This window comes from Rhamphochromis sp. 'chilingali', assembly GCF_963969265.1.
Source record: "Rhamphochromis sp. 'chilingali' genome assembly, chromosome: 22".
NCBI classification, from domain to species: domain Eukaryota; kingdom Metazoa; phylum Chordata; class Actinopteri; order Cichliformes; family Cichlidae; genus Rhamphochromis; species Rhamphochromis sp. 'chilingali'.
The window spans coordinates 6,938,941-7,219,432 of NC_137950.1; the positions used below are offsets into that span (position 1 = coordinate 6,938,941).

Genomic DNA, 280,492 nt, shown 5'->3' on the forward strand with positions numbered 1-280,492 from the left:
ATATAGGATTTATTGACTGTACACTTTATCACGTACACCTATTAAAACACAACAAGCCAGTATATGTCAAGCAACATCCCATTTCTGCCGAAAAAGCCGCAGCCCTAGATGTCATGATAGGAGATTTAGAGACTACAGGAGTAATAAAGCCCACACTCCTGTCAATCCTGTGCCAAAGCCTAACAAACCTGGCGTATGGCGTTTCATACAAGACTTAAGGCAAATTAATGCAGTCAACATTCCTCTGCCACCTCTCGTTTCAGATGTTCACAGCATATTGACATGCATTGCATACACATTTTACCGTGGTGGATTTATGCTCCGCTCCTTTTTCTCAGTACCTGTGCATGAAGACACACAGCCGTTATTTGCATTCACACATAGAAATAAGCAGTACACTTGGACTCGTTTGCCCCAAGGCATGGTAGACAGCCCAGCTGCTTTCTCAATGGTGGTCCGTGCTACCCTGGACAGCTTCACTCCTCCAGGGCTGTACTGGATGACCTCCTCCTCTGTGCTCCGAGTGAAAAACTATGTCAAACTGCTACACACATGCTTCTCCAGCACCTCCAAAAGACTGGCCACAAAGCATCAGCAAAGAAAATGCAGTACTGTCAGACTTCTGTTCAATATTTGGGATTCACACTGTCTCACGGAAAACGTTCCATGACTACAGACAGGGTCAAAGCTGTGACCTCTGTCCCTCGGCCCACTACACAGAAGGAAATGTTGTCCTTCCTGGGCATGGTGAACTATTGCAGACAGTGGATACCAGACTGTTCTTTTCATGACCACATTCTGCGTGACTGTTGTAAAAAAGAGAAGCCTCCTCGAATACTGTGATCCACAGAAATGACAGCCTCTTTCAATGCATTAAAGGGAGTGCTGACCTCCGCCACTCAAAGGTGCTGCCTGAATTGTTCAGGGAATGCCGGCCTGCCTGAGGGCAGTAGCAGCTTGCTCTATCATGATAAGGGACTGCGAGAAGCTTACACTCTCACATGACACTATTCTACACACCAATCACCAGGTCACGACCATTCTAGCAAACATAACTACACAACATATGCAAATCTCACTATAAAAGCGAGCAGCACACCTGATTCGCCAGCACATTTATTGATCCTATGCTGTGTTCTTCTGACCGACAGGATGGCTCAGACAGGCTTGACGATCATGACTGCATGACACGTATACAGGAATCCACAGCACCACGTCCAGATTTAGAGCAAACACCTATCCCAGACTCAGCCACGGTTTATGTGGACGGGTCCTGTTCAAGGCCGAGTGACAACTCATTTCTTTGTGGCTATTCAGTGGTAACAGTGCCTGACATCATACTAGAGGCTCACTCATTACCATTTCACTCAGCACAAAAAGCAGAGCTCATGGCTTTAATAAGCGCCTGTGAGCTCCATGTGGATAAGCATGTGACGATTTACGCAGACAGCCGCTATGCATTTGGCGTCGTACATGACTTTGGCACATTGTGGAGACAGAGAGGATTTAGATCTGCTGATGGAAAATAAATTGCTAAATTCTGATTTTGTTCAAAGACTTTTTCAGGCTATACAGCTACCATCGGCCATTGCAGTTGTAAAAACGAAAGGACACAGTACAGCTGACACAGACGAAGCAACAGGTAATGCCTTAGCAGACGTGACAGCCAAGGCTGCAGCTGCATCACAGCTCCCACCTCCGCAGGAAGTATTATCTGTGCCCCTACAGCTGCCACTTGTTACACTCCCAGACTATTTAGAAACAAATGTTGATTTAAACTTTATACAAGAGCAAGCCTCTGCATGTGATTACACCTATTGGGAGAATAATGACTGTACCTTAGATGACAGAGATGGCTTATACAAAATCTTAAGGGTTTGATTGCCCTCCCATATTCCCTGATGCCAGTCCTTGCCCGACATTTTCACTGTGTGAGTCATGTCGGACAAAGAGGGGTAATAGGGGCAATAAAATCAAGATTTGTAATTGAAAAAAACATCACATGCAGTAAAAAGCATATTAGCAACCTGTCTAACATGTGCACGAACTAATGTAGGAAAATCAAAAGCAAAACATCAGCATTTACCACAACCAGATTTTCCATTTCATACATTACAAATTGATTTTACACATATGCCAGCACAAGGAAGCATCAAGTACTTACTGGTAATAGTGGATCAATTTAGTAAATGAGTAGAAGCTTATCCAACCTCAAAAGAAACTGCAGAAGTAGTCTATCAAAAGTTGAGCAATGAAATAATACCCAGATTTGGAATACCTCACCAAATTAACAGTGATAGAGGACCTTCATTTACATCAGAAGTAATTCAAAAGTGTGCCAAAACCCTAGGAATAGACTGGAAATATCATGTGCCATACCACCCTCAGAGTTCAGGAGTTGTAGAAAGAATGAATAGGACCATAAAAAAATCGCCTGACTAAAGCAATGATAGAAACAGGAATGACCTGGATCAAACTACTTCCTCAAATCCTCTGCGAGATTAGAATGACTCCATCCGCAGCAACCAAATTATCTCCATTTGAAATAATCATGGGAAGACCGTTTCCAACACCATGGTCAGCCTCCAGAGGGGCACCGCTAGTAGAAGGTGATGTATATTGCATTGTCCACTGATGTTCACAACCTGGTAGAAAAACTGAATAATAACTATCAGAAAGTTTGTCTCTCTCAGCCTTTCCCCTCCACAGTTCCACCAGTGGAGACAAGGAGATGCGTGTTGGAGAAGTTGCTAAAACCAAGGACACTCTGGGAGGCCGCGCGTGTTCCAGCCCCAGACTGTACTGGCAGTGACGAAGAACCAGCATCCTCACAGACGGACAACCTCAGTGGATTCATGCCAGCAGGGTTAAGACCAGCCCAATCGGACCATCTCAGGCGTCGGATCAAGCAGATGACATCTCCGGCGGGCCAACGCCCGGAACTAGAGCAAATAAACACACGGGTAGATGACATCTCAGGCGAGCCAGCGCCAGGATCCAATGTACATACACACACACAATCACTGATTAACACACAACGCCTGAAAGAACAACAACAAGGTACTCAAACATCCAGCAGGAACAGAAAGCCAAAAGTACCACATGATGTCTAACCTGATAAAGATAGACTCATTCCATCCTGATAATGGAGAAAATGAAATGCCCATTGTCATCATACGACGCTTATTCTGTGTCTCTCGAACCTGGGACCAGGCCAGGAGACGACTGAAGAACTGTTTTTCTTATATATTTAGGTTATCTATCATATCTATCGCATTAACCTTAGGATTTTTCTTTGCTATTTTGTATTGAAAACTGCAACCATGTTCATATTTCTGCAGGTCATATTTTGCTGACGATACCTCATGCTCTATTTTGCAAGACACCTACTTAATGCACTCATTACGTTCCCTAAAATCAGTAAATAGCAACATAGACGCCACTAATAAACCATCTTATGCGCCCTCTAGAACAGGAGTCAACTCCTGGTATGAAAATGCCAGAACAGCCGCTCGTGATTTAGGAAACAGTAACTGTTATGTCTGTTCAAAGGCTAATCCAGAACAGGTAATAGTAGGATACCCCATATCCGGTTTCCCCCTCACTGAGGGACTAGAGAAAATCGGCAGAGATAATGCTCTCCTTAAAGACACTTTACAGTTGACTCTGAGCCCTCTCGACTGCCTACTTAGACACACACACACACCAACTAACCCTGAGACTCCATTAGGCGAATTATTGAAGTTATCTAATGACACCGCAGGGACCTGCGCCCCAATGAAACGCCCTAAGAATAGGTTAAAACCCTCACTGCCCTTAGGACAGATCCCTCTCCATTTTAATACTAGTATGATATGTCTGCGCAGACTAAAGTTAACTGGCCCAGACACACACATAGATTATACAAAGGATAACTATACATTTTTCTCTGACTCCCCAGGTGCACGCTGTAATGAGACATGGCTAGCTGTCTCTGTGGCTGAAGTTGTATCATATCTGGAGGAACACACACACAGTTCAAGTTCGAGCAGAGAATCGATCATTGTTCCCCCAGAGGGTGTATTAAATGATACTGACTGGGGGGAGTTAGTTAAATCACACATGGTCACGCGCCTAACTAGACCAATCCCACATGCTTATTGGATGTGCAATAATACCCTTAGATTAGCTCTACCTGTTAATTGGACCGGTACCTGTGGTCTAGTAACCGTTGATGTTTGTTGTACTTTCATTCCCAATAACACCGCCCCTAACAGTTCATTCACACAAGCTATGAATAAACTTGAAGCATTGCAGATAGAACTAATTGCCAATACAGGCCACGGTCAGTGGCTAGACAAGTGGCTACAGGACACGTTTGGAAAATGGAAGGAACTAATTGTAGCCTTTGTAACCGTTGCAGCATGTATTATTTGTTTTTGATGATTATTGTCTGTTGTGTGATACCATGTATACGCTCTCAGAATTTTTGATATTAAGCTTGCTCGAAGGACCAGTTACAGTTATGATTTGTCTTTACATTCTGTCTTTATACTATGTTATCATTTCATGATAAAAGGAGAGAACTGTTGTGATATTTTGATACCATGGTAGCATTTACAGGATATTGTTTTATTGTGATATTATACAGAAAAGAGTTACTCAATAAGGCCCATTTAATAGTTGTTTTTCTCTTTCTCTCTGACCCAAGAATTGATGTGTAAGACTCACAGGCTGGTACCCCAAGGTCGAAAACACCACAGAGACGAGACCACTTCCTTACTCCCATCCTCCCTTCTTTATCTCTTAGAAAAAGGCTCGTTAAAGGCCAGGTGGTTTGTTTCAGAATTCACTAATGAAAGAACTCTGTATTCTATGTCTAGGAGTGTATTTTGCTGGGATGATCATAAATTGTAGCTGAACTGATAAACTACACACAGGATACTTCTTTGCTCACAAGGCAGGAAGACGTTTCCTTATTTGGTCTGTACCGGTTTGAACTGAGAACTTGCTGACACACGAACCTTTTTTTCCTCTATATAAGCTGTTGTATACTTAATAAACCTTTGAGTCGATTGGGAAGGCAACCTAAAGCAGTCTCTGTTTTCTTGTTCTCCCAAGCTGCTCCCGAGCTCGTACTAACACGCTGAATGGCATACCTGAGTGTTACTTTAAATAATTAGGAATCTTAGAAGGAAAGGACAGAACTCTGCTTATCGCTCGTGCCTTGGAGGGAAAACCGGGATGGACATTTTTTTCCTTCAAGTTGTGTTGTTAAAAAAGCAATACAAAAAAGAAACACGTTCAGTATATTTTGCAGTTCAATGAAAAATACAACTTGGGTGATTTTTTTTTTTTTTTTTTTAAAGGAAGTAAACATGCTTGGCGAATACAAATTAACAGCATCACATTCATAAATTAAAATCCATCCAAACACTTTCAACGTGTTTGATCATTTGAATGTCATTTTAAAAAATGCGATTCTGTTTTACATTACCGACAGTCTGTGTTTGTGTATGTTTGTCTGTGTTGATTCACAATTCAGAAAATGGTAACAATCATTACAGAGACACATTGTTTGTCTGCTGAGAGAAGAGTAGTAATGAAAGAAGTGTATTTTGCTCATTATGATAGCTGCAAATTCAAGCTTTTCAGTTAGTTTTTGCCAGCAATGAATGGTTATGGTTGGTACCATGCACTTCAGATTGTTTTTTCAAGCTGTTAACATATTGTAGTTTTTCACCTCAGGCTACATTTTCAAAGCCAAACATAATGTAGCAATAGTTCTACATGTCATCTAGGTAAATACGGCCTGTTGATCCAGCAAAAACACAACCTACTTTCCTCTGTTCGATAAATATTAAAGTCACTTTGTAGCATGCTGCTGGGCTAAAAATAGACCCCTACTAGAGTATGAGATGACAACCCATAGATCAATAATATTACTGAATGAATGGCACGAATCTAGCTCTCAAGCGGTCCTGCCCACATTGTTAAAAAAAATACGATTCAGCATGAACAGATGGAAGAAGAGCCTTGAGGGCTAAAAGAAAAAACAACAGAGCTGTTCAATACTGCTCCTGTAGAAATCAAAGTTCTTAAGTAGCCTATTTAACAGCAACATCTCAATGAGGTATTTCTACTGCACCCTCTTCTGCACCGTGAGGTGGTGAAAAATATTCCCGATTATTGCTGAGTTTGGACTCAAACTCAGCACTTCATGTCTTTGTCCAGTTTCTGCAGCTTTGTGTGATTAGAGAGTGTGTTATCAATAGAATACACAGTTTATCAACGTGGCATATCAGAAGGTGATTGGCTGCAGACTCCCATCTCTGCAGGACCTGTACGCCTCCAGGACACTGGGGCATGCAGCTCGGATCTCAGCTGACCCTTCTCACCCTGGACACAGTCTGTTTGACCTGCTCCCCTCAGGCAGGAGGCTCCGGTCCATTCGCACCAGAACCTCTCGCCACAAGAACAGTTTCTTCCCCTCTGCTGTTGGACACATGAACAATAACCGTATGACTGTTCCCACCACTAACACATGACCCTACGCTGTGTTCACTGCATCATTCCATGTTTGGCACTGATCACCACCTGCACTCATGTATATATCATGTATATATCTATCTACTTAGCACTTTTAATTCGTATTTTTATTTTCATGTCTATTTAAGCGTAATTTATGACAGGCGATTTAAGTAACTCATCACAGCAGCTGCACTTTACAGTCTCTAAGCTATATTTTCCTTGTTTTGTTCTGTCACTCAAGACCAAATAAAAGACAAAACTGGGGGAAAAGCCCTGATTGTAATTATGCACTGCGCTCAAAGCATGCGACTTGTTTGACAGTAAAACGCTTGCGTGTCGTGGAAAATGGGGATTGTGAAATGTGCCCAAAGTTGACAAAAGCAGAAGTGTCATATATAATGCCATACAACACGCGCAGCAGTAAAGTTTGTTCCTCAACCATCATCCCACGTATGTCATCACAGCTGCCAAAAACAACACTGCTGTCAGCTTGAGAGGGAAGAAAGCTGCTGAGCAACAACAAGCTCACTGTGGAGTGTGTAGATATTTAGCTCTGATTTGTGATGCTCATGGCTGTTCTTTCTCAGTGCATTTACTATCAAAAGCTAAATTCAAGCCAACTATGCACTGATGTATTCTTCTACTGATGAATAACACTAGGCTGCCCACACTTACATTTGATACAATATGGACACTTTTTACACTTTTTGTGAACGGTACAGCTTTGACCCCCCAAAACTAAAACTTTTTTCAGAGCACTTTTATGATCTTTTGATGCGATGCAGTGACTTTGAGCGTCTCATTTTAAAAGTTGTTCACAATAGATTCACGTTATTAGTCAGTTCTGGGTCCAAATTAATAACATTCACAGCCACCGTTGAACCACCGTTCATCTGCTTCAGATCATTGCTAAGCTTGACACTTCTTCTTTTCTCCTCCAGTTTCCCTAAATTTTTTTGAGAACACTCTTCCATGCCAATATATGGCAGGTTTTTAAATATCACACTCGTGTTGCTCTTTGGGAATCACCTTATTGGTGCAAAAAATATTTACGTTTTTGCCTGTCAAACTGTGTTTTCTTGCATTTTTCAAAGGTTTAGCTAAAGAAATGGGAACAAATTATGTTGCTATGGGTACCAAGGTGCCTAAACTTACTTAGGTGTTACACATAAAAACAACAGTGGCTCAGGTGCCTCCTTTATGCTCGAATGATTCATGGGTCAGTGCTGAGTGGCTTAACAGAGAAAAAAACAGCAAAAGAAAGTTTAAAAATGTTGTAAATTGCACGTAATTCCATGAAGTGATGTTTTATATTACAGCACATTAAAGAAATACTGCTACTAAAAGATTACAGATGCATTGGTGCAAGTTGAAATGTTTACTTTAAAGATGGCTTTTTGAACGTGTTCATAAGTAAGCAAGTTTACATTAGAACAACTAATCTCTGCAAAGACTTGAATTCTGCACCATGTTCGTTAACTTAATCTTAATCACTTAAATTCTGAATTATTTTACAGAAGCCACAATTGTTTTTGTTAAACAACCTGCAGCCAATGGCATCCAACAGTCCAAATAATATATGCTGTAATTCTTACTTGTTTCTACAGATCTGTGTTTGGCCATCAACGCCACCATCACCCCTTCTCCCTTCACACTTACTTGTGTTGTTTCCCAGCGATGTCACAACACAGCGTTACCTGTGGTTAAATGGACCTTTCTACCAGCGGGCACGGATCAACCAGAAGACGAACTCCTCATCGCCCGTGTCAATATGAGGAAGGAGCGTTTCTATGGCCAAAGATGAAGCTGACAGTGGTGAAACAGGGAAAGATCTTTGAGCTGGTTATCTTGAACGTGTCCGAGGGGGACCGGGGGCTCTACATGTGCCGGGTGCAGGAGTTTAAAAAGCATCAGGCTCGCTGGAAAGCTTCATCCAACTACACTGCTGCTACTGAGCTCAGAGGTGAGGGCTTGGTTTGCTATCTTGGAGCTTCCCTGTAGTTATAGTTACTGTTTGAGATTTGATAATTTATAAGTGATTTACAAACCACCATATTAGAATCGGATCCATTGACTGAGTCAATACATATGGAAGGTGAGTATCAGAAGGTGAGTAACAGCCAGGTGCTGCTAATCAAATCAAACTGATTATCAGTAAGAGTGAGAAGCAAAGTCTTTGCTTGTCTGGAGCATTCAGGTGTGCGTCAGAGATATCAGCAGTGATCTTACAGAAACAACTATCGCTGCTTCTCTACCTCGAAAGAGTTATAAAGTAATTTCCAAACAATTTGACATCCAGATCTACAGCGACAGCATTTAAGACCGCTGCCTGTCTTCCCAGAGGTGGATGTCCTGAGAAATTCCCGAGATCAGGCGATACGATGCTCAGAGAAACGATGAAAAACCATATACACTACAGGCCTCGGTTAGTGTTTTAAAAGTTAAACTTCATGACAGTGCAGTTCAGTTAAAAAGACTGAACAAGAATGTTTTGTTTGGAAGGATTTCCAGGAGAACGACTTTTCTCTGACATGGACGAATCATTCGTTTTGGTCATTTCATGGGACAGTATCAAAAATACTTAACAATAAACACTCTTAAATGCCAAACAGGCACATTTGGTTTGAATTCCACCATACAGGATTTGAGAAGATCCAGGGAGCCTTTAAATTTCATAAAGGTTGTGTTCGAGAAACATAAGAGTAGTCGATTTTTGATAAGCGGGTTTGTTTTTGAACTGTTCAGAGAATGTCACTGCTGCAACTGTGTCAAAGGCTCCAAAATAAAAGTTTAGATAAAAAAGATTTATTGACAAGCAAAACAGCATCTCTATATATTACATAAAGTCATCTTATGTACAAAATTAATTTGTATTGACTGAAAACACACAGTCCTCGTGCTGGAGCTGCATGTTCAGAGTCTTTGCAGTCATCCTTGTCAGCTCACGGTCACAGCACTTTATTCTATGCTTCTGCACTTTGGAAACAGCAGATGTGGAGTCAAATCAGGATTTGTTGTCTTTGCCTGCTTGGCTGGGGGGAGGATCCATCAGGTCCTTAAATCCCAGTTTCTCCAGAGGCTCCTTGGTCATCAGCTGACTGAAAACAAAAAATAAAACCAAGACGATTATACACGTTACCTTTGTCGATTCACTAGGTAACATTTTCATTGGCTTTCTTACTGGTCCATTCGGCACTCCAGGTAGTCTTTGGACTGCAGTCGGCACATGGAGTTGTCATAGTTGTTCTCTCTGAGACATTTCATGAACTTTTCTTTGAAGGCTTTGCACTCTCCTGGAAAAACAAAAGGACAAAATCAGGACTTGTGCATTTGTATGGTCATCTGTAACCCCCAGTAATAAAACAGTTTCTTCCGAGCCACACAACGCTAGTGCTTAAGGGGAACATTAAAGAATCAGGAGCCCACAGGTTGTCATCAACTTTCAGCCCCGATAAGGCGGCCCATCACGATCATCAGTCAGGATTTACAGAAGAAGCTGACATCCAGCACGAGAACAATGGCCAACAACATAATGCACATATTTGATTTTTAATTGCCATTAAAAGTCTTTGAAAGTTATGACACACTAATGAGGGTTCTTCTGTAGATCATACACGCAGAAAAAAAAATCATGTTAATAAAAACAGAATCAGTGAAGTTTGTATGAAACACAACATTTGTGCTACTGCCAAAACTTTCTGTCCATGACTGTGTATCATGATACTTTTCTAGCTTTTTAAGTGAAGGGCTGCTGCCAACATATTGCTTGAAGGTTCTGTGCAGTTTATATAGAGCAGGACAGACATTTGTGTTTTCAAATGAAAGGGAAAAAAAAATCAAACAGCAGGTGAGGCGTTGTCCTACAAAGTTTCCTGTTGTTTGTGAGCGAGTTGTTTTACATACACTCATCATGCGCATGAATGGTCATTTTGAGCTTTTATAATTTCTTTAAAGTGCAACCAAGGTGCAACTTGCTAACGAACATTTAACCAAATAGTGCGGGTGTACATATATGAGCCTGTGTTGATTAAAGAAAATAATTTCAAACTTGTGCACCCAATTATAGTTTTGAAAACCATGAAAGATGTGTGGTGGTCAATCTTCATTTTCATTAAATGTCTCTTATTTTAATAAAGCAAACTGATCAGAAGTTTAATGTAGTTAAGAACATTTATAACTGGTATAAATATAACGCAGAGCAGCACATCATGCATGTTTGTGTAAACGCTATTTTCATTACAGTCTGTCCTTCAGACCTTCTGTCCTAATAGCAATAGCATCAAGCATCGCTGTAAACGTCCATGTACCAATCCTGCTAAAAGGCAGCTGGCTTAGACAAAGGTCTATGAGTGCATTGCACTTATTTAAAACATTTCTAAATATTTATAGCATACACTGTCACAGTTATTATTAATTCTGTCGCTGTTGTGTCTGCGGTGAGGGGAACGAGAGTTATTTAACGGGGCAGACAGGCTCAGCTGGAGCTTACCGAAATGGTCCAGAGGGAACGAGCCTTTGTCCGGAGGCCGAGGTTTAAAAGTCTTCGACCCGAAATTCATAGCGGTAGACATTTTCTCTCAGTTCACAGAGGGCCGTCTCAAAATGTTTTGACATAAACAACAGCCTCTCCGTTTGACCCTGCTGTCGCGCAAGTATGACGTTTTATTTTGAGGGCTCGGCAGACAGACATTAGTAATCGATTGATGCTATCGTAAACTGTCCGCACTTTCGTGAAAGAATAAGAGCTGATATTAATTAAACCCATATATGGGTTTAATTTTGGTCTTAATAAATGTGTAACTTATTTTTTTCCGTGGCATTAACAACCAGTCTGCTAAAAATGACCATGTAATGCACAATAGCAAACGGATACTATAGGACTACAGGGGGAAAGCACAGTGATCAGAATTTCCCCTCATTACAAACAAATGACTTTGGATACTTTGCAAAATAAAGTTCTCATGAAAACTAAAAAACAGTTTCATAATTCAAAATAATATAACGGACTAAAAAAGAAACTCTAACTGTACACTGAATCTGATAGAACCGATTCATACTGTTCTCTTAGATACTGTAAGAAATTGAAAATCATAACTGCTGGTTGAAAATATTATTTAAAAATGATTTGATGCAACAACAAAAACGATTGCCTCAGGCAGCTGCCGACAGACGGTGATGAGGAACAGGAAGAGAAACTGTCACGGACGACCAAGCCCCTACATGGGATGACAGACAGAGGAACTGACTGACATTAGGAAATCCTACTGGTTAGAAGCCGACAGCGCAGAGGCTCCGATGATGGCAACACAAACACAGGCCCCAAGTGCCAGATCCATAGAAGTAAGCGTTTACCACAACCAACAGGACCCAAGCTGCAGACTGTGCAAGGCTGCCCCAGAGACTATCCAACACATGGCAGGCAACAGGATGTAAGATGCAAGCTGGGTCTGTGTGCAAGAACATCTGTGCTGCATATACCCTAAAAGTCCCCAAGTCCTGCTGGGAGACACCAACAAAGGTGGTTAAGAGAAACAGGCCAAATGCGCTGTGGTGTGAGTTGTGTTAAATGTGGTAATCGCAGCAGACAGCAACATCAGGAAGAAGGAGCAGGAGAAAATAGTAAATTACCAGCGGCTGAAGGAACATCTGGAACAGATGTGGAAGTCCAAAGCGATCCCAGTGGTAATCAGGGGTCTCCATCCAGGAGAGTGCAACCTCGGAAACAACCTGCAACCTTCCCTCAGATGGGAGATATATGTTAATATGTATTTATTAATAGTAGGCACACTTATTCACCTCTCCGTTTCTGCGTGTGCATTCAGAGCACGTTCATGTTATCAGTTTCATTTAAATGACATTTTTGCACGAGCGCAGGATCCGACTCCACTGGATTCTTTAAACGTGCAGCTTCACCTAGCTCACCGCTGGATGTCTCACTTTTCTAAGATATAAGGCTGAAGGGAAAGCAGGCAGACAGAGAGGAGGGGAGGAGGCGGCGATGGTAACGTGTGGGCTTGATTATTATGCAGCCAAAGAGCCTGGGTAATAGAGCTATCAGTGAGAGGCAGAAAGAGCTCTCGGCGCGGATCGCTCAGTTTCCTTTTCTCTCTCTGCTCTCTTATCCTCGGGCACAGCTCGGATCGGAGGTGGCAGGTGACCAGTCTGTCTGTCTGCTGGACCCCAGCGACGGATGTTCTTGGGCACCTTCTTCCCACCGCGGTGAGGCTGGACGGATAAACTCACCATGGCGCTGGAAGCGGAGGGGAACAAGCTGCAGCTGCAGGACGTGCTGGCGAGACCGGGCAACGACAAGTGCGCGGACTGCGGCAATCCAGGTAAGGCAAACCTTCCCCCCTCCACCCCGTCCACCAGCCCCGTTACTGAAAACCCGGCGCCCGGTGGAGTCAGCGCATCCAGCTGCCGGTGCGCGTGTGCCTTTCGAGCCGCTGTACACCAGCAGGGGGTACATGAGCCAACTGGCACTTCAGAACCGCACAAGTCTGAGCGAGTCTGATGACAAAGGCCCGCAGATACCCGAGGACAAAGTAGACCAAAGTAGGCCTGACAGTGGACTCTGGACTTATAAGTCTGAGCCATAAACCAATTAAACTGTGTGAAGACATGCCAATTCTGCTCCTCACTCCGTGTGTGTGTGTGTGGTTTTGTGTTATTACAGTCTACACTGTCAGCAACCTCCATAAAGCTCAGTTATTACTTGTGTGTGAGTGGTTTTGCTTTACATGTTCCTGACTGTGTGTCCACCCTATTCCTGTGCAGCTATTTATGTTCATTTTTCACTGTCTTCATCCCCCCCCACCCAGATCCTCTCTTCATCATCCTTTCAGTACACCCCTCCTTCCTCGTTGCTCAAATGGCAGTAAACCAGTGAGTGGCCAGTCGAGGCTCCAGTACGGGCCGAACGCCCAGTGCTTGGAGCCGAGCCTGCCCGGGACGCCTGTTCCTTGGCCCCGGTTACGGCTCCTCTGAGGACTGGCTGTAGCAGAGCAGCATTGGTTTTTTTTTTTTACATTTTATTTATTTATTTATTTATTTATTTGAGCCAAAGGCACTTTTGCAAAACAAGATAGCTTTGTCTGAGGGGTAGACACTTAAAGAGGGATTTCATTGTGATTGTAGCAAGGTGGAAAGGTTGTTATTTTTTGTGGTTGATGCAGCTTTTAATTAGCAGAAGCATTTTTCTTTTATTTTCCTTTTTTTTATTATCAGCAACCTACATAACAACAGTTCAGCCTTTTGTCAGTTTATAACAGCTTTTACACAATGGTTAAAGTGAGATTTGGCAGGGCGGGGGGAACACTGAAATCCGGTGTAGTGGTGCAGCAGGGAACAACGACTCACCTCAAAATAACTCAGAGATTGATTTGTACCGTTAGCTCCAGTGGGCTTGTGTCTTAGCAGACAGCTTGACTCCAAAACCATGACTACTTAATATTATCTCTATGTGTGTATGGATACCTCAGACTGCCCTCCACCTGGCCAATATCTATCTATCTCACAGGAGGAGAGGCAGGGTACACCCAGGTTGCCAGCCTGACACAGGCCTAACACAGAGAGACAGACAATACATTCACACTCACATTCACACATCTCTGTAATTTAGAATCACCAATTAACCCAACCTTGAGTCCAAACCCATGACTTGATATAATATAAGTTTGCACATGGATACCTCAACCAACCCTCCACCAGCCCAAATAAAGTCAATTAAAATTAGCCACAGTGTTGCAGAGCCACATCCACAAGAAGAGGTTTTGGTACATATCCGCTGAAAGCTAACAAAGTGTGAAATTATCACTTGAAATTAAGTTTATGGTAGTTAGCAAGGCATCACTGTTATTTTCGTTATACTTTTCGTCAATGACCCTAGTTTTTTAACCTTAATTAGAGTTATAAAAATTGATTAGTATGAACAATAGGCTCAGTAGATATCTTACTAAGTAGTTTACAAATGAGTCCCATTGGTGTGCTGGGTTTAGTGGAAAATTGTGGATATTTGTGGCATTCAGAAGATGCATCCTAGCTGACCCCTGTGAGACCCCAGCCATACGTGAATGCTATTAAAACATATGGGATGGTTGTTCAGTAGAATAGAGTAGAAAAGAGAGTAGAATACTGATGGGCAGTAGTCATTAGCTTCATTGTTAATTAGTAAATGTTAGCATACTTGAGGAAAGAAAGTACTTTATAAGTGTTACTTATGCTGGAAGCCAATTCTCCAAGCTGAAATTAAAATGAAACCTGATCTGTTATGTGTCTAAAAGACATCCTTGTCAAGTATGCTGTCTTCTTTAAGATGATGAACATGGTAAAGGTTATAGACGGTTAGCATTAGCATTGTTTCTGTGAGCGTGTGGCTGTGCTAGCATAAGCATTTATTTGCAAACCTGTACAGACTCACAGGCCAGCTAGCATGACTACAAGCTGTTTGGGGAAAGCTGGCACAATGATTTACACTGATCAAGCGTTATTTGTCTCTTGGGATGTCGTTTTTGATGATTTGTTCACTGTTCTGCAACAGTTCACTATGCCTCAGGGAAAGATTGGCATTGAATGTTCCCGAGCTAAAACTGTTAAGCAGTTTTCCCTGGCAAGTACACCACTTTCACCTTTGCAATGATTGCACAATAGAATCTCGCCTCTGAAGAGCAGTTGATGTTCTGTTCTGTGTGGCAGTGCCAATTGTATCCAGGATGTAATACAACAGCTTAGGGGAAGGAGCTGGAAAATCTGATCCGCCAAGTCGTATACACTCGCTTTCCTCGAGGTGATGAAATTTCCTTCAGCATGCGTGCTATAGTTTAGTTGAATCCAACTGCTTTGTTTCCTAATTACTGTGCTTCTTTCATAAAATTTCACAAGAGTACAAGCAGCACAGATGAAACCCCCACCAGTACCACTTCCCCTGTTGGCAGGAACCAGGAATCCCCAGGCTAATAATTCACATCTCATCAAGATATGAATTTTTGATGCTGGTTTTGGTGGTTCAATTATGAGATGGTTTCAATATAGAGAAAAACAGACAAATCCGCTCAATAGACAAAAGAGAAAGGAAAAAAACATCATTGTGGCTGTTAAGTAGAATATAACAGATACCGTACAAAGAGGTAAGTACAAAATGGGAAATAGTTTTTTCATATTTAGTGAAGCAAACATTTGATTTTCCTTAAACGAGTGCCATCTATCCTTGTTCTGCTTATCCAGTTCTGGCTTGTGGGAGAACTGGATCCCAGGTATCGAAGGGCGAGAGGTGGGGTACACCCTGCACTCGTATATCCAATCTAAAACCTGGAAAGAATCCACACAAGCATGGTGAGAACAAGCTTGTTCGTTCAGGCCACAGGCTGATTTCGAACCCAGTAACCTTCTCCCTGTACTCAGAATTTTCTTACTCATTTTACACATCAGTCACTGACTAAGAAACAGAGCAACATTGCACACTTCCCAGGTAGAAACTTGTCATCGACAAGGTGGATCTGCCCTAAAGCAGCGGTGCCCAAACCCGGGCCACAGACCAGTACCAGTCTGTGAGTCATTTGGTACCAGGCCGCGAGAGTTGATGCTCGGGTGTGAAATCTATGGTTTTCTGGGTTTTCTATTTTTTTAAATCATTTTTATTGTTAACTCGGTTTCCCTGGGTCTTTTCCCATGTGTTATGAATCTTTTTTTTTTTTTTTTTAAATTTTTGTTGTATTTATCTGCAACACCTTAAAGGCCGGGCCGTGAAAATATTGTCGGACATAAACCGGTCCATGGTGCAAAAAAGGTTGGGGGCCGCTGCCCTAAAGGATGCTCTACTTTATCCCCCTCTTTTGCTTTAATAGGGCCACAGTTTACAAAATGAACAACATGCTGTGTTCAGTGAGAAATGAAACTAGCGATTGAGGCCATAAACTCATCAGAAGACTGTTTGGTCATTTCATAGATTGAGGGAGCATAAGGGTCATTTTTCACAGGCCTATATAAAAAATGCACTTATTTTATCTCCCAGGAGATGCCGGCAGCATGTCCCTCAATTAATCTTGTATAATGGCCATTCCCAGATGTTGCAGTTCACACAGTTCTTCTCCTAGTTGACTTAGTGGGAGTACAGACATTTAAATTTGTTTGAAATCTGATTGCATTAATCACAGTGGTGCATTTGTTAAAGAGTCTGTATGCATAAATTTAAGACCAGACCAGAAACCAAGACAAGCGACTGTTAAGTGGGTGTGAGGGCTTTCAGCTAGTTTACAAGTAAACATTTACACTCTGAAAAGGTCTTCTCCAGAAATATATCGCTTTCTGCAATGACTCACACGATAATTCAAATGGGATTAGGAAATAAGAAAAGCATGCATTGTGCTAGACAAAATTATTTTGGAGTCTAGTCCACTCGCCGTCGTGTGGTTGTCTGGCTCTCGCCTTTTCTCGATTTCACACCTACAGCTAATTTAGAATCACAAATTAACCTTAAGCAGATCTTCGGTGTGTGGGAGGAAACCCGTGCAGAAGCACTCCAAACAGAAAGATCTTTCTTGGTGAAGAATGAAATAATGTCAGAAAAAAGACAGTTTCTAGCTTTACTTTGCTATAAAGGTGACAGGTTAGCCTGCTTTTCCTGAAAGATGAGGTCCTCTATTTTCCCTGCTACGCGACATCGCATGAAATCCTTCTATTGTTCGTGAATTTGCAGACTTACAAAGTAAAACACATCGCAGCATCAGCAGTGACCTGCCTGTCCTTCCTCACCCGTGTCTTATCGTCCCATCTCAGATACAGCATTCATTAAGCAGGCAGAAAGCTTGCTGGAATTGGGCTGAAAACACGCATGGCTTGTGGATGTTTTTGTAATGCTTAGTCATTCTTACTTTGCCCTTCCTTACCTTTGCGTTTCTTCCCCTATCTTCACTCTGCTGGTGCGCTTTGATGAGACCGCTGAGAGGCTGAGCTGGGCGCTTGTACTGCGGGGTTTCTCTGTAGCTCAGCAGCACTGTGGTTCTGCCCTCTGCTGAGGACACACAAATGATTTTTTGCCTCCAGAGAGAAGCCTCAGCAATCCTTTTAGGTGTGCAGAAGGTGTTTATAGAACAGCAAATCAGCAGGTCCAAGATGAGATATAACGAGGTTTAGGTTCCTTTTGCAGTACCACTCATTGCTTTCTGGGGGTTTTTTAGGTTTGAAACGTCTGAAAGCGGCCGGCCTGGGTTCAAGTCCGAGTCAGAAATAAATAATAAATAATCAGAATACAAGTTGACACTCATCTAAGTCGAGTTTGCTATTGCAAACAGACTCACTGTAGACGGTTTGCTTTCAGCATAGACAAACAAACATAGATTGATCGTAACGTGTTGACCATCAGCACCACCACTCACAGTTGGTTGACGAATGCAAAAAAATGTGATGAAATGGGCAACCATCAATTTTTTTAAGTCACAAGGAGGTTACGGTCCCTATTTTACGCCAGTCAGTAATACAGTTTAGGATCACATGGACTTTAATTTTAAGGTGTTTTGAGCATTTTTTTATGATCTGACATCGGACGAAATCCTGAACAAATGTTTTTACGTCATCCTTTGCAGTCTGCTTTCTCAAGAGCAGCAGGAGGTTCTCCACTTCTAATGTACTCTCGCTACATGAAATTGTTTGATTTCAGCAAAGGTTGTCATTCGGTTAGAGTGTGCAGTAGGCTGGATGCATGAAGAGCACTTGCTTCAGGGTAATTCTCAGTTACCTGCTCTATTCACAGTTTGCTCAATAATACATTCTAACTTAGCTCTAAGCAGCAGGCAGGTTAAAGACTGTTACATCTCCATTCCAGCTCAAGTTCTGTGTTCTTGCTTACAGTTCTGCTGGGTAATACTGACAAAAAGCCTGAGAGAATATTTACAAAGTTCTCTTAACCATCTGTGCCAAGTATGGCCTGGAAGCCCCGAGGTCAAAATGGGAGACGTCCCCTAGGGTGGTCAAGAATAACTGAGCTAAGATCTTGTGGGACTTCCAGATAAAGTGGTGGTGGCTAACCAACCGGACATAGTTGTCGTAGACAAACAGAAGAAGACGACCGTAGTGATAGATGTAGTGATACCAAATGATGGCAACTTCAGGAAGAAGGAACATGAGAAGCTGGAGGAGTACTAAGGGCTGGGAGAAAAGCTTGAGAAGATGTGGAGGGTGAAGGTAACAGTGGTCCCAGTGGTAATCGGAGCACTCGGTGCAGTGACCTCCAAGCTAGGCGAGTGGCTCCGGCAGATCCCAGGAACAACATCGGAGATTTCTGTCTAGAAGAGCACAGTCCTAGGAACAGCTAAGATACTGCGCAGGACCCTCAAGCTCCTGGCCTCTGGTAGAGGACCCGAGCTTAATGGATAAAGACCGCCCACAGGGGCGAGAGGGGAATTTTTTAGATATATAAAATTGTATAATGCTTGACTTGTGTATATATAAGTCAAGCATCTGTTTAGCAACATGAAGCTCACTGTAAATATAGAATATAAACTTCTTTAATGTGGAATCAGGCACTAATGATAAAATGTATCAGTATCTTTAGACCTTTCTGTTTCTTAGACTATGGTCTGTTTGCCTTGCTGTAGGCTCGATTGAGTAAAGTTACAGTCTTTTACTGTCATCCAGCAGGCAACCGACTGAAATAATACAGCATTCTAATAAATATGGCAGCACAAAGCCTTGATACATAATAAGAAGCAGTTTAAAATCAGTACAAAAATAGATGAGTAGATTGTTCTGGATTCTTCTGGAAATGAAATACACCTTTTTGAAATTGTCTGAACTGGTCTTTCTGGTGTTTAACATTAAGGTGTTATTGATTAGATCACCAAAGGAGAGCATGTTGAAAATGAACAAAACAGTGGGTGGTATATGAAATCAAACAGAGCATTTGATTCAAGGAAGTTGAGGTCAACCCACACTCTTAATTTTCCAAGACTCTAGTGACCTCATAACAACAAGCCCACGTAACACACACACACACACACACAAAAACATATACACATACAACTGCTTAGTGTACTTTTTTCAGACGTTTCATTGTCAAGGATTTCACCAAGTCTCCTTTTTAGGGAGTTTCAGGGAGACAGAACGCTAATTCCTCTTTATTGGAACTACACACCAGCCTTTAGGGATTCAGGACAAAAAAATTCCTTGAAGTATTTTATGTTCTAGAAAGCTGTTTGACCCAATGATTATGAGGTAACTGTAGAAATATTGTATTAACATGACAAAGTAACCTTTCAGGAAGGTGTGCTTGCATGAATTAGCCAACAAAGCTCAGCAGGATTGTTCTGAAACAAATATTTTGCTATTTATTTATTAGCTATACATTTAGCTATTCTACTAAATATAGGGGTTGACATAGTGACATCATCATTATCAAAATACTGAGCCACTTGTGTAAAGTGGCTCAGTATTAAACCCATGCTCCTTTTAAGCTATGATTTTGTATACTTGGGCCAATGAGCCCAAAATCAGCTTTAATTCTAAGATAAAGCGGTGTGGCCTAGTACTTCTATCTTTATACCTTATGTTATAGTAAGGTTATAACTAAAAGCTACATAGTTTGTTTGGTCCTTCCATAAAAATGTCTACTGTATGGGCATCAACCTTCACCCATTGGTTTTGGATTGCTGTGGGCAATGTTTGAAGGCGTCCAGTATAGCTGTGAGATACCCCAAGAGTTCATTTTCTGTGCACCAATCATTACTGTTGATAGCTGGTAAAAGAGAAATTGCCCTCAGTTTTAGAACCAGTGGCATTTCAGCAAATGCATTTCCTCCTTTGTTTGTACTCGTGTACTCAGAATAGAAGTTGGGGGGGAGTGGAATTTACCAAGCATGTCCAAGTGACCTTAAAATGAAAGGAACACAGTGCAGTGATACTTGCTTCTAGAACAGACTTTAGCATTGGATAAGATCTATTAGTAAAAAAAAAATGTCCTCAAGTTAAGAACATGAAAAGCAAAGAAAAGTAATGAGGTAGTAATCCATCAATAACAAAGATGGAGTATTTTTTGTGAAACAATTACTTTAAACAAACCCGTGTTTTGGACTTGAGAGTTAGCCCTCTATTTAAGTGAACCACGCTACACACAGTGACCACACTAGCCCACAGTGGCTCAAGGAAAATTATGATACTTACCCAACAGTCATAGCCTTAAAATCTATCCCCATGGCAGCAGGTAAGAAACACGAATCAATGATTTGGGAAGAGCAAATTCAATGGATTCAATGGGCAATATTTGTATTTGCAGAGACATTTCCTCTGGAACGTCTGTCTTTTTAAAATGAAAAACCCCTGAGAGAAATGAAAGCATGTTGTGGTGTCTGTTCTTGGGGGTTTTTTTTTAACCAACACACTGGGTCATAACCTCAGATGGCCCTACTTTCTAGCTATTAATCTCCAACACAATGCCACTTCTGACAGGCATGTGTATGAGACATACTGTACAAATGACTCTGCTGCAGATGCATGAAAGTGCTTGCAGATGCTCACAGTCATAGGCCGCCACTGTAAGAATATAAATGCCCCTCACCCATTCATTCATCCTCTGTCCAAAGCTCCGGTGTCTCCCTAAGAGGTGAGCCCAATAAGATCTCCTGCAAAGCTTTTTGTCTCCTCTCTCTGAACAGTTGCTCAGAGATGCAACACAGTACTGCTGCATTTAAAGAAAAAAACATGTCTCAAACAGCATATGCACTGTAAGGAAAAAAAAGTCACACTACATCAGGAATTTTCCACCTCCTGCTCACTACGACTGTGCATCTGTTGTTCACAGCTATCCTGTTGAGAAACATCACTCATGTACATGTAGAGGAAAAAGCCCTCTGCGTATGTGCATGTGTAGTTGTGTGTGTGTGTGGTTTTGTGTGTGTGTGTTGTTAGTCAGTCATGCGGCCACAGTAATCTCCCTGAGTGCCGCCTGTTTCTCTGTAAGGCCTGACTCAGACAGAGATGACCTCACCACCGAATGGCAGGTTGTATGTTTTCATGTCAGCAGGGGTTGGTTTGGTGTGAGTGTGTGTGTGTGCGTGTGTGTGTGTTTGTGTGGGTGCCTGTGAGTTTTTATATTGTTGTTGCGAAGACCTAAAAAGGAAGAGGTTTGATTCCCTTACATTAAAGCGCTGCTGCTTGAAGCTTCATTGCACTCCAGAATGATTAAAGGATGACTTGACGTTTATAAAAGCATCACCTGCTTGTCATGGGTTAAAAGAGATGAAATGGAGGAAGATTATCGCAGATGCCAGCTAGCGCTCTCGGGGGAACTCACATCATCCCTCTGTTTGCTTTTTCCAGTCCTCCAAACCCTCATCTCTGTTCTCCGTTTCCATCCAGATCTCTAAACCTTTCCGCTTCAGCCTTGAAACGACAGAGATGCAGAAATGGTGTTGGGTTTTGGGTTGTTTTTTTTTGCCTCCTTCAACCTTTCGTTCCCCTGCCTCTCATATGATTCCCTTGAGTATTACACACTGCTGTCACTGTGTGTGCATGTGTGTGTGTCTGTGGTGCGCCACGCTGAGGGCCTCTTTATTTAAGAAATAGCAGCTGCACAGAGAGTGAGATACAGAGAGAAAGACTTTTGAATGTTGCTCAGTAAGGGCACCCTCAGTACTTTCAGTCGCTTGTAGCTGTGCACATGCAGGTTAGGATGTGCATATGTTCTGTAGCACAGTATACACACACATGCATATGCATCCATTAGCAACATCTTAATCCATAAATGCCACACCTGCACACTAACATTAGCCAATATAATCACCTTTGAACTTATAAAATATATTTTGTTTTCGTTAATACTGCATACTGATAGCACAGACTGTATATAAAAGATGGAAATAACTGGCTCTGACTAAAAAAATGTTCATGGACTTGTTATTCACATGTTTGTCTCAATAAGCTCGCCCTGCTTGACTGTTTACTTACAATATAATACAATGTACAGTAACTGGCTCGATGGAAGAAGACTACGGTGGTCCAGAGAGGTCAAATAGATTGCAACTTAAGTAGCAAATAGAAAAATGCTGCAAGAGCACACAAATAACAACAGAAAAAGAAAAAATAATGGCACAGACCAAGTGACAGAAACCAAAACGTTAAGGATTTCCCTCAGACACACTTAAAGTGGTCTTAGTGCTGTGTCAGGCCCATCCATCCATCCATTCACTTATCCTTTTCTTCAGGGTTTTGGGGGGGCGCTGGAGCCTATCCCAGCTCTCATAGGGCGAGAGGCAGGGTACGCCCTGGACAGGCTGACAGTCTGTCACTGGGCTCACACACAGAGACCGAAAACCATTCGCACCTATGGGCAATTTAGATTGATTGTTCATCTGAACAATAGACTGGACTGGACTCATAACTCAGACGCCCTCTACAGGAAAGGGCAGAGCAGGCTGTACCTGCTGCGGAGACTCAGGTCGTTTGGAGTGGAGGGCCCACTCCTGAAGACCTTCTATGACTCTGTTGTGGCTTCTGCTATCTTTTATGGTGTGGTCTGCTGGGGCGGCAGCATCTCTGCTGGGGACAGGAAGAGACTGAACAGGGTGATCCGAAGGGCCAGCTCTGTTCTAGGATGTCCTCTGGACCCAGTGGAGGTGGTGAGTGACAGGAGAACGGCGGCTAAGCTGTCATCCCTGATGGACAACATCTCCCACCCCATGCAGCAGACTGTGACAGCACTGAGCAGCTCCTTCAGTGGGAGACTGCGGCACCCACGGTGTGGGACGGAGAGATTTCGCAGGTCTTTCCTCCCCACTGCTGTCAGACTCCATAATAAAGACTTTAACTGATCAAGCACACACATCCATACATATGCAATAATACTAAGTGCAATAATCCTTTCTGTCATCGTTGTATTTTTACTCAGTTGTATATAGTATTTGTATTTGTATTCTATTTTTATCTTATTGTATATTTATTTTATTTTATTCTACTGTATATAGTATTTTATTTTATTCTATTCTGTACAGTTGTGTACTGTATTTATTCTTATTGTATTCTAATTTTTGCCTCATAACTTTTGCACTGTCCACTTCCTGCTGTGACAAAACAAATTTCCCACGTGTGGGACTAATAAAGGTTATCTTATCTTATCTTATCTTATCTTATCTTATCTTATCTTATCTTATCAATTAACCTATCCCCACTAATTGCATGTTTTCGGACTGTGGGAGGAAGCCAGAGTAGCCGGAGAGAACATGCAAACTCCACACAGAAAGACCCCGGCCTGATGCTGGAATTGAACTTTCTTTTCGTAAATGATGCTTCCTTTACTTCCCATCCCTTCGCTATTCTCCCTTAGTTTTTGTCAGTAATCAGCCTAAAAGTTGAGATAGTTGAGTATTCAGTGGAAAAAAAAAAACACCAAATGCACACTGCCATGTCTACAGCTAAAAATACCAAACTTTCAGCTGAGAAACTGGAACAAGAAAGACGATCACTTCCAAGTAACTAACTGTGGCTGCCAGGATTGCTTGTCATTTAGTCTTACCAGTCAGCTAACTTGAATTGTGATTCTTTGCATTTGCTACCCACCAATCAGCCCATCTGTGGTATTCACATGTGTGATCCTCTTTGTTTCTCTTTCTCATATTCTAACATTCAGTTTCTCACTTTGCTCTGTCTTCCTCTTTCCGTTGCACATCACGCCTCTTGACTTTGAACACTTCATCAGCATGGGCAGACTCAGCCTGTGTGTGATACAGTGACTCACATGCACCCTGGCTGACCACCCACAGATGCTGCTGCTGCTGCTGTTGTGCTGCGTTGCAGAGAGAGTGGTTTTTCTTCAGTTTTGCACATTCTCCCAGAGTCTTTATGTGTGTGCATTTGTGTGTCTGATGCAACTAGCTCGGTAACTAAGGTCTGATCAGATCTCAGGTGGTCTGCTTCCTGCCAGTAGGCTAAATAGGATTTCCCCAAAATCATATTTTGCAGCCCTGCTCTCCTTTATGAGCAGGAGCTCACTCAGCCACAGTCTGGTGTAATATTCGCTTCATTTACTTTGCCTCTGTAACCTCTTAACAGCGCTGGCATCAGCACCTTCAGTATTTATAGTCTGAACCTTGAGCTGCTGTTCTTTTTGTTAAAGCATCTTCATAACAAGACTTTTGCACCCCTCCTTTTTTGTTTGTCCTGTATCTTTCTCTCTGTATCGCGGTCTTGTTGTCCTGCTTTCACAAATTTAATTTCCTCCTTTTCCCTCTCTCTCTTTTACCTTCATCATTTCTCTAATCCCCCCCCCCCTCCCCCCCGGCTCTCCCTTCTTCCCTTTCTCTGTCTCTCCTGCAGAACCAGACTGGGCGTCGCTGACTTTGGGTGTGTTTGTTTGCCAGGCCTGCTCGCTCCTTCACCGGAGCATCCCACACATCAGCCGAGTCAAGTCTGTCCAGGACACATGGGATGCCAGCGAGGTGGAGGTAGGGTGGGAATGTCAAAAATCTCCACATACCTTTAACCTCAGTCCACTTGCTGACATTTGATGACATTTGACATTTGAACAATAAAATGAATGTGAGACAAGGCTTCCACAGCATTGAATTCCTACACTCCTACATTTTGTGTCGAGAGAAAGAGATGGAGGACTAACGCCGCTGTTTTGCTAGCATACTGCTCGCACTACGCCTCCACAGCGTCAGATGGTTTGGGGTCACAGGCAAGCGACAACTACAATTTTCTCAAGAGAATACAGGAGGAGGTGTAGTCTGATCAGGTGTAACACACGGTGTTTATCAGGACAGCATCAAATATATTTTTTTAAATATGGCAATAAAACCAACTTTGCGATGCTATTAAATTACTGTGATGATAATGTCGTGAACAGAGCTTTAATTTAACATCAAATACAATCCACCTCCTCTGTTGTGTGGAGTTCAATTCACTTTTATTTATATAGCACCAAATCACAACAACAGTTGCCACAAGGGGCTTTACACTGTAGGAGCCTCTAATAGTACAGAGAAAAAAGAAAAGAAAATCCCAACAATCAGACGACAACCTATGACGAAGCACTTGGCGAGAGTGAGAAGGAAAAACTCCCTTTTAACAGGAATAAACCAGGTTCAGGTAGCGGTGTAGAGCTAGAGATTAACAGTAACTATTGATTAATTGCAAAGTGGTGTATAAACACAGAGTGGAAAGAGGTGAGTGAAGAAGAAACACTCAGTGCATCCTGGGAAGCCCCTTAGCAGTATAGACCTATTGTAGTATAACTAAGGGACGGTCAGTGTCTCTAAAAGTAGAGAAGGTGTGTCTCCCAAATACAAACTGGGGGTTGGGGGGCATTTGAAAGCTGAAGGCTCTGCCTCCCATCCTGCTTTTAAATACCCGAGGAACCACAAGTAAACCCGCAGTCTGAGTCTGATTTGTCAGTTGGACATGGAGAAAGGTATCAGCTAAGCCATCAGCTGATGTGGGCAGACAGTGAGATCTCCTGATATTCAGGGATTGCTAAACAACTAGCCTGTCCTCTGTCTGAAGGTAGCTAAATCTGCCAGCAACTTTGGAACTAGAGACTAGAGATTTAAACATTAATTGATTTTTATTTATTTTACAAACCTGGTGGAAAAAGCCATCCAGTGTCAATTCAAAAGGGAATGGAAAGGAAATGATTGTATTATTAATCATATAGTTTGTGAACTAATTATTTTAAAAATCCATTTTACAATCTCTTTGGTTAGACATAAATGGACAAACTTTTAGATGTGGATTGTTATGAAATTAGCTAAAGCTGATGTAAAATATTTTTGAGTCTTCTGCAACTGTAGAATGATATACACATGAAACACTATAATGTATCATACATACGAGTATTAGTTGTGAGAAAGTTGCTTTTAAAACCTATGAAAGCAACAACTGTAAACAATGGTCAAGTTGTAAAGTGAGCCACTCAGTTTAGTCGACTAGCTAACGAGGTAGCAGTATGTTTTTTTTCATCACCATTATTCATGGCAGCTACAGCTGAAATATTGCATAAACATAAGCTTTCATGCAATCTAAATGGATGCCTTATATTATTATTCATCTTTGTACAGTTGTCAAGAAAGTGGAAAATAGCCATAGAGACCAAAATTATTTTTGTAGCAGGCTGTGCTTTTAATATCTGTGGGGTCATTTTAGAACTAATGACCGTTTGGGGAACTTTAGACTTTCACACATGTGGCTTGGCTTCATGTTTTAGCACCGGAGATGGTTGTTTTTAGCAACTTGTAGCATCATAACTAAAGTGGTGGTGTTAACAGTTGTAGCAAACAGTCCCTTTTGTTAGGATTGTCTTTTGAGTCGCTCTTGCACTTGTTTTAGTAAAATGGCTCCTAGTTTTACATTTTGTGTGTTTTGAAATGTGTCATTCCTAAAATCGCACATACCTTTGAAGTCCACTAGTTAACACCATGACGATTGCAAAAGCAATGGAAACAAGACTATTTGCCAAATGGTTGTGAGTGTTTGCTGGAGGCTAATGGCAGTTGCTGGGAGAATGATTGCTAAAGCCCCTGTCACGTGGCCTAGAGACCAATCAGTGACCCCCCAAGCCACATGTCACTTGGCAACAATGTGTACTCCTCAACCAGTAAGCAAAACCCCCTTGTGTTTGCTTTGGTTGCTAGCTTATTGCTAAATCGACCATTTGCTTTCAAAGTTGTGCCTTTTGAAACATATTGGCCACTGCTGAGGTACAACTTTTACTTTGACAACAAACTTTCATTTCCAGTTTTTATCACACTTTTTCAAGTCGTATTATTGCTCGGCTAATAGGAACTATTAGTGCTGGGATTCTGCTAGCAACCAAAGAATTCACTAGGATATTGCTGGCAACTGATTTCAGCTGGCAGGAGCCAGCAACCTCCAGAAACCACTGCCAACCAGTGGGGGAATACATGATGTATCACTGGAGGTGATACAACCAGTGACTGTGTCACTTCCGCATGACATCACATGAGGAACCTGAATAGAAATCTATGGGAAAGCAGCTTTCTGTCTCGACTTCTGTAAAAACTTTCTTTATGAATTTATGGGCTCAGTCACTTTTGGGTCATACTGTGTTCCAAAAAGGGATATTATCCATGGTATGTTAGTTAGCAACGTGGAAAGGCAAGTCATTACCCAGTGAGCAAGCAGTTTCACAATCAGAATTGCTCTTCTTTGTTACATCCAGTTTTTTAAAACCAAGATGGCGGCGGTGCAAACGTTAATCTTTGCTGCCTATGGGTAACTTCAAGCCAAACAGTTTATTAACTCAGAGAAGTGAATAAACTATCAATGTTTTATATCAGCTGAGTTTAAATGTTTATATTTTGTTATGAGTCGATTGAAATAACTGCTAGAATTCTTAATTCTTCACGAATATGTGCAAATCCCAATATAAGCGTGCATATTTGATATGTGACTGTACCAAATACATTCAGACAAAAACAAAAACCATGGTAACTGAAGCTTAAGCATCACTATTGTTTCTATGGAAACAACCCAGTCAATGGACATGTGATATGGACTATGGATAATGTGACAGAATTAAAAAAATGAGGAGGAGCGATGTCATTTAAAGGAAAAGTGGTGGATTTTTGAAACCCAGGGCATCTCTGTCTGTTGACACATTCATTATATTTCTAGATTAGCCATAGTGTTTTTCTTCAGCATAGAACAAAATGCTGCATGATAAGAGTCAGAGTCTCATGTGGCTTGATACAGCCAGTATTGATCTTCCAATAATACTTAGATTTGCTGTGATGCCTGTGCCCTGATATGTGAATTCTAACCAGCTCCATAATTCTGACCTTCAGCCTAACTCTGACTTCCCAGTGGAAGGAGAATATCTCACCATATGGATCAATAAGCATTATTAGTAAAATAATAGTTTACTCTTTTCCCTTGTGTGCCTTGCGATCATGTCCCGGTCAGAATACATCTTCAAGGCATCCTAGTACCGCCCCTGCAAATGTGTAAACACAGAATGCATATTTGGACTTCTGTACTCTGCTGGGGATAAATAAAGTTGTCCGTGAATGAAACAGTGTTGTCGCTCAAAGACTGTCAGTCTGTGACAAAAAGGGACTCAGGGGGCGGTGATGTGAGTCACCAGGAAGGTTGAAGATGTGGGAGGACAGTAATTGGGATGTTATGGGGATTTGACTTAAGGGGTGAGCAGTGAGGGTGTTAGCAAGGAAAATGGAAGAAGAATACACAGGAAGGACAGAGCATTTGGATAAAACCAGAACAAAAGCACATTTATTGGCGGATGGGGGATACATTTGATTGAGGTACGGGAATACACGAGGGCTTTGTGACGTGCGTTTGGGTTAATATAATTGGGAGTGTTTTAGGATGATTTTGAGATCACTGTTGAGACCTCTGGAGCTCTGTTTTGGTCCCATACCAATAAAATGTCAGTAATCGGAGGAACCACAGCAGTATTCACTTTATTAACTGAACATGGCTTCTATTGGGATCAGTGGAAATGTGTCTGTGGTTGTGTTCAGCTAGGTGCTACAAATCACAAGGATATTACTTCATTTTGTTTTGGAATTATAATACCACATTAGGCTTTATTTACACCATGTACTAATGTTTAATCTGTATCTGGACACATTATCTTACCCTTGCTTTTAATGGCGTAATGGAGCAGGCTCAAAAATATAACATAAGACACCACATAATACACCAGAATCTCATTTTTAATTAAAGGCTGGTCATACACCGACAGAGCTAGCAATCCAGGCGAAGACCAAGAAAAAGTGCAGAAAAAAGTCCCGAAGGGTAACAATGAGGATATGAACAAGAAGCACAAGGAATACAACTCCAGGAAGAGAATATGAGGAATATAACTAGGAAACTGTCTAGAAAGCTTAACTTCCAAGACAATCTGGCATGTTACAGAGAGACAAAGAAGTATATATAGTAAAAGAGTATGTAACTGGTGAAAACTGATGTGAAAAAAGAACAAAGTAACTAGATACATACATCACTAAAAATGAGAAAATAAAATGGGAAGTGGCACAACAGAAACCCAAAACCATGACTCAAATATTGCATCTAAATGCAAATAAGTGAGGGGGCAGGCAAGCAGGATCAAGGGAAGCAGTCCTCCTTTGTGGGCTTTTGTCATTACTTGTACTAACTGGGGTCTCATAAGTTACCAGGATGAAGTCGAGCTGGAGCTTTCACCTTGCTTTGTGTGGCTGATTCAATCTCAGTTACACTTTATGCATTATGCACGTTCTTTTTTTTTTTATCCTTGCCCAGACTACACTGCACACTGCTGCATATTTATCAGTATATAAATTGAATCAGCTTTGCTATTTTTATGGATATGTATGTGCTTAAGCAGTTGGATCTATAATAAATTAGACTGTAGATAACGAGAAGTCATCCAGTCTCATGTGCTATTGCAGCGTTAACCATGTTATCATGAAGATTGGGTTTAGCCGTAACTGAAGGTCATGCTCCGCAGAAGCTTGAGACAGTTGCGAGTGTTTTTTTTTTCAGCCGTCTGGTGGAGTTAAAAATTCACATGAAGGAGAGGAATACAGTGAATGGATGTGGTACAGAGGTGATTATACCAAATGACAGGAACAGCTGATTCAACATTGATTGATTTCATGTTCATTCAAGGTGCCAAATTCATCATTCGTCACATGAGCTGAATTTCAGTGGCTTTCTTTAGAAATCTGCTTCTATTTGACGTTCACAATAAAATGCCACAGTGCTGCATCATTCCCCAAAGTCCCTTAAAGGATAAGAAGAAGCGTACTGAGGGATTGTGCCAGCTGGATTGAGCTAAGGGATTATCCTAGGATGAAATGTACGACGGAGGGAACAAGGGCAGGAGGAAAATGTGTCCCAATGCAGTGTGGCCATTTCCATCCTTAATCCCATAAGAAAGCCAGAGCCTTATTGTCAAGTGAACAAGTTCTAACATACTTAAGGTTTTCTGTGCTATAGCCCACTGTTTTTAATCTAATTTAAAGTTAAATGTGAATTTTTTCTTCCTGTTATTATTGTTAATGATAGTAATAGGATTAAAACCAATATTACTGGTGCTGCTATTACTATAAATATAATAAACTTAATGCAGTTATGTCCCCAAGTAAAGTATAGCAAAATTATGGTTCATTAAAAACTGGGTAGATAAAATGTATCTGGTTTTCCATTTAACCTTGATATCTGAAATGCAGTATTAAATATTGAGCTGCGGACAGTGTTTTGATGACTAGGTTTTTCTTTCTGTTTTCCTTTCAGTTAATGGCTGCAATGGGAAACAGTGCAGCCAAGGCCAAATATGAGCAGAAGGTTCCGGCTTTCTACTATAGACCAACACACACTGACTGCAAGTAAGTACACCTTTCAAATTAATCTCAAAACACGAACACTAGAAAACACAGCCTTGTGTGTATAAAGTTTTTATAGTTGCATAACCAGTTTATGTCTAATGTTAAATTAGCTTATTCTTTTTTGTTAGCTAGCGGGTGACTGTGTGCTAGGACTGAGTGAACTGATGTTAGGCCCTTTCCTGTCAAAGGAACTTGTTTTTTCTGTGTGTCAGGACAGCAGGAACCACTATTTAGGACATTTCTTAGGGCTGTTTTGGTTTGTAGAAAAAAGTATATGTTCTGGGCTAAGTGGAGGCACAGGACACAGCCCTAAAACTACTAGACAAGGATGATTAGCTAAACCCAGAGAAGACAACACAAACAACTGCCATTTCTGTCCTCTTGATAACTACCAGTCTTATCTCCGTTGTCATTTAGTTGCCTACGTGGCAAAACCAAACCCATCTTGTTTCCCTCTATGCTTCCTGTAGTGTAAAGTCCACTTTTGTACATTTTCAAAGTTGAATACAGAATAATGTGTAATGAAAAGGTTGGGAAATCTACTTAATTATTATATTAGCTTTGCAAGTATTACATTCTTTCTTAAAGGCCTAATGAAGGTAGAGTGAACTAGTGCTTTCTGTACTTAAAGAAATCACAATGGCTGCTCTGAAAAAAGCAGAAGCAACAGCAACAAGTTATAAGAACATTCATAACAGCGACTTGGGTTTAGGCCAATTAATTCATTATGACTATACTTATGTGATTGTGTTCATTTGTGGTGCAAAGTTTTCTGATAGTAGCTGGTATGTGCATGTAATACACACAGAGCTAAACGTGCTGCTATACCTATTAGCTAGGCGCTAACGTCGGCCACCGTTTGGTGCTGGACAGCTAATTGCAGTGTACTTTTATAGCATTTGAGCTAAAAAGAAGCTGCATGTTTGTTCAGGAAACAGCTGTAGATTGTGTATCATGTGTTATATCACGTGTTAATCACAGTGATCAGGAAGCATCACATTCTCTTATTTTTTGTGTGTATGAAAGGCCATGAAAAGCAGTGTGGTTTTGTTTGTGTTATTATTTTTACTGTAAATCTGCAGGAGTTTTATTCAGCATTTCTGAATATTCTGGAGGCTGTTATGTAGTACACATTGCACCAGCATGCGCTTTGAATCAGCCTCAAATAGTACTTGAGGTAGCAAGGCTTTCATTTCTTGGCATTTTAGGAGTGTTGTTCCATTTGTCTCCCTGTCTTCCAGTAAATTTAATGAAAAGAAACAACCAAGAGAATCCAAAAGACTGACAGAAAGCCTAGAACTAGAAGTGAGAGAAATACCCTTCTCAGTATCAGCTGTCTGTTTGTGCTCTCACCCAGTGTCATCATTGGGTGTCATTTGAAGAAAAATTTGCCAAGAATGTTTACCTCTAAATGTTGATAGAATAGTTAATGTATTTCCTCTGTGCAGAAAAAGAGATGGTGTGAGCCATTTAGAGCATGCTGGGGAGAGGCAGAGAAGGAAACGGGATGAGAGAGATTGTTGGCATGGCGATGAGCTGCCTTTTTGTTTGTTTTTTATCAGTGAGAAGGAAGAAAGTTTAAAAATGAGATTGCCACCTTTACATTAGGCTTTGGTATAAGGCTGTGATCAGGTTGCTTTGAGTTGCATTGCAATAGATATCTATGAGTGTTATATGAGTATAAGCTTAATGGATATTCCATTATTCTGTTTTATTGAGGATTAAGTAACAAATTTAAAGATGCAGCAGGGATGAATTAAGAAGTTTAAAAGTGCTGCCATGGCCATTGTAAAACTAAGGAAGAGGTTTATGAAAAAATAACATGTAAAGCACATTCTTGTAAAGGTACATGTCATACCCTCCTCCTATTCCGGGATATACTTCTATTGCTGTAAGCATTTTATTAATGATGATGATATTTGTGACATTTTTTTGATATGGCTTAGATTATTTAACAATTCAATTTTATTTTGACGGGAGACTGAAGCTGTCCGGAAGTTTCTTCTTCCTCCTTAGGCTGTCAGCAGAATTACAGTGACCATAAAAAGCCACTTAACTATATCTTATAATCAATTTGATGAGATATGATCAGTTTTTGTTTGGTCAGTAAAGCATAGAAATGGTTGCTTACCAGCAACCATTTGTCAACCTCTGGTTAGTAGGGGAAAATGTGTATTCCCAATCTGGTTGGCAAGTGGTTTTGGGAAGTTGCTTGCTTTTGCTTGGGTGAAGTAGGTCCCAAAGAGGGTGGAGAGACAAAAACCTTTGTGTTGCTTTGGTTGTGCCCTACCACTAACATGCACACATTTCTAAAAGCTCAATTTTTGCTCTGAAGGCAAATGCTCTTATCGCTTGGTAGGCAATTTGCAAGTGGTTGCAGACCAGTCGTCATCATCTATTCAACTGTGGTCAGCTGTGGTAATCACTAATGACCAAATAAGTGGCAAGAAGGTTTTTGGTGCTGCACATGGGTCTTACATATTTCATCACAGTATTCCACTATTTTAATCTCCTCTATGTGTTGGGAAAGCATACAGGTGACTGCATGGTTAAGTCAGAAAATTCAAGTTGGAAGCCAGGAGTTATGCATTTGGCATTTGTGAACTGCCAGGAGAACAAGTAAGAGAAGACCTTTGCCAGCTTGCTTGTTAGACAATAAGAAGATTCAAGTTTAAACACAAATGTCCTCAGAGTAGCAGTTTATCTTGGAGGTGAAAGCCAGTGACTGAAAAGTGAAGAATAAAACCATGTAGTGTGTCCAAGGTCTTTAGAACTGGGGACAATAGGGTGTTGCTGTTCCTTTGTAATTTCCCTCTATATATTCTGGCTTTGTCCTACAGACCGAAGACGTGTTGATTAGGTTAAGTAGTGATTCTAAATTGGCCATAGCTGTGAATGTGAGAGTGAGCCTGTATGCCTCTCTGTGTAAATTTGAGTCCACAATGAAAGCGATTCACAGTGACATGGTGATCAGAAATAGAAGAAAGTCAATCACATTCACTTCACATGACTATACAGGGAGTGCAGAATTATTAGGCAAGTTGTATTTTTGAGGAATAATTTTATTATTGAACAACAACCATGTTCTCAATGAACCCAAAAAACTCATTAATATCAAAGCTGAATGTTTTTGGAAGTAGTTTTTAGTTTGTTTTTAGTTTTAGCTATTTTAGGGGGATATCTGTGTGTGCAGGTGACTATTACTGTGCAGAATTATTAAGCAACTTAACAAAAAACAAATATATACCCATTTCAATTATTTATTTTTACCAGTGAAACCAATATAACATCTCCACATTCACAAATATACATTTCTGACATTCAAAAACAAAACAAAAAAAAAATCAGCGACCAATATAGCCACCTTTCTTTGCAAGGACACTCAAAAGCCTGCCATCCATGGATTCTGTCAGTGTTTTGATCTGTTCACTAGGGCTGCCACAAACGATTATTTTGATAGTCGACTAGTCACCGATTATTTTTGCGATTAGTCGACTAATCAGATCATCATCCATTAGACGTAAAACTACAGCTTATTGCACCAGCAGCATCTGCTCTTATATAACTATCATTAGCTTACAGCTTTAAGTGTTTAAGGTCTATGCTAACTAAAAATAAAGACAAGATGATAGTTTATTCAATTTTAATGAAATTTGCAGATTGTTTCGGTGAAGTTTAATAAACTCCTTGCTATCTAAAATATAACAGGACACTGGAGTATATTCTGGAGCATCTCACACTTCTGATAATCAGCTGTCTGCTTGACGTTTATTCAGCTGTGTAAAAACTATAACTTTAATCTCAGACAAACTGATTTACTCAGGAACAAATAAAATACTAAAAAAAAAAGCCAAACAATAAAATTTTAAGTTATCTAAGTGACTCATATATATTTAACCTGAGTAGCGAAAGACGGCGGTGGGTTTGAAAACGATTTGCGGGGAGTCCGGTGTTCTCACGGCGCTAGTGAGCCTAGCCCCCGGCTCGCTAACGAGCTAGTGGGTAACAGATGTCTCCGAAAACGTCGGAGCGCTTTTGAAAATATGTGGTGTCCTGATAAACTGAGCAGATATTTGAGGTTTACACAGCTACATTCTCGCCTGAAAATATGTTAAACGTTTATTTTGTGACCCAGAAAGAATAATAAGAGTAACATTAAAACTAACTAGCTGCCGCCATTGTTGGAAACTGCGCTGGGCCGCGCTATGAATTCTGGGACACAGCTGCTTCTTCTTCTTCTTCTTCTTCGGGGTTTAACGGTAGCTGACATCCTTGTACATGCAGTGCTGCCATCTTCTGTTTCAGTCCGTTATTACACTCTTAAATCCTGCCACTTATTCCTGCGTCTTTTGTGATCGTACAAAGTTTCAAACGACGCGTCGACTATTAAATCAGTCGTCGACGATTTTGATAGTCGACGTAATCGTGACTAGTCGACAAATCGTGGCAGCCCTACTGTTCACCATCAACATTGCGTGCAGCAGCAACCACAGCCTCCCAGACACTGTTCAGAGAGGTGTACTGTTTTCCCTCCTTGTAAATCTCACATTTGATGATGGACCACAGGTTCTCAATGGGGTTCAGATCAGGTGAACAAGGAGGCCATGTCATTAGTTTTTCTTCTTTTATACCCTTTCTTGCCAGCCACGCTGTGGAGTACTTGGACGCATGTGATGGAGCATTGTCCTGCATGAAAATCATGTTTTTCTTGAAGGATGCAGACTTCTTCCTGTACCACTGCTTGAAGAAGGTGTCTTCCAGAAACTGGCAGTAGGACTGGGAGTTGAGCTTGACTCCATCCTCAACCCGAAAAGGCCCCACAAGCTCATCTTTGATGATACCAGCCCAAACCAGTACTCCACCTCCACCTTGCTGGCGTCTGAGTCGGACTGGAGCTCTCTGCCCTTTACCAATCCAGCCACGGGCCCATCCATCTGGCCCATCAAGACTCACTCTCATTTCATCAGTCCATAAAACCTTAGAAAAATCAGTCTTGAGATATTTCTTGGCCCAGTCTTGACGTTTCAGCTTGTGTGTCTTGTTCAGTGGTGGTCGTCTTTCAGCCTTTCTTACCTTGGCCATGTCTCTGAGTATTGCACACCTTGTGCTTTTGGGCACTCCAGTGATGTTGCAGCTCTGAAATATGGCCAAACTGGTGGCAAGTGGCATCTTGGCAGCTGCACGCTTGACTTTTCTCAGTTCATGGGCAGTTATTTTGCACCTTGGTTTTTCCACACGCTTCTTGCGACCCTGTTGACTATTTTGAATGAAACGCTTGATTGTTCGATGATCACGCTTCAGAAGCTTTGCAATTTTGAGACTGCTGCATCCCTCTGCAAGATATCTCACTATTTTTGACTTTTCTGAGCCTGTTAAGTCCTTCTTTTGACCCATTTTGCCAAAGGAAAGGACGTTGCCTAATAATTATGCACACCTGATATAGGGTGTTGATGTCATTAGACCACACCCCTTCTCATTACAGAGATGCACATCACCTAATATGCTTAATTGGTAGTAGGCTTTCGAGCCTATACAGCTTGGAGTAAAACAACATGCATGAAGAGGATGATGTGGACAAAATACTCATTTGCCTAATAATTCTGCACTCCCTGTATGTGAAATAACTGCGGGCGGTGTGAGCAGGACCTGATATAAACCGTTCTCTGCTTGAAGCAACTACCAGTGAAAGCACACAAAGCCATTGATTGACATTTGACCTGGCAGTAAATACAAGAGTTACCTAGACAACCGGAGCCTCGAATGTCCAAAAGTGACCAGCTGTAGGCTTCAAAGTGATTTACACTGAGCTAATAGTTTCCAGTGTGGATGCAGCTTTCACCTTATGTTGTATTGGTGATGTCTTCACTACTGCAACCTTGAACTGCATAAGCAGTTGAGCCCAACCAAAACAGACTTTTTAAAGCCAATACTGATACTGGTTATTTTTTTCATTTTATTAACCCCCATGGGAAATTAGTCCTCTGCATTTAACCCATTCACTCAGTGAAACAGTGGGCAGTCACCAATCGAGGACCCGTTGGACCAGTGTGTAGAGACGGTACCTTGCTCAGGGGTACCTCAGGGTAGCCGTTCGGTGGATTTGAATCCCCAACCTTCTGATCATGGGGCAAACTGAGCTAACTCTGCCCTATTTTCTGATGGATAGACAGACATTTTTTCTTCTTTCAGAAAACAAAGTACAAACAGATTTCCTGAACATTTGTTATATGTTTATTTACTTTATTTACTTCTTTACTTCTGGACATCAACACTCATAACATTTTTGAAGGGTGTTTCTTCTGCCTCTTCCTTACTTTTTAAATGCCACTTCACATTTATTGGCACATGCCTAATATTGGCTCTAGTAATGGGGTTGAATTAGTCTATGGATGTGAATGTGTGTTTCCACCTTAGGTTTGGTCTTTAGTTCTTATAAATCTCAAATACATCTTGTTTATACCTAAAATAGTATAAAAAACAAACCCTGATAATACTACAGCTTATTGTTGGGTCTTTAGAAAGCTGCATTTTTGTTTGTTTTTTTCCATAAAAAGAATATCCATTTCAAGGTGTGAAATAGGGCTGCCACAAACGATTATTTTGATAGTCGACTAGTCACCGATTATTTTTGCGATTAGTCGACTAATCAGATCATCATCCATTAGACGTAAAACTACAGCTTATTGCACCAGCAGCATCTGCTCTTATATAACTATCATTAGCTTACAGCTTTAAGTGTTTAAGGTCTGTGCTAACTAAAAATAAAGACAAGATGATAGTTTATTCAATTTTAATGAAATTTGCAGATTGTTTCGGTGAAGTTTAATAAACTCCTTGCTATCTAAAATATAACAGGACACTGGAGTATATTCTGGAGCATCTCACACTTCTGATAATCAGCTGTCTGCTTGACGTTTATTCAGCTGTGTAAAAACTATAACTTTAATCTCAGACAAACTGATTTACTCAGGAACAAATAAAATACTAAAAAAAAAAGCCAAACAATAACATTTTAAGTTATCTAAGTGACTCATATATATTTAACCTGAGTAGCGAAAGACGGCGGTGGGTTTGAAAACGATTTGCGGGGAGTCCGGTGTTCTCACGGCGCTAGTGAGCCTAGCCCCCGGCTCGCTAACGAGCTAGTGGGTAACAGATGTCTCCGAAAACGTCGGAGCGCTTTTGAAAATATGTGGTGTCCTGATAAACTGAGCAGATATTTGAGGTTTACACAGCTACATTCTCGCCTGAAAATATGTTAAACGTTTATTTTGTGACCCAGAAAGAATAATAAGAGTAACATTAAAACTAACTAGCTGCCGCCATTGTTGGAAACTGCGCTGGGCCGCGCTATGAATTCTGGGACACAGCTGCTTCTTCTTCTTCGGGGTTTAACGGTAGCTGACATCCTTGTACATGCAGTGCTGCCATCTTCTGTTTCAGTCCGTTATTACACTCTTAAATCCTGCCACTTATTCCTGCGTCTTTTGTGATCGTACAAAGTTTCAAACGACGCGTCGACTATTAAATCAGTCGTCGACGATTTTGATAGTCGACGTAATCGTGACTAGTCGACAAATCGTGGCAGCCCTAGTGTGAAATAATTTGATTTTGGCAGTCAAGGGTCAAGGTCACTGTGTTTAAATATGTCTGTCTTCATTTCTATGAGGTCATGCTGTAAGCAAAGTAAGACTCCTGAGCAGTAAAAAGTAACAGTGTGTACGTCTAACTGACAAAGAAAGAAATCATTTTAAGTTTGTGTACATCAGAGCAATTGATGATGAGTGTGCAATTCACATAAAAGCTAACTGTGTGTTTTCATCGTGTCTCCAGACTGCTGAGAGAGCAGTGGATCAGAGCCAAGTACGAAAGGAACGAGTTTGAATTTATCGAGAAGCAAGAGCCATACTCTGCAGGTACGTGCATACTGATAAGGAAGGCTTTGTATAAAAGTCCTCATCAATCTATATGTTCCTACACATCACTGTAACTGCTGGCTTTTTTCCTTTTTTTTTGCCTGTAAAAGATGAAAACACTTGCAGTATTCCAAAGTCAGAAACAGAAACTGAGGAATTGGTTTCAGTTCAGATCTTTTGACCCGGTGATGACCGAAAACAAGAGCAAAATAAGACAGCATCAGGCAGGACTGAATAATTAATAATCGCCTACGCACTGCAATGGCTTTATCCCAGCAATGTAAGAAACAGTGTTAGAGGAGCAGTTTGACATTTTAGGAAATTGCACACTTGCTTAGAGTTAGATAAAAGGATTGACGCGGCTCATGTGTTTACGGTAAATATGAAGCCACTGCTGAGAGACCCCTAAAGCCCACTAATCAGCACATCCTGTTTGTTTAATCTGCATGTCCACTGGTTGCCTGGAAACCTCACGGAGATGGCGAGACTCAAAACTGAAAAAGCCTATTTCCAAAATCAAAATATTCCTTCAACACGTCTTTCAAAAAAATATTAAAATGTCACGTCATGTTTATGAGTTGAAAACAGCTCATCCCTGTTGGGGAGGAGGTCTTCAGATAACGTCCGACTGCTCAACTGTCTCTTCATATCCATCCACCACAACAGTAGAAGCACTGGGCAATAGTACTCGAGAACAGACAAAGACTGTATGTAAAAGATGCATGTACCATAATCATTATGATACTGCTTGTGGTTTCTCGAGCTAAAGCGGCATTCATAAACTGGATGGGTTCAATTCACAGGCATTCAACTCATTTCAATTAAATTTTATTTATACAGCACCAAATCAGAACAACAGTCACATCAAGGCGCTTTATATTGTAATGTAGGCCCTATAAGAATTGCATGCCTGATAATTAGTGCTTAGTATCAGACCAATAAAATTCCAGCTTTACTCACCAAAGCTGTAACACAAACTCCTCGGACAGCCTGGCACTCACAGTAAGCCATATTATTTATCAGTTCATCCATCCAAAGAAACTGGGGATGATAGCTATAAAGCTAGACTTACTGGCAGGCTGATATTATTTGCTAATATCGATCAGCAATAATTTGCTGATATAGCTACATTTATAAAAGTCGGTAAGTGAACATTTAAATGTAAAGAGGAGAGAGAGAAACACCCTTCAGCCATGTTATGACGGATGACGTTGCATAGTTTGTCCATTAGAGGGCGCAACGTAACTTTCCTGCTGGTGAACATGTGTTTGAAACAACACAAACACAACAATCAGCTGATCCAAGCAGAGTCAGGCAGAGCGTAAAGGATAAAATAAATAGCTACACATAACAAATGTTAAGAAAATATGTTTATATTTCATTTGTCTAAAAGAAAAAAAATATCAGCTGACATGTTGGAATGTCAGATGGTTAAATCATCAAATATCAGTATTTATCTTAAAAGTCGTATATTATCCTATATATTATGCATCATCTTTTATTGCTTTTATTATACTTTAACTATAGAGAAAAAAACCTTTTTGTAAGAGGCTGTAAATATTTGAATTTTATTATTTCGTAATCAGCCTCAAGTGGCCATTTAGAGGAACTGCAGTTTTTGGTAATTCTGTACAAGAAGCATTTTGGCGCATGGATACAAAACACATGAACTCTGACTTGGTTGGGGACGTGGGTTAAAGTACTTTGTGTGTTACCTCTAATGTCTTCACATTTAAATGTATATAGCCACTTTTAGGCTTTTTGTAGCAGTAAATGTGCTCGCTCAAGCTAGAACTACATAAGATGAACACATCTATGCTCAAGCAAGCATACCTCAAAAAGAGACTGCAAAGTGGCCGGTCTGCTGTGGTGCCAGGCTTGCACTGTTTACTCTTCGATAAGCAAAACCTTGAAAAACTCTTTGGGTAAACATTTCCCCGTGGATGCCAGTAGCACAAATTCAATTACCCTGAAACATCCATTGACGACTCTCAGACAATTATTTTCATCTTTCTCCTCCTAAATGGTTGTGGTATATGTTTGCGGTTAAAAGCATATTCGTGCAATGACATTGTAATTGTCACTGCTGGTGAATGGAACTGCCATTAAAAGGAGTATGCTTGCTTGTGTGTGTGTGTGTGTGTGTGTGTGTGTGTGTGTGTGTGTGTGTGTGTGTGTGTGTGTGTGTGTGTGTGTGTGTGTGTGTGTGTGTGGAGGCTGAGGGTAGAGTACTAGTATACATTTCACATCTTGATGAAGATGGTGCTTTCTGATTGGCTTGCAGTGACCTCACCCTCACACACTCAAACGCAAATACACACACACACAACAGAGTGTAATGATATGAGTCATTCTGTCATCTCTATTTGTGCCTTTGTGGTAACGTCATCACTCATTTTGAGGTGCATGTACATAAATATATGTGTGTGTTTGTGTGTTTGTGTGTGTTTGAGATTGACTTTATGCAGTAACCTGGAATGCACAGTGACCAACATTGATCTAATATGCAAAGAAGAGGAGGAGAAAAAAAAGGTCAGAGAAGGAGGCGAGGGTGGGGACAAGGAGGGCTATTGATTGGTGAGGTAACGCCAGTGTAGGTGGATGTTTCATGCCGGAAAGTCACAGACGGAAAGACACACACACACACACACACACACACACACACACACACACACACACACACACACACACACACACACACACACGCATATATGGAGCAGAATGAGTGCAGAAGATGAATAGATAGAAGACAGGTAATCAATGGCTGCTAATAAAAAGAATAGAAAAGACAGCAGTAAAGTAAAGAAATGTGAGTGAATATGAAAATGACTCCTCAAGCTTTTTAACTGTAAAGCTGCAGTTCATAATTTTATGTAAGCTTATTTTTTTATATTAGCAGTGGTATTTGCCTTTTGTTTATGTCATAAAACTATGTTGTAATAGTTATCGCTGACCTCTGCTTTTCAGTTTATTTTACCAGCAGCCGTCATCTTTTTGTTTATTTTTTTTCGGTTGTGACGGACCATGTTTGGTTTTATTTATAGGTGGCATTTATGCTTCCACCCAAAAAAATGCTGGCGAATAAAATCAACCGCTAAAACTAAACTGTGTATGTGAAAATTGTTTCATTTTAAAAAACATTGATTTATCCAGAAACGCTACCACTGCGGCGATATTGAGGTTTTTCAGTTACCCACTGAAACCTTTCCTGGAAATGGAGAAGCTTTTGACACACTGCGGTGTTTTCATTGGCCTCTTCATAGCTTAACAAATGAAACTACCTGTGTGATTAAATAGTCGTGTAAGTGCAGGTGAAACAATCCTCATACAGATGAGGACAGAATTCGACTGCAGTTGTTACTTGTAGTTCTCAACGAGCCCATTTCTCTTTGGTGAATCTCTCGACTTCCTCCAAATTTGGTGGTGTTCCAAGATGGACCTTGGTCTTTAGTTCATTCCACAGATTTTCAATAGCATTCAAGTCCGGCCTTTGTGCAGACCAGTCAGTAACGCTTACTTTGGTTCTTCACCAGGAGTGTTTGTTCACGTATATTTTGGGTCATTGCCATGTTGGAAGATCCAGACCCAGTTTTTCTGCTTACTGCTTGAGGTTTTTTTTTCAAAATCATCACATATTCTTCTTTCTTCGTGACTAGACACAATGAAGAATCCCACAGCATAATACTCCCACCACTGCTGTGGGGGCTGTGTTCTTTAGGTTGTACACCTCTTCCTTTTTCTCTCCAAACATAAGCAGCATCTTTGTGGCCAGAGAGTTTCAGTTTAGTTTCATCCGATCAGACGAACTTGCAGTATGCATCCAGGTTGTGGAATGAAGTTCTTGGTTCAGCCTCTGAGTCTATACAGGTTCTGTACAGGGTTGTGGTGATTGTCCTGTCCTCTACAATTCCTATTTGGCTGAGTCCTTCACTCGTGTCCTGGCAGTTGCTCTGGGGTCTTTAGTCACATCTCTCGCTACTTTTCTTTCTAGTCTTTGAAGTCTTGTTTCCTACCTCTGCGAGGGTTGTTCTGTACTCTGTGACTGTCTTTGAATTTCTTGATATTACTTCTCTTTCCAGTTCTTGACACTTTGAAACACTTTGAAACACTCTAATCATTTTGTATGTTCATCTTCTGCTTTGTGACCATCAACAAAGTCTAAACTGATTGCTTTTGTTTTCGGCATGATGCTGTCTCAGCTTTAAAGAAAATGCTATGCTGAAAATCCCTTGCTCTTTTATAAAAGCACTTGGGAAATTTTTGACAAATTCGAATTTCATTGAAATTTCTAAACTTTATTTAGCGTAACCCCCTCTCTTTATTTGTCCTCCCCAGTGTAGGGATTTCAGTTTCATCTTGAATGTAAATTAGTCGCTTCTTTGGAGGACTACCCGGTTATGCTTCCTATAATTTTAACTCGCAAAAATAGATCCAGACAAAAAAACACATCAGAGCTCGACAGAAATAGAAGATAAAAGCAAGAAGAAGAGGCAGTGTGAGTCAGAGGGGTTTACTGAAATAGACCAAAGGAGAAGAAGAAAACATAACAGGGCTACAAATAGTGCGGCATGTCATTAACATGGGAAAGCATGTTCTATGTACAGAAACAATAAAAACCGTCTGCGCTGACTCACGCTGTTTTTTTACCCCCTCCCCTGTTTGTTTCTTCCCGCTCTGCTGTGTTTTCTCGCTCTTGCACGCCGTCTCCTTTTCCTCGCTGTCTGCATAAATAAGATTTCAAACGATCTTTGATTTCAGCTTAACTGAAGTATCATCTGACACCAACCAGTTACAATATCTCCCCATCACTGTTGTAAACGTCTCCTCTGTTTGATCTCCTGTCTCCTATAAAGGCTTTATGGTACCAGCTCCCCTACCACACACACACACATTTATTTCTTTTTTTCTTTCTACCCAGGGTACCGAGAGGGGTTTCTATGGAAACGAGGAAGAGACAACGGTCAGTTTCTCAGCAGAAAGTTTGTCCTGTCAGAGAGGGAGGGAGCGCTGAAATACTTCAACAAGCAGGATGTAAGAAACACGATACAGCCAATAGCAGAATTTCTCTTTGGTGCACAGCAGCCATACTGAGGAATGTGAGACTTTTACAATTCATTGTTTACCCCTGCTCCTGTCAAGGCCAGAGATCCCAAGGCAATAATGAAAATAGAAACCCTCAATGCCACCTTCCAGCCTGCCAAGATTGGCAACCCCTGCGGACTGCAGATCACCTACCTGAAAGACAACAGCACAAGGAACATCTTTGTTTACCACAGCGACGCCAAGGTACGCACGTGCATGTATTACACACATTTCTGCACAAGTAACTCCAAATTACTATGTACACTAAAATGACGGGCTTCTGCTTCTCACGCGCGGAGCTTTAAAAATAGCACAGAGGAGATCTGTGGCCTCAAAAGATGACTCTGATGGCAGAGTGCAGACTTTAATTTGAGGACACTATGCCTTAGATTATGAACAAAGCACAATACTGTGCAAAAGTCTTTGCCCTCCATCATTTCTTTATATTGTGCTAAGAATCTGGAAAATAGGGAGTTTGTACAATTCTAACAAGCTTGAAAGTCTCCAGCACAGCCTGGAGTGTCTTAGGCAGCTTTCTTTCAGTCTTCAGGAACAGTTCTCCACGCTTCTCCAAGGACATTTAAAGCTTCTTTGTTTTTTAGCTTTTATTGGAGAGAAGACAGAAAACCTGGGAGAAAGACCAGAAGGAGAAGGCCTTGGGGCAAATTTAAACCAGGCTTCTGCATCAACATTAATTCAGTTTAAATAAAGTGAATTGTACAACATGTTCTCATCCAAATCGTTGGTGTGGTTCGCGTTTGGAGGCATGACAGCCTTTGAAATAATAATAATAATAATAATTAATAAATAAATAAATAAATAATAATAATAATACATTTTATTTGAAAGTGCCAAGACATCCAAGGACACTTAACAATAGAATAAAACACATAATAGAACAATGACAGAAGAAAAATAAGAAAACAAGAGCACAAGATAACGTACACAAACAACAGGTTCACAGTGAATATGCAGAGTTGAAAAGATGGGTTTTGAGTAGGGATTTAAAATGGAGGAGAGAATCAAGGTTTCTTATACAGTGGAACCCCAACTTACCAAATTAATTCGTTCCCGAGGGTCTTTCGTAAGTCGAAGCACCCATCGCGCCTTTTGAGTGAACGATAGGCTAAATTGCTAACGGCAACAACAATACGTCGTTTAAGTGGAACAGCGAAGCGCAAGTACAAAAGCCACGGGGTTGTCACATGATTCGGACGGCATTGTAGGCATTCTAGGCTCAGCCAATCAGAGCCAGCAGATTTCATAACACGGGCATTTTGCCGTAACACGGGCAGAAATATTGCCGTTCAGTGCCTTCGTAACTTGAATTTTTCGGGGGTATTCGTAAGTCGGTGTTCCACTGTACCTGGGGTAGAGAGTTCCACAGCCTGGGAGCAGAGCAGCTGAAGGCCCTGCTTACCATGACGGTGAGGCGGAAAGAAGGCACAGCAAGCTGAACAGAAGACGAGGGTCGAAGTGAGCGGGCAGAAGAGAGGTAGGGAGGAGCGAGGTTATGAAGGACCTTGAAGGTGACCAGAAGAAGTTTGTACACTATCTGGAATTTCACACGGAGGCAGTGAAGTTCCTGGAGAACAGGGGTGATGAATGAATTTGTACATGTACCTTTGTTTTGCGTTCTGATCATGAATCACTTTGGAAAACACTATCTGATAGGGTTAAGGTTAGGGTTAGGGCTCGGACTGGAATGGACGGCTGGAGCCTCTGCTCCAAGCATGTGTTACCGCCTCAAACGCCATTCTATTGGATTCAATTGACAATCCGGAGCGTCTCATAGTAACGCGAAATGTACCCTTCCGCGTCCTTATGAGACGCCTCGGGCTGTGATAAATCGTCAGTATGTTACGCGTTGGGAATGAGAATTCTCTGGACCTTTATTTATATAGCTCCAAATCACAACAGCAGGCACCTTAAGGTGTTTTATATGGTAAGGTAAAGGCAGTATGTGGGTCACCTGCACAGCCCAATGAGCAAAACCAGGACACAACGTTCATAGACTGGTCATCTTCTGAACATAGTGTTTTAGGTTTGCCACTTCTTCTTTTGTCCATTTTTCTTAAAGCCACACCATGATGAGATATTCCAAGTTTTCAGCGAATTGCTTTTTGAGAATCATCATCTTGGTTTAATTATACTATTTTATATTTGTCCCATTGTGTTATCTTTGCCATTTTTCAGATTTTTTAACGAATTCTGCACTGTAGTGACAGGCTGCTGGAAACAAAGTGTCTAAAAATACAATTAGTTCTTTGCTAAGCTGTCTGTTCTGTGTCGAAAGAACACTCGTGCGTTTCCTTGAGATTTGCTTTTTATGCTTGCATGATTCATAAGTCAGTGTTAAGTGGCTTAACAACAACAACAACAAAATATTGCGCCGAAAACATTCACACCACTTTTTAAAAATTGCAATAATGTTTACCTCCTTGGAAGCAAAATGTAAAGAAATTAGGGGCAAATCTAGACTTGTGCACAGTCCTGGAAGCAGCCAGTTGTTCAAAAACCAGGATGCTATATTAAGATGAAAATAGCTGTGATCGCTACAGTTTTGCCTGTTATCACGAAATGAATTAAATCAGTCAGAATGCACTGAGTGCGCTCCACCTGCTAGGCTTATTAACCTTAATTAAAACACAAGCATTTACATCAAATTAAATCTTAACTTTTAACTGTTATTTTAATATGATTTGATACTGAAATGATGACAACAGTAAGCTCCTGCACATATTTATGGGATTTCAGACCTAGTGAGAGAAAAACGTGAAGAGGCCTCAAGTCCTGGGGAGTAATGAATCATTCTAGTTGTGAAATCATGTTTTGTCTGGTTGGTCTGGCTATAGCTGCTTACAGACACCAGCGCTGAAGCTAGTGCTGGATTAGCCAGTTGTTATACCAAAGGTGATGAAATATGCCAGTTGTAATACAAAATCAAAGCCATGTTCTTAGACAAAAGCGTCGAGTGTCAACTTCCTAAAATGCAGCCACACCTGTTGCTTGATTGAGGGTCAGAACATTTGAATCTGACTCTGAGTAAATGTTAAGGACATGCAAATAGTGAGTAATGTTTGCAGGCTCTCTTAGGTTAGGCCAGTTCATTGTTATTAAGGTGCAGGGTGTGTTCACAGGTGTTGTAGCCCTTCCGCTCCCAGAGGTAACGGATCAGTCCAATAAAGCTCCTGACAGGCATTTTTCTTCTCATAAAAGTAAATGGATGGATGATAATGTCTGCACACACTAACCCGCCCCTCCGCCCAACACCCACACCCTGATCTGCCACTGCTGCTGGTCATATAGATATCATTTGGAAAAACTGTAAAATATCGGCACTGAGCATATTCTGTGACTCCTTCCTCTATATACAGTTATCCAGTGGTTAGAGCATTTTAAATGTTTTTGTTTGTATGACCAACAGTAGGCCTTCACCGGCCACTTTATTACGCACACATTAGAAGGACTTTTGCCTTAATTCCTAATGGGGTAGATTCATCTAGTCCTGCAAACATTCCTCAGTGATTTTGTTTCATGCTAACATGACAGCATCACACAGCTTTTGCACGCAGTGATGTAACTCTCCTGCTCCACCACATCCCAAAGGTGCTGGCTTGAGATCTGGTGACTGTTGAGACCATTAGAGTCCAGTGAACTCAGTGTCACGTTCAAAGAACCAGTTTGAGATGATTTGAGCTTTTTAACATGAAAGCAGCCATCAGAAGATGGCAACACTGAGGTCAAGGGATGGACGTGGTTAGCAGAAATTCTCAAATGGACTGTGGCATTTAAATGATGCTCAGCTGGTACTAAAGGGCCTAAAGTGTGCTATTACAGGACCATCACCAGCCTGAACCGTTGATACAATAATGAGCAGCTGAACAAGTATACCTAATAAAGTGGCTGTGAATGTGTAAGATAGTGATAGAGCTCTTAGACACTGCAGTAAATATGGTATCGTAAGCTATGGTTGCCCAGTGATCAAGCTACACGCTGAAAGATACAAACAAACACCGTTAGCTTACTGAACAACACAAACAACCATATCTGACATCTTATAGCCCTGCTATGTGTAAGATAAGCTGTCCATCATTACACTTCCTCCCTGAATACAATTCTGCACTTCAACCTTTAAACTGACGGTGTGTGTTCCTGAGAGTTTTACACTGCTGAGCCTCATGTTGCTGCTACGTTACTGGGATTTGGGGCTGAAGCAGAATTAGAGGGAGACATAATCAAAGCTGAACAGATGAAAGAGAAGAAACGGAGAGGTTTTAAAGCCATTTGGTGGAGTAAGAATGACAAAGGGTGCACTGCTCCCTCTGCTGGTGCATTAGAGTTCCTGCCTGCTGTCACAGGAAGGGTTCACTGGGTTCATTCAGCATCCCTGTCACTCTCACGTTTTGTAGCGGATTTATCGACAGCGCTGCAGCTTCCACGCAGCAACGCACGCCTTGGAATTCATTCTGCTGTGTGTGACAGATACCTTCATCCAAAATCTGTTTTATTTACTCAGAACAGAAATGACGGATTAGAATGAATAAGATATGAAGTGTGGCAGGGCATGGTTCCACTGAGAGAGCTTTTTGTCCTTTGCAGGAGATGGTCGACTGGTTCAATGCTATCAGAGCTGCCAGGTTCCACTACCTGCAGGTTGCCTTCCCGGGAGCGAGTGACGAAGAGGTGAGGATGGTGTGATTTAAGCATGCGCATCACTGTTACTGAGCTTATAGTTTCAAAAAATAAACAGCATTCTCAGAGGTGTCTGTTCATGATGCTTTTCTACTGCATGGCAGTCTTGACGCCTCTGATCCCACTGCACATGTCCATGCTGAAATAAGGGCAGTTTTTAATATTTCATGCATGCTTTTTCTTTTGTCTTTACATGATTCTCTTTTGTCTATTTGCTGCTCCAGCTGGTGCCCAAACTGACCCGAAGCTTTATGAAGGAAGGCTTTATGGAGAAAACGGGTCCGAAGGTTGGTGCTGTAGTCATCCCTCTATAGTGAACTAAGGATGATAGTATCAGTTACACCTGAGTTTCAGTGTTCAGGTGACCTAAATATGGCCAAAGTGTCTCCAGGTTCAGAGTAGTGCATTGGTTCCTAATCTTTTAGCCTCCTGGTTTCTTCTGCTGGAATTATTTTTAAGGTTATGGAGGCTCAAGGGAGTAAATCTGTTCAGAATTCTGCAATAAAAAAAGTAAACATTAGCGATTACAATTATTGTTCTTCTTTCTCATTCTGTGAACCATTACAACCATAAACCAGACTGACCTAATTAAGTCTGAGTAATGCCTAAAGCTAAGGCTAGCTGTGTTGTAAATTGTAATTAATTATTTAAGAAAATATGTAAGTTTGAAAATGCAGTAGTGAAAGTGATGGAACAAATGCAGATTTCATTAACTGTATATAAAAGATGGGCGTAATTTGTCAGTCTGAAAATGAAAGGGAGTTAAAATGCATTCTTTCTAATGACCAGCAGGGGGCGACTCCTCTGATCATAGCATATATTATAAATATTAAAAAAATACTTATTAATGTTGTCAGGTGAAGCTGGAATTTTGACTTTCATTAAAACCTGACCCGATAAGTGAAGGGTGCTTGAGGCTAAGAAACTTAGGGACAGTGTACACTCATAGGCTAGCTACTTGTCAATTATAAAATCGAGTCACCCAAAAATCAAACCGGGAACATTGTTTACAAAATAAGCTTCATGTTGTATCCAAAAAGATTTGGAGCTTTATTGCTTGGTTCTCCCATTTGGATTTAGGTTGCTCCAAAAACACGCTAGTGCACTCTCTCATGCCACTCACCCTACTGACTACACCTGCTATTGTTGGATTAAGTTTCTCTCCAGTATTTCTTTTATTGAAACAAACACGGTATTAATTGCCTTTGGTGTTCTTATCCCTTGTTGCCAAAGCTGTGTAGACCCAGTTTTTTGTAGTCACTTCCTGTTGACCATTAGAAAGAATGGCTTTCACTTTTTCAGACCAGGAAGCTCCATCCATCCTTTGTATACAGTCTATAGGTTGCAAGAAGAAGTATGGCTGTGTAGGAGTCATCTGCTCGCTCAATTTATTTTCTCAAATAGTCTCAGATACTAGTTTGGTTTAATACAGCATGATGGTGACTTTGTTAAAGTGAAACAAACGACGAATCAGAATATGATTTAGGGCGTGGCTACTTTGTGATTGATGCTGCAGCATTTTTCAGTTTCTCAGTAAGACCCAACAATTGTTAATGACATCTTGACGTCTGATTCCACAAAACGGTACTTGACAGCCTAATAGTTCGAGTCACAGTGGCTATGTAATCTTTTATATACAGTATGTATTATAAAAGCTAAAAACGAAAGAAGAAATTCTGGAATTTTGGAGCTTTTTTCTCCCTAGTGGTAAAATTATGATTGTTTTTCTTTACCTGTATTGGAAGCAGTTTCTTTGAGTTTAGGGAGGAGTGAGTATTGCAAGTTACAACAAAACTTCATCTTCATGTCTTATGATAAGTGACAAAAATGTGCATTTGTCTCCCTCCTTTCAACAAATGTACTGTCTGTCTTACTCTGCGTTAGCACACTGAGGGCTTCAAGAAGAGGTGGTTTACGATGGATGACAGGCGGCTCATGTATTTCAAAGACCCTCTGGTAAGAAGAGCCCTGCATCGACCCAACCTTTTGATTTGCTTCATTTGTGGCTTGCTTAGTTTGTCTTTCTGTCCCTCAGGATGCCTACGCCCGCGGGGAGGTGTTCATCGGCAGCAAGGAGAACAGCTACACTGTCCTGGCTGGCTTGCCTCCGTCCACACAGGGCTACCACTGGAACCACGGCATCACCATCGTCACGCCAGACAGGAAGTTCCTCTTTGCCTGTGAGACCGAGGCCGAGCAACAGGACTGGATAGCCGCTTTCCAGAGGGTCATAAATCGACCAATGAGGCCACAGGAGTATGCAGGTCATTAAGTAAAACATTAGAGTCCTAAAATGTTTTGTTTTTTTTTTTTTTGCATGTTTTGTTGTGGGGGAAAGGGAATGTGTAAAGCTTTAAAATCCTACCATAATATACGGACTATAAGCGAAACACGAAAAAAAAATGAATTTCCTGTTACTGAAAGTCGTTTTCTCTGTGTCCCTGCAGTGGAGGCCCATTTCAAACACAAGCCTTGAAATCTGCTGGAAACCAAGCGCTCAACTGGACCAGCCCGGTCTCATTCAGATCAGAGACGGCCCCAGCGTGCGACCACTGACCATGGCTAGAAGAGGCGGGGTGGGTCTTATGGGTCACGAGGGGTTTTAGGGATGGGCCGAGATGGGAAAACACGAAGAAAGGAAAGGAAACACCGGCAGGACTCCAGTCTGTCTCGTGTAGGAAGCCTAAAACTCTAACGGGACTCGAGGCCCCTCATGGGGTGATCCAAGGCCAAAGGGTAGATGATGTCATCACTCTTGCGCTTACCAACCTTGTGTTGTACATTATCACATCAGAAACCCTTTCCTCTCCTCTCCTCAGCCATGTGGACCCTTCCCCTTGCAACAAGCTCCTCCTCCCCCTTCCCACCCAGAATTTTTTGTCTTGTGAATGGTTCATTCTGTCTGTAATCTAATGTAATTATGTAATCTAGAGTCATTTCACTGGTTGCTTAACAAAGACAATGCATTGTTAATTTATTGAATGTACAGTTTTGATGACAGTGGCTTATTCTGTGTGCGTGCGACGTTTTTCATTGAGGACACTGTGAGGTTGAACCTCCCGCACTAAAACCCTGGTAAACCTGAAATCTGCAAAGTGCTGTTAACAACAAATATGCATACGAAACACACAAACATACACACAACAATCTCTCAGTGAGCACCTCTGCTGTTTCGGCAGCACGAGGTGGCATATCTGCATCCAGGCAGGGTTACCTTTCAAACCTCAATCTGACAGATGTTCTCTTATTTATTTGTACTGTTGAACATACTGAGTCATCGTAGACGGTTATCGCTGCTTTCCAGGATTGTAATGTGACAGGATTGTAATTTATATGACACTTCTACAGACGTTTCGTTTAATCTTTGCATCTTGTTTTAAAGACACATGGTTGTGTTGATCCTTAAATCACAGTGATAGTTTGTTTCATTATAAAATCAATACAAAGGATCCTGAAATGAGCTGCCGGTGTTTTGGATTGTCCTCCGTGTTCCCTCTTCTCTGTTGTCTTTCAACAGTTTTCCACACACTGATCCATCTGCTGTTGCTTTCAAGTAACCTTGAATCCTGATTGGTGCACAAAAGTCTAAACTAAACCATGGCTGACAGCAATACACAAATACACCTGTTGAAAGTACTGTCTTTTTGAGCATGGCTGCCAGTGCTCCCCAATTCTTCCACTAGGTGGAGCTCTTTTATCACCCCGCCACTGCTCACAGGGCGATGTGAATCATGTGCGAGCATGTGGGGGACATTAATGTAAACTGAAGCAGTTTGTACAAACAGATGGCAAAAAAAATAGACTGACACTTTAGTCCAGAAGGATACTACACTGCTGGGAAATTACTGAAAGAGAGTTGGAGATCCATTCTCTTAACTTACAGACAAAACATACAAAGTCCACATCGTGAACAGCTACTGGACCTTCTTGCTCTGAGGCAGCAGTGTTAACCACTGTCAGAGTGAGAGGTAGTTTTATATTGAAATCGACACATCCTTATGTGTCTCTGGTGTCACAGGTAAAATATAATAATATAATCATATATTCTCTGACCGCTTGGAAAATGGTTGCAGAAGGTTGCTGGCTGTCATTCAGTGAAAACTTTCTGCTTTGGTTATTAGTCACAGTTGCCCATAGTTTGCATGGAAGACCCTTACTTATCTGCAAACACAAACACAATGCTAGCCAATCCTTTTTAGAATTAAAAAATGTGTCGTGCAAACCAGAGAGCATTCAAAGTAACGTTTACTTTAAAGCCAGACGGTCTTTGTTTCTGGCTTATGACACACTTTTTAGAGTTTCACTAGCTCCTGTGTGTTTCCGTGCTAACTGTGGCAATCTGTTAGCAGCCAAAATAATCAGCAACCAGGCGGGAAATGCACATTTTTTTCCTTGCAACCAGTGGTTGCACTGATATGTGTGAATATATAGGAATCGATTTCAGAGCAACTACCACCAACCTCCAGCAACCACTTGCCAACCGGTCAGGGAGCACAACAATTTTCTTATAGTTGCGAGATGGTTGTCGACTGTTCTCTAGGCTGGTGTGTGACTTGGACTTCATTTACTTGACCCCAGACTGTTACACATCTGAAACAGTGGAACACTTAATATCATATGGTTACTGATCACATGACTACAAAATCAAAACTGATTATTCGATTGGTAAAAGCTTGAGTGACATTTTTAATTGATGACATATTTAATTAAAATCATTAGAAGCTCAAACGCTATTTGAGAGTTAGCCTAGTTTTTGAGTTCCCAATTTGAAAAAAATGATACAAAGAGGTAGAAGCCTTAAAAAAAATAACCTTGAAAGTTATTGAGTAGGAAAGTCAATTTCTGGTGTTGTTTTTTTCCACTATTTTTTTTTCTGGAGAACTTCAGAAATCCCAGCTTCACAGTTGCCATCGAATGCAACACTATACCCAGAGCCAAGGGTGGTGTGAATATGCTCATGTCTCTCTTAGTGAGAAAGCAAAATGTCATAATTCCCCTCATGTGGACCTACTTAAGACATACTCATCACAGGGATCACTGAATGAAATGATAGATGTTCAGTTCCCTCCTTTAAACTCAAATAAACAGCCTGAATTTTCAAGTGACATGTTAGAAGCTCAGTTTGTTTTACAGTGGATGGGGCTCACTGGTCAGCAGCAAATGGAGCTTGGCATGTGTGAAGTTGCACACTCACCACAGAATAAAGACTTAACTGAAGGTCTGTTGGTGCAAATGTCACCTGATGATCTCGCCACTCTTCCACAAACGTCCGCACGTTGGCTCCAGGGCCGTACGCACATGTGAATAAATCAATGTCTCTTCTGTCTGGCGCCCTTGTTGTCGTTGGCACCTGGGTTGTCACGGTAAACTGCTGAGACAGGGAGCCACTGAGCTGCAGCAGCCGGCTCAGACCCACACAGGAAGTGTTTAAAAACGGGTGTGTTTGTCCTAAAGATACCACGGTCACTGAGTGGCTGGAACATGTGGCAAACATTCATTCTCAGTGAACCTGCGGCTTCACAGCACTGCAGTCCTTACATGGACGTAATAAGCACAACCTCAGCTTCATTTTTGGTTATTTTTTATTGTCAGTATAGCAGGTCTACACAGCCATTGAGTGTAGGACTTGTTTTTACCCACATTTCTTTCTTCTTTAATAATTTGTGTGTTTCTTGTGCGGTGCCTCTGTGAAAACCTCACACAGCTGTCCCGCCTATCAAACCTTGTGGCTGACGGACAGGACAGCCGCAGCTTGGACTGTGAAATTAACTAATCTCCTCACAGGAAACTCAGCAGGAGCAGCTGTCACAGTGGAAATGAAGCAGCAGGAGGGACCGGGTCTGCAGAGAACAACTGATAGGACCAAGAGGGGCTTCAAAACTCCTGCTCACAGGTACAACTTCCTTTTACGTAAACTACAAATTCAGCAAAACATCTTTTATTTTGTCCAACTATTATACATAACCACGAAATGCAACACATGCTATACCAAACAGTTAAGCAGGCGTGGGCCTTTAAGGCTTGCAGGTCTCCTGTTTTTAATCTAATTAAGAAAAGTTACAATCTCCTGGTCATGTCGATGTAAATCACATTCTTACTGGTGAAGGAATAAGAAGCCCTTTGGAAACGCGTCACTTTCCAAGTGACTTTAATAAAAGTGTATAAAAATTAGGAAACTATTTACGTTTTAGTGTGGAAAAGTGTTATAAAACGCCCTGTCTGAAATAGGTGCTACTTTCATGCTGAAATTTCATTAGTGTGGCATTTCAGTGGAACATTTTGGTGTCCAGGGCGGGTTTAAATGTCACTCTGCAGGTGTTTGTACTCAAAGTGGCAAAAACGCTAACGTTTTTTTGCCTGAAAATCAACAAATGCAGCAATATATGACACACTATGTGAGTTACAGCCGGCAATGATCATCAATGTTCAAAGATTTTGGTCTGTTAGAAGTCAGTCTATATGGCTATATATTTTTGTCTTCTTCAAGGCCTGGTGAGGGTCGTATAGATGGGCTGCTCCCAGCCAGAGGGAGGACTATGAGTAGGTGGTGCCAAGGCCAGGCTGTTGATCAGTGGGGTGGTGTAAGACCTGCGGGAGGAATGAAAGTATGGGTACTGATACAGGCTGGCGGGGTAACCAGAGAAAGCGCTGTAGAAGCTGGAGTTTTGAAGGTCGGTGTAGTCTGACTGGTTGGCAGACGAGGAGGTGGTAGGGGTGGAGGAAGGACAGATGCCCGAACCCAGGGATGTATACTCAGGTTGGTCTGACCGTGGTGGAGGACTTGAGGAGTTGTAGTGACCCGGGCTCATCCGCTCAGTTTTAATCTGAGGTTTTTGGCCGCCATCCTTGTGCAGCCCGTCGGTCTCACAATTGGAAGAGGTTAGCGGCATTCCAGCGGAAGTCCCACCAGACATTTTGGACGTCCAATTTTGGATGTTGGGAGTGTGACAGTCGGTGCTGGGTGGGATGAAAGTACCGGAGGGGTTGCTGGTTTCTGGCGGGGTTAGAACAGTGGCACCGTGGCTGTTTGGAGGCAGGTACTGGTCGAGCTCGTGAACGTCGAAGGCGTCGATAGTGCCGATGACGTCAGTGCTGAGCTCAGAGATGTCTACGTTACTGAAGTCGATGTTCTGACGGTTGGGAGGAGGAGCAGTGCTGGAGCTCATTGTGTCCACAGACTGACGGTTCTCGTGTTTGGGTCCCATGTGCAGGTCTGTTTTAGGGGTGGTGGGAGGTGTTGGAGGCCCGTGAGACTGACCTGGAACGCAAAATCAAGTGAACCTTAATCAGCTTTTTCACATTTAACTAAAAAAAGGGAAAAGAAACGAAACGAGTATCACAGTGTCATCACCTGTTCTGTCTGAATGGTAATGCTGCTCCACTTCCCCTGTGCCAGCCAGCCTGGCCACACCCGGGTCCATTTTATATAAGCCCTGCTTCTGCTGCTGCTGTTGGACCAGCGCAGGTCTGCAGTCGCCCTGGTCCGGTTTATTGCTCTTGCGTCTCCGAGGCTGGTACTTATAGTCTGGGTAGTCTTTTTTGTGCTGCAGCCTCAGCCTCTCGGCCTCCTCAACAAAGGGACGTTTCTCTGTTTCAGAGAGAAGTCTGAGGAGGACAGGGACAAGTCAGAGAACAACCGCTGGCATTTCAAACACAGCAGGAAGCAAAAAAACCAAAAAAAAAAAAAACCTGACAGACTCCTTGCTTCTTTCATCAGTGATGTCAATAACTACAGTTATTCACATAAGTAATCACATAAGAACTCTATACATGTTACAGTTTTGTGTATTTTCCATTTCATTCTACTTTATATGAATACTCCATCACAGAAATACCCACTTACATACTTACTTACATAAGTGCATTAACGCAGGACTTCTTTATTTTACTTAAATAAAGAATATGGATATTTCCTTTTCTTAAAAAATCTACAGTTACTGAGACATGACAAATGAACTAGCAGTTGTTTTTTTGTACTGTACAGATAAAGCCACAATGAAGTGGTTCCTCAGTGTGTATTACCACAACCACAAAATGATATTCCCGCCATAATAGCTTTGTTTATGCACAATCTGCAGGTTTTCTCTCATTTTACTGGAATTCTTTGTTCTTTTTGTTTGTTTCAGTGAATAAAACAGGCCTGTCATGATATTAGATTTACATTACATAATCGTGGTAATGAAAAAAAAGGGGGGGGAAAACACACAGTAACATAGTAATTTAAAAAATCTATTGAATTCTACAAAAATGCAGATGCATGGAGGAGTCCAGAGTCTGTAACTCCAGAGATCAGTCATGTTCAGTCAGCGCAGTGTTTCAGTACTGTGCAGGTGCTCATCAGATGAAACTCAGGTGTACTCACCGCCACAGCTTTCCCAGCGTCTTGCTGAGCTCAGCGTTGTGCAGATGTGGATACTGGTCCGCCAGCTTCCTCCGCGCTGCCTGCGCCCAAACCATGAACGCGTTCATAGGCCGTTTCACGTGAGGTTTACTCTTCAGCCCCCTCTCCCCCAGACTGGGCACAGGCACCAGCGACCAGTCGTAACCTTTTAGCACCTGCGACACAGCGTCGCGAATGCAGGTGGGGAACCGCTCGTCTTCCGAGCAGCTCTCCAGTTTTGGCGTAATCCCGGGCGGGCGCGCTGCCTCCTTCGCTTCGGGCCTTACCGGAGAGGCCGGAGACTCTGAATCCGATCCATGCTGGGACGCAGACCCGTCGGTTCCCGCTGGACTGCATGCCTGCTGTGACAATGGCTTGTTCTCCTCAGTCATGTTTGGTGCTGCAAAGATCTACTGACCCCCACCCTCCAAAATCCCAAAGAGCTCTCTAGTTGCGTAAAGACGCGCGACTTTGTAGAAAGAGTGTAACCCCGCGTAAATAACCAAAATCCCGGATTTGGTCTGTTGAATTTTTCCATTCCGTCTCACATCCTCCTCCAGGACCACGCAAATTTTGACGAGGGACGGTTACATTCTACTCTTTGTAGCACTTTAGAGCTCATGTCACTCCACCCCTCTTGTCCTATTGGCTTGTGCAAAGCTTGAGTTTCTTCAGAGCCCCTGAGTAGTTAGTCGAGTGCTGTGATACTGCACACTTTGGTATCCAAGTAAATCCAAGGCCAGTACTGATACTAATACTGACTCTGATTCTTTTATCTTTTAAAGCCAGCTTAACTAGGGGAGAGCATGTCATGATTTATGAGATGAATCATTCTGAACACATATTAATGACCAAATCACTGTGATTGCTACTTTCCACAATAATTAGTTATCACATCAAATCACTTTCATGTATTTCATGTATTTTGAAACTGGGTTTTTTGAAGTAATTGAATATAAAAGTGCCAAGCTTCTCTTGTTTAAATGTGATATAGGCAATAAATTAAAAACATCATAGGCAACACACAAAGAATCAGATATTTTCTACAGTTCATGTCTGAGATATTTTTTTTTCACACAAATAAAGCAAAAAACATTAACATTGTTCAGTGGGCTACATATTGATGTGATACCAATACCACAGTTGTTGTTGATAAAAAAACAAAAACAAACAAAAAACATCAGCACCACCTTCAGTAAGTAAATGTAAATGTATTCCATTATTAAAAATAACTGCATGCACATTTATTCTCTTTTTTGGATTCTATGAGGTGTGAAAACCTGTTCCACTGCTTGCCTTTCAATTTCTTTTTCTTTTTTAGAGCTATTATTGCTGAGCTAATTCCCAGATGAATAACTGATTTATTTCATTGTTCAGTAGCTACTCTTTATTCTTCAGCTGTTATTTTCTTTTTAAATGTATCGGTAAGCACCTCATTACTCTTTATACTTTACAAAACAACATCGTTTACTGCAAGCAGGTGACAAGTTAATGGAAAAGTCAGTCTAAGGAGCTGAGCTACCACACGTCCACAGAGAAGCCTCAGTGCACCTCGGTGTGGATTCTCCAAGTCTCTGGAAAACTACTGGAGGGATGGAACATTATTCTTCCAAAAGATATTCCCTCATTTGGTGTTTTTAAAGTGGCGTTGGAGAGCAGTGCCGCTCCAAAATCTTCCATAGTTCTTTCGGTTGGTTCTTGAGACACCTCATGCCCTTTGGTCAGTTTGGAGGAAACCACTCCTGTTAGGACGGAAATGTTTCATCATAGTGTAAAGGTGTTCTTTCAGAACAACTCTCTGTTCGTTTTCAGTGAACCTTCACTGTAAGACCCAGAGTGACTGCAGGCGGAGTAAAGAAAGTGTAGAGAAAGCTAGGAAAAACATAGAAACAAGAGTCTTTATTCTGCTAAAATTCCACTTGTATTCCTTACCTATTGATAAAAACAACAAATTAGTTAGTTTGCTTAAAAATATTATCCCAACTTGCCCGATGAGGCTGTGATGGATGAAACTGTGGATGTCAACAAGACTGTGATTCAACAGATTTCAAAAAGGTCACTGTTTTTATTGTAATTAGTTTTGATAAATCTTGCCTCTGATATATGCCCTCTATTTAATAATAATTAAAAAGACCAATATTAACAATGAAACTAATAAAAAACTAAACTACAATAAAAACTTCTCATACAATAAAAACGAACTAAACAACAAAACAAAAGCTCAAAATGAAAAAGTCATATTATAAAATACAAAAGTATAACAATAAAAATAATATTAGTAATAGTAATAAAACCTATAATAGTTCTAACCTGTGATCTTCATTTCAGCGTCTGAAGAGGGGAATGCCAGAAAAACTCTGACTGGAGAGGAGAGAAGCAAAATGCCTCTCAAACAGCTTCAGGTACAAGAACCCCTCAATCCTGCTTTATAGATTTCTCTTTAAATTTGTCATCTTAGGCATCAGGTAGATTCAGAACATTTGTACTACGGAAGATCCGTTTACTTCCAATAAATTACATTTAAATTGGTTTTGAAAAAAATGTATACGTTATACATACAAACCGTATAATATCATTAAATTTAAAATGTAATGATAATAATAATAATAATAATAATAATAATAATAATAATAATAATAATAATAATAATAACATACTTCCGCGTCTGTTCTGTCACGTGACCGTGACATCCTTAAACATGGCGGCAAGCGGTGAACGTGCAGAGATCTCTGTGAGGAAGAGACGTGTTGGCAGTAAGAGAACAGAGACAAACTCCGCTGTTAGCGGTGGAGAAGATGGAAAACACTCCAGCAGCGACGCAGAGAAAGAGAAGCCGCTTCTGTCCTTACAGCCCGGGACTTACTGGCTCACTCGCGTTGTGCTGCTGCGCTCCGTCGCCTTTATTTACTGTATGTTGACACTTACGGTCTGCAGTCAGTTAGTGTGTGTGGTAGTTTAGCTGTAGGGGTTTACTTTTTTATCATTAGCATGACAGTCACAGTTTAGTGCCACGGTATCTTAACGCATGCGCACTTTACTGTAAATAAAACTTGCAATTAGTGAATGTACCTACACGTGTGTTTGGCAGTTTTTTAACTACTGTTATTAATGCTCTGTTAGTTTCTGATAACCATTCATTTGAAACACAGGGATGGCGCAGTCAAGGAAATATACTGATCCCATGAATGTGAACGTCAGATGAGTGAATGAGGCAAGTTGTGTAAAGTGCTTTGAGTCTAGAAAAGCGCTATAAGAACCAGTCCATTTATCACGTGTTCTGATTTTACTGGTGCTTCTTGCAAAGAGCTGAGCTCACAACCACCACCAGCGTTTTACTCACATCATAAATGAGCCCCCACCTGAATAGCTCCTGTCAGGACAGCTGTGCCTCATGGAGAAGTTTGCTCTTTAATTTGAGAAAAATAAACTAATTGCTTCTGTCTCACAAACAATTTCATTTGTTTTTTAGTTGTGGCCTTCAGTGTTGCTTACAACCAGAACAAGCAGCTGATTGGTGAACATGGCTTGATGCCCTGTAAGAGCTACCTCAGAAGTGTCAAGCGCTATGTTGGGGGGAAGATCGGAATGGCCGCCATGGCGTACACCCCCTCCGTTCTCTGGTTCTTTGACTGGAGCGACATGGACGCCAACCTGGATGGCATCGCCCTGTTGGGGATGGCGCTGTCAGGGTTTGTCCTGGTGATGGGAATGGCCAACATGGTGATCATGCTCACACTGTGGGTGCTATACCACTCCCTGGTCAACGTAGGACAGCTGTGGTAAGTGTTGGTTAAATCATGCTTTCACTCTCAATAAAACTGGATTAAAAATGTTTTAATGTAGAGCACCTAATCTTAAAGATTGATCAGATAACTTTTTACAGCCAGATTTGTAGAAATCTTCAAAAAACTTTATAGAAGATCTTAAGTTGTAGCCAAATTTAGTGAGTAGAGAAGCCCTGATTGGAACGTTCTGGGTTGATATTAATGTTTGAAACTATTAGATTTTGAAAAACCATTAATTTACTGCTCAGAATGTAAAATAAGTTTCGCATTCCTGCTACAGGGCTTTTAATGTGAAATTAACAGAAAGTGTTGTTAGAAAAATAAAATATAATATATCACTGGGAGCAGAATTTGAGTAGTCAAACGTGGCTACGTAGAGGGCTGTGCAAAAGTATCAAGCCGACACATTTATTTACATTTTGATTCAGAATTCTCATTTTTCAGTGATTTCAAACTATATTTCTTCAGGCTTTTCAAAGGTCTCTAAGTATTTCTTTAAGTCCTATCAATCATTTAAGTATAATAAAACACCTAACTTGCATTTTTAACCTAATAACTGTGTGTGTGTGTGTTCGTGTGAGTGACTCAGAAAGAATATGTAGGTTCAGGCGACTTTTACGATGGAATATCTTTTTGCATATTAGTCACTACAAGATTTCAAGTGAATTCATTATTAAGTGTATGCTATTGCTATTGCATAGCATACACTTCAGTTATGATTGGATGTTTCCGTGTTTGAAAAGATAAAATTATGTGAACTATTAATGTTGTAGGTCCTAATTTGAAGCGCTCATGCCCGCGCTTATATTAGCATAAAGCATACATGCATTTAAAAACATTCCCTATAAGATGATCCCACAGTGATGGTTACCATAGTCAGCTGTCAACTTCTCTACTAGACAGCAACTGCATATTTCATTTCTTGTATTCATGTTGTGACTTATTTTTCCGCAAAGCATTTTGGCTGCCCAGCGTGTTTGATCTCTCCTGACACCAAACAGTCAGTTTCACAGCATTAACCTGCTTCCTTTTTCTCTTTCCAGGTACTCCTTTGGTAAGTGAACTTCCACAGAAGCTTCCTTTGTTTCGCCTCCAAAAAGAAGTGGATTTGAAGGAAAGCATTAATGTGAGACAGGTGTCTGTGTCATTTATATTTTCATAAAAGGTGAAACTGATTCTGTGAGATGTTTTAAACCTGTGTTGAGCAACACTTTTTAGAAAAATCGAGTTACGGGTCACAATTTGAAGAGGTGGATTTAAATAGTGCTAAAGATCATCAGTGTTTGATCCTTGTTCTTAAAAAAAGAAACAGAATTTTAGTGTGTATTATTGTTATTATTATTATTTAGAGTAAAAGTGTAGTTCATGCTGCTTTTTATTAATGTGTTTTTGGTTGAGTGGTTGTTCTTTGGTAATGCGAGGGCCTGATTGAGTCCTTATGTTTGTATTTAGCACATGTTCCTTAAACCAAAAGCACATCTATACTGACACATTGCGTTTATTTAGAAGCCTATGACTTGACATATTTGTAAAGATGAGCCAGTCTTATTACAAAATTCAGTAGATATCAAGATATGCTGCGAAAAAATCAACTACTTTGTTTGCAGCTTAGAGTGAAAACTTAGTATATTGTTTTTTAACGGGGTGAACCCAATAAACTGTCATGGCTATGATGGTAAAGATGGCGGCGGGGGAAGTATAAACATGAGGTTGCATGTAGAGCTTCGGCCCAGATAAGTGGTGAGGTCAGCGGCAGCGCCGTGATTGCCTAATGACACTTTGTAGTCAGAGACGCCAGGCCTGTGTCTGTGTCTGTGGTTGGGCTGTGGCTTCTATTACCCGAAAAAGAAAATTCCTTTTCTCTCATTCTGCTGCAACTTGGACTCATTATCACACTCTGGCTGACAGTGGAGCTGAAAGTCTGCAGATGAAGGTCCACTGTTCCCATATTAGTGCACTTAGCACTAATATTGGGTTGTTTATAGATATTTATAGACTATAACACTAGAATTTTAATAGGTGATTCCAATTTAAATATTTGTTTTTCTTCAGTGCTTGAAACAATTCCAATCCTAATGAGCATATGCAAACCTAAAAATGTAACGTTATATTTGCTAAACATAAGCACTATCATTGTGAGCATATTATACTGACACTGCCATTTAGCTTCCAGTAAAATGTCAAAGTATCTCTGGGAAAAAAGCTATTAGGTAGCCCGTAATAAGTGTCTTTGACCAGTCTGCTGGCGACCCATGTCGAAATACGGTTAGAGGTGGTTTCATTTTAGCAACATGACTTTTGCAAACTGAAATATTTTACACTTCAAATGATGCCTCATGTAGTCCTGAAATAAGGATTTAACCCCCGGTTGAATTCACAGTTTTAAACACAAAGAAATGAGCAGCTTAGGTCAGTGGTTGGTTTATTTCTGTAGTGAAAGACAAATTATCTACAAAACAATCAAGAATGAATCATTCTGCCACAGTTAGAAATTAATGGGAATTTCAGAGAGAGAAATAACTGGAACTCAAATTGACTACTTGGTAGAGTAGCCGTTGTCAAGCAGAGATCTTTGCTGACCTCGTCGAAATCCTCAAGGCTTTTAGGTTGTGGTTTGGAGATACAAAACTTCAGCTTTCTGTCTCATCTTTAGCGGGTGTCTTCTTGAGCTTTTGACTTTGAAGTATGTTTTGGATCATTGTTTTGTGGGAAGGCCCACCCACGATGCATTTTCAGTGTCCTGGCTGAGTGAAGGACATTCTTATCCAAGACTTTTCCATTTTTTTTCCTCAGTGTGATGCAGGGATTTTATAATATTGGCAGAAAAAGACCCCCAAAACATAATGTTTCCACTGCCATGTTTGAATGTTTTTAGGGTGGGAGTCAAAAATTATTTTCCCACAAAGTACAGGAAGTGGATTGATGCCATCACAAAATAAAAAATTATAGACTGAGTGCTCAAAATTATGAATTCAGCAGCAAATCAAACACTTATTTCTCTTACTGTACATGCATGACAGTCCTGTTATAAGCTTTTTCACATATGTATGGCAGATAGGCAAAAGATCCACACACTTAGCCATTAAATAGGTTTGCAGTGACCGCTTGGAGGTTCAGCAGCAAAAACCAATCACATAAAGCTGTGTTTTTGTTTCCCATCACTACTGATATTCACCCTGTTATGGCAATAAGTTGGGGTCACAATACATTAATCGGCTGGAAAATGTTACTCCCTATTTTGGCAAAATTTAGAGTTCCTCTCCAACTTTGACAAAGATGTGCTTCTTCAGTTACATCCTGACTTTGACTCCCAGAAACACAGTTAATGTGGCTTTATCAAGGACATTACCAGACAAACGTGTGCCATTCCTCTCATATTTATTGATATTGTTCCAAATCAGAAATTTGACGTCATGTTGTTTTCTTGGGGCGTGCATGTGTTACTTTGTTGACCTGAAGTGTAATGTTCCTGCACCATTAAAGCAGTATTAGCTCTTCTGTGCTATAACACACTGAGCCTGCGTTAAGTAAAGCAGGTCATTGATGATCTTCTGATTGTTTGTGCAGGTTGGGAGAGTCAGCTGTTGGAGACGGGCTTCCTGGCTATTTTCTTGTGTCCGGTGTGGACTCTGTCCCAGGTTCCCCACCGGTGCCCCCCGTCTCTCATCTGTATCTGGACCTTCAGATGGCTCATTGTTCGCATCATGCTGGGGGCTGTGAGTATAGCAGTTTATAAATACACAGAAGAGATGTCTGCAAATGTATAGATCATTTATTGCATGCCGTTAAAACAAGAATACAACTGCTTTGACAGTAAATTTTAGGAAGTAATTTCAAACAAATTCACAATAACTGAAAGATAAATGAGAAAGCTTACCTTTGTCTTCCATTTGTGTGCATATATCTTCTTCCAGTGGCTGTTAAAGTTTCTAAATTAAAAGCCTGACATAAACGCATCTCAGTCATGTGAAGAAATGAAACCGTTTCTGAGCAGCGTGAATGTTTGTCATCGGATTTTAGACTGTTACTTTTGGGTTTTTGCTATTGAGCTCTGCCAGCAGCTGGTGATGCCAAAACAAATATACGGTCGACTAAACAATATGTCTCTTTGTTTGACAGTTTCCATGGTGAATTTTAGACCTCTGTCTGTGTTTTATCTGTCAATCACTGTGTTTTCCACAGATTCAGTGGCATTTTTTCAGTTACGACCACAAAGCGAGCTGAAACGCAGGGAGCCCCCTACTCAGCGCTTCACTGTAAAAGGCTCTCATGGCGTATTTCATTCTCTGATGTACAACGTCAGAATGAATGTTGAGTTTTGTTGCTAAGGGCTACCGTTATTTGAAAGCACCTCAGTTATGCTACAAAACGGTCACTGCATAAGCAAAATGAAAGTGCTGTTATTTTTCAGAAGGCATAAGCAAACTTTAATCTTTTAAGAAAAGATTGAGAAAGTTTTTTTTGTTCTGCTCTTTGTGCCACCAAGATACACGTATCTTAACAACTGACTACTGACCAAGGAAACTACTAGAGATCATGGTTTCAAAGGGGAAAATTCAATGACTTTGGTTATTTCCAAATATTTCATTTATAGGCTGACATTTAGGCATTCAGGTAAAGTTTCCTGACAAGTATTAGATATGCAGATATTCAAAACACTTAGAGGAAATGTGATGATGATGATGATGATGATGTCTGGGGCTTAAATTTGTTCACTTTGTTGTTTATTGACTAAATACCTCCAAAATTGTGACTAAAAACTGAGAGTATATTATTTTTGTGTGCAAAAAAGAGAACTGCTATTACTAGTGGAATTATTTAGATTTTAATAATTATAAAATTTTATAATTTTAATCTCAAGTACTTATGACGAGTTGTTCTGTTGCAGTGTGCTGCACAGATATACTGCAGTTTTGATAAAATGCATCAGCTCTGCTTGCTTTCCTCAGTTAAATGAAACCAGCAGTACACAGTGTTAAGTGTATGGATTTATAGCAATGGATGATGTTCTGGGCTTTAGCTTTACAAAATATTAGATGAAATTATTATTGGACCTGATTAGTATCTAGTCAACTGATCACCCTCTGTCTAATTGGATTAGCTGATTAGATTTTGTTGATAATTTATTTTGTAATGTTGTTAAGAATGTCAGAACTTTAAGGTTAAGGTCCAAATAGCATTCACATGCTCCTTTTGTCAGGAAATCAAATCCAGATGATAAACGGTAAACAAAGGAACCACACTGACTGTATATTGTCTTACTTTGAAGCTCTGCTGCACATTTTCTACTATGATTATGAGATGAACTTTCCTATATTTTAATTTTTCATGTGAGACGTCCATCACGGGTTTGATGACCTTATAGTGGGAGAGCTTATGATGGTCCAAACTGAGGTCTGCTTAAACGTAACAAAGACTCAGCAACTTTTCAGCAGTGTTAATTGCAGTGCTGTTCCTCCCACAGTGTTTGATCCACCCTGGCTGTATCTATTTATCCATCTGAAAGCACTGTGGTTCAATGCTGTTCTTTGACTTATATATTTGTGAGGATGACAAAGGTTAGCATGTACTTTTAAGGTCCCTGAAAATATAGGAGATGGGTTGGGTATGAGCCCATCATTTTTTATTTATTAATTTCTTTAAGCAATGAAATGTCCTACAAAGTCGCACAAGTCATTTTTCCCAATAATAATTTCATACCACATGCTATTGCTGTAGCATCTAATATTTTTAATATATTAAAAAGGAAAGAATTGGACTATAAATGCATTAACCATATATTATTAATTGGGATGGGCTAATAAGATAACAGTTTAACTAAATGTAATTTTCCGCTTGTCAGCCTTTACCACTGAAATAAGTACATAAATCATTTTAACATCCTTGATAAAAATTTATACCCTGCTCTTTTTAAACAAGCCTTACCTTAAGCATAAAAATCCAATTTAAAAGTATACATAAGTGCCTTTGTTTTCTTGCTTAACGTTGTTATATAAACCAGATTTTCCCTGCTAATCTTGATTAAAACCATCTCCACTGTACCTTCTGTAGTAAGTAATTACCTCATTAAAACAAGGGGAACTTCCAGCACACTTGCACACACAGAAATGCCCCAGCATTTTATAAAAATATCACATGACCATATTTTATGCTAAACAACAGTGTTGACATTAAAATGTTTAAAAAATGTTGTTGTAATTATTACACGTTTCCCCCTATTTGTTTCCTAATTAGCGTAGCTTAACATATTTAATACATCATGCACATTGAGGTGGCATGTTAAGCTGCTCGGATGCATTTCAATTTGTGCCCTAGCAGCTTGTGTGCAGCAGCAGTAGACTGTGAGGTTAATCAGGCAGAAAGCTACAAAATGTGAAGCTAATTAGATTTCAGAAGATCAAGTCGGCTCATTAACTATGAAGCTCTGTAAATACTTTAAATATAAAGTGTTTTCACAAAAGGGGATAAAAGCCTCATTTTAAATTCTGATTGATGTTCAGCCTTATAGACATTTAGTCCCTTCTATATCTTAAAGGTAAATTAGATAAGTGACCCTCAAATGAAGTCTCAGTGTTGTAAGATGTGATGCTTTTTCAGTACAGTGTTGGGTAGATACATTTTTGAGTATAAGCATGGTATGCTTACTTGATTAAACTTTTGTATGAGGACTAAATTTCTCATGTTACCAAGAATATTGACAACAAAGTCAAGTAATTGATAATAGATCCTTCATCTTAGCTTGCTAGCTGTTTCCTGATGGTTTAGTTGTAACTTTAAATTAAAATTGGTCTTGAAATGGCCTTCTAAGTTTGTTCATAGTAGAGTTTGATCATACTAATCACTGAGGGTATAACAACAGCCCCCCCGCCCCCCCCCCCCAGTAAATTCCTGAGAGTTTAAAAGCGCCTCTTAATAGATGAAGGCAGTAAAAATACTGGTGTTGATATTTTTTTTTTGTCAGAGAATCAATAAATTATTAAGTTCTACTGTTGCGTATAGTGATTGTAAATGCGTTGTATTATAATTTTTTTGCTTGATCAAACATTTCCATTAAACACAGCAGCTGTAGGAAATATTTTGCTAGGTGTGGTTTGTGGCTTAAATTGGCTTTATAGAGTTAACGGTGTGTAACGTGAGCTGAAATCACATTTAGACTTTGGTTCTTGTGTTGCTGACACGTTGATTCGCCCAGACTGTTGGTGCACATCTGGTCGACTGGGATGGATAGACCTTTATTGCCTGTTATAATAAATAGATGTGGGTAACAATGAGTTCAAGGTGTACAAGAGAAGCTGCTCATGATTCCTGGCTGAATGACATTTTGGCTGTAACTGAAGATATGTTTAAGTAGAAGTCCAAATTATTAATACTGAAAGACTGACGTGGATTAAGGCTTTCATACAGTCCAGCTATGAGTCAAATGTAACTCAGACCTAACTTAAGTGTGAATGAGAGCAGCAAGAATGAGCCAAAAGCAATATTGAGATTGTAAAAAAAAAAAAAAAAACCCCAAAAAAGATGAAAGACGCTAAAGAGCTGCTTGGTGCTAATAGGAATTGCACTGTAAGATAGTAATTCTCTGTTTATTCAATAACTGCTAGCGTCAGGTTTCTGACAGCAGTCATTGTATTCATTGCCAGCAAAACAATATTGATTATAGCAGCTTTAACTCTGAGTTCTGAATCATCATAGGTGATAACCCTAACTTTGTATCACAGAGGAAGGCAAACGTGTTTTCTGGGGACAAATGCCAACAGTTTTTGATTTTTCTTTGTTCCCTGAATTATAAGACTTGGGAGAACAATTCAATTTAAAAAAAAAAAAAAAAAAAAAAGAACTTTGCAAAAAAATTAAGGAAATTTGTATCTGGTTGACAATGTTTTTGCAGCACTGTTTCTTGGCTATAAGTCTTATACCCCTGTATCTACATATTTTCCCTTTAAATGGAGCCACATTCATAGGAAAAATACATTTGTGGGCTGCAACCATGATACGTTTCTCTGTCAGTGCCAAACAGCTTATTCGGTTATTGAATCTTGTTTTGAGCTTCTGGTACTCCAGGTGCAGCTAATCGGGTGCCTGACTAATTGGCATCTGCTCCAAGGATGCCTTGTTTACCAGGATGCCACGTTTGATTGATCTGGAGAGGCCATAGGGCAACTTCAGGCTGGTGTTCCACAAAACAGAGTTGGAAAATTATTTGGAGTGAGTTCTAGTACCATCTCCAAATTGAAGTCGAGTTCTATATAACTGGGAATGTCAGAGACGGGCTTTATTCTTCTGGTGGTGTTGTCTCCCAAAGAGACCTGTCATCACTTAGGAACTGTAGGCAGTGTTCTTCAAATTTATAGTCAAACTTTGAAGGAAGATACGGCCGACGACTCTGCCCAAACAATCCACAAGAGATCACACACAATCCATCTCTGCTCTCACAGTCCTGCCAGGAGGCCTTCCATGACTGCCCTGCACCATCAGGCCCATTTGTGCTTGTGTCGACAACACGTGCACTGGAACATGTCTGCAGTCCTGACCTCAACCCCACTGAACACTTGTGGGATCACCTTGGGTGTGCTGTTCGTGCCAGAGTGACCAACACAACAGCACTGATCTCAAATGCTGGCTGAACAGTTGGATGGCATCCCACAGCAGTGTGTGACCAAGTAGAGGTGTCAGGCTGTTGTGGCTGTGTATGGCTCTTCCACATTCTACTTGTTAAACTGCCAGTATGTCTTCTTTCTTCAGACTTTAATCATCCTAAAAATGACACCAAACAAGAGTCAATAGGAGAATAAGCTGTTTGCCATTGGCAGGGAAGATCTGAACAACCCACATACTCGGCTCTCCTGCTCAATGCACAGATGCATTTTTCTTACAGGGGCACCGTTTCCAATGGTATACAATTTATTGCTAAAAAGCATAGTTACAACAAAATAATAGTTGATAAAACACAAATGTCCTTAGTTTTTGTGCTAAGTTTAGATATTATGATTGCCTAGGGTCTGGGTTAGAGTTTGGATTACAATCATGCTTGGGCTTTTAGTCAAGGATGCCTTAAACCTCCTAGAGTTAAGCCTTTAAGCTCATGACAATCAATGGACTGAAAATGTTTGATGATTCATTACCATTGTGTCATTGGCATATGTTGATGATATTACTATTTACTTTTGATAAGTGGCTTCCTGTTTGACTTCCAAGAAAGGCCTTCTTAGAGTAACAGTATGTTTTCATTCATGTTGGAAAAATGCCATGTCAAACAAAGCAATGTAACACCAGTACTGCTGTGGCATTAACGCCACAGTTCCTCTTTTCTGTTTTTATAGTCAGATTTTCATTGTTTGAATCCAATGGATACATTTGTATCCAATTTTCTTTCTTAATAAAATTTTGAGCGGATCATAGTTGTGAAAGGTTGAATCTCTCTGGTGTTCTTTGCTGAGTTTACAGGTTCATATCCTTTCCCTAAGGCCTCTTGATACTGACGAGATATCTGTTTATGTCAGAGGTTTGTATGTTGGGTAGTAATTGATGACATTTCAGAATCTCATGACTGAATTGAATTATCAACAACATCTTTGGCTTCATCACCTCAACAGCCAGCAGCCAAGTTTGTAATCAGAAAGAAATGTCCTGGTTTTTGTAAATCTGGTTAGAGGTTAGCAGGCGACTTATTCCAAATTCCACGTCGACCACATGACAGGCTGATGTGTCAATATTGACACTTGGGTCCTGGATAGTGTCCTGTTTGCTTAATTCAGTTGGTGGAAAACAAGCCCTGACATTGCATTTCTCTGCATTTTGGGCTTAGTTTGAATCATTTTTTTAGTTTTTTCTTATTTTATTAAGGGAAAATCCTCAGTGAGGGACTATGGTTAACTTTTTATTACAGTCATAATCTGCATCATCAATTTAGAAATACCATGGACTTCTAACAACAGACTTGTGATTCAGTAGCATGACAATTTCTTTTGGCCAAAAACACTCGTAGAGCTCCATAGGCTTTTTTCCCCCCCTGTATTCGTCAGCATACTTATTTTTTTTTTTTTAGCACTGACTCTGTTTATAACTGAATCTTCTGAGGGCTTCTTCTCAATTTGAGGCATTAGCACAACAGGGCTGCACAACTGTGAGCTGCTATTGAGTAGAGAAGGTCAGAAAAGCTAATGATGTTTTCAGACGACAAGCAAATTAGATTTGTTGTGTCAGATTTGATCTTTGGTGGTGGATCCCCACTTTGTATTGTGTCTCTTGTTGTGCTTAAAGTGTGTCAGCCACTGAGGGGCTTAAGTATCTTGTCACTTCTTAGATATGGCTACATGCTATCCTGTTTGTTAGAGTGTAGCATGTTAATGAATTTCTTCTCCATAAAGCATTTGGTTTATTTAGGCTCTGAACATACACTGGATGAGTATGATTTTAGTGATGCCTTAAATTTTCCACTGTAAGATTCATATTTTTGTTCTTTTGGTTGAGATTTTAAAGCATTGGTATTATCATGGTGCCCTGATAATAGACTGAAAGATTGATAAAACTGCAGTGAATGTCTTCGTTTTGAAGCCTCAGCTTTATTTATTGCTGTCGCCATTGTGGATTTTTGGAACCAAAAAAATTACTATATTAACAACCCCAATTGTAACATGTGAATAGAAAACCGTCTCAGAAACCCAAATTTAATTCCCAGTGGAACATTAAGGAAATAGTCATTTTGAATTTAATGGCAGCAGCAAGTTAAACTTGGCGTTTAGGTCAAAGGCTGAGCCAATGCCCAGTTTTACAGAGCCACTAGCATGTTTTATACACATTACATATATATGAATATGTAAATTTGATGTTATTATTTATTATAACTCTCCAATGGCGTTATTATTAACTGGTTCATGTTGAACCATTTCCTTTTGAGACAGATTTTTAGTTGTCATGTGCTGACATCCATTAAGTCCAGCTAAACACAGAAGTGCTTGCTGCTGTGAAGTTTGAAGTATACTGAGGTTGATGTAGCACAAGTTTTATGGTTTTTCTTTTCAGGGTCTTATAAAAATCAGAGGCGACAAATGCTGGAGAGACCTCACCTGCATGGACTATCACTATGAGGTGCGTATGTTGCATTTAATGTACTCCCTGCATGTCCAGCTTCCTGGTTCTCAGTGTTCTGTTGTTGTAAATGCACAGTGCAGCCTCAAGGCCCTTTGACATTTGACACGGCGTGCGCTGCACTCACCCTAACTAGAGTGAAGGACCCAAAAATTGCAGCTGCTCTACGTGTACTACATGCGCCTGCTTCTTGTCACTTCCAAACATGTATCTCTCTGACTTTATATCCTCTAGAGAGTTTGTGACGTATTATGTTCAAATGTTTAATAAAAAGATGTATCGCTTATTCATAAAGACTTAATCTTTGTAACTATCCCGATTAGTGAAGAGTGTGTCGTTTACACAAGACGTCTTTGCCCCCGAGGTCCTCAGAGCCATTGGAAAGGCTTTGGAAGTCCCTGTATATGCATATGAATGTTTTCCTTCATCGTGTGGCTGAACTTAGCGCAGCATGCTTCTTTTCTATTGGCTGTGTGAAGGTACGTCACAGCAGAATGCGCGCAAACAAAAGACACGAATGGGTTTCAAAGGGCCTTCAATCCTCACAGGTTGGGCCGGGAGCTGTTCACACTTGTTTCCTTCACACTAGAACCCCTTGGTGGTTCTAGGAAGTTTGTTAAACATGTTCTGTGCAGAACACAGATTAAAATCCCACGTTTGCTTGCGTTCTGAGTACAGTGCAGGAGCCGCTGCAGTAATGACCTCCTACAACCAAAGATTTCACCTAAGCTATCATATTACAAGTGTCCAGCAAAACCAGAGTCGCTTTTAAATTTCCCAAAAGCCCGTTTTCTTCAGCAGTCTGAACGTCTCAGTCTGATTGATATATAAAAACAGTGAACCTTGGCTTCGTCTCCTGGATGATGACAAAGCTGCAACAAACTCACATCAGGCTAACCACAGCAGGGCAGCACATTACAGAAACCGCTGTTGTGGGATTCAGTAAATCAAACTCTTACACTGAGTGTGAGGTTGTGCAAATCCAGTGTTTGTTTTTCCCTCGGTGGGACACTCGACCGCTCTAACCAGCACTGCTCGATGTTAGCGGGCCACAGAGGGAGGAGGACCTTCTTCTGTCTTCTGTAATTAACATAGACAGGAATATTCTGGCTCCTATGAGACGGGATACATCAAGAATACTTCATAGATATTCACCCAGCCGAAAATACAATAGGAAGGGAGGTTAGGTTGTAACACACAGGCTTCCATGGAGTTGATAGCTAGTGATGTGTAGGATTATAATGTGGAAGTATAAAGCGCTTACATTTTTATCCTTTCTAATTATGGCTTTTCCTTCTTTCTTTGACTCTTCCTTATAAAATTTTCCTAGATTTTCCCACAGTTTTAGCATTCATTGCCATACAGGGCAGCAGAGTTTGTGAGGCCAAATATTTTCCACTGTACAAATTTCACAATTTCATGTGTATCGAAAATGTTGAACTGTCTTAACCTCAACTAAATTGATCAAATGTCCTGTACATTGAAAAAACAACATCAGTTAATTCTCCCCATGTTCAGTGTATGAAATAATTATACTCTCTGTTCATATGTCATGTGATTACCATTACATCATAAAGAAAACTCCCCTAAATGACCTTGTTGTTACCAGAAAGATGGGTTGTTGTTTTTTTCCCTCTTCCTTTTGATACCTTCATTTAAACTTGTACAATGTAAAAATAGTTAAAGTTAAACTGATCTGTTGGTTAAACTGTTGATTTTCAGTGTGCTCAGTAGTATTAGGGGCACACAGCTGTTACAGCTAGAACAATGAGAGCCAGATGTTGACCAATTTGAGCAATCGAAGGTAGATGATGTTTAAAATCTCTGAACTGTTAAATTCAAAGTGAAATTCTGCTTTGCTAAGTTCAGTACACACAAACAATAGACACAAGCTTTAAACAGCTCCAGGTTTAATTAGTCTGGTGTGACCAGTAGCTTATTTTAAACTGAGGCTAGCATTAGCTCCACTGACAGTAGCCACTGTGATGTCAGCTGTTGGTTTTGGAGCGCTTATTCTGAAGCTTCAGTCTGACTGCTTTGGTTGTCGCCGATATCGGGCTGAAAGGGTCCCCCTAACTCCAGCTGCATGGATTATAAAAAGCTTTTTTTTTTTTTTTTTTTAAATTGCGATGAAGGGTGAAAACAACTTTTATAATGACTGTGAGTGTATAGGGGTCAATCTGCCTCTAGTAACGCTCAGGAGAGACTGGTACTGGCGAGTGGGTGCCAGTACCAGTCTCAGGAGAGACTGGTACTGGCACTTGCTGATTTGTTAGTTCAGGTAAGTGATGAAGTCAAACATCTCACATCCAATTGGCGTGTCTCGTATGCAGCACACTGCTGAAACTGCTTCAGCCTGCTCACACTTTCATTTCAGCTGGAAGCTCCTTTGCAGCCCACTTGACATGACTTGCTGTCATTGAAGTCTGGTCTCTTCTGCGATGGCGGTTGTGCTGCTGCTCTCTCATCAGGTTTTGAAACATATCTATATAAACTATACCAATTAGAAATGACCACAAGTGGAAATGGCCGTCTTATTTTAACTGTAATGATGCATGACAGCGCTGGTTCAGTTCTCAGAGCTTGTGACTGTTGTGTAGCTGTATGTAGCTTTGTTTGTAGCCTCAGCTACTGTGCTCACTGTATCTTGCTTGAATTATTAAATAAACTATAGATGCCTGCGGAGGCAATTCTTTAGCTACATGACAGTTATTTAAGGTTAGTGTACCAGAAAATGAGTTTGTAGGATGATTTGTCAGGTATAATGTGGAGCTTATTCCACGCTGGGTCACTTTCCCTTTCCTGGTCCAATTTCAACAGTTAGCAGCCTACGCCGTAATGTAGACACACACGCACGCACACAGGACCGGAAGCCAGTGGTGCCAGGTGAACCTTATTAACCCCTCGGACACAGTGCTCCCTTTCAGATGAGCAGAGGAGCTGCAGATCTCCTCCTGTCCTGACTCTCTGGGGGCTGTGTAGCTGTGTTTCAGCATAGTTGCTGTTTTGTTTGCCTCTGTATGTTTGTTGTAATAATGCTGGTTTCCAAGTCCTGTGGGGTTGTTTGGCTGTCTGAGGTCGCAGGCCCCTTGCCCTTGGTCTTCCAGGGGTGTTTCAGTAAGCTGCAAGTTTAATAACCCCAATTTTCTGCAACATAAAAACAATAAAGGTTTGGGTTAGGATGCCAACTGTCTTGTTTTCATTTTTCCTACGCCTATTCCTGTGCTATATTTATTTTTCACTCCCTGTAGCAGTTTGCATATTCAGCTTTTACATAGCAACCAGCTCATGCACGCATAATTTACCAGTCTGTATGAATCCTCTGGGGGGTTTTTTTTTGGGGGGGGGGGGGGGTGCATAGGTGTGGTTGCTGTTATTTAAATAGGTTTCCATCTTTATTTAGACATGGAAATGTTTCCCTCAAGGTGTGACACTATAAATTAATTTTCATCCCATCTCAGACAGTTATTGCCAACGTAAATCTGAAAAACTTCCATCTTAAGCTGTGAGCAGACGGTGTTTGGAAAATGTTTGCAGATCAGAAAAACTTTGCAGAACTTCAGGGAGGAATCCATTCATTAAAGATGAGATGTTACCGTGGCACTTGTCACCTTGACCTTGAGTTTTTTCTCTGTGCAGACCCAACCAGTTCCCAATCCCATGTCCTACTACATTCACCGCTCTCCATGGTGGTTCCATCGCTTTGAGACCTTGTCGAACCACTTTGTCGAACTCATCGTCCCGTTCTTCACTTTCCTCGGCAGGCGGCTGTGTATGGTTAATGGAGCAATCCAGATCCTTTTCCAGGTAATTTACACTGTTCACAAGCCACAGAGAGCAATGAGAGCAAAGGCTGAATGATGATTGATGTTTATGGCAACTGAGATAACGATCTTAACGGTGGTGCCAAGGTAGTAATGATTAAGAGGGGAGAAGTCAAACAATAATGAAATATAAATGCACCTACTGATGTGATGTTGTTGGCTCTGTTTTGGAAACACTGTTCCTGTTCAGTGTTTGCACACACACAGGTTTAACCAAGGCGGGCTGCTCAGATAGATTTTATGTCATTTTATTTTTCATTCCTTGAAAGTCCCCTTACTCTTTGAACTATGAGTTAATGGCTTTAATGTTGGGATGTTTAATTGCATTTAGCTATTTTATCCATTACTGTACACTTAAACTGAATCTGTGCCTCATGTATAGCCTGTGGTAGGCTCCCTGGTAGCCTACACGAGGTGAACACGAAAAACAAAGTAGGATTTTGAGGTATTGGTGCTGCCCTTCATTTTGTTAGAGCTCATTGGGTCGTTCATTTCTTTAAAAAAAAACATGTTTTCCAGCTTTTTAATTGGTGCTGAAACACTGCTGCATCATCTCTCCTCACTGTGCCTTCTCTCTGTCCCATTATTTTGGGCTGCAGGTGGTTTTGATAGTGAGCGGGAACCTTAGCTTTCTGAACTGGCTCACCATCGTTCCCAGTTTGGCCTGCTTTGACGATGCATCGCTGGGCTTCTTGTTTCGCTCTGGGGCTGGAGCCAAGAAAGCAGTGCTGGAGATACAGAGTGAGGATGTAGCTGGACGCACCCCAGCACCTACCAAAGGTATGCACATCCCAAACTGTGCAAACGCAGGATATTGTTGTCTACTTATGAATTTGAAATGTTGGTATTCAGCAGTACAGACTGACAAGGCTGCATAGCATCTGGTTGTGCTAGAGAAGGAATTATGGGAATAAAAAGGATTAGCACTTGGAGAGCTGAGTAGCTGGGAAAAGAATGACATCAAGTTTGTTGGAATTTAAAGTAACGCCACTTACATTTTTACAATACAGACTGCTGAAACTGGTAAAAGTGTGAGAGTGGCCCCACTCTAATTGGTCCCACTGGACCTATTAGTGTCTTTGCTTCACTGTAGCATAGTAAATATGAAATAACCTGGTACCTGGAGTGTGGGCCTATTTGAATCATTTGAGCAGAGCCAGAAAGTTGGTCCTGGTGAGAAATGATTGTGGGTAGCCTGATGTGTTTAACATGTGTTGGGCCAGGCAGAAAGGTAGGAAGGAACTGATGCAGACTTAGCAAATGTTTGCCAGTACCAGCTACCCCGGCACACATCGTCCACACCTTTTTTACTAAGAAATTGTTTCACTGATCACAAACACATGCAAACACGCCGGCTCACTCGTTAATGCCAACCTCCACTGCTCCAGGCCAGACACTAATAAATGTGTCACCTTGATTTAAGGTGCAGTTTTCCTCGGCTTCAGGTACAGGTTTGGGGTGAATACACGTTTTTTTTGGCTAAACAGGAGCGACAACATGCATGTGCAGTTTCATATTTAGCTGAAATGGAGCAGATGACAGAGAAAGCAGTGGGCTCTATCCAGTGACAGAACATTAAGATGCATTTAGAAGTTGTTTTTGTGTGCGTGTGTGTGTGTGTGTCTGTGTCAGGTATGTTGATTCGTCAGGTGGTTAACATATCTTTGGGCATTCTGATTGGCTGCCTGAGCATCCCTGTGGTGACGAACCTGCTGAGTTCCAGGCAGGTGATGAACACATCCTTTGACCCGCTGCGCATTGTCAACACGTACGGAGCGTTTGGCAGGTACAGCGAGAGGAAACGCATATATTAGCAGACATATTGCAAATTAAGATTTTTGCATACTAAAGAAATTAGTGAAATTTAAAAAATGTGATCCTTTATTCGTTTTATTTAATGTTTCCTCTCCTTCTGTTCAGCATCACTAAGGAACGTACTGAGGTGATTTTCCAGGGCACTCTGAGCCCAGATCCCAAGGACCCTGAAGCATTGTGGGAGGAGTACCAGTTCATGTGCAAGCCGGGGGACGTGTACCGGCGGCCGTGCCTCCTCTCGCCGTACCACTATCGACTGGACTGGCTCATGTGGTTCGCTGCCTTCCAGGTGAAACCTCACTACAGCATTTTTTTATTTATCATCCTAATGTTGATAAAGAGTTTCAATGTATTAATATTATTGTTGCTGTTATGGCTGTGTATATCTAAATGTAATCAATGTGGAAAAGCTTTAGTACCCCATTTCCAACACTGGGGGGCAGTGTTTCCACGATAGTGCTGCACGCTTGTTTTAAATCAAGCCAGAACTGTCATGTTTGCCCTTCAGGCTTCATTTGTGTGTCTCTGTCTCCCTGTATCTGCTCATTATTTCCCTTTTTCTCTCTCACAAACACACATTAAATTCCCTTGCCTCCTCTTTCTCACTTATTTGATTCCCAGTGTGACTCGTTAAAATTCTCCTCTCTCCTGATTTCTGTCTCTTCCTCGTCCTCTCTTCTTTCCGTCTCCTTCTCCTGTGTTTATTTCAGTTTCTAACACATTGTCTCCATCTGTTCGATCAGACCTACGAGCAGAGCGAGTGGGTGATCCACATAGCAGGACGCCTGCTGTCCAACGACAGCACAGTCCTCTCACTTCTCGACCACAACCCGTTCCAAGGCAGAGACTCACCCAGGTAAACGCACACAGTCTACACCAGCCTCACCAAAACACTCCCGTTAAGTTTGGGAAAGTCCTCAGAAAGCTACAGCTAAACTTAGACGCTGGTAAAAGAAAAGGGATAAGTCCAAAACCACACTCATTCACACAGCAGTGAGCCACCACAATGGCTCTGTGGAGCTGATTGCTGAGTGGAGTCGCTTCAGTAGCGCTTCACAGGAAGAAGAGAGCAACTCACACGCACACAACCTTTAGAGACGTAACACAACCATCAAGGAAAAGTGTGTATTATGTGTACAATGTTCACCTGCACTGGTCTCTATCATCACCAAACCATTTTTAGCCAGCAGTGGAAGGATAGGCACATAACTAGCTAGTTGAGGCATGCTAAGTAACTAGCTAACCGGGCAGATCTTTTTCAGGCAGTGGAATCGTCTAATAACAAACACTACATTGTTCCTCAGTGTTTTAACGTGCATGAACACCAGCGGCACAACATGCTGGTATGACCATCATGGTCCAACCCATACTGTATATAAAAGATGGACAACACGCACTTTGTCGTTACACAGTGATTAGTTAAGTTCTGTTGTTGCAGCTGAAACTTTTTTCTGTCGTTCTTAAATCATTTGTAATGTTTTTTGGTGATTTGTGTTGTGTGTTGTACAACAAGTTCTTTGGTCAGTGTCTGTTGTTTTTAAATGTGCTATATAAATAAACTGGACTATTTTCAATGTCACCATCTCGGTGTTTTAAAAGCAGATGTGAGGATTGACAGGAGGACTGCTCATTGACTTGTGATTGATAACACAGGTCTGCAAAAAAGCTTTTTCAGCTGCATGGAATATTTTTGGTAAATTTTATGTTTTTTTAGGGTGCTGAATCCAAAAATGATCTCAATTTCCCTCCATCACATACATTTTTTTTTTTTTTTTTGCAAAACATGAGTTTATCTTAAAAAAAAAAAGCGATGAAGAAAATCAATATTTCAGTATTGTTTTCTAAGATTCCTTACCTTTTGCTCTGAGCAAAACAAACCTAACAAACTCACTGTTGTTGGTAGACACAGTATTATAAGCCCTGAAGAATGTATGCTGACGATAAAAATCATTACTTCATGTGAACGCAGTTTTGGGCTCTTCTTCCTTGCAGGTGGGTTCGGGGAGAACATTTCAGGTACAAGTTCAGCCAGCCAGGCAGTGCCAGCGCAGCACAGGGCAAGTGGTGGCTGAGGAAACGCATCGGAGCTTACTTCCCTCCTGTGAACCTGGAAGGACTCAGGGGCTACTTCCAATCCAGGAACTGGCCCCATCCGCATTTACAGCAGAACAGAAAGTAAAGCCGTGAGCTCTGAAAGTCACGGTGAAGAAGGGTGGGATTCGATTTCATGAAGAACTTTTTCATTGATATCGAGCATCCACACATTTATTCCCACATGATGTGAGGGTTTTTGTAAAGCTTTCAATTAAAGGTGGGAAGTTGCCCGCCTTTGTATATCTGAATGAGTGCAGTTTCTATATTAAAAGGGATCTACACATATGTAATGATCAGCTTCCCTGCTTTTTCTTGTGTGTGTGGTTCATGCAGAGAGATGTCCCACCGTATTTGTGTCTGTTCCGACAGTCTTTTAGATAGTTTGGTCATTTGTGTCACTACAGATGTACTCATACGAGACACATGTTATGCAGATGATTCACAGATCTACCTCCCACTGAAACGCAAATCTGTGAACCCTCTGAAGAGTGTTCGATTGTCTGGAAGATGTTAAGATATGGATGACTTTAAATTTTCTCAATCTAAATGAACAGAAACCTGAGATCATTGTCTTCGGCCCTAGTGACCATTACGACCTCGGCCCCTTAGAAAATTATAAAAAACCGTTTGCGAGGAATTTAGGTGTGATTTTTGATTGTAATTAAACATTCAATAAACAGATAAATAATGTGATCAAGACCAGCTTCTTTCACCTTCGCTTACTTGCAAAGGCGAAGCCATTTCTCTGCTTCAGAGACTTTGTGAAAGCAATCCATGCCTTTATTTCATCTCGCCTCGACTTCTGCAACAGCCTTTACTCTGGTGTTACTTCGTCATCTATTGTCCGGCTAAAGCTGGTTCAAAATGCTGCGGCAAGGCTTTTGACTGGCAAGTGGAAGAGAGAGCACATATCCCCTACACTCGTCTCGCTGCACTGGCTGCCAGTAAGGTTTCGAATTGATTTTAAGATCTTGACACTTGTTTTTAAAACATTGCATGGACTAGCTCCTATATATATCTTTCTGATCTTTTAAATTGGTATACTCCGGCAAGATCTTTGAGGTCTGTGGCCCAAATGCTTCTGGTTGTCCCAGGTCTAGATTAAAACAGGAGATTGGGTATTTTGCTGTGACTGCTGCGAAACTGTGGAATAAACTGCCTTTACATATCAGGACCTGCAACACTGGATACTTTTAAAACTCGTTTAACCTCTTAGGACCTGGCGTCCACATTACATACAAAGTTTTTCTCTACAAGGGCCTGATATCCACTTACGAGGACATTATACTGCAACTGTTCTATTGAAATTTAAAGCGAATGTCCTCATGTGTGGATCTAATTTTTCTCAGAAACAAAAATCAGGTAAAAAAAAAAAAAAAAATCAATAAAAAAAAAAATCTGGTAATTCTTTATTTTTAAATTCATCAGGTCCCAATCAGCTCAAATATCAAAGAGAAATTTCAAATGCATGCCATGAAAGAGTTCGGGTCTCAGGAGGTTAAAGACCCATTTTTTTACTCTTTGGCTTTTAATTCTGTACGAGTCTGTCATTATTTTATTATTATTTTCTTATCTTTTATTTTACTTTCCTTTTTAATTTGATCTGATTATTTTATTGTACAGGTCAACAGTTGTTGTTTTTAAAAGTGCTATATAAATAAATTGATTTGATGGTTGCCTTGTACCAACCATGACTGCAACCCCTCCACTGTGTATTCAAACTGTGCTGAAGGGTCCCGGAGCAAGTAAGCATCACTTTCACAGTTAGCGATCACACTACTTATATTGCTCGAGCCAGCTGATCTGTACACAGCAGTTACTATGAAATAAGCTAGAATACTTCCACTGGGTACAGTTCACCAGATCATGTGAGTCTGCTTTTGGTAGCTTGTTTACAGTTAAAACAGTGTCAGCTAAAACTGAACTTGGGCAGGTGTAAAACAGCTTGTGTGCTCATCCAAGAAATCAGCCGTGTCATTTCATTCTGTGATGTAAAAGCTACCAGTAACTTTTACACGCTTTTACTGACCTGGTAGCCTGCCTGCCCCTGGGTGGGTCCGGGATGGGCGTGAGGTTCTGGGGGCGCTCCGTCTCTGGGCTGGGGCCCTGGCCGGGCCTCGGGGCCTTGGGTCCTGGTTTGTGTGTTGCCGGGGTTGTGGGCAGGTGGGTGCATGGGGGCCCATCCCTGACGCAGGGTGCCGCCGGTGCGGCGAGCCGCCTGGGGGGCTCTTCAACTGGTGGGGGAGATTGTCACACCTTGCAGGAGCTTTCCTCTTCTCAGGAACTCTCTGCAGGAGGGGGAGATACAGGAGAGGTGGAGGAAGATCTCAGCCTGGGCGTCTATTGTCTCATGTAGTCTGGAAGATGAGTGGATGGTGGGGTGGGTGCAGTTTTCTCTGTGGTGGGGTTGGGTGGACTGTCCCGGGCTCTGTGGGGCCGGGGGGCGCTGCTGCGCTGGGCCGGTCTGGATGGGCCTGGGCCCCCTTTCCCTGGCAGGTCGCGGAGTATGGGAGTGCCTACTGGGGTCAGCGGGGGAGCTGGCCCCAGGGAGGGGTCACCTGCCCCTCCCTTCCTTCCCTCCCCATCTCCAGCTGCCTCCCTCTTCCCGCTCCACCACAACCACCCACACATGCAGGGCCTTGGAGTAGGGGTATGTCACCAGGGTGCAGAGGAGGCTACCCCCCCCCCCCCCCCCCCCTGTCCCCTTCTGGCTGCCTCTGCCTCAATTTTATCCCACAACTTAGACATTCACATTACTCACACTCTCATTACACATACATATAGGATCTTGGGGGTGGGCACAATCACGGAGTCCAAATTACCATCAGGGTGTACACTTCACCCCTGGCGTCGTTGCCCACCTCTCAATTTTGAATACACGTAGACATTGAGGGCTAGCAGGAGGGACCATGCGCTTACCTGCTGCTCTCTGGCAGGTAGCTCCATGCCCTCCTGGGTTTTAAATGCACCTTAGAACACACATGCATCAACACTACAATGAGCGGGTGGAGGGAGGTTTGGAGTCTTCTCTCACCCCCGTTCTCTGCGGCCTGCTGGAGCGGGGGGGCTAGGAGGAGGAGTTGGCCGTCCGACTGCGGTCTGGAGTGTGGGGCCTCCCTGCTGCTGCGGAGTTGGGGCGGTCTGCCTCTCCCCACCGCAGGGAAAAGGGTAACACCACCTAGGTCTGGGTGCAGTTCCCCCCTCCAGGGGCAAGGGTACCTAGACCCGGTTCGTAGAGTACGCTTGGGGAGTGTGATCGTGTGTACAGCGTCTCTTTATGTCTGTCTCCACGTTGGTTGAGTGTGGAGTGAGTGCATATGAGAGCATGAGGGTGGGAATGGATGTTTGTGTCTGTGTGTGCCTGTATGTCTGTGTCTATATGTCAGGTTGGGTATCAGACGCCACCTCTCTGGGGACATCTCAGGCCCTCCAAGGTTTGGAGGCCTATCTCCACCCACCACCACTTCCCCTGCCAGTGGCGGACTCCCTCAGGTGTCGGTGCGTTGGTGGTTCTTTGTGTCTGGGGGTGGGCGTCCAGGTACACACCGGCTCACTCCTTGGCGGCCGCTTATCGGGGCCTGGAGCCTGGGGCTCGCTCGGGCCACTTCGGAGGTGGGGTGCCCCCGGCCTCTCGGCCTGGGGCTCGGTCACTCGGGCACAGCTGGCTGCTGGCGGAGCTCACGGGCGCGTCACTGCAACTCCCCCTGGCTTCTGCTCCGCGGCTGCTGAGTGAACCCTCATCTGGGACTCTCCTCAGCTCTTACTGGGACAGTGGCCCCTCTGTTGGTCTTCCTTGGTCTCTTGTGTTCTGGGGGCCTCTGGATGTCTGGAGTTTTGATCTCCTCCATACCTGCTTCATGCCCTGGAGGACGGGGCTATGGCCCCCCCCCCCCCCCCACACCCTCTAGCAGATCATTACATGGAGAAACCTTTGGAATACAAGCGCGCTGATCCACACAGGTATGCACACGGGTGTACACATGGGTGTTCACAGACGCGGACTACAGCTTTCTTGGCTGCTGCCTCAAAGCACATTGTGCGCTGTCTATCTTGCGTGCTGCACAACATCGTTTATTATTTAGTATCTACTGTTAGCTAGTTTATTGTGATGGTGCCGGTTTTTTTTATTATGTTGCTCTTTGTTGTTTGCTTTCTCTTCTGTTTTTTTTCTCCATACAGGTGACCCAGGTGTTTTTTTGTTTTTTTTTGTTTTTTTTTGTTTGTTTGTTTTTTCTTTCTTCCCCCCTTCTCACCGTCTCTTCTCCCCTTTGGTTTTCTTTCTCTCCCTCTCTTTCTTTCATTATTTCTCCCTGTCCTATCCCCCAGTCATGTCTGTCCCGTTTGTAGCAACTGAAAATAAAATAAATTCATAATTATAATAAAGGTCAATCAAATGGACCAATATGGCAAGGCCATGATGATCCACTTGGTAAAATAAATCTGCTTGGCATCTTTCTTGGCCTTAAGACAACAATTCCGATGGCTAAAGATCCAAACGGGACACAAAAAAAACAAAAAAAAAAAACTTTTACACGCAAATGTCCTTTGGCAGTAAAGTTGATGCACAGATCTATGGCATTACCTAATGAATTATTGTGTCACTAAACTTGTATTTACAAGGATGTTTGTGCTTAAAATTAAGTCATTTTATGGCCTAAAACCAGAAATAAACGACAATAAAACAAAAATAAATGACAGACATGACATTAAGTCAGACGATATTGTTAAAAAAAGTTTGTGGTTTGCAAAGTAGCTTGCAGAAAATGTGGGCAGGTTAAAGCGGCTTAAACGGGGTAGCCATAGCAAAGCGTCGGCGCAGGGCATCTACAGATCAGAAGGTTGGTGGTTTGATCCCTAGCTGTGCCATCTCCAGGTGTCATTGGGCGAGATAATACCCCTTAGTTCTCCAGTTCATCCATTGGTGCATTTACCAATAAAGCAATTCAGTCTCACCGTGAGGCCTGACTGTCGGTCAGAAGGTTGAGGTTTCAAGTCCCTTAATGGTTGTCTTTTCACACTTTTACTGGGAATATCAGATAATCTGCCAGTAATGGAGGAGTCTGATTTTCTGGACTGCCGCTACGCTCAGTTAAATATCACAATTTTTTTTTTTTTGCAAAAGTAGGTATAAAACTACTGCTGACAACCAGGCAACAACTAAGAATGATAAAGTTTCATTGATCATTTTGTCAATGATTTGTTCGTTGCTATGTAGAAGCCCTGTACCTTATCACCGCAGGATTTTCTTGAATACCATACTTGGACTTTTAGATTGTGATGCCTAATATCTTGTTGAGTGATGATTTTTCCTTTTTTTTTTTTTTTTTTTTTTTTCCTGTTTTGGCTCTGAAATGAAGACCGCTCCTGGTTGGATCTACAACTGTTGGTTATTGATTATTCTTCAGCTCTGAAACACATTTATTATCCGGAGGCCTCACAGAGTTTTGTGAAACGATGTGACCGATGTGATTAATTCTCCATCGAAAATACGCTTTACAAACTTCAGAGGAGCGTGTTTATGGTTGCAGTGAAATATGGAGAGTTCTGAAAGTCTTGACGGTAAAATATTGGACAAAACAAGCTGGATTTGAACCAATAAATCTTTCCTCCATTCCGCAATGAAACCGCTTTGGCCTCTGTTAGTGGGTCATTAATTTGTCAGCCTGAGCGTTCAGCATCCGCTAAGGTCTGAGTTACGTCTTTATGTTACAGTCACGATTTCTTAGGGCTGCTTGACTTATAATTATATACAAGGTAATTGCATTTACTTAATAACACGAGTAGATATCAGAGATGTGAGATGAAGGTGGGGAAAACATGTTTCTATGCAAATGAAAATAACCTGTAGTAACATAAATGGCCTCTAGATGGTGATGTTCACCATGTTATCAGCGTAATTAGGTCTTTGTGCTTCATTCTTCCAGATTCACTGCTTCACAAATATCTTTTCTCAAAGGGAATCAATCTACCCTGTGTGTGTGTGTGTGTGTGTGTGTGTGTGTGTGTGTGTGTGTGTGTGAGAGAGACGTGTGTGTGACGTGTGTGACGTGTGTGTGTGAGACGTGTGTGACGTGTGTGTGTGAGCGCTACGCTGCTATTCAGGACCTTTTGTTGGTATGGCAATCCTTTTATCTGTTAATGACAAGTTTCCAGATTCATCAAAGACTGCCGGGTGTCTGCGATTTTACACACATTCTTTGCTCACATGACAGATATTATTCAGAGTTGCTTTTATGCTACCTTTTCAGTATCTGTACTGATGTTTAAATATAAACATCAATGTTTCCCTCCAACAGCTGTGTAAAGTACCACAAATCATCTGTTTAAAATTTTTAGAAAGAGAGCAGGAATAATGATTTGTTTTGGTGTACATGACAAAGTGGATGTGTATTTTTTTGAAAAATGAACACATACACTGTGGCTGACAAAGTAATTTCCACCTTGCTTGCTTCATGGATAAATAATAGCTTCCCTTCCTGATGATGGAGGGTGCACCATTCCCTGGAGAACTGACTATGACTACTGTGTATCCTGTGTAGACCCATATTTTTCATTATTTTCATCATTAAATAATAAAAGCTGGATATAAAAAAAGGTGCGTGACTAAACAGTGTTTCCTTTTATTTAATGTAATGAAGTCGTTCATAACAGAGGAGCAGCCATCTGGTTAATGCAGAATGAATGTGGCTGCATGTTGTGTTCTTATAATAAGACTGCGAATCAATTTCCCATCAGGGACAATAAAGTTACCATTGACCATTGACATATTGTTTTGGTTTGAAATTTTTTGTAAAAGCCTCTTTTATACTATATGGGGGGGGGGAAACAAACAAAAAAACAACTAAACAGTAGGGCAGGGGTGGGGGTTGGTAGCTAGCTACAAGTCTCAGCACATATTGACATAGCCTAGCTGACTGTGTTCAGCCATGTTCCCTTTTAACCATTTTAAACATTTCTTCATTTAGTTCACAGTGTTTAGTTAAGTTATGTTTATAAATATCATAATTACATGCTTAATACATCTATGGCGTTTCTTTCTCAAATAGCAAACTCTTCAGGTCCAAAAGGCTCCAAAATGCACTGACATGACAGTCAGTCAGTCATTTTTTAAGTTTATCTAATAGAAAAAAAGAACATTGAACTAATTGATGTACATCAATTAGTGTGTAATTATGCTTTCCTTGAAATTAATGCATTCTCATTAAAGCAGGTGCCAGTTTGTGGATACCGCCATGTTGCTCACCCATCTTGAATACAAGGACCGAAATTGACCTTCCCATTCTGCCTTTTATGTATGTGGCTGGAGACCAGCAATATACAGAGCACACATGAGAAGTTGCCTTCAATCTAAAGATCAGAAATAGCTTTTTAAAACTATATATGACATTTGAATATTTATATTTTCATCATCTCTCCTCCCTCTTTTCCACCTCATCAACTTCCTCCTCACCTCTTATCTCGTGACCTGAAGTCAGAGATCAAGTACTTGCATAAAACATGCATAAACATGCTTATTTATTCCCATATTATCATAATGACTTACTGTCCATAGATTTGACATGTGATTCCCCCTCACCCCTCACCCCGCGCCTCAGGGCAGCTGACAATGAGCCAGCTTAACAACAACAACTAGCATTATAGCAGCTAATGGCTTGAATGTGATAAACAGTTTGATTACATTCTCACATTGTAGAAAAGTTTATTTGATAAGTGCCCAAGTCGAGAAAGTTAGCCAACTGTTAGCAGTTAGCTGACTGACAGGAAAGCTATTATCAACAATACACCTCAGTAACGCTGTCATCAAGCTTCACTAAATAACCAACTCGCACTGGACTCCTTTCACAGTGTTTTACAGCCTCCTCCGGAGTAAATAGACATGATTAACTGCCATATTCAAAGCTGAGGTAAACAGCAGACTGACACTCACTACAGATGGCCAGAATGTTAGGATGACTTGGGTGTAGAAACATAAAATAATGCAAAACATTTAATTAACATATATCAGGGGTTTTTTTTCGAATCCACCGAACTGCTGCCCCGAGGTACCCCTGAGCAAGGTACCGTCCCTACAAACTGCTGCCCGGGTGCTAGATTGGTGGATGCTCACTGCCTCACTGAATGAATGTGTTAAATGCAGAGAGAAATTTTCACACGGGGATCAATAAAGTATACATTATTACATTATTGTTATTATTCAAATATGATGAAATATAGCGTATTCAAAAATGTTGTTCTTACACAAAGTAGAAACACACTGACCAGCCATGGACATTGTCAGGTATATAAAATCAATGTTTCTGAGGCCGTGTAAGAAAACAGAATTGAGCTGACTGTAATCTACTGACATCTAGTAGTGAGATTTTCCCACACAATACTTTTAAGCACCTTTAAGCAACTCAACAAGCTCTTTAAATCAGTGTGTGTGGTGGATGGGTGTGTCTGTGTTGGTTCACTCACCGGATCTGACAATGCCACGCTCACACAGCGTGGATACTTTTAATAGCCTGCTCATCAAACGCATCCGCATTCCGTTTGTTTCCAACCTCCCTCTACAATCACTTCCGCTGCCTTTCCTACAGTTTTATGTGCCTTTGATTGTTAACTTACAGATCGGTCACTGGATCACACAGACATCCACTGTGCATCCTGATTGTGTAAAACACGGCAGGGTGGTGCGTCTGATAACTCTCCACAGCTCCAGTTTGGCACATTCCCAGTTGTCCTCTGATATAATATTAAAGCGGAGGTGGCAGCAGCACTCAAAGAGTAGATATGACCAAAATGGGTGTGGGCTGCAAGTTCAATTCCCTGCTGGTAAAATCAGGCTAGAGGAAGTGAATGAATCCCACAGCAGATGCATCAGTGATTGCTTAGAGTTGTTGGAAAGCTGTCAGTGTGAAGGCTTGTAGCTGAATTAGGCTGCACTGGAAAAGTATGCTCAGCAAGTCTTCCATGAACAAAACCGATCAAATACAGTATGCAACCCAGCAAATGAGTCACCAGTGCAGCTCATCATCCTTTGTTAACCCTTACATAAAATGCTTTTTAGGGTGTGTGTCGTCACAGTAGACGTAGGAAAATGACTGTTTACTTGCAATGAGGGAGGGAGCTCCTGAATATAAAGGAGTGACTCATGTGGTCTTTTTCTGTAACACGGTAGCTACTGTATTGTCTTCAGCTCTTCCTGAGAGCAGGGCAGGGATTTTGTCCTACACACACACACACACACACACACACACACACACACACACACACACACAACATATAAGCAGACAGCAATAATTGGTTGGGTCAAATCTGAGTGCACAGCTGCAAAATCATATGTTGAACTAGACGGCACATCCTCCAGCAAGGCCAGCACCCTGTATTGCAATTTTAATGAATGTCAGTGAATCTACAGTGAAACGTTACGGGGTTGTGCCATTGCTTATGCTCCATGGCTCCACCAAGTTCTTGAAATTCAGCTTATTTCTTCTTTCTTATTGATAACATTAATGATCCACTGCTCAAGGAAAAAGGACCAAAATCAATGAAAAAAGAAAAGATAAGATTCCTTTTTTGTCTTAAATAAGACAACCCAGAATGCTAAGTGTGAACTGGCATTGCATTGAGAGTCCCTCCTCAAAAATATAGAGTGTAAAAATTGATAACCAAATACTAAGTTTAACGTAATAGTTATTTAGTTCCAGTTCACAACCGTTTTCTTAAGGCATTTAAGGTAATATTGCAGAAGAAAAAAACAAAACTATGATCTGTTAGCAAGAACATGGCAACGGTGGGCAGGAAGAACTCACTTTTAACAGGAAGAAATCTTCAGCACAACCTATGAGGGCTCTGAAATCAACATCAAACATGGCAAACATGCACCATCTTGCATTGATTTATTTGTTCAAAAACAACAGGTCCTCAACATCCATTGATAAAAAATTACCAATTTTTCTGCTTCTGCCAATATTATGGTGCCAACTGAGATTATGGCTACTTTTACTTGAAACCAGGTTAACATGCTGATATTTTCACACGAGAACGGATGGAGAATGGAATCAAGCAATTAATAATTTATATATAACACAAGAAGTGCTGCCAATTAGCTTTTGAATCATTGCAGTTGAAGAGCACTTTGTATCTTGGAAAACACAGTAAGTGACATGTAGGGGTGTCAAAAATAAGGCCCGGGGGCCAGAATCAGTCTGGCAAAGACTGAAATCTGGCCCACTGGTTTTGAAATATAAAAATAATTAAATAAAAGATAAACAATAACAACTAAAGAAGAAAAAAAGTCTAGATATTTCAGGTTTGTTTATTTTTTTTTGTTTTATTTTTTTTACAATAAGTACACAGCGGGGCGAAAGAATGGGATGTTTTTTTGTGAATTAGCCTGGGCGGTGAGCTGCCGGAACCTTTTCTGTAATTTTATACATTTATTTATTTGTGTTGACAGATTTTTCGAATTTGCTAGAGCAGTATTTCTTTGTCATGAGTAAAAACTGAGACGCACCGTTGAAGTTGCACGTCTTTTTCTTATATCAAATAGGATTGAATGTGTAACGTCTAAAGTGGGCGGCATGTGGCCCATGATGTAAGTTCGACATTCCTGCCTTGCAGTTTGTAGAGGATGACATGACTGCACTCTTAAATCCTGTACTGAGACACTATAAGAGATGTAAGAACCATAGATCTACTTGTTATTGACTTCGCCCTTGGTTTTAATTGTATTCAGCCACATCTTCTTGCACACAACCTTTAATTTAATTTGAATATAGATTTTAGCACAGTGTTGGCTCACTGGCCTCTTAACAACCAGATCCTGTGGGTCTAGGCTATTGGAACCCTGTCCAGTCATCCTCAATTGGATCCCCTCAGGGCTGTGTGTTTTTTTTACCACTTCTATCTGGGTCTAATACTAATAAGTATTAGAACAACCCTAGATCGAGATGCATGTCGACAGCACTCTAATTGTAAGTCTTCTGCAAGATGTGGAGCAAGATTATGTCCCAGTCCTTGATGAGTCTGTTAGCCTGTGCGTTTTCCTAAGAAACGTGGCTTCAACCAGAAGTGTTTGATTTCAAAGAAATTTGGGACATTTAACTGTATTTTCTTAAGTTTTAAAGCTTTTCCCTACTGACAAAGACCTCCCCTATGACCATTCATATACACGAAAATAATTAGGTTATAGATTTCTGTAATTTTACACATTTACTCCTTACAATTTAATCCGAAAGAGTCATGCTCACAGATTCCTTTAATTTACTACAGCAGCATTTCTTTATCATGTAGAAAAACTGAAACATATGGTTGAAATTGTGCTTCTTTATCTTATATTAAAATGATTCAGAGATTAAATGTGCAGTTTAGTGCTGTGCAATACTGTAAATTTTGTTATGCTCCAATGCCAAGTAAATAAAGGGCCAGTGTTTCAGACACCAGTACAAATTCTGATACTTTTAAGGCAGAATATTTCGGGGAAATCACAATTCAGTTGGCTACATACTGAACTTAGGGGATAGAAACAAAGTATCAGTCTAATACCAATACCAACATCAATGTTTGGATCAATCCGCCTCCCTCTAGTGCAGACATAAGATAAAAATGGGGTGTATGTGACCTGCGATGCAAAGGAGTTTAAGATTTCTGCGTTAGGATGAAGGTTTGGACTCCCCAGATGCAGCACATTTACATTCATAGTGACAGTTTGGGACACTGGACTTTTCTATAGTGTTTTGTGTATTGTATTGTATGCATGTATAAGACTACTTATGGGCCCATGAAAAACCATTGCCCAAGGACCCACAGGGCTATTTGTGTTTGGAAACTGTTGCTTAATTTTAATATGTCTAACACACCTTTTTTTCTCTCTCCTAGACTGCATGGTTTTGTCAACAATTCACCTTTTTGCTGCTTGGCACCTGAGATAAAAAATGTGTGTGGCCGTGCCAAGCTCTAGTTAAATATTGACCATCCCAAAAAACTGATGACTCATTTGGCTAATGGGGTTTAGCATAACCATTTCATTTTCTCCTGCTGTAATGCCACTCTAAATCCCAAACGTCCATCAGTGAAAGAACAAGCTAATTGTTTTACAACCAGAGATAACGCATTACTGTAATCCGATTACTTTTTTCAAGTAACGAGTAAAGTAACTATTGCAAAAACGGTAATTAGATTACCGTTACTTTCCCGTAGGAACGCTGCGTTACTGCGTTACTAAAACCGTGATTTTTTTGAGAGAATGTCTCATGACAATGACGTAAGCGAGTGCGCCGTTAGTGACAACAGCTGTGTGCAGATCAACAATAGATCATATATCAGTGCGGGAGAGAGTATAAGCGTGCAGCGTTTAAAGCGTGGAAGTACTGACCTTACTTTGAGTTTGATTCCATAAAAAGTGACAAAAACATTAGCGTCCGTTGTGCGTGGGAAGAAAACTTCTTTTTACAGCGAAAAAAACCCCTTAAACTTCCAAGCAAGCACCGAGTGCCCAACGACATAATGGGAAACTCACAGAGAAACTCGCGGATTCTTCAACTGACCGCTGCGGCACACCTGCACCAGGGTAAACCTCCGCCTGCCCTACTCCTGCTTTACAGGTGAAAATAGAGCAAAAGGACCGCTAGTCTTTGACTTTATTTATTTTCTGCTGTGTTTTACTTGCATCTATTTGAAAGAGTGAGTGTAAAGACACAAAAAAAAATATTTTATGTGCTGGAATGTGCAGAAAATAGGTTTAAATATTAAACAAATTTCTTCCAGTCAGAGAATGTTGCATATAATAAAATTTTTGCTTGATGCATAAAGTTAAAAGATTAAAACTAATAAAACAAGTTTTAAAAAGAGACTTTTCCATTTGATTACATTTTGTATGATGGATTATGTAGAAAAAGTAGAATTGGGCTGAAAGATCTATCGCTTTATCACCTCTTCAGGTTGTAAATCGTGTTTTTAAAAAGTAACTAAGTAACTAAGTAATTAATTACTTTTGAAAATAAGTAATCAGTAAAGTAACGGGATTACTTTTTTGGGGAAGTAATCAGTAATTAGTTACTGATTACTTTTTTCAAGTAACTTGACCAACACTGTTTACAACACAGGCAACCTGAAGTCCCACATATATGCCTGCTTAACAGCTGTTGGACTTGTGCACTATACCCAAGAGGAGCTGCCTCAGTAGTATTGGACACAGGAGATACGAAGCCATGAATCTGAAAGTGTCTGCACAGAACAGCAAGTAGAGGAGGTTTGATCCAAATATTGATAGCATCGATACCAACGGTGGTGTTGGTATCGGATTGATAAAACCAGAATAGGATCGATACTTATCCTCTAAGTTGAGCAAGTAGCCCACTGAATTGCGTTGATTTTTTTTTTTCATTCTTGGCAAATTAATATATATACCTCAAACTATGGAAAATGTCAGAACCGTTTTGTGTTGACTGTCTATTTTCTTTATAGCCTGTAGCACACTTAAAAAACAGAAGTTAACCCAGACAGACTAATTTACATTCCAGGTCTCCAATAAACCCAGGCTCAAAATACATGAAAAGCTGAAAGATGTGTTTTGATGTGTAAACTAATTATTGGAAAAGTGAAAATCACAGTGAGTTAGTAGTCATTGGAATTTGCAAATTGATGATTCAGCTCATAAGTCATGACACACTGCTCTCATCTGCCTTTAAAAGTTAAACGTATCAATATCGGTAATTGGTATCGGTATACTCGCCCCGCATCATACCAAAATTTGCAGTATGGCACAGCACTAACAGCTAACTGAAAGTCTGAATCGGTGCCAGAAGCAAGCTGGACCTTTAAGGCAGGAAATACACCCAAAACATTAGTGCAGTCTGATTTTGCATTAAAAACATGGAGCCACAGCCTAAATAAGATGTGGAAGCCAAGTGATGTGCATAATACTGTAAAGCTTCCAGAATTACCCCGTAAAAAGACTGATTCCAGTCTCTCGTCCTTCCTTAAAATAATGACCAATCATTCATCAAGTATCTTTCATGTGCCGCATTATCAGCTATAAGAAATCTGTTTTCTAGCTTAACGAGACTGCTTTTGTGCTGCATAATTTGAAAGTGTGTGGATTTATTTTCTCTTTATTTTTTGTTTTAGTGTGGATTTTCCACAGAACCATGCCTTCTCCCGCTCCCAACATCACGTTACGAGAGAACGGGAGAGAGAGGCGGGAGGGAGAGCGAGAGAGGGTGCTGTTTACATTGTGAGCAGACCTCAGATTTACAGTCATCCAGCTGCACCGCGGAGACAACAGCTGCCTCTATTTAAAGGACAGTTTTTCCGTTTTGTTGTCATTTGCCAATTTAGGCTTTACGCACAGTCATGATTTTGACGCACAGGTGAACTTACCTCACCTCAACGCACCCCGATCAGAACTCAAAAAAGGAGAAAAGAAAAGTGTCCAGTTCACACTCTCCTCCTCCTCGTTTTTCCTTTTTTAATTTCTCGAAGTGGAGCAGGTCGTCAGAGTCATGTCCAGGAAGAAGACAGCGAAAGGCAAAGGCAGCTCCAAGAGCCCCAAGGCATCTCCGAGCAGCGGGAGGACGGGGAAAGGTTTGACCGCAGCTGCTGCTCCGTCCTCCGGGCTGGTCTATCCCAGCAGACCATCCATCAGCAACAGCGGAGAGTTTTATGACATCGCCTTCAAGGTGAGCACAAGCTTAGCGTAGGGTATTCGTCTTATAGAGACTTTACCTGAGAAGTGAAGCGAATTAGCATCAGCCAATTTTAAAAAGTCCCTCTTTAAAGGAAAAAAGTGTCTTATGTTCTTAGTTAAAAGTGTGCTTGTGTCCAGTAGAATGCATGACTCTACAGACAAATCACAGTGAATGTCTGCAGACATGAATCTAAAGATGATTAAAGATGATTCATTTGCCCTGAAAAGCAGGCTTTTTCTTAAAATAGTGGGCTTTCTACTTTGTTTCTACTTTTGTAGTTTTCAGGCATGGCTGTGTATGGAAGTTAGTTTCGGCCAAGAAATATAATTTCCTATTGTGTTCATTTTTATTTCAGAATTTTCTTTTAGTTTAGTTTCTCTGAGTTATCATCTCATCTCGTTTGACTGCTGGATAGTAGCTCTATATACATCATACACCTTGTCATCTATGTTTCAACAGGCTTCTTAAGCCACTCAAGGTGCTTTAAAGCAGAAAAACATACGTAACATATGCAAAAACTGTGTGCTGTGTGTTTATGCAAGAAAACAAATGTTGTTTTCAGTGTCGTGTTTTTGACAGTTTTTCCTCCTGTGCTTGAGATTTCCTCATGTTTACCTTCCAAACTGCTCGCACATGCATGAAATGCTGCTTAGTGCATCCGGTGTCTCCTTTCAAGCGCTGAACTTTAGAAACATTAAGTGTTGCTGCACACATGTTGTCCGGTGCAATAACATGGAAGAGCTGATGATGATGGAGAGAGGTTTCTATTATTAATGAGATAAATTAACTGCAGTGAAGGAGAGCAGCGGCGCTTTTTGTTTAACAGGAGTGGAGCTGACAGAATAAGTGCTACTGCCATCTCATGGTAAAGCTCAGGTTTGATATGTCCTGATAGCTGTGTCAGGAGGCAGATGCCATCAGGGATGAAGGACTGTTTTAGTTTCCCTTACAAAAAATGTAACCACCCCCCCCCCCCAAAAAAAAAAAAAAAAAACACCATCTTGGTGTTTTGAAACCAGATGTGAGGAGTGAAAAGGTGGATGTGATTGACTGGTGCTCATAGGAGGTGATTGTCAGTCACATGATACGGCATACTTTGCTTTAATGTCGTTCATGAACACTTATGGGCACACAAATTGACAAAACTAACATTAAGTTTCACTTGTTATAAGTAGAAACAAGCAGATGAGCTTATAAGCTTATCAGGAAACTCTTTACTGACGTCAGGAAACTCTTTTGCCATACACACTTCCGTGCACCCAGATGTTTTTTTGCAGGGTGTCGCCCACTGCTGGCTGTTAAAAAAATGCAGCTTTTGCATCCCTTCCTTCTTCCCTTTTCGCAAGCTACATCTACGCTGTGTGTGTGTGTGTGTGTGTGTGTGTGTAGCCCACTTTATGTGTCTAAAAGAATATTTTTGAGTTATAGCTTATAAATGAAAGACATTTTTTCATCATTTAAAAATCTAAATATCTTTTCTGTTTTACTATACTATATGCAATTCTAAATACACGGTTGTGCAAAAGTCTTGAGCCACTCGTCATTTGTTTATATTTTGGTAGGAAAATGGGAAATAGGTGCAGTAGTTTATTAAAATGTGCAAACTTAACACTTAAATAAATAAATGTAAATAAATGTAAGCCTGAAAGTCAATATTTCCATGACTGTTAGTGTTCCATTGTGTTTTTCTACTTTTAGTGTATTGACAGTGTACTTGGCATTACTGCTATGCTGAAAAATGAAGCATTTTCCAATTAGTAGGTCTTGCATGGTGGATCAGTATCAGACAGTACTTTTATCTGCATTTGTAATTCCATCAGTTTTGACAAGATTTCCAACACCACTGGCTGAGCCTCCATCATGTTTTAGTGGCTGTACTCACTTTTTTACCTCTCCTCTGACCTCCTCCATGCACTTTGATGACTTATTTTGTCAAACTGTCCTCAGAATGCATGGGGATGGTCAGAGGAGATCCTTCCATCTCTCTATAAGACTTACTGTAACCGATTTTCAGTCCAATTTTGTGTGTAATTTCACATAACCCAGCCTTTTCTTCCTGTTTCCCAGATACTGTTCAGCTACTGTAGGGTTTTAGGTGTTTTGGTTCTTCTTTTGTCCTCCACCCATTCAGCCAAGATATACTAAGATACACTTTCAGTTCTTTGGCAATCCTCTTGTTGGTGCTAAAATACTATTTGATATCTGTCAATCTGTGTTATCTTTAACATTTTCTATGGATTCAGCTAAAGACATTGAAATCAATTATGTGTTTTTTTGACAATTGGTTCTTTGCTTAATTATGTCTGTTATGTGTACACATAACACTGGTTCATCCCTTGAGTTAGGTACCTTTTTATGCATGAATGATTCATAGGTATATGTCAAGTGGCTTAACTTAAAAAAATATTAATCATATGGTATAAGACTGGAGTGAAGGTGAGTGAAAAAACAGCAAATGTTTAAAGAAAAGCTTGAAAAGCCATCAGAAAACTAGAGAACTATTACTAAAAACCTATTTTGCAAATCACAAGAACGTCTGGAGTCTTGGAAGCAAGTACTACGTGTGACAATCTGGAAGAGCCAGATCTGGATACTCACAAACATTTAATGTTTTTTACTTTTGTCAAAGCTCTAGATCTCCATCGCAAAATTTGACTTGGTGGTTTTTACATACTTTAGCTAACAGAAAGACAAAAAAAGACAAACTGCAATGATTCATAAATATGTATCTTGATGCTATACTTGTCGTTAAACCCCTTGAATTAGTCTGTAGTACAATCATATCTTGACTGTTTGAAGTAAATCTCTCTGTACCTCTGTCTTGGCTCTCGACTTGGCTGAGGAATAATCAATAATGACACAGCATTGACACAGAACATACATAATTGAAAGTATGAAATGGAGATGAAAAAGACTAATGATATTCTACATTGGGCATATGCAAATCTAAATTCTCATTATGTGGGTGGCAGCTGGTATTAATAATGCACCCTGATTAGCAACTGTTCCCATGGTAGACTGACCAAAATCACAGCTCCACTTTGACTTTATGTGGTACTCCCACTTGTAACAGTTCAGTGTACCAAATGTCACCTCTGAACACGACAAATCAAACTTAAATGAACACCAATATCAGAGTAGACCACTGAATTAGAGAAAAAATGTATATATATTTATATATAATGTGATATGTAAAACATAATAAAATAAGCAGTTTTATGTCCATTGGTCTGTACATGCTGCTTTTTCCCAGTGTAGTGTATTTGTTTATGTATTTTTTTATATACCTTAAACATCTTCACACACACGCACACACACGCGCGCAAGATTTAAAATTTTATGAACCAATACATTGTCACCTTCTGTCTCAGGTGATGCTCGTGGGGGACTCAGGCGTGGGAAAGACTTGTCTGCTGGTTCGCTTCAAAGATGGAGCCTTTTTGGCTGGGAGCTTCATCTCCACCGTGGGCATTGATTTCAGGGTAAGCATTAGCATATAGGCTACATTGTGTCTGCCCGTTGACGTCATTGCTTCTTCAGCCAAATGTACGCTTTGTCAAGTTACTGAGAAATTTTAAATTCTATCCAGCTGATGCTTCCATCCGAAGGAAATCTCTTCCCACCAATTTTCAAACTTAGTCTGTCTCTGAGAATTGTAGCTGTTTGCAGTGTGAGTTGTGCCAGAGATTTTTTTTATGGAGGACATATGGTTCCGAATCTTTGGGACATTTTTGAAATGCTAGAGATGTTCGCTGCCTCCAAAAAGTCGATCAGCAGTCGAAACAGGAAACATATTAGTGGAATTGTTTTGCACTAACACATGTACGGTAAAGGTTTACAGCTGTATCAGAAGTATAAAATATGATATGATGATTCATGTTAAATATCTTTAACATGAATCATCTTAAGTGCCAAAATTTGGGAAATAGCTAGTGTAGCCAAAGGCAAATAGCCTAGCAGCTAGCAATCTATTTGCAGCCAAGTGACAACAGTGTATTATAATGCGAGGAGAAACAGCAGGTCTACGTTGTAATTTTAGTTTGTTTGAACAGATAAATATTTAAAATCAAGTCAATGTGAAAATGTTGAAAATTCAGGGTACTGTAAACGGTGTAGGTGTCGGGGATACTACAGAAATGTCTTAAAAATCCTGAAATGAATGTTCTGCCCACAACCACCACAAAAGCCAGGCTAGCATAGCAATTGCTCATAACAGGACCTCCTAAAGTTGTGTGTAGCTGTGTAGCATATTGGGTTTTTTGAGGGTTTTTTTGTGTGGTATTGTGACATTCCTAAATAATATATTTATAAATAAAATATCATAACACAGATGTGGTGAGCTAGAGTTTATCATGATCCATAGAATGGAGATTCTTAGACCTATGTTTACTACACAGTAAAAATCGGAGTGTTAAAATAACACTTAAAGAGTTAAATTTAACACTGGTCCCGAGTCTATTTGGTCCCATTCGGAATTGGTGTTAAATCAACTCTTTCTATAGTGTTAAAATTTTAGAGTAAAATTAACTCTAAATAGAGTAAAAATTTAACACTGAGTAACACCGCAGAGTGTTAAATGAACCTAACACTACTAGTAGTGTCATATTATTTACTCTAACATAGTGATAAATTAACTCTATTTGAGTAAAATTCCACTGATTTCTAACACTGAATTGAGTTATTTCAAGTTAACACTGGGGGTTCAAATAACTCTGATGAGAGTTGATGTTACTCTATACTGTGTTATTCATACACTTTTTCTTGTGAAAAATTAGCTCTCATAGAGTAAAATTTTAAATTAATTTTACACCAAGTAGTGTTACTAAAACTCTTCCTCTTCCAGCATGAAAACCTGGTTTCTAATAATGCTTTAAAATATAAAACAAGTAAGCAAAAACCACAACTAGATAATACGTTTAACGGCTTTATTTTGATGTCAGGCTCAAAATATTAAAACATCTCATGTAGTGTACATAAAACACTACACACACAAAAACAGTCATAAAACACTTTAAAACAATGAATTTAGTTCGGCATAAAATGACAATATGGAACCACATACAGGGAGGAATCAGAAGTGCCATACTTCATTTGAAGATCAAATGGTTTGAAGTAACACAGCTCTTTTATGTTCAACACCTTCAGCACCATATTGGGGTGCATTCTGACCTTAAATGCATGATAATGGTCATCAAAACACAGGGTTTCCATCAGTTTTCCACAGAGCAATGCAATGTCATCTTTCACAACAATACTTTTGATCTTATAAAACACTGGAATCTCAGACACTACCTCTGTACAGATGATAAAGTCAGGGCGGTACTCTGTACTAGAGCAGGGCGATATGGCCAAAAATATTTATCACGATATATATTTGAAAATTTGCGATAACGATATAACCGACGATATAATTGATGCGAGACAAAATACAACTCCACAACATTACTAGCGCAAAAAGACAACCTTCCATTTATTTTCACTTAAACAAGAAGCTGGTTTTTATGTACATTAAAGCTTTATAAAAATGTAACAGTGCAAATGCAAACTCCTTGCTGAAAGTTTAACCAAAAGGCATTTCCAGTAGAAATGGGCTGACATATCCTGAGCATAACCATATATAATATCCACTGAAGTTAAAAAGAGGTGCTTTGCAACATTAAACTGCAGTGTGCAGTATGTATTTTTCGGACCATAAGGTGCACGGGATTATAAGGCACATTAAGCGAAACAAAGCAGTCAGATAAATCAAACTTTATTAAACTCATTCTTCTTGCTTCCTCCACTTCTGTACCATTGATTCATTAATGTTGAATTCTCTGGCAGCTGCTCTATTCCCATGTTGTTGCAGTATATTAATGACTAACCTCGTATTGTGGATGGATTATCTCAGTTGTTCTCCTGACTGAAGTTTGGTCCGTTTACAGCATCCTGCCATGCGATTGCATTTGTCTCTAACCATGAAGAACCTTCACGTTAACTTTTATAAGTGGAAAAGTGTTAGTGTTCGTCCTCCAGCTTCACTGTTTATGTTATGCTAACATAGCTGTGTCGCTAGCGATCACGTAGCACATCATTATATACCAGCTAGCCCAACTTCAGTAACCCTACAAACGTCACTGCTGTTTAGTTTCCTGTCTTCATTTATGTTGGAAGTGATAGCAGAGATGCACGTTTGATTTTTTTCAGAAATCTCTCCGTCAGAACATGCTATATCATGCTTAGGTAACTAGCGAAACTAGCGAGCTAACTTCCGCTAGCTTCCTGCTAACTTCTAACTCCGTTAAATGTAATAACTTTTGTTTTCATGGATGCCTGGAAGTTAAACTTTATAGTTACACCTGGTAAAGCAGCAATGCTGATCGTTTTATTAAAGATGAAAGAATTTAGACAGTTTTTAACTCTAAGTGATGCTGCAGTGTTGTTTGACCTGAAGTATACGGAGTTTAGGACCCAGATTACTCCCAGATTTAAGAGCATCTTAGTCCGACAAATATGACAATAACAATGGCTGCTTGCATGTTCTGCAAAAAAATGTGCTTTGTTGTGTATCTGACGGACAAACATCAAACCAGTTCCACATCACGGAAGTTGCACCATTTTTACAAACCAATTCTGGTTCATCTGTTTCACTCAACAATCGGCCATGTGCGTATGAAAACAAAGGCACTGCGCATGCGCGTTTTACTCCCATTCTATCGCGATATTTTATTTTCCTATCGTTGCCTAACATTATACCGGTATTACCGTGAACGGTATAATATGGCCCAGCCCTACTCTGTACCATGATGTTTTATCCACTTAGCTGAAAAAACACTGGTAGACAACGCAGCTCCAAATTTTAAAGCAATTTCTGGACCTTCTTTCAGCTCTCCAAGTGTCACCATCTTTCCTGGTCCTAAAGCTAATCTTTCGAGGCTAAAAGACTCCCAATACATGGCCATACAACTTTGGTGTTTCTTGGCCAATGTCATTGTAATGTTTTTAAAGCTTTTTAATTGCTTCTTAAAGAAGTTATGTTTGGCTTCGTAACGCATGCACCACATGTGCAGAATTGGGCCAATATTTCGTATACTGCGAGGGTAATGTATCATGAAGTGATGCTTTGGTAGGAGACTGAGTGTAGGAAATAACTGCTTAAAGAGCTGATGATGATCAATAATTAAATGTTTGAGGTAGATGGTCATACCTTCTGACAGCACTGGTGAAAACACAATATTGACAATTTGTAGAAGCAGAAGTAGAAGATGCCAGTAGCTATCACCCACCTGTACCAAATCGCCAAACATCAAAGGTACATTACGCAATAAGCACCAAGATTGAATTGCATTTAGTCCTAAATCATTACTGCCATCAAACAACTTTACCCTTGGTGGGCGATTTCGCTGCTGATTGAAGCCATAGTCAAAGGCATGTATTCTACCAGCAAGTTGTTCAGCACTTAGGAAGTTCTCCTGAATGTACTGCAGCACAAGTTTCACCTCTAACTGAGCAACTCCCTCCAAAATGTCATGCATGATATCTACAGAAAAATTGTTGGCTGTGTTGAAATATTTAAGTGAATTCAAGAGACAAGTGCGTTTCACACCACATACATGAGGTAGCGTAGGATCTCTTTGTACACTTTCACAGTGCTGCTTATGCATATCAAGAGTTCTTAGTGCAACACCAGAATCATCTTCACAGAACACACTTTGAAAACAATCCTTCTCAAGCAGACAAAAACGACAACAATATCGAGCTGCAAATGACTCCACGAACCCAAACAGACTATGCAAGCCAAGATTGTCCCCAGTGACCTGGATTACAGTGCCATGAACCAAGTGTTTAAACATGGGAAGTTTCAGTCCCTCTGTCTCAAGAACTTTCAGATCATTGACAAGTGGCTCAAGGATTGAATTAAAGCCATAACGCTTTGAGTCTTGTGCATGAAAAAGAGCACACAAATGAATATTGACCAACAACGAATTAAAGATTGGAGGAAAATTCCTTAGTGTAAAGTATATTGCACCTAATTTATGTACACCCTTTTTAGAGCCCAGGGGATTTGCAGTTTCAAAGTCATCATAAAACAGTTGAATTTGTAAGGCATCTTTTTCTGCAGAAAATAGGGGACATCTTTTAACATAGGCAGCATCGATTAAGTCTGCATACACACCTTCTCTGGACATATTCCTCGACTTGAACATGTCGACAACATGGTGGTTTTGAAAGATAGTTTTCAGTGTTTCCAAAATAGGAACATATGCAAACCTATCGGTTACAATGACTTGATCAAAAGTCCCTGTGATCTTGTTTCTTCTACTGTCAAATCTTGTGCCAAGCACCATTTCAACAGGTTCAACAGTTGCCCATTTTTGTTTAAAGTGCCTATTTCGTTTAGCTTCTGAATTTAACAGTGTGAATGGGTTTTCAAAGTTTTTGAATGACTGCTCTAATTTCTTTTTACTTGAAGTGTCCTGTGAAGGTAAGCTCTGTAAAGCTGCATCTTTAGCCTGAGTATGAATCTCAAAAAACACTTCCTCCATTGAGGAGACAAAACTATTCACAGTAGATTGGCTTAATCCAGCTGCCCTGAGCTGTGCAACAGTAGAGGCACACATATCCAAAGTGCTCTTATTTGAACTTTTCAACATTTCAGATGTTGTGGGTGTTTCTTCTACATTAGTTGACACCACCTGCCCTGTAGTGATAACTTCTTTAATTGCCACATCAGGCTGTAAATTAACATCAGTGTCAGCCTGTTGGTCGAAATAGTTAAGGTGTTTGGTATTTAAATGTTTTCTAAAACCTGAAAAAGTGCCAAACACACAGCCACAGTCACGCTGGGCACATTTAAGGCGAAGATTTCTTCCGGGTAAGTAACCATGGACTAACCGTAAATGCCTAACAAGCATGTTTGAACCAGTAAACTCAGCCTGACAGACAAAACACTTCATGATGGAGAATTAACCTTCAAGCCCTAACGAAGCAACCTTGTCCTTATTTCAGCAACTCTGGGACTTTCTTTGATTTTGCCAACATCTATATTGTACACAGTGGTTTGGATGAATGTGTACATGTTGTGAAGCATGGTGTTGTAAGATGTGCCAAACACAAAATGTGCTTTAAACAGTTCATCAAAAGCACCAAGTGAAGAGGTAGACTTGCATGGTATGGCATTCTTGTCAAGAATAATGAAGAACTGGTGGATGTCATGCTTTTTCACCCCAACAGCCAGGAGGTAGGGTTGAGTGCTGGTAGTGATGGCATCAAGGTGCTCTTGGATATTTGTTCCAGTCTGAAAAGACAAATACAGACAGGCAATAAGAATCAAGTGTTTCTTAAACTGGTAATTCATACCATAAAAATAGAAAAGAAACAAACCTTCTTGAAGACCACAAGATGCCTTTCTGCTTGAGAAGCTGACACCTTTCCTGGTCTCTTCCGACCCTGACCAGATGGTGGAATCAAATGTAATAGCAATAGAATCGCTGAGAGGTCACTGTCCCAGCCTGAAAAAAAAAATTGGTTTTATAATAAAGTTGAATCATCCTCATCAATAACAAATTTCAATGCATCTGCATTGACAAAATGTTTGAGTAGACCCAAAATACAAAAGGACAGCTGTTCTGTGACAAACATTATATATCCTGTGAATGTTCTAATTAAAGAAATAACAGCTCACCAATGTCAGCATTAACTTCAGTGGCATCCTCAGGAGAGTCAGCTGCCAGCAAGAGTTCTTCCAGGTCACTGGTAGAAGGAAGCTTTCTGCCTTGTTGGATAATCTTTCTTTTGAATGTTGTTGGCCACCTCTCCAGCAACCTGCCTGATACATCCTCACCAAACATCAGTACAAAATCCTGTTCGATCTGTAACAGGGATAGAGAACAGAGAATTATATCTGCTATCTGCAAAAAATAAAATGTGTTTACATTGTCAACGTAATGAAAAATATTCACCAAGCCTTTGATATCTTTGAAACGTGGAAACACAGACAGTATGTTGCTTGACAGCAGGGGGTCAAGGACCATGTGTCGATAAACAAATGTCAACTTCATCTTCTTCTTGACTGTGTCTTCATCAGCTGAATGTTTCATCAGAGAGATTGCTTCCTTGCACTCATCCTCACTCAGCACGTTCTCTGTAACAAACTGCAACTCTCGTCTGACAGTTGGTCCACCACACTGGTCTTCACCCGATGATCCATCTCCTGGTGCTAGACAATATGAAATACAACTTTATCAAAACTAATAATAACATTTGATAACCATTATTAATACAGAACCACAATTTGGAACTGTATTATACGTTTCCACTGAATTATAAGTGTTACCTCCAGATGTTAATCGCCTCTCTTTAGCAGTGCATCTCTGTATGGTTTTAATCCTCCAGGCCAAGTACCCAGTGCCACTCTCGCCATCATAATAATGTTCCTTGGAGAGTGACATATACAGACATTTTGTTTATTAATTTATCAGTAAGTTATGTGACCATGAACAGTTGATAAGGACATACATTTTGGCAGGATTTAAAATTTTGATTTTAGTTGTATCAGTTATTGCTGTTAGCTACTTACATAGCCATTTTTTGAGTACGGGTCACTGAGGTAAGGGAAAAAGGTTACAATTCCTCTGGCATACATTTCTTTTACCTGCCGTGGTGGTGATGTACTGCAAGATCAAAAGGAAAAGAACTAGTCAGCTTCGCTGGAATTAATAGAGATTTAAAATAATTTGAAAATGATAGTAAAAATCACAGGGCCATAAATAAATTACCCATTTTTTTCTGTCATGTCAGCTACCAGTATGTTGACCATTTTTCTTCTGGTTTCATCCACCAGGGACTTGGTCCAATTGTACTCATTTATTATACGTTCTCCACCAGGTTTGCTTGTGAGAATGGATTCCACCAACTGGAAAACACAATAAAAACATTCTACATGTTGATATAACCACTACAGTTCAGAACACTTAAACTACAAACAAAAAAGACACTATTAGAAGAATGTGGAAATCTGTTAACTCTTACTTGCTTAGCTTCTGCATCCAGCTTCTGACGTTTCCTCAAAGGGCTGTCTGAAAGGATGACTGTATCCTGTGAATCTGATGAATGTGGCGATGATAACTGGAACTGCTCAGGAGACACTTCTGCAACAGATGTTTCCAGACCTTAAAAATAGGAGCAAAACAAATCAGTTTACATGGTCCCTCCATAGACTCATTTTATACACTCTTTGATTAAACAATGTAATAATGACACCAAAAAAAAAAAAAAAAAAAAGACATCCAATGAAACACAAATCACTCAAACAAACCTGTTTCATATTTGATGGTTAGTACCCCGGTTGAGGGATCTGTTACTATATCCTCAAAAACATCCTCATCCAACTCAGTCCCTGAGCTATCAAAAACTTTCACTCCTTCTGTTACGGCTGGCGCACCAAACTTTGCAAATGCTGGAAACAAGCACACAAGTTTGTGTAAACAAAAAGACATGACATTTAATGTTTTGTAGCTTAAAATGAAGATCATTTCAAGATACTCTTTCAAAAATGAGTCAGATAAACAAAGCCTAAATTATTAAGCGCCTCTAACATGCTTGATAAGTGGTAGATTAAAAGGAGTGACACTCACATTATGCAGTTTTTCCCCCCACTAAATATACATTCATAACTAAGATGCTTCCAAAACACAGATCATTTTCAATTAATCATAAAATGCAGTTTGAAGAGACTAAATAACAAAAAGAACTTAAAGCCTCTTGTACACCTTTTTAATACAATGTTGGTTTCTTACCGGCAATCAAAAACTCCTTAAGGCTTGGCTCAGATACTCTAACAAATTTCTGCACACCTCCGAGTTTTGCTTTAAGCAGCATGCTTCCTGTAGACAGTAATTTCTTATAGTCAGTGCTCTTCATTGAACTACAGTAAACAGAAAATGTGAATATTAAAACAGTCCCATAAACAGCCTTGCAATGTGATTTCTTACACTGTATGTTACTTTTATGTCAGTGTAACAAGGTGTCAAGATATAATCCTCAATACAAAACTAAAATAATAACTACTACTTTTTACCATTTGTCTGACCTAACTTAGCACTAGGGAGCCAGTATTTTGTTCATCTTTAGTTTAACATACTGAACAGTCTGGTAACCAAAATGGAAAAAGCAGCAGGGTAACTTTTGTCAATACCATCAACTCACAATAAATACAAACGCTGTCATCTTAAATTCAAACTACTAAAAAAATGCATTAAAAACTGAATCCTGGACATTTTGGATATTTTATCAAGCTTATAACACCTGCTGGTTGTAATCCTGTAACTGTAAAATCGCTGAAGACAGCCGAGTTAAAATAAGACAATAACCTTACTAAAAACGACCTCTATATCTGGTACCTAGGTATCAAAAAAAAGAAAAAAAGAAAGATGTAACATTTAGTGTACAATTTTAATTAGTTAATGCTTGAGTTAGCGTTAAATTTTAAATTACCTAACTAGCGAATTGCCCGCGCACTGAGGTTAGCCAAAATGCTAGTTAGCTAGCTAATGTTAATATATAGATCCCAACACATGGAGGGTTTCATTTAATGGAATTTCGAACATGCTAGAACACAACACAATCACCACTACACACTGAAATAAATTTTGATAACAAGCCTTACAGTCCAACACTGATATCAGTCAACTTTTTTAGCTAATTAACAACCTTACATTAGCATACAGATAGTGTCACATTTGCTTCTGGTACAAAATGAAATATATAATAAACATGGACAAAAGGAATGTAACCTTATTTTAACGTGCTACCTGTGCTTAAAATGTCGAATTGTTGGTTTAATAAGTAAATATGAACAACTTACCCTGCAACTGATGTGAAGAAAATGGCTTCGTGAAAAATCCTCTTGGTTTGAAAACCAGTCTGTGGTGGGAGGAGCTTTCTAGAGTAACGTTGACACTGTCTCTTTTAACTCCAGGAATCATCACCCACACTGGGGGGCGTTTTGCTCCAGCTGTTGTTATAATGACTCTATTAGAGTAAATACACTTTAACACTGCTGATTTAACACTGGGAAATTTACTGTGTAGATTTTTCCTTTATACAAGCACTACTGAGATTTTACATTGAAGATTAATAAAGAGGGAGGCTTACACAAAGCATGATAACAATGAGAAAGGCTACATTTCCTCATAATGTTAATTAATAACACCTTTATTAAAGTTTTCAATATCTGGCAAATAATATTTTGACAGCTTTAACACCAAGTTTACACTTGGTGTTAAAGTCTTTATTAAATCTTTATCAAATATAAATATTTAAATATTTAATAAAGATTTTCTGTCAAAAATTGTAGGTTTAAATCAGGACTGGGACTATTTTGCAGTGCCAGAGAGGAAACTTTATAGCTGCTTTCACACTTTCAGTAGTGCTCTCCTTGACGATTGAACCGGCCTTCATGTGCAAAATCAGTACCTCTTAAATTCTTCGCTTGGGAAGTGCACTGATTTTCAAGGACAGCAGCAGCAAGCGGGAGAGATTGAGAGCATATTATTGTCTGACTGCGAGTGAGTAGCAGCCGCTAGAAAAAAGGGTTCAGCTATAATGACTAGCCTTTAAAAGTTTAAACCCTCTCTGTCCCCTAGGCGACACAATCCATTTAAACTGAATGGAACAAGATGAAAAAGTTTTAGTTAAACTAAGTTAATTTATTGATGGGTTATTTGCCCAATTTTTGCCCGTCGTGCCCTGGGGGAAATTACATAGGAGGCTTACATATAAAAAAAGGAAAGAAAGAAAAAAATGGTCACACTTGAAGTGCCACAACTTGGGACTAGAAACAGTTATAGTAGAGGGTGTTTAATGGTAGAAAGTAGGAAAGCAGTGTTAATGCAGCATACCAGGGCATCTTTTGTTGTATATTCTTGGATACCACACAGGGGAAGCATTCTGTGTTGTCATTTTAGAGAACCATGCTGCTTATTGAGCATTCAACATATCAGTTGCTGTTTTACCAGGGCAGCCAGGGTCTCATGATACATATAAAAGAAGTAAAGGTATGATGTCGCAAGCAAAGGCTGCAAACTGTGAATTGGAACTGTGCTGAACACAACATTAGAGAGCACAACGCTGTTTCAGACTCAAGAAAAACAGAACAGCAAAAGAGGTAAAAATAGATAAAAGTGCTTTGTCTCCAGTCATTGGCCACAAAGACTGTGTAACAGAAAAAAGTGGTCATTATTACTTTGCAAGCAGACTATAGAGCTAAAAAAAAAACCCTAAACTTTTACAGATTCTGGATCAAAAAACTCCTGTTATCCCAACCGAGCTTTGGCTGTTAGCGTGCTCTGTGTGTTTGTCCCCTCATTATCACTTCTATGACACGAAACCATCTTTCCTGGCAATTACAGTACAGGGGACAGTGTGAGCTGATTATTATGAAAAATACTATTTGTTATTTCAAAGATACATATTTAAGAGTTTATATATATACTTTACCTAAGTCTTTTTAGCATTTATAGAGATCCAGATGGATCTCATTAGCATTTATTTACTCATATACTGTAGGCAAAACAAGAACCATGAACCTGGAACATAGACAACATAACAGTAGCCAGTGTGATGTCACTTGTTTTGGACTATATTTTGAAGCTTCAACATTTTTCTTGGGCTTTTTTGGAGCCAGAAGTGAAAACATTTATGCTAAGTTGACGTGTTAAGGGATCAGTTAATGCTAACTAGCTTGGCTAGCAAGCTAATAAAACACTAGTATCTCGTTCATAAACCAAACATTTTGTGCGGTCTGTACCATGTAGCAAGCTTTAGCATCAGTCAGATTATCAATCTAAATGGTTTTAGAGCAGGTAAAAGGCGCACGCATACAGAATAGGTCCAATTTAATGAGTCCAGTTAGCAGAGGTGAGGCATAGCAGGCCTAGCCTCCACTGTCTGTATCGTAAATCTGTTAATCAAAGTGAAGTCCAGTATCCAGGTGGATGAGTTCACCCAACTCAGAGTTGTTCTGAAGGGGGAAGTATCCTGTGAAGCTAAATGCAATTCATACCATGGGCTTTGAAAGTCTACGGGTATTTAATCACTTTTAGAGCCAGCTTCAAGTGGTACTTAGACGTGATGTAGTTTTTGGTACTTGTGCTTAAGACCTTTACACACTGAGCGTGATTCTGATGCAGATGCAGTTTTGTCAGGTAACATAGATGGCCTGTATTTGTATAGCGCTTTACTAGTCCCTAAGGACCCCAAAGCGCTTTACACAACCAGTCATCCACCCGTTCACACATACATTCACACACTATAGACACACCAATAACATTGAAAAATTCATCCTAAAAAACACATGGAAAAGTCAACTTCAAGCAAAGACGAGCTGGACCTGATGAAAGAAATGGAGATTTCGAGTTCATCCAGTTCTTACAAGAAGGCAGTAGGACAGCAAATTTCATGATATGATCTGAGCATTCAAGCTGTATCACAATAACTCATACACGTTGGTGGCCAGCCATTAAGGGGCAAACTGATTATCGGTTTCTAGCCCAACAGCACTTTGGCATACGGAGGGGATCAAACACCCACACCTGCTTTTAGTGTACAATTTTTCCTATCACCTGATATGAGTCAGATTTCTCCCCTGACACAACAGAAAGAACCACACTTTCAAAAAAAAAAATAAAAAATTAGAGCGATTTCTTTAACCTTTTTTAAATGCCTGTTTTACTTTTTGACAAAGGTGATAACTAAAAACCTTGCTCTAATGTTCAAGGTCTATAACTCACAAGCACTCCCACACATGCTGACATTACCGTTTACTCCTCATTAGTGCGTCTGCTCAGACGCTCATCTCTTCAGTCTCTGCCTCTGTATATATGTTTTTGAAGTCTTGAGCACTTTGTGACAGATTTCAGTTATTATTAGGAGCCTGAATATCTGGGCTAGACACTGAAAGAAGCACTCCTTTGACGGTCTTTTGAAATGCGCTCGTTTCGTCAGGCTACTTATATGGGATCATACGCTCATTAGACCTTAAAATAATCCATGTGTGATTAACACTTTAGTGTGACTGCTTTTGTAAATGTACAGTTTTATCATCAGGATGAACGTTTTAAACAGCAGAACCTACATTAAGTCTCTCTTTAGTAAGAAAATTTACTTTAAATTGATCAGAAACGTGGTCTGATTCCCTGTATGTTAGCTAGCCCTAGCTAAAAATGACCTTCGGAAGGTGTGTGTTGCTTCTCATTGAGTGTGTTGCTTCTTCTAAGAATATATCTATCTACATTAGTAGAGTTCATTTCCCTTTCAAAAGAAAATTGCAGGCACTTGCCATTAACATTTTGTCTTTACTTAACCCCTCTGCTGTAGATAATGTTATCAGCTTGTGCTGAACAGTAAATGATGGGCGCCGGAGCTTATCTGCAAGGACGCCTGGGTAATTTGGGTGTCTTTGTTCTCATAACTTCCCTGGTACCAGAGGGTAGTATCCTTAGAGCTCAGTGAAAATCTTTAATTGGCACTGTCAGTGATATTTGAGGATAAGTAATTAATATTTAGCTGCTTGCAGCCGACACAGTGCCGCACAGGTCACCTCGACTCTCACCCCACGCTTAATTAAAATGAATATTTTAAGTTAAATTGCTCATACTGGTAAGTTACTTGGGTGAGTTTTTAAAGATCTGTTAGATGTGAGGCAATAACAGATTTTATGAGCAGGTTAACAAAAACTTATCTCTTTTTTTTTTTTTTTTTTAATTTGTTGAAGTGTAAATATGATGTCAGAGTTGTCAGTTGTGCAGCCTGTGTGTCCATGCACCCATTAGGGCAGAAGCACTGAAACTGAAGTGCTGTAAATGTGCTGTCGTAAAGTTTAAAATGTGATATATTCCAGCACTGAGTGCGGCTGTGAGTGTTAGAAACCGGCACTATCGGCTCTGTCAGGAATGTGCAGCAATGTGACCTTTTTACATTTAAGATAATGAGGAATATGTCTCAGCACTGAGCAGGGGAAAAAAGTTTTTGGTACTTCTGCCTGCTTTTTTCTCTCCATCTATTTATATTTCACTTGACAGGAAGAAGTGATGAGTCAGAAATCAAACTTCAAATGCTGCTCGACCTCTCTCCTGTTCTATTTTTATTTGTTGTCTTTTCCTGGGAGAGGTTTGTTAGAATTTCTGACGAGATTTACCTATTCCATGGTGGAGGAATGGCAGATCGTATTCCCGTTTCTCTTCCCTGCTGTCGATGATACATGTGTGTGTGTCTGCATTTAATTATTTGTGTTTTCTCTTATTACCATAATGTGGTTTTCTGTCCCTTTCTCCACCCATTCACACAGCTTTAAATGCTGCACAGCACCAGGCTGGCTAATCATTAAACACAATGCTGCACAGTTCACATCGACACATGTGGTTTGTGTGTGTTTGTTGCTCCTTCCAGGCCACACACACACACACTAACAGTCAGAGCATGACACGCTGTTGACCACCTCACTGTATTTTCTTTTTGAACTAACTGCCATGTGACATGTTTTGCTTATGTCATTGTATGTGGGAATACAAATGTCTAGACAGGAGGGACAGCTGATCCAGAATCAGTTGCAAGGCTCTTATCTTAAAGACTCGTAGTCCTGTGTCACTCAAATGAAGCACTGCTCCCAGACTTTTAAGATTATGCTTCAAACTTTCCTTTTCTTTTTTTTTAAAGGCATATCTTTAACCCTATCTTAGTTATTTTGCAATAGGCCTAGACTACTGGGGGCTTCCCATGATGCACTGGTTCTTCTTAACTCACCTTTTTGCACTCTCTTTGTGCTTATACACCACTCTACATATAATCATCTTGCTCTCTACCTGTTTGTTTTTTGTCCCGTCTCCTTTCCCTCAACCCCAATCAGTCGAGGCAGACGGCCGCCCCTCCCTGAGCCTGCGTCTGCTGGCGGCTTCTTCCTGTTAAAAGGGTTTTTTTCCTGCCCACTGTCGCCAACTGCTTACTCGTAGGATGCCGTGTGATTGTTGGGGTTTTCTCTGTGTTATTGTTCGATCTTTACCTTTCAATATTAAGTGCCTTGAGGTGACTGGTGGTGTAAAGCAGCGGTCCCCAACCTTTTTGGCACCACGGACCGTTTTATGTCCAACAATATTTTCACGGACCGGCCTGTAAGGTGCCACGGATAGATACAACAAAAAAACAAAAAAAACAGTACTGGTACCTAAAAAAAGAAGATTTATTCAAAACACACGGGAAAATGAGTTAATGATAAAAACGATTAAAAAAAACTATAAATTTCACACCCGAGCCTCAACTCTCGTGGCCCGGTACCAAACGACTCACATAGCGGTACCGGTCCGTGGCCCGGGGGTTGGGGACTGCTGGTATAAAGTGCTGATGTAACTAAATCGAGTGTTAATCTAACTCACAGTTGGTGCCATATTGCAACCCACCACTACCCTTGTCCCTCCTTTCATCCTCTATCTGACTAAATAAGTGCTATATCTGTAGTCGCTGATGCGTGTTCCATGGTGTGCTGGTGTCTTGCATGGTAGAGCAGCGAGGTGTACTCGCCCCAATTTATGCACTCCACGTATTCGCATGGAAGAGCAGGGAGGTCCCAGAACAAAGCTATGCTGCAAAATATAAATGAATGCAGATGGAAATAACAATCATCCTTTGACTATTATGGTCTTGACTGAGCTTCAGAGTTTGACTTTTGCATAATCATCACGTCTTAAATATCTGAACTTTACATTTTAAAATATTTCTCTGTAAGCTGATGGGCTGGATTTGATGAAAATTGCTTTGTCACTTTTTGGCACAAAATCAGAAGAGATCACAGATCCTTTCAGTGCACACGGAGCTCAGGATTTTAACATGTATGTCGATGCCCAAAGGTGGAAGAACTGAAAACACACAGGAGAAATAATAGCCACAGTGTTTATCCCCCTTGGTAATGACTAACTAGAAAATAAATTACTGTGTAAGATGGAAGCAATAAGGGTGCAGCAAATACTGAAAGTGGCTTTTGAGAAGTCTCAGACCTGCAAGTCAGACTCTATTCTGCACATTCTAAACATGATTGCATGCTCCAGAAATGTACCTCTTCTCTGGTAAATTACTCACTGAAAGAGAAGTCACTTCCTATTGTGTTTTACTTTGTGAGCTCCAAGGTTAGATTTGGAGAAAAAAAGCTGCAGGACTGATTTATGGTGCAGAACTGGAACACACTGTTTCTCTTCTAGGGCAAATTAAACTAGCTCCTTAGAAATGTGTCGTGATCGATACAAAATCACATCAAAATCTGTTATCCTCTTGACCAAAGACAGAGAGGTTGTACTTTGCATCAGAGAAAACACCTCAGTTAATTGTTTTTCACATTTCGGCTAAATTCGTCACCTAAAATGTTTTTAGGGGAGGAAAAGTGAGGCATTAAAATCCATCTACTTTGGAGACTTATAGCTTTCTGGGCCACATGTTTTGATCTGGACCCATGTTGAAGTTCACTTGGTAGAACATCTTTGGGATTGGGATTGGACACCAGTTAATGTGGATCATCAAAGTAAAAATATCATGTCACTTATACTTAAAATAACAGTGTCCCCAAACTGCTCTTTGGAAAGGTTTTCTTAAAGAAATTTGACAGAGTTCAGGTTGTATGCTTTTATTTGTTGACTGTATTAAAATTAGCTTGTTCGTTCTGATCAAACTCCCAGGGCTAAAATTTGATGAGGTTGCTGGTGGTGGAAGATGAAGAGGGGAAGAAAACACTTCAGCAGCAGTATATGTCTGACTGAATGACTGGATTTGACTGGATTTGTGAATGGATGCTACTGTATGGGCTCGTCAAACTGCAGGCGGAGCAAAAATATGTGGCACTGAAGTCAGCCTGTACTCTGCATTTTACTACATGGCTAAAAAAGCAATCTTGGTTTGTTTAAATCACAAATGTGAATGAAAGCGCTCAAACAAACAAAAGCTTACATCCTATGAATCTGTGGCGAAGGCAGATGGTGGATTTTTGAGAAGAACTAACACAAAATTGTTTACTCTTTAGTAAAGACGAAGCTCTTGATAGGCAGCTCTGGTAATAATCAGAAAATGTCACATTTCTTCATAACATTCCCCCTAAACTTTTTCGGAAAAGGCTGAAGATCAAAAAGGTCACAGTTTCAGCAGCGTTCAAGAGTTCTTGTGACGTTTGAGAGGCGCTGTTTTTATCTTCATCATAGCTTTCAGGATGGGTTGTCTGCTAGTTTCAGGAGATTCTCAGCAAATGTTGTTAAGCCTAAATTGTTGCCGTGAATATTAAGCTTGTGAGATTAAGCCTGCTTTACAAGGCTGGGGAGCAACAGTGTTCATGGAAAATGTGTTAATTTTAGACACTGGCAGTATACTGCAGTGAGATAGAAGCTCCTGGCTGTGATCTCAGTAATTCAATATTTCAGTGATCTCAGTTCTTACTAATCAGTATTAGTATTTTTGTCCCCTTCCACAAGTAACTCTGTGTATGTGTATACTTTCTGTACACACATATCTATAGGGTGTTACTACACATAGCACTCCCTGAGCCAGACATCCATCGAGTCTGGGAGGCTTTTTTGGGGGCGGCTAATCTTAACGGTACCAGTGAACACTGGCAAACTCAACAGATTTCACAGTCTTACGTTTTAATAAACATGTGATATTTCTGCTTCATTTTCTGCTTCGTAATTTCCCGCTGACCGCGCTGGACAATGTTGGTTGTCATGGTAACAATGCACAGGTACACCAAAGGCAATTTTCATTGCAAAAAGCTAGAAGGCAGTCTTCAATATGCATGAAGCAGCAAAGACATCCACAAATTAGGACACACGCTTCTGTCATTTGCTTGGTGTCGTTTTATTGTTTTCTTTCAAGTTGTAGAATGAATCACAGACTTGATCCTTGCAGCCTACCAGTGCATCTATATTACATGTGGTGGGATTTGCCAGTGACCTGATGCACCCAGGATATGCATTATTTATGCTGACGTAAAGGCACTTATAATTTTCAGTTGCGTAACACTGTGTAAGCTGTGGGCTCAGCTGTGGACAGTGAGATGGCTCTGTGAGACAGCGTGGCTGCTATAAAGTGGAGCCTGTATGTATGTGTCCTTTGCAGACTGTAGCTCCTCGTTTTTGCTTTTCAAGCATATAATAAGTAATTATTAATAAAGATGATTAATTTTAAGAAACCAACACAACCAACTACAAACAAACACAAAACCAACAGAGGTAAAAAAGCCCCCCCCTTCCCCCCCCCCTCCTCAATTGGAGAAAGGGAAAATGAAATATTATCTAACTATAGTATCTTAAAACATGTTAATAAATATCTATTCATTTTTATAAATTGTGTTTTTCTGGATAAAACCAAGCAGAACTTTCTTTTGAATGAGTTTTCGCATCACCTTTTCACTGAATCATCTTTCTGCACTGTCGAAGGCAGTGTTCCTTTAGCCCTCATAACCACCATTTGTAATTATTAACAATAATTTAACACAAACTAACAGATAAAACTGTGCACTGCAAACTAGTCTGCATTCAAAGGCATAACAGGAAGCCATGCGTATGAGGTGTAGGGTATGGTAGATTTAAAATCCACAGGTAAAATTAGACTTTAGTAGCACATTAGAATATTTTCACTTTGGTGTGTTTTGGCTAACTTTAAAATCAAACCAAAAATCAAATCAAATTACTTTTATTGTCACATCACATGCAGGTACACTGGTACAGCACATGTGAGTGAAATTCTTGTGTGCGAGCTTCACAAGCAACAGAGGTGTGCAAAAATACAATAACATAAGAACAAGCAAATATAAGAATGGGTAAATCTGGGAGTTATATGAATCAATATATGTACAATATAAAAGTGTATGCGCATTACTGAATGTGTATAGTAAATATGTATATCTGCGTGTGTGTGTGTGTATATATATATATATATATATATATATACATATTTTAAAAATTAAATAGAATAGACAATAAAATAAAATATAGAAAGTTTGGCAGTTGGAAATGCGCAAAACAAGTGGCATTTATATACAGTATAGAGTGCATAATGTTGAAGTTCTGGTAAGTGAAGGTGAGGTGTCTATGAAGTGTTCAGCAGTCTGATGGCCTGATGGAAAAAGCTGTCTCTCAGTCTGCTGGTTCGGGACTGGATGCTGCAGAACCTCCTTCCTGATGGAAGTAGTCTGAACAGTTTATGGCTGGGGTGACTGGAGTCCTTGATGATCCGCTTTCCTCAGGCACCGCTTCCTGTAGATGTCCTGGAGGGAGGGAAGCTCACCTCCAATTATCCGTTCAGAGCACCGCACTACTCTCTGGAGAGCTTTGCAGTTGTAAGCGGTGCTGTTGCCATACCAGGTGGTGATGCATCCAGTGAGGATGCTCTCAATGGCACAGTGATAGAAGGTCCTGAGGATGTGGGGGCTCATGCCGAATCTTTTCAGTCTCCTGAGAAAGAAGAGGCGCTGCTGCGCCTTCTTGACTGTTTTGTTTATGTGTCCTGACCACGTAAGATCCTCAACCAGATGTACACCAAGGAACCGGAAGCTGCTCCCCCTCTCCACAGCAGAGAGAGGGAGCAGCTTCTCCTAAAGTTTATTTCATGACTTTAGGAGAAATCATGAAATAAAAAGCACTACACTAAGGTGATTTGTACTGCTTTCAAATGTAAAAATGGATCAAAATTGACCTAAGCTGTGTGTAAGGGTTAAAAAATGGAAAGGTACAAATTTGGAGGTTCAGATAGTTGCTGATGGAGCGAATCATTTCACCGTCATCGGGTAAAACCATTAAAACGAGCAGATATGGATGATGGTGTTGGTTAAATTGTAATGGTTACAATTTCTTTTCCAGCTTCTTTCTTGGTTAGCATAGTGGCTTGATTTCACTTTGTCTGAACAACACATGTGCTACAGACACATGATAAACATTGAAAATTGCTGTCACCAAAAAGGTTGTCATTCGTAGCCATGAACACAGAAAAAGAAGCTTTTTTGTGACTATTTCATGTTTTAGTAGGCTTTACAGCTGCATATGGGATTAATCAGCTGTACCCATTTTATTTTTAGCACTTAAAGCTTTTGAATATTATTTATTTAAGTTTTGTGTTTGAATTATGTACTTAGTACATGTGATGCATTATAGCTCTTAAGGCTATGGCACCAGGCTGTGGGGTGGAAAGTGAAAAGCACAATCATAACATAATCAGAATCATAGCACACCTATGATATCAAAACGTGTCATCATGTGACTCGAAGCATTGATCCACAGTTATCAAAAATTCTGTTCAAAAGCCATCAAACCTTGGAATCGCCCACATTGCAATGATCATTGTCAGAAATCTCCTTTCAGTCTGCAGCACATGGTCTCCTCCTCTCCTGCAGTATCTGCTGAAAATAAGCCATATGTAGATGCGCTTCAGTATTCATGAATAAGCAAAATGATGAAACACACTCATGCTAATAAGCTGCCACAGGATAACAACATCAGGAACAGTACAAAGCCACATTTTCTCCACTCTTACATAACCTCAATCATTCCTGCTGTTTTTTTCTTTATTTAAATTCTTTCTGTAGGTTTTCATTTACATTTATGTGGCAGTGTTTTTTTTTTTAAACCTTGGTAAATAATAAGCTGCAGTGTGAGAATATTTATGTTATTATTACTAGTAAATTGACAAAGGGGACCTGGACACCTTGGGGACAGATATACAATAAAATGAGATGCTTACAGAATCAAATGTATTGGTCTGCTTGTACCTCTTTATTTATTTATTTGCTTTTGCATCAGACAACTCTTCATGTGCTTGTTGAGTTCCCAGGAGACCGTTGTTATGGACCAGTAACCGTGACAACGATGCAATGCGATGAATATGTTGGCACTGCTTCCACCAGATTCAGCTCGTTCGGCTGGCAGATGGCTTTCAGGCTTTTTTTGAGCTTCAGGTTTATCCGAGGTCCTTCTCTGGTGACGGGGGCATGTTGATGTTGTCGCTGTTGATGTTGCAGCCGCTACAACCATAATCTCCATGTGGTGACAAATATACAGATGGGGGTATTAGCATAGTATTCCATCAGGACAGGTTTGCTCAAAAGAAAAACCTCACTTCCCATTCTGACAGTTGACTAATCTCAGACTGGAAGCATTCCAATTCAATCACAGTGCTGCAGTGAAGGCTGCCGAACACTGGAGCAAGTCTGGGTTCAAGTGTCAATCTGTGTGGCACAGGACTGCCCATAGAGAACTGATTTCTTACACTGGGAAGCAAATTATTATCTGCACACATCATGATGGAATTGTTAGCAATTTCAGAGCCACAAGGGACCTATCTTTAGTATTACTGGGAGGTTATATTTTACAACTAAACACAAGTTAAACAAGGTGACTTTGAATCACATGACAAATTTTTAAACAATGTGGGTTTTTTCTTTTTAATAAAACAAAAGTTAGCGAGTAGATTACATTTCCAAAATACTGCCAATGGCCCTGTAATATCAAAAAATGTAAATGACCAAAAACCCTTTGAGGCAGCATGGAAATGAATCACATCCTGATATTCAGCGAGGACATGTTTTATTAGGGATGTAATGATTCTCTACATCTACCATTTGGCTCTTTACTCAGGGGAATGACGGATCACGTGGTCGTAATTGGATCACAAACAATAAATGAACTATAGTATTCAAATTTACTCTTTATGGGATCTTCTTTTTCTTTTTTTTATAGAAATGAAAGCTTTCATCAGTCCAGCTTCTACCAGGAATTAACAATAATCATTACCAAAGACATTTCTCTGGCTATATTTACACACAGACACACATGCTGTTTCCACCAACACAAAATCTGCTCTTAATTTAAAACGGTTAAACAGACCGCTCAGCTAAGCTGTGCGTTTTACCACAAAGCTTGCGGTCAAGGTTTGAGCCGTGGCTAGAGACTGTGGAAATCCCTTCTGTGTTTCAGACGCATTACAGCCTTTTATTGCCGTGTAACAGTGGCAGCTTTATCATAGTAAATAGGTTTTCCTATCACTTAGCATACCACTCTTTTTTTTAAAGAAAGGACTTTTAAAAACAACAACAGAGCTGACCACACAATAACACCAAACCAAACACAAAAGAGTTGTAGAAGAATTAAAAATGCCACATGGGAATAATCACAGATGACCAATCATGGACCTTTACAATGATTGTATGACTAGCTAAAGTTGCCTCTTGATGCTTTCATGCAAACATGGAGTGTAATGGAGCAGATTTGTAATCAGTTGTAATTTCAGTTGTAAATGATTATTATTGATTATGATTATTTTGCTCTGTTTTTGTCCAAATGATCTCATATCTCCTGCTCCACCTGACTGAAATAAAGGTTTCTCTTTGTGAAAACCTAAAGCCGCTCATCGATCGTCCCAGGCACAGTGCAGCGGGAGAGAACTCATTATTTACAAAGGAATACGGCTAACCTGCAGTTTGATTTAAGGGACTTTCTCAAGCCTGTCGGTCTTCTTGCTGGAGGCCCGGGAAAACCAGAATACTGCTCCAACAATTGTGGCATATATGATGAGGTATGGTACTCCCATCTGTCCCTCAGTGCAGTCTGACAGGGCCAGATTGAGGCAATGTGCACAGTGCACGGTTGTAAGGCCAGGAAATGAGTTCTAGTGTCTCTGCTTTTTGTCCCACTTAAGCTTCTCGGCATGATCACTCTGACACTCTCATACATCACACCAGCTCATACCGAAGGATAAGGAAAAGAGACTCACCAGCTGCCATTCGGGATCTGTCACTCACGAAGGAGCTCTTTGCTTTTTTTAATCAAATGCTTTCCACTTTGTCAGGTCTCCAGAAAACTATGTCATCTTCATCTATATTCAGTGAGTAGCCTCATCAACGCTAATCCCCACTCTGGGAATTTTAACCGCTCTGCCACCAGCTGGTCATCCAGAATCTTGAATAACTGGTGATGAAACAGACTTCGGGCAGAAAAGCTATTTTGTTGTCCTGTTTGACAGTAAATATGTAAAGATGTCCCATGTACAGTGATTTAATTGAATGGCTGCAGGATTTACTTTGAAACTGTGACAATAAGCACAGTTCAGTCAGTTGCAGTAAGAAAATAAAGAGTTCACAGCTGCTCTGGTGAGGCCACTTTGACTTGAGACATTGATTCATTATTCTCAAGCCTTTGAGAGTCCACTGCAGCTTTCCTCCTACAGACATAAAAGATTACTTCTAAAGCAGCTGCTTTATATTTATTTTTCTCAACTTTTATAAAGTTAAAAGTATTTGCAAAAGTGTGTTCTTCTCTAAGGTGTTTTTGCTCTTCTTCTGCTGACTGTCATCCAACTCATATGCATCTGGTAGTTTGTGCTCAGCTCTCATAATCCAGCAGCTTTTTACAGCGTGGAGGCACAATGCTTTTGGCATAGGTAACATATCATGCCCTCCTCATTATATCTAAGCCAGGTACGTTTTTTCAGACCTCGTGGGTCATAACTGACTCTGTGTCTGGGACTATTTTTAATAATATAAAATTAAAATTATGTAAACATAAGCTTTGTATTAATACACACTTAATGACTTGGCAACTTAACTCTCTTGCTCCTAGGCCAACTCTGATCCCCTCCTTCATGTTAGAACCTGATAAATTTAAAGCACCTGATCAGTAACACGACTGCCTGTAATAAAATCATCTGCAGCATTTCTCAGCATCACGAGCAACACCACCAACTTCCTTCTACATCGATAATTTTCAGTGGTTTATGTTCTGTTTATAATGTTGTTTTTCTTTGGCAGTGCGACGGCACTGTACCGCTATGTTGGTTTACCAATGAAATGTTGTCGTATATGCAAACGACAGGCACTGACTAAGCACAACCACAGACTGTGTGTTAAAAATGCAGTTGGTGGAAGTCCAGTTGTGAAGCTTGAAGCTGAGTGTTTTGTGCATTTTGATATTGTCAGTTGTTGAACTGACTGGGAGGCCATTTTCCTGTAGACTTCTATGATATCTAACTTCTTTGTGAAGCTAAGCACGTGACTAAAAATGTTCTCAGATGCACAGCGGTGGGAAATCTTGTCAGTATCTAGAAAGTCCTCAAAGTTGAAAGAAGACCCTACTGGCCACGAGAGAGAGATCATCTTAGAAATTCATCCCAGTGCAGCAATAACTACGACAGTCACGCAACGTTTCATTTGCTCGCTGGCTTAGTGGAGCGGCAGCTTCAAAGAGCCTTTAGTTCTTCTGATCATGAAGTCAGAGGAACCACTGGACACTTTGTGTACAAACTCATAAATGAAGATTTTTGGGGGGAAGCTTTAACCATTTCTTACCTAAAAAGCACTTAAACATATTTTAAAACTACATCCTCTTCCTCACATACAAGGTCTTGAAAAATCAGGTCTATCTTAAAGACCTTATAGTACTGTATCATTAGAGCACTTTGCTCTCAGACTGTGAGCTTACATGAAAGTAAAATGGGAGGGAGAGCCTTCAGTTTTCATGGCCCCGCCCCTCCCTGAGCCTGATTCGTTGGAGCTTTCTTCCTGTTAAAAGGGTGTTTTTCTTTCCCACTGTCACCAAAGTGCTTGCTCATACGTGGTCATATGATTGCTGGAATTTTCCCTGTTGTATTATTGTAGGGTCTACCTTACAGTACAAAGCACCTTGAGGTGACTGTTCCTGTGATTTTGTGCCATATAAATAAAATTGAACTGAACTGAATACATTCATTCATTTTTATATATATTCATTTTTAAAATGAAACTAATTATTTATTGATATTTAATTTGTATTAAAATAAATTTCCAATATGGCAAAATTAAACGCTGTTTTAATTTTGTTAAAATGCTGATTAGTGCACTTTCTAAAAACAAAGATGATCATAGTTTTAATTTTATTCTGCAAAAACATCCACCACACAGCTTTCTGACTCTTGTACAGCTCTATTAAAACATCACATTTCTGTAAGTTGCCACAGAAATTAAAAAGAAAGAAAGAAAGAAAGAAAGAAAGAAATTATCCTTCCTTCCATAAACAAAACTGCCCGCTTCAATTAAACAGACTCACAGAATTGTACTGAGGAGTTTGGCTGCGAGGCTGGAGGCACTCATAATTGCTGAAGCGCTGAAACACACTGCTCATTCACTTTTCCCCATCCTCCTATTCTCTGCCACTTCAGGGATCCAAACTGGCAACTTTGATGCCCCTGCGAGTCTTTGTTTTTATTGGCTTTGCACAGCCTTGGCGCATGGATGTTCAAACGTGTTTTTATAAATAAATCTGAGAATAACTTTGCGAGGCCTAAGGCTGACCCTCGGGTTATTATTGTCACTGGTGGGAATGAAATTTATAATTAGAATTTTTTTTCTTATATTGTAAGGAGGTGGGAGTGGAAAATAAATCATAACAGTGGTGTTGCCATTTAATAAAAGCACTGAGTAGAATAGGATTACCTGGCACTTTCTGCGCTCTGAGATGACAGAGTGATTCTGAGTGAGGAATTGGTTTTGCTCGTGTGTGTGTGTGTGTGTGTTAGTGAATGAGTGCTAGGCGGCTAGACTCAAATTGCTAACGAACTCCATTTCAAACTCTGAGGAAAAATGTGTGTGTAATTTGTCATGAGAAGTAACAACACAGCTGTATTCACTTCTGTTCCCTCCATATGGATATTTATCTCATCTGAAGGCATCGCTACATGTCCACAGAGCACAATTTCACACTGCACTGCTTTCATTGGGTTTACACAGACACTACTCTTGCGGCTTATTTATGAAAACGGATACCAAGGCACTTAGAGACGAATGGCATTCAGTCAAATAAATTTTTTTTTGCATTGTTATGGAGATTAGCACACCTCAGAGTAACATAATTACATGCAAGTTCAATTTTTAAAAAATGAAGTGGTGTAAAAACTGCCAAAATCATCCCTCGGGGTGAGCGGTTTTAGTGCTGTTATCTTGGTGTGTTAAAACATGATGTGACAGGCGAGTGGTTCATCTAATTCTAAAACCAGAAACAGTTTGGTATTAACTAGGTGTTAGTCAATGAGCATATCCTGGATAATCCTCCTATCTCTAATCATAATTGCAATTTATACTTTTAATTTATCCTATATTTGTGGACAGAAACTTTGCATTGCCTTGAGGCAACTTTTGTTGTAATTTGACACTATATAAATAAAATAAAATTGAACTGAAAACTAGCGACTGAGGCCATAAATTCTTTAGGAGGGTCTAACATGGTCACAAATGGGCGTCATCCCGTAGATTTCTACAGAACTTTAAGTCTTTTTTTTAGTCGCCCCCTGCTGGCAAATAAAATAATGCAGGTTTAAGACACTTCGACGTGCCTTCAGTTTTCACTTTTAGTGACTTAAATGTACAATGGGGTACTAGGGCAACTTTAAGAAAGAAAAATGTTATTAATCATTTTAGGAACAATGTTGAAATTTCAAGATTAAGGTTGAAATTGTAGTTTGAGCAAAGCTTTGGTGCAGAAAGCTGTTTCTGGTCAAAAGGAAAAAACACAAACTTGGAAGAGTTGGCTGGCTTTGTACAAAATGAAATGGGTGCCAATGATGTTGATGGTTACGCCCTTGCGCAACACAGAGGATACATGATGTTGATACATGATCACAAAACACTTGAAGAGACAGCTGATCAGGTTGTTTCACTCACTCATCTAGACAGGGCAGTTTTTCAGAGGGTATAGCAGCCATGGCAGTTTGCATTGAAACAACTGTAATCCCCACATTTCCACTTTTTTCTTGAAATTTCAACTTTATTCTCAAAATGATCAAATAATACATTTTTTTTTAAAAATGTGGTAGTCAGTTTTTAGAGGGTTGAAACAACTTCTGAGGCAGCTGCTCATGTAAACTTTGTCCCAAGTGTTAATTGAGCTGTTACGTTGTATTCCATTTTAAACATTTTGCGTGTTACATCAGTATTCTTACCTGGTATTATTGTATTTTTAACAATAAATAAGTTATATTTTATGGCAAAATGATATATATATAATATAGCGCCTCTCTACTTAGTTGAGCACTTGAAGCACTCTATTACAAGTCTCATTCACCAAATCACACTCTCATAATCATACTGAAGGAGGCGGACTGGAGGAGTCGGAGATAGAGCTGCCGACCTTCCAGCCGATAGACGGCCTGCTGTACACAGCTACCCCTGCAAAAATAAAACTACTGTTACTCACAAATTAGACGCAGCATAATATTCTCCTTCAGAGAAGCACTGACTAAAAATGTTCTCAGATGCACAGCGGTGGGAAATCTTGTCAGTATCTAGAAAGTCCTCAAAGTTGAAAGAAGACCCTACTGGCCACGAGAGAGAGATCATCTTAGAAATTCATCCCAGTGCAGCAATAACTACGAGAGTCACGCAACGTTTCATTTGCTCGCTGGCTTAGTGGAGCGGCAGCTTCAAAGAGCCTTTAGTTCTTCTGATCATGAAGTCAGAGGAACCACTTTGTGTACAAACTCATAAATGAAGATTTTTGGGGGGAATGCTTTAACCTTCAAAACTTTATGTTTTTAGAACCATTTCTTACCTAAAAAGCATTTAAAAAGCTGGAATTTGCATTTTCATACATATTCATAGACTCTCAAAGCAAAATTTCTGGTTTTAAACTTGAGAAAAGCGAGTAAGCAGTATCATCAGATAGCAAACTCCCATTGAAGTGCTTTTTTGCAGCTGGTGGTATTTGTAAAAACTCACATCCACTGAATAACAACACATAAAATATACCATGGTTGGATTTAGAGTTACTGCTATGGGATGTTAAATAAAACCAGTGTATAATAACACATATTTAAATGTGATGAGTGAAGGTGAAGTGTCATCTTTTTTTCATGCCTGCCCTTTTCATGTCATAGCTCAGCGGCCTCATATTAAATTCTTATTAACGTGTTGGAAGGGGAAGACTGTACCCAGGTGATCAATTATGTTTCTGCAAGACGTCTTCTCTGGAAATATTACAGCCACAGCTCCGCCTGTGTGTCCCATCTGCAGTGAATCAACCCTAATCCCATACGGTGACGTTTACAAATCATTGCTGTGCTGAAAGACGGCACCGGGGTTGTATTTCTTTTTTAAACGTAAAGGTGATTCTCAAGTTCCCGCGGCACACCATAAACAATCACACAACAGCACGAGCGGTTACTGCCTCAGCGATGGTCCTCTAAACACACTTTATACATCCACGGCTATATGTTTTTGCCTTAGTATTCATACATGATGTGTATTGAGAAGCTAAAACATTAGCCAACATTGAGTTTATAGACCATTAGCAGAGAAAATAGAGTATTGGTGGAAGCTAGAAAACTCTAATTGACATCCATATCTGCAGTACATGGTGACTATTTCACAATGTAAACATATGACATTATATAAAGCTTTTTCAAGACCACTGTAGTCAAAAGAAGATTGATTCCATTCATCTGGAGTGATGTACACTACTTACAAGGCAGTTTTTCTGGGACTGCTCTCAAAATACCTTGATGGAAACTGTGAGGCAGACAGAGGACACCTCCCTGCCCCTCCATGTGCATACATGGAAACCTGAAGGGACTGGACAAAAACAAGACCTAGCTCAAAAGTTGACTGGAGGCTAAGTTATGTCCAATGACAGTGATGTTGAGGTAAGTTGATTAGGATTCCTAAACTTGTCACTAAGACACTTGACTTTAACATTAGCTAGCACAATGTTTGCTTATAATCAGCTCGTTTGATCATTGTTAGCTATCCGGAGACGTGAGGGTTGCATCGTAATTGCGATGACATCGTAATAAAAAAGGCATGTGCGTGCACGTTTTGGATTGTTAGAGCTGACTTCAGTTCAGTAGATGATGCTTGAAGGTGAGGAGGAAGAGGATAAGGTGGAACTGAGGAAGGAGAGACAGCAGTGGTGAAGGAGAAGGAAGACATAATGAGAAACAGAGGCAAATACAAATATTATAATATATTATTATAATATTAAATGATCATATATTTGAAAGATAGATTTTGAGCTTAAATTAACAGTAAGTTGTACTGTGTATGTGGCCTGTCACTAGCCACATACATAAAATACGATTAGCTGGAACAGCAATGTGTCATGGTCCCTGCCAGTGTTGGTCAAGTTACTTGAAAAAAGTAATCAGTAACTAATTACTGATTACTTCCCCCCAAAAGTAATCCCGTTACTTTACCGATTACTTATTTTCAAAAGTAATTAGTTACTTAGTTACTTAGTTACTTTTTAAAACACGATTTACAACCTGAATAGGTGATACAGCAATAGATCTTTCAGCACAATTCTATTTTTTCTGCATAATCCATCATATAAAATGTAATCAAATGAAAAAGTCTCTTTTTGAAACTAGTTTTATTAGTTTTAATCTTTTAACTTTACGCATGAAGCATCTTTAAATTATATGCAACATTCTCTGACTGCAAGAAATTTGTTTAACATTTAAACCTATTTTCTGCATATTCCAGCACATAAAATAAAATAGGTTTTTGTCTTTATACTCACTCAGAAAATACAGCAGAAAATACATAAAATCAAAGACTAGCGGTCCTGTTGCTCTATTGTTACCTGTATAGCAGGAGTGGGGCAGGCGGAGGTTTGCCCTGGTGCAGGTGTGTTGTAGCGGTCAGTGGAAGGATCTGGGAGTTTCACATTCCTGTGGCAGTGTACTGTCTGTGCTTGCTCGGAAGTTTAGGGTTTGTTTTTAGTTCAAACTCAAAGTAAGATCAGTACTTCTATGCTTTAAAGCTGCACGGTCATACTCTCTGCCACACTCGTTATATTATCCATTGTTGATCTGCACACAGCTGTTGCCACGAATGTCGCATTCGCTTAACATCATTTTCATGAGACACTCTCGCAAAAAAAGTTTTAGTAACGCAGTAACGCAGCGTGCTTATGGGAAAGTAACAGTAATCTAATTACCTTTTTTGCAATAGTAATCCCTTACTTTACTCGTTACTTGAAAAAAGTAATCGGATTAACGCATTACTGCCCATCTCTGGTCCCTGCCCTCCCAGCATGTTGTCCGGTCTCTCTCCTTCTCTCTCTGTGTTGGACTCCGGGTCCCCACCCTGCTCACCTGTGGATCATCACCCACCTGGGCCTGATAAACAGTCACCATCTCCCTCTTCGGGCGGTGGCTGGCAGTCATTCGTTGCAGGATCATTGACCTACCTCGTTAGTGAAGCTTTCCGTGTTCTCCATGACTAGCTGATAATTGTGTGTTTCCCCGTGAACTGGTCGACCCTGGTGATTTATCTGTGGTGAGAGAGAGTTGTGTGGATTTCTCCCCTTCACCTTCTCTCCCTCTATATTAACCTCGTTAATAACATGTGAGTCTTGCTGAGTCCTGCTCGCCTGCTTAAGACATGACACAATGTCCACCTCGGCAATTGTATTCAAGATAGCCGGACAACATGACGGCTTCCACAAACTAGTGTTGAGTTTATGAGAACTCATCAGTTTGTTGGAAGACATCATTTCACACTAATCAGTGTATATTTATACAAGATTACTTTTTTCTTTTCAATTAAATAACCTCAAAACAATACTTGTACCTTTTAAGTGCACTGATGAAAAATACCATAGCTTTGAGAGCTAAAGAAGCTTGTTTATGTGACCTATGTGACTTCGTGATGAAGTCCATGATTCTGTGTAGCTTTTTTCTAGCTAAAATAAATCACTAAGACTTGAGCAGAAAAAAACTAGGCAATGTTTTTACAGTGTTTAAGGTTTCATAAACTGCACAAGTAGCAGGCTGAACCGTTGTTGTTGTAACAATCTGAGCCTTTTTGATTATCATATAATTTCATTCTATAATTAAATTTTAAGCCTTTTCTTTCTGAATAATTCGTTCAGTATTGCTTTTAAAATCTCCAGAATATGACGTTTTTCAGGGTTATGACCCTAAAATAACAGTATCAAGTAGTAGGATATTGGCTACTTGTGTGATGTTTGAATAGCAGCAGACACTGATTATAAGGAAGCGAACATCAAGCTTGAAGGATGACAAGAAAATGAAATATCAGTGCCTCTTTCTCTGTCAGATAATAAGATGTCTTCTTTTTCCCCTTTTTTCCAATTATATGGTCATGATTTAGCCATGAAGGAGAAAACAATGTTATTTCTGATATATCCGTGAATATACAACATCTTAAATTTTATGATTACACCCTGACATTCTGGTAAATAGTGGTTACAAACCTGTAAACATTCTCTGACAGACAGGAACAGCATGTCTGTATTCATAGCTTCTATTGGTGAGTCCAATTCAAGGACACGGGAAAAAGAACTAAAGGTATTTGATCAGCACAATAAGGACTGAAGCTGAAAGCTCTGACAAGTGCATCAGCCTACTGGCTGAAAATAGTTTGCTCTGTGTTGTAGCTATTTCCAGACACTCCACCAATCACTGCTTCTGAGTTCTGTGGCAGCATCCTATGTAGCCTTCCATTTATATTTTCTTGATGAACAACAGGGCACTTGCACCATCCTCAGCCATACGGCAAATTGAGTTTCAGTGGATCTGAGCAGTAACTGTAGTATCAAAAATACTCGGTCCAAGAAGAACTAAGCAATACAAATCATCTGTTGGTCCAGGCAGAAAAACTGCAGATAAAATAAAATATTATACATTAAAAAAAAATCGATAATAGTTGTTTAATAATTAAATCTGTCAGGAAAATAAAAACTTCTACTGGTTCCAAAAATATAAATATGAAATTTGCAGCATTTTAATAAATGGTACATTCAATGTTGAATTTTTGACTGACAAAAGAAGTACTTTGGACAGCAATATTCTAAGTTAAGGTTGTAAAATCTTCAAAGTATCAGTAAACTATTCTTATAAGGACACTGTTTTTTAAATCTCGAGAGTTTTTACCAGGTTATATATAAAATACTAATGATTAACTGCACCCCAAGTTATCATTTAATGTAGAACGTTTATTCAGTCATTCGTGTTCAGCTTTATTTAAATAAATAATAGAACAGATCATGTACAATTAATGCAAACTGCACCGTGTGTGTCATACTGTAAAATGTTTTCTTAATGTTTGGATGATACTGTTATTTGCTATTACTTTTATAATATTGCAGAATTAAATAGATGCTAAATCTATTTTCTATGAAATCATGGTCACCTACAGCTGTAAAGTGAACTGCAGTAACTTTCTGATGCTCACAATTAAACACAAGATCTCCACCTGCTTACATTCTGTGGACAAGCGAGCAACAGCCTAAGCGGTTGTGATCAGGAAATTTATGGCTGGCTAAGGTAGAAGACCAGCCCCAGTTGGGCTATCCACTCAAAATACTATGGACAGTTTTCTATGTACGATAATTTGCAGTAGTAGGCTAGTGTTAGCTAACAGTAGCTTATAGAAAAACATCTGAGATGTTCTCAAAAGGTTGATTCTGTTCATCTGGACGAAGCGTTTTTAGTAGGAGAAACATTTCGACGCTCATCCAAGTGACTTCTTCAGTCTCAGCTGACTGCAGGTTTCCCCAATCTTATTAACAGTACATTTGTACAATGACTGAAACCAGCCTACTGAATGAAAAATGGGCTGGGAGGTCAGTTCATTGATCATTAATATGCAAATTGTCATGACCATTGATCAACAACCACTGATCAAAGCCCACTGATCAATGGCCATCATTACCATTCACAGAGAGTTTGGGAATGGCTGCAATTACAGCATTGTAAGATGGTGAAAGATGTACCCTTAGTCCCGCCCTCTTTTCCTTCTCACGTATATGGCCTCCTTGACTCAATCTCAGGACGTACCTTGGCTGTAATTTTATGACCAACCTTATGTTGGGGCTGTTCTGGTTTGATGACGTAGTTTTAACTAATAAAATTCATCTTTTTATGGCTAAAGTCAGGTAATGTTAGTTTACCTACTAATGTGGGGAAATTGCCTGACGCCAGCAGCTACTTTACAAATGCTTTCTGAAGCCACATTCAGTTTTGTTTTTTGCCTTTGTGGAGTTTGTGTTGTGTTTCGAGCCACCTGTTTGTTGACATTTGCTGATAGTTAGATACTTTAAAGCTGCGGTTAGCTAGTGCTATATATAAAAACACCCAGCACGCCCCTGCGGGCGGTTTATCCTTCAAGCTCGGGTCCTCTACCAGAGGCCTGGGAGCTTGAGGGTCCTGCGCAGTATCTTAGCTGTTCCCAGGACTGCGCTCTTCTGGACAGAGATCTCCGATGTTGTTCCTGGGATCTGCTGGAGCCACTCGCCTAGCTTGGGAGTCACCGCACCTAGTGCTCCGATTACCACGGGGACCACCGTTACCTTCACCCTCCACATCCTCTCGAGCTCTTCTCTGAGCCCTTGGTATTTCTCCAGCTTCTCGTGTTCCTTCTTCCTGATATTGCTGTCATTCGGAACCGCTACATCGATCACTACGGCCATCTTCTTCTGTTTGTCTACCACCACTATGTCCGGTTGGTTAGCCACCACCATTTTGTCCGTCTGTATCTGGAAGTCCCACAGGATCTTAGCTCGGTCATTCTCCACCACCCTTGGGGGCATCTCCCATTTTGACCTTGGGACTTCCAGGTTATACTCGGCACAGATGTTCCTGTACACTATGCCGGCCACTTGGTTATGGCGTTCCATGTATGCCTTGCCTGCTAGCATCTTGCACCCTGCTGTTATGTGCTGGATTGTCTCTGGGGCATCTTTACACAGCCTGCACCTGGGGTCTTGCCTGGTGTGATAGACCCCAGCCTCTATGGATCTTGTGCTCAGAGCTTGTTCTTGTGCTGCCATGATTAGTGCCTCTGTGCTGTCTTTCAGTCCAGCTTTGTCCAGCCACTGGTAGGATTTCTGGATATCAGCCACCTCCTCTATCTGCCGGTGGTACATACCGTGCAGGGGCCTGTCCTTCCATGATGGTTCCTCGTCTCCCTCCTCTTTCTTGGGTTTCTGCTGCCTGAGGTATTCACTGAGCACTCGGTCAGTTGGGGCCATCTTCCTAATGTATTCTTGGATGTTCGTTGTCTCATCCTGGACTGTGGTGCTGACACTCACCAGTCCCCGGCCCCCTTCCTTCCGCTTAGCGTACAGCCTCAGGGTGCTGGATTTGGGGTGAAACCCTCCATGCATGGTAAGGAGCTTTCTTGTCTTTATGTCAGTGGCTTCTATCTCCTCCTTTGGCCAGCCTATTACCCCAGCAGGGTACCTGATCACGGGCAGGGCGTACGTGTTGATGGCCCGGATCTTGTTCTTACCATTCAGCTGACTCCTCAGGACTTGCCTGACCCTCTGCAGGTACTTGGTGGTTGCAGCTTTTCTAGCGGCCTCTTCATGGTTCCCATTCGCCTGTGGGATCCCCAAGTACTTGTAACTGTCCTCTATGTCTGCAATGTTGCCTTCTGGTAGTTCAATCCCCTCAGTTCTGACTACCTTCCCTCTCTTTGTTACCATCCGACTACACTTCTCCAGTCCGAACGACATTCCAATGTCATTGCTGTATAGCCTGGTAGTGTGGATCAGTGAATCGATGTCTCGTTCACTCTTGGCATACAGCTTGATGTCATCCATGTACAGGAGGTGGCTGACAACTGCTCCGTTCCGTAGTCGGTATCCGTAGCCAGTCTTGTTAATGATCTCACTGAGGGGGTTCAGGCCTATGCAGAACAGCAGTGGGGACAGAGCATCTCCTTGGTAGATCCCGCACTTGATGGTGACTTGTGCTATGGGCTTGGAGTTGGCCTCTAGTGTTGTACGCCACATCCCCATTGAGTTCCTGATGAAGGCTCTTAGGGTCCCATTGATCTTGTACAATTCTAGGCATTCCAGTATCCAGCTGTGGGGCATTGAGTCATAGGCCTTCTTGTAATCAATCCAGGCAGTGCACAGGTTGGTCAGTCTGGTCTTGCAGTCTCGGCTGATTGTTCTGTCTACCAGTAGCTGGTGTTTTGCGCCTCTGGTATTCTTGCCAATTCCTTTCTGTGTCCCGCTCATGTATTGACCCATGTGCCTGTTCATCTTAGCCGATATGATGCCTGACAGGAGCTTCCATGTAGTACTGAGGCAGGTTATTGGTCGGTAGTTGGAGGGGACCGGTCCCTTCTTGGGGTCCTTGGGGATCAGGACCGTCCGGCCTTCAGTTAGCCATTCCGGGTGTCTCTCGTTAACTAGCAGCTGGTTCATTTGTGCTGCCAGACGCTCGTGGAGTGCAGTCAGCTTCTTCAGCCAGTAGGCGTGAACCATGTCGGGCCCTGGTGCTGTCCAACTCTTCATACTGGAGACCCTTTCTTGGATATCTGCCACTGTGATGGTTACTGGACCCTGTTCAGGGAGGTCGCTGTGGTCAGCCCTCAGATCCTCTAGCCACTGAGCATTGCCGTTATGGGTTGCATCCTTCTCCCATATGCTCTTCCAGTATTGCTCCGTCTCCAGCCTTGGTGGTGCTGTTCTCTTATTGTTCCCTTGCCACTGAGAGTACACCTTTGCTGGTTCTGTGGAGAACAGCTGGTTTATTCTCCTGCCTTCTATCTCTCTGGTGTACCTCCTCAAGCGGCTGGCCAAGGCTGTGAGTCTTTGCTTGGCAGTTTCCAAGGCCTCAGGTATGGACAGCTTGCTGTATTTCTTAGGCACCTTAGTTGTCGCACCTTTCTGCAACTCCGTTAGTTGGCTAACCTCCCTCCGTGCTACTTTGATCTTGCCCTCTAGCCTCCTTCTCCATGGAGGGTACTGCCCCTTGTCGCTGTTCAACTTGTAGCCAAGCATCTCACTGATCACTGTTGCCGTATTGTAGATCAGCTTGTTAGTGTCGGTAATCGTGGTTGTAGGTATTGCCCGTAGTGCTGCATTAACATCATCTAGCAGACCTTCTGAGGGAACTTCACGTAATCTTGGTAACCGGCTACGCGGGATCCAGGTTTCAAGCTTGGCCATGATCCTATTTTTCAGGTCAGTTCCTCTCGCACTCAACGATCCTTCTCCTATCGCACTTGGGGCTATGTACCCAATCTCGGGTGGGGGTGATGATATCTCCCCCCTGACCTGGCGTCCTGACTCCTCCTTGCCGTAGCATTTGTGTTGTACCTCGTCAATCTCTAGCTGTGAGAGCAGTCCCTTCTTTCGAATGTTGGAACACTGAGCTACTAGTTGTTTCGCCGTCATTGTGGATGTTGGGTATCGAAGAATCCATAGGTCCCTCATCCTATTCATGTAGCCCCTTCCGCCAGGGTTACTTGCATAGTAGCATTCCAACAACGCCCTGTTTTCGTCTCTTGCCCACCGATGCCTTCTTGTTCCAGTAGCCCACTTTTCGTCAGGGTGCCCTGGTTCCTCAACACCTGACGCGGACCTTGTTGATCCGGGCGACGTCCGAGCCGGCATGCCTTCATATTTATCTGTCTCGCTCATGTCTGCGGTAGGCTTGCTTAGCATAGGGGGTCTAGCCTTAGGACCCTTACTGGATACAGACGCCCCAGGCAGGAATCGAACTTGCGATCCTCTGTTCCAAAGGCGTGTAGTCTAACCACTACGCTATCCAGCTGCTATATATATATATATATATATATATATATATAAAAACTGCATAGAACACATTTACACAGTGCTATACACACGAGAGCAGAAAATAAAAAGGTCTCAGTGTTAGAGGAGAACTTTCTGAACTAATTTGGAAACAATTCATTTAATCATTTCAACTCTCAGTTAAGTCCACATTGAAAAAAAACTATCATAATTTTCAGTTCATTTTGTTGACTAGTGCTGTTGTACTTCTTTATCACAGTGTAACAGTGCTACTAATCCCAGAGAGTGAGGGATGACACCAGAACAGGATGAGTAGCAATGCATTATACGCACACACTAATTTTACACACATTTTCATGTATGCAGCGAAACACACACACACACACACACAGATGGAAGAAAGAAAGCACCAACACACACGGGCACACGTTTGCTTTTTTAATCCGTCGTTTTTTCCTCTCTTCTCCACCCTTTGTGCCATTCTCTGACAAATGCACTACTCAGTAATCACAATAATCAAACTCCAGTTCCCGACAAAACAAAGGCGGAGTGGATGAAGTAAGGCTACAGCTACCAAGATGAGAATCTAATTTACTCCCCAGCTTTTGATTATGAGACGCACACTTTCTCCTCCTGAACATACGAGCTGAGGTGGGCTGCATCTAAAAAACAGCAGCCTTTAGAAAACTCCCTCATCATGGCCAAACCGCAGAGATACACAGTGACTATTCATCAAGCTGTCAGCCTCTACTTTCTTAACAATTTCAGAGCCTCAACAAAATGCTGCTGCATTATCACACAGTGCTCAGAAAAAACTTTAAAAGAGCTTGCACAGTGGCCTATGAATAAGGAAAGATAACACTTTGGCTTAAGCAGAAGTTTTAGAGCCTAGTGGGACTTATTGGAAGAACACGACATGCTCTAACAGGATTTCAGTCCTATTGTTTGGTAAAGCTATCATGTTTGGCTGAGGATTGAATGGTTTATTAGGGCATTACATGCTGCACACTTTCAAATTAGAATTTCTTTCGAGGCTGTTCTAATATTCAGACAGACAGGATTGGAACAGCACGTACGGATACCCTGGAGGAAAGGATTTCACGTAAGTTGTTTGAGGATGAATTCATGTTTGAAGTCTATTGAACAACACGACTGAGTGCATGTTAAGCCACTAGACTGCATCAGTATCTTTACATTTGCAACAACTATAATGGCAATGTGGAATGTGGAAGATTTCAGTGGCAGCTCTGCATTAAACCCTCTGAGGTCTAAATTTTCTACGTCCAGAACCAACCAACCCTTATTCTTATTCCCAAGGATCAAGGCGATCTAATTGTTTTTGTATACTTTATTAATCCCCTGTAGGGGGAGGATTGTCTTTCATGTCTGTTATCCTGTCTTCCTTCTCTCACCCCAACTTGTCATGGCAGATGGCCCCGCCCCTCCCTGTGCCTGATTCCACTGGAGGTTTCTTCCTGTTAAAAGGGAGTTTTTCCTTCCCACTGTTGCCAAAGTGGTTGCTCATAGGGGGTCATTTGACTGTTGGGTTTTTCCTCTGTATGAATTATTGTAGGGTCTGCCTTACAATATAAAGCACCTTGAGGCGACTGTTGTTGTGATTTTGTGCTATATAAATAAAATTGAACTGAAATTACTCTCTGCATTTAATCATTCACTCAGTGAAGTAGTGGACAGCCAATCCAGTGCCCGGGAGCAGTGTGAAATAATCACTCTAACTAATGTCAAAAACTATTCATATTTTTTCCCTAACAAAGGTCATGTTTTCTTTTGTCCCCAAAAGATTTAAGGTTGGGGTTAGGGTTGCTACCACCACCATATTATCTTTCTGAAATCAGATGTCATGAGCACTGGGCGAATCTGGCTTTGAAACTGAGGGACACTGCTCTATATTATTGGATAACTACTTGCCAATCAGGAGGCATACTGGGGTCTAACCTCCTTTTTGACTCTAATAAGGAGCGTAATTTACAAAATGAACTTGATATTGCAGCCACAGATCACTTTTTTTTTTTTTACCCAAAAGGCTTTTTTAAATCATGGTGGCGATGAAAAACAATACAGGTTTAAGGAACTGACCTGGAAGGTATTCATCTTGGAGTCTATGGTTAGATCCAAGTCTTTAGTCAAGCTGTAAACTACATAAATGCAAACGTAGTGACTAGCTGTTGAAATTAACCATGAATATTGGTGGGCCATGTTTCTTTATGACTGTGTTATATAGCATATCACATTGTCATAGGTAATTTATATACCATACTGTCTTTGTAAATATATAAATAAAAATCTCATTACTGAATGCACAATATTTATATTTGTAATTACAAAGGTTCACATTGAACAAGTTTAATTGAGTTAATTAAGGAAGTTCACATTAAAGTTTTAATGCAGTTCACTAAGTTTCATCATCGTATTAGCTCAAATGCATCTACAATATTATGTTTGTAGATGCATTTCAGTCAAGTCAACAACATGTGTGTTCTGGCCAGTCTAAACCAGCGATTCCTAAAGGCCAGGGGTGCCCAACTCCAGCCCGAAGGGCCGGTGTCCTGCAGGTTTTACATGTGTCCTTGATCCAGCACAGCTGATTTAAATACTTGACTTAAATGGCTAAATTACCTCCTCAACATGTCTTAAGTTCTCCAGAGGCCTGGTAATGAACTAATCATTTGATTCAGGTGTGCTGACCCAGGGTGACATCAAAACCCTGCAGGACAGCGGCCCTTGAGGCCTGGAGTTGGACACCCCTGCTATAGTCATGATATATAGAATGAAAATCGTAGGGCACTGCTTGATAACAATTTAAAAAAGTGTAACAGCTAACTGTAAAGCCGTAAAGGTCCTTGATTATAAGAAAAACTTACATTATGAATTCCTAATGCATCTATGAGAACTGATTTATGTGAGAACAAAGACATGGAAAAAATGTTTTTGCCACTTTGTGTTTATCATAATCAATGCAATGGAGGCCTTTAAGACACACCTGTAGTATCAGTTTAGATGTTTTTACTGCAGTGATGAGGGAGTCCTTTTTTAAAAGTTTTGGAAAAACAGAGTTAGGACAATGTTTAAGATATCTCCTGGGAATGAAAGAGAAGACCGGCACAGGCCTCGCCTTAAAGTGGACGAGTCAGACTTGCTGTGCTTGGCTGCCCACTAATCTAAATCTTTTCTGAGATTTGTGACAAGAAGGAAAGGAGAACGAGATAGAGCTCCCATGGACCCGAAGCTATCCAAACCTAAGCCAGACTTCTCAGAAGCAGAGAAATATATTTCATATTAGCTGTGGCTAGCCTACACAGGGAAGATCCTGAATGGATTACAGTAAAAGAATGATAAAGAAAAAAGGAAAGTCTCATCTTGAGACATAGCTGTTTCAAAAATGAGCACAAGGTTCAACAGTAATTGTCAGGTGAAGCTGCACAGAAATCACATAGGTCATGACAGAGCAGTACCTGGGGGAGCAGGAATCTAAACGAAGTGGGAAGAAGGAAGAAAGGAACCTGAGCATGGACATTTGCTATTAAGGAAAGGGAAAGTGTGGGTTGGGAGGCTTTACGAAAAGATGTATTAAAAATTTCACTTGGGGAAAGAAGGAGATGGATAGAGAAGAAAAGAGGAAGTTGAGAGACAGAGCCGCAGAGGATGACAAATCCAGGATAAGCTGGTTTTGCAAGGTGCTGGGTGGAAGCCATCCTGTGCCAAACTGCTGCAACATAAGTGAAAAGGAAGAGGGAAAGTGGAGAATATGTCTTCTAAAGCAAGCTAACGAATTTAGCTCCACTTACTGTGATCTACTGTTACAAGTCTTGATGTGCATTTACCTGAGATTAGTGCATCATTACTGCAAGCAGACCAAAGTTAGTGCAGTAAATCAATCTTTATCCAGTTCTTACATGGTATGTTGTACATCAGTCTGCACTAGAAAACAGCTATTTGTTTATATGAGTATAAACCAATTTGACTTGTTTGACTTATATTGACTTATGATATTTGTAATTATTGTCATGGCGTAGCAGCGCCAAATCACAACATCAGCGGCCTCAGGGCGCTTTATATTGTAAGGTAAGGATCCTACAATAATACAGAGAAAACAAGAGAAACCCCAACAATCAGATTATCATGAGCAAGCACTTGGTGACAGTGGGAAGGAAAAAGCCCCTTTTAACAGGAAGAAACCTCCAGCAGACGTAGGCTCGGGCAGGGACAAAAAACACATTGTGAAGAAAAGAGTTATAGATGAATAATACCTGATTCTAAAATGCAATATGTGTGTATAAACACACAGAGAATGAAAAGAGGTGAGTAAAAAAGAAACACTCATGGAAGCCCCCAGCAGCCTAGGCCAACGGTCCCCAACCCCCGTGTGAAATTTATGGTTTTCAGGATTTTTATCCATTTTTATCGTTATTTTTTTTATCGTTAACTCGGTTTCCCTGAGTCTTTTCCCGTGTGTTATGAATAAATCTTCTCTTTGTTTTGGTAGTAGTACTGGTTTTATTTTGTATTTATCCGCGACACCTTAAAATATTGTCGGACATAAACCGGTCCATGGCGCACAAAAGGTTGGGACCGCTGGGTTAGGCTATTGCAGTGAAACCAAGGGGGAATTCGTGGTCACCAGCTCTAACTATATCTTTACTTTTAAGGTTAGGCTGAAAACTTTACTTTTTAAAAAGCATAGTGTCTCCTAAATCCAGCCTGAGAGCTGGTGCCTAGAAGCTGAAAGCTCTGTCTGCCCTGAACCATAAAATAAACTTGAAAATTCAAATTGCCTGGCAAATCCATTTAAGGAAAAAAAAAAAAATCATAGTTTTGGTGGTGAATTCTCAGAACCACAAAAAAAAGAAAAGAAAAAGAAAGAAAGAAACCACAAAAAACGTATGTACTGAATCAAATATGAGACAGTAGATCTTAAGGAGTTAAATATATAAGCCAGCGGTCTAAGAGCAAAGTGCTCTACTGGTGTGGAGAAACGTGGTCTTAAATCTCTGCCTGTCAAAGGTGGCAAAATGTCACTGCAACCCACCCAACAGGGGTTTAATTTCTCTGTAAACTAACAACCAAATGGCGCAAAGCCAATATGGAGACATCTCATTTCTGCATTGTAGCTGACATAAGTAAAGAAGCTGAACTGCAACATTAGTTACCAACACTTATCCCGTCCAGTTTTAGGACTCACACTCTAACAGTCCTTTTAAATAGGGTGAGACTGTTTGGAGAGTCTTTTGGTTGTCATGAGCTGCAGAGGTTTTTGATTCAGACTTAGTCTAGATAATGCCCCAGGCACAAACATCCCAGCAACCCAAAAATATCTCAGCAGCACAGAAGCAAAGTGTAAAAGGCTTGTCGGCTGTTACACACAGTGATACATAATGTTCTAGTTAATTATAAACCAGAAAACAAATACGCACGCATCTGTGTTTGAATGCTCGTGGCAGGGCGCTCCAAGTGTTTTAGGCACTAACTTCGGATGTGCATTTGTCTACATGGTGAGAGTTAGACCGAGTTAGGGAGTGCGATTAGAAACACAGCAGAGCAGCAGGGTATGTTAGACGTTTCTGAAGTCGACTGGAAGAAAGTGAGAGAAATGTATGACTTTCTTCTCCTAATCAATTAGCAGGCTGATTTTATGTCGTATTTGCAACATTAACCGAGTCCAGAGTGAATGTGTGAACATTTCAAATCATTTTGAAGCTGGAAAAGAAGCGGTGGGAGAAAAAAAGGTAAAGGGAAGATAGATTTCTTTATGAATTCCGGTATAACAAAGAGGCATCCAGTTTAAGAGAACAGTTTCCTCTATGGGAGTCTCTTCCCAATCAAAATCAGCCGAGCATATTATGATGATTAAGGTGTGCGAGACGAGTGATTTCATTTTGCTCTCATCACTGTTAAAGGTCCTTCATTAGGCATATTTTCTTTGCAGACTTTGTCAGGACCAATTTCTCTGACAGCAGAGCAAAGTCGGTGTTCATGCTACAGTGCTTTATTTGAACCCAAGGCCAGTGAAAGGAAATGACTTTCTTTTATTTCTGAACTTTTGATTTCAGTAACTGCTACAGACTACATCTGTCTTTGTCAAATACCTGCCTACAGTAGTTTCTGTATTCATCTCTCGCAGAGGCACTTTGGATTTTATTTTTCCCTAATTTTTCATACCTTTCGCTTGTTTCCTACCTGAAAACTTGAAGAGCCTAATTAAGTCTCATTATGTCTGCGCTAATTAGGCAGTGGGCTGCTGAGACACGTGTGTTTGTTTTAGGAGCTCGTGGGAGCTTACCTGCTTTTTCGCAGTTTACCTCCTGACAGCGAGGCAGAAGCTGAGAAAATGAACAGCAGCTGAAAGCCAAATGCAGATGGTTTTGTTTACGTCTGTCAAGTTTGTCTGATCTGCTGCTTTTTGCCAGATAAGCACCTGCTTTTCTACTCTAAATATCAATTTGGCAGGTCAATGTTCAAGCCTTTCAAAAAAGTGCTATAAAGTGAGTTGAGTCAATACAGCTGTCTGTTAGCTGTGTCATACCTTGCTGACACTTTCTGCCATTATGAGTGAGGATTTGTATGCTTCAGGAATTCAATCTGTGCTGAACATGTTTACAGATTCTAAAGGTCAGGATTCATTTTGATAATCACTTTGCTGCTAACTGAATTCATCTTACAGAAATGTTCATTATATTTTTATTAAATAATAAATTAATGAATGATTATAATTTGAAATAACTGTTGCAACTGTAATTTGTTTTATATTGGATAGTGAGTGATATTTTTATAGTCCACGTTGCATGGAGGCATTAGTATTCCTCCTCACAGCTTTTGAGGAAAGCTTCATCTGCTACCACAAAATATCTTTCCATTTACGCTGTGATAACAAAACTGCTGGGTGGCACTCTGAGATGAATGCTTTTTAAAAGAATGAAAAGAAACATTAATGAATTGCCTTACAGCTGGTGGGAGGTACTTGGGGTTGATGGTGGGCGAAGAAAGCTGGAGCACTGTCTGACAGCAGAAACTGGAATTTGCATTCCAAATTCAGTTTGTCGTTAACTCCAGGCAACAATAACAATTTGACCCTCTCCAATTCTCTACTTATAGCCCCCCAGAATATCCAGCTTGCTCAGAATGATCCTGAAAACAGACATCCTGTGGTAAAACAGTTTTAACTGTCTCGCATGCTTTTATTTTAAAAATGTTTTACATGAAGACTGTGGTACTCAGTCTCAGTCTTATAAAGTTACTCTCAGTGTCTCAGTGCTATAGATGACATATGCTAACACATGTAGCAATCATGTTGCTTCATTTTGAGGGTAAACCTAGTAAGGAATGTTAGGGAACAGTGTTGAGAAGGTCATGGAAACATGCTAGCTTGTGTTGGTGCAATGTTTATACTGTATTCAGTGATGTTTCCAGGGAGTAAAGATTTGCTATATTGAAGCAAATATCTCTTTATACTAGAAACCCATTAATGTACTTTTTACAATCTTCTGGACTTGCATGAAGAAAATGTTCAATAAATCAAGTTGTGTGAATAATGTGGTTCACTGTAAAATTGTAGCACTACGTCTTAGCAGGAGACGTCACTGCTGTTATTTTTGCAGCATTTATTTTTTTGGATCAAGCTTGATTTTGTGATTTTTCCACCCATGCAAATAAACATCTGTCCAATCAGATCACTGAATTTGGCAAAAAATGCGCCTAGGCTCATTGTGCAGCGCTACCGTCACAGCAGCCGCAAGCCGATAGCAAAACTGGACTCAAACGCAGAGAACCACAACAGAGACAGCAAGTATGTTTTACAGGGTTTATTTAAGAAAACAGAATAATTCGTAGCACAGCGTTACTAGAGCAGGGCATGGGTGGCGTGGAAACTTTGAGCTAATACCGACGTGAGCTCATTGACAAACTGGCAGCATGGATCTTAAATCCTCAACCTGATTACCCAGAATCAGCTTCAGGTTTGCAGGACTGCACGTGTTAACCTCTTCGACATTTCAATGGCTGTGAACAAAGAGAAACTTGTAAATAACTCATGAAAGAATAAAGTTACGTTGAAACCAAGCACACGATTGTTTTTCTTGTGACATTACCAATAAGTTTGATGTGTCACATGGCCCTCCTCCTATTGAAAAAAACAAAAGTTGTATCCAAGATGGCCGACTTCTAAATGGCCACCATGCTCACCACCTATCTTGAGGAGTTTGCCCCCTCACATATACTAATGTGTATATATATATATATATATATATATATATATATATATATATATATATATATATACACGTTACACATCCAATTCGCATAAGGAAAATTTGGAATCTTGCACCTGTGCCATATTGTCTTTAGAAAGCACCGGATACAAAAGAGTTTGGATAAAACTGTTAAGTATGAGTAACACAGACTATAGTCAATGTGGGCTAACATTGTTGTACATTTATTTTGGTGTGAACGCTATTCACGGGGCTAAATGATTTCATCAGGGTATACACGCATCACATATTTTTAACCTGCAGCTTTTGTTATTGTTTTTCTCTAATCTTAAACTCAAATCTCACTACTGTTTTTTTTTTTTTTTTGGAAACCAAAGGAGTACATTGTTGAAATAAATAAAAGGAACCACTGAGCTGTTTTATTTAGTTCGTCATTTTACGCACAAAAGAACACAGTTTGCACCACTGGGCATGAATTGTATTTTTTATTATAGCTTTGATTTGGTTTTACATGAAGGTACAGACTGAATGTGCTGCAACTCTTTGCTGGTAGCCGGAGTGTTTTTGGCGTGGAATAAGTGTTTGTGTTGATTAGTCCATGAGTGGTTTGAGCTTTTCTTCAAGTGGGAGACTTCATGGGAGTTCTAATTACTCAAATATATTCAAAACAGGGACTGGTCAGGCAGACAGGTTGATTGACAGGTAGCTCAGGGGTGCTGTTGAATATTAATGCTTATTTGTCAGTAGCTCAGGATTGTGTGTAGGTGTTTGATTCCTAGTCTGCGTATGCATGTGTGAAATGTCGTTTCGTGTTTGTGTCTGTCAACTGTTTTTTGTCTTTGTATGTTTATATCTGTTCCGTATAGGTAGCTGCTGTTTAACATACATGCCAGTCTTTCAGACTTGCTGTTGTTTAATATGCATATATTCTTTGTGCATGAGTTTGTGTGGCACCATGTGGGTGTCTACACTGCAGAGTACTCTGAAAATGTGTCAGCCTGTCAAAGCTCATTCCAAAATGTGTCACTTTCTTTCTGCCATACATATCAGTTACACCTTAGAAAGTATCACCTCAGACCTTTTTTGGCGTCAGCTTCTAACAAATCACGTATCTGTGGCCGTCTACATGGAGAGAAATTTGCAATCAACTTACATGTGCAATCTGCCTGTTCTATAGGGTAATAACCCCAAATACCACCAGCTAGCAGCCAGTTGTGCTGATTGATAAAGACTTATTCAGACTGCTTGCAAGAGTCTGTATTTAGACAGCAAATTAGACAGCAATTATTTGAAAACCTTCAACAATCTGTGATTGTAGTCTGTCCAAGTCAAACTGCAACTGTTTGCAGAAAGGTTGCCTCATATCAGGTGACTTGTGCAACTGTGCAACACCCTCAAACACTGAGCAACAATTTACTCAACACAAGTTTCAAAAGTTTGCAGAATGTAGAAGAAAATGCAATGCAGTCACCAAACAGTCACCAATTTATTTGTTTATTTTATTTTATTCTTTAGATTTTTTGTAAAATGGTACATTTGCAAATTCATTTGACAACAACAATAATTGTATTTACCATTACACGCTGCACCCAAGATGGCACAAAAGACAAAATCTCCAATGCTTTCTAAAGAGAGAAATGAAGTTTCTTAAAATCTTCACTCTAAAGGGAATTTTCAATTTTTTTTATTACACTTCATTTTCTCTTCGCAAGATGTCATAAAGATAAATTGCCTTTAGTTTTTAATGGTCAATTCTGTGATTTATTGGTGATATAATCGTATTATATATTATATATTGTGTCTTATATTGTTGAATAGTTTTATATTAAGTAAAACTACATACAGTTGCACAAGTATTCGGCCGCCTTGAACTTTTCCACATTTTGTCACATTACAGCCACAAACATGAATCAATTTTATTGGAATTCCACGTGAAAGACCAACACAAAGTGGTGTACACGTGAGAAGTGGAACGAAAATCATACATGATTCCAAACATTTTTTACAAATAAATAACTGCAAAGTGGGGTGTGCGTAATTATTCAGCCCCCTGAGTCAATACTTTGTAGAACCACCTTTTGCTGCAATTACAGCTGCCAGTCTTTTAGAGTATGTCTTGTTAAGGTTCAAAATATTGGGGATGGAGACAAGAGAAAAAACCACAATAACAACACTGGTCCGGCCGGGTTGAGTCAAACGATGATTTAATGATCACACACGTGGGAGATGGACACTGATGCAGACAGCCTCAAAATCTCAAAATGGTGGAGCATTGCTCAAACTTTTATAACCTCTGGTGCCTCCACCTTATCATAAAAAGCCTAAACATTCACATGGTCTCTCTCACACAGCGCCTAAGCTACGACCTTGGCTCCCCGGTTATCTGCTCCTGCTGAAATGGGGCAGAAAACTCCAGCACACTCTGTTCTCTTCTACTCAGACAAATTAGACAATAACCTTCTGCGAACAGTATTTCTTATAACTCAGCAATATAATGCATCATAAAACAATATCATTCATTCACAACAAGTCAGCAATTTAATGTAATGCAAATCAGTTTAACTAATGCAATAGTTATCAGCTTCTTCTAATTCAGGAGAATAATGCAAACTAAAACTACATAATAATTCACAATCTTTAATTAGGGGTATAACATGGCATAAAATAATATCATAATTTTACAGTCTCTACCAGCTTTACACATCTAGAGACTGAAATCTTTGCCCATTCTTCTTTGCAAAACAGCTCCAGCTCAGTCAGATTAGATGGACAGCGTTTGTGAACAGCAGTGTTCAGATCTTGCCACAGATTCTAGATTGGATTTAGATCTGGACTTTGACTGGGCCATTCTAACACATGGATATGTTTTGTTTTAAACTACTCCATTGTTGCCCTGGCTTTATGTTTAGGGTCGTTGTCCTGCTGGAAGGTGAACCTCCGCCCCAGTCTCAAGTCTTTTGCAGACTCCAAGAGGTTTTCTTCCAAGATTGCCCTGTATTTGGCTCCATCCATCTTCCCATCAACTCTGACCAGCTTCCCTGTCCCTGCTGAAGAGAAGCACCCCCAGAGCATGATGCTGCCACCACCATATCTGACAGTGGGGACGGTGTGTTCAGAGTGATGTGCAGTGTTAGTTTTCCACACAGAGCGTTTTGCATTTTGGGCAAAAAGTTCCATTTTGGTCTCATCTGACCAGAGCACCATCTTCCACATGTTTGCTGTGTCCCCCACATGGCTTGTGGCAAACTGCAAATGGGATTTCTTCTGGTTTTCTGTTAACAATGGCTTTCTTCTTGCCACTCTTCCATAAAGGCCAACTTTGTGCAGTGCACGACTAATAGTTGTCCTATGGACAGATTCCCCCACCTGAGCTGTAGATCTCTGCAGCTCGTCCAGAGTCACCATGGGCCTCTTGGCTGCATTTCTGATCAGCGCTCTCCTTGTTCGGCCTGTGAGTTTAGGTGGACGGCCTTGTCTTGGTAGGTTTACAGTTGTGCCATACTCCTTCCATTTCTGAATGATTGCTTGAACAGTGCTCCGTGGGATGTTCAAGGCTTGGGAAATCTTTTTGTAGCCTAAGCCTGCTTTAAATTTCTCAATAACTTTATCCCTGATCTGTCTGGTGTGTTCTTTGGACTTCATGGTGTTGTTGCTCCCAATATTGTCTTAGACAACCTCTGAGGCCGTCACAGGGCAGCTGTACTTGTACTGACATTAGATTACACACAGGTGTACTCTTTGCAGTTATTTATTTGTAAAAAATGTTTGGAATCATGTATGATTTTCGTTCCACTTCTTATGTTTACACCACTTTGTGTTGGTCTTTCACGTGGAATTCCAATAAAATTGATTCATATTTGTGGCTGTAATGTGACAAAATGTGGGAAAGTTCAAGGGGGCCGAATACTTTTGCAAGCCACTGTACATACATGAGTTGAAAGACAACCTTATATTGAAATTGTCTCTGTTAACACGGTGTAGCAAGGTCTGGCTGGAGGACCTATTAAGTTCCCCAATGGCAAGGTGTCTGTCCTCTTTCACAATTCACAATCCATTTTAATTGCTGCTTCGCTTAGAATACATGTTGATTACTTAATTCACCCAAACTGCACTTGACAGAAAAACTCCCTTTTAACATGAAGAAACCTGCAGCAGAACCAGGCTCAGGGAGGGGCAGCTATCTGCTGCGACTGATTGGAGTGATATTTCCTAGAACAAATTAATAATTAATTTTTAATTAAAATACTAAGCTCTTGTAACCAGAATTGGCTGAGCATTATGTTTTACAATGTGAATACTCTGAACAAATTTGATGAAAATGGATAGCTTAGTACAGTGGTGTCGAACTTTAGGCCTCAAGAGCTGCTGTCCTGCAGGTTTTAGATCTCACTGTGGGTCAACACAACTGAATCAAATGATTAGTTCATTTCCAGGCCTCTGTAGAACTTCAAGACATGTTGTTTTCCAACACAGCCATTTAAATCAGCTGTGTTGGATCATGGACACATCTAAAACCTGCAGGACACCGGCCCTTGAGGACTGGAGTTGGACACCCCTGGCTTAGTAGAACCAGCAGTGGAAGGCTGGTTGACTGGAATGTTGACTTCCTCATTGCTGTGCTTTATTGCAGTACTTAGGTATACATCTGGGTTTTGGATACTGCGTAATGCTGTGCGCCTTTTTTAATGGTAACAGGAAGGCTGCTGAGAGACCAGTTCTGTCCCACAACTAATTTCCCCTTGTGGGACAATAAAGAAATTGAATTTTATGTCATTGCAAGCGTTACGTATCTGGTTTGCTGCGGTTGGAATACTGTTTCAAACTCAAATTCTTCTTCTGTCTTAAATATCCAATGCTGTTTGCTGATCTTTTCTTGTATGAAACAGTGGTTGGTATCGGTCATTTCCATATTTCCAGGATAGAGTGCCTCATAACGTGCTCCATAGCTACCCGGCCCAGAGATCAATTATCAGTTACTTCATTAAATGAAATGCACACTTTTCCCCTAACACCTGGTGGTTATCAGGGGTAACTGATGCGTGAATAGAGCTTTACCAGCTGATTTCATAGCAACTGCAGGAACCTTCAGCAACCTGTTAAGGGGATACACATCTTTCCCTTGCAACCAGCCTGTGTGACTGAGGGCAATGAGCCACCACATGTAGCCGACAATGCCCGGCCACATGTGGCGAGAGTACGCAGGCAGTTCCTGGAGGATAAAGGAATTGATGCTATTGACTGCCCCTACTTTTACCTATCCTAAGTTCAATAGAGCACTTCTAGGACAGTATGTTTCAATCCACCTGATGCCACCAGGTTCAGCCTCAGATAGTCCAGGAACTTAGTGATGCCCTGGTCCAGATCTGAGGGGAGATCCCCCAGGACACAATTTGTCATTGTCAGACATGCATGTGGGGCCATACAAACTCAAAAGTACCTTTTTGAGTTGCTGAAATGAAATTTTGTCAAAATGCACTAGCCAGCCGCATTTTTTTTTTCATTTTGATTTTTGGGGTGTCTTTGAATTTAGCATTGTGTGGGGTGATAATTTTAATTCCCATCAAACAATATGGCATCCTTTTAATTTTGTGTTATGAGAACTAAAGTATGTAGTGAAAAGCCTACATTTACAAGTTACTTCTAAATGGTGGATGTCCTGGATTTCAGATTTTGTATCAGAAGCACTCTGCAGGTTTGCTCTGCGGACTGGTTCACAGTTATATAAACACCCAGCCTACACACAGTGCTGCTAACATCTTTACTCCTTTAAAGTAAAAAAAAAAAATCATTAGTAACACTGTGAGTCACATTCCTACTTCAGTCCCTGCGATCAGAGAGTAACACAGACATTTCATTCGTGGCTTTTTGTATAAAATAAAAACAAACAAACAACTCTACATAGCGCTTACTGGTTACTCATAATTGCTGAAAACGCTGTAACATCTGCACCTGGACGGGTGAATAGTGAACTTTCCCTTGGCGGTGCAGAAGCAGCAAATGAACTTGTCTTTGCTATCTGTCATTTTTACTGAAGTACTGTTTGGCAATGCAATGTGGCAATGTTATTGATTATTACTACTAGTAATGGATTAAAAATTAAACACTGAAAATTCTGAAACCCATTGAACCGCACCATAACTCTTGAATTTAAAGGTGTTTTTGCATTTATTTATATGTTTTATTGGTCCGTGCCACTGGGTCTAATTTTTTTCTTTTCAGTTCCCCTCTCTTATTTACCAAGAGACCCTCGCGTTGGGTATTTCCTCCTTTCTGTACTCAGGAAGCTCATGTGTGCGTTTACAGACATCGACTATTGCAAATAGATATAAGTTTAAAGCAGTGTTGCTCCTTCAGCTTGTAGAAGCCATAGGTGCTCAGCTATAAAGTCACCCTTTAACTACTGCGTCTCTTAAGTTGTTGATTAGTTATATTTTAAAATTGTACCCATTACTTTTGAAGAACTCCTTGGTTTAGGTCCATGGTGCACATCATGCGCTCAGATCCAGGTTGGATCCAGTTCAGGTCCCAATTCAAAGCTGTTAATATGCTTTCAGAATCAGGCTCCTTAAAGATCTGGATCTATAACTGGCAGACTAGCTTACAAACACTGAGGCAGCACTGAGAATTAAGACCTTAATTTTTAAAAATCTAATAGTTATCAGGGTGGATATCTGTTCACCTAGGTGGTGGAATTAAGTGTAAAAGTAGTTCAACAAACATAATGTTTATAGCAAACTTAGATTAGATTTGTTACTTTATTGAAAACAAAACCAGGGTGTAGAGAAATTTATGGGATCATTTTGTTGTCTTCTTTAATCTGAGAATAAAACAATTTCATATTAAACACAGGAACTAAGAAACCGAAATAGTACAGTGAGATAAGGTGGGTTGTATGTACCAGTCATGGTGGGCAGTCTTAGAGTTTTCTTAGCTTTGAATTGGGTCAAATTGTTCTTTAAAGTTAAAGTCGGTTTTTCTACATTTGCATTATTTGTTATCAAATTGAGCCTCTGGTTTACTCATCATAATCCATATTTGATAATGTTCTGTCTCTGGAGGTCAGTGTCTATTTTGGCAGATAGAGTGAAAAACCTCTGTTCTGTAAATACGTGACAGGTGATGTCTATTCTGGATTGAATTTGAGCTGAAAATATATTAATGGAGATGTTGCCACTTGACATCTTGATAAACGTAATGACTTTATTATTATTGTCAGCCCCAAGTTTTATATTTTCTTTGGCTAAAGCATAATGTTCATTTTATTATGATCGACATTAGAGTCTAAAGGTATGATAAAGTTTGGTAAACGACTCTTGGCCCGTCAGCTTTTCAAAAAAAACGATAGCAGAGGTGAAACGTTGCCTGGTGACACTGCAGTCGCTATTAACTCGTCTTTTATCTGGAGTCTGTGGGCTAGGATAAACACAGAAGGACTCGTAAAGTCTTTGATACGTGCTAAGGTGAGTGTTACACTTTTAATTGTCGGCCAGACTCGACATTGAATGTCAGTCAGTGATGGACAGCACCAGATTGTTATCATTGGTGATTGATAGCTGTTCTCAACAGTGGACATATTGAGCCTGTCAGATAGTGACATGGACATATTGAGTTGTTTTTTGAGTATTGCAGTGTGAGTTCCTGTATCCCAGCCCTGTTGCTAAAAAGTATTCATGTTCTAGTTTTTGACCTTTGGTCATGACCATATAGTGTTTTGGTGGTGGGGAATCTAAGCATCTGCCTTTGCACCACTAAGTCAGTGTTGGGATCTAAAACAGATTTGCAATAAGTTGTGGTAAGTTCAGTAAAAATGAACTGAACTGTAAGAAGGGTTTTAAAGCAAAACACCACACAGATGGGTGTGAGTTTGTCTAACAACTGGAAAGTTAATGTAGCAATTTTTTTTTTTTTTAAATCTCGTGCAGTCCTTTTCTTTGGGTTCTTCTATAGCTCAGCTGGCCATCTGCTAATTGGAATGTTGGTGGTTCAATCCCTTGATTCTCCATTCTGCATGCCAGAATATAAACCCCAAGTTGGTGTTGGGGTGTGAATGCGTGTGAATATTCGATAGAAAGCACTTAGGTGAAAAAGTGCTTATGTGAATGTGTATGAAAGCACCTTGAGTGCTCAAGTAAAGTAGAACCAGTCCGTTTACAATTTACCATGACAACGTAACCAGTAGTAATACAGCTTTCATGTCCCAAAATAATCCACCAGGAATATGCACGAACACGTGATTCCTGCTAGATGCTAGCTCTATTTCGGCTTATAGAAAAACTGAACAGGTTATGCCCCATATGTCAATACTACTCTGATGGCTTTGGTTTTAGTTTTGAGTGATCTAAAAACCTCTACCCACATTTCGGACAGGAAGTGATGTTACCTTTGTAACAAAACACTCAAATATCATTGTGCTTATTTGCAGCCACTGACAATGAATTAGATCAGTTATTAGTTACAAGCTGCTATATTTTGCTAGAACAACTCAGCACTGGAAGAAGCTTCTGTGTGCATAAACAGTTCTGCATTCCATAACCTCACTGTTTGCTTCCAGAGGCTGCCCTTGAGCAACTATTCTTTCCAGCCATAAATGCCCTTTAATGCAGTCAAAATGAGGCGTAGGAGCTAGTAAGTGGTTTCCATTTGTAAAGTAAACTAACTCCAACTCACAATATCCCATGTAATATGGATGAAATGCATTAAGAATGAGGGGAAGAATACTGTTAGTGAATGGGTCAATTGCTCAAGGCTTCAAACCCCAAAACACAGTTTCTGTGTCTACAGTTTAACTGCAAAGCAGAGATCAGTATGCAAATTAAAAGTTAGTTATGCAACATTAAGTAGAGTGACCAAATATTTATGCATTATTTGCTCTTGTAATTAGCTTATATTCATTTATGCACCGTGGATGCGACTGCCTACACACATGCCAGCCTGTGATTTGTGGCTCTCAGACAAATTCACTAATCAGCTTTGACCTACTCAGAAAATATTAGGTTCTATTAGGAGCCTTGATTTTGTGTGTGTTACTTAGGTATATGCTTTAACTTATGAAACCACTGGCCCTCTTGTATTTTGCAGCTTTCTTTCCTTAAAAATCAGTTTCCTTGCTGTCTGATGTGGCAGTCTGCCCACAGTTGTTAGTTGTGATTGAGAGTCAGGAGATGCCACCTCAGTGAAAAGGGCTTTTTCATCCGCAGGTGGAAAGCAATCATAACTTCAATTTTTCAGCAGCTAAAAGTGGAGCAGCAGATCACACAATTCAGCAGTTCCTTTCTTGTTTCACTTGTGACTCAAAAGATTCCCCTTTAGGTCTCTGACTGTGATTCTGATGTTGTTTTTTTCACTTTTGGTCAAACTAACCTGTTCAATTTTTTCATTTTTCTTAGAGTGGTCCTGGCTGCTGAAAGCAAAAAGCTAGGTTGTCCTTTGTGCCTCCTGCTCATGTGTTGGCTCTTAAACATTCACACACATCCATCCATCAAAATGGAAATGGAAAGGTCAACAGATTTACAGTACATGCCACAACCTGTGGGTTTGCAGAACCCTTAGAAAAAGTTTCTATTTCTATGCTGAAGGGCAGGCTTGCAGAAATATTCAGTTAAATTTTTGCATCATACTCATATTTTTTGACATAGTTCTTTGTGTGGTTGTTGTTTTTGTTAATGTCCTTTTGCAAATATCGATTATACAGTAAAAAAGTGAGACATTTCCTTTTAAAAAGTCTTAATTATTTTTGACAAGTCTTTGATTTCAGACTGGGGTTAATCAGGCTTCTTATTTTTTTCTGCTATCAACATTTGTTTGAAATAAGATCTGCTGTTTATCAGCTGTAGATAGCTAACTAGTTAACAACCTACAGTTTAGCTACCCACAAGTACATAACTAGGCAACACGAGGTGGTTAGAAATTCAGTTTATGATAAGCGAGCTATTCAGTTAGCTGCTAGTGGCTAGCTAGCTAGCTTGCTACATAGGCTAGCTAGTTTGGAATTGGACAAAGACTTATAAAACATGTATAGGTTCACCTCTTCGTGTTTTAAAACTTTAATAGAAAAATTATCTGTGCAATGATAAACATGAACAGCTGTGGTTAAGAACTGTATATCATGTACTATATCTTTACATTGTGTATCCTTTTTTTTTATAATACTGCATTGTTTTCCTTCTGTTGACTGTTTAATGTTGAGTTTTTGGAAACTGAACTTGAGGGGCTCTGAAGACACTTATTTATCATTCATAACTCAGCAAAACCCTAATTCACACACCAATCTATCATCTATATTAATCTAAATTGAAATTGAATACAAATTATCATACTATATTTCGTAAGACTTTAAACTAAATAGATATATGGTTATTTTTAAAAATGCAGGTTTCACCATGGACTCACTGCTGGAGACTACTACATACAATACATACTATAAAATCATTGAACATATTTTTGTAGAAGGTCTAGAAGGTCTATAGAAATTTTTATCTGTTTACAGCCACTGGTATACAGCTTCCAGCTGATTCTTTAAGTGTTAGTAAGCCTGCTTTCTGCAGTAAATTGGCATCTTTCTGTGGGTAACCATGACTTGACCTGCAACTTACAACAGTTTCTGAGAAGGTGCTATTTTTATTATGAAATGTGATAAGGTACAGATGAATCAATCAAAAATAAATATGCAAAATATGAAAGCTTAATGTTGTTGCACTTTTGCAGGGACACATTTGCTCTAAGAATAGGCACCTTTGTACACTGAAATATAGAATGACTAAGTTATAGAAGAGACAGAGAAGAGTTTGTGAAAGACCTCACACAACAATGTATTGACTAAGCTTTTTCAAGAAATGTACAACTGCACTGTTTTGTAGATTGTTTTTAAAGGTCCAGACGTTGCTTCTTCCAGTGTTTCAGCAGTGTAGATTAAGCCGTCGCAAGAGCCAAAATAATTATTTTCTCAAGAAGACAGTTAGAATCCCAGAGTTCGGCATTGAGCCAAAAATAGGTCGTTTGCAAAGATTTGAAACTTCTTGTTCAGACATATTGATTGTCTTACATCAGTCCATAAGTGCCAGACCTATGGAACATAAAATTAGACCGGAGGCTTTGGTTTTATTCACATCTCCAGCAAGGTTTTAGATTGGATGTATTTAGAAATCTGGAGTATCTGAAGCATCTTCGTCATATTTTCATTTGAGCAAAACTGCCACTTATTTCCTGGTACATATTAGTAGTGTTATTTAAAGACGAACTTTAGTAGGCAGGATATGTTTCTACAGGCATGTCTGGTTTCCAATATTGACCTTGAGCAAGCCAATAAACATCATTAATTCAGCCCATTTTTGCTCCTGAGTTTATTTCCCTTGTGACAACTCTACGAACTAGAAAGAACTCAAAGTTTTTATACCCATCATCTTTCCTTTCAGAAAGCACTTGTTTTTGTTGGATTTTTGTTTTTGCTACAAAGCAACTGATACTGCTTATCCAGCTGCAGAACTCTTGGTGGTTTCACCCCACAGAGAGCACAAAGCATGCCACAGAATACCAAATTATTTGGGCTCATCAACAAAGGAATAGTTTATGGAGTCCCTGTACCCTCAGCGTTTGGGTGTAGGGCAAGCAACTGCCAAGACTAGAGCGAAGGAGAACAACATCAAAGCTCATGTGTTGCAGCGACATCCCATCAAGTACAAAGTGGACGGTGATGTGTCAAAGATCATATTTGCACTGGGGTGGCAAGACATTATAAAAATGCAGAGCAAAACAGGTTTTTAAGGGGTTTGAACCAAGTGGAAATTGGCTTCCCTGATGTATTTTTTTTTTTTTTACCTGTATCTGCTTGAAAGAGTGGAAACGGTTGCTGAGATTCCTGTTGTGTCCCAACCAAAGAGGCGTGTGCATTGCCAGTATTATCACACTCCCTGCATTGATGGAAAAGTTCCCTGTTTACACTAAAAGAACTGCAGAACATAATGCAGGAGTGGCTGTCATCACTGACCATTAACACTTTCCGCATAACGTGACATGGCAGAAGTACTGAGACGCCTTCGAATGTGTGTTTGCGTATGTGCTTTGACAGTCGTCATGCAGGTAAATGATGCAACTCCCTGAAACAAAAGGCTTCATCATAACAAAAGGTGTACATGCATAGAGCTATAGATAGTACAGTGTGCTGGCAATATCACAGTGATAAAAGAGAGCCTTACGGCAGAGGCCAAGCCCTTATTACAACAACTGTGGTCACAATAAGCCGACTGTAATACATCAGCCTCTGCATGCATAGCTTGTCTTACTTTCTAAGCTCTTCTTCTGGGAATCAAACAAATTCCTTCAGCAGTACCTGAAAGCATCATTTAGTCTCACTCTGATGCCTCTGTATTCTTTTTCTATGCGCTTGTAGCAAAAGTTCTTATCACTGTTTGACTTTTTTCCCCTTTCTCTTGTTACCTGGCTTTCTGGCTTTCTGTCTACAGCTGTGTTTTAGCATTTATCATTTTTCTCTTTTGTCTTTCAGAATAAAGTTATGACCATTGATGCTGTGAAGGTCAAACTGCAGGTAAGAATCCTAATCCACAATATCTGTCTTTAAAACGATAAAATCTTCTTTTTCTTCCCCCATTCCTGTCCAAACGTACGTGTGGGTCATTTTTTTAATAATAAATCTCCAGCAACTATTATCCATGGTGTAAAATACGTCTCCCATACATCTTCATTTCCTGCTGTGGGAGGGGCAAAAAGTGCAAATGATGACTTAATGGGGCCTTAGTTAATCTCTATCAGTCAATTAGCCTGCCGTTCTGCCTGACTGAAGACACAAGAGGGAATTGCAGACTTTCCATCAGATTATCAAGCCTGGAAGTTATCAACAAAAGACACAGACAGGCAGAGAGACCAATGACTCTTGGCCGTTCCAAAACCGCATTAGCTACTGTCTGATGGTTTTTTGCACCTCAATTACACAATGCTAACGCTCTCTCTCTTTATCTTTCTCATCTTTAATCCATCCACGTCCATCCATCTGTCTGTCTGTCAGATGGCATATTTCAGGTGATACTTCATGAATTAGTTTAATGAAACTTTACGTATCTTTAGACTAATTACATTATAGCATAAGTGGAAATGTGACTGCTGAGTTTAAGCTGCACTATTACCAAAATGTTTATGGCAGTAAAAAAAAATCAAGTCATTCAGTCAAATCTTTAAAACTTTTCAAAAATCCTGTAATATTGTTTTATGGTTGAGTCACACATGGGTAAAAACAGGATGATAGCCTCCATGAAACTAAGAAAAGTTGCTGGTTATCCATTAACTGCTCTGAATGTTTTTGCATTGGTAGCTTGGTAGTTGCACCAACTGGTCGCCCACAGGTTTAATGTGTAAGACCACAAACCTCGGGAAAAGTGTTTTGGATTGTAAGATGATTGCACAGGTTGCCTAACTGGGACTGACTGCAATCGCTCTCAGACAGACTTACAAAGATTTGCAACTAATGTTTGATTTATAAATGCAGACAGATTGCCAGCATGTTGCAATTAGTCTGAGTCAGTCTGTGCTGATAAGCAATAACTGTACAACTTTCAAGCTCATTTAATATTAACATTGGGTCTTGTAGGTACAAGAACTCAATTATCCTTACACGTGTATAGCAGAAAGCAGTAAAACATCCACTTCTGACTCGCTGTAGACTACTTTCATTATAACGCACTCACCTATGATAAAACATCCTTATCTGCACTAGGATGTTTTATCATAGGAGTCATTTTAGCATATTCGGTTCTACTTTGGCTCATGTTCTTGATTTGACATGTCTCCGATGATGACTGGATCACCTGTAGAGACATATCTAAAATGTTTGATCTATATTAGTTGGTTTTTCTCATTAGTTAAAATTGACTGAATGGAGTAAATGGAATTGAAAAGATTAAAATGAAGGGAGAGGAAAATTAAAGAAGTATAAAGGTGAGAGCAAAACCAATTAATCACATGCTGGAGATTCATTCAAGAAAGTCCAAGCTGTTTTGGTGAGTGATAACACAAGTTACAACAGCAGGTACCAGAAAAGGAGAAATATGGGATAACATTAAAGAGTGAAGGCCGTTAATGATTTCTTCAGTACAAGGCAAGAATGGTAATGTTCAGAGGAGTTAAATTTGATAAACAGCATCCTCTATAAAACTTGAGTCAGTGGACTGTGACTATGTTACGTTCAGTAGAAACCTGAATATACAGGGCATCTGCATCTTTACTTGTTCCACATTCTGTTTTGTTACAGCCTTAGTCCAAAATAGATTACATTCATTTTAAATTCTTACAAATGTATTAAAAATAAAAACCAAAAATGTAATGTGTATATAAGATCCTGTTTATTGTTTTACGACAGCGAGACCTGGAGGGGCGTGATTGGGAAGAACGGCCCCCCTGATCTGAACCTGAGCGGTGCTTTGTTATTGGACTTCTGTGCAAATCACAATTTGGCCATAACGAACACCTTGTTCGAACATAAGAGTGTCCATAAGTGCACGTGGCACGAGGATGCTCTAGGCCGCAGGTCGATGATCGATTTTGTAATCATATCACCAGACCTGCGACCATATGTTCTGGACACTCGGGTAAAGAGAGGGGCTGAGCTGTCACCTGATCACCACCTGGTAGTGAGTTGGATCAGGTGGCGGGGGAGGACGCTGGACAGACCTGGTGCACCTAAATGCATAGTGAGGGTGTGCTGGGAATGCCTAGCGGAGGCCCTAGTCCGTGAGATCTTCAACACACACCTCCGGCAGAGTTTCAACAGCATTCCAAGGGAGACTGGGGACATTGAGTCTGAATGGACCATGTTCAGCATCTCCATTGCCGAAGCTGCTGCATTGAGCTGCAGCCGCAAGCCGGTTGGTGACTGTCGTGGTGGTAATCCCCGAACCAAATGGTGGACATCAGAGGTGAAGGGAGCCACCAGGCTGAAGAGGGAGTCCTATCGGGCTTGGTTAGCCTGTGGGACTTCGGAGGCAGCTGATAGGTACCGACAGGCCAAGCGGAATGTGGCTCGGGCAGTGGCTGAAGCAAAAACTCGGGTGTGGGAGTAGTTCGGAGAGGCCATGGAAAAAGACTTTCGGACTGCCCCGAAGAGATTCTGGCAAACCGTCAGGCATCTCAGGAGGGGAAAGCGGTGCTCTACCTGCACTGTGTATAGTGCTGGCGGAGCGCTGCTGACTTCGACTGAGAAAATTGTCAGGCGGTGGAAGGAATACTTGGAGGACCTCCTTAATCCCACTGACACGTCTTCTGAGGAGGACGCAGAGTCTGGGGATGAGGGTGATGACCCGACCTCTGGTCACTGAGGCAGTGTGAAATGCACTTCACACACGCACAGTTGTTTGTCGCCAGATGCCACGTTTATTTCTAGTTTTCATTTATCATGATAGTCCACAGTCTGACAGCTCCGGTCTCAGCTGATTTCTAGCCTCTCCTCCGCTCCTCTCCCGTCTCACTATAAAAGGGGAAGGAAACCATCATTAGTCCAAACGCCATCAGCTGTTCTCACCTGCGTCTCCAGCACCGCCCCGTTGAGCTCACTGCACCACTCCTCCCCTGCAGCCGCGCCCGGGACCACACCTCCGCCACAGGCAGTTAAACAACTCCTTGGTGGCAGAGCCCCTGGTGTGGATGAGGTCCGCCCCGAGTTCCTGAAGGCTCTGGACGTTGTAGGGCTGTCCTGGTTGACACGCCTCTACAATGTTGCGTGGAGATCAGGGGCAGTATCCCCGGACTGGCAGACCGGGGTGGTGGTCCCCATCTTTAAGAAGGGGGACCGGAGGGTGTGTTCCAACTACAGGGGGATCACACTTCTCAGCCTCCCTGGGAAACTATCCCTATACAACCATTGCAAGCGCTTGGTTCGCATTGCCGGCAATAAGTCGGACTCGTTCCTGGTGGGTGATGGGCTCCGCCCTTTGTCACCGATTCTGTTCATAATTTTAATGGACAGGATTTCTAGGCGCAGCCAAGTGGTGGAGGGCTTTCACTTCGGTAGCCTCAGAATCTCATCTCTGCTTTTCACGGATGATGTGGTTCTGTTGGCTTCATCGGGTGAAGGCCTCCAGCTCGCACTGGAACAGTTCGCGGCCGAGTGTGAAGCAGCGGGAATGAGGATCAGCACCTCCAAATCTGAGGCCATGGTTCTCAGCCGGAAAAGGGTGGAGTGCCCACTCCGGGTCGGGGATGAGTTCCTGCCCCAAGTGGAGGAGTTCAAGTATCTCGGGGTCTTGTTTGCGAGTGATGGGAGAAGGGAGCCTGAGATCGACAGACGGATTGGTGCTGCGGCCGCAGTGAGGCGGACACTGCACCGGTCCGTCGTGGTGAAGAGGGAGCTGAGTGTAAAAGCGAAGCTCTCAATTTACCGGTCAAACCGCTCCCTACCCTATATATACAGGGAGTGCAGAATTATTAGGCAAGTTGTATTTTTGAGGAATAATGTTATTATTGAACAACAACCATGTTCTCAATGAACCCAAAAAACTCATTAATATCAAAGCTGAATGTTTTTGGAAGTAGTTTTTAGTTTGTTTTTAGTTTGAGCTATTTTAGGGGGATATCTGTGTGTGCAGGTGACTATTACTGTGCATAATTATTAGGCAACTTAACAAAAAACAAATATATACCCATTTCAATTATTGATTTTTACCAGTGAAACCAATATAACATCTCCACATTCACAAATATACATTTCTGACATTCAAAAACAAAACAAAAACAAATCAGTGACCAATATAGCCACCTTTCTTTGCAAGGACACTCAAAAGCCTGCCATCCATGGATTCTGTCAGTGTTTTGATCTGTTCACCATCAACATTGCGTGCAGCAGCAACCACAGCCTCCCAGACACTGTTCAGAGAGGCGTACTGTTTTCCCTCCTTGTAAATCTCACATTTGATGATGGACCACAGGTTCTCAATGGGGTTCAGATCAGGTGAACAAGGTGGCCATGTCATTAGTTTTTCTTCTTTTATACCCTTTCTTGCCAGCCACGCTGTGGAGTACTTGGACGCGTGTGATGGAGCATTGTCCTGCATGAAAATCGTGTTTTTCTTGAAGGATGCAGACTTCTTCCTGTACCACTGCTTGAAGAAGGTGTCTTCCAGAAACTGGCAGTAGGACTGGGAGTTGAGCTTGACTCCATCCTCAACCCGAAAAGGCCCCACAAGCTCATCTTTGATGATACCAGCCCAAACCAGTACTCCACCTCCACCTTGCTGGCGTCTGAGTCGGACTGGAGCTCTCTGCCCTTTACCAATCCAGCCACGGGCCCATCCATCTGGCCCATCAAGACTCACTCTCATTTCATCAGTCCATAAAACCTTAGAAAAACCAGTCTTGAGATATTTCTTGGCCCAGTCTTGACGTTTCAGCTTGTGTGTCTTGTTCAGTGGTGGTCGTCTTTCAGCCTTTCTTACCTTGGCCATGTCTCTGAGTATTGCACACCTTGTGCTTTTGGGCACTCCAGTGATGTTGCAGCTCTGAAATATGGCCAAACTGGTGGCAAGTGGCATCTTGGCAGCTGCACGCTTGACTTTTCTCAGTTCATGGGCAGTTATTTTGCGCCTTGGTTTTTCCACACGCTTCTTGCGACCCTGTTGACTATTTTGAATGAAACGCTTGATTGTTCGATGATCACGCTTCAGAAGCTTTGCAATTTTGAGACTGCTGCATCCCTCTGCAAGATATCTCACTATTTTTGACTTTTCTGTGCCTGTCAAGTCCTTCTCTTGACCCATTTTGCCAAAGGAAAGGACGTTGCCTAATAATTATGCACACCTGATATGGGGTGTTGATGTCATTAGACCACACCCCTTCTCATTACAGAGATGCACATTCCCTAATATGCTTAATTGGTAGTAGGCTTTCGAGCCTATACAGCTTGGAGTAAAACAACATGCATGAAGAGGATGATGTGGACAAAATACTCATTTGCCTAATAATTCTGCACTCCCTGTACACATATATATATATATATATATATATATATATATATATATATATATATATATATATATATATATATATATATATATATATATATATATATATATATATAAAACACCCAGCACGCCCCTGCGGGCGGTTTATCCTTCAAGCTCGGGTCCTCTACCAGAGGCCTGGGAGCTTGAGGGTCCTGCGCAGTATCTTAGCTGTTCCCAGGACTGCGCTCTTCTGGACAGAGATCTCCGATGTTGTTCCTGGGATCTGCTGGAGCCACTCGCCTAGCTTGGGAGTCACCGCACCTAGTGCTCCGATTACCACGGGGACCACCGTTACCTTCACCCTCCACATCCTCTCGAGCTCTTCTCTGAGCCCTTGGTATTTCTCCAGCTTCTCGTGTTCCTTCTTCCTGATATTGCTGTCATTCGGAACCGCTACATCGATCACTACGGCCATCTTCTTCTGTTTGTCTACCACCACTATGTCCGGTTGGTTAGCCACCACCATTTTGTCCGTCTGTATCTGGAAGTCCCACAGGATCTTAGCTCGGTCATTCTCCACCACCCTTGGGGGCATCTCCCATTTTGACCTCAGGACTTCCAGGTTATACTCGGCACAGATGTTCCTGTACACTATGCCGGCCACTTGGTTATGGCGTTCCATGTATGCCTTGCCTGCTAGCATCTTGCACCCTGCTGTTATGTGCTGGATTGTCTCTGGGGCATCTTTACACAGCCTGCACCTGGGGTCTTGCCTGGTGTGATAGACCCCAGCCTCTATGGATCTTGTGCTCAGAGCTTGTTCTTGTGCTGCCATGATTAGTGCCTCTGTGCTGTCTTTCAGTCCAGCTTTGTCCAGCCACTGGTAGGATTTCTGGATATCAGCCACCTCCTCTATCTGCCGGTGGTACATACCGTGCAGGGGCCTGTCCTTCCATGATGGTTCCTCGTCTCCCTCCTCTTTCTTGGGTTTCTGCTGCCTGAGGTATTCACTGAGCACTCGGTCAGTTGGGGCCATCTTCCCAATGTATTCTTGGATGTTCGTTGTCTCATCCTGGACTGTGGTGCTGACACTCACCAGTCCCCGGCCCCCTTCCTTCCGCTTAGCGTACAGCCTCAGGGTGCTGGATTTGGGGTGAAACCCTCCATGCATGGTAAGGAGCTTTCTTGTCTTTATGTCAGTGGCTTCTATCTCCTCCTTTGGCCAGCCTATTACCCCAGCAGGGTACCTGATCACGGGCAGGGCGTACGTGTTGATGGCCCGGATCTTGTTCTTACCATTCAGCTGACTCCTCAGGACTTGCCTGACCCTCTGCAGGTACTTGGTGGTTGCAGCTTTTCTAGCGGCCTCTTCATGGTTCCCATTCGCCTGTGGGATCCCCAAGTACTTGTAACTGTCCTCTATGTCTGCAATGTTGCCTTCTGGTAGTTCAATCCCCTCAGTTCTGACTACCTTCCCTCTCTTTGTTACCATCCGACTACACTTCTCCAGTCCGAACGACATTCCAATGTCATTGCTGTATAGCCTGGTAGTGTGGATCAGTGAATCGATATATATATATATACACACATGCTTGTAATCGCTTAGTTAGCCTTTTGGCTTTGTGTTCTACAAATTCCAACCTCCAGACTCAATGCAGAATTTGTCTTAACATAAAGATGCTGTTTTAAATTTAGTTGCTAAACTGCTAAGCTATTAATCTATCTATTTAGTTGTTCACTATGCCAACCGATGTTCTGTTCATCCTGCTCTTCCTTCCTCCCTTCTCTCTCAGATATGGGACACTGCTGGTCAGGAGCGTTTTCGGAGTGTCACTCACGCTTACTATCGTGATGCTCACGGTAGGATTCCTCAATTTGTGTTTGTGAGAACCTCTTTGGTTGTGACTGACATGCCTTCTCTCCACTCTCTATTTTCTCCTGACACAGCCAGACTGTTCTGACAGACATTTCATTGCCTTTGTTTTCTTCAAATGTGTTACTGGCACCAGCAGGCACGCTGCTCCCTGTTGTTCCCTCATACCTGTTGAGATTGCAAAAACATGCATGTTGCTTTGTGTGTGTGTGTGTGTGTGTGTGTGTGTGTGTGTGTGTGTGTGTGTGTGTGTGTGTGTGTGTGTGTGTGTGCATTTCCACCTGTATTTCTCACGTTGCCGGGACATGAACTTCCTTACTTCTTGGTACAAAAAGCAAGCCATTTTAACACAATTAATACACTTTGCCACTGAGTCTTGGTTCTGTAAGTATTGGCTGAGTATTGGTAAGTGATGGAATCACAATACTCTTAGTTTGTGCATGTGTGTGTGTGTGGGCACACGCATTTGCCAGAGGCTCAATGCTGTGTGCAGGTTCTTTTAAGCGAGAGGCTAACCACTGGGTGGGAAAACGAGCCTGCCTCTCACACAGTGGGGAATCGGAGGGGGGGGGGGGGGGGGTATTGGGGAGCTCTGAGCTATTCCCACATGTGCTTGTGAGGGTGTATGTGTGTGTAGTAGTTATATCTCGAACAGCCCCGCTGAGTACTGATAACAGTTTGCCTCAGGCCAACCTGAATGAGCAGGTGTAGTCGAACACACACACACACACACACACACACACACACACACACACACACACACACACACACACACACACACACACACACACACACACACACACACACACTTGCTGGCATTAACTTAAACGCGAAATCTGCTCAGCAGCATATAAAATAGCAAAATGATGGGACGTGGCTGAAAACGTGTACCCGATTGTGTCCGTTATGTATGGGTGTGCGCTTGGCTTTGATGAGGTTTGCATGTGTTATACATAAGTACGTGTGTGTGTGTGTGTATGATGGCCAGTTGCCCAGCATCATTCTGATCTGTCAGTGCAACAGTTTAGCCTCACTGATCTTTAACAAGGCACCAAGGGAACCTCAAACCAGCTCCTCTGAGTTGTCCGTCTGTTGCTGACTTTTAAATAAAGCTCATTCGCTCTGACAGACAGGACCAGGGGAGGGAATCCAGCCCAAATGCAGCCGTCACGAAAGCTGTCTACTACTGTGAACTAATGGACAGTTTTTCGTGACTCAGACTTTGAAATGTAGAGATCCCACAGTCAGGGGTCTCGTTTCCATTTCTGAGCACCGCCAGGTAAAAGTGAGGAAGTCCAAAGTGTGGAAATAGTAAACAGATTTAAGTCAGTAGTTTAAAATCTGCAATTTTAATTACAGTTAAAGTCTCACAGTCCTGTCAAGGAAGATAAAGTTTCACTGCTTATACTTCTTTATTATTTTCTTTTATCTCTACATGGATGATTAGCTGAGTGCATATGCTCTCTGTCAAGCTCATTACTGGTTACTGATTCGATGTCTTTGGAGCTCTTCACTATAGCCCGTGCTCTCTGTCACTGATCTGCTCCACCGCCATCTGCTGTATTGTGCACATAAGGTAGTATGCTGAAAAGTGTCTACATGAAAATGTCACGGCTTGCCAGATCAGACAACAGACTTCACACTGCTGGTTGTGTCGCTACACAACACACAATGAGTCATAACTCATCTCCCCTCCTGCTTGTATTTGTTGGTGACTGACACATAACCAACCTTGTGATACTTTACAAGGCACACTTGGTATAATAAGATAACAACGAAAACTTGACTGCAAAGATGGAAACCAGTCATACAAAGCAGGCAGTTGCACTTTATATTTGTATTTAATAGTGCTGTCAATAAATGAAAAACAAAACAAAACTAATTAAATTCACAGTTGTCTGTAATTAATCGTGATTAATCGCAATTACTTGATCCTGATTACTTGATTTTAACTGCATGCGCTAACTGCGTTAACTGCATTAAAAGTTTTAATTTCAATGCGGATTAATTTGCGTTAACTCATTTTTGGTTTAATTTAAGCAATAACTCACAGTTGGGAGAAGTTGCCCCTTTCCTAATGACTTTACCTAAATGCTATTTGGACTCAGTGTTTGTGAGGACCTTTAGAAGAAGCAGCGAAAAGTTTTGTACATTTTTTTGGGAGACAGTTTAAAGTTTTTTAGTTTTTAAATGTGACCAATGACTTGCCCAAGACAGCTCAGTAGTTGTTGGAGGGGAATGAAGCATGTCTCAGAGTACTACTATGCCCTCTAGACAACTATTGATGTTTGTCTTATTTAATTCTGGCCCCACTCTCACTTTTTATTGTGTCCATGAACAGAGAGCAAAGAAATTCAGACAATCAGTACAAATGAGCTGGTGGTTGGAGTGAGCCCAGTGCAATCTGCCAGGCCCATCTGGTGTAGAGGGTGACGTGAAGGTCCAGCTGGGTCCAGAAACCAGCCGCAGACTCTTTTTTTTCACCCCCTTCTCCCCCAGTGGAACTGACAGTTTGTCATTTCCGCAGCATGGAGCGAAACCACAGGGTACTAAAAAAGAAAAAAAAAGAAGAAAAGCAGACTTGGTGGTTGAGACAAGAAACAAGAGGAGGAAGGCAAGGAAAGGGAGGTATTGAGACATAAAATACTACCAGGGTGGTGTGGGGGGGCTGATGCAAGCATGACAGGGTGATATATTGAAAGATGCTTGGAAAGACAAATTAATTTCTCAAATCAAGAATGGAAACCAAGATGTCTAGAGGAGCAAAGCGGTCAGAACCATTTAACATTGCAAACAACCAGCTTTCATCACAAAAGGCAGCTGACAAAAATCAATTAACGTCAAAGCAGAAAGCAGTGTGAGTAAAAGACTATAATGAAACACTGTAGCACTTTCCTCAGAAGATTTCCTGCATGACAAAACGCCTCATTGCATCTGAACACAGGCGCAAAACAATTAAAACAGTAGAATAAAAGAAGAGTGGAGCTCACGATTTTGAAGTGACTGGTTTCATTTTAGCCACTTAGCATGCTGTTACTGAATGCAACTGGCATCTTTAGCGAACACAACTAAAACACAACACCATCACTACCTTTAACTGGGTGTACTCAGTCACTTTGTAACAAAATACCACGTCAGCAAATGGGAGACCTTTCAGCCCGAAATGAAACTCTTCCAAAGTCTTTCCCATTTTTATATCTCACATATAGAAGTAACACGATGAACTCAGTGAAACAGAATAATTGAGTTAATAGATTTAGAGGAACAGGTAATGGCTGCATTAGAGATGATGCCTCCAATGGGTGCTTTATGATTGAAAGGGTTGTTCAGGCAGTATTGTTTTGAATGAGGTGCTTTGGCTGCTTCATTTCCTTATAATGGCCTTCATTGCTTTTGTTACCCATGGTGTAAGGAAGCGGGGTTATGGCACATCTCAGTGAAATGCTCCACTCCATCATTATTGCTGCTATTCACATAGGTTTCTGTCTAAAATGCAATAATCTTTTCAGTCTTTCAGTGTCATCCAAGGTCTTAAATCCAATGTCACAAGTCTTGAAAATGATTAAATCATTACCATTAACATTACTATTGTCCTCTAAGTTGCATAAACTTCAGTCTTGTGTGTTTTTGGAGACAATGTGAATTGATTTTTGTGTTAACAGAGGTATAAAACAAAATCAACATGCATCGTAATATGACAGAAAAAAGACAACACTATGGAAGTAAATGTAGATGGTGTTAACGTTGGGGTCTGTTGATGTTACTACTTATAATACGAAGAAGTGGAGGTACAACCAGTTTTTTTTAAAACTGAAAAAGTAAGGCATTCAAAGTCAGTTGCACTTTGTAGAAGTTTGAGTATGCTTAATAACTCAAGTATTTAAGTTGGACAGGAAGTCAACAAACATAAAACAACTGATACCAGTGACCAGCAAGGACCTGCTATCACTCAGTATTGCTGTGTGGAACATCACCCAGCACAATCCACTGAACAAAATCATTCAAAAAGCTCATAGGCATTTCACTTATATTGAAAAAGAGAAAATCAATGCTAGAACATTCTAAGTGGCACAAAACCTTATGGGCCACTGTCACCCCTCATCATTACAGTTACTCAAATTGTATTATTAAAGTCTCTGTTGACTGAGCTCAATCAATAAGTAAATTGCTTTTATTACATTTATCAACCCAATGTGCATATCACGTGTGCCAGTTTTGTTTTGTTTTTTCCCCCGATATGACTGTAAATACAAATGTTTGGGAACTCCCCCCTCTCCCTTTTCTATATATTTTCAGCTATTCAACAGATTATTCTCGAATTCTGATGCCCCAAAAGGCTGTTGGTATTTCTAGCAGAGGTCTTATTTGAGATGAACTAATTATTCTTTAAAGGGATGCTGTGATAATTAATTGAATGGAGTCATAAAAGTGACAGGCAAATCGCTGTTTAATGCATAAGTGTCTCAGTTAATTGGTCTACTTTAGAGGGTTTTGAGACTTAACTCCCAAGTGGGATGCAAAAAGGAGAGGCGTGATATGCACATACTGCAGGAGGTGGAAAAACCAATGTCTGGCTTGCTTGTCAACATCATGACTGGTACTCATGGAGAAAATTAAGCTCCTAATATCCACTAGGTCATTGGCAAGACATTTTGTGTTCGGGGTTTAATATTCACCCCTTTTAAAGTAAATTTTCTCTATTTATGACCCACGAAATGAAAATATTTGAACAGAAAAAATGTAACCTCAAAATGTATTTGCCTTTGAAGTGTAATATCTTTTGGTTTTTTTGAAAATCAGCCTTTTTTTTTTTTTTTAGCACGTGGCTATAACACAACCCAATCCTAAGCGTAGATGGGTCACTAGATCACAGGAGCAAATCTACAGCAGAATGACTGAGAAGAAAAGAATGAAGGTGCTGCAATTAGAGACCTGAATCCCAGTAGTTCAATTCCTTGAACTGTTAGTCTGCTAGCTTAATGATTCTGCTTATCAGTACCACTTCCACTAGCAGTATAATCAGCTGATTTCTGTTCATGTGCCGGAGGAGGTAAATAGTGGTGCAGTCTGCAGCTTGGCTATGGACATTTTTATAGTGTGATGGTAGAGTACAAACTCCATCCAGGACAGAAACAACTGCATTATACTGCTAACACAACTTTGGCTCTTTGCAAGCACCTGCACAGATAGCATGCTAGCGCTAGCCAAGAAGCCAGAGTGATGTTAGCTAAGTGAATGCTGACTACAACCCAGTAGGCAGATCCTGAACTTCAACCAATAACAAATGACTGAGCAGTTAGGCCGCAATCTGCATTTCTGCCTGTCCATGTTTCTAAAGTAGAATCACTGTGGGGATAGCTTTAAAGTCTCTTTGTGCTGGTTTTTTATATCTGTGCTGTGTGCTGTGCTTTATGTTCATACCTAAATACTAAGAGAAAAATCATATGTGTGTCCTCATTAGCATAGCGCAGAGCATTTGGCTCTTCAGCTGCTAAATAGCTGCATGTGGCTCCTGAGTTACTGGTTAGAATTAGGGTTAACCGTAGCCCTATTTAATTCTGTGAATACAATAATTATTAGTCTGTTCTCTCACAATTACATCAGCCCGTCTGTCTTTTTCTCTTTTTGCTTGAAGGAAGTAAAATGACTCTTGATGTTAAAGGTTGCCGACGTCCGAGTTAGGGATTTGTGTTGGTGTGTGGGATTGTAGCCTCAGATTTATATTTTTAAATGGTAATTATGAGACAATGTGTTTCAGATTATTTTATGGAGATATGTGAAAGTAATGCAACAAGTAGAATTGATTACTTTCTCCTAGGAGTAATTAAGTGACATAATGCATTACTGTTAAGAAAAGTCTTCTGTGTAGTATGTGCAATACATTACTTTTTTTGCATGAATGCAATGCCATTGGTATGCTGTTTAGCGATGGTGGTGACTCCCCAAGCAGAGCCAATGAGAATCGATTAGGAATCTAATCGATGGTGGAATCGGAATTGCTAAATTTGTACCAGTTCCTATCTGGAGCTGCAATGGTCTAGTCAAAGTCCAGGCGTCGATGTGATATGAGTTTCTGACAATTGGGGTGGTATCCTAAGAGCTGTGCACAAACGAATGTGTACAAACTAATTATGTAAAGAAGAGTTGGCCAGTATTCTTTCCTGGTGATGAATAAAAAACATTAGTTACTGCTGCTAAATGTGGTTCTAACATTAGAATCATGGAGTACCTACAGGGAGTGCAGAATTATTAGGCAAGTTGTATTTTTGAGGAATAATTTTATTATTGAACAACAACCATGTTCTCAATGAACCCAAAAAACTCATTAATATCAAAGCTGAATGTTTTTGGAAGTAGTTTTTAGTTTGTTTTTAGTTTTATCTATTTTAGGGGGATATCTGTGTGTGCAGGTGACTATTACTGTGCATAATTATTAGGCAACTTAACAAAAAACAAATATATACCCATTTCAATTATTGATTTTTACCAGTGAAACCAATATAACATCTCCACATTCACAAATATACATTTCTGACATTCAAAAACAAAACAAAAACAAATCAGCGACCAATATAGCCACCTTTCTTTGCAAGGACACTCAAAAGCCTGCCATCCATGGATTCTGTCAGTGTTTTGATCTGTTCACCATCAACATCGCGTGCAGCAGCAACCACAGCCTCCCAGACACTGTTCAGAGAGGTGTACTGTTTTCCCTCCTTGTAAATCTCACATTTGATGATGGACCACAGGTTCTCAATGGGGTTCAGATCAGGTGAACAAGGAGGCCATGTCATTAGTTTTTCTTCTTTTATACCCTTTCTTGCCAGCCACGCTGTGGAGTACTTGGACGCATGTGATGGAGCATTGTCCTGCATGAAAATCATGTTTTTCTTGAAGGATGTAGACTTCTTCCTGTACCACTGCTTGAAGAAGGTGTCTTCCAGAAACTGGCAGTAGGACTGGGAGTTGAGCTTGACTCCATCCTCAACCCGAAAAGGCCCCACAAGCTCATCTTTGATGATACCAGCCCAAACCAGTACTCCACCTCCACCTTGCTGGCGTCTGAGTCGGACTGGAGCTCTCTGCCCTTTACCAATCCAGCCACGGGCCCATCCATCTGGCCCATCAAGACTCACTCTCATTTCATCAGTCCATAAAACCTTAGAAAAACCAGTCTTGAGATATTTCTTGGCCCAGTCTTGACGTTTCAGCTTGTGTGTCTTGTTCAGTGGTGGTCGTCTTTCAGCCTTTCTTACCTTGGCCATGTCTCTGAGTATTGCACACCTTGTGCTTTTGGGCACTCCAGTGATGTTGCAGCTCTGAAATATGGCCAAACTGGTGGCAAGTGGCATCTTGGCAGCTGCACGCTTGACTTTTCTCAGTTCATGGGCAGTTATTTTGCGCCTTGGTTTTTCCACACGCTTCTTGCGGGTCGCAATCAAGCGTTTCATTCAAAATAGTCAACAGGGTCTGTTGACTATTTTGAATGAAACACTTGATTGTTCGATGATCACGCTTCAGAAGCTTTGCAATTTTGAGACTGCTGCATCCCTCTGCAAGATATCTCACTATTTTTGACTTTTCTGAGCCTGTCAAGTCCTTCTTTTGACCCATTTTGCCAAAGGAAAGGACGTTGCCTAATAATTATGCACACCTGATATAGGGTGTTGATGTCATTAGACCACACCCCTTCTCATTACAGAGATGCACATCACCTAATATGCTTAATTGGTAGTAGGCTTTCGAGCCTATACAGCTTGGAGTAAGACAACATGCATGAAGAGGATGATGTGGACAAAATACTCATTTGCCTAATAATTCTGCACTCCCTGTGGTTTTTTATGCAGACCTGTGAAAACTTTCTTCTTCACACTAACAGGTACCTGTTTCCAAAAAGCCACACTCCATAGCCAAACTGATTAGCTAGTTTCTCAAAAGGTGCTATTTTACTGCTATGCGGAAAGCATTAATAAGAAGAATAACAATAGATAATGTTTGGCTGTTTGTTTCACCTGCCTCTTCATCAGAATGTCATCAACTTTGCTACAAGCATCTGCAAGATAATATTAGTGACAAAGAACAGTTGTAGAACCTATAGAGGCTACATCTATTTCAGATTAAATCAGTCTCATTACCCAATAATGTTGCTGCTCTGCTCGGCCTCATCCGGTCTTGCCCGCATCATTTTTTATTCCTTCTATTCCATCTTACTGGGCCACTATTCTTGTCACTAATGAGCAACCATAGACCTCAGTCTGCTGCAGCAGCTTGTGGGGGCGACACATAACCCAACTAAGATCGGAAGGAGGGACAGCAGCAGGGAGAACGCTGATCAAGACAACATCTGTGGCAATGAGGAGAAAGGTAGAAAAGAAAAGATGGAGTGAGAAAGATGGGCAGGAACAAAGAAAGGGGATGAAAAGGGTTTGCATGAAAAAACAGGAAAGGGTGATTGGAAGCAAAACATTAATGACATTGCTCTGTTCTGGGAAAGCAGCAAGCTGTGCAATTCATCATCAAAATCTATATATTTCTTTCTCATAAGCACATATCTTATATCTACTTGTGTATTTTAAATATTATAATTTATATGCAAGGTCACCATAAAATTTATTTTTTTGGCTTTTTTGGGGGGGTTTGTAGAGAGTTATGATGAAGCTCAAAATCTGCTTGTACTCTCCACTGAATTCATTATTGAGCTAGTGTCATTACTTCTTACTCTACCTGCTTATATTTTTACAGTCTCCTGAAAAGACAGGTGTCAGCTATTTGTGGGTGCTTCCTAGAGAGGAATCATTAATCGCTCTTCATGGTGATAGAGCCACTTCTTTTTATAATGGATGCCATAGAATGAGGACTATTCTGTGCTTAGGCAGGCAAAGAGGTAGAGATGGTAAGTGGTGCTATAGCTGTCGGAGGAATAGTGAAAGTCATGGAAGGAGGGGACTGTGTAGCAATGTCACATTCTCCCTTTCATTTTGACATACAGTAACATCAATGGCAGGACAAAAACTTGCCTGAAGGGATGAAATGAAAATATTTCTCATCGGTGAGAAATGTCATATAGACAAAGGCTTTTTATTAGCAGGGGTCCTTTGCATGGTGTAGAGGTTCTGATGGATTGTGACTCTACTTTGTAAGCTCATGAAAATGTTATGGCACATAAATTAGTGCAATTTGTAAAGTCACCTTTGAAACTTTTCTTTTAAGGCCTGATTTGAGTTGTAATTCTCATGCCTGTATATACTGTATGTTTACCAGATCCACAGATTTGTACACTAAATATAAAAATAAACATGCTTCAGTATGTAGTCTTCTAAGATGGCGACCAGAACTACATTCCACACTTTTTGATTTTTTTGAGTATTGTTCAGGTACTCATATACATTAAATGTAGGGATATTTATTAGTAGAAGTGGGCGATATAGCCTCAAAAAATCTTGCGATTTTGCGATAACGATATTTTGGACAAAACAACGTCATAGTTCAATAGTATTGATGCAGATGGCCACCCCTCTCTGAGCCTGGTTCTAGAAAGGTTTCTTCCTGTTAAAGGGGAGTTTATCATTCCCTCTGTTGCTAAGGGCTTGGTCACAGGGAATTTTTTTATTGTTGGGGTTTCGTCTCTATTATTATAGATTCTTGACCATAAACTATACACCACCTTGAGAAAACTGTTGTTGTGATTTGGCACTATATAAACACAATTGAACTGACACAGCATACTATTCAGTGACACAGCACAACTTAAAAGCCAAGGCAGTTTTTTCCCTGCAAAAAGCTAAGCAATAGCTTAACAGTATTTAACAACAGCAAAAGTAACTGTAAAACTGTCACTGCCCAGACAGTTTTTTACTGCAAACAGCAAGCCAAGACAGATCAATCCCAGATAGTAGACTGACACAGTGTCGACAGTGTCCGGGCAATCAGGTATCCCAGAATACATTTCTAACTGTGGTAATGACAGAGAAAAGTGCCCTGAGCTATGAGTAGAGTTTTGAAATAATACGGTTTCTGTGTCACCAAATGCACAATATTTTAGGGAAGAATGTAGGGGGTTACTCTTCACATGTCTGGTCGATGTGTCAAGATAGCGCTGATCTGCACAAGTGCTCTGATGTTTTCATTAACTGTCAGCTGACTGGTTGCCGCCATTCGTGATACCTGCTGAGAACATCCTCACCACAGAACACTGAGCGTGGGCCGCTTGAAGTAAATCATTCACAGGGTTTTTTTTTCCTGATCAGACATGTTAAACTTAACTGTTTAAATAAATGAATTAAAACCAACAATAAACAATATAAGTATTTTAATACAGCATGGAAAGTGAGCGCTTTTTCACTGGGTACATAAACATATGGATCAGCATTTTAATGCTGTTTGTAGATATTATTGATTCAACTGTACTCTAAACACCAGCTGTCTGTTATGCGTTTTAGAAGTCTACTATAAAAAAAAGAAGCTGTGTATGAATTCCTAGTGTTTTTGAAAACAGACAGTCTGATGATTAATCAGTTACCTTTAATTTAATATACAGGTGTAGAGCTCTTTACCACCTCCTTCCACATCAGTCTAGTGTTTTTGACCTTTCAGAATAATTTCACATTAATGGGCCTTTTACTGGATAACCGAGCATATAGGCACAGCAGATAATTTGGTGTACTATGTGTTTTTTTCATTGCAAATATAAACCATAACAGTAAAAAGGCAGTAAAGCACATAGTGAAGCCAATTTAATGTCATTTGTTGTGGTGCTGTGTTATCCTGTTCTCAGAAGTATGGACAGGAACTGAAATAATCAGTTAAATATGTCCATTTCAGTCTTTGGGGTTTCTTCAGGAAGGGCATCTGGTGCACAAATCTAACGAATCAAAACATGGAATAACCTGCTCGTGAGAACCCTCGTGAATAAGGGAATAGCTCGTTAGTTATTCATAATTTAACTTTCATTATGGTTGAATATTTACTTGCGTTATGTTTTGCTCAATACCTCACAAACATGCTGCAAACATCACAGTATGAAGTGCTCAAAAATGACTACCGTATATTTTAGACCATAAGGCGCACCGGATTATAAGGCGCATTAAGCGAAACAGAACAGTCAGATAAGTCAAACTTTAATCAACTCATTCTTCTTGCTTCCTCCACTTCTGTACCATTGATTCATTAATGCTGTATTCTCTCCCAGCTGCTCTATTCCCGTGTTGTTGCAGTATATTAATGACTAACCTCGTATTGTGGATGGATTATCTCAGTTGTTCTCCTGACTGAAGTTTGGTCCGTTTGCCGCATCCTGCCATGCGATTGCATTTGTCCCTAACCATCAGGAACCCTCACGTTAACTTTTATTGAGTGGAAAAAGTTATCGTTCATCCTCCAGTTTCACTATGTTTATGTTAGCGATCACGTAGCACATCATTATATACCAGCTAGCCCAACGTCAGTAACCCTACAAACGTCACTGCTGTTTAGTTTTCTGTCTTCATTTATGTCGGAAGTGATAGCAGAGCTGTACATTTGAATTTTTCCACAAATCTCTCAGTCAGAACATGCTATGTCATGTTTAAGTGGAAACTAGCGAGCTAACTTCCTGCTAACTTCCGTTAAATTTAATAAATTCTGTTTTCATGGATGCCTGGATGTTAAACCTAATTGTTATAACTGGTAAAGCATCAGCGCTGATCATTTTATTAAAGATGAAAGAGTTTAGACAGTTTTTAACTGTCAGTGATCCCGCACTGTTCGTTTGACTTTGGGACCTGAAACGGAGTTTTGGACCCAGATTACTCCACGAGGCTCCTGACTATGGTAGCCGTAATGCTCCGACAATCCATCAAACGGTGCGGCTTTGTAGCTTACCAAAGTCGTACTAAAGCATTTTTTGACAGATTTTTGAGCGCCGTGTACTACATAAAATCGGTTCGAAGTCAGTAAGCACAACCAGAATTCATACATAAGGTGCACCGGATTATAAAGCGCACTGTCAATATTTGAGAAAATTAAAGGATTTTAAGTGCGCCTTATAATGCGGAAAATACGGTATGTTTAAAATTGGCTAAATTACTGTGGTGGTTACTATAGGTGCATAAAAGGGTCATTTTAGCACATTCGTATGTAGTTGCTTGACAGCATGATGATATCATACGCTTTCAAGGGCCAAGAATGGGCAAGTTTGGTTACGTCTGATCATACCGAAGATGTTAGTGGGAAAAACACACGAAAAAAGACAATATCATAATAATATGATATGTATTATAGCTTAGCTAAAAAAAAATGTCACATGCACATGTTAATTATCCTTTATTATAATCTCATTGTTTAACTGTTTAAAAAGACCAAAGTTTAATTAAATAATCATGATTATAAAATGTTACAGTTTCAGGTAAAGTAAGATATTAAGGTGTATTTTGCAAATTTAACATTCAGCAGTCACGATGCTCAACAGCACATTTCTGACCTGCTCCTATTTGCATTTATATGCATACGATCTGTATATTCAAAGGAAGGAGAGCAGGCACAGATGATCATCTGAGAGATGATGGATGGCAGTACTCTTTATGGATCACTTCACTATCCATCTCTTCATGCTCAAACTTTCATGCACGCACTTGGATTGTCAAGGTGGTAGTGGCTCACAAAGTCATTCATGTTGTGTGTAATACTGATAGTAGTTTGTGCTGGGGTCATATCCAAAGATGAAAGGTGTCTTGGTGGATTGGCTGTCTGAAACTGATATGATATGAGTGAGGAGTGAGTGTTTTCACTGAGCTGTGGAATGAGTGATGCCACGGTGTGTTGCCTGCATATAAAACACACTTTTACCTTCAGCTTTCTGCCCAAACAAATGTCACAGCAATTAAGGGGAAGTCTCAAACTCCCTCATTTGTGACAAAATGCCTTTTTCTGCTTTCAGTACAAAGTCTGAACATGAGGGCTTTTTTTCTCACATTTTAGTGCCACACATCAGAGAGCTCAAAAGACGTTTCATGTACTTTAACTACTGGACACACACATAGACCGGTGAGAGGTTATAAATGACAGTCGCTAATGTACTTTTCTAAACCATGAAAAACATGCACATTTACACCATTACAAGAAAAAGTAGTTGAAATGGAGATAGAAAATAAATGTATGCTACACATTTAAACAGGGGAAGAGCAATTTTACGTCTTCTTTCAGAGCAAAGAGATGTGGACACTTCTCACACAGCATTGACAACTGAGGTAAACAGTCAACAGTGGACTTCGACACATAGGGAAAAACTGCTGTCCAGACAGTAGCAGAAACACAACAGCAATTATGGGTACATTTGATGGTTTTGATCTTCCTTGACTGACTTAAATATTTTGTCTTACAGCAGCCAACATATGCTCTTGAACTGGGATGGGTAAGAAAGCAGAACTCAGTTGACTGTAATCTATTGTCATGTAGTGGCCAATATTTTACACACTAACTTTAAAACTGATTATTTTCTCAAAGAGAAACAGGCAACGCTTTACCCTAATCTATACCACCCCACAACATCTTCTTACTTGTACCAGTAGTTGTACGTTAGCAATCCTGACTTGCAGCTATAGTGAATAGTGTAATCCAGCGGTCCCCAACTCCCGGGCCTCGGACCGGTACCGGTCCGTGAGTCGTTTGGTACCGGGCCGCGAGAGATGAGGCTCAGGTGTGAAATGTGTGGTTTTCAGGGTTTTTATCGGTTTTCAGCGTTATTTTGTTATCGTTTTTATCATTTACTCGGTTTTCCTGGGTCTTTCCACCTGTGTTATGAATAACTCTTCTATTTTTCAGTAGCGGTACTAGTTTTATTTTGTTGTATTTATCCGCGACACCTTAAAGGCCGGTCCGTGAAAAAAAAAAAAAGGTTGGGGACCGCTGGTGTAATCCACTGCTTATGCATTGTCAGACCCAAAGACAGCCGACGGAAGGGCTGCCTGAGGGCACTGAGGCTATTCACAATCATTTTTCTGACTGATTATATTTGCATATTCTGTCACACATGTGCAAATTGTACTTGCGTTTTTGACCCTGTGCAAACCTCAGTACACTTGAGCATTTGAATCTGTGATTCACTCTGTGATTGCAGATAAATCTGAGTACCCACATAGAGACTGAGGCACACTTTCAAACGTTTTGCACACATTAATATGCCATAATCATACACCAACACCTAAAACCAGCAGTATTTCTCTTTTTTTTTTTTGCAGAGTTCATTCTTCTGCCTATTATTTTGCAACCTGTGATAACTAAACTCTGCTTCTCAGCTTCTGTGAGTAAGTTCTCCAACTTCATCTGTCTTGCTTTTGGCAAGATGTAATTGGATTAGGGAGGGTGAAGGAAAGCAACTCCTTGTGGTTTACTCTCGTCTTCTTCTAGTATCTTATAAACAACAGGAGCAACGGGAGAGGAAATTAACTTGTGGTGGCAGATCATCTCTCGCTCTCTCGCTCTGTCCTTCCTATCTTTTTTCTTCATGCTTCCCTCTCCCCCTCACTGTGCTTTTTCAGTTTGGCTGGAGCTGACGGTGATTACAACTCATTAAACACCCTTCACGCACTTGTCTGGCTGAAATGAACAAACAAAGGATTTAATCCAAAATAGGCAAAAATGCAGCCTTGACTCTGGCGTGCTGGGATCGGGGGATGAGTAAGGAGAGTAAACAGGAGACATACTTTAAGGTGTGCATGGAATAAAGTGGCAGAATGAGGATGGAGTGAGATGTAAGTAGTGGAGAAGATGGCTGGAGGGATTACATGCAGTAGGAGGAGAGGAGGTGCTGGGGAGGTAAATAGCTTACACTAATTCTTAAAAGAGAAGGTTGTTCAAGCTGTGAAAATGAGTTAGAATTGCCCTCGCAGGTGTAATGAGTTTTTCTTTCTGTCTCGAGCTTTATAATGCACACCCTCCAGTAACACCTGAGGTGATATTATGCTCCACAGCCGAACAATGCAGTTGGAGGTAATTAGAATTCACGCGCGCAATTATGTTGTCAGATATAATGCTAATACCGTGGTAAATGAAAGAGATCAGCACTTTGCTCACGTAACAGTGGGGGGCATTTTATTTTACGTTTTTCATCCAGCGAAATCCAGAGAGTTTTATGGAGCATTAAAATACCAGAAAAATCACTTTTTAGTTAGATGGAAAAATACTTCACTGAACACCACAAGTTCACGTGTCTTGTAATACAGTTAGGTTCAATTTGTTGGGGGATATGAGATGTATAATATTTATGGTGTATTCTCCTATGTAATTATGGTGCAAAATTTCCCACATGCATCTACGTTGACCTTTTGTGAGTAAAATCTAATTAGACTTTGCAAAGTTCTGGAAAGCATGCATGGCTAAAGCAATGCTCATTTTCTGTACAGCCATCTGTAATCTGTAGTCTGCCTTGACATTTAGAAGAGGATATATTAAAAAAAAAAAACAGCTGCGTGTCGGTGAAACCTCGTCATCATTGCCATCAAATAGATGCATGACTATATAAGTTTTCAAGATTTAATGTCTCATAGAAGCCGATTCTGCTCCAATCACATAGGCAACGATGATAAAATACACAATTTTCTGACATCAGCATAAATGATCTATAAAAAAAGTATAAGTCAGCATGTTTTATAAAAACTTCATAAAAACCTCTGAATTGTAGTGTAACCCTTGCCCTTCAGAGGGAGTTCTGAGTGTCATGTTTAGGCTGTGTGCAAGCAGAAATGGTAAAATGGAAGATCCAAAGTACAGATAAAACGTGAACTCCAAAAACAGATCAAAATAACAACCTTCCGAAATACAAAGAATAAACTTGGGCAGTCAGGCAGACAGAACACACAGCATGAATGAGGGTAGATCGCGACAGTGACACAGAGAAACTTAAATACACAGAGGGAGCAATTGGGGAATGGGAAACAGGAGGGAAACACAGCTGGGACAAATCAGTGCTAAAGAGACAAAGGAAGCAAAACCTGATACAATAACATGAGACACAGACTTTCAAAGTAAAACAGGAAACATAACATAGAGACGCAGACTTGACACAGGGATACAGCAGACAGGGGAGACAGCAACTATGGATCACAGACAGAAAACCAGAACACTAAAACTCAAACAAAACCCACACAGAGAACCTAAACTAAGAATAATCCTATAACCCATAAGACAAAGCTAGAATATAATGAAATAAACAAAATCAAAGAACCAAAAACACAACACGGGGCTGACGACCCAGGCACCCTAACACTGAGTGCTCTTGTTGATCATGAAATACCTCATCACTGTGAGCCACAGTTAATATGAAAATGCTCAGTGATCACTCCAAGCAGCACTAATGGTGATTACAGTGTCTGTATTGATTATTGTGGTGAATCAGTCTGATTCTGAATCAGCAGACAAAAATTGGCACCACTGCCAGTAAACTGTCCCGATCACCTCTTTTTCACCCGCACTGTGGCAGCACTTAATCTAGAAACTGCATTTATGTCCATGAAAAACAAGGCCTGCATCATGCTGAGTTCTCAAAGTGTGAGTTAGATCATGAAAGTGTCAATGAATTGGCGCCACAGTGGTGGGAAAGAGGTGTAAGAAAATACTTTCTGGATGTCGTGAACTGTTTGTTGCCACCAAACACGCTAAATAATCTGATCACTTGTAATTTTGTGACATGAAGTTCGATCCAATTTCAAATGTGACGTTTTTATTTTCTCTCCTCAGCTCTGCTGCTTCTGTACGACGTCACCAACAAAGCATCCTTCGATAACATCAGGGTAAGATCAAACTCGCCTGCTTGTCAGTTGCACCTCATTTCTATTCAGGTTCTGAAAGAATGTTGTTTCATTTATGCTACGCAAAGTGGTCTGTGTATCATCTCATTCACAAGCAAGGATGATATGGGCAATGTCTCTCGCCCTATTGTACCTGGGATAGCCCCCCCCCCCCATGAGGCAATGACAAGGATAAGTGGAAGAGAATGGAGGGATGGATATATGGATGATACAGTGGCTAGGCTTGCTGTCAAATTACCCTAACCCTCAGGTGGAGGGAAGCTCCTCACCAGGAGTCAGAGCAGTCAGAGGGACTTTTACTCCAAGAGTGACGGCCAAACATCTGCAAGGAGCTTGGAGAAATGGAGATGTTAGAGCTAAGTTATTAACAATGTGGGTCACATATAGCCCACTTTGAGCTCAAGTTGGCCAGACCAGTGAAACTCCCCTTTTGTTAGTGTAACAAATTTTAACTACACATTTAATGAGAGCTGTCTGGATAAAAGAAAAAGACGTATAGTTTCAGCAGTAGGTCTCAGTTTTTTCTACATGATAAAGTAATGCTGCTGGAAGAAGTCTGTCAGCATAATTAATATCTGGCTTAAATTGTAAGAAATAAATGTGTAAAATTAAAGAAATCATTCTGTTAGCTCGTTGCCCAGACTCCCAAAAATAGAAAGTTTTTGGTAATTCATGAAAAATGTCCTCGTTTTTTTGGAGGAAAGGTTGTTTCTTTTTTCTTTTTTCATTTCTTTTTTTATTTCTATGTATATTTCTAGATATTTCAACAGTAAGTGCAACAATGCAAAGATTTCTGTTTAATTGCTTATTTATCAATTAGTAAAATTGGTGTGATTGACTGTGGGCAATGTCTAAAACATTAAGAAAGGTTGTAAAACACAGTTAAAGGTCCAAAAATTGATGCCTTCTTTCACATTTTTCAAAGCATCAAGTGGGCCGGACTGGACTCTTTGGTTGTCCTAATTCTGCCCCCCCAGGCCTTATATTTGGCACCCTGTGTTACATTTGGGTTGGTCTAGCACTCAGATGTATGCGTAAGCATGTGCTCTCACACATAAAAACAGAATTCCACAGGATGCTTAGCTGGATTATCTCTGCCTTGCAAACGTAAGCTCCTCCTGAGGTAGGGACATCTGCTCATTTTTAATGACATGCTGCCTTCGTGACCAGCCGGCGGGTACGAGACATGATAAATAGCTTTATTATATGTTACTGAGACTTAGGAGGTCGTTTCATTATTCATTGACTTTCCTCCCACGTACTGGCAGTCGGCTGTATCTCTGAACATCAGCTCCTGTCTACTTCTAAATTGTTTCTTTTCATGTAAACAAAGCAGAAAAGCACAAAGATATCATTTGTGTCTGGTAAAAAAATTGCATTTGATTACATTAGTTTTCAAAGCCGTCTTCAAAGTTACGCCATAAAATCTCCGATACTTGCTCATGCTCAGACCGGGGATCAGATGAAGGCGACGGTGATGATGATAGGAGAGCTGAGGATGACCAATGTAACACCAAATGAAGGGAGGGGACAAAGTTGAAGAGCATAGGGGTGCAGATTACAAAACCTTTATCTCTCCCTTTGAAGTGGCAGCCTGTCTGTCACCCAAACTCAGTTCCCACTGTGATTTTCCAGCCATTTCTTGCCCCATTTGGTGCCACTCCCCACCGTGCCTTGTAGGTGCATGATTTTCCTTTGATTAACACGGGGTAGAGTTAAAAGCAGGAGATGGCCATTTAAAAAAGCGAGTGTCTTTCACATCAGGCAGAGGAATGGTTCCACAGCCATCTGGCAGGTCTGATCCACTTACACCTGATGTGTGTGTGTGTGTGTGTGTGTGTGGATGGATGTGCGGGGCTACCGGTGTGACCTCAGCATGCACTCGCACTCATACAGGTGTGTGTCTGTGTAGGTGTGCAAATGGCTTCATTAGCAGCGGAAGGAAGAGGAGTCCCTAGAGAGAAAGAGACACAGAGCTTAGCTTCTGTCCAAACAGCCGCTCACCGTCATTATGCCTGCATTTAAATAGCTCTCGGTTGGGGATATGAAACCTTGGATACTAACAACAAATGCCCAAACCAACCATGGATAACCCTAACTTTCAGGGGTCCCCTGTCTCGTCTGTCACATTCACTTTTAGCCAGCTGGTTGTTACTGGTCTCAGCCATCAGCTTCTATTTGCTGCATCAGGTTTTCGAGCTAAATTTTGGGGCTACATCACCCTGATGTCACCCTGACACGTACTGTTAGGAAAGCGGTCAGCCTGTTCTTTTAAGGTTTATCAGCCTCTAGAATCAATTGATGATTAGATTACAGTAACAAGTGGGAGCTCTAAATGCAGCAGAAAAATTGGTTTGGAAGTAATGTTCCTGTGTTATCAGTAATAGACGAATTAACTCCAAATGATACCAGTAAATTCTAAAGGAAAATGTCAGGACATCTCTGGTACAGGAGATGTCCTGACATCTAGGCCCCATCGTACCATTTATCTGTGAAATGAATCTCAAGGGGAAGTGGGTGTTGTATCTATGCAAAGTTCACAAGACGCTCTGTTGAAGAAGAACAAAGGTTTGGACTGTCAAATGTCAAAATGTCAAAGATTCTTCCAACAGAAATCTTGTCGATTGTCCATGAACGATACAGAATTTAATGTTCTGAGCACTAGATTAGGATAAGATTCACAGGCTATACAGGCCTGAGTTAGCATAAAAATGTTCAATGTTACAGTTCATGACAGTAAAAAGACAAAAAGACGAGTATGGCTTTTTAAAAAAGGTTCCCAGGGGAAAGGCTCTTCTCTCTGAAAAGAAAATGACATCATGGGTTAGACTTGCAAAGATGCATCTGAACAAACCACAAGACTTCTCGAACAATGTCGTTTAAGAATATGAGACCAAAGTGATGTTTGATCATAATGCGTACACGTTTGCTGTAAACCAATCACAGCATATCGATACAAACACCTCATATCAACTATCAAGCATGGCGGTGGAGGGATGATGATTTGGGCTTTTTTTTTTGCAACCACAGCACCTGCCTGGGTACATTGCTGTCATTAAGTTGACCATGTATGTTTTATTTATTGTACGCAACAACACAATCTACAGCAAATCTACAACAAAAGGGCTTAAAAAGAAAAGATTAAAGGTGTTTCAATTGCCTGGCCAAAGATCTTACATTGATTGAAATACTGTGGTTGAAACCTTCAGAGAGCTGCTCATAAACAAATAACCCCAAACATCAGTGAACCAAAGTTATGCTGTAAAGAAGAGTGCACCAAAATCTCTCCCAAACGATGTGCAAAGCTGATGAAGTTATAAAGAAAGTATCACTCCAAGTTGTTGCTGCTAAAGGTTTTTCTCGTTTGTTTAGTGTTTCACAGGTCTGCACATCCAGTGAGGAATTTAAGGGGCTCACAGAATTTGGTGAAGGGAGCTAGTGGATGTTTTTTCTCTTTAGTGGTCTCTGTGTTAATTTTTGCTGTGGATATATTTTCATCATGCCGTATATGTCTTCTTTTAAAATGCAAGTTTATATGAGTGATACCTTGGTCAGGTCTCTCTTGAAAAAAAAAATATATATATATTTTTATCTCAGTGAGACTTTATGGTAAATAAAGGGGGAGAAGGCTCAATAGGAAAATCATAATGAATACCCAAGGCACTAACCCTTTCTTTTCTTTCTACTTGAGTGCCACGAGTTTACTGTCAGTCAGAGAGCTGAGTGCAGCATACACACAAAACATTGCTCCAACAGCCTGCAGGCTTGTTCATGTGAAGGGCAGCTCCTTGCACCACCCCACACATACACAGCATGATTGTTAAATTCACTAAATATTCACATTAGCCATTAGGAGAGAGGAGCTTAGCTGCTTTGCTGTAGTCCATGTTTTTTTGTGATCCCTCAGACTATTCGTCACTCTGTTAGGAGTCTGGAGATGGTTTCCTTCATGTGTTCACAGTGTGTTGGTCGGTACAGCTCAAACCTGATGAACATCCACAATTGTATCTCTTTCTTTTTTTTTTTTCTCTTTTTGGAGTCCTCAGAAATTTAATTTGTTCCTGTCATGATTAATTTGCCCCAGCATGTGTTTGTGAACATTATCCTCACTTAGATCCTTGTTCTTCAAATTAAAGCCAGATTGTCATCGAGGTAAACATCTAGCTGTAATTTTACACTTAAACCAATGGAGTTAAATTCATTTAATCTGTAATATTGCATTGTTTTCCTTATATCTTTTTGTCAATATTATTCATTTTATTTAATAGATTTCTCTCTTTTAACGTTTAGAACTTGAAAATCTGTTGAGTTGTTTGGTTATACAGTATTCTGCAAAATTCTTGATTCTAATGCACTTGAAAGAAAATATTTGGAATGATCGCCTTTATTCTTCTGGACTCTCTTAGGCAAACTTTCTTGTAATTTCTCGAAGCAGTCTTCAGGAATAGTTCTCCAGTCTGCTTGATTGAGATTCAAAGCTTTTGTTTGGATGTTTGCTGACTTTTGTTCTGTTCTTCTTGCAGCCTGTTACAAAGTATTGAAGTCTAGGCTCTGAGGAGGTCAGTGTTGGAAAGGTTACGTTTAAAATGTATTCCACTACAGATTACAGAATACATGGTGCTAAATGTATTTTGTAACGTATTCCGTTAAGCTACTCAATGAGAGTAACGTATTCTGAATACTTTGGATTACTTAATATATTGTCATGTTTTTTACAACTACATGAATGTACTATTGCTGTGTGATTTATTACTATTACTGAAGGCTTTGGCCTTGGCGAACAGTGGATGAACTGAAAAATACATCTCTCAGGTCCTGTGTGTGGTCTTTACTCAATTTGTTTGCTATTTCTTAAGGACTTGCTAAGTTGTCTGCTATATATAGATACAACACTGAGTCATACCTTGAATTAGATACCTTTTTTATGCTTGAACAGTCCATAGTTTAGTTTTAAGAGACTTAACAGACAAAAATCCAATGAAATGATCAAGTATAAGGACAAGACTGAAAATGAGATGTTTTCTGTGTCTGTACCAGAGCAGACACAAATAATGTTTCCCACAGCAAAATTACATATTATAGCTAACTATGACATTATCCTCTCAGAAGCTACAAGAAGGTACGTAATTTATTTTTAATGAGTGAAAAGTGACATTATTTGTGTGCCTCTTTATCATAGAGTCAGCAGTAGGTACATTAGAAAGTCTGTTTTGTTATCAGTTTGTGCTGTCTTCTTCAGAAAGGCCCACAGCTACATGAAATGCTCGTGGGTCTTGTTTCACTTCCCAGTTGTGCAGAGAGCCATGGGCGCAACTCAGATCGGTCTGCCGGGTTGTTGTTATGTTATGTTGTTATGTTATGTTATGTTGCTATCAAAGCCAGAGAAACAGGGAAGAGCCACCAGAAAACTTTAAAAATTAGAACTGGAGATTGAACTATAAGAGGAGAAATACAAACAGTATTAAGCTATACGCTGAAGCATCAGGCATGACTGGCCTGATTTGTTGAATTATTTCTTGCTTAATTTAACTTTATGAAGCCGTAGCACTGTTATCGTTTCACATCAGAAGATAAATCCTCATTATCCTGACATGATTTTACTCCAGATTATACAGAGCAATTTGTCATGTGCGGTGTTACTTGTATAACGCATCCAGCCTCCTCTAAATGGAGCGTCGTTGTTTCTGAGTGTTTGAGTGTTTTTGTAGTTATCAGCATCAGTTCAAAAAGACAAAAACAAAAAACCAGCTTTAATGCTTCAGAGCAGATGCAGACACAGTAGGATGCTAGTGGACAGTTGGAGTGTGTGTATATGTGTGTGTCACGAATATACTGCGAGCCCTAATCCCTTCAAAGAGAGCACACCTGCTCAGCACAGTGAGCCACGACAATCTGAGAAATAGGCACCCACGCAAAGGTAATTTGGGTTCATTAGTGTTCATTAGTTCTAATTACAATAATCGAGGTGCAGACACCCACACTCCCTTGTTTTTATTTGTACTATGTATTGTATAAGGTTCATGGGGCACTGTATGCTTCGCTCTTACCTGCAGGATTTGTAGTATTTGGCTGTTGTGGGAGCAAGAAATCTCCCTGGGAGTTGTGCCATCATTAGCAAGCAATGTCAGCTAATAGTAGCTACCCTGGTAAGCAAGGTGCAAATGGTAAATGGCCTGTATTTGTACAGTCCCCTAGGGACCCCAAAGCACTTTACACACCCAGTCATCCACCCATTCACACACAGGTGGAGGCAAGCTACAGTTGTAGCCACTGGGGCAGACTGACAGAAGCGAGGCTGCCATATCGCGCCGTCGGCCCTTCTGGCCAACACCAGTAGGCGGTAGGTGAAGTGTCCTGACCAAGGACACAACGACCGAGACTGTCCGAGCCGGGGCTCGAACCGGCAACCTTCCGATTACAAGGCGAACTGCCAACTCTTGAGCCACGATCACCCCACAGGTTCTCCTAAACAGTGCACATCTGTTTGTGTAAATGAGAGCAATTTTTACTTGTCACATTTGCATTTCATTGAGGAGCAATATAGCGAAAAGAGGATTTATTTCTATTTGCAGTCATTTGTATTTTCCACACCTTTCATATGTGTGTGGAACACCTGCTTGCCATTACACTGTTTAAGGAGGAGTTGTAAAGTGGCTTATAGCAGCTGGACTATCAACTGATGTAGGCTGTCATTACCTTCATCTGCTATCAGCTGATATAATGGGATTGCTAACCAAGCTTGATTCACACAACTCAAGTTACCTGTGGTCCCTCCACGACCACCACTACCCCATATTTGTCATAAATAAGAACATTATGTAGTTAAAATGAGAAATGTTTTTGTAACAGGCTGTAGACTTATGTATTTCTACTCTAAAGTTGGCCTTTTTTAATGAGGGACTTTATCGGCATAAGCCAGACCAAATCGTCAAGATGCTATTTAACTGCCATAGTGACACGTTAAAGCACGTAAGTTATTATAACTGCAGTCTATGCAACAGTGTGTACAAATATAGGACTTAAACAGCTCTGTACTAAATATAATGTTCCAATTAACACTGTATGCATTTTGAGAATTTTACATTTAGTTGTCTAAAAATGTAGTTGCAGTGAACGGTGAATTTGTTTTTATACTAGCAGTACTTCTGTTAGTGAAGCAAAAGAGTTTTCCATGGGTTCTTCAAACAAGCCGTTTAAAGCTACATATTTAATAACTGGTTAAAACCATTTATTGTTGGGATGGAATTACAAGTGATACAAGAAGTTTGAAGATCATCTATTCAAGCTTTAACTGAGATAAATGTAGTCATGTGGCGCACGCTGCTCTGCAAAGCTACTTCACTGCCCTGTATGCCACCCATGGTGTGAATCTATTAGCAGCAGTGCTTCAGAGTGAAGGCTGGAGAGCAACTTTAAGATAAGCACTGGAGACACAGTCCCCAGTGCTGTCCATCTATCATTCTCTCTCCTTTTGAGACTCTTTTCAATCTGTAATCGCAACTACAACTATTGTTATTGCTGTTTGACCGGTCTCTTTTTCCTCTATTCTGCCATTTTTATGTCTCTGTTTTACTGCCAGTACAATGTGCCTGCTGTAGAGAATTTAAAACCCGCAATTTAGATTGTTTATTTATTTATTTTTTTCCAGTATTTGGAAGAAAGGGTGGCATCATAAGCTAATGCTTGCTAGCTTGGATGCCAAGGTGCTGTCCAGCCCACAGATGCATGAGTTGAAGAGATTCTCACATCAGATTAGTAGTGATGACTGCACCTTTGCTTTGTTAAGCATGTTGCACTGTGACCCCAAAGCAAGAAGGTTCCGGCCTTCTGATTGGCCCTCATCGGCTGTGGTCTTTCTATGTGGGATTTGCACATTCTCCCAGAGCACTTGTAGCCTGTTAATAGAGATTACTCCAGCTTCCTCCAAAAGCCATTCGTGTCAGGTTAATTGGTAATTCATAAAGGGCTGTAGGTGTAGATTAGAGAGGGTGTAGCTTTTCCTTTGTGATCGACCGATGACCTGAACTTATGTTCAAATTGTTGTGTCCCTACTGCAATCTACACAATGGGTAACCATAAGCCGAATGATCAAGGACATGTTGATGATCATGTGTTTTGGTGGTTGTCATGCCAACAGGTGCATAACTGCTCTTAAGATATTTTCTTTTCCACCACCATTGCAAATATATTTGCCTGGACCTTGATTATGTCTCTTTGTACCCATCTTAGGCGCATTATTATAGTGCAGGCGCTGTTTGTGTGGTGATTTTTATTATAAAACTGAAATGTCTCTTGAATAATCAAAAAAGAATGACCAGAATCGTAGAAGGACAGGAGTACTGTTTGGATAAAAGCTTTTCAGGCTGCATTATTCATACTAGCTCCATTATTACATGTCCTGTAAATATAGTTGTAATTTTTCCTTGAAGCCTTGAATGCTTTACAACCTCATATCGGGGCTATACAGCTGCTACTGTGGAACCATACACTCTGCTGGCTAAAGATTTACGCTGACATGCAAGTAGCACACTTGAGTGCATGCATACAAAGGCCACAGCATGCAAGCAAGCATGCAAGCACGCATGCACAAGCAAATTTTATTGGTATCGACCAACACGCTTGGACACAGAGGTCACAGAAAGAAAAATCTTTAAATCATTAAATCACTGAAGGCCTTTGTGTGGAGCGGAGGCTCTGTTGTTTAAACGATTACCTCGACAGTAGAGTAAAAATCGATGCGATGTACACTCAGTGTCAGCGGGCATGCTGCCAGCTAAACGTTCAGAGAGAAAGAAGAGGGCAAGACTATAGACAGCAGAAAAACTCTGTGCAAATAGAAGAAGTGGAGGTTTATTGCAATCTTTTTGCATATGCCGTATGGTACAACCTTAATACAATATCTGTTAATTTACTGAATGCTTAATGATTTCGCCCATGTATGCTGGCCCTGAAGCGTCCTTTCTCAGTGTGATGACTCCAAAGAAGTTTAGTCTAAGTTCTCATCTTTTTCTCATCTTTTCCTTCATTTTTGTCACATATCAATATGCTGTTATTTTGGTCATTGCTAATATTAAACAACGCGTCAAAGTTTTAAATGACCTTGTTGTTTGTACAATCGTACAAATGTATTTGCACTTATTCTAATTTATTTATTGTTTTATTCTTGGCTCTGCATGATCTCAGCACAAAATATCATACTTAACACCATCATCTCAGCTACAAAGTTCTGGCTGTGAGCACAGGAGCCACACCCATTCTTCTTTGCAGAACCTCTTAAGCTCCATTAGGTTGGATGGGGAGCGTCAGTGAGCAAACATTTTCAGATCTCTCCACATATGTTCAGTCAGGCTCTTTGCCACTGAAGGACATTCATAGACTGGTCCTGGAGCCACTCCTTTGTTATCTTGGCAGTGTGTTCATGGTCGTTGTCCTGTTGGAAGATGAACTTTTTGCCTAATTCTGTGCTCCACAGCGCGTTGGAGTGGGCTGTCATCAATGATGCTTGTACTTTGCTGCATTCCTTTTTCCTTCATCCCTGTCTAGTCTCCCGGTTTCTGCTACCAATAACATCTCTCTCCACAGAGCAATGCTGGAACTCTGTCAGAGTGATGTTCAGGTTCTTGCTCACCTCCCTGACCCTTCCACCCAGACACCAACAGGAAGTGTCCTGAAGGTGCCAAACTTCTTTAATGATGATGGAGGCCACTGTGCTCGTTGGACCTTCAGTGCTGCAGATATTCTTTTTTTTTTTTTGCACAATCCTGTCTCGGAAGTCTGTAGACAATCCCACTGACTTCATGGCTTGTTTTGTGCTCTAACATTTTTATAAATTTGGAAGAACTTTTTTTCCCTTTGTCAGTCACAGATGTTCTGTGCAGAATTTTAAGGTCAAAAATTAATGCAATTCGTTTTAAAATAAGGCTGTAACATGACAAAATGTGGAACAGCAGCTTTGTGAATACTTTACAGAGGCACTGTTTTTATCTACCTCAGTCTGCAGAAACCTCACATTAGTTTCAGATCTTTATACAGAGGGCAGATTGTTTTTAGTCTGAAGTTACCTTGTAGCAAATAATCGGTTCATTACCAGTTTGGACATCTGCAATAAAAAAAATACTATGTAGGGATATTGTAGGGAATATGTATGGAATCTGAAGCAATACTATAAAATAACCATAATGACAATGATTGAAGGGCCCTGTGTGTTTATGAGTATCGGTGTAAAGGACAGTCTAGTAAGTAAAATAAAAATACACCAGATAATTGTTTTCTTTTCCATCACAACCTCAACTTATAAAGGTTGATAATCTGCCCAATTTGCCTAATTGAGCTGCAAATCTGCCTCAAATGTCTCGAATGCTGCTGAAATAGAGAAAAAAATCATTTTGACTGGCAGACTGGGGTGGCAGTGCTTTGCTGTTCAAGGTCCTCTCCTTTGCCAAGTAGAACATTAACAATGCAGGCACACTCTCCAGCACTCTGCCAGTTTACGGCACCAAATCAAATAAATGTTTGTCCCTCTCCCTTTCCTTCTCTCTCTTTGACACACAAGCAAATTTGTTGATTTCCTCCATCTCCCCTCTCGAGCGTCGACACGTTCTCTTCTCTGTTTCTCCTCTGCTTATTTGCTCGCTCCCTTCTGTCGAAGCTGCATCTTCCTCAAACCAAGTTATCTTTTCGCACTCTTCTCCCACGATAGCAGTGGATTTTCTTTTCTTCTCTTTTCTGTCTTTGGCTGAAAACATTCCCGCCGTCAGCGCAGTTTATCAGACAGCAGTTAGAAAACAGCTTGAAATAGGCCAGTGTGTGTCCTATAAATATGTAAAAGACAAGAAATGGGCGATTAAGATGTGACATCCTTGTGGTAGTTGGCCACTAATTGGTTACTCCGCTTTTCAGGGGAATTTGACAGAAACTTTAATGGCTCCTTCTGTATTTGGCTCATTGCAGCGTGTGATGGAGCTGGAAGAGGAGCACACACATTCACACTAATGCCCCTGCATGTGCTGTTGCCTCGCAGCCATACACAGTGGCATTTACACATACACATGCTGTATTAAAAAACACACACGCAGAATCTGTACAAACCCAACAACAATGCTGTTTGCATATGTAGAGCAACCCAACTGTGCAAAGGGTGTTTTCTGTTTATTAAGATTAAATTAATTTTCAAGATGCAGCACCATGCTAACAAGACATACGATTAAATGAAATGTGAAGCAACACTCAGGAGGACCATTTGGCACCATAGTAGGTGGCAAAATATTCACTCAACCAGTTTTCTGGCAGCCAACTTTAAATGACATGTTGTGCTTCAGAAGCTTGAATTTACACCACAGTTTAAAGCAGCAGGTTCAGATGCTGCTGAGCAGGTGTACGGCTTTTCCTGGGTTTGTGTGCTTTGTACATAGATGATATCAAAGTGAGCATTAGGGTGGTCACAATACTAGAATTTAAACTCGATACCAATACCCAGAAAAATAAATACATTTCAACCCCATGCTGCAACACAACAGAAGCAATTGTGCAGACGTCATATCTTGAAAATGTAACTTTAACTAATTTTCCCAGTTATGAGTTAATCTTACACACTTTCTTTTTAAACCTAAGTTTAGATGTTTTCTTTGTTTTACAATTAAATAAATGTAATAACAGAACATGAGTGTAAAATGTATTTTAGGACCTACTAATAAACAAAGGATATGACAAATACCTGACATCAAAATAATTTAATTACTGTAGAAGAAAAGCATTCTGGTTAAAAGTTAAGATAAAGCTCGGTGTTAGTTATGCTAAAATATATAAGATATAAAAAGCAATATCTTTCACTATGAAGGATTAAACCATTTTAAATCTGACCTGAGCAGCTGGAAACAACAAACACATATAAAAAAGTTGAAAAGTTTATCATCTCTCTCATCTACCGTTCATACTGCTCTGCCTCAGTCTGCAGCTCTTTACAGCCTCAGCTTTGCTCTTCAGGCCTGACATTCATCCATCTGATTTTGCTGTTCTGCTTCCCTTTATTTTCTCCAATTAGTTCTCCACACTCTGGACTCTTTTCCCAGTTCTATTACGGTTCCCCTGCTGCTCTGCACAGCCAGCAACCCACGCAGTCCATGTAGGCCTAACCTGCTCTGCCACAGTTCAATGTTTGAATTGCGAGGCCAGTTGCTGGACTTCTGGGAGAGAACTGTTCCCCAGTTCTTCGTGATACTTGGTTCAATGATGTGCCACATGTTTTCATGAAATATCTGGACCGGCTCGGTGCCCACTTCTACTACAAAACCATCTTGCTGTGGCTGCAGTATATGGTTGAGAATTGTCTTGTTCCCGTTTTTTTCCATCGTCGTCTGGATGGAGGAAAACCTATATATACTGTTCAGCACTGACTGTGTCTTTACGCATGTATAAATTGGTAATTCCATCCCAATACCAGGCTTTCAATTGACTGCCGACAACTTGTATGGCTCTGCTCCTCTTTAGTGAATGCAATCCATGTTTCCTAAAATAAATTCAGGTTTTAATTTCTTTATCTAAATAACAGTTTTCTACTTTGCCTCAGTAATGTTATGGATTCATTGGCCTGTTCAGGGTTAATTGCTCATTAACTGAAGGTGTCATAACTTCCGATTGTTCTGGGACACTTTAACCCCAGTTTTCCTTCTACCCTGTGTCCATCACTGGATTTTCTGGGAGAAACTGCTCTCTCTGTATCCTTAGACAATTAGTACATAGAATAAACATTCCCATTAACAGCGTTTAAGAAAGAGTGTATGTGTCTCTTCTTATGGTTATTTTTTTTCAGGTGATCTTATTACTTAAAACCTGTCCCTCCTCATCTGCCTTTCCATCAGCATGTTATTTTATTTTATTTGGACAGTTCTCCTGTGAATGCCCCGACACTATTTTATATTCTACATCTTATTTAATATTTAATTATTTAATAACAAAACAATACATAAATAATTTGGAAACAACATACTGGTTGTTTGCTTGCATACTGTTAATAGCAGGAGTTAGTTTTGAAAGGGTTTAAACCACCAAGTATAGCAACCGAGTACGGTTGCCAGGAGAACCGTCTTTCTCTTGGCAACCTTGTTTGTTCAGTCTTTTTCTCATTTTCTAATTTTTCATTTTTCACTTTCATGAACTGTAAACTTTAACATACTGACGCCTGTAACAGCTGTATAGTTTACCTTCTTTTTGACAGCAGGCTGTAAACAGGATTTTTTCTGCTGTGAAACTCGGCATTTTAATTTGGGGGATACACGGGAACATTGCCACTCCAGGGACTACACTTCAGTGTGGGTTTAATTTTTCAGCCCTGATGTTGCTTCTTTGTTTTGGCATACCTGTCCATCAAGATGGGCAACTTTTACAATAGATAATGTAGATTTCTGCCACCACAACATTGTATAAATGTTATAAAATTGCATACATAATTATGCCCACACATTTAATAGTAAAAAGAAAAATTATGTGAAATGTTGTCACAATAAAATGGATTAGCAGCGATAAATTTGACTTGAATGAAGTTTGAAGGAGAAATCTCTGATTTGGCAAGTATGTCTGTATCCTGTGAAACAGCTGGGCTTAATGGACATTTAATGCAGTGACGTGTCATAATGGGCTTTAATAGACATCAATTTACACAAAAATCTTGTGTTGAGTGCTTAATTTAAATTCCATAACAAGATGCAACCTGGATGAGATACTGAACAGCTGTTTTTATTACTTCTAACATTGTAGTTTTCATGATTTCATTCGTACTGCTTTGGAACCAACAATAGGTTTTGTACCACTGACACATGAGCTAAATCCAAGCAAACATGTACACTTTAACACACGGATGCCCCAAACACACACACACACACACACACACACACACACACACACACACACACACACACACACACACACACACACACACACACACACACACACACACACACACACACACACTAACAGCTAATAAGTGTCAGTGTGCTATGCTTCTACAGCTCTCTTTACTCTGAAGGGATGAAAAGATTGCTTCCTCTCTGCCTAGTCCCTTTTTTTTCAGTTTCTCCTTGCCATCTCATTTAGGCTCCTGGGACTTTTGTTATTTGTTACTCTTAAAGTTTCAGTTATTTTTCACTCAGTTTAAGTGAAACCTTAAGTCAGAGGTTCATTCCACCTCAAGACTTTCAGTTCACTTTATTTAGCAGGGTAAGAACACTGAGCCTCATTCACAAACAGAAATGTGTAAAAAACCTTTTCCATTAAATATGTCAGTGGCAGACTTTGTTCTTACGGCTGTGCCCGTGTAAGGCTACAGTCACACTATGGAAAACTGCTTAACAAATTTATTAGACCACCACCTAGTGTGAAGTTTATGCCAAAGCTGCCCTAAGTTATTGGTAATTATCAAAATTGTTTTATTTATTTAATTTACTGTATTATAAAAAAAGCAGGCTGCCCTTCTATTATTACTCTGCTGTAACTGAGACTTTAGTAAATGGAATTGGAATCACTGTGAGTCAATTCAAGTGATCGTGGTCTGCATAGTGCCGTGGACCATTTTCTCAGAAACAGGTTTACTTTGAACTGTATCCAGGAGAAAAATGTGGAGTTTCTGAAAAACTACAAACTCCTGAGAAAAAACTTGCAGCAGGTTCAGATTTGCATGCATATGCTGTGTGTGCTGTGTGTGGTATTCTGCAGTCTCATTGCTCACCTGCCTGCAGCGTTGCTTCCAGCCTGCACTGGAGTTTTCTCTCCTCTTTGCTCCAGACCCAGCAGCTCATCTCAGTGGACCAAACCCAGATTCACGCAATTCTATTAGACTCCATCTAAACTCTGTCTGCGTTTTTAAAAAAATATTTCGCTTACAAAAGTAAACTTAAAGATTTCTTTGCCGTGGATTTTGCTGAAGTAGTAACAGATATTTCATGTGAAAAGCAGTTTCTGTGTTATCATTAATAGCATCAGTCTGTTTTAAAGCTTGCTACTGGTGTCTTCATTTTTTAGCATTTTTAAAAAGAGCTTAATTTTAATAAAGTTTCAGAAAAGTGTTGATTCTGGCTAAGATCACCAACTTTCACATTAAAAAAAACCATACCAACATGTTTGAGCAGTTCTTGTAAATGACCACTTCCAAAGTGAGTTAATTAGAGCCCAACAGATATAAGGGTTTTAAGATTGATGCCCATACTGATCTTTATACAACCGTTGTAAGAGCTTGGTCCGCAATAAGTCAGACTTGTTCCCGGTGGTTGACGCCGATTCTCTTCATAATTGTTATGGAGAGAATTTCTAGGCATAGCCAAGTGCTTTCCAAGCTTTCACTTGGATGGTCTCAGAATCTCATCTCTGCTTTTCACAGATGATGTAGTTATGTTGGCTTCATCGGGTGATGGCCTCCTCCCAAATCGAGGAGTTTAAGTATCTCGGGTACTTGTTCACAAGTGACGGGAGAAGGGAGCAGATCGACAGACACTGTGGCTGCAGTGATACAGACACTGTACCAGTCCGTCGTGGTGAAGAGAGAGCTAAGTGTAAAAGCAAAGCTCTCAGTTTACCGGTTGATCTACGCCCCTACCCTCACCTATGGTCACGAGCAGTAGGTAGTGACCAAAAGAACGAGATTGTGGATACAAGAAGCATAAATGTGGTTCCTCTGAATGGTGGCTGGCCTCTCCCGTAGAGATAGGCTGAGAAGTTCAGCCATCCAGCAGGGTCTCAGAGTAGAGTCGCTGCTCCTCCACATCAAAAAGAGCCAGTTGAGGTGGTTCTCATAAGGATGCTTCCTGGGCGCCTCCTGTGTGAGGTGTTCCGGGCATGTCCCACCAGGAGGAGGTCCTGGGTTTATGGCCTGGGAACACCTTGGTGTTCCCCCGGATAAGCTGGGGGAGGTAGAAGATAAATGGATAGATGGAGCCATGCTGGGGGTGTGTGATTAAAAAATCCAATATATCAGCCAATATTTTTTTCAGGCACACAAAACATAAACAACATTTGCTATATGTAGTTTAATATATATAAGTGGAATTTTAAAATTACTGACATTTTTACTGTCACAACAGGCCAACTCTGCCTGGATCAGCTGGTTTTTGTATTTGTGGTGTTCCAAGCAGAAGTTGCCTACACAGAAATTGCAGTGTGCCCTCATAGTAAACAAACTATGCAACATCAACACTTACAACACAGTTGAAGGGTGGCTCCTCTGTCTCTTCTTTACTTCTTAAATATTCATTTATGTGCAATTATACAGATACAACCACTTAGATTTCCTACTCCCAACTGGTTGTCAGCCAGTTCCCAGCCACTAGAAGTACACCCTCGTTCTCCTGGGGTGTATCTGCTTTTCACTATTTAGTAATTCCACTATTTCACTCAATTGCAGGTGTTACCAATATGTCAGGAAATAGATAATTACTATTATGTTGCTAATATGTTGGTTGGGCTATAGAGTTAATCCCAGTGTGTGAATGTGTGTGTGAATGGGTGGATGACTGAATGTAGTGTAAAGCGCTTTGGGGGTCCTTAGGGACTAAGTAAAGCGCTATACAAATACAGGCCACTTACCATTTGACTGCACCTGCATCCATCTATTATATACAGTCTGTCATGATTTGATGACGTGAATACTGTAAACACTAATTAGGTTTCAAACAAGCCGTGGTAACAAAAGGTGAGCAGGTTCAGGCGTTCAGTTGTCATTTTACGTAGTCAGCTGTTTCAAATGCCATAGACGCTATTTGCTACCAGTCTTATTCTTAGTCTGTACCCTCCTCCACCTACAACAATGCACCTCATTTAGTGACTCAACAGTGAGTCATATTTTGTAATTTTGCCTCTGTACACCACCACAGTGGATTTTAAATCAATCAAGATGTGGTCAAAATGCAGTCTTTCAGCTGTATTTCAAGGAGTTTAGCAGAAATGTCAATAATGAATTTTCTTTTAGATACTCTCATTTAAACAGAGTGCATTTATCGCTACTTTTCACTTCTACTTTCCTGAAACTTCTCAGTAAGCTGCTGCATGCTGGACTTGCATTAAATACACATCAGCCAGCTAAAGCACAGTGAAAGGGAAGACCGATTCTTAGCTGCATCACATTCACATTGTGAGTGTGTCTGCTGGTAAACAGACTGGGGTTTGTGTGCTTTATATTATTAAAGATATGCTGAGGCTGAAGGGGAGGATAGCAGGTGAAATTCATGTTTAGTGTCAAAAACATCAGACCATATGATCAGCCAATAATTTCAATCATATTTGATTTTTTTAATTTATAAAGATATTGCATGTAGGATACAGGTATACTTAAAAGCTCAATTAATAAGTCATCACTTGAGAAGCTAAAATGAGCAATACAATTGTATGTGCATCTCCAGCTAGAACAGCTCATTTCCTGTTTACCTAGCCCTATCCTTTGTCATTGCACCTTGCCTACATAGATATATTCAGATTTTACCACAGAGTATTACACCGTAAGTAATGCTTATGTAATTATAAGCTGCAGTAATTTCATCATCTGCACACCTTGTTTTTTCCAATACAGCTATTACTTCATCCCCATAAATTGATAAAAAGAACAAATTAAAAGTCTCCTCAACAGAGAAGAAGAATTATTCTACTCTATTCAGAATAGATGGGACGTGGAGTCAATGATTAGAGGTCTTTTCAGTTCCTATCTCTTAGATCTCTCAGCCCGGGAAGCGTGGGGTGGACCTCTCACTGTCGCAGCTGATGTGAAGTTGCTGCATGCCTGAAAAACAGGGGATGATGTTACTATCGATTTCCACTTAAATGCTTGCATGTCATCTCAGCACCTCATAAAGGAAATCAATCAAAAGTAAATCAAGATACTCAGACATCTGCACTTAGAACTTCTGCAAGGGCAATGCCATGTGTCGTGTTCAGAGGTAACAAATTCACTTTCATGAACGTGCATACGTTTTTGGCTCTAGACCTTAATCAGGCAAAAAGCCAAACAAATCCCAAAACTATTCAGTAAACAAAAGTGAAACTTTAAATGGGGGTAGGGATAGGATTAACCCCACTGTAAAACAAAGCTACTGCGTCAAGGCTCCAACACCAAAGGTAACTTTGTTGCTATCTCTGCGTATCTATACTTTTCATTAGTTTCTCTAAAACATATGCTTTTGCAATGTTGGATCAACGTTTCTAGATTTTGATATAATGTTATTGCGCAAGTAATCACTGTATTTCCACTACACTAATACCATTTTTTAAAATTATTAGCTGGAATTAAACGTTCCAGTGCAGGTGAAGAAAAGCAAACTGCTACCAACACTGTTCCAGTCGTCATTACGACCCATAGCACCAAATTACTTCCCACTGGTTCATACAATTAATATGTAAACTCTATATTGATGAAGTTGCTATTCATGCATATGACACGCAGAAGGAATAAGTTTAGTCTGGATGTAAAGTTATGCCTGTACCAGAATATTAGAATTGTTGCTCTGTCACTGTCACAAGTCAGTGACAGTCTACTATAAAGTTAATGAGTTGTCCCTTTAACACATAATAAGCATGATTATTGTGAGATTTTCTTTGAGCACTTACCATTTTTTGTTGCATGTATTCTGTTGTGGTCCACACTGTGATGTGAATGTTTAAGTTTTGGCTTTATGATCCTGGTATAAATGTTTTCATCTTTGTCGCTTTTACAGCCCAGGCGTGAATAAGCAATAAGTTGTGCTATTTGTTTAGCCATGGCTGTTTTTTCCAGAACGGGTGGCGGTATTTTGCGAGGGGTCACCCTGGGGTCTTTTTCATTCCCCTCACTGAACACATCGTCAGACTCATCTGAAAGGGCAAGCGGGTGAAGATGCACAGCGCAGAGTTCATCCAGCGTCACCGCGGGCATTTGGATCCTCTGAGATTGGAGGAAAGCTTCTGAGTCAGAGTGGCGTCGTCGTGAGGGTTTGGGTTTAAGGGCGGGTTTGGTTTTAGGTAATGGCTCTGGTTTCAGAGGGTTAACATCAGGGATTGTGGGGAGGGGAATCTGCAGGGAGAGCCTGTTAGCACGAGCTCGGGGGTTGAGCGAGCTGGACTTGGGATGCAACTTCCAGCCTAGAGGGTCGTGGCCGATGATAAACGATGTCTTAACTGGAGAAGGGGAGGAGCAGGATGAGGTGGTGGAAGAGGTGGAGGAAGATGAGGAGTGACTTGGTGATGGTGAGATCCCCATGGGGGGGCAGGAGTAGCGTTTCACTGGATCACAGGATGCTACAGGGGTTTGCGGGAGCGATGCGCTACGCTCAGAAGGCTGTGGTTCCTTCTTGATCTTGTTTGTTGTCACATTAGAGGTGGACACTGCTGACAAAGGACGCGCTCTGCTGGGCTCCAGGCTGTGTGGTGACCTCTCTTTGAGCCCTCTGTTTTTCTTTCTGAGGATCACCTGATTCCCTATAACCACATTTTGACTCATCTGGCCCCACTCATCAATACCATTGGCAAGTGCTGGAGTAGCAGTGCCGTTACAAGCATTGGGGTATTTTGTCTTGTTCATCTTGGGACATTAGTGTGCAGATAAGCCTGTGAAGAAAAACACATATATATAGAGAGAGGGTGGGGGCACTTAGGATGTTTCAAGGTTAAAAAGAGGAAGAGCAGATGCCCGTCTTGACTTCTCAAATTTGTGTTTCACAACAGCTTTCTTTTCACAACAGACACTGTGGCTACTATGTCAACACTCATATGCTGTGTGAATCTTCCTGTTGACAGTTAATTGCTGAAACACTTCTGTTTTATTGGCCTCAACACTGCAATCACATAGAAAATGAAATGTCTCAGATGTGTTCCTTCAGTTCACCAACTGGCTTCAGTTAAACCCAAACCTTATTACTTATGAGTTTCACCATTGGTTTCTTTAGCCTCTACTTTGAAAAACAAAACAAAACAACTACTTCTTTCCACATGAGTATACTAAACATCACATTCACTGATAAAAGCTGATTGCTTAAGTTAGTAAATGAAGTTACGTTTAACGTAGTGCAGCTCTTGGGAAATGAATGACAACGGTATGTTTACAATGTACTTACAGCTTAAGTAAAAGAGATCCAATGCAAAGCATGAAATGTAAGATGTTGTTTACCTCCGGTGTTGCTTAGATCGCTGTTGTCTTTCAGCCTGGGCTAATCTATTTCACTCTCCTGTCTTTATAAAGCTCAATGGGTGTTTCCTCCCCTAAATCTGACCACAGCTTCCCCAAACTAACGCCCAGAAACCCACATTTCACACACAGGTCCTCATTTCACACACAATAACACATGTGCACTCAAACACACACTCCAGTCAGGCTTGATGAGCAGCTGCTTTCATAATAGCATGGAGTAAGAGCAACATCTCTCAGTGTCTAGTTGTTTACATGAAAGGTATTTAAGCTAAGAAGCTAACCATGGCAGTATACTAGAGACTAGACTAGAAATCGTAATTAAACGACTTACTGTTATTTTCATAATTACAGCATCTTTAACCAAAGAGTTTTTCCACTGTGTGTGTGTGGAATATATATAAGATGTGTAAAAAGAATACACAGTCTTTGGCGAACACTGATGCTTTTCCATTTTGAAAGCCTCCCTCATAGTGCCCCATATAGAGTACCATATTCAAAAATAAGCACTCTCAATGATTTTTGGTGTTTGTTTTCAAGAGTTTAAATCATCTCTGCTTCATAAACCCTGGAGCTGCTGCCAAGGACATTTTTAACCACTCAAGCGGTGGATGCTCAAATCCTGGTAATATTACTCAGTTAGCTCGTCTCTCTCTTTGTTCCAGACCACAAAATACCAAAGAGGAAACATTGTTACTTTTTGACATTTGTGACATTTGTGAGTATCCTGACAATTGCCATTAGTTTTACTATGCCTCATTAAAGATGCATTGAATCACATCTCAACTTTAGTTAATGCACGTCTGTCTTATATAAGTAAGACAGACTTACTTCCTATACAGTTGATAACATTAGGTAATGTTACTTACTTATATTAATGTTACTTTTAATGTTGCTTACTAATCTTTCCGATATTATTTCATGAATATGCAGAATTTATTTTATTACATGACTAATTATTTTAATAAAAAATAATGAATTAAGAAAAAAGTTTTTTTCTTAATATTAAATATTTTATATATTCTTCTGCCTACACAGTGCTGGAGAAAGCTACCAAACAAGTCATCAGAGTTATGGTTTTTGGCATGCAAACACAAAAAAACAATAGTTAACAAATGGTTAACTAGGCTTCAGATAGCATAAGGTGCACCAGAGGCCACGAGAAGGTGGAGCAATCTTCACCATCCTCACTATCTCCTGTTGCTGCCACAGCAACAGGAGATAGTGAGGGTGGTGAAGATGGCTGTGTGATTGGTTTGGAAATATTCTTATTACAACAAAGCAGGGACTTCCAAGTTACACCTGATCATTATATTAATGTAAATCATCTGTAAGATGGCACATGGCACATTTATCCCTTATGGGGTGGATCAGTACGTCACTGATAGGTCGATGTGTTCAAATAAGCTGATGTTGACATATAATCTGCGTAGCATCTGATCATTACACACTGACAAATTTCATTGCCTGCTTTTTATGAACAGCACAGGAGTGGAGAAGAAGTAAAGAAGTGAGAATGAGGAGTGTGACACATAGATGAAACACTAAAAGAGCTGCAGTAGAGGTGAAGGATGGGAGTGCATTAGATCGACAGATTTGTCACAGTTAAAAATGAATTCTTGTCAGACATTAGAAGCAGCAGGTCCAAGATCAGATTTGAGTGTTTAGAATTGAACACAGGAATAGCAACATATCATCTACTGGGATTACATCAGTATAGCTTTACTAAGTAACACCTTAGTCCAGGGGTGGGCAACTCCAGGCCTCGAGGGCCGGTGTCCCTGCAGGTTTTAGATGTGTCCTTGAACCAACACAGCTGATTTAAATGGCTAAATTAGCTCCTCAACATGTCCTGAAGTTCTCCAGAGGCCTGGTAATGAACTAATCATGTGATTCAGGTGTGTTGACCCAAGATCTAAAACCTGCAGGACACCAGCCCTCGAGGCCTGGAATTGCCCACCCCTGCCTTAGTCTAGAAAGGAAACAGCTGAAAATAGCATAATGAAGTCCCATGAGAATTCAGATGGCATTTTTTGTTTGCCATGGAAGAGCCACATTTTTGACCGTTTACCAGTCACAATAGTGAAGAGAGAGCACATGACAACACTCTACTTGCTAAAAGTGCTAAATAACAAAGGAAGATGCGTTACTTTTGCATGTCCCAAATCAAATGTTCAGACTACCAAAATAAAATTGAAAAGTCATGCGTGAAGGAATATATTGTGTGCTGGGTCCTTAAGTTGTCAGTAAGGCATCTGTAGTAGGCAGGCCATCTGCCCAGATGGCTACTCCTCCCTGAGCCTGGTTTTGTCAGGGCTTACTTCCTGTCAAAAGTAGAGATGGGTACCGGTATCCGGTGGCATTATGGCAGTAACCAGACCGAAAAGCAGCGCACATTTCGGTTTCGGTGCTTTTTTTTTCCTGAGATGTCATACACTTTGGATTCTAGCCAATCATTTTACCTTTGCAAGCGTAGTAGGCGGGCCCAGGTACGTACGTTCTTTTAGAGTAGAGCTACAGATTAAAAATGCCCAAGGCGAAGGGTCAAAGGTCTGGCTGTACTTCACAGCAAAAGATGCAAACTCAGCAGCCTGCAACAAGTGCTTTAAGATGATACTGTGCAAAGGAGGTAACACCTCGAATCTGATGAAACACCTGGCGACGTATAGCATTTTGTTAAAAGCCGAGAAATGCACCGTATTTCATAGCTTGCTGCAAGACCTCACACCGAGCACATCTACTGCGGGTGTGGTGCCTGTTATCGGACCTGGAGTTAGCAACATCCCCCAAAAACACGAAGAGGAGAGTCCTGGCCCCTAGCCCTGCCAGTGTAGCAGAAATGATGACGGATGATGATGCAGCAGCAGCAGCCGTTCTTCTCTGCGTGAGTAGCTTAATGTTGTTCGTGTGTAATTTACGCTGAGTAGGCTAACCACGTTATTACATTAATGCATGTAAGGTGAACTAGCACTTAGAGTCCCCCGAGAGCAGCCATTTGGCTTTTCTACCTTTAAAACCCGCCTTCCAGCCAAATGGCTGGTAGGTGTTTAGCTAGGCTTTAGCTTCAGCCAAGTGGAAGCTAAATTGTCTAGTCATTCATATGTAAATTAGGTTGTTACATGAGAATTCTGGAGGGGAGTGGGGGTGTGTGAATGAGGGGGTGGGGGAGCTGCTAAAAGCTGTGAACTTCCTTTTGTGTTCGTCTTGATGCATTCTCAATCATCCAGGGAAATAAATCTCCAAAAGTCACCAACTTGGAGTGTTTCAGTTTGCCATCTTAGGGAGAAATCAACACACATGGGTGTATGTCCTTTGTTGCTGAGATTTATTGATAAAAACAGTACAAAAAACCAACCATTTGCACACATATTTACAAATAATAATAAAAAGTGAGTGAGTACATTTCAACATTTTCAGCAATCACTCACAATCCTGGCACTGCCATGGTATCTGTAGTCTGCATTTACCACACGTGTATCTGTAGCACTGAACACATCGCACAGTGGCATGATTATTCTTGCATTTGTGTTTGACCTGACACGTGGCTCTTTTTCCAGGGCTAGGTGTGGAGGGTTGTGTCCAAAGCAACTGTTCTTTTCTTGCCTTCTTCCCAGCTTCCCAACACTACCAAAAGGAAGCCAAACACTGTCACCCTTTACAACAATACAAAGTGTGGCGTGGATGTGATGGACCAGATGGTTCGGGAGTACACTGTCTGCAGAGGAACACGGCGCTGGCCAGTTGCCGTGTTTTACAACATGATTGACATGGCAGCACTGAATGCACATGTGCTGTATCAAGCATGCACCGGGACGAAGGAAAGACGGGTGGACTTCCTGGTGGAGCTTGCAAGAGAGTTGGCTCACTCTCATGTAGCTGGGAAGAAGGCAAGAAAAGAACAGTTGCTTTGGACACAACCCTCCACACCTAGCCCTGGAAAAAGAGCCATGTGTCAGGTCAAACACAAATGCAAGAACAATCATGCCACTGTGCGATGTGTTCACTGCTACAGATACACATGTGGTAAATGCAGACTACAGATACCATGGCAGTGCCAGGATTGTGAGTGATTGCTGAAAATGTTGAAATGTACTCACTCACTTTTTATTATTATTTGTAAATATGTGTACAAATGGTTGGTTTTTTGTACTGTTTTTATCAATAAATCTCAGCAACAAAGGACATACACCCATGTGTGTTGATTTCTCCCTAAGATGGCAAACTGAAACACTCCAAGTTGGTGACTTTTGGAGATTTATTTCCCTGGATGATTGAGAATGCATCAAGACGAACACAAAAGGAAGTGCACAGCTTTTAGCAGCTCCCCCACCCCCTCATTCACACACCCCCACTCCCCTCCAGAATTCCCAGATAACAACCTAATTTACATATGAATGACTAGACAATTTAGCTTCCACTTGGCTGAAGCTAAAGCCTAGCTAAAAGCCTACCAGCCATTTGGCTGGAAGGCGGGTTTTAAAGGTAGAAGGGTAGAAGGCTGGGCACTGCTGCTCTCGGGGGACTCTAAGTGCTAGCAAACACCGTCGTAGTTACATGCGGCTGTCTTCTTGTTTGATGGCAGATACTCCCTTCACCCTGGCCAAAAAGGCTAAAATTACCAAAGAAAAAGTGGAAAACAGCTAAACATGAGAGGTTTTTGGACAAAGTTTGTGTGTTTTCCATTGTTTAAGCACTGCTTCCAGCCAAGAGTGATACCATATATGCCCCATAGCTGCAGAAAAGGCTAACATTGTTATCGTTTTACAAAAAAACAGCTAAACATGAGAGGTTTTTGGACAAAGTTTGTGTTCTCCATTCTGGTTTGAGCACCGTTTAAGCACCGGCACCGTTTCAAAAGTACCGGTTTGGTACTGGTATCGGATAAAACCTAAACGATACCCATCCCTAGTCAAAAGGAAGTTTTTCCTTCCCAGTGTCACCAAGTGCTTCCTCGTAAGTTTCACTGCCTAACCCTAACCAAAAACAAATGTAAAGAAAAAGCAAAGAAAATAAATTAAAATGCAAGTAAAACTCAAACTATATACATAATGGTAAATATATAATGACAATAAAGGCCTTTTCTATTCTAACACACTGTGTAGTTGTTGCTTTGAGGGGTGAAATGACCAAAGCCTTCATAAATCTCTCACAACCCCCAGATTCAGACTCTCTTGTCCTGTCGAAACTTTTTTGTCTGACATCAGAAACAAACCAGTAGATATTAAACCGCCCAGTAAGAGTAAATGAAAACAACGGAAATTTGTGTCCAAGACCACAAATCTATAGATAGCAGTTCATAAGTATTTCACATACCGCTGAGACTGTACTGTTTATAGGGCATGTTTGTGGAGAATTATCTATACCTGCTTTTCTGTGAATATCAGAATTGCTAATCACAGTGACATCGTATTTTGATGAGTCTGTCATGAGCGAGGTGAATTTTGGAAACACCAGATGACAGTTTTGTATTTGGAAGAGATTTACAAGGTTCAAGGAAGCTGTAGCAATATTCAAATTACACCCTGGCATGATCCGCTGACTTCTAGCGACTGCTGCCCTTTTTTCTTAGCATGGTGTGCAGTAACATTTTGAAGTTGTTTACCTCTTTCTTTTTTTTTTGAACACCAATGCTAAGCAGCCCACAAAGTGAAAACCACAGTCAGGACATTCAGTATAACCCTCAAACAGAGCGTCCAGGGAGTGCCAGTCTCCCATGACTCTTTGTACAGACTCTGCAGTTGTACACAAAGTGTCAAACTGAAATCTTTATCAAGGCTGTAAATCTTGCCCACGTGTTACAAGCCGTCACATGTACACTACAAGTGTTTTCACACATGTTCGCACGTACTGCAGGAACTCTTAACGCTCAGCATCGACAGCGATTCCTTTGAAGTTTGATCCCTTCACTTCAGAAGCAGCGTTCCTTCCCTCACTTCCCCATAATCCACCCACAGACTGCCGGGATCTTTCAAGGCTGTGTGAGTAATTGGCAGGTTCGCGTGTTGTTGGGAGCTGGGTCTGCTAGGTCAGAGCTCAGTACATTAATCTTGGCGTAATGAAGCGATGTAAACCTCACAGGACACTGTAAATCTACAGACGAGAGCGAGGATTACTGCTTCTCGGAGTAGTCGTTTCTTGATGATACACACAAGGGGGGGGAAGGAAATGCATGTGCGAGACACCTAACCTTTTTTTCCTTCCTGTTTCATCCAGTAGCAATGAAAAATATTTGCCTCGCTTCCTGCTCAGTCAATGTGTGCTTATTGATGCTTGAAATGTTAACGGTATCTCTGTGCCCAGCTGGCTCTTTCTATTTGTGTTATGTTTGGGGTTATATCACTTTCTGTGTCACACATCACTGGTAACACTCTTGCGGAGAATTTTTCAAAACAATAAGAAAACTGCCAAACAATGTAAGGTCCAGTACTGTAAAATACAGCATTCATAAATAATGTGGGAAAACTGAAGATGTTTGTCTTGAAGTTGACAAGAGAGGTTTGTTCACAACAGCTGAGCACAGAAACAGGATCAACAGAGGTGTGCACAGCATTGCGCTGCAGAAAATTGAGAGATTTGGCAGTTTGATCCCCTCAGGTTTGCTGGCAAAATGATTAAAGGAACTCCTCGGATTTTTCGAGGAAACCGTAATGTGAGCATGACAGCCAGGGACACGTCGGCAGGGTTTTTGGAGGAGTTCTTGGAAGTGTATTTGAGATATTATTGCTAACATTAAAAAATGCCGTGGGATACATCATTTCCTGATTTTAATGTCAGCAAGAAGAAATTGTTTTACGTCACTCCAGAAAATATGCAGATAGCTTTTTGTTAATGTAAATGTGTTGGGACATACATTTCTAAAAGTGGCAGCTTCAAAGCTGAAGAGCGGATTAGTTTGTTTTAAAGGCAAACTCCTAAAGCACATTATACTCAGCTCAAGCTCCATATTTATTAATAAGTGACTTTTATGTATATATTGTGCTATTCTTAGTTAGTGTGTTGTCTGTCTCTGTTAATGTTTGTTTATAATGGAGCACTGTAACGAAAAATACTCTATTGATCCCTAGGGGAAATTATTCTGATTCTGATATTTGTTTACAGTTTAAAATTACTCTTATACTGGGCCTTGGTACGGCCTCTCATTTCAGCCTCTGTCACTAATATCACTCTTTTGCCCCTTTGTACAGTGACTGACTGTACCTGAATGTACTCATAAATATACATTGATTACTTTGTAATTATGTAGCCACCATACATGGGCCGAGACGGACATCGCTGCTCCATAATCTAATTATGTTCTATATATGCGGCTAGAGATCGCCCACATATATAGTATACTAGAGGTGGAGGAGGAAAGAACTGATAGGCGTTCGTGTGCTTTGTAGGCAACTTTTAATTTGTGTCTGCACCTTCAGGTTAAAGATATGAGGGACCATACCTGTGTTTTATCATCTAAGAAAGCGAGAGACAGCATGACCGGCATCTGGATAAAATGTCATCCTCTTCCTCCTCGCCTCAAGCCTCACCTCCTGAACAGTAGTCAGGGCTCTAACAGACAGAAATGTGCATAAAATGCTCATTTATTCTCAATATTGCAATTTCTAATTGCCAGCAGATGAGTTATGTGACCCTGCTGTCTACAGACAGCTGACAAAGAGCTGACTAAACAACATGAGGTAGTTATAAGCTAATGCTATGCCAGCTAATACAGATTAAATTGCCACTTTCAGCCAGAGGTCAGCCCATACAGTCTGTAGTATTTTAGGACAAAAGTGTTTTAGGACAGTAGGTATTTTAAGACTACATAAAATATCTATCAATGGAGAAAAAATGAAGATATGAAAAGAAACTACAAATTTTAGGTTGGGTGTTCCATATTCTGCCCCGGCAGCTTTGTTTAAATCCATGAAAATGGCGACGTCTCTGCCAGAGCTCCAGTTTGATGACACTAGGTGTATGTTACAGAGAATTGCTCACCTTACGATGCTGTCAGGATGAAAGCTTTCAAAGTATGGGCCACTACTGAATGCAGTGGAGAAGCAGGGATTGGTATGATTTGGCCTGTAAGGCCAGGTTAGGAGAGGTTAAGGTTCAAAGGGTGGCTGGAGGGCAAAGGACTGCAGTACTGACGTCATGTGAAAATTATGGATTGACACATGAGGTCAACAGTGGACTGACATCCTGCACTCACTACAGCTGAATGGTGGGAGGGGTAAGAAAACAGAATTCATTTGACTGCAATCTGATATCTACTGACCTCTGGTCGAGAGATTTTACACACTGTACCTTTAAAGCTACCCTCCTTTATGCCAAATTTATTGTGACTCTCATAAACGTCTGTATTAACCCTTTTCTCTTTGATGGCATACATTGTATGTATGCTAATAAATCAAGAGGAACACATTAATGACAACTAGTGCACTCAGCAGATGATAGATATCCATCTTCTGGGTGCTGATTAATGCTGTGCCAAAGCAGAAGACAAATGCATGACATATTCATCACTTTTATGCCAGGTCACACTGCTCCAATTAAAGGCGCCAGTTGATTTGAAAATCTTTTAATCTGAATAGGGAAACATGTGCATGTAACCAAAGACCTTTTTGATTGCTTTTTATTTGCATCACCAGCACAGTTCTCTTCTTTGTTTTTGCAAATTAGTTTATCAGGTTTTTTAAGGTAACACTGTCCTTCATGAAGAATGTTCTCTTCATAGTGTGTTGAGGAAAGACAGCATGCATCTTTTTTGTGGATGCTGCCATGAAGGACGTACCGCATGTCACCATTGTGCTGATGAAATTAATTCCCTTTTTATGTGACAACAGTGTAACCTTCATGTTCTCCTCTTTCAGACAGCACAGATACTTTTAAATGTTGCACAAGCTCTCAGATTCTGCTCATAGTTATCCTTAGGCTTAATAGAAGACTCTCACAGTATCTTGCAGTCCTTTAGGATTGTCTGTGAACAGAAAATAAGAAAAGCTAATACAAATCTTGTTATCCTCTGCGGCTCATTATTAAGTATCTACACCCTCTTAAAAATTCACAACCTAAGAAAATCTGTAAGTTGGAAAAAACAGACTGGATTTAGATTTAATCACACAAAAGCCCGTAGACTAGGGGTTAGTAATTACCACGACTGAAATGGTTTTCATAATCACCTGGGCTAATTGGAAACATGAAAGTAGGCCAGCTAACTGCATTACTGTAAATCATTATTGCCTGTGTTAATAATCCTGTTTTCCTATCTCCAAAAGGTATTCATAAACTTTTGAAGTGGATGGGACTTTAGATAAAATCAAATAAAAGTAATAAATAAAATATACATCCTGTTTCTGGCAGAGACCACCTGTTAACAAACCTGCTGCTTTTTTATCTTTGGCTGACGAAAGGTTTATATTCATATGGATCCCAATAAAGAGCTTGGATTGCATTGCTCCTTCGGTTTCAAAATCACCCACAATACTTAATGTATCTTATCTTTATATATTTGTATGTAGGTACTTCATGAGTTGCTAATTATTGCATCAATGTTATTGGTGGAAGGTTTCATGTCTCCTAATGCAAACATGGCAGAAGATTTAAAGAAAGAACATTTAAAGAAATCACTGACTTGAATATTCAATTGATTTTCCAGCTCTTTGGCTTGTTACAAAGTTCAGATGTGTTAATTAGATGTTTCCTTTAGTTAAGATGCAGAATATAGCTAGTTATTGCTGTCATCAAGGCTCCAAAATCATCAATCCCTGCAAATAAGTTACACCACAGCAGTTTTTCTATGTTTAAGGGTGATGGACAGACTGAAAGAGCAGGCAAAATTGCAGCAGCAGCATTGGCATTTTAAAGGGGGAAATGGGAAGGTTCAAATCTTAAATAGACCAACAAATAGGGAGAGTGTTTGCTATATGGTGTGAGGCTCACTGCCATCAGATTGCTGTCATAAATCATGGACAGAAGATATTCCAACAAGGAAATATCATTATCATTATAAAAATTCAACAAGTGCACCTTGAAAGATAAGGGACAGCAGACGTATGGGAGAAGAGTGGAACTCTTTCCGAATTTGTCAGTATTTAAAATGAAAATTAAAGTGTACATTTTAACAAAATTGCAGTATTTGTACTGAACAAATGGCCAGTTCATGCACATTATAATAGACACATCACATCTTTGATATATGAGAGACACCGAATGCCATAGCCACCTATCAAATTAGTTACATTTGATAATGGTGTGAACTAACTTGTAGGTGTCACAACATACACAGCATATCTATGAGGTTGCAGTGATTGCTTTAAAAAGGATGTGCACCAGGAGTTATATATTCATAACACCTGTCCACTGAAGCGCACATCAGTTTCACATAAAGGCCCAGTGGTTGTCCAGTGTACTGGATAATCATTACAATGTACTGTTACTGTCAGTATTTCCAATTATATCGGACAGGATTTGTAGCCAGAGGCAAGCATCAGAGGCGATCTAGTTTGGTGGTCTCAAACAAAGTCTCTGCTTTTTAAGAATAATGTGGTCTTGTTGTCTTTCTTGAAGTGGCTGGCTGAGAATTGGCTCCTCCTAGTCCTAGATTGTGGTTCTCAGTCAGAAAAGGTTTGCCCGTTCCTGGTTGAGGATAAACTGCTACTTCAAGCTGTTTATCTGTGTGGTCACAAGTTTGGGAGAGGAAGCAGGAAATTGGCAGATGAATTTGATGAATCACCTTCACTAATCAAACGATCTAGTTTTTGTCTTTTTGTCCTTTGTGATGTCCTGGTGGATCTACATTCTTATCCTAAGCTATGGGCAGAAACTGCATGCAGAAAAAAATAAGGCTGCAGATCCAGAAACGGAAAGAAGATTCTTTCAAAGTGAGTCTGGGCTCAGCTGTTGTTCCTCAACCTGGAAAAGAGCTAGTAGTTGGGATGGTTCTGCTGTTTGATTTGGATAGGGGCTAGGTGCCCTTTTTTTTCAGGGTGTTTTGGATCATGTGAAACAAGGATGTGTTAGATTATGTCTCTCGGCTGGTTTGGGAATGCCTTGATACGCTCAGCTTACTGAAATTTAAAGTTCTTCTCCTTGGTGGCTCACAATAAAGAAGGATTTGCCTATACTAATCACATCTCTCTCTGTCTTCTAGCTGCAGTCATCTTATTTCAGTCAGTTCTACTTGCTCACTTACATTTTCCATTTGCACAAAAAACCTGAAATAATGTGGGATAGAAACATGCTTTTTCTTTGGTATACAAATGGCAACAGTTAAGTATGTAGGAAGATGTAGGAAATTAGACGCTAGTGTGCAGGAGTGAGAAACATTAAGGGCTTTTTAACCAAGCCAGCAAAAAGGGAAGTGACCACTGACCTGTAATTGGAAGGAGATGGATGGATAGACATAAAAGAAAAGAGAAAAGGGGCAAAGAGGGGACGATCTGGAGGAGGGAAAAGGGGAGAACAAGATGAAGTAAGAGCAGCAACCAACAAATTAATCTTTTCTTTCCCTTTTTCTCCTTCTCAGTGGATTCATTCGTCTCCTTTGTTAGTAGTCTTTATCTCCTATCCCACCCCTCGATCAGTCCTATCTCCTCTGAGCGACCCGTTTTTCCTGCTCATCCTCTCCTGTTCTGAATTTCTTCACCACTCTTTGCTCTATTTCCATCTCCAGGCATGGCTGACAGAGATTCATGAATACGCCCAGCAGGATGTGGTCGTCATGCTGCTGGGCAACAAGGTGAGACCTTGTTGCCAACACTGGGAGATAGATGGACAGATGGACTCATAGAGGGTGGGAAGAAGGGATCACAGGCGGTATAGTAGGGCCTTGAGCCAGAGTGTAATGGATATGCACAAAAGCAGGGGAAATTTTTTTTTTATACAAATGATTTTCCAATGTCAAAAAGTTTTCAGTAGTTACATCATTATATCAGAACAAAGCAAAACAATGCACATTATTAAAGCTTAACTAATCAATAGTTCACATTAATACTAGCAACTAATCAAGTCGCTTTGAGCGTGACATTAAGTGGTTGCTCATATTGATGAATGGAAAGGTTTACAGCTTTAATGAGCTTTTTAGCATTGTTTGATTTTAGCCTTCAAATTTATGGTTTTATGGAGCTGCTGTACACAGTGGAACACTTAACAACTAGCAAAGCTAGACATTTAACATAACCAGCCAGACAAATGTTTTGCTCAGGAGTTAGTGGCAACAGTGGAAGCTTCAAGAAGAGTTAGTTAATATATTCATATTCTTTCTTCTGCAGTCACACAAGAGAAAACAGTAGTTGCATCCTGTAACATGACCAAAATAATTCTAACTACGTGCAGTTAACTTGTGACCTCACTGGTTTGAAATGGTTGCTCTGAAGAAACAATGCACAATCTGTTGCAGGCTTCAAACTGACTTTGGTGTGTCAAAGCAGCAATAAAATGGCAATAGGATGGAGTCAGTCTGCAATAAGTTTATCATTGAATGGGGTCATGTTGGCAGTTACCCTCAATCTGTTTAAACCATTAACTTTGATAAACTGACAAGAATTGCAAATCTCTTACCAACTAAATGCACAAAAAATCCCATTAAACAGAAATTCACATTAACTACTTACATTTAGAGTCTAGACAGAACCTCATAGATTTAAAACAAGAATTCATAAATTCTTCCACAAATAGTAATGTAGTTGCTGCAGGGTAGCAATTTAACTGCAATATGCGCACAGCAACCTTGCGATTATAAAGTGATATAACCAGAACACAACCTGTTTAATCAACCTTATTGCAAAGACATGCATTACAGATGGGTTGTGCTTATCAGCGCAGACTGACTCAGATTGCAACGTATAAATGATATGGCAGTTATTTGCAAACCTTGGCTAATCTGTTTTAGAGGGATTTCAGTCAATCTGAGTTAGACAGGTTGCCTCCCACTCCTGCCTCGTATTTAAAAGTGATCACTCTGAGGTTGATGGTTGCATCATCAACATCTGGGCAACCAGTTATTAGCTGCAAGGACTTGCAGTGAGCCTCCAAAAGCAAAAACACCCAAACAACTACCAATTTTTTGCTAAATTGCAAGCTTATTGTCCTGTTTTTACTGTAGCGTGACTAAGGCTTACATTAGTCACAATCCTAAATTAATGCCAAGTATCTTTTTCTGTTCAGTATCTAATTGCTCAGTAACATACTTGCTGTAGACTTAGTTTTTAGACTGTAAATTCCACTTTTATCAGCTGTATTTACAGTAATAGCATTTTCTGTAAACCCTAGAATAATTAAGCTAGCAGAAAGCTAGCTACTAGCCAATACTGAAAGTCGAATATTATATATTAAATAGCCATGAAGTTGCTAAAAAATAAAAGAATATAATGTAAATAAAAGCTTTATGTTCAAAGACGTGTATTCACACAAATAATAAACCTAATTTTTCTTCCAGTTAGGTCATTGTGTTCTCATACCGACTTGCTAATATGGTAACTAGATTAGCAGAGCTAATGAAATAGCAACAGTCCTAAAAAAATTGTGCTTGTTATAGAGTTGCTAGCTCAAGCATCTAAAACGAGGAGGGTCACAGTCTCTTTATTTTTTTATGCTTATTAAAAAACATATTTTGTCATTAGGACCAACTACACTAAAGACACTGTGAGAAGAATATAAGTGATTGTTTCTGATTCTGTGCTGTCTGTCCCATATGTTCTAGGCTGACGTGACACATGACAGGGTGGTGAAGCGAGAAGAGGGGGAGAAACTGGCAAAGGTGAGCTTTCTATAACACAAACTTGTGCCTATACACATAGCACACATAACGTTTGACACATGTAACAAGAATAAAAAAATACTTACTATACTTAATCCGCTCATGCAGCAAAGTTGACCCTGAAATTCTCTCCCCCTCCTTATGTATTCATACAGGCACATAATGTTGTTATTGTTTGGAATAAATGACGGGGGATTGCTAACATAATTTTCCAGGCCGTTTCGCTCAGATAAGCTCTGAGAGGCATGTTAGAGAAGGCTAAATATGAAGTGGTATGGAGTAGTGTGGCAGACGCACAGCAGCTGTCAAGGTAACAAACTCAGCAGGAATATTGAGATATTCACACGTACACGGAATGAGATTGCTTCACCTGGGAGCATCTCTCATCGACCACATTCTGCGTTCTCGCTCTTTTTCCAAATTACAACAAAATGACAAGAAAATTAGTTTTGAAAGCCAGGAACCTCAGTAGCCATCACAAGTATTTTTGAAATATTAGTATTGATCATCAACCCTCTCATCCCTCCCCAGGTGTCATAAACCCCTCGGCACGAATATACTTCCAATCTTAAATTAATCATAAGTCTAATTTTTCTGCAATTTAGGTCGTTATGTCCTCACAGTAAAAGACAGACAAGTGGCATGGCCACACACACACACACACACACACCTGAAAAGATATTTTTCTGTATGCAGGAATTTGGAGTGCCGTTTATGGAGACAAGTGCAAAATCTGGACTGAATGTCGAGCTGGCGTTCACTGCTGTGGCCAGGTGAGTCTCAGCACAACAGCACAAATATTAGACCCCAGAGGGAGATTAGATGTGATCATAAAGCAAGCATATGCAACTTAAGGAGTAACGTTTGCTCATTTGACTACACTAAGTGGTTTTCCATTATAAGTTTTACCCAAATTTTGGCTGATTTAGAAAGCATTTGCTGTGTAACTGATGTTACTGAGTTTGACTTTTTCCAGACTGCTCTTAATAGCACCAAGTTTAGCTCCAATTCTACCCAAAGCACTTAGACCTTTTAGACCCAGGATTTTTTTAATGCAAGCGAGTAAGGCCTTTTGTTGTATCACTTCCCACCTGATTCTAAAGATGGACAAAAATGATTTATTTATGAAAAGGAGACACCTTTTTAACATCACATGTCAGTGTTTGACCATACAAGAAAATACTACAGTCTGCCAAGTGCCATTTATTCTTAAAAGCAAACAGCTTTTTCATGTAAAGAAAGGAACATGATTTAAGTCATACGTTAGAAATTGGGCAATTGAGACTATGGTTGAAAAGACGTGAGCAGTATCAGCAAAATTGATTCAAAATTTTATTTGCATTTACTGAAATACTAAACGTAAAGTAAATGCAATACAAGCTACTGCTAAGATTGATCACAGTATAACTAAATTGGTAAAACGACTGAAATAAAAGGGCACTCCTTCTACTCTTATTGAGCAATCATGATCAGTTTTTCAAACTGACTGATTGAAATTAAACACGATCATGTTTTTTGGCCGATCAGATACAGTGTTACAGTCTTTAGTGTTAAAGGCCGTCCCTACAAATTAGGGTAAGATAAATTTGCACCTGTAAAGTATCAAAATGAATTGCTTAAAGTTGGATCGTGGGACTAGTTAGCTAACTAATTTATGATTAGCAGCTGTAATTCAGAGGTTTCCAAATTACAGGTCAGCATAATCTATCGTCATCCCCAGAGTGTAAGCACATATACTGTCCCTGGGGTGGCTGTAGCTCAGGAGGTAGAGCAGGTCATCTACTGGTCAGAAGGTTAGTGGTTGGAGTAGAAAAGTGCTATATAAGAATCAGTCCATTTAACAATCCACAGGGCTTTACTTGATCAGTATTTTGTTGGGTTCCAGCTTTGAAGTCATCAAGTCCGAGGAATTCTCTGTACAAACCTGAGACAGGATTGCATCGAGGCGTCGATTTTGGGAATGGTATCAAAACATTTCTGCAACGCTAAAGGTCCCAATGAGCACAATGGCCTCTATTTTTCGTAAATGGAAGAAGTTTGGAAGTTTCATATAGGGCATTAATGTTAGAAAATATGGAACAAGTGAAACGCTGTTGTTACAGCCTGGCTCCAAATCTGCAACGTAAATATGGAGACTAACACATTTTACAAAGATTAGGTTTTATTTTAAATTATATAATATGTTAGCTAACATAGTTGATTCCACTTAGACAAAGACTGGTGCGCCTCCTCAAAAGCCTGCAAACAGCTGAACGCTCTTGCACTGCCACTGCAAAGAGAATAGGGATGCAGAGGGTGTAAGGCTGATAATGCTTTCTGGATGCACTGCATCCCAAAAAGAACGCAGTTCTTAAGTTAAAGGGGGGTCCAGCCCAGTATGATGTAACTAATGAAACAGGCAGGGAATGTATGGTGAGTGAATTTGTATAATTAGTACTATTTGGGATAATATCAATGGAAGATTCAAAAAGAATTGCTGTCATGCAGTGTACATCTGGACAGATGTATCCACGAGAAGCACTGCCGGACAAATGTTGCTCATTTGTTTTATGAACACATTTTCATGCTATATTTGGAACTAGAAAGCTAAAAAAAGAAATATCTAAGATAAAGCGTTTAGACACAGATACAAATGACATATTCATCTATAAGATCAGATATAACATGAGTGTCTTTTCTCTTAACATGAACTTTAATAGAAATAAAAACGTTGGCAATAGTATTTTGATTGTGTTTCTGACAAATGTGTGGTGTCGGACAGTGTGTGGGAGCTGTTTCACACTTATAGTCTTGTTATGGTAACAGACTGGCAGAGAGGGCTGATGCCAAGAATAGAGTAGCACAGTCTGGCACACAATCACACTGCAAACAGAATATGAAATTAAATATTTTCTCGTTGTTGTCTTCCAGCTCATGTGAACACCTTCTCGGTTTTTTCATCCCTCTGCTTCTCTCGTCTCTCTCCGAACCCCTCCGTCATCGCTGACTCACCTCATCTCTCATCTCTGCCCTATGTTTTTATTTGTTCCACTCCAGTGAGCCTTTACTTGCACAAAACACAAATTCAAAAGGCAATGAAACCAGGTAACCAAACAGTACATGTTTGGCATTGAGACAGAGTGCAGGAGTGACATCGACAAATGACCCACTGACAGAAGTGATCTATAGGTTTTCATATAACATTTTTTGTTTTTGTTATTTATGGCAAAGGCTCCTTCAGCTCTTTTTATTAGTATTGCCTAGAGGGGCTCCTCAAGTCACTAATCTGATCTATATTTTTTTGTTGGTTTTGTTTCTTTGGAAAGTCAAAAAACGGTAGAGAAATGACACTTGGTGGTCATCTGTAATTCAGTGTTTATGGCATGGCATTTAATAAGAAAACAGTTGTATTTATATAGGGTCAAATCACAATAACAGTTGCCTCAGGGAGCTGGACTGCTAATCTGGGCATTTCCCAGTGGGTCAATGTGCTTGTAGGTCGATGGGTCAATATAATTCTTATTTTATGCTTTGCCGATTATACAGGCCCGCTTGAAGTGCCGCTGCGCCTGGGCCTACCCGCACAGACAGCAGCCCATTGGTTCATGTTTTTTTACTGGCGCTGGATTGTCCAATCAAAACTTTTAATGCAATTTGCCTCACTTAACTATGGAAGCCCGTTTCCGCCACACAAAAAAAGTATCCCTAACTCGAAATTTCGACTTATTAACTCAAAATTTTGAGAAAAGTAACTCGAATTTTGAGTTAGCTCTGCCAATCAGTCATCTACATGAATGATGTCACTTCCTTGTTACCCAGAAACTGGAGCCCTCAGCTACAAATGCTACAGCTAAGCTACCAGTATTACAGCCAGTCATGAATGCACAAATGTTCAGCGTGGCTTCACAAATGATGAAATCCCTGTGTTATTAGCTGAATCACATGGCGTTACTATCAGCAAACGTACTCTCGAAAGCCCCAATTTGTTGCGATCCGGTTTTGAGTGTCCATTCCTCTGCGCCGTATCCTTCCGGGTAATAAGAAAATGACATCATTCACATAGATTACTGATTGGCAGAGCTAACTCAAAATTTCGACTTATTAACTCGAAATTTCGAGTTATGGATACTTTATTTTGTGTGTGTGGCAGAAACTCTGCACCTTGTGGAGCAGAGCTTAGTGAGGAAGAAGCGGTTGATAAAGATGGACAAATAAAAGTGAAATGATGGAGCTGAAAAGCTGAGAGAGAATAACAAAGAAACTAGAAATAGATGCAGCCTAATGTCTTCAAATTAACCAGCACAGCCAACAGTAGTACCAGCAACAACTACTAACAAGCCCTTGCAATCACAGGAGGCTCCTGTTGCTAGAACTAGTCGTGAAGAGGTTCACCAGATATTTTTTCTGGATGAGGTGTTGTTGGCCAGATACTTGAACAGAGTGAAACCACCTCTGTGTAATCCCTAAAACATGAGTGCAGTGCTCCAAAGCAGGAACATGGGCTCTGTGGGAGTCAGGGTAGAGCATTATTCAGGGGTGAAGAAGAAAAGAAAAGAGAACAAAATGAATTTATATATATATGAAAATTAGGTTTACTGCACTTTAACCACTTTCAGTGCCTGTTTAGTTCTATATGAGTCTTTATGTCTCTCTGTGTCAGGGAACTGAAGCACAGGACCATGAAGGAACCCGATGAGCCAAAGTTTCAGCTGCAGGAGTACGTCGACAAAGAAATGAGGACCGCTGGCTGCTGCCGCTCATAGACCACATCCTACTTGTGTGTGTGTGTGCGTGTGTGTGTGTGTGTATTTGTGCAAGAGAGAGAGAAAGACAGCAGGTGCACTCTCTTACACTATGTAATAAGTCTGAGTTGGTGTACCTGGAAATGGCCTGAAATTCTCAATGTTTATATTTCTCTGCGGCCAATACGCTCTCTCTCCCGACCCACCTTCCCTCTGCGACTGTGAATGTAATATAATTCCTGTCTCCAAGCTTGCACATACACATGCATGTCTGCGCGCAGACGCTATGTTTGTAATCCCGTTTAATCCATTCTGTGCCAGTTTCCATGAGTGATGTAAATATTTTAAATGTAATTTTAATTTTGTGCTCTGGAAGCTTTGTTGTTTATAGATGCCTGTCTTATTAAAAGAAACTCTACAGACGTAACAAGGCTGAATATTACATCAGTCTGACTAGAATAACAGAAACCAATTTGTACAAACCACCATTGCACATAATGTAAGCTGTCATTCTGCACTACAGTACATGCTGTTTATGTACAGGATACCATATAATAATGGTTTTAATAACACTGATGTGTCTGTGACCCATTCGAGCTAGCGACCTTTTGTACACAATTTAAGTTTGATGTTAGAACTGTGTGATATATTTCTAACATGAATAAATCTCCAGCAGTGATCAATGTATACAACAACACAATCAGCAAAGGACAGCAGACCTACAATGGGAAATATATCTTCCTGAGAAATGATGGAGTTGTTCCAGAAAAATCATTTTCTAGATGTTGCTCTGTTTTCAGGAAATTAAAGAAAAGGACAAATGCTTTTTGCAACAAAAAACAACTGCATTTGTGTGAAGTCTGCTGTTAACCTGCATAGCAAAAAGAAAACATTACAAAAACAGTTGAATATTGGGTGTGAAAAGCGTATTTGCCATCGCATATTTCTTCCCCAAACCTTGAACGGGACCTTACACATATAGTTTTGTGCAAAAGCCGTGATGCACCACTCAATTCTTTACATTTTGTTAGGAAAATGTGAAACAGCTGCAGTGATTTATTGAAATGTGTGCAAAGATACATGGAAATATCAACACATAAGGCAAAAACAGTTTTTGAAATTCCCAGCAGCATATTTGATATGACTCTCTTTCTTGTAATTTCTTTAAATAATCTTCTCTAATAGTTCTTCAGGGTTTTTTTGAAGGACAAATGTTGGCTGCCTTTTGTTCCCACATTGATGATCCCATATTGCTTCAGTGATGTTGAGATCCGGGATCTAGGGAGGCCTGTCCATGACTGATAGCATTCAACTGTGTGTTGTTCTGTCCCAGTATGCCTTTACTGCTCAAAAACGAAGCTGTTGCCAATCAGACACTTTCCAGATGAAGTAGTACATGATTGTAGTACTTTTCTTTATTCTTAACTCATAATTCCACCAGTTTTAACAAGGACAGCATCAAGCAATGCAATTGTACATCTATCCTGACCTCCATTAAGTATTGATAATGAAGTTTCAATTTTGGATTATGTCTCCTTAAAACCCATTGCCAGTCCTTTAAATCGACTTCTTTACAGCCACCCTGTTTCTACTAGTGAGTGTAAGTAAGTGCCTGAAGATACAATTTAAAATGAGTTATTTGCTAAGCAATGTCTGTTATGTGTAGACAAAACACTAATTGATCCCTTGAGTTTTGGTGCCTTTTTGTTTCTTTATCTCTGATTCATAGGTCAGTGTTGGGTGGCTTAACAAACCAAAAAACAGAATTTGTCAGAAAATTGCCAATTACAAGGATGGGACTGAAAATGAGTGAACAAGCAGCCAATGTCCAGAAAAAAATTGGAAATACATTTTGAAACCCGGTTGCTCAAGAACACTTAAAGACGTGGAAACAAAATATAAAGAAATGAGGAGTGTTTTGTAAAGCTACTGTAAGAACATCTATGAATTAAAATGTAGAGATCTGGAATTGGTCCCGTGTAACTCAGACTCCTCTCATGGAGTTTTATGTATCTTTGTATCATATGTCCAGGTCTTCATCAGGCAAAGGAAATGATCACAGCGATTGACCCAACTTAAAAACAATATATAGATTTTGATGTTTCATTCTATTTATTTATGAAAAACTTAATGTGTGGTTGAGAGTTTTAAACAGAGATTTTCTTTAGTGAGCCTTTCTGATTAGAAGATACATATCGCTGTTGAGAGAAAAGGTTTTCATTGCGCGTATTTTTTTCCACAAAAACACAACATCATGGGGCCAGATATATAAAACTGAATACTCATGACTAAAGCTGTTTGTATGCACAAAGGAAGGTTAGGGAAAATGTGCGCATTCTTTTTTTTGTCAAATATATAAAACTGTGTTGTTGTTTTTCTTTCTCTTTTTTTGGTTTATTAAAGCTCAATTTTTGCCATTCCTATTCTTACCAATTAGTGGAAGTACACACTCCCTTGTTATGGTATCATTACAACATGAGCAAACAAGAACCACAGCTTCACTCAGTATATAACTGGGAAGGTTATTGGAGAGCGGGAGAAAGGGAAATGTGTAATTGTTGATCTCAGGTTCATGATCAGGAGAAAAACTAGTAAGGAAAGAAGCAGTGGAGGCTACTAACTATATAAATTCAAAGAAAAACACCATGGCAGAAATGCTGTACTACAAGGGCATCAGTTCTTGCAAGAAAAACACATTTATATGCAGAGCCACATCTTTTTATAGCTCCGACAATTACCATAAGTAATAAAAAAAGGCTTGGTAAAATTTAGTGCACATCAAATTATTGTCACTGAAGTCTATGAGTAGCGAACTGTTGTGTTATGTGTTAAGTTTCCCTGACCTTTTTCCCACACTATCACGTGGGGCTCCGCTCTAATACAAACCATACCACTTTATGTGTGGCGAAAACCGTATACGTGTTTTTTAATGCACACATTCTGTTTATACATCCAGCCCCTGGTTTCATTTTACCACACTGCGCAAAATTTTCAAAGCAAAATGAACTTAAGCAGAGTCGTATAATCTAGAACAGTGAACCGCAGGGGAGCGTTTAAATCTTCGAGGACAGCTTGCTTACGTTTTTTTTCTATTTTCTCTGCAGTTATTGGTAGAAAGCCATTATTTTTCCAGGTGTTTTATCAAAGATGGTTTCATACAGATTTCTGCCAACGTTGTAAACTCTATCAACTAGTACTATAAAGCATAAGTAAGGATTTTACAGTGAAGTACACATTTTTAGAATGAATCAGTTCTCATAAATTTATTGTTAACTTGTAATCTGTATACTGTATCTTAACTGAGGTTATTTGTATTGTATCGATCTTTTGTGTTGACTAATAAAGAATCTATCATAAAAATGAATGCATTTTTGTGGATCTTTAGCTCCATCATCTGGTACTAACCTGTGATTACATTTGCTGTAACCAACTCTTTTTACCTACACCAAGGAGGTTGTGTTTTTGGTAGCATTTTGTGTATTTGTGCGGGTTTTGTTTTGAATTAATTCTGGTAAAACGTTGTAGGGGTGTAGTGAGGGTGTTAACCATCCATTAAAAATTGGCTTACATCCACCAAAGTCTTTAAGGTAAACTTATTGATTTATTGGTTAAAAAAAAATGACAAAAAATAAGGATTACAGTTTACATCCAAATATCATGTCATATTTGACCTCTGACCTCACTGTTACATTTCCCATCTCCCATCTCATAATTTGCCTGCAAATTTTTCAGGCTAGAATGAAGGTCAGTGAAGGTCCTCATTTAAAGAGTTATCTTTTTTATATTGAGGTTACACAACAGAAGTGATTAAATATTTCACAAACAAGGTTGTGAATACATTTAAGGTAGGGGTGTCCAACTCCAGGCAGGGCTGGACTGGCCATCGGGCATTTGCTCGCTGGGTCGCTCGTGATTTTTTGTTTTTATGGGCCGATGGGGTTTTATTTCTTTTCTTTTTTTAACGGTATAAATGAATGGTGGTGGATTGGCCAGTTGGTCATGAGCAACTCTGGGCTGGACCAATTACAGCCGAGGTCGAACTTTAAAGTTGAGATGAAAACGCGATTTGTCCTGTTCCTCTTCAGCTAGAAAGTTGCTAGTTCAATCATGAAATTGATCAATGATCAGCTGATCGGCTTTTCTCTCTGCACCAGAAAGAGGAAACCAGCGGATGTCGCACTAAACAACAGCAGCACGTTTAAGCTTGATCAGCTGTTGTTAGAATTTATTTAATATGAATTTCTAGTATCAGCTGATGTTTGCTGGAGCCACAGCTGTAAAGCTGCTGGTCATGATGTCGGTTTGGATATGTGGTGAGAGGGAAACATGAAGATGAAACCAGGAGATGGCCTTACTGAATCATCAGAGCTGAACAGGTGATGGAGAAACAGGTTTACCTTTGAGGTGACATGAATGAGTTGAAGGGAAGTTATGAACTGTTTCTGAGAGACAAATAACACCAGGATCCTTTTCTAAGCAGCTGACAGCTGGTAACTGTGCAGGGGCGGGTCTAGCAAAGTTTTGTCAGGGGGCCAGGTAGGGCATTAGCAGGGAGAGGGGGGCACAAAGAAATACTTTTCTTTCTTATTCTTATTTAAAATGTCTCGCTTTTAACAAATAATTATCTGAATCCGACAACCAAAGTTTTTATCTGATGTAAAATGTATAGAAATCCATTACTGTATTCAGTAAATATTAAGTCTAGTGTAACTTATATTATTCTTTCCTTTGGGAAGGTACCATCTGTGCAGTCTGCAATTCTGTTAAATAAAGATGTTGAATCTATTTAATTACTGTAATCACTACGGCTGAGACAATAATTCAACGATGAATTACTCATTCCTTAAGTACCCTGACTGATGACACTAAATGATCCGCAGGTGTGCCATGCCCACCTATTCCAAGAAATGAAAGAAAACGGGAAAACAGAGCCCCAGCAATCCCGACAAAGCAGCGGTAGAAACTTTGGCAAATGATACCAACATTTTTAAGTTATTTTCGCGATAGTGAGATTTAAATGTTCATGTACGTTCATGTTCATTTCGCTTAAAGTAAGCAAGTAAGCACAGTCCCATTCTTTTTTAGATTAGCTTTTTTAGAATTCACACAGTTGAATATTAAATGTGGTGCAAAGGTCAACTAGAACAGCGGTCCCCAGCCTTTTTTGCACAACGGACCGGTTTATGTCCAACAATATTTGCAAGGCCTTTAAGGTCCATAACACAGGGGAAAAGACCCAGGGAAACCGAGTTGTCGATAAAAACAATTAAAAAATAAGGCTAAAAAAAGCCTTACGTTTTAAACCATAAATTTCCTGTTTTACTTTGAAGGTCCGTGTCTCAGGTCAGTGTGTTCTGTTTTGCTTCCTCTCTGCCTCGTCGTGTTTGATTAGTGTCAGCCATTTCCTCGTGTGTGTATTTATATGGTGTGCTTCCCTTAGGTAGTCTGCATTACTTTGGCATTTCTCCATGTGTCATTCATACTTGCCAACCTTGAGACCTCAGAATTAGGGAGTCAAAGGGGCTGTTGGGGGGGAGTGGTATACATATACATATATATATATATATATACAAAAAAACTTGAATTTTACAATGTTTATTTATCAGATAAAATAAGTTAAATGTCACTGTTATTATTGGCTGGCCAGAAACAGTGGGGGTGTCCAAATTCAGAGGCTGCATCCACCGGCACAAACCGCTCTGTACATGAGTGAAGGCCTTCGCTGTCTAAGTGGGCCGGGTCCTCCGAAAGCTGGGTAGGCCGGAAGTGAGCGACTGTGAAATTGGACGGTCTAGCCTTCAGAATTACGTCACGAGCCCTCTCGGTGGAATGAAACTGCCGTCGGCTCCTTGCTATCTAAAATATAACCGGAAGCTGGTGTAAATTCTGGACCGTCTCACTCTTCTGTTTAATCAGTTTTCTGTTTGACGTTTTTTCAGCTGTGTGAAAACCCTGGAGGAACCCACCCGAGGGATTAATAAAGTTAAATTTAATCTAATCTAATAACTGTAATCTCAGCCAAACCGATTTACTCACGAACAAATAAAGCACTGAAAAAAGCCAAACACATATTTAAGTTATCAAAGAAGTCACTTTGATAACTTAAACATGTGTTTGGCTTTATATATCATGTTTAACCTGAGTAGTGAAAGACCGCGGGGGCTTGAAAACGATGTCCTGGGAGTTTGCTGTTCTCGTCAGCTCAGCTTTTTGAAGTGTACACAGCTACATTCTCGCCTGAAAATATGTTAAAAGTTTATTTTGCGACCCAGAAAGTAATAAGTAATAAACCAAGTAGCTGCCGCCATAGTTGGAAACTGGAATTGGCTCGGTTGCGCTATGAATTCTGCGATATGGTTTTTCAGTTTTGTTGTCCCGGTGGAAAAGCGGGAAAAGTTTGGGAGAATGGTAGCTCCGGGAGATTTTCGGCAGGGGCACTAAAATTCGGGATTCAAAAAAATGACAGAAAATTTTGGAGGGTTGGCATGTATGGTGTCATTCCCTCTGTGTCACAGGTTTCCTAGTTACAGATTAGTTCTCCCATTTTAGGTTTTGTTTGTTCTTTTCTAGTTGTCCCCACTGTTTATTTGCAACTTCAAATAAAGACATCTACATCCATCTCTATTGTCTGCGTTTTGGGTCTACTGCTCTTTAATCTCCACACAATGACACCTGTGCCTTTAGGATTGCAAGTATCCAGGGTCAGGCAGCTCATTGCTGCTACATAGCCCTGGATGTTAGGACAGAGGGCTTTTACCAGGACTCCAGTCCTGATTGGCTCCATCAATGAGGTTCCCAGGGATCAGTTCCGCAGTGGGAAACCAAAAGCACGATGAGGAAAAGCAGGAGGATGAGGACCAGCTGAAAAAATCAAAAGTAAGAGAAAAGGGGACAGGGGAGATGAAGTACGTGACTTGATTAGAGAAGAGGGATTCGGAGGGAAATGGAGGAAAGAAGAGCAGAGGAAGCACGAGAGTGACTGGACAGGCTATTTGGCTGCATTTTATTTGCATTATTTTTTCCAACTACATAAACCAAAAAAAATAAAGATTTTACGTAAGAAAGAACACCATTGAAGAAATCTGGATGAAAATATTATTTTATCTCCTTTCCAGTCTGGTTTTAGGATATTGCACAGTGCTGTAACTGCTTCCCTAAAAGTTCTCAATTACGTCTATGAAGCCCGGGACGCAAAGAACTGCTGTGCAGCTCTTGTTATTGACCTATCAAAAGCCTTTGGCACTGTTGACCATGGTATTTTATGTCAGAGATTCATGGAAATAGGCCTTTCAGACCAAGCAGTTGACTGGTTCTATAATTAACTTTCGGACTGTCAGCAGTGCATGCAGCTCAGTGGTCTCTCTTCCAGTTTTTTAAATCTCACTAATGGAGTGCCACAGGGTTCTGTCCTGGGGCCTACTTTATTTATGTCAATGGTGCGAGACAAAATCTTTTCTTTTTTTACTCAAAATTCTACAAACACCACCCCATAATGAAAATATAAAAAGGTTTTCTTGAAATTCTTGCAAATTGATGAAAAATAAAAAACAAAAATAGAACATTTGCCTAAGTATTTACACCCTTTGCTCAATACTTTCTTGAAAAACCTTTGGCAGCAAGTACAGTCAAGTCATTTTGAGTATAATTTTGAGTATAATGTCACAAGCTTAGCACACCCATTTTTCAGCAGTTTCTCCCATCTTCTTTGCAGAACCTCTTAAGCTATCAAACTGCCATCTCTTCAGTGATGTTCAGTCAGGTTTAAGTCTTAACCCTTGCCTACTGTCTGAATATTTTACAGGAAAGGGGGAAAAAAGGGAGACTTGGATCCATCATTACAAGATCACAAAAACCTCGGTTGATGGAGGCCACTGTGCCCACTGGGACCTTCAATGCTGCAGAAATTTTTCTGTACCCTTCTCCAGACCTGTGCCTCGAAACAATCCTGCTTTGGATGGCTACAGACATTTCCTTGATCTTCATGACTTGGGTTGTGCCAACTATGAGAGCTTGAGACCTGTATTTGTAAAGTGCTTCACTAGTCCCTAAGGACCCCAAAGCACTTTACACATCCAGTCATCCACCCATTCACACACACAAGCTATATTGTAGCCACAGCCACCCTGGGGCGCACTGACAGAGGCGAGGCTGCCGGACACTGGCGCCACCGGGCCCTCTGACCACCACCAGTAGGCAACGGGTGGAGTGTCTTGCCCAAGGACTCAACGACCGAGACTGTCGGAGCTGGGGCTCGAACCGCCAATCTTCCGATTACAAAGCCAACTTCCAACTCTTGAGCCACAATCGCCCCGCCATGTGTTGGCCTTTCCAAATCATATCCAATCAACTGAATTTACCACAGGTGGACTTCACCTTGTAGAAACATCTGACAGATGATCAATGAAAACAAGATGCACATGAGCTCAATTTGAGTGTAAGGGCAAAGGCTTTGAATACTTCTTTTTGTTTGAATAACTTTGTAGGAATGTCTGGCATGTATTTCAAGCTGTGAATACATAGCTTACCATATGTAGTTCCTCACCCAGTAAAGGGTTAAAGATGCCTTGCACTTCGTTCTGGTTAATCTCTGATGCTGCTGTCGACACTGATGATGGAGACAATATTAATATACATTGTGTTCTGTTTACTTTTGCCTAAATCAAGTGTTCTCTCCTGCTGTTACAGTGTCCTTAGTCGCAGGTGGAAAATAGGTTTCCATGCATACGTGATCGGCACTGTTTGGTCAGACAGGCTGTGACTCACACTCTGGCTAATAGTTATTCCAATTTCTTTAAAGCATCCAAGTCTGGAACACTATGACAAGGACACACAGAAATATTTTCCCCCCTTCGCTCTTCTTTACTAGATGCGGAGGTGCTTGAAGATGAGCCACTTGAAGCGTGTTGCCCTGACAATATGACCTAAAAAAGTTTTGCCTCATACTATGTCAAGTTGAAATGACCTTAACAAGATAATCTGACTGGCAGGCTTATCTCATAATCATAATAATGTGGTTATTATCTAAAATGGAACCTCTATTTAACAAAAGGATAAAACAGAACATCTACACATCTTGACACCCAACAACATGAACAAGTGTTCAATAATTACAAACTGATTACGTCTTGATGCATTCTCATAATTAAGATTAAGGAACTGACCTCCCAGCCCATTGTTCCTTCAGTGGGCTGGTTTCAGTCATTATGCAAACATACTGTTTATAAGATCGGGGAAACCTGCAGTCAGCTGAGACTGAAGAAGTCACTTGGATGAGTGACGAAACGTTTCTCCCACAAAACGCTACGTCCAGATGGACAGAATCAACTTTTGGATACAAACTGATTAGTTCACGTATACAACATTTCATGTAATAAACAAGTAGAACTCAAAGGACATTAGGAATTAAAGTGTTAAGGTGTTTTCTTGGTCAAAACCTTCAAAACTCTAAAAAAAAAAAAAAAAAGGAAATATCTTTTAACAAGGTGGAGCACGTTGCAATGCATGTTTTGGTCAGCAGGGGTCGCACTTGTACCACAGATTTGCTCAGTAGACACAATCATCTTGTATATTACATCTCACAGCCTGTATGTGCACGTTTTTTAGCTGGCAGTCACTCTGACCAACCCTGCACCAAGTCACTCTGTTTCTGTCATTTGATGATCGTAATGAAGACCAGCATTTTAGAACAACAACAACTAAAATGTGACCTGCATTATTTTCTGATGCAATCACCTTTTTCTGTTTGTTTTGACTGGAATTTAAGACCAGTGCCACTTCTGTAGTAATTTGAGCAAATCTACAGCTACAGCCAGAAGCTTTTTTAGTGATAGAGTTCTGCATTAGTCTTTTTATCTAAGGCTAACAAGCTTGGTAAGCAAGGGGAAGCAAAAAACTGTGGTTACATAACATGGATATAGGTATTTGCTAATTAGTCCTATATAAGTGCTAAGTAATTCAGTTCAGTTCAATTTTATTTATACAGCACCATATCAGAACAATAGTTGCCTCAAGGTGCTTTATATTATAAGGAAGGCCCTACAATAATGCATACATGAGCAAGCACTTCGGCGACAGCGGGAAGGAAAAACTCCCTTTTAACAGGAAGAAACCTCCAGCAGAACCAGGCTCAGAGAGGGGCGGGGCCATCTGCTGCGACCGGCTGGGGTGAGAGATGGTATATAAGTTATATACTATAAGTAGTATAAGTAAGTATAGTGTAAATAAGCTATAGTAGTACATTATTTATTTGTGCTGACATATTTCTTTCATTCACTACATCACGTACTTTATCTTGTAGAAAAACAGAGACTTACTGTTAAAAAATGCATTTCTTTTTCTTATATTAGGCCCACAATATAAAACGAGTTCAGCATACCTGCTTTAAACCTTTGAAAAAATGTTAAAATGGTCACTTTAAACTATAATATATGTACAACTGCAATAAGTTGTACTGGCAAACTGTTACAGGCTGTAAATGTTCATTTCTGCTGTAAAGTGTTAAATTTAAAAACAGCTCCAGTAATGGCCGTGCAAACGTGAAACTAATACCTGAAGTGTTTTTGTTTATTCATTTTTAGCTTAAAAGTAGATAAGAATATGAATAGTTGTTGATTTCTCAGGTTATGGGCTTCTAGGATGCTCACATGTGTCACATCAAAGTCTCTTATAGTCTACCACTCTAACAATGCTTTACGTTTCTAAAGATTTTTTCCATTTCTTCCAGCTTAAATTGATTCACCATTTTTATTTCCATACATGGAAAAAAAAAGAGTAGCAATCACAAGCCAAAGGATGTTTCCAGAGGAGGTCATGCTGTCTGAATGTGTGTAAATATGTGCAATGGTGTGAATAAGTAAACAATAGAGAGTCATAGTCTACCCACTTTCTAACAGAGCGCCTCATATGACTTAGTGAAGGCCATCTGTTACACCGGTTGCTCCCTGTATCATTAGCCTTAGCTGAGGGCATCATAACCCCGATGGCTCTTCTGTAGTGGTCAGTGCCTCAGTGTGTGCGCTCTCATCCTCCACTAGTTGCCAAGCAGTTCATTCTACTGTGCTAAAGTGACCAGGATCCCCAAACAAAGCCATGTGGCGTGTGTATATATGTGTAGAAATGCTGGAAAAAAAGAGAGGAAGAAAGAAAGACTACTGAGTACACTACGGTGTGCTTTTCTGAATTATACCTTCTCAGAGAGGCCGTGATAGTTTGGAGCAATAACGCTGCATCTGTTAAACCACCAGACAAAGTCTGAGATACATTTAGGATGAGACAGTGTGCGGGGGAGGGGTTTTTGTTCTTATTGTCTGGATTTTGATGCTTCGGTCTGTCTCCTTGGAATAAACTCTCTGAACTCACCAGAGTTACAGAAATTTTAATAATACTAATAATGAAGATTAAATGCACTCAAACCCGGATTCGTCTCCATTTTTATCCTCCTTCTGCTGACATTTTTTTGTGAACCTTAAGTCACTAGGTTGATCTAAACCTTAAAAGTAACAAAAATCTTTAGATATTTAAAGGTGCATTTTTAATTAGCTTATGGCTGTAATCACTGTACCGTGAGTGAATTATTTTTAACATCTGTTACAGTCCTGTTAACCTTGGATCAGGTATATATCAGTTTAACTGGAGTGGACTGAATTTGAATGGGATTTACTGATTGGAGTGGAGCAATCAAACAGTGCTGTACGGAGTACAGAGTGTCGACATATTGTCAACACTTCCTAGGTGCCCGTAGCACACTGGACATCCTTACATGTCATTTTTTCAGTTGGCTTGTTTATTTGAACCCCAGTCACAATGTTCACAAAAAGGCAGAAATCAAAAGAATTCGCAAGCGGGAAACAAATCATGATCTCCTGAGTGTTGTAATTTTCACATTAACCAACCCCATCTGCATACTGGACTTTGTAGTTCTGGTACTAGAATCACTTTGGTTTAGATTATTCTGAAATAGTCTGAGTTTAGATTAGTTTAAATTTACTTTTCAGGAACATTGTTTTTGAATTTTTTGCTTCTTTATTTGTACAATCAAACAAAAAATACTCATCTCCTCAGAGAAAGGATGCATTGCACCAGATTTAGCTGATAGCCAGTTTCCGTCTGCTAGTCCTTCGAATAACAAAGCGCAAGCAAAATAAGCAATAATCAAAATTATAATAATACAAATGCAGTTAGCTATTGGAATAAGATAAAAACACCAGTAAAAAATTATTGCAGAACACTTAGACAAGGTCCAAATCCCATTTATCCAAACTTTTAAGGGCAGGGATAGCTCAGTAGGTAAAGTGGTCGCCCCATGATCGGAAGGTCGGCGGTTCGAATCCACTTAACGGCTACCCTGAGGTACCCCTGAGCAAGGTACCGTCCCTACACACTGCTCCCCGGGCGCCTGCTTAGTGGGCTGCCCACTGCTTCACTGAGTGAATGGGTCAAATGCAGAGAAAAACAAGTAATTTCCCCATGGGGATCAATAAAGTATCCATTATTATTATTTTAAGTTAGAAACTGTTGGATGGTTAATGTTGGCAAATCTCAGATTTCAATATCCACCTTATAACACCTAATGAAAAAAAGTGGAAATATATGGTTTTCAACTATATTCACAATCCATCCATCCATCTTCATCCGCTTTATCCGGGGCCGGGTCGCGGGGGCAGCAGCCTAAGCAAAGAGGCCCAGACCTCCCTCTCCCCAGCCACCTCCTCCAGCTTATCCGGGGGAATACCAAGGCGTTCCCAGGCCAGCCGAGAGATATAATCTCTCCAGCGTGTCCTGGGTCTGCCCCGGGGCCTCCTCCCGGTAGGACATGCCTGGAACACCTCACCCAGGAGGCGCCCAGGGGGCATCCTTGTCAGATGCCCGAACCACCTCAGCTGGCTCCTTTCGATGTGGAGCAGCAGCTGCTCTACTCTGAGCCCCTCCCGGATGGCCGAACTTCTCACCCTATCTCTAAGGGAGAGGCCAGCCACCCTTCAGAGGAAGCTCATTTCTGCCGCTTGTATCCGCGATCTCGTTCTTTCGGTCACTACCCACAGCTCGTGGCCATAGGTGAGGGTAGGGACGTAGATTGACCGGTAAATTGAGAGCTTCGCTTTTACACTCAGCTCCCTCTTCACCACGACGGACCGGTGCAGCGTCCGCATTACTGCAGCTGCAGCCCCAATCCGTCTGTCGATCTCCGGCTCCCTTCTCCCATCACTCGCGAACAAGACCCCGAGATACTTGAACTCCTCCACTTGGGGCAGGAACTCATCCACGACCCGGAGTGGGCACTCCACCCTTTTCCGGCTGAGAACCATGGCCTCAGATTTGGAGGTGCTGGTCCTCATTCCCGCTGCTTCACACTCGGCTGCGAACCGTTCCAGTGCGAGCTGGAGGCCTTCACCCGATGAAGCCAACAGAACCACATCATCTGTAAAAATCAGAGATGAGATTCTGAGGCCACCAAAGCGAAAGCCCTCCGCCACTTGGCTGCGCCTAGAAATTCTGTCCATAAAAATTATGAACAGAACCGGAGATCAAGGGCAGCCCTGGCGGAGCCCATCACCCACCGGGAACGAGTCCGACTTATTGCCGGCAATGCGAACCAAGCTCTTGCAACGGTTGTATAGGGATCGAATGGCCCGTAGCAATGGGCCAGACACCCCATATTCCCGCAACACCTCCCACAGGACACCCCGAGGGACACGGTCGAATGCCTTCTCCAAGTCCACAAAACACATGTAGACTGGTTGGGCAAACTCCCATGCACCCTCAAGTATCCTGGAGAGGATAAAGAGCTGGTCCAGTGTTCCACGACCAGGACGAAAACCGCATTGTTCCTCCTGTATCCGAGGTTCGACTAACGGACGAACTCTCCTTTCCAGCACCCTGGCATAGACTTTCCCAGGGAGGCTGAGGAGTCACAATATGATGTAAAATGAGAATGTCCAGTTGTTATCAGCCATTTCCACTTGTGTCTGTTCATAACCCACAATGTATCTTTTAGAGGTAGAAATCACCAGACACCCCACAATACGATATTATTGCAATTTTTTACTGATTGTATCCTCAAAATTAAACTTTGTCAGTACCTGTTTTATGCCATAAGATTTTGTTTTTGTGTAAAATGAGATTTTGCAAGCACACCAACACTGTCATTAAAACCTGCCATAAATGTCAGCATAAGATGAAGTCAGTCTGATGCCAGTCTGCAACTGAATGGGGTCAAGTTGGCAATTACATGCAATCTGTTTCTGATAGTACAGCAATTAACTGATAATGAAAATCACATGTCCTTTGCTGTCTAAAAATTCTAAAAATTGTAATTTAACAGAAATTCAAATGTGGCTTTTAAATTTGCACTCAGCAACCTTCCTGTGCTATAAGTATATAACCATTACTACCAACTGGCAGCCAGTTGAGTCGAGTCCCTGTTAAGTTGTGCTCATTGACAAAGACCATTTAGACTGATGGCAACATGCTGGTGATCTGTCTGCGTTTATGAATCAGACAACATTTTTGCAAATCTTCAGCAACCTCTCTGAGAGTGACTGCAGTCGGTCTTAAGTCAGACTGTGACTCAAGCTCAAGCTCCTGACAACTATTTAGTCACCAGGAGTTACAATCATTCAACAGTGTGTGTGTGTGTGTGTGTGTGTGTGTGTGTGTGTGTGTGTGTGTGTGTGTGTGTGTGTGTGTGTGTGTGTGTGTGTGTGTGTGTGTGAAGGGTTGATGTCTGATTTTCACTTGACTACTGACCCATTACCTTCCTCTGAATTAGGAGGTAGCTTTGAAAAGCTGACTGTGTCCAGTGTTGGATCATTTGTCAGTTGAGCCAATTTAATTAAAGTTTGCTCAAATAATGTTATCTGTATCAATAATGTAATCCATGTAAAATATCACAATACAATGCTGTATTGATCCCCCCCCCCACACACACACACACACACACACAGCGCGTGGTCACTTTCGCTTTCACCTGCTCCTCAGGTTTAGGTGCTATAAAAAGTCTGTTTGGTTGCAGCCATTTAATAAAGGCACTTGTTTATGTTTAAGCAATAACTACATGTTAACATTAGGAAATGATGGTGGCTTAGGTTAAATTATTCCCCTTCATAGCTGCAAGCTTTGTCCAACTCGTGCTGCCAAAGGTAACTTTGTACGTAACTAAAACGTGCTAGCAGCTCTGACAATAGCCTGAAATGTCAGTGATGGAGAGGATGGAGATACCAAATTCTTTTGTCATTACTTCAGTGCAGGATTTTTCTGGCCCTTCTGTTGTGACAGTGACTCTGACCTTCTGAAAAAAAAATTCATAATGTTGCTGATGTGATAAGTGTCTCACAGTATTGAACGCACTTTCTCCTTCTAGGAAACTACCAGGGTCATTGAAACAATTTACATTCGATATATCAATACTGGAAATACACACTTCCTTAATCGTTACCAGCATGTGACAGTAATGTGGGTGATTAAGCTATCATTCATTACAGCACATGGAGCACTGCTAGCTCTCTGTGTGTGTGCACATGTATGTGCACGTGCTTGTGCGTGACTGTTATGGAGACAACCAGCTTTCCACCCAGACAGTCCCATTAAGATAAGGCTCCTGTCCCCACTCAGCCGGAAGAACATCAACAAACAGCAAGGTAAACCTTTTGCTGTGACACACACACACACACACACACGCACGCACGCACGCACGCACACACACACACACACACACACAGACTCTGCTTTGGTTTGTTTACTTTTTTTACTATATAAAAAGGATTTGTTTTATCTTTTTATTTCAAAGATGTTACACATTCCGCAGGATAACCTATGACCTCTGGAGCTATTTCGAAAACACTTTACAGGCTTCAGAATTAAAGATGTGCCATATATCATTAGCAGAATTGACTTTTTATGATGATTTATGAATAAATCATGTCAATCCCAAAATTATTATTATTATTGTTATTATTATTATTTTCTCTGTCCTGTCCAGCAGTGTAGCCATCAGAATTGTTGTCTGAAGGCCAAATAAACCCAAACACATTTACTGTTACAAGAAAAGCATTACAGCATTCACTATAATTCAATAGTTGTGTTTTATTAGAGCTTTATTTTTTATTTTAGATTATTGTTTACTTTTCTGTCGAGTACTCAGGATGGGCCACGTGTATCTACTGTACTGTGTGTTTTCAGCCACAGAATCCCCCCTCGCTGACATAATGAATGCAATGAAGCAATAAGAGAGGGATGCTTGCAATGACTCACAAGCATAATGATATGAATAGGTATGGCGGTTGTATTATCCTGTATTTATGTAGTGAATTATTTGTTATTTGCTAATACATTCACAACCCAGATAGGGACAAAGGCACACATGGATAGCAAATGGAACGGCAGGAGAGACGAGAGACACGTGGCAAACGAAAAATACGAGATAAACAAAACAGTCCTCGCAACCTCGCTCTCGAGCCATGTGACATTGAATTACACAAACCATTCAAGAGGAAAAACTTCAAAAGAAAAGAATTAAAAGAACATATTTTGTATAATAGGAATTCCATAAAAGATGATGGTAACAGTGGACAATATTTAGCAGTATGCACACTCACAGTCATCTCAAGGCTTCATACTTTATAATAAACTGAAAGTATCAGAAATGTAATCGGGTCTATATCAGGTAATCCAACTACAGAAGGAAAAAACTGTTTGATGGATTTTTTCTTTTCAAGAACTGTTGTAATGCATGCAGTGACATAACTGTATCTGTAATATAATTACTGAATTTAATGCAGTAATGCAGTAAAATGCTACTTTGGAACACGTTACACCCAACAGTGCCAAAAACACACTGTGTCATTTATTTATTTAACAAAACCTAAGTTGTGGGTGAAAAACTCAGGATTCAACGGCTTATTAAAGGAAGCAACTTTAGCAGCAACAACTTAAAGTCATACAGAAAATGTTTACTTCATTCATTTTTACATTGGTCTGGAGGAACTTGTGGTTACATAACAAGCCCAAATCCCAACCCCTCCACCACCACCCCATGCTTATAGAAGCATGGGTATAGAGTGTTTGTGCTAATATCCTGATAACCCTTCCAAACAAACCATGTTTGTTCAGTTTTTTTTCATACTTTAACATTTAATATGCTTATTAAGGTCTGTAGATTCTGAGATGTAGCTCTTGGGTTTTGTCCAATTTCTCTGTGCATTGCATTGTTTGACCCTGGGGGAAATTTGCTGGGACAGACTGTGTTCCAATGTTCCAGAATGTTCCAGCCCAGCAAACTACCAAAGCATAGAGGCTTTTTTATAGAGATGCTCAGACTTGCTGATGATCAGTTAATCAAGTGCATTTGTGGGGGGGCAGGGATAGCTCAGTAGGTAAAGTGGTCGCCCCATGATCGGAAGGTCGGCGGTTCGAATCCACTTAACGGCTACCCTGAGGTACCCCTGAGCAAGGTACCGTCCCTACACACTGCTCCCCGGGCGCCTGCTTAGTGGGCTGCCCACTGCTTCACTGAGTGAATGGGTCAAATGCAGAGAAAAACAAGTAATTTCCCCATGGGGATCAATAAAGTATCCATTATTATTATTCTTATTTGATTACCAGCACCTGCCTGCTACTTAGATGATGCTTCTTAATTCATATGGAAGCAGTAAGGCTGTTCTGCATTTTGTCTTAATTTTTGTTAAATAAATAATGACATGGCACGCGTGTGTTGTTGTTTTCCTGAGGTTGTATTTACCTAATTTTAAGATCAGCTAAGGATCAGATTATTATTTGTTTGATTATGACTTAATTAGATGTACATAGAGCATATTTAAATCTTATTTTGCTGTGTTAGCATTTCCCAAGCCATTGACCCTTGCAGGAATGAAATGATCACTTAGGAATTGTGAGTTCATGAGTTTATGCTGTGCATCTTTACTATGTGGTTTCATTTCTATATTACTCTTATAAATGTTTCCTGATACTGGAGGAATGACCCTTTTGACTTTGGCTGCACTTCCCTCCTGTAGTTGAGACATATTTAGCTGGCCTGTTGTATCCAGATCAACTTGGTCCAGTCGGATTTATTTTTATCAAGTCCAGAAGACCTGCTGCTCTAAAATGATGGCAGCATGACTGTGGGGCCGTGGAGTGTCTCTGTCACCATGGGGCCTCAATCATATTGATTCCAAAGAGAAAAGCACATTCTCTCAGTGCCATGCCACAGGGTCATGATTTCACCGACAGTATTTTAGCCCTGTGTTTGATAAGGACCTTAAAACTCTACGTGCATTTGTACACTGATTTGATCCATTGATGGTTGTGAAGTCATGTAGTATGTGGATGATGAATGGGCAGGTATATGAGTAAATCATGGGGTTAATAAAGCTATTGAAATAAAAGTAACTCAGAAAATTCTCCATTCATACATCATTGTTGTCTTTTTCTGTTGCTTCACATTATACTCACAGTTACGTTAACAATACTTCTTCTCAATATCACTGGTGGAGACTGAAATAACTCAACAGATACAGGACAGGAGAGGCACGGAAATCTCCTCATTTTAAAACATTAAAAAACCATGAGATTGACATTTTGTGTTATTTGGTCATATGGCTGTGCCATGACATTTTACAGAGGATTATGTCTTTTGCCTTTGTTGATCTCAAGTATTACTCCAACATACTCCATTTAATTATCTTTGAAATGGTGTTCACACTATGTCAGGGATCTTTATGAGGTGGCATGAGCGTCCTCTACGACACAGTTGATAAAACATACTCTTTGATGTCAGCAGTGTTTTCTGTTTAATGTTAGTTAGCAATTATTTTCACATTACATTCATAACGAACAACAGGAATGCTATCGATAGAGGTACACTGCCCATTTTGTGTGATTTTGCCAGGATTAAAACAAACACTTCACATTTACACCGTCCAACCTGATATCACAGTTCAATTCGATTCAATTGTATTTATACATCGCCAAACCACAACAACAGTCGCCTCAAGGTGCTTTATATTGTCAGGCAGACCCTACAATAATAAATACAGAGGAAAACCCAACAATCATATGACCCCCTATGAGCAAGCACTTTGGCTACAGTGGGAAGGAAAAACTCCCTTTTAACAGGAAGAAACCTCCAGCAGAACCAGGCTCAGGGAGGGGCGGGGCCATCTGCTGTGGCCAGTTGGGGTGAGAGAAGAAAGACAGGATAAGAACAGCATGTCTTCCACAACAAAACGTGTAATAGAAACACGGTCCACCGTGTCCATTTCACGTTTTACCTATCTGAAATGTGAAATGCAGAATTTGCAGTAAGTTGTAGTATGCTGCAGTAACAACAGAGGGAGATATTTTATTTCAAGCCAACGTGAAAATAATCACGGGAAAGCGTTTAAACACACATTATTAACATATTTACATATATATACACACATTAGCCACCTAGGTTAGTTGATTCTGATGATAAAAGACCCTGGAATGTACTTTGTGACTTTAAATATATTACCTCCCCCGGGGGTAATACAATTTATGCATGCATGTCCATTTCACATTTTAGAGAGGCAAAGCGTGAAATGGACACAGTGGGCTGGCGTGTCTATTACACATTTTGCCTTGATCCTGGGTTGCACTTTGGTTAGTGACTGAATATTGTCACAGATTAGTAGGCAGAGGACTCACTCGCAGGACTCTGAAGTTTAGAGAGAGGGTGAGGGTTTATTTGAAATGTGACACCAAGTGAGAATATATACATATATACAGTGGAACAGATAACACAGGGCTCCAGGGAGTAGGGCGGGGTCCGAAGGGAAGGTCCAAGACGGGGGTACACACACGCTCTTCTTCCACTCGATCCGTAACTCAAAAATGTCCACACTAAGAAGCTCACGCTCACTCACACACATCCACAGAAATCCAGACGGCAGGGAAGACGGGCAGGGAGTCTAGAAGGCCTGTACACAGAGGAAAAAACAAAGTCAGGAGGAAACTCTAGGGGATCAAAGGAACATTTTCATAGGTTACACTACACTGACACTTGGTAATGTGACGATCCAGCGAGGAAGCAGCCTCTCTTGCCATCTTAAGTAGTCTGCCAGGATCAGTGTGAATGAGCCACAGGTGTGTGTTCAGGGTGGGTTCAGAGGCGGGGAACCAAGGTCCAGTTCCGCCCTGGTGGGAGAGGTTAAGACAAACAATACACACACCACGACCTCTCTAGATCTTGAGAACCATGACAGAATATAACATTAACCTCAATAATAGATTATCTTTTATAAAACATACTCTCTTCATCTAAATATATCATATGAGCTTGTTAATTAGAGCTTTATTTGAAGAGTTTTTACCCACAGTTACCAGCGTTAGTGTCTGTTCAATGTATGAATGAATTTTGTTACTTACACAACAACAACACAAAAAAGGACTAAATTCCTGATTTTAACTACTTTAACTGTTTTTAAACTCTCCATGCAAAATGTTATTCAGTGGAATATAGTCAAATTAATATTACTTGATTGGTTTACATTTAGTTTATACCAAGCACATTTTTCTTAATGGTTAATGATATGACTAAATTAACCTTATATTGTATAAATTATTGTTTCATGTTTATTGGGGAAGGAGAATATTTTTTTTGAGTGCAGAAACCAAAAATCTGTTTTCATTTTAACTCCTTAAACGTGCCAAATATTAGTAATTATTATTAGTACGGGGGCACAGGGACCTTAGCACCTCAAAGCACTACTAAATATAGCCTCAATGAGCTGATACTGTGGTTAAAGACTCTCACTGTCAGTTTCACAACTCAGCAGCTAATATTAAACCCAAATACTCAAGTGGTCCAGAAGCCTTCAAGTCATGCACAGATAAGTTAGTGGCATCAGTCACAATGCTTCTCAAGATAGTTTCAGACACTGCCTGGGGACTGTGTTGGAAAATGAGTCACAGACTGGAATGAGCTGTAGGTTCCAGACATGCACCACATGAAGACTCTCATCAGCCTGGATTATACAACCTCCCCCGGGGTCAGTAATAAACTCTGGGTGAAATCCTAAGGGAGCATTTGGGAACTTGTTTTCCATCAGTATAAACAGTATTCACAAGTTTTAAAAATCCTGAATTATTTAGTTGATAAAGAGTGTTTGGTAAATGGAAGGGTGCCAGAATATTCATGTTTTCAACAACTTTGATACCAAAAATAAACAGATTTCAAACACTGTCTTATTAGCGCTCGTGAGTTAAAGAGTACAATGGTTTGCTTGTTATTGTTGTCACTACTATTTTAAGTGCACTTTGGAATGTTAACTGGTGTTATGAGGTTTATTTAATCTTTTGATGTGTCACACGGATTGGGGGGGAAAGCCATGACTCACCTCCCCCAAGCACTACTAGTCATTCCAACCCAACAACATCTGGAATTATTACTGTAGCCTGGCTAGCTAGCATGTGGCTTTTTAGATCCCACTACTGCTGTACGCTTGGCTTGTTAACTAACATTCCACAGCCAAGAAATAAAACTTGGAGAAAGGCGGAGTTATAATTGTGCTATAAAAACAATATGTCACATTTCCTTAAGGAAAAACACTACTCATGTTGTGTGCTTGATTCTTCTTCTTTGTAATAATATTAAATGGTAACAAGTAACAAGTATCCTTATTCTGAGTCCCATCAGACAGATGTACCCAACAGTCTGCTTACTTTGGATTTGTTTTTGTAGACTTGATTCATGGTGTTTCCTCTCGCCAGGTCTGGGCATACTGTTCATGACAGGAAGGTGCAGATGACCAAAAATAATCAGTACAACTAAAAACACACTGAGCTGACAGTACTGAAGACTAAAAAAAAGTACTGAAGGCTAAAAAAAACAGTCCCCCAAAAATATCTGAAAAAAGCCAGGCATCATCAAAACATCCTTTATAGTAAAAAAAACAAAAACAACCCAGATCAGGCAATGACAATACATCCAGTCACTGGTAATTTTTTTATTATGTTAATTTAAATTTAGCTGAATTCTTTTTGGCATAAACGTAACAAGGTGGTGGAAACATTCCTCTGAGATTTTTCAGCACTGGCATCATAGATGTGCAGCTGTTGCTGCACATCTATGATGCCAATTGCCCATTGAAGCAGCCCAAACAGATGCCTGTTAAGGCCAAGAGGCCAAACTGGGTGTGTGGACTCAAGTGCAGAAACAGACGGAGGCAAAACTGATGTGAAAATAGAGTTTTATTTACAATAGTGCAGAAAGGCAGCATCAAATTGGGAAACTAGACAATCCTGACAAAGTTTACTATGAACTATGAGCTAAACCTGAGACATGTAACCAAAACTATGAGCTGTGATTCAATTCAAAAGTCCATGAACAGGTCCAGGTGTGAAAGGAGGGGCAGTGGCCTGGGTGGAGAAATACAGAGTCACTATAATGAAGAAGAGACTGGGAGTCAGCGGGGTTCCAGTAAATTATGACAGGTTGATTAGACAGTGTTGCTGAATGGCTTATGCGTTGCAGGTAGAGAACAACGTGAGAGGGATACCGTCCAAGAAGTCCGGTAGCTTGATTGCAGACAGGTGTGCAGGCTGATTGGAGACTCCGCCCAAAGGTGGAGCCCAGCTCTGTGGAAAAACACCACTCTCACCCAGACCATGACATGCCCTATGATTAGGCGCAGTAGGGAAACAGACTTGTCAGGCAGTTTCTTGGATGGGGCTCACCAGTTCATTCAGGGACCTTAAACTTGGAGCACTATGCAAACAAAGCTATTTCGATTGAAAAATCTCATGACTTCTCTTATAAGGTTTAATTTGTCACCTCACCACATGTCCTCGCATATGTTGAAAACTAAAAAAAAACAAAAGAATAGGAAAAAAATAAGATGCTACAGCCGAACTAGGTTATAAGAGCAATGCTTTTGTGTACTGTAACATTATTAACAAGCGCAAGAATGCAAGAAATAAGTTAGCATTAAAATTCCCTTTAATAATCCAAGCTGTTGACCTTGAAGTACCCTAAATGCCTTTAATTTTACTGACTTTGTTCTATACTTTCAAACTGACTTTAATAAGCTCTTTTAACTCAGCATTGCATCAGATAGTTCCCTCAGTGCTTTCCTTTGAGGGCAGACTCCTATAAAAGCTTGAAGTTATGCTCCAGTGTCCATGATCCCTATAACACCAGTACTTAACAAGATTTCCCTCTGGTTAGGCAAGGCAAAGCAAGTTTATTTGTATAGCACAATTCAACAACAAAGTGATTCAAAGTGCTTCAAAGGGCTATCCCAAAGTCCTTTCCCCAGCTTTATTCTAGTCTTTAGTTTTTTGACATTTATTTTTTAAACCAACATCATCTTAATTTTTATTCAACTGAAGTTGAAACAAACATCAAGTAACGTGCAAAAGAGACTATTCACCCTCAGCCTTAGCTACTGAACTCGTTTGATGCAGTTTGCATTGTGAGTTTATAAAATCCTAAACATTATTCGCCTCATCGCAGCACCCGAGTATCTGCTGCATTCATGTTTTGTAAAATGTAAGAAATATGCTTTCAGTGTCCAAAATAGAATTTTTTTTAAATAAGACACATAACTCTTTGAAAAGCAGGTGACATTTTGACATGTCACAGTGGTGTGTGAAAATCTAATTAGTGGCACACTTGAGATTTTCTGCCCTGAGTCAAAATGAAGTGAGTTATTTTTACATTAAGCACATATTTTATAGATTACAACCAATGCATTGTCACAAGAAATTACTTAAACCAATATACACATATGGAAAGTATTTTTAGCCTAGAGACAAGACAAGTAAGTGTCTGTGGTTTTCACAAGCATACAATGAAAGCACTTTGTTCTGGTGACTGGGTTGGTCTGACAGAGGCTGTGAATCACCTCTGACAGATAACATGGCTGCAGGTGTCTGCTACTGATACAGTGTCAATGCTCTTCTCCAAACCTCCTGCCTGGATCCAGCCTCAGGTGTAAATATAGACGGTCGTCATGGCAACATCTGCACAGGTGGCTGGCAATGTCCAGGTCTGTCAATCAATGGCAATCTGACAAATGGGGATGTGGCATTATGAAACTGCAAGTTTATGGTTGGATTTCTTAAGCATCAGAAAGCTTTTCTCATATACTTTGAACTTCACTGTCTCTCCTGATAATATCTGTCTTCTTCCCTAAATCCTTTTCCTCTGCAGCTTCTTTGAGGATCCATGAGCCATGAATGCAGTTACCACGTCAGTGTCTTGAATTGTTACAAACCCAACTGGTCATTCTATGTTAGCCGAGGCGTCGGGGATGATGTTCTAAAGGGTTGATGGATGGCTTCTTTTCCAGAAAAATGTAGTTTCTAGTATTCCTGTCCCAACGCTGTCATGGCAGTCACAAAAAGAACATAAAGAGTTATTTATTCCTGACATCTCGAGTGAGCTGCATTATGACAGCAGCATCGTGGTTCAAGGGTTTAAAGTGACTTTATTCGCTGGTAACCTGAGTCAGAGAGGGATTAACCTGTGAGAACACAGTAAACCCGCTAACCTAGAACATAACACTAGTAATTCAAGTAGCCATTAATCTGCTGACTATTAAGCACATGTTTCCAGCTGTCAGATACTGCATCATGGCAACGTCTCATTCTGAAAGATCAGTAAGTTCAAAGCACTCAATAAAGAAACTGTACCTTTTCTGTGGCTGTTGTCTCTTTACATAAGCTGCACTTTAAAACGTAATGAATATGAACCCAGCGGGTTCACGGTACCTGACAGTAGACCTGGTTTACTTTTGAAACTCTGTAGACCTCAGTGACCTGGAACAGTAACATTATGTACATTAATGGTTACGTGTTACTTAACCACTGAGCTGCTGGAAGCCTCCACTGCTGTTTATTATTTATGCACCTATTTTATCCTTTGTAAGTTGCAAAAATGTTCCCTCTCAGAAAATAAAGCTGCTACGCCGCATCATTCATGGACAGTCAGGGCCATACGTTTTGGAAATGGCACAAATTTCTGTGTTTCATAAACAATGCAGCTTCACTTTCTTATATATGTGTGCACAGCTGTAGCCAAAGCATTAGGCTGTGACTGTAGTCCAGGCTTTACATACCACACTGGCCTTCTGTTCATCACTATGTAACATATTAGCATGATAGCCACCTGGTGGCTCATTGGTTCACTGGGTGATGGTGTTAATGGGGGTCCTGTCACTGCTGGGATTCTGTCATGACGGGGCATCGGTGTCTAATCAGCAAATGCAATAATTAATTTCTCTGTCTCAGTAAATTACATTCAATTCTTCCAAATGAGCTCTCCTTAACATCCCCCCCCCCCAGAGTATCTGAGGAACTAATTCCTTAATTGATCATCGTTTGCTTTGCTCCTGTGCTCAGGATTCACATATACAGCATTTCAATGCACCTAAATTCCTGCTAAACCAGTTCTCATCTACGGTTTTCTGGTTTTTGTTGTAAGACAACAATGTCTGGCTTTAAACTCTGCAGATCTGAAAGGAACACTTCAGATCTCAATAGGAAAAAAATGATGCTGGATATCTATACTGTTATGGGTGGGATAATGGGTTAGAAACTGCCTGTGTACTCTCACCATATGAGGCCAGGCATTATCATGCACCAGGAGGAACCCAGAACCCAAAGCACCAGTGTTGGGTCTGACAGTGGGTCCAAGAATTTTGTCCAGATACCTAATGGCAGTCACGGTGTGGTTGCCTAGTGGATATGCCTCCCTAAACTATCACTGACCAATCACCAAACCGGTCATGCTGAATAGTGTTACAGAGTTGGTCATATGTCCATATTGGCATGAATATGTTTTTTTTCTGATGTGTTTTCAAAGTGTATATAAACAATAAATATTTTTGCCTTTGTCTTACTGTTGAAGCACATGCTTTTGGTTAGGTAATTCCTGAAGAAAAACTCCTGTAAAATTTGGATTATATAACCTATTAAATACTATAAATACTTAAATACTTGAAATGTGCAATTCACTTGTATTTTTATTTTTTATTCCTATTTATTCTATTTATCCCCTTCATATATTTTATTTATATTGTCTCTGTATTTATATATGTGTGTGTGTGTGTGTGTGTGTGTGTGTGTGTGTGTGTGTGTGTGTGTGTGTGTGTGTGTGTGTGTGTATATATATATATATATATATAATATTCTGTAACTCTGTAACTTCTGTCGGTGCTGTGCTTTTTTTGGAAATCGAATTTCCCAGAGGAACCCACCCGAGGGATTAATAAAGTTCTATCTAATCTAATCTAATAAAGGACATTCATTAATTCTATCCTTTCTTTATTTGACTAGCAAGGCAAGGCAAGGCAAGTTTATTTGTATAGCACAATTCAACAACAAGGTGATTCAAAGTGCTTTACAGAGACATTAGAAACAAGAACAAATAAAAAGCATGATTTAAAATTGAATAAAACAAGCAAATAAACTAACTAACTAATTAACAAACAAACAAACAAACAAACAACAGTATATAAAATCAAAACAGATAAAATCAGAACAGTAGATAAAATCAGTAGTTAAATGTAAGTTTTGAAATTTAAGCTTAAAGTGTGGATTTGGTGCTTTATTCAAATGCAGCTGAGAACAGGTGAGTCTTCAACCTGGATTTAAATAAACTGAGTGTTTCAGCTGATCTGAGGCTTTCTGGGAGTTTGTTCCAGATATAAGGAGCATAAAAGCTGAATGCAGCTTCTCCGTGTCTGGTTCTGACTCTGGGAACTGATAAAAGACCTGATAGCAGGTCATCTCTCCATCAGTCCAGCATCTGTTTTCTTAACCGTTTGTCCAATTTAAGGTCTTACGCAGCTCGAGCTTATCAAGAGCTTTTATGGCCTTAAAAGAATTTCTTAATAGATTTTAGTGACCAAGACAGAACCACCGTGATTTAAAGCCTGAAGGGCTCGTACATTTGCAAGGTTAAATACATTTTTCTGTGTTTGGCTTCCTGCAACAAAACTGGGCAGACTGAGTAGTACTGCAGTGCCTGTGCTCATAGAGTTTGTTTCACTTTTAATTGTCTGTAACCTTGCTCTTTATTTTAAAATGTGCATTTTGTCATCCAGATACTGTCATTGGTTTACAGATTGGGGTTTTTTCCCTTTAAAATTAATTAGGCTGAATTATCTAAAGCCAAGAGTCACTGACCTTTTCAGCCTCAGCTTAACCAGATATGTGATTCCCAGAGTAAGACTACTTAACTGTTCTTTCTCTGTTTAACCAGTGTAGCAGTTTCCTTCTGTCTGTAATACTGTAGTCTGTGACTCTGTTTTCACAAGCTGTTCAGCCCAGTTTGAACTACATCTGTTAGACGCTTCCACTAGTAACAAGCAGTATTCTGAATTTCCTTAAACAAAGGCTCCACTATTTCCTGTAAAATACAGATTTTTCTCTTCAGAGGAAATCCTCCAAAAGATTTGTGCTCAGACTGAACATACTTTAGCTCTGAGTTTAACGTAAAGCTTTTCCAAGGCTGAGATTTTAGGTGTGGTCTTAACAGCGTGGTTCTGCCAACTTTGTCAAAGATGTTTGAAAGCCAGAGATTAATATTAAGTAATGATTAAATGCAGATAGAAAAAATAACCTGAGTAAATACAAAGTCCCGTGTGAGTTTTACAACACATCTAACGAGACGCAGATTGACAAGAAAGTTTAATTTTTGTCTTTGGACAAGCCTTTGTGTTGCTTTTGGTCAACAGTGGTTTTCTCCTTGGATCTCTCCCATGGATGCCATTTTTTAATTCATTCAATTAAATTGTATTTGTACAGCATCCTCTTTGCTTAGGCTGCTGCCCCCGCGACCCGGCCCCGGACAAAGCGGATGAAGATGGATGGATGGATGTACAGCATCAAATCACAACAACAGTCGCCTCAAGGTGCTTTATATTGTAAGGTAGACCCTACAATAATACATACAGAGACAATCCCAACAATGATATGACTTCCTATGAGCAGCACTTTGGCGACAGTTGGAAGGAAATACTCCCTTTTAACAGGAAGAAACCTCTGGCAGAATCAGTCTCAGGGAGGGGCGGAGCCATCTGCTGCGACCAGTTGGGGAAAGAGAAGGAAGACATTTTTGCCTGGTATCTTTCTTACTGTTGAATCATGAACTCTGACCTTACTGAGACAAGTGAGGCCTGCAGTTTTTTAAATGCTGTTCTGCATTCTTTTGTGATCTCCTGGATCCATTGTCTGTGTGCTCTTGGAGTACTTTTTGGTATGTTCACTTTTCCTGGGAAGATTCACCATTGTTCCAGGTTTTTTCAATTTGTGGGTAATTTTAAGACAGATACCTAATACCAATATTTGGTCATTTTTAAATCCTGTATTCCAATATAATATTCCAATCCAGTCGATATTTTTTTCTTTCCAACACATAAAACATGAAGTGATTTCTTTCAAATTTGCTCTGTTCAATTATTTATTTATTAGTGTACTGCACAGTAAGCAAGCATTTGGCATCCTGGTCAACAACAAAAAGGACAGGTTTAGCGCCCCCCCCCCCCCCCCCCCAAAAAAAAACCCCATAACAATCGTCAAATGTGAAAATAAAAATGACAGAAGAGTGCACATGCTAAAAACAGTCAGCTGCCAAGAGACTGAAATACACACAGATCCTCAGAAGTACTGCTGCATCCCACACACAACACGTGTACGGAAACATAAAAATACACACAGAAAATATGTTCATTCTTCTCTCCTAGGCAAACATCAAAGTAAAAAGTACTTGCGCTGTAGTTAAACTCTGGGGTCCACAGTAATGGAGACCTACTGCTGACCAAATGCAGTACTTAAGGCATAAAAAATAATTATTCTTGTATAAAAGGTTTCAGTGGCATTTTGCAGAGCTTAATGGGTTGTTTTTAATCATGATGCCAACATCATCCCCCATGACAATGTCTGTCTGTTTGACTTTTCATTCTGTTCACGTTTGTGAATTCACATATGTCTAGTCTCAAGAAATGTGAAAAAAGATACGAGTCACACAGGTCTACGGACCCGTCAGTGACTATATACAAACATTAGCATATTCTGGAACTTTTTAAACTGGAGTAGTAGCAGGAAGTTGCTATAACTAGAATGAAATGGATGCTGCACAAAAAATCCTACTTGTCTTTGCTTTGCAGCATGTGCAGCATGTGCAGCCTGTGCAGACAGCGTTGTTTCTCTTTTTAAATAGAACTGTCCGAACAATCTGCAGTATGAAAATGAAGAAATTAGAGCTTGTATTGCAGCACATCATTTAGTGAAATGGTAAGTTCAAGCATACTTTGCTAACACATTAATACTACAGTCACACCAAAGACTGCAGCATGACAAAAGTTCCTATCAATGAACTTGAGATCTTGTTGCTGTTAAAACAGTTGCTTCAGTGATGGAGATCAGCTCAACTTCAACAACTTATTTAGAGACAGGTTGCCTCCCACGAAGTCACCTGTGGATTCACCTTCAGTCAAAGTGCCTGTCCAGAGGCTGAGAGGATTGTATGCTCAATCTTAATTTCAAAAAGTTGGTTGGCACAAAAAATTTTTCATTTCACATTTGCCAAAAAAACATCTTGTGGTGCTCCTGTGCTGCTGACCACAGTGTCAGACGTGATGTCCTTCAGCCTGACGTACTGTGGCCTGTCGGTGAGGTAGTCGGAGATCCAAGCCACCAGGCAGGGGTCCACCTCCATCCTGTTCAGTTTTTCCTGAAGCATACATGGCCGGATGGTATTAAAGGCACTGGAAAAGTCAAGAAACAGGATCCTGACCGTGCCTTTTCCCCCATCCAGGTGTGAGTGGGCTCTGTGTAGGAGGTACAGGATGGCATCCTCCACTCCGACACCCACCTTGTATGCAAACTGTAGTGGGTCCTGGGCATGTTGTACCTGTGGTCGGAGGAGGTTGAGGAAGAGCCGCTCTAGAGTCTTCATAAGATGTGACGTCAGTGCCACCGGTCGGAAGTCATTCAGCTCATTGGGCCGGTTCCTTTTGGGGACCGGGACGATGCAGGATGTCGCAGACTGAGATTGAAGACTCGTTGTAGCGGCTCCCCAAGTTCAGCAGCACACGCCTTTAGCATCCTAGGACACACCTTGTCTGGGCCTGCTGCCTTTCTGGGGCGAAGCTTCCTCAGTTGTCTCCTGACCTGATCCACTGTGACACTGGGAGATGTTTGGGAGGAGGGGAGGGGGGGAGATGTCTTGCTGCTGAGAGAGGGATTGGAGGAAGGGGGTGTCATGGTGTCAGGAAGGGGGGGAAGCGAGGGAGGTAGGAGAGTGGGGAGAGGACTCTGTAGTGAAGGTGAGGGTGGGGGGGTTGTGGGCTGGTCAAACCTGTTGAAGAAGTTGTTGAGTTCGTTTGCCTTCTCCACAGTCCCCCCCACTGTGCTTTTCTTGGTGTTGTGGCCTGTGATGGTTTTCACATCATTCCAGACCTCCCTCATATTGTTCCTCTCCAACTTCTGCTCCACCTTCCTCCTGTAGGTGTCCTTTGCTTCCCTCAGGCAGCGTTTCACCTCCCGCTGTGCTGCTTTCATCTCCTCCTTCACTTTGCTCCTGAAAGCCTTCTTCTTCATGTTGAGGACAGCTTTTACTTCCTGTGTTACCCACGGTTTGTTATTAGGATAACACCGTACCGTCTTAGCAGGGGCGACTGTGTCCACACAAAAGTTGAGGTAGTCTGTAAGACAGTGTGTCGCCCCCTCTATGTCCTCACCATGTGGGCTCAGGAGGACAAATTTCACATTTGTCCTGTTTCTTGGAAAGATTCTTAGAACATCTTTTGCCTCTTTTCAAGTTTACTGGAATTCTTCCAGTTAGTGGTCTTTAACTGACATGCTTGACATGCTTCAGAGCTTCAAGAGGTTACATTCACACCACACAAGAGGACGTCATTGGCCAGATGTCACCATGTATTCCTCTATGTCACTCATTTGCTTTCAAGAGCCATTCACACTGTCCGGCACCTCAGATAGCGTCATAGCATGTTCTAGCTGACAAAGAATCCATTCTTTCCCCATGGTAAATATGTTGCTTTCAAAGAAAGATAATCGTGATTGTTCTAATGTACACGTATTATTGAATATGTTGTGTACATCACCTCCCATCTCTAAGAGTTAAACATTGATGATGGGTGATTGGATGTAAACCACTTTTCTCTGAATAAACTTTGATCAGTTCCTGTTTTGTCAGACAATTTCATCAGGACAAACATATTTCTGAAAAGCACAAATTAAGCGTCAAGTTAGTGATCGCCTATTATATAATACCTACTCAACTATACGGAAGTTCTGTCATAATTATATGAGACCTTGGAGGGTCTTGCGAAATGTTTATGAAGGCTGTAAAAGTTGCATCACCATCACTTATGAGCAGAGATGGGCAGTAACGCGTTACTTGTAACGCGTTACTGTAATCTGATTGCTTTTTTCAAGTAACGAGTAACGTAAGGGATTACTATTGCAAAAACGGTAATTAGATTACCATTACTTTCCCGTAGGAACGCTGCGTTACTGCGTTACTAAAACCGTGATTTTTGCGAGAATGTCTCACGACAGTGACGTAAGCGAGTGCGCCGTTAATGACAACAGCTGTGTGCAGATCAACAATGAATCACATATCGATTGTGGGAGAGAGTATGAGCGTGCAGCGTTTAAAGCGTGGAAGTACTGACCTTACTTTGAGTTTGATTCCATAAAAAGTGACAAAAACATTAGTGTCCATCGTGCGTGGGAAGAAAACTTCTTTTTACAGCGAAAAAAACCCCTAAACTTCCAAGCAAGCACCGAGTGCGCAACGACGTAATGGGAAATTCACAGAGACACTAGCGGATTCTTCAACTGACCGCGGCACACCTGCACCAGGGTAAACCCGCTAACCTAGAACATAACACTAGTAATTCAAGTAGCCATTAATCTGCTGACTATTAAGCACATGTTTCCAGCTGTCAGATACTGCATCATGGCAACGTCTCATTCTGAAAGATCAGTAAGTTCAAAGCACTCAATAAAGAAACTGTACCTTTTCTGTGGCTGTTGTCTCTTTACATAAGCTGCACTTTAAAACGTAATGAATATGAACCCAGCGGGTTCACGGTACCTGACAGTAGACCTGGTTTACTTTTGAAACTCTGTAGACCTCAGTGACCTGGAACAGTAACATTATGTACATTAATGGTTACGTGTTACTTAACCACTGAGCTGCTGGAAGCCTCCACTGCTGTTTATTATTTATGCACCTATTTTATCCTTTGTAAGTTGCAAAAATGTTCCCTCTCAGAAAATAAAGCTGCTACGCCGCATCATTCATGGACAGTCAGGGCCATACGTTTTGGAAATGGCACAAATTTCTGTGTTTCATAAACAATGCAGCTTCACTTTCTTATATATGTGTGCACAGCTGTAGCCAAAGCATTAGGCTGTGACTGTAGTCCAGGCTTTACATACCACACTGGCCTTCTGTTCATCACTATGTAACATATTAGCATGATAGCCACCTGGTGGCTCATTGGTTCACTGGGTGATGGTGTTAATGGGGGTCCTGTCACTGCTGGGATTCTGTCATGACGGGGCATCGGTGTCTAATCAGCAAATGCAATAATTAATTTCTCTGTCTCAGTAAATTACATTCAATTCTTCCAAATGAGCTCTCCTTAACATCCCCCCCCAGAGTATCTGAGGAACTAATTCCTTAATTGATCATCGTTTGCTTTGCTCCTGTGCTCAGGATTCACATATACAGCATTTCAATGCACCTAAATTCCTGCTAAACCAGTTCTCATCTACGGTTTTCTGGTTTTTGTTGTAAGACAACAATGTCTGGCTTTAAACTCTGCAGATCTGAAAGGAACACTTCAGATCTCAATAGGAAAAAAATGATGCTGGATATCTATACTGTTATGGATGGGATAATGGGTTAGAAACTGCCTGTGTACTCTCACCATATGAGGCCAGGCATTATCATGCACCAGGAGGAACCCAGAACCCAAAGCACCAGTGTTGGGTCTGACAGTGGGTCCAAGAATTTTGTCCAGATACCTAATGGCAGTCACGGTGTGGTTGCCTAGTGGATATGCCTCCCTAAACTATCACTGACCAATCACCAAACCGGTCATGCTGAATAGTGTTACAGAGTTGGTCATATGTCCATATTGGCATGAATATTTTTTTTTCTGATGTGTTTTCAAAGTGTATATAAACAATAAATATTTTTGCCTTTGTCTTACTGTTGAAGCACATGCTTTTGGTTAGGTAATTCCTGAAGAAAAACTCCTGTAAAATTTGGATTATATAACCTATTAAATACTATAAATACTTAAATACTTGAAATGTGCAATTCACTTGTATTTTTATTTTTTATTCCTATTTATTCTATTTATCCCCTTCGTATATTTTATTTATATTGTCTCTGTATTTATATATGTGTGTGTGTGTGTGTGTGTGTGTGTGTGTGTGTGTGTGTGTGTGTGTGTGTGTGTGTGTGTGTGTGTGTGTGTGTGTATATATAATATTCTGTAACTCTGTAACTTCTGTCGGTGCTGTGCTTTTTTTGGAAATCGAATTTCCCAGAGGAACCCACCCGAGGGATTAATAAAGTTCTATCTAATCTAATCTAATAAAGGACATTCATTAATTCTATCCTTTCTTTATTTGACTAGCAAGGCAAGGCAAGGCAAGTTTATTTGTACAGCACAATTCAACAACAAGGTGATTCAAAGTGCTTTACAGAGACATTAGAAACAAGAACAAATAAAAAGCATGATTTAAAATTGAATAAAACAAGCAAATAAACTAACTAACTAATTAACAAACAAACAAACAAACAAACAACAGTATATAAAATCAAAACAGATAAAATCAGAACAGTAGATAAAATCAGTAGTTAAATGTAAGTTTTGAAATTTAAGCTTAAAGTGTGGATTTGGTGCTTTATTCAAATGCAGCTGAGAACAGGTGAGTCTTCAACCTGGATTTAAATAAACTGAGTGTTTCAGCTGATCTGAGGCTTTCTGGGAGTTTGTTCCAGATATAAGGAGCATAAAAGCTGAATGCAGCTTCTCCGTGTCTGGTTCTGACTCTGGGAACTGATAAAAGACCTGATAGCAGGTCATCTCTCCATCAGTCCAGCATCTGTTTTCTTAACCGTTTGTCCAATTTAAGGTCTTACGCAGCTCGAGCTTATCAAGATAATCGTGATTGTTCTAATGTACACGTATTATTGAATATGTTGTGTACATCACCTCCCATCTCTAAGAGTTAAACATTGATGATGGGTGATTGGATGTAAACCACTTTTCTCTGAATAAACTTTGATCAGTTCCTGTTTTGTCAGACAATTTCATCAGGACAAACATATTTCTGAAAAGCACAAATTAAGCGTCAAGTTAGTGATCGCCTATTATATAATACCTACTCAACTATACGGAAGTTCTGTCATAATTATATGAGACCTTGGAGGGTCTTGCGAAATGTTTATGAAGGCTGTAAAAGTTGCATCACCATCACTTATGAGCAGAGATGGGCAGTAACGCGTTACTTGTAACGCGTTACTGTAATCTGATTGCTTTTTTCAAGTAACGAGTAACGTAAGGGATTACTATTGCAAAAACGGTAATTAGATTACCATTACTTTCCCGTAGGAACGCTGCGTTACTGCGTTACTAAAACCGTGATTTTTTGCGAGAATGTCTCACGACAGTGACGTAAGCGAGTGCGCCGTTAATGACAACAGCTGTGTGCAGATCAACAATGAATCACATATCGATTGTGGGAGAGAGTATGAGTGTGCAGCGTTTAAAGCGTGGAAGTACTGACCTTACTTTGAGTTTGATTCCATAAAAAGTGACAAAAACATTAGTGTCCATCGTGCGTGGGAAGAAAACTTCTTTTTACAGCGAAAAAAACCCCTAAACTTCCAAGCAAGCACCGAGTGCGCAACGACGTAATGGGAAATTCACAGAGACACTAGCGGATTCTTCAACTGACCGCGGCACACCTGCACCAGGGTAAACCTCCGCCTACCGCAGTCCTGCTTTACAGGTGAAAATAGAGCAACAGGACCGCTGAGTCTTTGACTTTATTTATTTTCTGCTGTGTTTTACTTGCATCTATTTGAAAGACTGAGTGTAAACACAAAAAATATTTTATTTTATGAGCTGGAATGTGCAGAAAATAGGTTTAAATGTTAAACTAATTTATTCAAGTCAGAGAATGTTGCATATAATTAAATTTTTGCTTGATGCATAAAGTTAAAAGATTAAAACTGATAAAACAAGTTAAAAAAAGAGACTTTTCCATTTGATTACATTTTGTATGATGGATTATGTAGAAAAAGTAGAATTGGGCTGAAAGACCTATCGCTTTATAACCTCTTCAGGTTGTAAATCGTGGTTTTAAAAAGTAACTAAGTAACTAAGTAGTTAATTACTTTTGAAAATAAATAATCAGTAAAGTAACGGGATTACTTTTTTGGGGAAGTAATCAGTAATTAGTTACTGATTACTTTTTTCAAGTAACTTGACCAACACTGCTTATGAGCCACTGAAACAATGATGTGAGCATAACCTGTATTTTTCATGGTCCTTTTTCTTCTCCTTTTCTTTTTGGTAATAGAAGGTGACCATGGCCTCCTTCGATTCTAAAGCTGTACTGCAAACTCGCATAACCATTATGCCACTGAGGATAAATGCAGAGTAAAATGCTAAGGTTTTCCTACAATGTTGTCCTTCTTTGTTCCTAATAGTCCACTAACTCATACTCTGTTCATAATCATGTTTAACTATCAGCAAACTGAAGACAACAGGTTAAAAATAAAGCTGATATTTTATTGCCTGGATTGATTCAGAAAAATCGGAAATCAAAAGTATTACCTTGAGCCACGGATCATGAGTTTAGCTGAGCCCATGTGTAACTGTTGTTCTACTTGGAAGAAGTTGTTATAAGACAATTTGGCCCCTGTGCTGAGAATGGTGCAGACCACTATTTGCTCTGGGATTTTCTATCTTTGGTATATGCAAGCTTCACATCCATCTGTTCAGTGTTCTTAGATGTACAGAAACATACAAATGGGCACAACAAAGAAGCTTTTAAGGCGCTATATCTATATGTCATGGTCCGTGGTCCTGTGTCTGTGGAATGCGTGATGCTCGGGTAGCCACACCCCCGGGCTGGGCCATCACCAGCACACCTGCTCTCCATCATGGTGATTACACGGAGATCCACTTAATCCGGCGCTGACGGATGCTCCACGCCAGTCCGTTAGTCATCCCCACAGTGGTAACCAGACTTCCACGAAAAGTGTGCATTCTCTTCTGCTTGGAACTTTGTTTAACCTGCCTACTTCTGTCCAGGTTTCTACTCGGCGTCTGCTACCTGCCTGTTTCCCCGGGTTTTTAGTTTCTGTTTTGCTCTCTAAATTCCCCGGGTCGCCTTTCGTTGTTTCAATAAAGTGTCTTTCTGTTAGCTCGGAGTCTGCGCCTGGATCCTTTCGTGCCCGCGCACCACGGCCCATGACACTATATGTGATATGTTTCAAGAGGCTGTTGAGCTCTAGTCAGCATTCATAGAGCTCCAAAGACAGACTTCACACCACCATCTCTTCCAGCTTTACAAAAGTAATGCTGTAATAAAAACACTGCTATTTTGCTGTAGTCTTATTGTCATTTGAACTCAATTTTTAAAGCACGTTTCTAGTCTTATTGATCAAAGCACTTCACAATAAAAGCCACATCTAGACTGGATTGTTATTGTATACATAGTTTGGAACTTCAAGTATCGAAGACTCTCACATATAGACACAAACACCAAGGAGCGTTCAGGACCTCACTAAAGAAAGAGCTAAGATAGACCCACTAATCTTCTGATTAGTGGGTCTATCTTGACCTCTGATGCCTTTGCAGTAGTAAAAAAAAAAAAATGCTTAGCAACTGCTAGTTGTCCATCTATATACATAGGTATACACATTCACTGGTCAATTTATTAAGTAAACCTGTTCCCCTGCTTGTTAATGCAAATAATAATAATAACAGCTCTCTGGGCTGATAAGGCCAGAGAGTGGATCTGGGAAGATAAGCCAACTGCAAACCACTGAAAAGGAATGACATTAATACTGGTGTATAAGAGAGAACTACAGTCAGGAGAGGATATGATTTACATGTGGATGTTAAACCGGCTAGGACATAAAGAAAAATTGATGCAATAGGGTCTAATGCGATGGGGATTGTAATTAGGAACAACAGGATGTTAAAGATCCAAAGATTCAGAAAATATTCTGTCTCAGTATACTTCATTAGTTTAAACTAAGCATCACAAGGAGTACGAGTTAATTCACTGTCACCTTAAAATGATTTTGAAGGTGACAAGGTTGTCACTGAGCTTCCTTTTAATGCCACACCCTCATTCCAATATAGCACCTTCAGGATGTGGTGGAGCAGAGATTTACTGCTAACAAAACTGCAGCAGATGCATGATTCATGTCAATTCAATTCAATTTTATTTATATAGCGCCAAATCACAACAAAAGTCGCCTCAAGGCGCTTTATATTATACAGTAGATACAGAGAATAGCCCAACGATCATATGACCCCCTATGAGCAAGCACTTTGGCGACAGTGGGAAGGAAAAACTCCCTTTTAACAGGAAGAAACCTCCGGCAGAACCAGGCTCAGGGAGGGGCGGCCATCTGCTGCGACCGGTTGGGGTGAGAGAAGGAGGACAGGATAAAAGACCTGCTGTGGAAGAGAGACAGAGACTAATAACAGATATGATTCGATGCAGAGAGGTCTATTAACACATAGTGAGTGAGAAAGGTGACTGGAAAGGAAAAACTCAATGCATCATGGGAATCCCCCGGCAGCCTACGTCTATTGCAGCATAACTAAGGGAGGATTCAGGGTCACCTGGTCCAGCCCTAACTATATGCTTTAGTAAAAAGGAAAGTTTTAAGCCTAATCTTGAAAGTAGAGATAGTGTCTGTCTCCTGAATCCAAACTGGAAGCTGGTTCCACAGAAGAGGGGCCTGAAAACTGAAGGCTCTGCCTCCCATTCTACTTTTAAATACTCTAGGAACAACAAGTAGGCCTGCAGAGCGAGAGCGAAGTGCTCTAATAGGGTGATCTGGTACTACAAGGTCATTAAGATAAGATGGGGCCTGATTATTTAAGACCTTGTATGTGAGGAGCAGGATTTTGAATTCAATTCTGGATTTAACAGGAAGCCAATGAAGGGAAGCCAAAACAGGAGAAATCTGCTCTCTCTTTCTTGTCCCTGTCAGGACTCTTGCTGCAGCATTTTGGATTAGCTGAAGGCTTTTCAGTGAGTTTTTTGGACATCCTGATAATAATGAATTGCAGTCGTCCAGCCTGGAAGTAATAAATTCATGAACTAGCTTTTCAGCGTCACTCTAAGACAGGATATTTCTAACTTTCAGTCAATGCGCCACAAAGAATTAAGATAGTTCTGAAAGGCCAGTGTGTACCTAATAACGGGGCCTGCAAGTGCTGAGAGATGCAAATACCATCTGCAAATGAACGTGACACAAAACGAAAAAAAAAGAGCAAAATTTCTACATGAATGCTTAGAATTTTTATTAAATACAAAAAAATGATAACTTTAAAGTTTTCTTAGTTTAACATAAAGAAGAGTAGAAAAGCGCTATATAAGAACCAGTCCATTTACCATTTAATATGCTAGATTGTTATGTATTTCTGTTCTGTTGTTCTGCCTGATAAAAAAAAAAAGTATCATTGCACAGTGTTTACCCTTTTTTTCTTAGTCTTACAGATTATAAACAAATGAATTCACTTGTTTTACCCCATCCATGGTGTTCACAGCAGGCTGAATGCCAAACTGTCGGCTCAGTTGATTACTGAAGACATCAGTAATTAGTGGCTGTTATCTGAAGTACAGCTTTATTAAAGAGAAACATGTATTGCCCTCAATAACCGACATACAGCCCAGTTATTTATTTGCAGAACCTACTAATTGCTTGTCTGTTTTTGAGCTGTATAAAAAAAAGAAAAAGAGAAAAGAAAAATACTCTCAACCCACCACAGAAAAATGAGATTCCTGCTGCAGAGGAAATGAGAGATTACAGGGCCTGATTATTAAAAATGTTTTCCCGAATTACTAAAATAATGAAGAGGGAGAAGCTAAATAAATTCAGCAGATGACACAGCATACCAAATATTGCATGCATGAACACCAGCGTTTAAATTACAGCAGAGATTTTCTGCCGTTAGCGGTTATCAAAACATAAAATCTGATTTACTTGCAGAGATGTGTTTCATTAGTTGTAAGCAACAGGAAATGGCCTTGTTACTGCTATGCATCAGAATTTCAATAAGATTTAAATGCGTCATTTCCCGGTTCAATTAACCATAAAATGCAAATACAACACAGTTTAAAAATGTGTAATAATGATACAAAGTCATTCATTTATAGTATTTGAAAAAGCAATAAGTTAGTACTGTATGTTTGCATTAACCGATATGCTAAAAGATCAACAGATGGAGAGGAAACACTATTTTTAGGCCTAATAATTCATGATTAAGAATTAGATATTTTTCTCAGCAACTTCTGGTTTACTATTAATTACAGTATCACCTTTTCACATTTGCAAATGAGCCACAATAAGGGTCCGTTTTGGTCCTAACCTCCTTTAATTAAACATGGAGCAGTTAATGAAAAACAAAGGAGTGGTATCAAACAGATGGTAAATGGTTTAGATAGAAAGATGGATTTACTTCTCATCTTTACACTGGGTAAAAACAATTCTATTTTAGTTTTCAATATAGGCAAAAAAGGACCAGAACATAAAGCTCGTATGCAGCCCTGTTAGATAACAGCTGATACCTTTTTACACAACCATCTGTCAAATCTTACACTGAACATGGCATTGGCAGAATTGGTAGAGTTAATATAAATTAGTTGGTTTCCTGAACCCGGCATTTATGTGCAGACCCGGCTTTTAAGCATACAGCCCAAGTTTGGGGTCAGGGATTTGGGAAGAAGCTTAATGTTAGCCTGCTTTAACATTGCAAAACCAGTTTTAATGTGTGTTTGGGGTCACTGTCCTGTTGGTGGAACACCCAAGTCGTGTCCAGGTTTCCACCATCTAGCTGTTGATCTGAGGTGAAGTTTGAGTTTGGAAGCTGTCCTTTGACATCCACTTTGTGCAGTGTACCAGGATCAATTGCAACAAAACAACTGCAGAGCATGACGCTACCACCGCCATGCTTGACAGTTGTTACAGTTTTGCGGGCTTGAAAGCGTCAACTGTAGTCCTCCCAACATACGTCGTCATTGTGGCCAAATTGCTCAATCTTCGTCTTTTAAGTGGTAAATGGACTGGTACTTATGTAGAGCACACAAAGCACTTTAAAGCTCATCTGACTATAAAACTTTTCTCCAGGAGGAATTTGGTTTGTCCATGTGGCCAGCTGCAAATTTTAGTTCAGCTTGAAGGTGTTGATTTTGGGGCTGGCGATTCAGTCCATCACAATCGAAAACTCACTTCACTGTCGACAGTAATACTGTTGTTCCAGCACTTTCAAGTTCAAGTAAACATCAAATAGCACTTATTAGTTCCTTGGTAATATCCAAGTAACATGTTACACTGATAATCCTGAAATCAGTAGACCTTCCCAACTTGTGTAAATATCCTTCTTAGATCTTCACTTACTTACTTGGACTTTCTCATTGTTCTAAGCAGAGTTGACTAAACTACTGGCCCAACAAATCCAGTATAGTAGCATTTGAATTGAAAAAAAAAAAACTTTACTGCACTTTTAAAACTTTGTAACTAATCTTTCTTTCTTTGTTTTCATAACACATTGACCATATGAGAGCACAATTGCTGCCATACACCTGTTCTTGTGCAACAACTTATGCCCCCAATTGTCATGACATGAGCACATCTCTTCAAGGTCTAATGCCGTAAGGTTTTTCTTGCCTTTCAGACAGCTTTTAAGCACTCAACATGATGGATATTGTCTCATGACAGGTTACATAAAAACACTTTTTCCTCGTTTCTTCTCTTTTCTCTTTCACTGACATCGTATTGATCCACAAACCTAACTTTTGTGGCTTTTGTTCACTCAGACTTGACCACACTGTGGTCCTGATTGCCAATCAAGTTATTCTGTGTCCAATCAAACCACAAGAGAAAGACTGATAAAAGGACAAATAGTTGAGTATTCTTGATTGTAATAAAATAAATGCATTTCAGATCTCCACTTTTCTGAAATGGCAAACTGCAGCTCCAGCTTTGAGAATGGAGAAAGAATAATCCTAATAATCTTAAATAATTAGAATCTTTACCGTTTTCTCTGTAAAAGCAGCTCACACTGCTGCAAGAAATTTAAAAGGTGTTTTAAAAAAAAAAAAAAACAGCCGCACATTTTTACTGGATTTTCCAGTTGGTCGATGTATAATTCCCAGATCCAGGATTTTGTGTTAACCACATATTATTTGAAGATAAAAACAGCAGAAACAGTAATATGTTCATTTTAGATGTATCAGGATATTCTAAGGCCTTTTTTTATATGTAAAGAGGAAAATTGTTTGGTATTTATTTAACTCATTCACTGCCATTGACGTCTATAGCCGTCAATTGCAGTGCATGAGTCAATGGGTTTAACATATTCACTGCCAATGGCTGGCAGTGAATGAGTTAAGTGCCAATCCAGCCAAATAATTTCAAAGTTCTTTTGTAGTCCGTTGCCTTCTACAGTATTTACTTTTTCCCTGGGAAAGCTCTGGTAGCAATGATCTGGAACTGGCATATGTATAGCAATACTTAAAATCTTATTATCATACATAACATAAAACATTTAAGTGATTTAAGTGAACATTTAAGTATTTATTTGCTACGTTTATATTATAATCTGCAGTTAAAAGTAATATATATATAAATATAAGCTCAGTCCAAAAGGTCCAGTTGTACAAGTTGTGAGACAGATAAAGGTGCTGCAGGGAGTATGCCAAGTACTCAAAAAAATAAAGCAAGCAATGAAAACAAAATAAAACAGAAAATCTATGTGGAACTAAGCACAAAGGCAAGTTGACAAACTGCGTAAACAGACATTCCACAAAGGAGAGACAAGAGTACATGACATATACTCAGGAGACTGATGGAAACATCGAGCAAGACATACAACTGGGAAAGTAAAGGAAAGAAACAGAAGCAGTGAAATGAAACAGGAAGTTAGCCCTATGACAGACTGGTGGACCCGTCTCCCACCCTATGACAGCCAGGTTAAGCCCCAGTCCTCCAGGATGGAATGGATGGATGCAGTGGGCATTTCAGAGTCTTTTGGGGCACTGGGCAAAAGTTCCCAAGGGACAGTCAACCAACATTCATCAGCCTTAGGTTATTAACCCAAGGCTGATGCAGACATAGGCAATGGAGCTCAAGTGGCAACTAAAAAACAACGTCTGAAAATCCAAGCTGAAGAAACGCTTTAGCGGTGAACACTCACAGGGAGGTCCACAGTCAGTATAACAAAAAAAACCAAAACAAAAAACTAAAGAGAGGCAAAGGCTATAAAAACACAAGTTAACAAGAGAAATGGAAACACCAGGGAAATCAGCTGAAACTAGTCATTGCAGGCTGAGACAAGGGAAGCAAAACTAAACACAGTACACAAGAGATGATGTGTGTGGCCTTCCAAAATAAAACAGGAAGTAACTAAACATGGGAACATCTAACACATAAATGCAAGCTTAAAATACACACTGAACACAACATGGAGGAATAATGACAACTCAGGGAATTAACTAAAAACAATAACTATGATTACAAATTACAAAGGAAAAGTCAGCCAAACGGAGAATAAAATTGTGGAAAAGAAAAGAAAACAGGAACTATAAGGTAGGCTGAAACTCCAAATAACCTAAAACTGGAACAACCTAAGGAGAATATTACATTATCTAAGCATCTTCCATACAATTAATGCTAGAGTAGCAACATTTAGCTATCTAGCATTACATTGACTAAAGGCTAATTTGCAAAATGGGGCCCTACTCAAAAAAAACTGTCATAGAGTTAGCACTCTCTTGAAATTGGATTTAAAAATAAGTTGTTAAAGCTAAAGTTCTTAGAGCATGTGTAGCGGATCTTGTGGCAGTTCAGAACATGACAATACTGGGTTATTTGTTGGTTGGCTAACAGACTTACATTAGTTTGCGTTAGTTAAGTGAATTGATGATAATACATTAAATGAAATGAACTAATGATATGTCAAATGGCAAGAGGCTATTGTCTGCAGATGTGAACACAGATGTGAACTAAAACTGACCTTTGGATTATTTATGGGCACAAAACTGATTTGAAAACCACTGGTTTAGATATTCGTAACAAATGTGTAATTGATCCTTTGAGAGTTTGCGCTTTGGGATGGATTTCAGCTTGTTCCTCTTACCTCCATTCTTGAAAAGGTCTTCATACTGAGAAGCTGAAAAAGTCTTCAGAAATGCAAGCCAAATTGTGCCAAAGGCTCCGCCACAGGTTTCAACAGATGCCGATTTCAAGTAGCACCCATCAAAGCAGAAAATCAAAAGGGACGAAATGGGCAAAAATGAGTATTATGTGTCTGGTAATTTGTGCCAGTTATTTTATAGTCCATGAAACAAATAAGCTTGTAGATGCCGGAAAATAGACATGATCACACTGACCCCTTTATCACTAGAGAAAGCACTGATTGAATTTTCCAGTTCTGATAGGAAAATAAAATTTTAGGTTTGGGATTTTCTCCATATCAAGTATTGATCTGATATCACTGGTGTCTTTCTCATTTTGAGAGGGAGACTGTGCGTAATTCCTTTATCTCAACTTAAACTAAGAAATTAATACATCTAAGAAAATTTATTACACAAATTGGCCTTATTTGGTAGATAAATTCACAGAATAAGAGCCTATCCCAGCTATCCCAGCTTGTGAAGGGTGCACACAAGCACGGGCAGGATGCCAGTCTGTCACAAGGCTAACACAAAGAGACAGGCAACCATTGATACTTACAGTCAGCTAAGGCAAATTTGAAATCACCAGTTAACTTAACCCATGCATGTCTTTTGGACTGTGGGGTGAAACCAGAGTAGCCATAGAGAGCTTGTACAAAAACATAGAAACTTCACACAGAATGGCCTTATTCAGGATTTCTTGCTGTGGGGCAAAACCCCTACGATCACCGATGTCTTTAGTGCTGGTCCTTTGTTTGGTCTCTTTTTGTTCTCCCTGTGCTCCCCTTCAGCTCTTCCCTTTTATTCATCTTCTCTTTCTCTCTCTCTCTGCATGGGTATATGTGCATTTAGCCTTTTCTCACATTTCTAATTTTTACCCCCTCATCTCCTTAAATCCCCCAAATCAATCTCAGTACACCATGGGTATGAAAAACGCCATGAACACTGTTACATTTGTGATACCCCCTTTGTCCAAAACACATTGTTTGTTTGTTTTTTAGAAGGAACTTTGCAAACCTTAGCTCTGCTGCCATGTTCTTTATAGAGAAAAAAGGCTTTATCCTTGCAACCAGTTTAAAGAAGCCATAAGTGTTTTTTATATTTGTATTGTCATAAACTTTAACATTTAACGTACTGTCAGAAATCAACACGCTTTCTGCTGGTTAAATGCTGGAGGAGATATCGGCTCACTATGAAATGTGAGTGAATTCACTCACAGGGAAGTGTACAATGCTTTATACACCCTCTGCACATCATTTAAATGCTCAACCCCCCAGTATTGAAGTGTATCAGTTTACTTTTCAAAGTACTGTCACATGCACCTCACACTGCTCAGATGTCAGCATATTACGTAGAAATGCCGCTGTCAGTGGTGGAATATTTGTGTCAATAAATCAGTAAATTGGTGAAGAGGTCAGCAACTGAATTAATAAGTGGGGGCTTGACTGACATTGTAAATGACCACATAAGTAACCTAGAGAGTGAAAAAGTCAGCCTTAAAGCAAAGAAATTAAAGCATGATGTAGCTTCCACTCTGTGCTCTTATGACTCATTCTCAGACTATATGAGCCAGAATTAAAGGCCACTTTGCAGCCATCTTCTGTCATTGCTACAGAGGCCTCTCGTTGACAGACTCATAAAATTACTATGATCGAATTAGAAAACTGCGTTAATCTGTTTCCCTTGGAGACTGAAGAGCGCTTCCCACAGAGAGGTGACGCATGTTTCCTAGTAAGAATACAGGCGAAAACGTAGGAAGACTACTGCACTGACTTTCTGCTCATATATGATGGAAATGGGCCCTTCAGCCTCAGTCTGTAGGTGACGTATTTGTGCATCAATTAACAGTCCCACGAGCCACATTGTCATTTCCAATCAATCTACTGCTGTAGTCACGCGGCAGCCGTCTCTATCGATCCAGTGACAAGGATGACTTGTTTACATACATAGTTACATTTTGGCTCGCCTCATTTAAACTCTAATGACATGATAGAAAGTAAGGATGGCGGGAAACTGTAATGTTTATAGAGGGAAGGAAGGGCAGGGAAGGAAGAACCAATACTACAATAATTAACAACTTAAGAATAGTAACCTCTTTAACAATATCGCATGATGTACTATGGGATTATAACTGTCCGTGCATTAATGTCATATTCAGTTCCATTTTATAAATAGCACCAAATCACAACAATAAATGCTTCAAGGCACTTTATATTGTAAAGTAAAGACCCTACAATTTTACAGAGAAACCCCCAAGAATCAAACAACCCCTGTGAACAAGCACTTAGCAAAAGGCTTAAAACTTTCCTTTTTGCTAAAGCACATAGTTAGGGCTGGACCAGGTGACCCTGAATCCTCCCTTAGTTATGCTGCAATAGACGTAGGCTGCCGGGTGATTCCCATGATGCATTGAGTTTTTCCTTTTCAGTCACCTTTCTCACTCAATATGTATTAACAGACCTCTCTGCATTGAATCATATCTGTTATTAACCTCTGTCTCTCTTCCACAGTATGTCTTTATCCTGTCTTCCTTCTCTCACCCCAACCGGTCGCAGCAGATGGCCCCGCCCCTCCCTGAGCCTGGTTCTGCCGGAGGTTTCTTCCTGTTAAAAGGGAGTTTTTCCTTCCCACTGTTGCCAAAGTGCTTGCTCATAGGGGGTCATATGATTGTTGGGTTTTTCTCTGTATCTATGAAGCGCCGAGAGGCGACTTGTGTTGTTATTTGGTGCTATATAAATAAAATTGAATTGAATTGAATTGAATTGGATTGAGCAGTGGGAAGGAAAAACTCCCTTTTAACAGGAAGAAACCTCCAGTGGAACGAGGGTGAGGGAGGGGCAGCCATCTGCCACAAACCAGTTGGGGGTGAGAGGAGGAAGACAGGACAAAGGACACACTGTGGAAGAGAGCTAGTGATTAATAATAACTAATAATATAACTTAACCATCCATCAATCCATCTTTGAGGTGTAAACTGGTCTTGGTTCTGCCCTGGAGCCTCCTCCCAGTAGAAAATGATGGAACCACCTCATCTAGGATGTGCCCATAAAACATCCTGGTCAGATGGCAGAACTACCTCTACTTGCTCTTTGAGGCTCATTCCAGTTTCAGTCATTATGCAAATGTGCTGTTTATAAGTTTGTGGAAACCTGCAGTCAGGTGAGACTGAAGAAGTCGCTTGGACGAGTGACGAAACGTTTCTCCCACAAAACGCTACGTCCAGATGAACAGAATCAACTTTCAAATTCAAATTCAAATTTTATTTGTCACGTACACAGTCATACACAGTACGATATGTAGTGAAATGCTTGGACAACTGCTCGTGACCTAAAGAAAACAAAAAAGGAAAGGCTATGAATAAGATAGGAAATAAATATGAAAAATTAAAAAGGGTAAATTTAACTAGGAAGGAATAAAATATAAATTAAGGTTAAAAATGAAATAACTGTACAACACAAATTAGAATGAAGGGTAAATTTAACTGGGAGAATAAGATAAAATATATAAATTAAAGTTGAAAATAAAATAACTGTACAACAAAATACACAATACACAATATAGAACTATATAAGAATGTATGAAGAAATCTAAATATAAATAAATATATACACAATAACAGCAGCTGTACAAGTATTAACTGGAAATGAAGAATATAGTGACCAGTGTTGTGCAAAAACAAAGTCCAGAAAGTCCAGTGTGTGTGTAAGAACCATATGTGTGGGTCAGTACTGTGTGGTGGTGTGATTGAGAGACCGTATCGCCTGCGGGAAGAAGCTCCTCCTCAGTCTCTCTGTGTTGGTCTTCAGGGAGCGGAATCGCTTTCCTGACCTCAACAGAGAGAACAGTCTGTTGTTGGGATGGCTGAGGTCCTTCACGATCTTCCTGGCCTTGGTCCAGCACCGCCTGCTGTAGATTGAGTGCAGGTCAGGGAGCTCGGAGCGGATGGTGCGCTCAGCTGACCGCACAACCCTCTGTAGAGCTCGTCTGTCCTGCATGGTGCTGTTCCCGAACCAGGTTAAGATGTTTCCCGCCAGGATGCTCTCTATGGTGCACGAGTAAAAGTTCCTGAGCACCTTGGAGGGCAGTTGGAAGTCTCTCAAGCGTCTGAGGTGGTAGAGACGCTGTCGGGCCTTTTTCACCACGGTGTTGATGTGACAGGACCATGACAGGTCCTGCGTGATGTGAACTCCGAGGTATTTGAAGCTGTCCACTCTCTCCACTGGGCACTCGTTGATGACGGGGGTCTGGTAGTTCCTCTCCTGCTTAGTGCTGAAGTCCACTATCAGCTCCTTTGTCTTACTGACGTTTAGAAGGAGGTTGTTCCTCTGGCACCAGTTCTCCAGATTCCTAATCTCCTTCACGTAGGCCGTCTCGTTGTTATCAGAGATCAGGCCCACCACGACGGTGTCGTCAGCAAACTTGATGATGGTGGTGGAGCTGGTAGTGGCCACACAGTCATATGTGTACAAAGTACTTTTGGAGATTTACTTACCTGGATGATTGAGCATACATCAAGACCTCATTCCAGTACATTTAGCTTTTTACTCAGTGTTTGTGAGCATATAAGGCAGCTTAACTGTTGAATAGATGGCTTTGATAAGCCCTTTCATTGTGATGACTGACCAGTATAGTGCTGGCATCACTGCAGACACTGCACCAGTCTCCTGCTCCTTTCTCCCCTAACTCCTAAACAGTGTTGCAGTACATAAAAACTGTGCCCAAAAAAGGGGGATCTATGCATCCTTAATGTTCTAGAAGGTCTTAAATTTAAATGTTGTTTTATAAAACTGCTGGCTAATGCAAGCCCTTGATGAAATATTCAGTTTGATTTCCACTAACGAATCTACTACTTAAGTAAATTTGCACAACTGCTTTTCACTTCTGACTGTCAGTGTCACAGATGTCGTACTAGTTTTAGTCTTTGGTTTTTGATGCAAGCCAAGCTATATGTACCTGTTGCGTGTAGCTGCAAAGGGATTCAGTAGCTCTTTTTTCAGTGGTACTGCCATGGCTCTCCCATAGAACTCTCCAGTGTTGTCCAGCTACATTCAAGCAGCAAGATTAAGCTTAAAAATCGTACATATGTTTTATTCTCATGGGTAGAAATAAAAACAAACAAAGACAAAGTCTGAGATATCCTTTTACTGTATTTTCACATACACAAAGTAAAGGAGTTGGGGAGGGGACCAAACTAAAGGGGATTCTGTTTTTTTGAAGTGTGAAATATGACATGAAAAAATAAGAGAAAAGATTCTACCACTTAAGATATTCGACGACTGTTTGTTTCTTGTGAGCAAATTACCCTGCATCAAATCAAATAAAGCATGGTCCCAAATTCTGCTTACCTGAAAACACAAGCGTGTGCACACACACACTGTAGTGGCGGCACTCCGTCTCTATTTCACTCTTCTGTACCACCTTTAGGAGTCAGTCCGGCAACATGTATTTGAAACGCGAGCAAGTCCAGGTACTTTTCTTGCAAAAAAGATGTTTATTGAAACTTTTAATTTACATGGCAATACTCGGTCAAAAAACTGTGTTGCTTCCAGCTTATCCGACTCCCCAACTACGTAATTACAGTGTGCCGGAAGCCCAAAATACTAAAAAGCGCATTAGAATGTCGGACTTCTATATTCTATACCTTTAATAAAACAGTATTTTGAAATCAACTAGAAATTATATCCTTAACATCAAACATGTATATTTCTCCTCTAATCATTTTACCAGTACCAATAAAATTAACCTTTAATTGGCTCTTACACACACCAAAACAGATCTTCTAATCAATCCTAACCCTCTATTTGGCATCTTTGGTTTGGAAGAAACTATTTTGCATGTCTATCAGTTTTGGTCTTAGAATTACAGCATCTGCACAAATATTTGCTATACAGGAGACAAATTTGTTATCAGTGCTCTCTTTTTATGCTTGAAGTACATATTGCCCATTTTAACTGCACTTGACAAATTGCTTTGTGCTGCGCAACTTTCTGGTAGAGGCCATTCATTTTCCAGGGCTCCCTGCACACCATGTGCAACTGAATGTTCTGACATGTCATTGCCGGATCATTCTGACCGTCTCACCTGACTCAGCTGTAAAACATCATGCTCGCTTCTACCACAGGGACTACTTGAAGTTCCCCAACAAAAGCATATAAGCGTCCTGTCTGTCAGTTCATTATACAGTATCAGACACAACACATTCATTTATCGATTGCTCTTTGATTAAAAACATTAGAGTACTGAGTTGCTAAGTTTCTGTGTAAATGTGGACTTGCTCAGGGCTAAAGCAAAGGTTTTTCTTAGAATAAACCAAGTATGATGATATTTGCAGAGGAAACATCGAGTACTTCTCGCTTCATAAAGCGATATAGAAGATGGATGGAATGTGACAATCTAAATGAAAGCTTTGCCCTGGAGTATATTATGCTTCTTTCCAATTTCACAGTAACTGTGTCATGGTTTCCAGACCCTACAGGGAGGCGGTTTTAGCATAAAACTCACTTTTAATGATGGAAAAAAACAACACCCCAAATATTCAGAGAAACAGAATACACAACAGACTCCAAATTGAGTGAACACATAGGAATGAAAAACACGTAAATGTGGACTTGCTCAGGACAGAGGGGAGTTCGAAGAGTTTGGTGCACATTGGTGGAAAGAAACATGGAGATAAGTAGACATTGGAAGAAAGACTAAAGGGCTCTGAAGGTATAAATACACAAAGGCCTCATTTGGAGGGTAGGGGACAGCTGGAAATACATGTGGAATAATGTATGGAGACACAAAGAGCAAAAGACTACCAATAACAGGAATTGTATGGTGTTAATTACCTTAGGGTTAGGGTTAAGGTTAGGCTAACCCTAACCCTGGCTCTGCATACAAAACACTTGTGGTTCAAATGTTTTATGTAGAGTAAGCCATTATAGAATCAAATAGTGTTGGGACTTTTGGAAGCCAACAGTTTTTCGATTTCTTTGTATATTCCCTCATATCCATTCTGAAAGCTTTGGCAGTCTCCATTCAGGAATTTGCTGACATGTGTGATTCTGTACTGTATATTCAGGCTATGATTCTTATTCCTGACATTGGGGTGATACTTAATATTCTCTCATGAAAACTAAACATAAAGTAAAAGTAAACATAAAGTAGCAGGACCAACATAGGAAGAATCAGTGGTACTGAACATGCCAATGACAATACGTTATTGGACTAGTTACGCTTCCGGAGAGGTGCACGTCAGGTTATGACCTACAGAATTTTAGCAGGTTTTGTGGTTTTGACGTACCTATGGTATACATTTAACAGCATAAAGCCCTTTACCCAGCCTTCTGCAGTCGTGTTTTATTTAGACCAGTAGTGAGGTGCTGCTTGGACTCTTGGACTTCCTGGACTTGGAAAACAAAGGGCAAACTTCATCACTTCAAGCCAATGATTCAAGATTCAAAGCGGTATAAAGAAAAGCATTTCTCTGTGCAATGAAATTCTTTCTCTGCTGTCCACACACAGATGCCGGTTAATATGTACAATAGAACTAGAACAGATAAAATACTAAGAGGATAAATAAATGGAGACAAGAAATTGAAGGATTAAATAGATTTGTGTGTAAAAGAGCTATGAGCTTAATATGCTGGTTTGATATGTAAGATAACCTGATGTGCAAAAATTCTGATTTATGTTAAAGTAGGTCAGCTGTTGAAGAGTCTGAAAGCAGTGGGGAAGAAGGAGTTGGTGAGTTGGGATGTTCTGGACTTCACACTTGTAAACCTTCGTCCTGAGGACAGAAGTGTGAACAGTCTATGTTGGGGGTGTGTGGACGCAGCTCTCCTCTGGACTCTGTGATGGTAGATGCTCTGCAGAGAGGGCAGCGGGTCCTGGTGATCTTCTCTGCGGTTGTTATCACTCTCTGCAGGCGTTTGCGGTTCATAGCTGTAGCGCTGCCGTACCATGCAGCGATGCAGCTGGTCAGTGTGCTTACCACAATGTAGCTGCAGAATCTGCTGTATACATAATTTCCTCAGCCTCCTCAGGAAATACAGCCGCTCAGCTGTATTACAGCCGGGGTTCAGTGTGCAGGTGAGGTCTTCAGTGATGTCGCCCAGGTACCTAAAGCTGCTCACCCTCCCCACTTCAAGACCCCAGATAAACACTATCATCATGATTCCTACAAAGCAGTAGAAAAAATTCATCGTACTTGATCACTGACCATCAGACTTATTATTATCACTCTTACTGCAGGTGCACAGTCAAACCATTTTTGTGGGAGTTGGAGGATTTTCTGTCTTCCACTAAGGGACTTCACTCTTTAAAGATTTTTGCAATGTGTGAAGGACACAGCACAGCCCATCAAATTCCCAATTATCACTTGGCATGTCTACTGAGAGAGAGCAGGGCACTCAGGCGTACAGTAGCTCCTTTGTGCCTAGTTGACATAGAGAGAATTTAACTGCAAACATGTACACCACTTTCCTGTGTGTCAGGCAATTTTGCAGGAATTTCAGGTGGTTCTTGTTACTGTACGAGAACTTGTCCAAGCACAAACCCACATTAGATACAGTACATGGCCTATTTATACATGGACAGCATACAGTACACATGGACAGCTTCCCACAGGAAAGCGAATGATTCAGTGCAGGTAAACACTATTTATCAAAACAGCCGCTGGGTGACATCATTTTCTTCCAGCTTTCTCTCGTGTTTACGGTCAAAGGTCGACGGAACGACAACAAGCGGAAGGCTCTGCATTTATTTTCCCACAATTCCCTCACCCAAAGTGAAAGCACTGAAACACCAAAGAAAAATAAGTAAATCTGACGTTATTCCAAATCACAAATGGAGGCAACAGAAAGTGGTTACAACACACTCCTTTAGAGCGTTTCCAGACACACATTTAGCACCGAATGTAATTTTTTACATGCAAATTGTCAGTGACAGTTATATACTTTATTTGGTTTAATGTTGGTGTAATTTCAGTAGAATCTCCTGTTGAATCCTGTTCATTAATGAATAATCTCCTTAATGGTTCTAATGTAATGATTTTTTCCCCCATGGCTATTACAAGCTTTAGCCTGCTGAGTTTTAGCCAGCAGTCCATTGCACAGTGTTAGATCACCAGAATAATAGATGTCAATAGTAAGGGATCAGATAGCACAAGACAGGAAATTGATAAGAATTACAAATCTGCTAAAGGAAACAGTGGCAGTCCATCCTGCTGTTTATGTTTCGGGCTCTCCTCCTAATGCTTTTAGCAGCTTTACTGAATTAATAGAGTACGTAATGCTGAAACTCATCAGCAGTTCAGTTTAGTACCGAACACCTCATCTCTGATTTGTAACAACCATGAGTTATTACGCTAATTTCGACTTACGCAAAAGAGCTCACTTATGCAAAGAACATATCGATCCCTATGAAATGCAACTTACAGTAACATTCGCAAACAAGATGTACTGATAGCACGAGGGTTCAGCAGTTTCTTGTAATCCAGAAGGAAGTGCATCTTCCATTTAAGGATATCAGACTCATCGTGTATAGTAACGGATGTTGTTGTTTGAGTGCAGGAGGTGTATTCATTCTCTACACACTTTTCCTCTTTCCTGTTGGCAAGCAAACAAACAGAGAAAGTTTTATTAGACTCAAGTTGCTACCCGCTGCTGTGCGGTGACAATTTATTAATTTATTTATTTATACAGTGATTAATCAGCTCTAAGACGCACCTCTTCCCATAAAACAAAGAGCAAATACATATGGAAACTAGCGCAGGACATTTCCAGGAGAGTCATGACAACAAAGCAATCATTTACATATACAACACGTTAGTGGGCCAGTGAAAAAACTAACAACAATATCATAAAAAGGAAATAATTAATCAGGTAAAGCATGTCGGCCCATGCAGCCATTCACCTCAGCAATAGTTAATAATAATAATAATAATAAATTTTATTTATGAGCGCCTTACAAGTCACCAAAGGACACTTTACAATAGGATAAAACACTTAGTAAAACAATGGCAGAATAAGAACAATAAAATAAAGCACAAGATAAAATGAACAAACAGTGGATTCACAGTGAATATGCAGATTTGAACAGATGAGTTTTGAGTTGGGATTTAAACTGGGGGAGAGAACCAATATTTCTTATTTCAGGGGGCAGAGAGTTCCACAGCCTGGGAGCAGAGCAGCTGAAAGCTCTGCTTCCCATGGTGGTGAGGCAGAAGGAAGGTACAGTAAGCTGGACAGAAGAAGAAGAACGAAGTGAACGGGCAGAACAAGTGGTGGTTAACAGGTCAGAAAGGTAAGAAGGAGCGAGGTTATGAAGGGCCTTGAAGGTGAGCAGAAGAAGTTTGAAAATTATCCGGAATTTCACAGGGAGCCAGTGAAGTTCCTGAAGAACAGGGGTGATGTGCTGGTAGGAGGGGGTTCTGGTGATAATGCGAGCAGCAGAGTTCTGAACCAGTTGAAGCTTATGGAGGGATTTTTGGGGGAGACCATGCAGAAGAGAATTGCAGTAGTCAATACGGGAGGTAACAAGACTATGTACAAGAATGGACGTAGACTGGGTGGAAAGAGAAGGAAGCAATCTGTTAATGTTACGTAGATGGAAGTAGGCAGAACGGGTGAGGTTATTGATGTGTGATTTATAAGAAAGTGTACTGTCTAGGATGACACCAAGGCTCTTAACCTGAGGAGAAGGGAAAACTGTGGAGTTATCGATGGTAAGTGAGAAATGGTTTGCCTTCAAAAGGTTGGATTTGGTGCCAATAAGGAGGATCTCAGTTTTATCCTCATTGAGCTTTAGAAAATTAGAGGTAAACCAGGATTTTAACTCGGATAGACATTCTGTAAGGGAAGAAGGTGGGAGGGAGGAATCAGGTTTGCAAGAGAGATATAACTGGGTGTCATCAGCAAAACAGTGAAACTGAAGATCAAATTTGCGGAAGATGGTACCTAGAGGGAGGATGTATATTATAAAGAGAAGAGGGCCTAAAACTGAGCCTGAGTTAAACAAAGATTAAACAAATTAACTGCATGATTTTTACTGCTTTAATGGGAGGGTGTGTGTCAAACATATATATTCTTCAATGAATGAATGAATAGGTAGTAGAAATATGAAAAGGAACAAATAAAGGGAAAGGTGTTGTTATCATTACCTAGTATTCTATTCATGAATATAATGTAGCCAATAAATTGGGTTAATGCCATGACCTAAGGGCCAGAACTGGCTCAAACGGTCCAATCTCTCCACTGGATGACTTTGCAAGTGTCAAATTTGAAAAATAAAATAATATCTTGCTGTGGAAAGCAACAGTATTTGTAGTGCTGGAATCGTAAAATATGAACTGAAAAGTGTAACGTTGTGAAAGTTTTGTACCTTTGTAGATCCACTGTGTAGTCACGGTGCTGAATTTTTATTTTAAAGATATCTAATAGGCTAATATGTGTCATAAATGGATGCTTCACCATTTGTAAACATTTACCAATTAACTATATAATACATAATGTGGTTGATTAATCTCACGGGTGCCGTAAAATGATTTGTAACTTTCAAAAAATATAATTAAATACAATTACAAAATATAAATAATCATTAATAATATGAATTAACAACATTCATTTGTTAACTCGGGCGATAAAAGTGTCAGTTTAATTGCTTATTTTATTTATTTTCATAGTGCAAACTGCTCAGACTGTTATTGAATGACCTGTGGAAGGTCTAGATTGAATGCTGGAGTTTTATATTGGGCAGTACAAGGAAGAGAAACCAGTGAATGCAAGGAAACTTTAAAATGGAAGCAATTTTATATGTATGGGAGTGAAAAAAATGAGCAAGCTGATGCCAGAAACAGGTGGGCAATATATATATATATATATATATATATATATATATATATATATATATATATATATATATATATATATATATATATATATATATATATATATATATATAAAAAAAACACCCAGCACACCCCTGTGGGCGGTTTATCCTTCAAGCTCGGGTCCTCTACCAGAGGCCTGGGAGCTTGAGGGTCCTGCGCAGTATCTTAGCTGTTCCCAGGACTGCGCTCTTCTGGACAGAGATCTCCGATGTTGTTCCCGGGATCTGCTGGAGCCACTCGCCTAGCTTGGGAGTCACCGCACCTAGTGCTCCGATTACCACGGGGACCACCGTTACCTTCACCCTCCACATCCTCTCGAGCTCTTCTCTGAGCCCTTGGTATTTCTCCAGCTTCTCGTGTTCCTTCTTCCTGATATTGCTGTCATTCGGAACCGCTACATCGATCACTACGGCCGTCTTCTTCTGTTTGTCTACCACCACTATGTCCGGTTGGTTAGCCACCACCATTTTGTCCGTCTGTATCTGGAAGTCCCACAGGATCTTAGCTCGGTCATTCTCCACCACCCTTGGGGGCATCTCCCATTTTGACCTCGGGACTTCCAGGTTATACTCGGCACAGATGTTCCTGTACACTATGCCGGCCACTTGGTTATGGCGTTCCATGTATGCCTTGCCTGCTAGCATCTTGCACCCTGCTGTTATGTGCTGGATTGTCTCTGGGGCATCTTTACACAGCCTGCACCTGGGGTCTTGCCTGGTGTGATAGACCCCAGCCTCTATGGATCTTGTGCTCAGAGCTTGTTCTTGTGCTACCATGATTAGTGCCTCTGTGCTGTCTTTCAGTCCAGCTTTGTCCAGCCACTGGTAGGATTTCTGGATATCAGCCACCTCCTCTATCTGCCGGTGGTACATACCGTGCAGGGGCCTGTCCTTCCATGATGGTTCCTCGTCTCCCTCCTCTTTCTTGGGTTTCTGCTGCCTGAGGTATTCACTGAGCACTCGGTCAGTTGGGGCCATCTTCCCAATGTATTCTTGGATGTTCGTTGTCTCATCCTGGACTGTGGTGCTGACACTCACCAGTCCCCGGCCCCCTTCCTTCCGCTTAGCGTACAGCCTCAGGGTGCTGGACTTGGGGTGAAACCCTCCATGCATGGTAAGGAGCTTTCTTGTCTTTATGTCAGTGGCTTCTATCTCCTCCTTTGGCCAGCCTATTACCCCAGCAGGGTACCTGATCACGGGCAGGGCGTATGTGTTGATGGCCCGGATCTTGTTCTTACCATTCAGCTGACTCCTCAGGACTTGCCTGACCCTCTGCAGGTACTTGGTGGTTGCAGCCTTTCTAGCGGCCTCTTCATGGTTCCCATTCGCCTGTGGGATCCCCAAGTACTTGTAACTGTCCTCTACGTCTGCAATGTTGCCTTCTGGTAGTTCAATCCCCTCAGTTCTGACTACCTTCCCTCTCTTTGTTACCATCCGACTACACTTCTCCAGTCCGAACGACATTCCAATGTCATTGCTGTATAGCCTGGTAGTGTGGATCAGTGAATCGATGTCTCGTTCACTCTTGGCATACAGCTTGATGTCATCCATGTACAGGAGGTGGCTGACAACTGCTCCGTTCCGTAGTCGGTATCCGTAGCCAGTCTTGTTAATGATCTCACTGAGGGGGTTCAGGCCTATGCAGAACAGCAGTGGGGACAGAGCATCTCCTTGGTAGATCCCGCACTTGATGGTGACTTGTGCTATGGGCTTGGAGTTGGCCTCTAGTGTTGTACGCCACATCCCCATTGAGTTCCTGATGAAGGCTCTTAGGGTCCCATTGATCTTGTACAATTCTAGGCATTCCAGTATCCAGCTGTGGGGCATTGAGTCATAGGCCTTCTTGTAATCAATCCAGGCAGTGCACAGGTTGGTCAGTCTGGTCTTGCAGTCTCGGCTGATTGTTCTGTCTACCAGTAGCTGGTGTTTTGCGCCTCTGGTATTCTTGCCAATTCCTTTCTGTGTCCCGCTCATGTATTGACCCATGTGCCTGTTCATCTTAGCCGATATGATGCCTGACAGGAGCTTCCATGTAGTACTGAGGCAGGTTATTGGTCGGTAGTTGGAGGGGACCGGTCCCTTCTTGGGGTCCTTGGGGATCAGGACCGTCCGGCCTTCAGTTAGCCATTCCGGGTGTCTCTCGTTAACTAGCAGCTGGTTCATTTGTGCTGCTAGACGCTCGTGGAGTGCAGTCAGCTTCTTCAGCCAGTAGGCGTGAACCATGTCGGGCCCTGGTGCTGTCCAACTCTTCATACTGGAGACCCTTTCTTGGATATCTATATATATATATATATATACACATACACCCAGCACGCCCCTGCGAGCGGTTTATCCTTCAAGCTCGGGTCCTCCACCAGAGGCCTGGGAGCTTGAGGGTCCTGTGCAGTATCTTAGCTGTTCCCAGGACTGCGCTCTTCTGGACAGAGATCTCCGATGTTGTTCCCGGGATCTGCTGGAGCCACTCGCCTAGCTTGGGTGTCACCGCACCTAGTGCTCCGATTACCACGGGGACCACTGTTACCTTCATATATATATATATATATATATATATATATATGTATATATATATACATATATATACATATATATATATTTATATGTATGTATTGCTGTAGTGAGAAAGACTGCCCTTTGATACCAAAGTTGTAGCTAGTTTTTATATTTGTGGATATTTCAAGAAAAGACTGACTATCTTACCTTTTTTTCTGTAGGTACTCTTTCAAATGTTCACTTGTCTAAATGCATCAAAGGTCCAACAACTTTCCACGGCCCCTTCAGCTATGAAAGGAACAGTTAATATATGCATGGTTTTACCTGCACTTACTCTTGTATAGACTGTATAAATGCACTTGAATACTGATTCACTCACCTACATACATACTTCAGTGAATTTGAATGGTGGTGTATCTCCTTAGCGTAGGATAAAAGCTACGACTGATTAATGCGCACGAACAGTAACACTGCAAGCAGGAAGAACCACATCTCACTGATACAGTTATCCAATGATTTGCAGATCCTTTCATGTGGAAACAAATATATAATACAAACATGTTCCACTGAGTAACTGATGTTGACATAGCATTTTGACAGCTTTACTCTGTATGCACCTTCTGCCTGAGGGACCTGGGTCTTGAGCAATGAATGCAGTCAATTAAACCTCATAGCAACATGTGTTAATAGATATATCAGTGAGAGAAGAAGGTGAAGGAAATAAAGAGTTCCTGCAGGCTGTAAGACTGAAGCATGAGATAGAGAAACAGCATAAGAAGGGAAGACCCGCAAAATGTGTTTTTTTTTCTTTTAGTGATATTTCAGTGGTACTTGACCCTCTTGTATGTGTATGTATATTGCATGTGAATTTACAAGAAGTGGTTTTTATGTGAATAGCTGGATTAATGTTTAACTATACATGGAAATAGCTACAATTATTTGTCCTGCAAACCGAACAGGCCTTTCAAAACTTTGACCAGATGTGTCTATGCCATTATTCAGCCAGCTATGTAATCAAAGGTGCACCGTCGTTTTTTGACAGGTGTGTGTAATAAATGCAGCCGAAATAAAGCCAACAAACTCTCCTCAGCTTTGCAGTGAGGACCTCGTGGTGGATAAATGGGTCAAAAAACACAGGGGGGATGGCGTAACGGCCTGTTACCATACTCATTGAAGTCATCTATTTTTTCTCAAGCTAAACCCCCCAAAATTGTTTTTGTGCATTTACATAAGCAAAAAGTACTGCACAAATTTTATGAGCAATCCCTCATTTCTTTTCATTTTGCTTCCGAGGACCAAGATCTTTTCTTATGGTATTGTTGCTTTTTCACTCATTTTCAGTAGAGTGCTTGTATACAACCATTTGCAGGGGAATATGTTAAGCCATTTAACAATGACCTAAGGCTTATTCAAACATATTAAAGTCACCTAAATCTACCTGTAACAGACAACTTAGAAAACATTTACATTTTGCATTTCTTTAGATATCACAGTTTGATAATCATAATGTCGTATTTTTGCAGCAATAAGGTGATTGGCATAGAGCTATTAACTGAAAAAAGTGGCCTATCTTGGCAAAATGTAACTGGACAAGAGGAAATAAAAGAAGTTGCAGTCATAAAACTGTCCACAGCAAATAAGAAGTATCTGGAAGTCAGGTCCATAAGAAATAGAAATACAAGACCTGACAGGACCTGATAGATGCATCTAGCCATTCAGCTGATCGATCTATTGTTTGCCAAACCCTCATCAGAAAGTCTCAGCTGAAAGGTGGCTATCAAGAAGCCATTCTTATGAAAGAGGGAGAAAAGGTATGCCAAATTGAATCCATCTATCCATCCATCCATTCGCTTCCACTTATTATTTTCAGGGTCGAGGGGGGCGCTGGAGCCTATCCCAGCTGTCTTAGGGTGAGAGGCGGGGTACACCTTGGACAGGTTGCCAGTCTGTCGCAGGGCCAAATTGAGTCCAATGAATCCATAGATCAAAATTTGAAATCTTTGGATCAAATTGTTGTCGATGTGTGCTAAGGAGAGAGGTGTTAAAGTGTCAAAGCCAAATGTAAAACAGTAAATATGGTGGAGGAATTGTCCTAATTTTGTTTTGAAGCACACACCGAAATATGGTTCTGAGAAGAACTATATTAAAACATACATCATGTTCGTGAGCAGAGAAATAGAGACATGTGATATTGTTACTTTTTCATGATCCTTAGCAATGAAGGAGGAAAGTTAGAATCAAACATTTGCTATGCAAGTCACTCTCTTTGGGGAAAAAAACCATCATTTGTACAGTCACAGTGATGCAAGCAGCTACTGCCATTGCTTAAGAACACATGACTTAAATCTCTGCTGGTCCTGCATACTCAATTTCAATAACCACAGCAGCAATTTTGTCCAATAAGAATGAGTAAATAAGGTAACAGATTATATTATTGAAAAAGACAGTTTAGTCGTGTAGGAAATTCAGCTGCAAAATGTAAGATTTGTTATTGGAATGAATAATTAATTATTTATTTTATGAACTGAATGAGTTTATCATCATTTTATCATCTCAATTGCTATAAAGTATCTTCAACACAGCATGATGTTTATTTTGTAAATGATGTTGCTACTTAGAGCATAAAAGATAAAGCAGGGTATTAAAGTGACGAAGAAAATGTATTATTATCCTACGATTGACAAGTCGCTTAGGAATAGTGTTGTTATCTTTAGTCACTTTAGTGTCTCTCAATCAGTTCCACATATTGCTTATTCACAGATGCTTGCAATAAAAGACTATTCATAGAGCCATATTTACGCACTTGAGCATATTTTGCACCAGGTAAAATATTTCAGTTAATGTCAGTGTGAATGGCTGATTAATTTGATCATCTCCCACTCTTACTTACAGTGTTACTTCAGTTCATTGAAATTTGCAGGCATACCTTTATGCACAGCTATCTTAAAGTCCCAGCACAGCATCTTAATCCAACTGAGGTCTTGAATGTGACTGGGTCATTGTTGCACCTCAGTTCTTTTCTTCTTCGGCCATTCTGTTGTAGATTTGCTGTTTTACTTGGAATATTTGTCCCACTGGAAAACTCAGTCTGGACCAAGCTTTAGCTGTTGGACAGATGGCCTCATATTTGAATCTAGAATACAGAAGAGCTCACGGTCAGCTTAATGGCTGCAGGGTGCCCAGATCCTGTGGCTTCATCACTTCTTCATGTCAGTGTTTGATATTTGACATGAGGTGTTTCTGTTAATATGCTGTGCCAAACGTGCACTATGGGCAATCATCTCTATCTGAAGGACATTGTCCCAGAATGGCCTGGCCCTAAGGGTGTAATTAAATGGAATTTAACTGTATTTTAGCTGAAATTCTCTTTCACATTGTACGTATGCTGTACTTTTTGGGGCGTGGGCTGTATTATGGAGTGGCTCCATCTTGTCTAATTTCCAGCTATACTTTAAGTATACTGTAAAAGCCTGAAAAGCCCCTGTATCTAAGATGGGGAAATATTGTCTGTTTTTCTGCTAAATTACCAGGACATTATGCAGTAGGTTACTTTAAAATTAATTACGCACTACTTAAATTTACTTACATTTAGGGATGTCAAAGAAAACCGATACTCAGATATTGTTTGACACTAAAGTTATTTTCGAATTTGATATTAATTTGCAAGAATATCAATATAAACAGTGTCCTTGTCACCTCCTCCACCTGGCACAGTACTTCAGAGTGCACCATTGCATACAAACAGGCACACAGCTCTTCTCCCCGCTAACACTTGAAGAAATTAACATTCATAACACTGAAGAAAACTTTAAAATAATTTTAAAGAGGTCACCACGGCTCTCATTTCAATGACACTGAAGTATTAGACAGTCATTATAAATGTCACCTTGAAGTCGCACACGTTAACATTAGGCGTTCAACTGTTAGCAGCTACCCGATAGCCACATTAACCACCTGTTATCATTAACTTAGCGGCTAGCAGACTGCAAATCAAGGATAGAATATTGAGTCATTCCTTCTGTTGTTGCAGGATGAGGTCAAAATCGTCCCAATGGTATCAAAAATGTTATTGGGTATGGAGTATTTTCCTGGGTTCTTTTTGTAGTAGTTTGAAATTCTAGTATCATTATAACCTTACTTACAGTTGTAACTATAATTACATTGTAATTTCAAATAAAATACACTGATATTCAATTTAATTACAGCTGTATTATCGAGTGTTACTTTCTTGTGATTTTTTTCAGATGCACCTTTGCAAACCTAAGCCATGTTGCCATGTTCTTTTAGAGAGAAAAGGCTTTTTCCTGGCAACCCAGGCATACTTTTTCAGTCTTTTACTAATACCTCCTGTCTTTTTGTACTGTCATGAACTTTAACATTTAACCCGCTAATGGAGGGCTGCAGAGTCGAAGATGTAGCACTTTGTTATCAGTTTCTCTAACCACTATATGGTCTGACCTTGGGGTAAATTTGGTGGGATGTCCACTCTTGTTAACACACACTTTGATGTTCCAGACCTGCATACTGAAAACTTCAGCTTTTATTGAAGTGGCCACACTTGTTGATGATCAAATATTAAGTGCATTTCCTTGGAAGTACCTGTTACTGTACCACTGCTGTTACTAACATCAAGGCTTCAGAATATTAGCCATACAAACACAACAATGGTTGTAATGTTGTGATTACACGTGTTTTATGGAGGTTGTAAGCAAGGAAGCAAGGAAGAGAAACAAGCAGAGCTGAATGAGACAGAGGGAAGAGAATCTTAATTACGGCCATAATCTTCACCGATTTCGCGCTCATTTCATTTTATGTGGCAAAGTTGTCGGCTTACATGCGGTGATGAATGGATGGTATGCTCTGTCAGGGAGCTGTAAGGCTTTCAATGCACTTCCTCTATTTCTCCCTCTACATGGGGTGTCTTCTGCTTAATGACTGACTCCAAACAAACACTGGCAGTTGGAGGAGGAGAGGAGGAAGAGTAAAGGAAAAGGTGCAGAAAAATAGAGAGGACAAAGTATGGACATAGATTAAATGAGAATAAATGAGAATGAGGAAGGAAGGGAAATAAGATTGTGATGTTGAACAGGAACAGGAAAAAAGATGATAAAGGGATGCAAATGAAGAGGTCATGGGAAGACAATACAACAAGGAAGTATGTAAAATGTAAGGGGACAAAAAGCAGAGAATAGGATGATAAAAGCAAGGTGGAAGGATGAGTAAGAAGAAAGCAGAAAGGAAAGAAGAAGTGCTGTAGGAACTTTTTTTAAAAAGATTAGAAAATGACGAGGTTAAAAGGAATCAGGGGTGGAAGTAGGTCGGGAGGAAGAGGTCAATGAAAAGACAGTGAGTCAGGAAAAGAGAACTGTAAATACACAAAGGAGTTGGAAACAGTGGAAGAGGAAAAAATGATAGAAGGAGAGAAGATGCTTACAGAAATGAGGCAAAAGCAGAACGAAACTCAGTGCAAGAAAGGACATAAAAGTTAAAGAAGAAAAAGACAACAAGAGAAGTGAGGGAAGAAACGAAAGAGGAATTATTAACTTCAGCCAACTGGG

The 280,492-nt window shown here is 40.4% G+C and overlaps 7 protein-coding genes across 11 annotated transcripts; 3 read left to right on the plus strand and 4 right to left on the minus strand.

Annotated features, from left to right (window-relative positions):
- Positions 1–9,295: 9,295 nt before the first annotated feature.
- Positions 9,296–11,174, minus strand: cox19 (cytochrome c oxidase assembly factor COX19). The gene is made up of 3 exons (XM_080872219.1): positions 11,000–11,174; positions 9,692–9,803; positions 9,296–9,608 (listed from the first exon to the last, which is right to left on the minus strand). The coding sequence occupies exons 1-3, from the start codon at positions 11,079–11,081 to the stop codon at positions 9,515–9,517; spliced, it is 288 nt and encodes a 95-aa protein (XP_080728345.1). The 5' UTR covers positions 11,082–11,174; the 3' UTR covers positions 9,296–9,514.
- A 120-nt stretch (positions 11,175–11,294) lies between these two features.
- On the plus strand, positions 11,295–51,977 carry LOC308390325 (arf-GAP with dual PH domain-containing protein 1). Of its 3 annotated transcripts, none has more exons than XM_080872216.1 (12): positions 11,295–12,028; positions 12,645–12,845; positions 24,808–24,935; positions 30,751–30,842; positions 38,676–38,758; positions 43,677–43,789; positions 43,898–44,044; positions 48,443–48,526; positions 48,760–48,822; positions 50,420–50,491; positions 50,571–50,799; positions 50,983–51,977. In XM_080872216.1, exons 2-12 carry the CDS (start codon positions 12,755–12,757, stop codon positions 51,009–51,011), a joined length of 1,131 nt encoding a protein of 376 aa, XP_080728342.1. In that variant the 5' UTR covers positions 11,295–12,028; positions 12,645–12,754; the 3' UTR covers positions 51,012–51,977. The 3 variants fall into 3 exon arrangements, with proteins under 3 accessions (XP_080728342.1, XP_080728343.1, XP_080728344.1); XM_080872217.1 differs by having other exon boundaries at positions 11,295–11,850; XM_080872218.1 differs by lacking the exon at positions 11,295–12,028 and adding an exon at positions 12,035–12,511.
- Positions 51,978–54,099: 2,122 nt separating this feature from the next.
- Positions 54,100–57,534, minus strand: sox8a (SRY-box transcription factor 8a). The gene is made up of 3 exons (XM_080873431.1): positions 56,898–57,534; positions 55,887–56,140; positions 54,100–55,793 (listed from the first exon to the last, which is right to left on the minus strand). The coding sequence occupies exons 1-3, from the start codon at positions 57,305–57,307 to the stop codon at positions 55,018–55,020; spliced, it is 1,440 nt and encodes a 479-aa protein (XP_080729557.1). The 5' UTR covers positions 57,308–57,534; the 3' UTR covers positions 54,100–55,017.
- A 2,052-nt stretch (positions 57,535–59,586) lies between these two features.
- On the plus strand, positions 59,587–79,806 carry lmf1 (lipase maturation factor 1). Its single transcript, XM_080872954.1, has 11 exons — positions 59,587–59,824; positions 60,385–60,694; positions 61,744–61,754; positions 64,268–64,416; positions 71,723–71,788; positions 75,428–75,595; positions 76,212–76,392; positions 77,245–77,398; positions 77,533–77,716; positions 78,171–78,283; positions 79,420–79,806. The coding sequence occupies exons 1-11, from the start codon at positions 59,614–59,616 to the stop codon at positions 79,604–79,606; spliced, it is 1,734 nt and encodes a 577-aa protein (XP_080729080.1). The 5' UTR covers positions 59,587–59,613; the 3' UTR covers positions 79,607–79,806.
- Positions 79,807–93,774: 13,968 nt separating this feature from the next.
- On the plus strand, positions 93,775–220,429 carry rab26 (RAB26, member RAS oncogene family). The gene is made up of 9 exons (XM_080872344.1): positions 93,775–94,184; positions 97,565–97,675; positions 154,451–154,492; positions 161,684–161,750; positions 178,474–178,526; positions 210,326–210,391; positions 212,354–212,410; positions 213,107–213,183; positions 217,050–220,429. The coding sequence occupies exons 1-9, from the start codon at positions 94,008–94,010 to the stop codon at positions 217,150–217,152; spliced, it is 753 nt and encodes a 250-aa protein (XP_080728470.1). The 5' UTR covers positions 93,775–94,007; the 3' UTR covers positions 217,153–220,429.
- Positions 99,118–107,055, minus strand: LOC308390393 (uncharacterized protein). Its single transcript, XM_080872343.1, has 11 exons — positions 107,038–107,055; positions 105,971–106,098; positions 105,490–105,630; positions 105,204–105,343; positions 104,951–105,087; positions 104,752–104,845; positions 104,509–104,608; positions 104,135–104,391; positions 103,858–104,044; positions 103,557–103,684; positions 99,118–103,470 (listed from the first exon to the last, which is right to left on the minus strand). The coding sequence occupies exons 2-11, from the start codon at positions 106,092–106,094 to the stop codon at positions 103,153–103,155; spliced, it is 1,626 nt and encodes a 541-aa protein (XP_080728469.1). The 5' UTR covers positions 106,095–106,098; positions 107,038–107,055; the 3' UTR covers positions 99,118–103,152.
- LOC308390862 (uncharacterized protein) lies at positions 195,844–206,171 on the minus strand. Of its 3 annotated transcripts, none has more exons than XM_080873194.1 (3): positions 206,111–206,171; positions 197,124–198,098; positions 195,844–196,299 (listed from the first exon to the last, which is right to left on the minus strand). In XM_080873194.1, exons 2-3 carry the CDS (start codon positions 198,070–198,072, stop codon positions 196,238–196,240), a joined length of 1,011 nt encoding a protein of 336 aa, XP_080729320.1. In that variant the 5' UTR covers positions 198,073–198,098; positions 206,111–206,171; the 3' UTR covers positions 195,844–196,237. The 3 variants fall into 3 exon arrangements, with proteins under 3 accessions (XP_080729320.1, XP_080729319.1, XP_080729318.1); XM_080873193.1 differs by lacking the exon at positions 206,111–206,171 and adding an exon at positions 198,605–198,706; XM_080873192.1 differs by lacking the exon at positions 206,111–206,171 and adding an exon at positions 198,658–198,689.
- Positions 220,430–280,492: the final 60,063 nt, after the last annotated feature.

Excerpts from the sequence above, each read along its gene's own strand:
- cox19 (XM_080872219.1), bottom strand. The coding sequence starts at position 11,081 with ATGTCTACCGCTATGAATTTCGGGTCGAAGACTTTTAAACCTCGGCCT. Across the intron at positions 9,804-10,999 it reads GTTCCCTCTGGACCATTTCG|GAGAGTGCAAAGCCTTCAAA; the intron begins GTAAGCTCCAGC and ends TTGTTTTTCCAG. Across the intron at positions 9,609-9,691 it reads CTGGAGTGCCGAATGGACCA|TCAGCTGATGACCAAGGAGC; the intron begins GTAAGAAAGCCA and ends TTTTGTTTTCAG.
- LOC308390325 (XM_080872216.1), top strand. The coding sequence starts at position 12,755 with ATGGCGCTGGAAGCGGAGGGGAACAAGCTGCAGCTGCAGGACGTGCTG. Across the intron at positions 44,045-48,442 it reads TTTACCACAGCGACGCCAAG|GAGATGGTCGACTGGTTCAA; the intron begins GTACGCACGTGC and ends TGTCCTTTGCAG. Across the intron at positions 48,823-50,419 it reads TGGAGAAAACGGGTCCGAAG|CACACTGAGGGCTTCAAGAA; the intron begins GTTGGTGCTGTA and ends ACTCTGCGTTAG.
- sox8a (XM_080873431.1), bottom strand. The coding sequence starts at position 57,307 with ATGACTGAGGAGAACAAGCCATTGTCACAGCAGGCATGCAGTCCAGCG. Across the intron at positions 56,141-56,897 it reads ACGCTGGGAAAGCTGTGGCG|ACTTCTCTCTGAAACAGAGA; the intron begins GTGAGTACACCT and ends TGTCCTCCTCAG. Across the intron at positions 55,794-55,886 it reads TTACCATTCAGACAGAACAG|GTCAGTCTCACGGGCCTCCA; the intron begins GTGATGACACTG and ends TTTGCGTTCCAG.
- lmf1 (XM_080872954.1), top strand. The coding sequence starts at position 59,614 with ATGGCGGCAAGCGGTGAACGTGCAGAGATCTCTGTGAGGAAGAGACGT. Across the intron at positions 64,417-71,722 it reads TTCGCATCATGCTGGGGGCT|GGTCTTATAAAAATCAGAGG; the intron begins GTGAGTATAGCA and ends TTTTCTTTTCAG. Across the intron at positions 77,399-77,532 it reads ACGTACGGAGCGTTTGGCAG|CATCACTAAGGAACGTACTG; the intron begins GTACAGCGAGAG and ends CCTTCTGTTCAG.
- rab26 (XM_080872344.1), top strand. The coding sequence starts at position 94,008 with ATGTCCAGGAAGAAGACAGCGAAAGGCAAAGGCAGCTCCAAGAGCCCC. Across the intron at positions 94,185-97,564 it reads TTTATGACATCGCCTTCAAG|GTGATGCTCGTGGGGGACTC; the intron begins GTGAGCACAAGC and ends CTTCTGTCTCAG. Across the intron at positions 161,751-178,473 it reads TTACTATCGTGATGCTCACG|CTCTGCTGCTTCTGTACGAC; the intron begins GTAGGATTCCTC and ends TTCTCTCCTCAG.
- LOC308390393 (XM_080872343.1), bottom strand. The coding sequence starts at position 106,094 with ATGAAGAGCACTGACTATAAGAAATTACTGTCTACAGGAAGCATGCTG. Across the intron at positions 105,631-105,970 it reads TAAGGAGTTTTTGATTGCCG|CATTTGCAAAGTTTGGTGCG; the intron begins GTAAGAAACCAA and ends GCTTGTTTCCAG. Across the intron at positions 104,392-104,508 it reads GAGGCGATTAACATCTGGAG|CACCAGGAGATGGATCATCG; the intron begins GTAACACTTATA and ends CATATTGTCTAG.
- LOC308390862 (XM_080873194.1), bottom strand. The coding sequence starts at position 198,072 with ATGAACAAGACAAAATACCCCAATGCTTGTAACGGCACTGCTACTCCA. Across the intron at positions 196,300-197,123 it reads AATACATGCAACAAAAAATG|GCATGCAGCAACTTCACATC; the intron begins GTAAGTGCTCAA and ends CCTGTTTTTCAG.